The following is a 202792-nucleotide window of genomic DNA, read 5'->3' on the forward strand; positions in this document are numbered from 1 at the left end:
AATCCATTAGTTTCCTAGAACAGCAGTGTGCTGCACCATCTGGAACCAGTCAGACCTTTCCTGCTGGCTCACACAAGCGTTTATTAACAGCGTCTGGATCTTCACAGTTACAATATCACTTACACTTAACTTTCTAATGCACTGTCATGCACTGGGTTTGGTGAAGATTTTCAGGGCTCCGCTCTGCAATCTGTACTTGACTGATTCGTGCACTGATCTGATGGCCATTGTGCTCGTGATCATGAGGAGAAACTCCATGGAGTCAAGGCTTGTCCTCCAGGGCCGCACACAGCGCTGGGGGTCAGGATGCCCACAATGAAGAGCCATCAAGATGCATGTGCACACAATGATTCCAGCTTTTGAGGACAACTGATGTATTTTCATTACCCTATAAAGCAGATCTCTTGGTGGTCCTTAAGGTTTGAGACCTCTGAACCTCCTCCATAGCTTATAAAGTAATGCTAGCCTTTTTTTTATTGGCATATATGTACCATATAGATAAGAACAGCTACAATGCACAGAAGGCTTCAGCTCTACACTTTTCTTTTCCTCTGGCGCCTCCTGGTCTCCAGCAGAAATCACAACCAAGGCTGAGAGCTGGCACCATGAATCTTGCAAAAGTTTCCCTCTGTTTTATGTTGCCTTCCCTTTCCCCCCACCTCCCCAAAGATACCTAATGTGGTCACTGCATCAACCATCCTTGGCCCAGAGACAATGAGCTAGGGCTCCTTCTGGAACACCCTAATCACTGTATCTGAATCCAACCATGCGAAGTCACAAAATGACCAGGACTCTTTGCCTCTACCCCTCCCCTCCTCACCAGTGGCTGCAAATCCGCATCCTCAGTCAAAGGCAAACCAAGGACCACAGCCTCTGCCACTGCGCCACCAGGCCAGCTCTTATGGACTTATTTAATCAAGAAGTTAATTACGCTGAACCTGGGACAATAACTGACCAATACTTAGCTCAGAGGTTCACAATTCTAGTTCCTGAAGGCTGCAAGCAGGTCTGTGTTTTGGTTTTTTTCAGGTTATCCACAATTAATATGCATAAGCTACATTTTCAAGCATTTGGTTACCCTGAAAAGTAGAGTTATTTGCGGCCCTCAAGGGCCGGTGCTGTGCATCTTACACGAAGTGATGTTTGAAGAGGGCACACTCAGATTTATCAAGTATGTTTATGGAAGCATTTTTGTACCTCGAGCTCAAACAAGCTTGTTGGTTTTCTTATTCTTTTTAAACTTATTCAATATTCATACAGCAAACACACAAACTCATTATTTCCAAACCAATTGAGTGTCATAACTTCAGTACAATACCCATTACAGATCACAAAGTCTCCTTGAGCAATTCCCACAATGTTCCAACAGAAAGAAGTCTCCCAATCAACGATAACAATGCACTGTACATTTTGATGGATGTAATCCCCGTATAAACTCCATATCTGATTGTATTGTTCCACATGTCCCTTATCATAGCTGTTTCCGAAGTTTTTTTCCACCGTGCCACCATGGGAACCTGCTTCCAATACATCGCAACACAGTGACTGACAAGGATATTGTCCCTCTGTGTCTGTCTGGCGCCAGTGTCCCCCTGAAAGAGACAGATCTTTTTTTTTAAAAATGGTCGCAATTTCTCTCTCAACTTCCAGGCAGAACTGATGAAATTCCGGACAGGTCCACCACCTACATAACTATGACCCCCTCAGTTCCACAACCTCGCCACCACAGTGGCAAAGCAGATCTATTACATTTGGTAAAAAAAACAGCAGATACCTATACGTGCGAATAAGCATTCTCACCCTCAGCTCAACCCGCCTTGCACATATGGAGAGCGAATGTGCTGCCAATCCCCCCTCTTCACGGGAGATCTGGAGATCTTCATTCCAGAGATGTATAAGATGCTGAATTCTGTCCGTAACTTGATCTGTGACCACCAGACATTTATATATGTACAACAACGCCTTCCCCTTGACCCCTCTGTCACTTAGAAATCTTTCAGTAGAATTAGTGTTTCTAGGTACCCACTCTTTGCTTTTAACCCTCTCCAACGCTTCTCACATTTGCAAATAAAGAGAACATGCCACTGGATCTATACTAAATGTGTCTTGCAATTCCGTAAATGTAGCCCACCTGTCCCTCTCCATATCTGTCATACAAATCGCAACCCATGCTGCTGCCAAATTCCCATTGCTGGAAAAAAGAAGCAATAGGAAATCCTAGGATTCATTACCAAGGGCAAAACTGGTGACAAAGTCTCTCCCTCAACCTTCAAGAACTTACGCACTCTCCACCAAATACTCACAGTTTGGGATAAAATGGGGTTTTCCCCCAAGTTTCTCCGCACCACTAAGGAAGTGCCAGGCATTGTTAATAGTAGTGGAAAATCAGTTCCCTCCATCTGTGCCAACTGAACCAACCCACAGAAGTGTCTAGACTGAACCACTTCCAAACGTACACAATATTTTATTTATTTTAAGACGTTTATAGTTCACCTATAAAGGACCTGACATACTAAGCCGATTATAACAACAAAAGAAAAAAAATAAATATCTAACATTCAAATATTAAAAACATACACATGGCCAAAGCAGAAAACACGTAAAAACTTCATACATCTCTCCAAATTGTCCCTCCGGCAAATGCTACCTAAAACAGCAAAGCTTTTTAATTGTTTACAAAATAAAGAAAGATCATCCAGAGCACCCAACGAGTTCCACAGACAGACTATAGAAAAAGCATAATTTCTGGTGACCTATAAGCGATAATAACCCCTGCCCCTGAGATACAAAAATTACAAGCCGAGGTAAACTGATTTGATAGTTGTGGCAAGGGGTCACATGCTGCCAAGGTGAACCTCCTAAATCTAGCTGAGTCGCAGAATTTTGCACCCCTTGGAAAGCTGGAAGCCTGAACAAGGAAAGCCAATATAGAAATCATTATAGTAATCAATAGTAGAGATTACAAGATTGCACAATTGTGAGAAAATTGTTTCAGTTCAAAATATATCTTAAGATAGTGAAGGAGGCGCAATTTAAAATAGCCTAATTTTAAAACTGATTGAATCTGAGGTTTAAACCTGTCCTGGAGTGTGAGTCCTTTGCACTTAGGTGGGATTGATGCTGTCCAATGGGTGACCCAGGACTGGGACCAGGTCAGCTTCACCTACACCAGCCTCCTCCCTCTGCAGGTTGAGCCCTTAGATTCGGAGGCCGGCAGGACTTAGGGGAGGGCGCCAGGGATTCCGAAGCGAAGGTGAGAAACAGGCCACGGTCAGGGCAGGCGGCAGACAGTGGCATCAGGTACCAAGCGGTGGTGGAGGCAGGCTGATAGCAAGCAGAATCAGGGCCTGGCAGGCAGAGATCGGGTGGCATCAGGTTCCAAGCAAGGTTCAGTCCTGGGGAGGAGGAGAGGAAAGAGACGGGGCAAGATAAGACAAGACAAGGCAAGAGCAAAGGCAGGCAGGAACAAGGTACGGCAGGAACAGAGCAAGGCAGGGCAGGAATCGGGCAAAGCAGAGAGGGACGCACAACACACACTGCAGCAAGGCAGGAGGACCCATTGCCATTTTGGTTATATAGTGTACACATGTTAATATGCGCCACCCTGTTATACCAATCAAGCTGCACATCAAGCTAGTAATAGAGGTAAATAAATCCTGCGGGACTCTATAGGGAACATGTTGAGATAGATACAACAATCTGGAAATAATATACATCTTGAACAAATTAATGCAGCCAGCCCAAAAAATAATAAATCAGTCCAATCCTTCCAATCTTTCTTTATATAATTACACTTAGAGAGATCACCGAAGGTGACACTTCCACACCAAGATAATGAAAGCCCTCTGCCGCACCTGAGTCTTGATATGAGCCAAACATCTAAGCACTTGCACTTTGTCACCTATAATGAGCAATTTAGACCTCAAAATTAATCTGATATCCAGACACCCCACCATAACTCTCCAACATGTCCAGCAATCTCAGATCTGAAACATCTAAATGAGACTAGATTAATATATCATCTGCATACGGGAAAAGTTTATATTCAGTACCCTCAATTTTAAATCCCAAAATCCATATGCAATGCTGAATAGATTGAGCACGGTAAAGGGAAGAGCGGAGAATGGGAAGCACTGTGATATCAATATTTGGGGAGATGTACACATAGATATAATCCAGCTATTAAATTCTTTGGGAAACCTAAACTTTCCAAGCACCCCGAATAAACAGGGCTTAGTGCTAAGACCGAAACTTTCAACTTGTGCGTTCTGGAGACATGCAGCAAATTAGAACAGTTTTCTTGTGTTATTCACGGGCTGATGCCCCATAATAAACCCCATTTGACAGGGTGAATTAGCAAAGGCATGAGGTGCTCCAGCCCCATCTGTAAATCTTCGCTAGTATTTTAAAGTCCAAATTTAGAAAGGATATAGGCCAAGATGTCACTGTCTTCTTTCTTATTGCACAAACTTCAAGTTGTGACACTGAGGATGGGAAATCCCTCAAATAATTAAAAAGCTCAATCAGTAGGCTTGATACTTCACTTTTATGCAGCTCCAGCACTGCTCTCTACATCAATAGCAGGGGTGGAAGGAAACTAGAACCAAAAAGTTACCAATAAGGGCCCTGACCTCAGCGGTCAGAGTAACAGATAAGTATGAGAAAAAAATAAGTGTGAAAGCTTGCTGGGCAGACTGGATGGGCCGTTTGGTCTTCTTCTGCCTTCACGTCTATGTTTCTATGTAGGTCAGTCACAAGATCATCTCTACACTTTTTATAGAAATCTATGTAGTATCCATCGAAACCGGAACTCTTGCCAGCTCAGAAATGGGGGCCTCTGCTACTGACGACTGAAGACGGGGTAAGTCGACTTTACCCAAGAACAACTCCACTGGCCTCAACTGCTCAGGATACTTTAATAATTTCACCCATTTCTTGGCTCTCGCCAGTAAAACCTCCCTCCTTCTTATGCAGTTCATAGATTGTAGCTTGTGCTTTCCTCTTCCTTACAGCCCTGGCTAAAGGCGCCCTGTTCCTACCGTATTACCATGCTGATAATACTTTTGTCTCATGTAACAGAAAGCTAGTTCTGTTTTATTAGTCTGGAGTAATTTAAGCTGCTCTCTCATCTCAGTGAGCTGAATTTCTCCTTAGATTCTTCAAGCTCTTTAATCAAGTTGTCTACTCTTTCTTGCTTCACTACACCAGCTCTTTTGACGTAACTAGCATAACTAATTATTTTACCCCAAGAGCTGCTTTTAGAGACCTCCATCTAAGAGTAGGATCGCATGATTCCCTGTAACGATGGGAATTAAAAAGTTTTGCTGCATCAGAAACTAGTTTATGAAACTCCTGTCTCCCAAGCAACAACAAATTCAGTCTCCATCTGCACAAGGATTTTGAAAAAAGAACCCATGCCAATGTCATAAGGATAGGGTGAAGATCAAAGAGCTGACATGGCCTGCTATCATACTGTGTAATACTGGAGAGAGCTTTATTTATTTATTTACATTTTTTTTTTTTGTATACCGCTTAAGCAATGTAGATAGCAGAGGCGTACCTAGAGTATTTGGCACCTGGGGTGGATATTTCTTTGGCACACACCCCAATATATAATTTTAAAATTTCCTAAACAACCATAAAATATTTAAAAACAGCTGACACATCAACTAACACCTAATAATTAAAACTAATAAGGATTTTAAAAATCTCCCACTCTCCATATCTCTCATCCTAAGATTGTTGTACACGGGGAGCACACACACACACACACACACAATATGCTCCCTCTCTCTCATACACACACACTTTCTCTGTACCTCTCTCACACACAGACATGCTTCTTCCATCCTTCTCTTTCACACAGACACGCTTCCTGTCTCTCTCACACGCTAACACACACATCCTCATACACACCCCCTCATACCCTGGCACTTACTCTCACAGGGCCAGTCTCTCCCTTTTTTGGCCGTCGGCAGCACCGCAGGGCATGCCTGGGAACTTTTGATTTCTGGTCACCCTGAAATTGTCATGGAGGAGCGAGGTGAGGGAGGGTATGCACATAAACTTTATCTTATACACATACACACTTGTTCACTCGCGCCTTCATTCACACGCATACGTGCTCATTCTCACTCACTTCTCTCCTTCTCTCTCACACACATACACACATGATCACACTCACTCACAGCCTGATACACTCTCATTCATGTCTACCCCTGCTCTAGTACTAGGCAAAGTCTCTATCATGAGAACATCCCAGAGTATTGTGGGGACAAAGAAAAGGAAAATCCTGTGGTTAGAAGTGTGAATAGTTGTTTTAAAAGAGTAAATAAATAATAACAAAAATACATTTTACCTAGAGGTTTGGCAAGATGCCCCTTGCAGTGGGTGATCAGGCTGGAAAATGGGGTTGGCCCCTGAGTGGCAGGGCCCTGGTATTTTGGAGCTGGTGAAAGGTACACCCCTGGGGAGGGGGGGGGTTGGCAGTCCAAAAAAGAAAGAAGAGGGTCGCCCATGGATCCCATCCCTACCGGCGGCAAAGGCAAGAAGAAGCCCGTGCCCGAGATCAGCAGAGCTCACGATTTTTTAATACCGCAGGGCTGTCACAGGAGGAGCAGCAGCAGCTGAGCGGGCTCCCTCCTGCTCCCGGTTGGATCATGCACACGCCCCTTCTTGCCTTCGCCGCCGGTGGGATGGGGTCCACCCGCGGCTCTTGAGGCCTGCTTTCTTCCTCTGCAGCTGGAGTTTTTGGAAGTCGACCCGGAGACCCGGCCATTCATTCAGAATTTCGGAGTCTCTGGGCCAAATCTGGAGAGTTCCAAGATATGCCCGCAGGGCCTCTTCTTCTGCTGCCAGCTCCGGGCGCGCCGGCTGAAACGCTAGGTTTGTTCTTCTGCCGCTGGCTCCTGGAGCACTGGTGGCAATGCTGAGCCTGTTCTTTGCCGTCGCGCCGGCTCCAGGAAATGCCGGCAGCGCCGGCTGGCCTCTGCCACTGCAGGCCCTTGCTTTTGCTGGCGGGGGTTTCCCCCCGCCACGTCACTGTTCCATGCCGCTGCAGGACCTTCCAGATGGCGGCAATGGCACCCCTTCTGCCACCCAGGGCGGACTGCCCCCCCTCGCCCCCCCCCCTTAGTACGCCTCTGGTGGGTAGATCAAAGCAGGTCACAGAAGGTACATTTATAATAAAAACATAACCAATATAAAAACATACATTAAAAAATAAAAACAAAAGTCACATATAAAATAAAAGGGGAAAAAGCACGGTAATATACCGTAGGACTCATGGAGGGGACAGGAAGGGCAGGGTAATACAAACGAGGCCAGGTGGAACTTAGTCTGCTGGTGCCTGTTTATAAGCGACGGTATACAAATAGGTTTTTAGATTTTTCTTAAATTCCCTTGTGTTTTTTTGAAGCCTAAAGTAATCTGGGATAGAGTTCCATAGAGTGGGACCAGCCACTGAAAAAGCGTGGTGTCTGGTGAGATTTGTCAGAGCACATGAAATAATCAATAGACTAGGAGAGAGGTATATTCTCTCCCAGATGAGTTTCTCACCCTTCAAACAGTAATCCAATTATACATTTTAACCGTAGAGGATAATGCCCCCAGCACTCTCTGATGACTACTAGAATCAGACCTATCCTATGGGGATCTAAACAGTTATTCCAGTCACCCATTATTCACCACAGGGGTGCCTCCAATTCCCCCAGCTCCAGGGAAAACTCAGCAAAGAAGCCAGTTTATCCATAGATATTCACCAACGCCAACTCCGTCAAGTGCCTACTACAGTTGTGCAGGATCACAAATCTGCCATCCCCATCAACTTTAGTTTTAAGAACTTGATTAGGCAGCCTCTTGCGAAGCAAGATACATATCCCCTCCACTCTTACACGTAAAGGGAGCAGCGTATACCCAACTCATCCAATCCTTTTGTAGTTTTCAAATTCAGCCTGGGATAAATGGGTCTCTATGTGCATTGTTACACTTAAATATCTGTAGCATTCTACTTAAAAGATATTTACAGGAAAATCTGCAATTACCTATGGAAGGTATACCACCTATTGAAAAGATTTTTTATGTAAATACTGGGAAGAAGGCAGGAAAACAACAGGATATGGAGATACAATCGCAAGATTTGGGAAATCTAACGGGCTTCCTGGAACAGTCAATGGAAGAACAAATTGAGTTTCGGGGAACTCTTTGTATTAGATTTGTCTTTTCCTCAGATAGAGACACTATTTTGAGGTTATTTTTGAGAAATAGGGATAAAACCTATTTAGGTGAGAAAGTTTGGATCTATCCGGACTTATCTAGGGATATGCAAATTCGTAGAAAACAATTTCTTCGTATGGCCCAGGAAGTTAAAAACCTGGGTGCATATATGGTTGTTCGTTATCCTAGTAAATGTGTATTAAAAATCAACTCTCAAAGATATGTGTACTTTGATCCACAAGATTTACGTAATTTTTTTGATTCCCGAATTGCCTTAAATAATGCCACCTGAACTTCCCACGGGTTATAGAGGTATATACTGACCTACCTTCTTTTTTTCTTTATTATTTACAATTTCTTGCCTGCCTAGAATTAAGAATTATGGATCTCCCCATTGCCTTATAAATGGATGTATAATCATAAAAATGTTTTATTTCTACAAGAAATATGATTCTTAAATAAGGATGTTAATTTCCGAATGATTATGATTATACGAATTATTATATTGATATGTATATTTTCTTCTTTTTGAATTATTGTGTTGTCAAATGCAGTATGAAAATCAATAAAAATTATAAATATAAAAAAAAAAAATATCTGTAGCATTCTTTTCCACTTACTGGATTGAAGACAACTCTATTTATTGACAAAATATTAACTTGCCCACTCATTGTTAAATTTACTGTTCAAATGTAACATCAAAAACTTACTGTAATAAAAACATTAACACAGCCAAAAAGTATGTGCCTGAATGCGTTCTCCGCAAACATCCAACATGTCTTTTTTTCCCTGGCAATGATTTATAAAATCTATTTTTTTTTAATATTTGAAAACAGGCTGCCTCCAGGGGGAGGAACAGGGGTCTACAGAGACCCCTGGAGTTTTTGACTTTCGAGGAAGAGGATCTTACTTTTGGGTCGATGGCCCTTTTAAGACAGGGCCCCAGGAGCATTGAGGCGTGCATTACCTTCCCGATGCTCCCAGCAGAAAATAATTAAAACACAAGAGTTGTAGCTAACTTCAAATCAAATAACACGGCTTGTGATTTTTTTTTCAGCAAGCTGCGTTATTTGATTTAGGTATTTATGAGCTGATTAGCATACATCTGCATGCTAAGCGGCTCATTTCAGTGTGTATGTACCAGGGCCAGACTAACAGGAGGTATTTGAAATAGCTTGCATTATCCCGCGTTAAGCCATTTACCGCATGATAAATGGCTAATGTGGTTTTGTGAATATACTTGAGGCATCGGTGGGTGAAGGGACTTGCTCAAGGTCAGAAGGAGTATCAGCAGGAATTGAACGCTGGTTTCCTGGTTCTCAGCCTGCTGCTCTAACCACGAGGTTACTCTACTTGTGACCGCAGATTTGTCACTGTTGGAGACAGGATGCTGGGGCTCGATGGACCTACGGTCTGACTCAGCTTGGCATCTTTTATATTCTTTAAGTATCCCTTTACATTTAAAAATACAACCTCAGAATGATTCACATACCACAACAGTGTGAACCTCCAGACTTGCTTATTTAAAACCACTACAGCCTGCAATCTCCCCCGAGGAGTAAAAACATTAAAATAAATTCAATTTGGAAGAGGCGATTATGGACTGCTGTTTGAAGCTTAGTCTGGCCTTTGCAGTGCTGACGTCCATTGCCATGGGAGAAGACAGCTCTTGTAATACGCACAACGAGCAGTCTCCGCTGGTCGCCTCAGTTTTGTTTTTCTGGAGACATAATAGCTTCAGGCTGCCACCACACAGAACAGAGACCCAATAAAGCTCGCAAGCCTTCATATGCCAAACCGCTGGCTGGGAGGAGGTACTATCACTGTAAGCTGGTGCACGATGCTGCGTGATTGCACCTGGGCGCTGCAAGGCCGGGATTTCATCAACAAAATCCAAGGTTTTTTCTTGCTAACTGGAATGCTTCGGACTACTGAAGCGTTGAAAGTTGATTTGCTCTTTTATTTCCTCTATCAAACACCCCCCCCCCAGTACGACACCACGTGTTCGGGATCGTACGATCGAATTGAAGCCCGTGTTGTCATATGGCAAGGAGCGGTGGTGCCTTCAGAACGTCGCTGGGGCACTTCTGGTTTTTTTCAGGGAGCAGCCACAAAGTTTAAGCGACATTTCAAAACTTGCCCCCGGCAGACGTATCCATTGCTGCTGGGTCTAACCCACAAAGAAGAAAGACCTCCATTTATCATCCTTGTGACGGTACTTCCCATTACTTTAAGGCATTAGAAACCGAGAGCAACGCTGCCATTCACACCCCCACACGGTAAGTGGATACCAAGCGGCTTAAAAAGAACCTCAGTAACTAGATCCATCCTTGGGGGCAAGCGTCCTGTGCCCCACACCCCACCTAGGGTTAGTAACCCAGCAGCCAACCGGAGACAACTGATTCAATATTTGGGACTCTAAAAAGGAGTGGTCAGAGCAGCAGGCAGGGAAGCCCGGGTTCAAATCCCACTTCTCCTCCCCTTTCACACTCCTTGGGGCCTAGGAGAAGTCATTTCACCTTCCATAAACTTAGATTATAAACCCTTTAGGGAAGGGAAACACCTTCTGTACCTTATACACCTCAAGCTTAGATTTGGAAAGCAGAGGAATTAAATCTAAAATCCAAATTAAGAGAGCGCGGGTGCAGAAGCAGCAGGATTCAGCTTTCCAGAGAGTGGAAAGGAAAACTTGTGTTACTTTACCAGCTCTTTCTCTTCCCTGCACAGTCACCAGGTCAGACTGAAAAATGGACGCTCCGAGACCAAAAGTGTTTCAGTAGTTGAATTACAGCTAAATAAAAGGCCAAGGGCCTGCTTAATGCTTTCTTACGCAGGAGACTGAAAAGCAACATTTATTAGATGATGATGGGAGGGACTGGGGACATAGAACTGCCAAACGCCAATCTTTAGTCTGTAAGTCCCCAGAAGATACTGCTGTATCCTGCTGGTCCAGATTAGCATCAGACACAAGAGAACAATTTAAAAAAGAAATACAAAAGTGATTCTACAAGGCAATACTGAGAGATGGCGGGATCTGCTATAACTGGCATGGAGGTTACATATACTTTGTTAATCCATTTGCTGCAGGTGCTTTTATGACCGCGGGAGCTGTTAGGGTGAGACTCATAAAAGGCAAAGAGCTCTCACACACATAACTGAGTGAAGCCACTGCTGCGCGCTCCTCACAGTGAGAAGGGGAACCCATCAACGAAGCTCTGTGCTTTATGACACAGCTTGCTGTGGGCATGCCTCAGACTCATGGATATGTCAACAGGTCATGTTGGAAGGGAAAGGCAGCATTAACGATGCCCAATGAAGCCCAAGCTGGAAGCCTGGCTTGAAATCCCAGACTGGGCTCCTTCTCAGGCAGCATTCACAACACAAGCCTGAAGTCCCGGGGTAGACTGAGATCATTACACTGGGAAAACAACAGAGCTTAATGACTAGGGGGGGGGGGGGGTACCCTGGCAAACTGTAAGCAAAGGCCTATGGTTCACAACCCTTCCTCTTCCTCACCACTGCCATGAGTGAGATTGGGGCAGGTTTGGAGGGAGCTGAAAGTTCTGCGGTAGACGGTGGCAAACCAGGCCTGACCCCCCTCCTCACTAAAAACAACGTCTAATAACGTTATAATGGATCCTACCTTCACTGCTACTTCAACTACAAAAACCAAATAAACTACAGAAAAAGGATACATAATTCAATTATTTTAGTTTAAAAGCAAAATCTCAAGGTGGGGCAGGGAGGGAAGACACCAACAGGTTTGCAAGCTGCCAGGAATGAACGATGGGTCAGTCTAGGCGCATTACCTGAACCTGCTGTGATGGCAGGAGGATGGAAAACACAGGCACAGGCTGGAAAATGCAGGAAAGATTTCCTTTTTGGGACATCTTACAATCCTAAGTTCGGGGTAGGATACAACAAGATGGAGTGGAAGAGGATAGCATACAGGCACAGGATAAGCACGAGCTGGGAAAGCGATATAGGGAAATGGGAATCTAGACAGAAGTTGATAGGGTTCCCTTGGGAAAGTCCTGATGCGCCAGTCGGAAAAATAGATCAAGGCACTACAGTCTACTCTGAGTGTGAAATTCCCACAAATAAAAAAAATAAACAAACCATGGATGCAGGAATATATTTGATGGGGGAATTGATTAGACAAGAGCATAGTAGGACTCGAAGTCTCTTCTTATTTACGGAGGGTAGGCACTGGTTCCTTCTCTACTACCGCACCTTTCAGGAGCTCTTGAAACAAACGTATGCGAATAAATCACAAGATCCACCCCAACTACAAATCCTCACAAATTCACGTGTCTTCGATATTTATGCCCGACTCGGCCCAAAGACTAGCAAAGTAAACCTCTTCAAGTATTTGGATGGCGGAGCTGCCACTGCCCTTCAAGTTTCAAAAATATCAGCCCATTACACCCTGACAGTTCCTGGTCTTACGCTTTGCTTTCCTACCAAGAGTCCACTTTACAACCCACCTCATGCAAGAGTCCAGTCGATACCTTTTTTGTGGGGTACATCACTTTCCAAAAGTTACATGAAGTAACCGAATGTGGTTTCCAAAAACAGACACCATTTCCGTAAAGCAAATTTATATTTATTTATTTATTTATTTGATTTCTAAGTATGGAGAGCTTGGAGCATTTATTTTAATTCTCCCAAACAGTAAATGAATGGAACCATGCCTGGGGAATCACTGTGACCACAGGCACACCTCAGATTTGCCAAAAATGCATCGACGTGTGTGCCCTTGCTCCTAAGGCAATGTGACCAACACTAGCTAGCTAGTAGATCATCTGTGTCTCATTCAATGTTTGCATTGACATGAAAGGCCTGGAAAGCACGCTCGCATGAGTCCATATGTGCTTTTCAAGCAGCAACACTCACCCTGCCAAAGGCAAGGCTCAGGGAAACTGCTGGTCTCATCCCTAGGGACAGATTTATTGGGAAGTTTGTACTAATGTTTGTGTAACCTGTTGAGACCCACGTGGGAGGCTTTTCTCAGATACAGGAGACGAGAAGAACTGCAGGGGATTGCTGTATTCAAGTTGCTGGCTGCCAGCGAGTTAAGCTTGGAGAACGTTATAGTCACAGAATTAGATTTACAAAGATTAAGCAGGGGTCGAATGAAATTTCAAAAGATCCTAAGATTCATTATCTAGTGCACAATCAATAGAAAGAGGATAAACATAGGGGAGCATAAGGTTTTTCTTTTACATAATTACTGTGCACTATACAATCTACACAGGTCTGTAAATTATAAAAGTATCTGATGCTAAAAAGCACTTCTCTATGATCTTCATTTAAGACAATTATTACTATTTCACAACATGATCTCGCTTTATCTTAGAGAGATGAGGGCTTGCTGTCCAGGCTGGAAGTTGAACCTGAGAATCCCAGGTCACAGACTTGCTATTTCTTCGTTTGAATGCAGGCACTCAAGAAGGATGGCAAGTTGTCCAGTATCTGGAGTCTCAGTCTTTCTTCATTTAAAATGTGGCCATTGTTTTCCAGTCTGTTAGGACGGCATAGCATGTTCCTCAAAATGGTTCTGGAAAGCTGGGCCTGAAGCAGAGGGCCAATCAGTGCATTTCCCCTGCATCTATGCTACCTCTCTGGGTAGGAGGGTAGCTCCAACGCATCGGTGCATTAACTACACTGCTTCTGCATATGGCTGCCCACTCTGAAAGATGAGCATCACCTATCACCTTATCCTCAAGAACCGGGAGCTGATCTGCTCTTGGGTCACATCTTCGCCCACCAACTGCTTGCAGGGGCTTGAGGCCCTGCCTTTCCATTCGTTTGTGAAATGAAAACTACAGGCTCATGCCTGCAATAGAAACAGAACTAAGACAGAATCAGTCTGTCTTTGAGAAGCATCCCCCCCTGCCCCCAAGAGCCAGCTGATCACACTCCTTGGATTCATGGCACTGCATGACGATGCTGAGAAACTCCAAATGCACACCGTGCTGTGAAATGAGGAAAGAATATTGAGCGTACACATTGTGCTACACGATAACGAGTGAAGAATGCTTACACCATGCAACGATGACCAAAGAACACTTACAGGCCGATACAGTACAGTGCGCTCCGGCCAAGCGCACTGTTAACCCGCGATTGGACACGCATTTTCGACACGCTAGCTTTACCCCTTATTCAGTAAGGGGTGATAGCGCGTCGAAAACGCGCATCCAACCCCCCCGGACCTAATAGCGCCCTCAACATGCAAATGCATGTTGATGGGCCTATTAGGTATTCCCGCACGATTCAGAAAGCAAAATGTGCAGCCAAGCCGCACATTTTACTTTCAGAAATTAGCGCCTACCCAAAGGTAGGCGTTAATTTCTCCGGGCACCGGGAAAGTGCACAGAAAAGCAGTTTTTACTGCTTTTCTGTGCACCCACCAACTTAATATCATGGCGATATTGAGTCGGAGGTGCCGAAAGTTAAAAAAAAAAATTTGAAATCGGCTCATGGGTTGAAAACCGGATGCTCAATTTTGCCGGCGTCCGGTTTCCAAACCCGTGGCTGTCAGCGGGTTTGAGAACTGACGCCGGCAAAATTGAGCATCGGCTGTCAAACCTGCTGACAGCTGCCGCTCCTGTCCAAAAAGAGGCGCTAGGGACGCGCTAGTGTCCCTAGCGCCTCATTTTGCTGCAGGCCCTCATTTGAATACAGAATCGCGCACACAGGAGAGTGGCCTGTGCGTGCGCTGGGAAAGCGGGCATTCGCCCACTCTCCCGCAACTTTTACTGTATCGGCCCGTTAGTTTGTTTGTTGCAGTTTCGTATATGAATGGCAGCTCATTTTTTATTTACATATTCTTATACCTGCACAAAATTTCTAATCAATTGCTCAATGTGGAATACATAACAAAATTCATAAAAGAAATGAGTTGGGAGACGTCATGGCTTGCTGCTGGGAATTATCAATAGGGACTAGACACCGTACCCTTTATGGCCCGAGTACTTCCAAGATATAGCTGCACTGGAGAAAGTAGGGCAACTAAAATGATAAGAGGCATGGAAAGGTAGCCCTGTGAGGAAAGGCTAAAGAAGTTAGAGCTGTTTAGCTTGGAGTAGGAATGATTGAGGGGGAATATGATAGAGGTCTTTAAAATAATGAAAGGACTTGAACAGGTTAATGTAAATCAGTTATTTACTCTCTCAGATAATAGGACTTAGCACATAGTTGAGCTCTGGAATTCATTGCCAGAGGATGTGGATACAGCAGTTAGTGTAACTGGGTTTAAAAAAGGTTTGGATAAATTCCTAGAGGAAAATTCCTTAAACTGCTATTAATTAATAAGTGGATTGGCCACTGTTGGAAACAGGATACTGGGCTTGATGGACCCTTGCTCTGACCCAGTATGGCAATTCTTATGTTATGTTCAAATGAACCAAATTGGCCACACTAAGAGACAGGATACAGGGCTCGATGGATCTTTGGTCTGACCCATCACAGTAACAAATACAAGGAGGGACAAAAGATTCAATATGTCCTTCAGGTTCATATAGGAATTTTTTTTAAGTTCAGGGAAGCAAAAAGGCTACCGTAGCATCCAAACAGCAGTTTGCATTAACAAGTCGCGCTTACCTCATTACCTGCATTGAACTATTTCCTTCACAACAAAGATTTTGTTGCGTGTTCACTACACTTCCCTCTGGGGAGATTTGCTGACATATTCTGATCCTTTGGTTTAAATGCTTCCTCAGCTTTGTGTGGGTTCCCTCCCAACACGGCATGTGTGGGGGACTGTAAAATTATTAATAAAACTGCTGTTTTGGATGCTACAATAGCCTTTCTGCTTCCCTGAATATAATAAAATTCCAAATGAACCTGAAGGACATATTTTATCTCTCCTCCTTGTATTCATTATCTAATTTGATGGTTGGACTTTCGTCTTTTGCTTGGTTGCTTATTGCCTAACCCAACCCAGATCTATTGATAATTTTAGGGTACATATTACACTACCTCTGCTATTTCCTGCCATGAGTACAATTCTAGTAATGATCTTGCCTGATGGCAAGCAATCACCTGCCAGGGATTTATCCAAAGCCACATCATTGCACCCTCTGGTTGCGTGTGCAGCTCTCTCTGCATTGAACAAAATGAGCATGTCCTAGAAGGAATGAACCATGAGACGTGTAGCAGCTCCATCAAAGGCCAGGTCCAGATTTAGGCCTAGGCAACAGCCTAGGGCACCCAATTTTGAAGGCAGCAAATTCCCAGGCCCAAGAAGAGCCACCTTCCGCTTGCTTCAGTGCCATATGCTGGCACAGCTTCAAATGGGCAGCACAATTTTAACCTTGGCCCCAGCAAAGGTGACAAATCAAAAATTTCATAAGCATGAGAATTCTGGCAGTGAGATTCAGATCTGCTCAACCCCAAAATAAAAATGGAAAAACTGGTAGCACAAGATAGGAGTCCTGAGTGTTTTTGGCATGTGTTGTGTCACGAGAAAAGCTGCTGACAGTGCAGCTTTCGGCCTGAGACCATTTCCAAGAAAATTGAAAGCACATGTCGCCTATCTTACCCTACAAAGCAAATTGCAAACCTTATTTTTACCATTGGCTTCATTCACAAACTTCCTCTCAGGTCATCAAGAGGTACTGCAAACAGCTAAAAACCAAAATCACGCGGAGTATAAATATTACAGCTAAGTTCTGAAGGCCAAAAGATATTGTGACAGGGAACAAACCATTTCCAGTAAGCCAATACTCAGAAAAGCTGTCACGTAGACCCAGTGAATACCAGTGCAACTGGAGAGACCCCCCCCCCCCCAATGCAAGGAAAGCCAGAGCAACAACACTGACCTCGTTCGCTGAATTTGAATACTGGGTTGAGAAAAAAAACAACATACTGGTGAAGTAAAATCCTGCTAAGCAAAACACTTCCACGGAAAGAGAATTCTGCTTAAGTTTACTGCTTCCCATCTGGATCTCATCAGGAAGTCATTGTGCAGAGCCTTTGCTAGTCTCTTATTGATGGGAAGGCTCCAGGTTACGTTTTTCCAGCAGGCGGGTGCAAGTTTCCCGTGACTTTGACAGTGGAGGTGATCAGCTCACCTAGGGTGCACCCAAGCTGCAGTAAGCAGTTTCAACAAGGTGGGTCCACAAATCTTCTGTGCCTACTCCTAAGCCATAGGACGGACTTCGGCCACATATGATGGACCAGTGGGGACAGCCCGGCACACTGGTTCTGGAGAATTCCTGGAAGATACAAATTCAAGACTTTCCTTTGCCGCTGACTCAGTGTGACCTTGGGCATCAGTTTACTTTACAAGAATTGGTTAATTCCAAAAACAAAACCATTAAAATAAGCACAAGCATCATAAATAAGCTCATGGACACATTCTACAGGGGAAAATGATACCATAAGGCAAAACCAGCAGAGAAGCCTGGCAGGATCCAAATAATGCTGGCACGAGGCAGTAACAACCTCCTCCAAAACAAATCACTGGGCGCAAGGGCTTCTATTCTCTTAGCCATCACTGCCCCAGCTTAACTATTCTCTGCCTCTTTTCATCTTCTCCAGCATCCCCCTGCCCCAATGTTTCTTTTTCAAATTGCATCCCTCTCTGCTTCTGTGCTTCGCCAGCCTTGCCTGCTGCACACTGGTGGAGGAATTCAATGTTCCCTGGTGTCCCCAAAAGCAGTACCATGGAAGCTCTTAATCCCACCAGTGACAGATATGCAAGTCCTCCTCAGCAGGCCCCTCATCAGGGACTCTTAAAGGCCTGATGTTACACAGGGAGCTGATGAAACCTTACTTTTCTCCCACCCTGCCTTTCAATTCTCACCCCAGTGTTTTTCCACCATTGGGGAAAGAAACGGTATCATAAATCATGCCTATTTTTCATAAAGCTTTGACACACACACAGGCCCTTAGAATTACACCAGCGGAAAGCAATTCAGAGCATTCCACAGCCAGCATTTCAGAACACAATTCCCAGCATAAAATAGGTACCAGCCACTGAGCTCTCCATAAGCAAACATGTAAAATCCCCAAGCTAGAAAAGAGAACTAGGAAAAGTCTCTTTATCCAACCCAGTGGTGTGTGCACCTTATTATCAATGACACCGCACACAGCCTATTAGAAACCTCCTATGTATTCCCTGGAGCTCAATATCCTGCAAGCTTGGTACTTTCACAGGAATTCAAACAGCTCTCCAATAACAGCTAAAACTAAGCACCAGGATCTATGACGTATGTCAGTCAGTCACACTATCTATGTCCCACACACCGGGACAGGCAGGCATAATCTCACACAAGTGTGCATGCAAACTTCCGTTAGCCCACAGAAATGCATACACAAGAGCACATGCAAGCTCACACAAATGTGCACACAAGCTCATGTTAATGTGCAGACAGGGCTGGCAGAACCATTAGGCAAAATGGACTGGGGCCTAGGGCACTGACCATTAGGGGGCACAAGCCTTGTGGGGCCACTGGCTGCAAGCAGCAGCAAGGAGGAGGAGTCACGTTTCAGCTGCTCACGGCCCAGCATGATTTGGGCCAAGATCGGGGTGGCAGCAAGCCAGAAGATGCCTAGGACGCCTAATCCCCGTGCACTGGCCCTGTGTGCAGAAGCAAAGAAAGAATTATTTTGTTTTATTGTGTCTTATGTTCATATTGTTTTATTGTGTATGTAAATTGTAAACCGCCTAGACGGACACGTAAGTGACCCCATGTGCGGTATATAAAAAACTTTTAAATAAATAAATGAGTAAATGTGCAGAAACCGCCAACCTGCCACCCACCCATATACAACAAAACTCACTCTCACACACACACACAGCGGCAGTTATAAACCAGATTACCTGAGCCATGGTGGGCAGTTCACACTAGCATATTTATAAACGAATAGGAAAAAGAATTAAAGAGTGAGCAGACCAAATCTGCAGCTGACACAAAATTATTCAAAGTTGTTAGATTATGACAAATCACAAAATGACCTTATGAGACTGGGAACTGAACATCTAAATGCCAGATGAAATGTAATGTGGACAAGTGCAAAGTGATGCACATAGGGAAGAATAATCCAAACTATAAGCACAGGAGGATGGGGGTCCATAGTAGCATCACCACCCAGGAAAAAGATCTTGGAATCACTGTGGACAAGGACAATAATTTGAAGTCCTCAGTCCCATGTGTAGCAGTGGTGAAAAAAAGCAAATAAAATGTTAGGTATTATTAGGAAAGGAATAAACTGAGCATATCATAAGGTTTCTTTATCAATCCAAAGTGCAATTGCACCATGTATTGTTCGCAGTTCTGGTTGCCCCATTTCAAAAAAGATATAGCAGAACTAGAAGAGGTATAGAAAGGGGAGACCAAAATAATAAAGGGGCTGGAAAGGTTTCTCTATGAAGCAATTAAAGTGAGGGCTCTTCAGCCTGGAGAAGCTACAGCTGAGAGGAGATATGATAGAGGTCTATAAAATTTTGAGTGGTGAAAAACAGATAAAGGTTATTTACCCTTTCAAATCATATTAGGATTAGGGGGACACTTCATGAAGCTAATAGGTAGCACACTTAAAACAAATTACTCAGTGCAGAGGTAAACTGTGGAATTTGTTGCCAAAGGATGTGGTGACCGCAGGTGGCATGTCTGGATTTAAAAACCATTTAGACGAGTTCCTGAAGGAAAAGACCATAAACCACTATTAACCACATTGACTTGAGAAAGCTACTGCTTATTCCTGATTATGCGCACAGTTGCTTGGACTTATTCTTTGGGATGCTGCAGGGTCTGGTGACTTGGATTGGTCACTGTCAGACAGGATGCAGAGTTTGATGTATATTTGGTCTGACCCAGTATGATTGTCACTTCAGGTTATGTTATGTTACTTCATTTATGGATGTTGTATTGTTGCACGGTGAGAATTGTGGTTTAGCAGGTTACACATTTTTTAAATAAATACATTTATGTTCTCCAGTACCTTAAAGTCTCTCTCATTCCATTTGGCTCCTTGAAGTCATTGCAGACCATGAAAAGTTTAGGAAACCAAGGTAGGCATTATCCAAAAATGATGCACATAAGCTTTTGACCTACATTTTTCCACTGGCTTCAGCAATTGCACTTGTTCTCGCAGAATGATGCTGCTGCTTTATTAACATTCCACCAATCAGCTGTAACTTGCAATAATCATTACATTGTCTCTGTACTCAGTTCCAGGACCTGCTGAGCTCTGCAACCAGCATCCTGCCATAGAGTTCTCTATGATTATTTATTTATTTTTAAAGATTTGGTCCATTCTGCAGTGCTATACAGTACATAACTGGAGTGTGTGACTGAGACACATCAGCATGCTCAACGCCACCATCGAGATCACACTGAAGGACTACACAAAAGTGGCCACCTCTATACTTTTTCCAACATGCACAATCAAGTTGGGGATAGGGATTGTATACATTTTTACTCAACACCAAACGTGCAGTCATAGGCAACACTTGTACTCTTTCAAAACCTTTGTCATTCTTGCAAATCTCTTTGCACAGGATCTAGCCCCGTGATACAAATAGAAAAACTATGTAAATATTTAGGGTTATGCAAATGCAAAATTTAAGTATATATATATATATTTCACAATTTTGGGTGAGGAAGGGTGAAAGGGGTATGCCAAGCCTTAAATCTAATTTGCTGGTAGCCTGACCATTTTTGAAGATTAGCCCAGCTTTGGCAGTACAAACAAATGCTCAGTTCCATAAATACCAAGTAATTGTAAGTCTTCAAAGTCCAGTTAATACACTTTTTTTCCAACTCTACAAAACCTGCATACCCTTGTACTTTAATGGCACAGAATTTAACAGTACATATTTTCAACAGAGTTAAAAAAAAAGTATTCAGGGGGAGGATAAAAGCTTTATACCTGTGCAAGCGCCAAATTTCTAGCTATAATATTTAACTAGATTAATCTTACATATCTGCACTGCTATTCACGTATCTAGACATCCATTTACACACAGTCTGTTCTGGCTGAGAATACTACACGAGGCCCAAATCTTATGTGAAAAAATGTATTGATCCACTTCATCATGAATCATATTAATTTTGCTCAGGCAATTATTTTATGGATTCATTGAGTGTGGATGTAAGGTGTTTTACTTTATGTATTTGCTGTTTTTTTTGTTAATTGTAAAGCACATTGACCAATTTTCATTCTATACTATGGTATAGCAATAGGGACCTTTGTTTTCAGTTTTTATTTTTCCTGGAAAGTATAAGAGTTTATTACAAGGACAAAGATGATATTTACCAGGAAAAGAACAAGGCATTTTCTTCTACTGCTCTTTCCCATTTTGACTCTTGTTGCATTAGTGAACAAACAGGTTTGATGGGCACTCACACAGAAGGTAGGTCTGCATAAATTAAATTGAATATTAATTGATCTGCACACTTTGGTTATACAGAAAAATCAGCTGTATCATCTGGATTTTAATGCCCCTGTAAGTAGATTTATGGGCAAATCTTCTATTTCCCAGGTCAGTACTTAACAGATAATGAAAAAGCAAGTAGAGATTGGCACTAGAACAACATTAACAGAAGATGTTTTTAACATACAAGGTTTTTTTTTTGTTTTGTTTATTTAACTAGATCCAGGCAAACCTAAAAAAAAAAAAATGAAGCCAGAACAGTAACTGTTGCCTAAACCAATGATGATATCCCACCTTGGCCGATTTTCTTCACTACTGCACTCTGAATTTAAGAAAATCAGGTGAAAGGAGAAAAAACAGGCCTAACAAATTGATCCACACTCTTGCATGCAACCAACTTTCTTGCAGTTCAAACCATCACCATTACACAGTTCAGATTCTGAAGCTATATATCTACCTCTTAGGATCGTGGATGAATGCCTTGCATTGGCTGGAGGCAGCAGCAGCAGCTCCTGGTGTCAGCATGAGAAATGCACCAGCATTGTGCAAGAATCAGGACTAGTGCTGGAAAGGCAACTGGGAGACCTGAACAATATTTTCTTTCCACGAAAAAGCTGTATTGGTTACTGCACTGTCTCAGGGAGGACAGTGAAAGAAGCCAGCAGTCTGGATGATGCAGAGGAGGGAGTCCTTCCACATTTAACCCCACACGAATGCTGGAACAAATTCAACTCTAAAAAGCATTACAGGAGATCACTTACCACATGGGCCTCCAAAGGACAGGGATGTAAAACTACAGGAGCACAACACAGAGCCTGTTAGGGTATAAAAGTAGTTTGTGCTGTACTGGTATCTGGGCAGAGGACAGTTATAGCACACACCTGGAATTCACAAAAGGAGAAAAACACAACTGGGGTCTGCAACCTGCTGAAGCTCTGCGTTTTCTCCATTAGAGCAGGGATGGTGAAGGTCAATTTTCAGGTAAACTCATTCCGCTTTATCCACAATCATTTTCAGGATACCACCTCAATATGTAAATAAACCATTAAACCAGCCTCTGGGTGGGCAATTTTCAAAGGTTTTTAGATGGGTAAGCAGAAGTTGCATTACTTGTAACAGGTTTTCTCTGAGGACATCAGGCCATTAGTCCTCAAAGGCAGATATCATATCATCCAACGCAGCCCTGGCTGGTATGAGGATCACTTGTTAACATTGCCAGCAGGAAAAACAGAGGTTGAGGTCAATCATTGTTGGCTGAACTGGATCAAGGTTTACCAAAACCGTATGCAAACCCAGTGTACTGAAATGCAACCAAATCCAAACCTACTGAACAAATGTAGGGAAATACTAATAAATAAATAAATAAATAAAAGCCAAAAACAACCTTTCAAAATGTCAGTCTGCAAAACAAAATTCCAAAATCATGAGAATAGCCAACCTGATTTATTTAAATTTTTGTCTCTTACAGCTCAGCTACTCTTAAAACAAACTTACACAGAGCAGCCTTGATTTGTACAGATAGTTCAGGAAGTCCCCATCCTTCCCCTGTCGTCCCCCCTCCAACCAAAAAAAAAAAAAAAAAAAAAAGGTTCCTGTTTTATTTTTTGACAGTAATTTCTTTTGCTGAAAAAACCTGTAAAGGGCAGATAGTGTCCCTGCTCCTGGAAGAGTGCAAGATCGGACAATGTTTCGGTTGGATCCCGGTCACCAGACGGTCCACTTCATGCTCCTGGAGGTCCTGCCCAGAAAGCACAGAAGCTGGTCGAGGTGAAGGAAGCTCCCATCCCCTTGCCCACGTCAGATGCGGGCCAGCTGGTGCCAGATGGCAGGGGGCATAAAGCTCTCGATCTTTTCCACTGCAAAGCTGAAAGGTGCAAAGAGCGTGCCGAAGAACTGGGGGGAGGGGAGAGAAAAAAAAAATCCAAACGGCATGTTTCATTTTTGGCTGAGCTATCTACAAACACAAATATGGCTGCTGTCGTCAATTAACAGCAGCAGTAGCAACAAAAAAAAAAAAAAAAGATGAAATACACCTTAAGTGTGTCATGCACTCACAGGCAAGTCTTCATTTTTCAGTATAGTATCTACTCTGGGGAAAAAAACCCAAAACAAAACCAGGAGCCTCCAGCATGCCTGTGTACCTGCTCTACTCTCTTCCTGGATAGGGCTGCTTGGCCCACTTGTTCAAAGTCACATTTTTACACACCCCCCCATTCCATTATTGTACTGAAAACACGGAGACTTGTCAGAATGGGTCTCTCTCATTAAGGACCTACATACAAGTCTACCAACAGGACGCCAGCAGGGTGCTAGAAACAGGTTTGTGAAAACTCCTCCTGCTTGGCAAAACCACCACTAAATAAGGAGCTACCATGCTGATCATCAGCTTTGTGTTAAGTGATCATCTCACTTTAGAAATGGCTGAAGCAGTGCGGGCACCGCCAAGCCCTATGAACAGTTATCAATGAAACCAGGGGGGGCATCTTTAGCTCACTGCTCGAGTCCTTGGCTTGCACATGAAAGTGGACTACAGAGCTCTTTGAAAAAATAAGTCTACAGTTAAGAGCCCAGTTTTCTGGCAAACCAGCTTCCATCCCACTTCTTTAACCACCACCACTGGGTCCAGTTACATGTCCCAGGTAAGGGCTCAAAATGTGCATTTACCACCACCTCCTCTGCCCAAAAGGAAGTTCTCCTTTACTCCTCAGGCCAGATTATGGCAGCAGGCACAGATACAAGTCCCCTCTCTTGCTCTCACCATAGGGTGTTGACTCAACTTTAGGCTAAACAATAGAGCCTCCAGTGACCGAACAGATCCTACAACCCGACATTCACGCTAGATACAAAACACGAAACAAGTGCAGCTCAAAGCCTCGTCCCCATCCCTGTTTGCCATTAGATATTGCACAAAATGCTTGCCAAAGTTACTTCTAAACTGGTATACAATTGCACATATTCATAGTCCTCAAATTGACTTTATCATAAACAAAACCCTGCAGTGTTTATAAAGATGCAGAGTTCAGCAGGGGGTAAAAATGATAACTCCCCTTCTTGATTTAGTGAGAAAGAAGAAAAGGGCAGGGATCTGTTTAATATGTGGTAGCCAAAATTAAACCAAACAAGCTCTTCCCCTTGAAAAGAGGATGAAAAATTGCCAGCACTTTTAGCTTCCTTTACACATGATTATGCTGAATCTGGTTGGTGTTTTCCCCACACGATCCTCTGTAAACAGTCCGTCAGTCCACGCTTACGCTCATTAGCACAAGAAACGTTAAAATGGCAAACAGCTTGAAATGCAAAAAAAATAAATAACCCCCCCAAATATTTACAAGCAATCAAATACTCAATGCAACAGCACACCTCAAGAGAAGAGCACAGGGCGATGACCCTCAAGTATTTCACAAGGCAAACTTCATCAACATGGGTGACAGACCCTTGTGGGGGAGGGAGCCAAAGGTTATCACACAACAGTGATAGCTGGTGGCCAGATTTAGGGTTCCAGAAGGAACCTGATGCATGGCCCCCAATCAGCACTGTTGCTGCAGTGGCTGGACTACAGTAAGCTGGCAGGGGATGGAAGACAGGGGACAAAATCTTTGGGTAGTCGTGGATGAAGGCTCAGGGTGTCAGGATCTCAGCTCTGGTTCCAAATGAGCTGCAAGCCCAAAATAGCAAGAGGAAACCTCCAAGTAAAAAAAAAAAAAAAAAATTGTAAAAGGGTGAGACGCATTTGTCTGTAGCTTTTCCTGGCCCTTTATGTTCTTCGACAGGTGTAAGTATTGTAGCGACACCTATGTGGCATTAACAGAATCATCTTTCAAAGTGTGCAGTTCATGCCACTCAATGACACTGGGAGTACCTGTTGGTTTACTGACCAATCCCCTTGGTTTCTGGATTTTTCAGCAGGCTGGAATCAATTTGAAAACTATACCCCAAAAAATAAATAAAAGGATTGGACCTGAAGCTTCTGAGCTCACACAGATGGGCCTCTGGACCCTTCAACAGATTTCACTGTACAGTACAAACCAAATACAAGCAAATATTGTCAGAGGATAACCAGGCCATTGCCGAGCTGCATACTCCAGTTTTAACCAAAGTGAACTGAGCAGAGGTGCGCTGCCTGAAAATCTTATTTTTACTTCACGATTTTCAGCACCAAAGGAATAATTTGAAGGCCGCTCCGTAAAACTGAAGGCCATTCGTGTTAGGATAGGGCCTAATAAGGCAGCACGGCAAGAGTGGAACAGAAGCAGCCAGCAGGCAAAATATAACAGATATCCCAGCAGCATCACAGGGAGTCATCCTGGTCCAAACACAATCAGAACCAGCTATAAAAATATGCCTCAACCAACCGAGTGTCACTCGTCTAATTCTAATTACAGCTAAGGGCTTTGGATAACAGTATGATAAAAAGCAACAATGAATGGCTCAAGGGATTGTACGAATCCCCCTCCATTCCTTAAGCTTTATGTAATCCATACATCTCCTTCTGGGACTAGAGAGGGAAACTGCAATTCTCCCTTATGTTGTGGTCCTCGCTTATCATACACTCCAAGGACGCCACTTGCTGGAGGACCTCCCTCCTTTCTTTGGTAGCACAGAAGACCCTCAAGAATGACCTACTTCCCCCGACTGATTTCAAACCACTTGCTGTTCCCTCCAGCAGTCCACATCTCATGTCCCTCAAAATATTAACACCTCTCCTGGGAATCACTGCCACCATGACATCATCCTGAGTTTCAGGCCAACAGGACATCGCTCTTGTGCATTTCCAATTTTACAACAGCACATCTTCCACGTCTTCAGCATTGCCTTAATGCCCGCGTGTGTCATTTCCATTAAGCATGCACATGCTTATACACAGATCTACGTCACAGGTTTTCAAAGCCCGATCTAACCTTCGACAATGCAATGCAGGAGGTTGCACTGCATGAAATCACCTTGTGAACCCCACAACGGACATGTGCTCCCCTCCGACCCAGCCACATCACCACCAGGTACTCTCCCTCTTCTGTCCAGCAGCACCTACCGTTTGGCCAAGTCCCTTCCTCCAACCCCCAGAGATTTAGAACTCAAAATTACAGACCGGGGAGGAAGGGGACAGCGTGGCAACAAGGTGATCTTAAAGCCAACATGGATAGAAGCTGCCTGTCACCGAAACCGAAGAAAAAAAAAAAGATTAAAAATTAACCTACTTCAGAGCCAAGGAGGAAGCCGCCCGCACAGCACAGCCATGCACCTGCCTTCAGTTCCTTGCCTTTTGTTTTTTGTTTTTTTTCTTTTTATACTGTTTGCCTCAGTTTTGAGTGCTGAGTAAAGTTAGAGTGCCTCAGAAACAAAGGGAGCCTGCAGCCGCCTGAGTGGCCTTGGAAAGGGGAGGGATCTGGAGTACCAGATTTACACCTCACTGGTGCACAGTACGAGTACACACCAGGGTCACCAAGACCCGGCTCGTCTACCTCAACCGGACAGGGAAGAACCCAGCAGGATTCAAAAAGCCCCGGGAGGAAGGCTCAAAAAGAAAAAAAGTTGCCCAGACTGCAGAACTGCAGGTTTTGCACCCATTTACCATCTGCTGGAGACAGAAATACAGATGGACTGCATTACAGTATCAGTAAAACTCTGTCTCCACCTGCTGGTAGGGAGGCAAAACCCAGGAACCTGGACTGATTTGGGTATGTACAGGGAAGTGTGCATTAAATCATTGTATCTGTTTACCAAGGCTAAGAGAAAGCTTAGATATTGCCTTCTCTTCAGACAGACTTTCTAGCATTGATTTGGGAAGGATAATAGCAAATGGCATATATTTTTCAAAAGCTGTAATGCTGGGGCTTAAGAAGGGGTCACTCAGTTTTTTTGCACACTGAAAACAGCAGACAGGATGTGTTTGTTCTATGACTGACAGAACCAGGCAATCAGCCAATGAAGACATCGTAAGGTGATGATTAATGAATTCAGTTAACAGGGAAGATCCCATTTTCCCCATGCAATAATCAGGGGTATGTTTTTTCCTCTTCTGTCACCTACTCCACCCTGGCCTTTTTCCTCCTGTCCTGTCACCCTGCCCTTCTGCCTGTAGTCAGGTCCTCTGGTTTCCCCGCCTGGTTCAGTTTACAAGCCAAACGTGTGTGGTGCCAGCTACCTACATGCTGTTCTTCTGGTGATGAGGTCGAGCAGGAAGCACCCTTGTAGCACACATACCCAGGGGTGCCCTCCAGGAGAGAGAGCCTACTCTCTTTCTGGCTGCTTGGCAGGACAAAGGTCAACATGCATGTCTGTGTCGACATGGCAGTGGCAGACTAGTACCAATACAAAATATCAGATGATTCCATGTCACTTGGGACAGACTGAGTCAATCTTGGTTTTGATTTTGCTTTTACAAACAGGATTACTATTACTACACCTTCATGTATGCAGTAGGGCAAACCTAGGATTGGCTCAGCCTGTCGTAAGCAACATGAAGTCATCCCATGACCCTGCAGGGAAGCGTGTGCAGAGATCAGCTATACCACGGTTTTGCTTTAAGCCAACATGCTAACTTAACCCCAACCTGCAAAGCAGCGGTCAGCCATAAAATACATTTTTTTTTTTTTATTGAAACACCCAGGCAAGAAAACAAAGAAGAATCTTATGCTGCATGTTAACATAACATTTAATCCACACTATCTCTTTCTGGAAATCATACAATTCTGTTAATGCAGTCCTCGCAGAATCAAGCAAGCAGATTGCTAGGGCCCCAGTCACTCTGCAGTCAGCCAATTATGCACTGCACAGAAATTCATCACTGGCATGTCCAACTACATTTTTCCACATAAAGATTAGCAGAACTGTGTGCACAGGGGGCCCACTCTCAGGCCTGCCCTGGCAAAACTAAAAGCTCTATTTATATTTCGATATTTTTGATACGGCTTGTGTCATTCCTGGTTAAGCTGACTTCCTGTACACATATTTTCCTACCCTCTCTGGTTGACAGAGGGAAAAGTAAATGAATGAAAAGCCCTGGGTGGATCTGCCCTGCACCCTATTCTGCCCGTGGATTTCAGGGGACACTGCCACCTTGTGCATGAAGGTGGACCGCCATGCTTCTGGGATGCCCCGGGCACTCAGCATCCCTGAGACATGCTGGCATGAGCTGGGCATTTTACGCTTCCCGACTTTCTAAAATGTTTTAACTAGAAAAACAAAAGTCTACTGGGGTCCTGTTCACACCCAGCACGGGGTACCTGGCACCAACAATGAACTTTGTGAAGCCGCCAGGTTTAGTAGCTTCCTCTACTGTCTATTCTATGTGATGCTGACACATAAACCTAGAGCAGTGTATAAAATGACAACAGTAATTGGTTAAGACTCGATTATGGATTTCTTTTGGCTTTCCTACTCAGACTGGTCAGATTGCTCTCTGTATTCTGAGAGGCTCCTTGGGACTACTTACAGCTTTCACGAAGACTCCCATGAGTTCTGGGAACTGGTGCGTGAGCAGAGCCAGCATTGCTGTAAGGGAACACAGCCCAGCTGTGAAATGGATGAAAAATGGCAGCTCCTTTTTGGGGTATACTGAGACCTCGTGGAATGCTGCAAGCAAGAAAACCAAACACAAAAAGAACACCCCCCCCAAAAAAATACCCCATTAGGATTTCATTCTTTATTAGGCAACAGAAATAATCTACAAGAAATAACCATGCAGCCAAATAAGACATTTGTGCCCACTGTCAAGGCAAGAATTTAAGACTCCATTTGAATAGCAGTTTGAGCCATTGCAGATTTTACTACAAGCTTGCTAAATTTATTTTTTTTTTTAAACTTACTGAAAGCCTAATTTTGTCTCCGCCCCATGGGAGATTACGTATCCCTTCCAAGTCATCAGGCCAGCAAGGGATATGTAATCTCCAAGGTGCACCCTCAAAGGGACTCGTTGGCCGACACTGGTCATCCACCCATCCCTCCCCAAGCCTGACATACTGGATGAGAGAGAGGGGGGAGCGGGGGTAACGTAGCCATTTTAACCTCTTCAGGTGTAGAAAGGAAAGATGAGAATAAAGCACACAACTACTCAAATTAAGTAAAGGGAACCTTACAATTCTGCTGTCTGAACATATCTGTTACTGTGCAGATAAACTTTCTTATTTCAAAGACAAAGACTCTTTTTAAGCTGGCTATTTGTGATCCCACTTAGATACTCAAGGTACTTTTGAAGATTCCAATAACTTATTTTTGATTGCTGCAATACAGGAGGAGGACTAATGTTAAGGTCCAAGAATACCACAGATGTCTGTACTGAAGAGTGAATGTATTTATGATTCGTTAATGGGAGGTGGGATCCTCCCTCCTGTTGACAGGCAAAGTTTAACCCTGTCCATTCCAGATCCCAATCAGCCCCCTCCCATCTATCACTTGTGACAATCAAAAATGCTAGGGAGAAAAAAAAAAAAACAGAACAAAAAACAAATAGCACAGCCCATGCCAAAATCGGTCCCTCATCTCGCCTTGCTCCCTGAAAATAACCCAGGCTACATCCAGGGGCCTAAAGCTTTTTGCATACAGAAACATGGTTTCATTTTAAGATGGATGTTGAAAGGTCTTGTTTAAAAAAAAAAAAAACAAAACAAAACACAAACAGAACAAAACTTGCCAAAATGGTCACAGGAAAGGTAATTTTCAAAAGCATTTTTACAGATAAAACAGCACATTACCCGCAGAAATAGGTTTTCAAATTGCCTGCCTGACGTGCAGGTAAAGTTGTGCTCAATTGGCGTGTTCCTGGATGTGGAGTTGGGGAGGGGCTTGCACTTATGTGCGCATGTTAGAAACGTCAAACGTTGTGCGCGTGAATTTTCCAAAACGTTTTCCCTATAGCAGGTGTAATTCTATGCAGGCAGATTCAGTGGCACGCGAGTCTGCTTTGAAAACAGATGCAATCTGTACACAGTTACAAAATCACCGATGACTGCCTTCCTTCTAAATCTACGTGGTCCATATTTAAAAGCCATTTAGATAGATAACTGAAAAGTTGTCCACCTAAAATGGCGAGCCTGCTATATTTCAGCTAAATTAAGCTTTACCCCTGCAGCGCTGGAAGTGTAAACGGAGCACAGCACTGGAGCCACTGGGAGCGGGTGAGGAAAGACTCTCGCTTCCGCGTGTGGGGAGGAGGGTCCAGCTGCTTTGATATTGTGGGGGGAGGGGAGAATTGGAAATTTATTTTTTTTTAAGGAAAAACAGGGAAAGGCTCCTTTATATATAAGGTTGGGGGAAGGAAAACATTCAGGCCGTGAAAACTTGATTTATTTTTTTTTTATATACTGATGGTGCTACTTATCTGGATCTCTCTTACATCAAATTAACATCAATAATAAATAATTCCTTATATGACTTTTGTTTGGTTTAATTGTAGCCCCTGAGGCAGCGGCTAACAAGCTGCGAAACTCGGCTTGAGTCGGGCATCTTCTGAACACATCTTTCTTTTAATAAATATCGAAATAAGACTGAGGCATCTATTTTGTTTGTGTTTTCCTGACGGCTATCATAGATCGCCTACCTCTCTGCTTTCTTGGACCATAACTTTAAAACCTGGCCCGCTACACTTTAACGTTAGCTGGCTATAGGTAGTCTGATAACTAAGCATATTCAGAGGAATACATGGCACAGGTTATCTGGTTAACCTTAGCCAGATACCTTGTCCTATTGAATATCGGCCTCACATATTTTTTTTTAAAGATCTCATCTGTATGTTTCACTTTTTTTTTTTTTTTTTAAAAGACATTTTCAGCAGCAATGCTTCCTTCTTCTGCAGCTTCCCTGTATTATCAAGGGGAGGGAAGACAAATAGAAAGCAAAAGGTTTCTACCATTCAGTTAATCTAGCACCAAGACTGAGTGCCAGATCTGAGGCATAGGCTAATACGATCAAAAATAAAAAAGTGTAACTGGAAGCAAACACTGGAGAGCAGCTGAACTGTCCATGTTTTAGGGCAGATGGGGCTGGTGGATGAAGCATTAAGACATCATTCAAGCTAAGTCCTGGGACGAGAGTTCAAAACTTCCCTTTGTAGTGTCTTCTCTCTCTCTCTCTGTCTCATCAGGGCCTTCCAGCCCTTAGGTTTCTATGCTGACAAATACTTTTTCATGCATTAATTATCAAACTGTAGCTCCCATGTAGGTTACATAGATTAGGTTAAACAAGCCAAGCCAAAACATACTGTTCCTAGCCAACAAAATTAGAATGAATAAAGCTGAGAGAGAGGTAAGCAAGCAAGAAAGCGCGATATAAATGAAGAGACCTCCTTTTCAGCCTTTCGTCACATTGAACAGCACAGAACTGTTCCCATGTCAAGGCCGATTTTGGGCCTGCTGCCGTGTGAAGCCAGAGAACAGTGGGGGGAAAGCAAGCAAAAGGACCAGCACTTACCAGGCAAGAGTTCCCTGTCTGCGGTCTCAGTGCAGCTGGGATAGGGATAAAAAAGATGACCCTTCTCTAAAGGATAGGGAATTATCCGAAATGCTAAAACAAAGAGACAAAACAAATCCCATCAAGGCAAACTAACACGTTCTTTTTACATCCTTCCTATTTAAAAGCCCAGATAGGAGTATCTTTAGCAAAATATTAACAAGCCTGGAAGGTGACACAAATACATTTAATTTTAAAACATAGAAATCCAGCAAAAGGCCCCCAACCCTGCCGGCAAAACTCAGCATCTTCTCCTCCATCCCCAGCACACTGACTACTAGCCTGGTCCAAGGCCAGGGCGAGGAGGAAATGCTCAGAAACCACGATGGTGCTCGGACCTCCCTGAGATTCCAGCAGCACTAGGCTGGCCTGGCCCGTTTCCCTACAGAAAATAAAAGGATTGCAGATGTTGAAGGTGTCGTCATAGACACGTGAAAAGCGCTCTATCCTCTGCGGCACAAATCCGAATGAAGTTGAATAGTTCAGAGATTTCTAGGGGAGGGCAAACACTGATCTAATAAAAAGGTCGGTTTCTCTGTAGGAAACTAGGCCAAAGAAATATACTTACTACCCTCCCAGGTGCAGTGCAAGAGGTTCAGAGCTCCCTCGACTCTCTTCCAATGCTGTAGATGGAAGAAGGCATACGCCACTGCCTCGCTATCCCCACGCTTCAGGATGTGCTCTGGTGGAAGGATCAAGCTTTTCATTTCAAGTAAGTACTGCGGGGCAAGGAAGACGGGAGTGAAAAACAAAAACAGAGAAAGCAGAGAGATAAGGGATAAGTTTCTAAGTGCCTCACACCCCCCCATGCAGCAGTCATGAGGCACTGCCAGGCAGTTCCTGCATCCACCTTTCGTCACAGCAGTAGCTTGCCCACGAAGTGGTATCACGTGGGCTGGGAGAAGCTGAGCTCAAACTATTTGGGCTTCTAATGTGCACAAGGGTTTCTCTCGTGCAGGCGATACGCAGTTTGCACGGAAAGAGCTTCGAGTGCAGTTCCCCGGCCCTATTATATTCCCCTACAGCTAAGCATGGCACTGGATCCCACGCAAAGTAAAACTGTGAACAGGAAGCGTGAACCTTAGGGAGAAGCAAGAGAGACGGTGCAGAAGCGCGCCACGTTCCTGCTGAAAAGCTCCCTTACAGAGGAGACAGGGGTCTAAAGAGCCGTGATCGTGCACGGAGGGCTACGCCTCTCCACCACCACCACCACATTTCCATCAGGCGGTGGTGGAAGCACAGGACAAGGCGACCAACATTTGTATTTTTTATTTTGTTGGGGGAAGGGATGGTTGGGGAGCATTGATCACATTTCTCCCTGGGTCTTTTCCTTTGAAAAGGAAAAGATCTTTATTTTCCTGTCTTCTTTCCTTGTTGGGAACATCAACAGTAGCATAAATCATCAAAATTAACCATTTTAACACCCAAAAGGAAATCCCCCTCTCATTTACAAGGGTTAAGACCTCTAGCAAAACCTCATTAAGAGAGGGATGATAGTGACACTATGTTTACTGACTTATCCACAGCTCCTTACAAGCAGTTGTTACAGAGAAATGTTTTATTCCTTTCTTGGCGGTGAACAATGTTGGACAACTGAAATTAAATTTCTCTTTTTCCCTTATACAACTCTCGGAGGAGCTTCAGAACCAGTGGAAGAAATCTCCCCTCCCCATCCCCACTGCAGCGTTCATAAACATCTTTCCTCCAAGTCCCTGCCTGTGAAAACCGACTTCAGAGTAAATTATAATAAATGTCCTGCTCAATACTACCTGCCTTTCATCTTTTTCCTTTTCTCAATCTCTTCCTCCCCACTTGCAGGTTTATTTCAGCAGATGTCACAATCTGTGAGATTATTGATTAATCCAGTTTAGGGACCTAACTTTTCCCATTCAGGTTCTTCCAGGAATGCAGCAGAGGCTGTGCCCTTAGTCAAGTAAAGGCACATTTGCTGGCTGGCTGAGCGCTAGGTTCAATATTTAAGGCCTACGCGCTGAAGGATAATATGCTTGCTAATCCCCTTTAATCTTCTCTTGCTGTATTTTATGGGGTTGTTTTTTTTTTTAAACACAGCAGAGATCATCCACGCATAGGTCCCGCTGTGGGAAAACAAACAAACAGTCTCAAATATCTGACCTCCGATATGACACTGGCTATTCCACAGTCGAAAACTGGTATTTAAACCAGCAGGGAAGAAGGGCCTTCCATGCAGGTGAACATGGAACTGCTCAACCAAGAATCTGTGCTTAACAGCAATGCTATGGAGCTTGCACAAATCAGACCATGCATGTACTTTGAGGAAAGTCCCTAGGGGTGTGTATGCGATTGCTCTCTTACACCCTTATATACACTATGAGCCTGAATTTCAAAAGCATTTACACGCTTTAAACTGGGCTTTACACCTGTCAATGCACATTACTCGTGCAAGTGTTTAAATCTTTAAATAAAGTGGGCTTTTGAAAATTGCTACAATATGAGATTGAACTGTCGGTAAGTGCACTTAATGTGGTAAAACCAGACACGTGTAAATGGCTTTTAAAATTGCTACAATGGTACGTTCTGTTTACATGTGTAACACCTTTCAAAATTCACCTGTATGGGAGTAATGTTCAAAAGGATTCAGGTGTGTAAAAGCAACATCTCTCATAGAAACTTGCTAAAGCCCATTTACACACACAAAACCTGCTGCGTATACTGTAGCAATTTTCAAAAGCACACTTCTAGAAAATTGCCCTCTTATGTATACTGCTCAAAGAAAAAAAAATATGGAATTTGTATCTTACACACCGCTCACTGGACAGAGACAATGGAACACACAGCCCAGGACGTGTTCAGCTTTGATGCAACGTCGCACTGTGTCAGAAAAGCGAGCGAGGATCTCAGATCAGTTACCACAACACCCGAGCACGCGAGGGTAAACAAGGTCATTTTTAACAGTAAGCCTGGAAGAGACATCCCCAGCATGTCTCCCGCACAGGTAGTTTATTCTCAGAAAACCGTTAAGGGCTAAAAGATCTGAAAATAACTGCACTGACAACACAAAATGCAAGCTTCCCAGCAGCAATAAACAAGCCCCCAAGGATAAGCTAGAGCAACTCTTCACTCCTCTAATATTCATTCAGCCGGGGGCGGGGAGTGTTTACATCTGGGTGAACAATGAGCCTTCCTTGAATCTGGGAGCATGGAGGTCCCCCTTTAAAGGGTATCAAATAATAAAGTCCTCCCTGCAATCTTCTTAACCCTCCCCGCCCGAAGCCAAAGGCTAAAGAAAATCAGTCTGTGACAAGCTGAGACCGAGATGCCCTGCTTTTGATCAGTCATGCACAGAGGCGGCAATTTTTTCCAGCAATTTGCTTCCACGCTGGCCGAGAACGGACAGGCAGCCACGTAACACAGCAGAGCAAACACGCGGTGCGGCTCAAAGACTGCTTACCTGACGCGAACGTGAAACTGCATGATCACAGGTGTACCACGCCATACACCCTTAAAAGGCAACACAGGAACATTTTGTTACAGCAATCTGGTAAGTCAGTATCTCAAAGAAAGGATCAGATTTTCTGTGTGTGGCGGGGGGTTTCGAATTTCTGTATCCGGAGACTGTGCTGGCACTGAGCTTTGATATTTGTCTCACACAAGAGAATTCAATTTTGCATCAGACATGAAGCAATCTACATTTTTAATTAAAAGGCCACACAACAGCCTGCTTTACAGAAATGCACCCTCTCTCCTCAGCACCGTCTTTTCAAATCACCTTTAAGAGACGAACGTAACCAAAACGTCGAAGAAATATTTTCTTCCCAATTTTCAAGTGACATCAAGAACAGTTTGCTCTGGTGTCTGCCATTAGTGGGACAAGAGGCAGCAGCAGCAGGAACATCTGCCTCTAGGTACGGGGGAAACAGTTTTACCAGATTCTTCAGCAGGGTGACCACTGTTATAACCTCATGACTGAGCATTTTACACCGGAGTCAACCTTTGGGCAAAATTACTGCAGGCTTCAGATTTGTAGATCTTTTATATATTTGTTTTCATTATTTGTAAACAGTGCCTCAAATACATGCTCTGGGTAGTGAATAGCAAGGAGCAGTATAACAACAAATAGCGTACAAGCGAGTACACAACAGGTAGCGTGGGGTTTATGGGGAGTGCAATAACCATTTTCTTTAAGGTGGATATGTTCAGAGTCCATATAGGTCAGTACATAGACACAAGTACCATAGGACCAATATCTAAAGCGGGAACATATAAAACAGGAACAGAGGGGGGAAAAAAAGCACTTACTAGATTGGATGGGATTTGATGGGTTCAATGTGTGCTATGGTACTTATCTGGGGGGCAGTTCTGGATCAGGGTCTTTGGGTCGATAAGCGTGGCAGTAAGGATTTTTTTGGTTTTGAGGTTGTTTCTGGGAAGGTGGACCTAAACAGCTTTGCACGGTTTTCTGAATCTTAGGTAATCCTTCACGGCCCTTTGGGACGGCATGCTATAGTTTGGGTCTCAGGCAAGAAAAGCCTTTATTATTTTTCTCTGGCAATTTGGCCTGGGCCATGTGGGGGGGAAGAGACACTGATCTCTCGTGGGGCGGTGTGTCTTGTCCACGGTAGAGGAGGTTCAGTTTTAAATGCCCCTGAGAAACCCGGCAACTCTGCCGCCACAGATGGCATTTAAGTCTCGAGTACGTTCAAAGCCATCATTCATCCCATAAAATCACAAGAAGCACAGACGCAATCAATATTAACCAAATACCTACAAGGAGAACTCGTAGCCTAAAGATTTATTTGATCTTGCTCCTATGCGCCTCTAATAGGTTCCAGCTTCAGCAGATTGTAAGGCTGTGCTGTCTGTGTCAGACCCCTTTAAAGTGAAGGAGGAAATCTGCCAACATTTCTCCCCACCCCTCCGTTAAAAAAAAAAAAAAAATCCACCCTGGCTCCAAAAAATCTGGACAGAAATTACCTTATGAAAAAGAATGCAAGAAAAGTTTTGCTAAGATGGGACGTTTCTAGAAAGAGAAACTCACAAGCATCCTGAAGGACATCTTTGCTACGCAGACACAAGGATTTATGCAAGACCTGTTGGCAGGGTGGGGTGAGATCTTTTTGGCTTACAGAGGGTAAAAATACAGAGCAGGTCAGCAAAAAAAAAAAAAAAAAGAAATATTCGATCTGACATGGCCTGACAAAAGGAAAAAAAAAAAAAAAGATATTTAAAGAAGCAGGCAGGTGGGGCAATATAGATGCTTTGTTAAGGTCAAAACACCCATTCAGACAAAGACATGTATAACTCATTTGCTTGTGGGAAGTTCAGATCTAAATATATTTATGGCCTGCTAAACAGTGGCCAAAAAACCTTTGGTTGGTTATCAGAATATAAAAATAACATTTTTACATCCATAAATTTAGTACAAGTTGCATGTTCTGGCTAACAATTCAGCTATATTACCAGCAGAGAGGAGGCTTTGATTCACTCATTTATAAATTATATTCCAGAACAGCAGGCACCCGGTCGACACCTCTTATAAGGCAAAGATGCTATGACACATACATGAGGTATTCTTTCAGCACTGGCAGAAAGGTACAGTGAGCACCACTCATGAAATATCTTCTACTAGTGAAATGCATCTGAACATCAGCCCTTCCCCACCCCTTGCCAATCTTACACTCTGCAATGAATTTAACCAAAAAAGGCAGACAGATCCTCTTATTTGGCTAAAGACAATTGTAAAATAATGCTTATAAATGCTAATTAATATTTTATGTTACTAAAAAATAAAAAGTAATCTGGATTACTATTTTTTCTTTGCAACAAAAAGTAGTATAGAATCCTGGTTTGGGCTCCTGCCACTAATCACACAGGGTGGAGCCAGCCTTCAAGAGCAGAGGGAAACGTGCCCACTACTCTTAACATAAGAGCTGACTGAAGATCCATCAAGCCCAGTAACCTGTTTCCAATCCAGGACACAAGTACCTTGCAGGATCCAAAACAGTAGATAGATCCCACGCTACTAAAGCTCAGTAGTAAGCAATGGCTTTTCCCCAAGTCTATCTGGTTGATAACAGTTTATGGATTCTCCTCCAAGAACTTGCTCAAACCTTTTTTAAATCCATCTACACTAGCTGCCTTTACCACATCCTCTGGCAATGAATTCCAGAGCTTAATTGTGTATTGAGTGAAAAAGATTTCTGATTTGTTTTAAATGTGCTACTTACTAACTTCATGGGAGTATCTTCTAGTTTTTGTATTTGAAAGAATAAATAACCGATTCACATTTACCTATTCTACTCATAATTTTACAGAGCTGTATCATATCCCCCCCCTCAGCCATCTCTTCTCCAAGCGGAACAACCCTAACCTCTTTAGCCTTTCCTCATAGGTGAGCTGTTGCATCCCCCTTTATCATTTTGGGGGCCCTTCTCTGTACTTTCTCCAGTTCAACCATATCTTTTTTGAGATGTGGCAGCCAGAATTATACAACAGTTCTCTAGATATGGCCTCACCAAGGAGCAATACAGAAATATGATATTCTCAATTTTCTTCTCCATTCCTTTCCTAGTAATTCCTAACATTCTGTTGACTTGTGTGACCACTGTTGCACACTGAGATGAGGATTTCAAAGTCACAACGATACCCAGATCTTTTTCATAGGTTGTAACTCCTAATGTGGAATCTAAGATCGTGTAACTACAATATGAGTTACTTTTCCAAATGTCCATCATTTTGCAAATCGGTTATTTGGATGTCTCTCAGTCTGGCAAGGACCTCCTGTAATTTTTCACAATCCACTTGCAATTTCACAACTCGAAATAATTGTGTGTCATCTGAAGTCTGATCACCTCACTCGTCATTCCTTCTTCCAGATCGTTTGAGTATATATTAAAAAGTACCAGTCCCAGTACAAATTCCTGAGTCACTGTTTATCCTTCTCTACTGAGAAAATTGACTATTTACTCCTACTCTGTTTCCTGTCTTTTAACCAGTTTGCAATCAATAGGACATTGCCTCCTATCCCATGATTTTTTTTAATTCTCTCAGGAGTCTCTCATGGGGGACTTTGTCAAACGCCTTCTGAAAATCCATACACACTACATCCACTGTATCAAGATTATCCACATCTATTAACTCCTTCAAAAAAAACAAAACAAAAAAAAAAACCCCACCATAGCAGACTGGTGAGGTGAGACTTCCCTTGGGTAAATCAGTAATGGCTATGTCCTATTAACCGAGTCTATCTAAATGTTCTGTGATTTTATTCTTTAGAATAAAATACAGCGACATCTGCTGGTTGAACAAAGGACCATATCAGATGGCTGTGAAAGAAAGGGTTCTCTTTTTTTTTTTGGTGACCGTGAACCCCACATATTCAGGCCTTACCTCTTACCAGGACTATGCATCTCAATATTAGAACCTCCCCCTCAACATTTTACACCTATTGCTGGCAAAGATACCAAACTAGCATCAACCTGATATTCAGAGTGTCTGTCTGTCTGTCTGTCTGTCCCACAGGCTTCCATTTCCACTCAAGAGTGAACTGGCAGCAACCAAACTAGAAATTTTACTTTTGGCAATCAGACCATCAGCTCACTTCAGCCAAGGGAAAGAAAAGTGTTCGGTACCTGGACGAGGAATGACGTTCACTAAGAGCTTACTGCCAACATTTTCTTAAAATAAATGACGATTAGTGCAAATAGCAGAGTCCTAACTTAATTTTCCATGTAAATTTCTCATCCAGTTTCAGGGTCTTAAGTGCATTGTGTGTGACCCTGTCTTCCTGAGTTGCAGGGTTGCAGCTGTAACTCCTCTTGCCTCTTCACCCCTTCCTGTCAGTACCACTCATTGAGATGGCCAAGTGCATCCATAATAGAATTTGTGGTCCCTTTCATCGCTGGAATGTTTAAAAATTATTTCCTGAATTTGTGACTTGGTTCCTTCAATTTGTGAACTATGTAAGCATTGAAATTGGCAATTTCCTGCATAAATTGTTTGCATTTTTCTTTTTCTGATTTAATTGCCGTTATCCCTACAAGATTTCTTGGATCTTAGTTGAAAATGCCTAAATATAAAATAAATAAATGATGACTGACAGATGTTTTGACACGCCCTCGTGCATGGCGGCCAGTTTCTGGTGAGAGAACCACTGCTCCAGGAGTGTGTAAGACTGCTGTCCCTATCCAAGCTACGGCGGTAGGAAACTGCAGGAGAAAGCTCCTCAAAAGGGAGCTGAAGAGAGCAGATTACAGAAATGGGAGAAAGAGAGTTAAACTTCTCACAGCAAATAAATATCCACCAAAAATACCCCCCCCCCCCTTTGTTTGTATTACCTTGGGAACATGAGGGTTAAATTCTACAGCCCTGTGAATAGCTTCTACGGCATTCATTTCGGCTGTGCTGAGTCCCCGCTTTGAGGCTGTCTCTGGGGAGAACCTACCAAGACAACAACAAACAGAACAAGTGGCTGAAGGACAGGATTCGAGAGTGCTGTGGACACATGCACCTTAGTGCCGTGGCAAGGGAAGGGTTGCAGGGGTGGATGCCCGTGTTCAAGGAGGAACTGTGACAGCACAGGAACAGGTGGGTGCACCAAATGGTCCTAAGATCTAAAATATATTTAGAAACATGGATTATAACTTGCTGAAAATGCACATTCCCACTTTTGACGACCTGCTTCTGAACCAGCACAGTTTTTCCTGGCTTGAAAGAACGAATATTTTCTTTGCTGGTTATTCTGAAGTATGTGGGACGCTTACTTACCTGTCTGAAACAGCTCTTGCTTTCAGCAATGCTGCCGTATAACATATTGCCGCCGACTTCGGAAGACTAATATCTGCAACACAAAATATAAACAAACAGCAGCTTTAGATACTATGTGGCAGAATCAGCCATCACACCTTGCATCTTCCATTTAGGGTCATGGTAAATTTGTATGTCCTTCCTGTTCAGATAGGAATGTCTCCCTCTTCTTTTGAGAGAGAAAAAAAAAAAAAAAAAAAAAAAGGGAATTGCTTCCTCAGTTTCTCCACCTTAGGGACTTCCTCCCTCTCCAATGGAAGATTAATTGGATTCTTTGCCTGTGGTACCTTTTACTGGACCAGGATAAGAATTATCCAAAGATGAGATACTACAGGTCCTCTCCTAAAATGCAGAGACCTCTCTCAGATGCAATCCTGAAGATGACACCTAAGCAACCTGAAAAGCTCATATGTTGCATGGCCTTCAGTTAACTAATCTTGATCCAGTTCTAATTAAACGGTATCTCGGCCTGCAGTTTTCGGTAGGTAGGACAGATATCGCCAGCGGCCCTCCGCAGCTCAGAACGGAGATGAAGGTTATCTACCTCTTTTCCCCATCAAGAACTTTCCACGCAGAATGCAGAGTGAATTTTCTCAATTTAACATTCACAAGTTATGAAGAAAGATGAAGAAGAAAAAAAAAAGTCTCAAATAAAAATCATCTAATTTCTGTGCTTCAGCTCAACAAAAACCAGAAATGGAAGGGTATTGGCTAAGATGCAGGAACTTTAACATGCGATGTGTTGCACGCTGGTTGCAGAAGGATGTTTATTCACTTTCATGGTTGCGCAAATCGCTTACCATCATATTTTGCTAGGACTGCCTGCACATCTGCATAGGCCTGCAACTGCAGCAGGGCTTCCAGTAAGTTTTCATGGATATTCAGCATGCTTAGAAGTGGAAACTCTTTCATTACCTAAAAAGGAAAAAGTTAACGGGTTTTTATGTGCACTGGACACAGGTTTTTTTTGGGGGGGGGGTTTTGAGTGGGAGAGGGGAGAGATTGTTGGGACTTACACACACTTTTATTTTCAAAACATATGCCTGCAAGTAAACCCACACAAGCTGCACTTTGCGAACAGCGGGTATAACTTTAAACAAGTTATTTTGTACACAGTGAAGGTAAATCCCCAAGCATTTTCCAAGCAAATTTCATCAAGGCATTTTCCCCATAGACACAGAATGGGAGAAATGCCTTAGTGAATCAGGTCCAAAGTGTGCAGAGTTTTATAGACATCTTACCCCAGACTTGTAAAATTACCTTTAAAAAAAACCCCCAAAAAACAACCCACACCCAACTTGCTCATCTTACTAATAAGACTAAATGACGCCAGCATCTCCGATGCAAAAAGCAATGGTCAAAGCAGTCAGACTTATGGTAAGCCTAAGAGTCTTTATAGCTTCAGCCTGAAGGAAAACACTCATCTTACTTTTCTATAATTTCAAATAAGTTAAGCATAAAGCAACAAAGTAGTGAGCAGACCCGAGATATTCATAAGACTAACAGATGTAAGCTCTCAAAACTACCAATGGTCCTTTCTTCAGGCTTAGATTTTCCATGTAACTTAGTAAATAACTTCTGCCCTCACTCGGCCTTAAGGCTCAAACCAGTGCCCCATACCTCACAATGAGCACCAAAGGTGACCAGGAGAAGGCTGGCAAAAGCAACTCAGGCAAGTGGCCTCTGGGCCAGCAGCCTTTGCACAGTTCTGTAAGTGACAATAGCACGAGTCTCATAGCGACCCACAGCAAAATGCCAGATCACAAAATGAGCTTTTCTAAGGCTCAAAGCTCAACCATCAGAACGCAGCATTCGATTTGGTGAAAAGCTGGGGCAGAGGCAGCACTGGTCAGGGCCATGCAGAAGGACTTGGGTCCTTTGCTCGCCAGGCAGGCTGGAGCTGGGGGGCTGCTGCGGAGGCAGATTTCACAGACTCCGGTGGAAGGGAGTCAGAGTCACTGTGCTGGTTGAGAGATTTCGGGCACGGCTACGCCGACTAAACTATGATGGGAGAAAACAAAAGAGTGGAAATGTTCCCTGAAAAGCCGTGAAGGAAGGCTCAGGGCCCTGGATCCCTGCCCTGGTTTCAATTCAGCTGGAAAACCAAAAGGAAGAGGAGGAAACCACTGGCACAAAAAAAAAAAAAAAATTACCCAAAAAACCCAAAACTGGAGCACAGCAAGTAGCAATTACAATTTCTGTATTTTTAAAAAGAGTCCAAGATTGAAAACCCAAACATGATCAACGTGTAAGACTTCCTCCGACCGCTCACATCTCTCATTAGCTTTGCTGCCTCCCGAATTCTTCCCAGTCTTCTCGCACACATGGCTAGCCTTCTTTTAATGTACAGCATCACGTTCATGTCTCGCCCTGCAAGGAACAAAAACAAAAAAAAAAAAAGCCTTTCAATTGACTGTGCTGCTTCTCACCTTGGTTTCAGATCTGGGAAACCTAAAATCCCAGGGTAACCTTTAGCAAGCTCTCAAGGAGAAGCACAAAAACCAAACTAAAGCTCATGCATTTATCTCAGATTAAAGTCACCCATGAAGCACGCACGGCTCCAGAATGGCAAGGAACAGAAGCAGCACAACCTGGCTGGGCCTTTCTCCCCAAACAGTCACAGTATGGCCTCCACCCCCAATTTTAACCTATTCAAAATAAAATTTAGTCCAATGGTCTTGCTATCCTGGGTCTCTGCAGAGGCATGGATTTCTTTATAGGTTTCTACGCCGTTTCAGGAAAAAAAAATGCCGCCTTGTTTATCCTTGTGCCACCTATTCTCCTGGGGTAGAGATGCTTCTTAATCTCGCTCTAATTTAAACCTGCTGTACTAAAGGGTTTTCCACATTTCCAGTCTATGGGCAAAATGCTTAGTATATTTAGGCCATTGTGTGATGCCCAGAACAATTTACCCTCTCATCTTGACAATGGGAGGTTAAGAGACCTGTTTAAGGCATTTGTTGATGTGGAATATAAGCCTTTCTTCTCATGGATAGGTCCAGGGATGGAGGTGGGAAATTTCAAAGTCTAGAATTAAGCTCCACAATTTTCCCTACCAAATGAAAAAGGAAAATTGGTTCTTACCTGCTAATTTTTGTTCCTGTAGTACCACAGATCAGTCCAGACTCCTGGGTTTTGCCTCCCTTCCAGCAGATGGAGACAGAGAAAGTTTTACTGACACTGCCTCTTAACCCGGTGTGCCACCTGCAGTCCTTCCGTATTGACCTGTACACAAGCCAAGATACCACTGAACCTAAACAAACATCCCTCCCATAACACATTCCTCCAAATAAGCAGAAGAATGTGAAGTGAAAAAAAAAAAAAAAGACTGAAGAAGGGCACAGGTCATTTACAAGACCAGAACAAGCAGACTCTCCAATTCTCTTCCCCTTAATGGGCGGGACTCTGGACTGATCTGTGGTACTACAGGAATGAAAATTAGCAGGTAAGAACCAATTTTCATTTCCCTGTACGTACCCAGATCAGTCCAGACTCCTGGGATGTACCCAAGCTTCCCCAAACAGCACGGCCTCAGTTGGGGTGATCGTGTAGCCCAATTCTGCCGAAAACGCAGATTCATCTGGAAGCGAGGAATAGGCATCTTTGCCGTCCTTCGGTTTATCCTCTGGTAGCTTATGTGTCTTATTCTTGCCCAGATGCTTCACCAGCTCCTCTAAGTCCTCGCCAAACAACAGCTTCCCCTTGAAGGGTAACGCTCCTAATTGGGACTCAAGTCACAACCATCATAGTCCTGAAGGACCTTCTGATGAGGTCAAACGCCGCATCTGCTCCATGGGCCACCATGGCTTCCAGTTGCTCGGCATGCTTGGCTTCTGACACTGACATCGCTTTATCAGACTAACCGCTGAACCCAGCGTAAACCAGCCCAAAGCATGAAACTGATGCATACCACAGCCCCAATGCCCAGAGCAGACACCTCAAATTTCTTTTTGAGATGGATCTCTAACTTCATAAGCGCAGCAGAATCAGCCACAGGAATAATAGTCTTCTTTGTGATAGCCAACCCTGAGGCATCGGCCTTTGGCATCCACATTAAATCTAAAGTGTTCTCCGGCAACGGATAAAACTTATCCATAGCTCTGTCAACCTTCAGACCGGTATGCGGAGTTTCCCATACCAGAGCACCAGCTTTTTTTTTTTTTACAAGACTTCTGAAATGGGGAAGCCTTCACCGGACTTCTTAAGCCCTCCAAGACCAGGTTCACTTCCTCATAATCAGATTCCTCACTCGGTCACTTAGTTCCCAGTATAAGGACATACAGAATCAGGGGCCACAATTCTTCTCTGTGAAAGAGGCGAACCACCTTAGGATCATCCCCTTCCACAGTTGGGGCTTTCCCCGCCCCTCATCTGATTCTTGAAGGTCCATGGAAGAACCTATGTCTGGAGGGTGCACTGCCAGAGACTTTTCAACATCCGACTCTCCCACAGAAAGTGCAGCTCGACTCAGCAATAACCGAACCTGCGTGGCCTGAAACAATTCCTCGATCCTGGACAGGCGGCCCATGGCCCTTCCTGCTGAAATATGCTCCATGCAGAAGCCGCTCAAAATCCGTAGAAAAACCTGCTGGGGCCTCAGGATCCTGTCCCTAAGATGTGGTCCTCCACAGAGGTTCCCGGGACCCCTGTGCCTCTGTGGGTCTTCCATCGGCCAGGGAGAGCGGTGTAGGAAGAACTCCTGCTTCTCCTGCCTGAACAGAAGCCAAAATGGCTAGAGTTCCTATGGTCACTGGGAAGAGGATCGCCAACTGAATCGGCATCCCCCGCGCTCTTTGCTGTGGCCCAATGCCAATCCACTGCTCCAGCCGACATCCCCAAGCTAACCTCTTCCCCAGAGAGGCAGCAGGAACAGAGGCCACACTGCGCAAGGCACGTACGCACTTCACAAGCCACACACCGGCTGCTGAACAGCATGGCCTCCGGAGCGATCGCGTGGGAGACAATTGTCGCCGAGAGCACGTCTGAGACAAACGCAGACCACCTGCTGTGCTGCCTCAGACTGCCCCGCAGCACAACAGCACTGATAACACCCTCTCTCTTTTATGTGCTTTTTTTTTTTCTTTTTAAACTTTAAAGAAAAAACTAGAAAACACCTCCCTGAAGTCGGGCAGCAGACTCCAGGTATCCTCCTGAGGGGGAGAAAGGAGCTGGCATCACCACCATTTCCCCCTGGCAAAGAAAAGGACTGAGACGGAAAAAAAAAAAAAAAAAAAGGGTTACCAATCTCCTGTGCTTTTCCACCTCTCAACCAGAAGAGATGGCCCCACCAGGATCTGCCAACCTACCGGGAGGAACTCCCGTTGACTGAAAACCTAACTTTCCTATATAGTTTTATATTTGTATCTTTTTTTTTCTAACTAATCCTAAGACTGCAGGTTTTGTACCACCATCATCTGCAGAAGACAAAGAAATACTGAGGGACTGCAGGTGGCACACAAGGTTATATGCCAATGTCAGCGAAACTCTGTCTCCATCTGGTGGAAGGGAGGCAAAACGCAGGAGTCTGGACTGATCTGGGTACATACAGGGGAAAAAAAAAAAAATAAGATTTCCCTTAAAAACTTTCCTTTTAAAACAGTAGAAAAACTAGACTAATTAAATGGTCCAGAAATGACACTGCAAAGGGCACAGAGCAGAAAAACGAATGAATAGAGGAGTAAACATGCATGGTGACGTCACAGATTTCTTTAAAGCGAAGAAAGCTAAGGGAGCATGCAAAGCTGCAAAGGAATCTTTACTGAGACACGCAGATGCGCAGAGCAGCTTACTGTGTTGCGCTTCATGCTGGGGGCTCTGGTGCTGCTGATGCTGTGACCTTTTGTAAGTTGTTTCTCCTGCTTTCAGTGCTTGCTTCAGCAACCTCTCAGCTTCAGATATCGTCGTTGCCTCTTCCTCTGCCAGGAGAATGTACGCAGTCGGACAACTGCAGTTAAAAACCAGTACAGAAGGCGACCAAGGTCAAAGGAAAATCTGGTTTAAAAAAGGGGTGTGGGGGGAAATGGGTTTTTTGAAAAGACCAAGTCCATTTCTTTCTGCTGCAGGTTCTAAATCCTAGACCTGGCCCACCCGGCAGCAGTGAACATGACAAAAAATAGCCCCCTAGCCCTCAGCTGGATGACGTTATATCTACACCAACCCATTTCAGAAGAGTCTTATGACGCGTCCCTCTTTCATACCACACGGATCCCAAAACGAGAAGGAAACTCAGACCACCTGTAACTTACATTGCTGCATTTTGGAAGGCCAGTTATCAAATTGATTTTGAGCATATGGGAAGGCTGGTAAGACTAGTTACAAAGCCACGCTATCCCACAAAGGCGAGTGACTCCTGCTCCTCGGGCCCAACACCATGTCATTCAAGTTTATTTAATTTCCAGATTTATATTCTGCAATTTTCAAGACAACTCGGACAAAGCAAATCACAATTACTTTGTGCGTTTTCCTGAATATGCACTAGGAATGTGCATTTGTCATATCCGTTTCGGCGGGTACACACCTGCCTCACTGACTTTCTAGTACAGCGGTTCTCAACCAGTGTTTTGCCAAGCACACGCAGGTGTGTCGCCACAATTTCCGGTCCCCCGCTGACCCAGCTGCTCCCCCTGCCCCACCAAAATAGGAACTCATCCTCCACCCGGGCTTAAAATGCTGACAGCCCTGGCAGAATGTGGCAGGAGAGCTGGAGTCAGCAGCACCAACATGGTCTCTTCTTCCCATCCCCCCCTAGGCCCGGAAGAGGTGTACAGTGGCCATGCGTGCAGGAAGAAGAGACCATACTAGTGTGTGCAGCACTGGCCCAAAGAAGAAAGGCACGGCCTGGAGCAAGAGAAGATTGTCAGCCCCCGCGGCAGATGGGAATCCTTTCTTAAGGCCGCAAGGGCTGGAAGTGGAGGAGGCTGCTGCTGCTGGTTCGGTGGGGAGAGAGAGAGCGTGAGATTGTGTGTGTGTGTGTGTGTGTGACAGCATTTATGTGAGTGAGAGCCTGTATGTGTAAGTGTGTGATAGAGAGATAGCATGAATGTAAGTGTATGACTGAGCACTTCTCATTCCAAAGAGTGACCCAAATAATGTCCCCAAATATTATTGGCCGATAATGTGCCTCCCAATAATCTTTACAAGCAGCATTCTTGTTCCACAATAGGAGGAGTGGCGGCAGTATTGGTGCATCTGCGTGCACATACAGGCAGGCACTTTTTAAAATCCACATGGCAGGCGCAAGCCCGAATTCTGCGCATATTTACCGGCTTTGGCGAACACCAGGCTTTTAAAATTCACCCTAAAATATTACAGTACTCAATTAATGGCAAAAGAGAAGCTTGTATGATAATGGGAACCTGTATTGTCCAGCATATATGTTTGAGACCAGCTAAAACCTGTAATTAAAAAAAACCAAAAAAAACCCCCACACATCAGATTAGCGATTTAATGTCAGGATGAAAAGATAGCTGAGAGTCTATGCAAACCCCTAGATTCTATAGACAAGAATGCAAGGGAATAAAACTATCCCATCAAAAGTTACCAAATTATGGGACATTTTTGCTGGATATTTCTGAATTAGAGTAAAATCAATTTTTGCCATGTTGAGGGCAAGTTTGTTTAAAAAACATGCATTTCTGGATACTGGACAAAGAGCTTTGCAGCAACTCAGTTATCACAGACCAAGATAATTGGACACGAATCAAAAACTGAATATCACCGGCGTAGATTTTAGTCTCAGACAAACCAGCTAAAAGCTTGCAAATAGAGGTTATAGAGATGTTGAAAAGATAAGCGGATAGTTTAGAACTTTGTGGCACACCCATGTTCAAGGTGAAATCGTGAGCAATTTTTTCCTAGCCAAATTTTCTGGGTATGTTCACTCAAAAAAGAAAACCATTTTAGTACAACACCTCATAACCAGGGGATATATCAAAGGAAACAAGAACATAACTATTTCCCACTTATACAGCTTTGGAATAGTAGACTGGCCCCATAAAGATCTTGAAAAATTGGATGTAACAAGAAGAAAGCTCCTTCGCGTCCATCAGGTAATTTTTATAAGAACCAGTGTATACTGAGATTGTAAATGCCTAGAGCTTACAGCGGTATTGGTATTTTAGAAATAGATTATATCTTTAGAGCTACCTTCGTAGCCTTCAGGCATAACTGAATGGCATCAACAGATCCAAATAACCAAAAAGTGCTGATATAACGAAAGCGAACCACCGCCATCAGTATCAGTTCTTAAGCTTGGACAACCATTCTGGCAAATAGAAGAAATGAGTGAGAATCCATCAGCAGAAAAGAAGCTACAGAATGGCAAAACAAGAGGGAAAACCTCTTTAAAGAATTAGACCAGCAAACTAGGAAAGTTAACTGGCAGAAGCACAAATACAGGGGGAAGTACAGAGATCTATGCCAGAAACCCTATATTTTATTGTATTTCGTTAAGTTCGCCTCAACCTGTTATTGTAAATTGATAAGTTCACTGCATTTTGTTTTCTGTAACCTGTTAAGTTTGCTGTAAACCGATATGATGTACCCAAGAATAGTGGTATAAAAAAATACTTAAATGTGTACATGAGAAAGATCATGTGTATGTATGATTAAGGCCCTGTGTGTATAAGTGAGAGAGAGCACGTGTGTGTGTGTGTGTGTGTAAGTGTGAATAGACAGCATGTGTGTAAATGTGTGATTAAGAGCCTATATAAGAGAGAAAAAGCGTGTGTGTGTGTGATTGAGAGCCAGTGTGAGAGACAGCCTGTGTGTGACAGAGGAGAAAGTTGCAAGCAAACCATCCCTCCCTCCTGCAATTTCAAAACAATCTCCGGGTACCTGGATATCAAACGTTCCCAGGTATGCAGAGCAAAGCATTTTTTTATCCTTATTTTTCATTATTGGGTCTGAATGTCTACTATTTTAAAATATTTTATTGGTATCTAAAAATTGTTATGAGTTTTTAATCAATATATATATTTGAGCTGACTGACGTGCCGCGAATGCGCAGAAGACGTAGTATATAAACGGGTACTGTAGACATCAACTCTAATTTTCTTCTTCGGCTCTTCCATTACACTTTTCCAAATAAACATCTTGTCCATTTTAAATGGGCTCAACGGCTTGTTATTGGATATTCCATTCAGCAGCTATTTGGAAATCTGTTCATTTTGTTAGTATGGTTTTACTGCTATTGATTTTATATTTCTTGATTTGTTTTGAGGACTGGTGAAATTTCTCTTGTTACACTGCATACAGTTTCTCTGGCTTGCTGCGGTTCCAGTTCAGATTTTGTTTGCATGTTTCTAGTTAAACTTTATGGTCTCTATTCTTTGTTAGGTAATGGTCTGCACATGTGACTGAGGTGAGATATTCTGCTGGCATGTAGTTACTGTGTATGGCTCTATAGCAGCCCAGCTTGGTCTGTTTTCCTAATGGGAGGTGTATTGGTGTCTTAAGGCTTGGTATAATATTTTCAGTGTTGCCTTTTCTTAGGTAAGGTGGTTACTGTTGTGAGTGCTAGAAATTGATGTTTTGGTATGGGATGTTTACTATTTATGCAGTGTCCGTTCAGACCGAGTACTTGTCTTTCCCTTATGTCATTCTTAATCAAAATATTGGACCTTCATTTTTTTTTATTTCCACCATGAATTGTAATGAGCAGTGTGTCACACATGTGAGTGTGGTCTGTCAGGTGTGTCACGATGGGAAAAAAGGTTGAGAACCACTGTTCTAGTACGCATGGGAAGACTGAGCATATGCATGTATCTCATTATTGAAAATAATGCTGCAAGTTGGTGAGCTGCGCACATACCCACCAAAACTGATCTGCAGAATACACATCCCCAGTAAGTACCAGACTGCATGGAAATAAGCACTGCCAAACCAGGGACTGGGCTCTCATCCCACAGCGACATGGATTCAGGCTGGCAATGCTAACTGCTTGGGTCAGTAAGAGGTATTGCAAAAGTGGTGGCTTGAGTCTAGCTGGCATGCTGTGCCTTCTTCGAGGGCAGCTCCTACAGACTGGACCAAGGAGTAGCAATGTACAAGTCCTAAAGGAAAGGTCATCACATCCTCTTGCCGTTGGGCGTTATCTCTATGGCAGCAAATGATGGGTCTATTGTTCACAGACTCCATACTGAGCATAGGGCTGGGGGGAAAAAAATAAAATAAATCTATGGAGGATTAGTGTGGATACATTTATAAATAAATAAATAAAAATGATCTCATGAGACAAACTGCTGCTCACAGAGGATCAGTAAAAGCCAACTGCGTTAAACTATGTCTTCAAACTAAAGTGTGTGTCAATTAAAAAATAATAATATATACATATATATATATATAATACATATGTCTGAAAGCAATGGTACTGGCAACATTTATTAAAACTGGCAAAGATCCTAACACACCACAACACAAAGAGCTCTACCCATGACACAGACTGGCAAAAGTAAATAGACAGTGACACTCAAGACTCTGCCAGGATCTAGTCACTCTCTCCTGGCATGTGAAGTCCCACCAGACTCTGAAAGAGTAGGGACATCCCCCGAGCACAACCATTGCAACCTCCTGGGCCATCAGTAACGCGTTAACACATCAAAAAAAGCTAGCCAAACTTTGAAAACCTTCTCTGGCAGGGAATATTCGGTTTGCACTAAGCCAAACTAAAGCATCCCCGTCTTAATTTATTCATGTAATCTTTACTAAGAAGTAAGAATTTAATTAGTTCATCAGAAAAGGCAAATTGAGTTACTTTATCTCCTGGAATTTCTTTTTTTTTTTTTAAACTTGCTCAGGGTCAGAGAGAGAGAGGAAGTCTTAAAACTCATTCCCTAAAGCACAGGCCACTCTTTCCCCTTTACTCAAATGACCCATGGACAAAGATGTACATAGACAAGTCCATAAGCAAAGCTGACTGATCCATGGGGGTAACCTGCATGGTGCAACAGATACTATCATGGGAAGCTTGCTAGGCAGAGTGGATGGACCATTGCTCCTTTTCTGCTGTCATTTCTATGTCTCTTTACAATATGTACTTCCTTCCTTTCTTCCTTCTCTGTAGTGCTACCTACAGTGGGGCACTATCAAACATTTGTATTTGGGTGCTGCAAACAATGCTGGGAAAATTCGTTTTTCAGCAGGGGCTCACATCAGCTGAAACTTACTCGTTCTGTAACTCCAGCGCACGATATGCTGCTTTAATTCTGGCTGGAGGGTTTCTTTCACGCCAGACCTTCTGCATCACTAAGGAGGAAAAATGGCATTTATTTAAGCCCGACTGTCAACTAGCCCTGCATGTAAGAAAATGCAACCGTTAACAGAGCAGGAACACCAGAGACATTTAGGCTTGTGTTTTCACTGCACAATCATTTAGTACTACTTCTAGTATCTTAAAAAGGAAAGTTAAAGGTAATTTCTTTTGAATATTTCAATGATTTCCTATATTATTCTCCTGCCTTTGTCATGTTTATGCCATATACATGACAAAGAAAAAAAAAAATATATATATATATATATAAAATTTTTCATGGAGCAGCTGGTACAAGAGCCAACAAGAGGGGAGACTATTTTAGACATAGTCCTTAGTGGAACACAGGATTTGGTGGGAGGGTAACAGTGTTGGAGTCACTTGGCAATAGCAGCAGCAGCCAAGAAATCAAATAGAAGGCACTTCATAGAATTGGATATCTGGCCTAGCTCAAGCCCAATAACAGACCAGGAGAATCTGTACATTTCTGCTGGAACGCAAGCATGCAACTGTTCCTAGAGGACCCCGTGTTAGTCTTGGCTTGTACACTTGTCCCTTAGAAACCAAAGACAATTCTTGTATTAAGTGTTATAGTCCCAAAACTTAAACACAGCATTTATTCTGACATCTTGACAACTGCAGTAACAGGTTGGGAGGCTGGCTCTGCAGCAGTGCTGTGCACAGTCAAATCTGGACCTGGCTTCTGCTGCCCAGACCAGCCAGGGCTGAGGAAGCTGCAGAGATGGCATGCATCAACATCACGCAGGGGCTAGACGTGTGTCGTGTTCTGCAGAGTCATGATCCGTGGTCCCCTGGACAAGGATGGTCACCAACAGAGGCAACTTCTAACTGAGCTGAAAGCCCAAAGGAGGGGGGAAAGCTTCTGGGTCAAAGAGGCAAAAATAAGCCAGCAGTAACCAATACCTGCATCTGAAGGTCGAAGCACATCCGTATCACAGGTGAAAAAGGTCTGATGATCCTGAGAGGATAAATTCATGTCATAGTACGTCAGTGGCTCCTTTCCAGTCACCCACGTGTACCTATGTACAAGTGCACAGTAACACGTTAGAATATTGAAATAAAAAAAAGTTATAGCAACTAGCTAAATGCGACTTTACGAAACGCACACCTAGTGCTGCAAACTGATATCACACCCAGGGTGAACAAAAAGGTAGAGCCACAAAGCAAAAAAATAAAAAAAAACCACTCATCACAGGAGGAGGAAACTGTTCCATGTTATGGTTCACCTGGCCCTTACAACACCCCGGGGTCTGTGTCCATGAAACCCAGACGTTATCATTGAATCAAGGCACATGAAAGACCTTTTAAAGTTCTCCTCTGATCACACACGTACCATTTGTGTGTGTCTGCCCTCCTCTTTCCCAGTAACAAAAGAAGATCCCAGTATGTAATTTGAAGCTAGTCATCGGAACCAATGTTGCCCAGTTTCTGGGCCTGGTCACTACCTCCTTAATCTTGGTTCTCTCATCTGTTACACAAATACATCATTTTATATATTAAACGCTTGTTTTTGGAAGCTAAGCATGTTTTAGCTGCACACTCCCCCACCCCCATTAAAAAAGAAAAAAAAAGCTCTCCCCTTCCTGGAGCTCACTCTTCAGCTGTTCGTATTACACTGCCGCTTACTAGGCACAGATATCCACACGGGTCAGCGTGACAATGCCCCTTATTTTCAGATGCTTGTAGTGGTGAAGGCGGATAAGTGGGATAAATAAACTACAGAACACTGATCTCCTCTGAAACAACTGGTAAATCAGAATTAAATGGAAACCTTGGTGGGTTATTTGGCTGTAGCTGTGAATTATCTTGTGGTGCGGCTTTAGATTGCATCTATGCACACTGGTTAGATCTATAGCCCTTACCTGGAGCACGTCACCTGCGGGCTGGATAAAAAAATTACTGTTCAGAAGTATGCAACAGTAGCACTCATCACCTGTTGTATTCCGCGCCTCGGAAGAGATTGAGGGGGTTTCTCCACACCTTGCACTCTGCTACAAGAAAATCCAAGTATCACTTTCAGATGCAGAACTGGAACAATGAAGTCAGCTCGATGCCGGGCTTGTGTTTCGTTGTTTCTAAAGACACCAGGCTCTGCACCAAATTCTCAGTCGCTCTGAGCTAGCTCAGAGAAGGAAGAAGGGCAGATACTGCCAATGCATGTAGCAACGCATCCAATTTACTCAGTTTTGGTGAGGTCCAAGTGAGTTGTGCAGTGAAGCAGCTTCTTTACACCTAAGCCAGTCTCACCAGGGTCTGAACTGCCATGACTACTCTCTCTCGTTTCTCTCACTGTTTTATCCTGTACCTCGCCTGAGGGAAGGCAAAGAAAGATGACGTGACTTGCGTCTGCAACATCTGTGGACCTCCCTTCATCCCTACTGGTAATTTATATTGCAAGAGAAGAGGTACGGCTGTGGATTAGTAAACTCTTGAGAACACACTGCTAGACCTATTTATAAACTGGAGCCTCAAAAATGATTCTTCTGAGAAAAACAGAGCGAGATAATTGTCCTGATCACTGCATATTGATTTCACCAAAAATGAGCAAGCCGAAGGCACTGCTAGTACAATAGCAGTGCCAGCCTTTCATTCCTCTGTGAGCTAGCTCAGTTTTTGGAATTGCTCTGCGACAAGTCGTATCCATAGGTGCAGGTGTTAATATTGCTTTATGAAAATATTACCAAATCACTTCTTTGGGAAGGTAATGTGCTATAAATCTCACACACACACAGTTTGGGGTGAGGAGAACATAAGAAGAAAGCAGAGTGCATGTATTGACTGAACCAGGGTCTTGTCTTTAGGAAGAGGAATTAATCCCTGATGTGGCAGATTCCTTTGACAGGACAGATTGTGCACACAATCAACTCTTTCAAACCTAGGAAACTTCTATTGTGTACATGAGCAACACAATTATTGTTGATGCATGCTTAGATAAGACTGGGTAAACAAGTAAATAATTCCATTGCTCCAGACCACAGAGAATGGCTAGGGAAAAAAAAAAAAAAAGTCACAGGAAAAAAATTACTGAAATATTTTTGGGTGATAGGTTAACTTTCCTTATCTTTCTATTCCTATTTACATCTAGTACCACTGGAGCTTCCCTGTGACTAAAGAGCCCATAACTGGAGTGGAGGAGTAGCCGGCTATGAACCAGACCACCAGGGGCAAGTCACTTTACCCTCCATTGCCTCAGGTACAAACTTAGATTGTAAGCCCTCTGGGGATAGGGAAATACCTACAGTACCTGAATGTAATCTCTTTGAAATGCTGGGAAAAAAAAGTGTGAAAAGCAGAATATAAAAATTAAAAAAAGGTAAAATGTTCCCAGGACTACAAAGTGTCTTAACTAAACTAGCTGGAGGGGCCCCAAAGTAAAGGTTATGAGTAGCAAAGGTCTGTCCTATTACATCTGCCGTATGCCATGAGTGACCAGAAAAAACAAACCTCCCCGTACTGAAGAAATGATTAGTATTCATGACCCTGGGTGCAGTTCTTTTGCAGAGAAGCCCCAATATCTGGTCCTGGTACATGTAATGGAGAAAAACTGGGTGGATGCTTTTTATTATAACCTGTATCAGGCTGATGCAACATTGTGCGCCGAGGCTAGCACACAGTTTAACGAGTACTTGGACGCGTGTCCATAATCTCTGATGCAATAAGGGGATTAGCGCATCCAAACTCACGCATAGCTAATAGCGCTCATCACATGTAAATTCCATATAGATGAGGCTATTAGCCATTAACCTGCAATGCAAAAAGTCCCTGTGTGCCCGAGGTGCAATTTTTAATCTGTCAAATTTTACACCTGCCTGAAGCAGGCGTAAACTTCCCGCGTGTCAAGGGCTCAACTTAAAAACAAAAAAACAAAACAATACTGCTTTTCTGTGGTTCCTCCTACTTAGCATCAATACTAAGTAGAACCACAGAAAGCAGCACCATGCAAAAAAAATAAGTCTAGACATAAAAAAATAAATAAATAAATTTCGGGGCGCACAATATACACCCACAATATGCTCAGGGCTGTGTATATTGTGTGCGCATGTGTACTGTGCTAGAAATTAGCTGCTGCGGGATAAAACAGATGCTCATAAATTGAGCGCCCATCTGTTTTGGTAACCTGCACACACAGGGCATTTGATGTTAATTTATTCACTACTTCACTTACTGCCAATTGGTTCTTTTCACTGATAAGTGTCAGTGAAAGGACCAATCCCCCTTTCAGGACAGCCTTCTGAAAGGGGTCTGGACGTTTTAATATCATGACAGTGAATGGACCAAATCGGGAGGTGGGAAGGGAGCTCTGGCCAGGCTGTTGTGGATGCACATCACTTCTCCTGGGCGCCCGGTGCAGAGTGCCAAGGACACACAAATTATCCACTGCACGTCCCTTTTAGTGCGGCAGCTCATTTGCGTATTGCATCGAGCGACCAGGAGATGTGGATGTGCGTGTGTTCAAAAAGACGTGCATCTATATTGGACGCATGTTTTTTACACGCATGATACAGCATCGGCTTGTATGTGGGGTGGGCGAGGATTACAATCTGTGTCCTCAGCAGTGGCTCTAGCAGACCTGCTGCTTTCCACATACAGGCAGAGATTGGAAAGAAGAATGAACTTTTTCCATGAACTAGCTGCTGATTTTTTTTTTCTATGAGTTTAAAGTAGCGAGGGGGATAACATTTAGACACCTGTTAAAAGCCCGCTGAATTTGGTGCTAACCTGTTTCTACAAATATAGTTCACAGGAAAGTTACACTTGTTTCCTTGTTAACAACTGCTTGCACATGAGCCATGAAAAAAAAAAAAAGAGGAATTACAGGAGAAGGTGAAATGACAACACTTATCCATATCATGTTTTCCACAGATGATCTGGCCCAAATGCCAATCAGTATCATGACAGAAACAGGATTTCCAGGGGTCACCAAACCTGTCCTGGGGGACCCCCAGCCAGGCAGATTGTCAGGAAGTTAGCAATGAATATGCACAAGATAAATTTGCATGCAATGGAGATAGTGCATGCAAATCTGTCTCATGCATATTCACTGTGGATAGCCTGAAAATCTGACTGGCTAGAGAACCACTGCTCTAATCTCTAGGCCCACCCACCTGACAAATTCTGTCTGCCAGGCTCAGCATCCCCACTGCTGAAGGCAAATCCTGGTTCTGGCGCACTGTTTTCTACAGCTCCAATCAGTGGCCTCAGGTGGCTTACAGACACTTGCTCAATAAAAGAAGTCCCATGTTTCCTGAAGTACCACCATTCAAGTATCTGGAAGGGAGGAAAGAATGTCTTTATAAAGCTTTACATACAAACAGTATATAAAAAAACAAAACAAAAAAAGTGTCAAAAAATTAAAATTAATTCTGGTTGAATTCTTCAAAAAGATGTGACACCATTAATTTACCCATGTCAAACTATACTTTTCTCAGTCTCAGAAAACAAAAGCATGCATATGGATGTCCTTATAGTACACAAAATTTAACTACTGGCTTTGCAAATAGCTAGTTAAGGTACACACACTAACTGAATTTAAGGCTAATTCATAGCTAATGCAGGACTGGAATGCAGCTCATTAGCTATGAACAGAGTTAAACTACATGAAAAAATAGCTTGGCAAATACAATTTCTCAAAAAAATTAAGTACATTTGAATAAGGTGTAGTTAAAGTTTTTGCAAAAACAAATTAGTAGAAAATCTGCACATACTAATTTTCTATTGGACTTATTTACATATAAGTTCAAGTAGCAAAATACCATATGCCAAAACTGCATGCACTTAGTACATCGGACTCAGAGTGCAAACTTGATCAGTCTATTTTAAACAAATTATCATTCCCTCCTGACAGAAGGCTCAAAACACTGCATAAGTGCTTTTCAAATGTGTTGAAAAGCACTCAAATGGCTGCATTTCATAAAGATTGTTCTGTCACCTCATACTATTGAAAGTTGAGAACTGCCTACACCTTATCTGGCACAAAATGACCCTTCTTATAGCACCAGAAACAACTGCAATGCTAATTAATTGCTTTTTTTTTTTTTTTTTTTTTTTTAAGATGCTTTCCAATCCTTCTTACTCCTCTTATAATTACTGTAGTAAGAGAACAGGGCATTTTGGTTTCCTAACACACAGTTTGGGATACCAAAGAGTTTACTAGTGGTTAGAAACACACAGAATAAACTCATAAACCTCATTTTCTTTCAGAAAGTAGGTGAAAAAGTAGTGGAGTTATTTTTTCAAACAAGCATTTTACAAAGAGACAAAAGAATAGAGAGAAATTATTCAGGAAAAAACAGAAAGGCACAGACACACAGTACGTAGAACTTTACAATAGATTAGTCTATGAACTCTAAACCACAACAAACATAACTATACTACTATGTGTGATAAAACCACCCGTGTAAGTACCTTGGTACAACTGGTCATGAACTACTTCGCGAAATGTCTATGTATAATGATATATTGTAAACGAACCTTTAACGGCACCTGTTAGAATGTACTATAGTACGCTTTTACCCACATTAAATATTTGCCCACATGTAAACCGTTGCAATGGTATTTAACTTAGCAACGGTATAGAAAAGTTTTTAAATAAATAAATTTTCCTGACCTCTAAAAATCAAGAAAAAAATAAAATGTACTAGAGCTATTTTCCACAGCTTAAGTTCACCACCTAGAGTTTGGAATGGAGAAGAGACAAGTCGTGCTGCATCCTCACTCCTGAACCAACCTAAACACCATCATCCAAGGCAAAAAGGAATGTACTCACCAATATAAGACCAGAGATGAAAGATGAGGTTCCCGTCAGCGCAACAAAGAATTTTGGTGTCAACGTGTTTAAAAATAGGGTCACTACAAAGAGGAAAACAAGCGAGTGAAATGTCAGCTCTGAGGGACTTCATCATCATTCACACGTGCAATACGTTCTCAGACCACGTTTGGAAACTACCCAAGCAAGTTGTGTGGACATGCAATTCCCTGCAAAGCTTCCTTTTGAGAATTTAGGCTGGCAAAGACTGTGGGTAGAGAAGTACTTGTGGATTTTGAACCTGCTTTACCACAGGTTCAAAGTCCACATGGAGGTCTGAGAATGGAACCTCCACATATACTCTCCCTTCTCCACACTAATCCCCTATCCTCCCCCCCAAATAAAAGTGCACACATAGTGAGGGGATGGGCAATCACCACCCCTTTGGCGATAACTCCTTTGAAAATTGCCCTCCCCATTAATAGTAAATTCATCTGATCTTCCATACAGAATTACATTATATACAACTATTCCATGTGTTCATAAGGCTCCAAGGCAGGCCCTAGAATTAAATTATAAGCCAGAGTGTGGGAGTGTTGTTCTATCCTGGATCTGATTGCTAAATGAAAGAGATGCTCAGGAAGCCTTGTAAATATTTTATGAAGATCTCTTCTGATTTGTTTAATTTTAAAGTAAAACTGCCCTCGTCACTGGAGCAGCTCTTGTGTCAATGAGATATTGTCTATGCCAAATTATAAAAGGGTATAAAAAGCTTAATCAATATTTCAATATATTGTTCTATGACATAATACCTATATCAATCAATGCCTAAGTTGTAATCACCGTCAGTACAGAGCATTTCAGAGCCTGATCCTACAGCAATCATTCTGTATGCTGGAAGTGACCCACCATCACCTGTTCCATTTCTGGCACCACACCAGCAAGCTGGGCATCCATTTATTTACATAAATTTATTTTCTGCCTATTACCATATTTCTGTTCTAGATGGATTACAAACACACATACAATACAAACATATTTTCAAACTGACCAATCATAACAAAATAAAACCTCCACAATATTAAAACTCAAACTGAAAAAGCTTCACAAAACATCACATTTTTCTAGACTTGCAAAGCAAACGTGGACACATGTACAAGCACACTGAGACAATGACTAGGAAACACAGAAAGCACAACAAAATGGACTGTTTAACAATTATTTTTCTTGAATGCTTTGTAAAGGTCTGATAATACAGAGTAGTGTCAAAGGGTAGCAGAGATTATATTCATATACACAGTTTATGAGAACATGGCAGAAAATGTGTGCCATATGATTACCAGTTTATGCCCAGAAAATTATGGCCATTGGTGATTCTGTTTGGCTTTACTGCATGACAGGGAGTGACAAACAGTCTGTGCTTCTGCTTTTCAGACAGGAAACCAGAAAGCCAGGGACAGCATGCATTATCCTCACTTTGTGAGATTTTTAAAAATATTTAAAACCACATGTGCAAGCAATGGCTTGGGTCGTTCATGGGAAAGAAAATCGGCTACATCTTCATGCATTAGCTTTGGTCGAATTTTCAGGACTTGATTACAGAACCAAAAATCAAGGAATTGCTCCCACTGGAAGTAGTTGGAAACCAGTAACTTCAGTGTTTGGAGCTAGGGGGGGTAACTGGGTACTTGACCCTCTGGCTGTAGCTGGGACTGCGGTCTCCGGGGGGGGGGGGGGGGCTCTAACCCAGTCCTAGCTCTCTGAAACCCCTGCAATAGTATAGGGACCACCAGCCCAACAATGCACTTGGGAGAAGGAATGGCGTGGAAGCTCAGCAGCTAAGAGAGACGGAGCCCCAAAATCTTCCTGCAAAGAAAAAGGCTCCAGAAGGAAAGTGGGGTTGGGGGCTTAGCACCGCCACCCCGTCTCCTCACCCGCCAAGACGTTCTCACAGAGCCTCAGAGGCGCCCTTAGCGCGTAGAGCAGGACGAGAACCACCAGCAGCCAGAGCGCCCAGAGCCAGGGCGCGGAGCGCGCGCAACTCGCGCGGAGCCTCTGCAACAGCTCCTGTGGTTCTGTCGCCGTCTCAGCAGGCCGGCCTCCCGCGCTAGCACCACTCAAAGCCACAGAGTCAAAGCCGCTACTGTTGTCCGCCATGTTTCCGCGAGGCACGCTGGGATACGGGAGGACCCAAGAAAGAAAGGCGCGGGAGGCGGAGCGTTTCAGCGCGTGCCGGCCGGAGGAAGCGCGCACGCGCATGGGTGGGCGGAGCAAGATTTCCATTTTAGGAGGAGGAGAAATTCACAGTTTTCGTGCATCAGAGATTTAGACTTGGCCACTCTATGATGTTTCGTGCATCAGAGGTTTAGACTTGGGCCACTCTATGATGTTAGTAAGTAATACATTTAAACTAAATGAGAAAATATTTTTTTTCATTCAATACAGTTAAGCTCTACAATTTTTAGAGGCAAAGTCCATAAACCATTATTAACCAGATAGACTTGGGGAAGGCCAGTACACACCCTGGGTGTTAACAGGGTGGAATTTATCTACTAGTTGGGATCTGCCAGGCACTTGTTACCTAGCTTGGTGGTCTGACCAAGTACGACAGTGTTTATGTTCCAGTTCTGGTTTTTCTCAATACATCTGTAGTCTTGTAAGGCAAACACTGTAAATTCAGACATATAGTGGAGGAAAAACAGAAGTGGGTCAGCCTGCACGTGTTGACCTGACTTAGATGGGCCAGAAACAGAAATGTGCTGTAACAAAAAGCAACAAGCAATGACCATACATCGGGTGCCCGTCACGGCGGTGTAGAAGAGCTCGGATCCTACGTCATTTCCGGAATCGAGTCTGCCTTCTCGCTTCCCGACCTGCAGCGCGGGGGTGCGCTCGTGCGCCTCTTCCTTCTCCTGGTTGGGCGCGTGGCCGGGGCTGAGCCTAGCCAAGATGGCGGACATGGAGGATCGGGTGTCTGAGGAGGAGAAGGTAAGGAGCAGGTCCCTTTTTTTTTTGGTTTAATCTCTCTCTCGTGTGCCCCCGGTGCGGTTCTCCTACCTGTGTTGAATGTGTGCACACCCTCCTCCCTCGCAGACCCTCGTGGTCCACATTTGCGGTCTCCCCCGCTCTATACTCCAAACCGTGCAGGGTCGGAGGGGGGAGAACTCCTACCGCTCTTATCGCCTCCTAACCTTCTATTTGTCCGTAATTGTGGGTGAGGGAAAACTTTCCGGGCCGCCCTCTATTTTTGCTTCACTGATTTCCTTCTGGGGTTGGGGGGAGGGTTGTTTCACTTTCTTTTCCCTTTTCTAAAAAGTGCAAACTGTTAAATCCCAGGCATAAATGCCTCTCCAGGTTGGCTCCTTTGTTTTTGTCAGAAGAGGCTCCGTGCTCTCTCTTTTTTTTCTTTATAATCGCGGCGGAGGGAGCTGTGCGTCGGCAGCCAGTGCTTCCTGTTGAGAAATGGCTCTTGAAGGTGGCGAGCTCTGTGGTCCCACGGGGTTTGGGGTGAACCGTTTACAAATAAACCCAGTCTGAAACTTGGCTGTTTTCTAAACATTAAGTTCTATTGGCTAAGCATTAGGGGTTTTATGGTGTGTGTTTTTTTTCTTTTTCCTATCGGTAATCGTGTGGTTCAAAGGCTTTGTATACTCCAGGGCAAGCCCTTAGTACACAAAAGTGGGAATTTACTGTTCTGCTAAGTAAAGGTGAGGGGATGGGAATAGCTGAGTACGATGACGGATTTCAAGCTCTGCTTTGCTTGTCAAAGATATGTCTACCCCTAATCTGGTCAGACAGGGTGTGGTAGTTACTGTGCTCTTCCTGACTGAAGCTGTCTTGTCACTCCAGACCATTTTCTGCTGCCCGATTTCTTTGGTACCTCTTATGCACCCATTTCTTTTCATTTCTGATGCTTGATAAATTCTGATCTAGTTAGGGCAAGCGACATGAATTGATATTGTCATTTAGTTTAAATGATGGTTGGAATAAATATTCCCAGAATGTCACATTTTACTTTGATTCATGGAAGCAGGTGTGCTTAAATAGAAAAATTCAACGACTTTGAATACTTTACAAAAAACAAAACAAAAAAAAGATTGAAGCAATCTCTGAATGACTTAAACAAAATTGTTGCTAATACTGTTGCTTTAAAGCTTACTTACTTTGCTGCCTTTAATTAGAAACATAGACTGATACTAAGTAAACCTCAAATACATTGCAGAAAGGTGAAGACATTACTTGGGGAAGGAGATTTATAAGAGAAACAGTTGGTGTGGGTATATTAAAAAGAAAATAGATGAGAGAATAACTCAAGTGGATATCAGACCAATGAATAATACATAGAACAGAGAGGTTATGGACAGCCAACACATCCCTAAGGATGTTGACTCCTTCCCCCACAAACAGACCGATCCAGTAAAAAAGCATGGAAAAAGGGCTCAGTGTTGAGCACCCGCTTTCTTAATGCACGCCCAGCCACCTCTCCTGGATGTGCAATGGAATATTTAAATGAAGGATTGCACTGCCAAGGAAGCAGTAGGACAAATTTTGCCCCTAGCGCTACCTCTGCAGCGGGCATCTAGCGGGCCGATTCAGTAAGGTCCGCGGGAGATTTAAATTAGGCCCAGCAGTAGAAACGGGCAAAAGGAGCGGTGGATGTCAGCGCTAATTTCTGAAAGTAAAATGTGCGGCTTGGCTGTACATTTTACTTACTGAATCGCGCGGGAATGCCTAATAGGGCCATCAACATGCATTTGCATCTTGAGGGCGCTATTAGGTTCGGCGGGTTGGACGCACGTTTTCCGCCCCTTACTGAATAAGGGGTAAGGGAAAATGCGTGTCCAATGGCAGGTTAACAGTGCGCTCCGACGGAGCGCACTGTACTGTATCGGCCTGTAAGAGAGGTGGTTAGGAAAAAAGATGCTCAATTTTACAAATTGTCCCTTTTTTCCCTAACCTGGGTGTTAATTGAGTGTCACTTTTCCCAATCTGACTGCCGGCACACTTTATTTTATTTTTACATTCTCATCCTTTTTGTTCCTCTGAATTGCTGCTGCTTGATACATTTCGGAGGAAGTACAGAAAAGGAGTATTTTTTCTGCCTTTTTTTTTGTATGCTTTTTGAGCTGCTCAGAAGTTAACACCTGCTCTGTGCAGGTGTTGATTTCTGAGGGTAAAAATGTGCACATTGGGTGCATTTTTTTTTTTTTAATTGGGGGAGAATAGCTAATAGCCTCATCAACATGCATTTGTTTGCATGTGATGAGTTCTATTATGTGCACATTGGGTGCATATTTTTTTTTTTAATTGGGGGAGAATAGCTAATATCCTCATCAACATGCATTTGTTTGCATGTGATGAGTTCTATTAGTTTCGCAGGGGGCTGGATGTGCTGATCCCCTTATAGAATAAGGTGTTGCAGATACGCATCCAAACCCCGCATCTAACTGCGGGTTAAACTGCGCTCGGCTGAGCACACTGTATTGCATCTGTGAATGCTGCCTGCAAAATGTCTCTGGCTGATCTGGGATTGACCTCAAATCTCTGAGCCAGTAATATGTACCTTGCAATTGTATTTAGAAGTCTGTATGAAAAGTAGGTAGGCACTGTTATCTGTGTAATACAAAGTCAGAAATAATCCATTCAAATTGCTGTTGACCTTTTTATAATAAGAGCAGCCATATTGCTAACCAGTGGTACAGACTTTTGATTGGAATTGAAACATTTTAGGATCTATCTGGGTGTATGTTGGGATTATCTATGTTAATCTGTGAGGACAAGTTGTGCATGAATTGGAGATACAGGAGAGTACCCTTTGCAAAGATCCATCAACCAGAAATTCTCAATATCTGGAAAATATTGTGTTTATGGGCTCTGATCATTTTTATAGATAACTTCATATTATAGATTTACTGTCTGTATCATTTTGTTTTGTATCTTTGTGGACTCTCACCCAGGAAGCTACTAAATGGATAGTTAGGCAAATATTCTCCACTTGTTTCTCTTTGTTTCTGTCTGACAGTACAGCTGCACAGAAGATGGTGGCTCCCCCATACAACTTGATGCTTTTTCACATGACTTTCAGAATGTGGTGTGCTTTCTAGCAGGAAGATAATCCTTGTTTTATTAAACAACTTAAAAAGCAACTTGTTCTTTATCTCTCTTTCTGCCAAGCTTCTAACCAAAAAGAAAAATACAAAAACTGCTAGACTGTTATCTTTAATTTAAAAAGTTATTCTCCATTCTTTAGGAGGAGAGGCAAAACTGTAGTTTCTTTCACCCAAAGCACTGTTGGTGTAATGACTTACTCGATAGAAGGGGTAAAAAAAAAATGTGAGAGCTCCCCCAGATTGCTACATGAAGGCTCATGATGCATATCTGCTCCTTAGCAAAACATAGTTTTACTTGTATTCTGTATGTGCTTGTATAGCTTCCGAGTTCACCCCTAGGCCTAATGGTGTTCCTCATTAAGGGCCATCCATATTTGCTTTGCAAGTAATTCACAACAAACACAGTTATCTTCTTCTAATCATGTCAACCCCTTCGCACAAACTTACTCAGCTCGCCTCCACTCGAGAAAGAGCCTTTTCCATAGCAGGACCATCTCTATGGAACGCGATGCCACCCGACCTACGCCTCGAGCATTGCACAACAACCTTCAAAAAAAAAGTTGAAAACCTGGCTGTTCAAACAGGCATTCACTTAATCGTATCATACCCCACACCTCTTAGCCTAGTAACAGAGATCGTAATGTAATATAATGTAATTTACCTACGGATAATGTAATTCAATACTCTGCTATTGTATCGCACTATAATGTTAATGTTTTGTAATATAGTTTCGGTTAATCTTTTCCTGATTTTCTAATTTCCTAATTTCTGTATCTATCTTCCTCCCTCTAGGTCCCTCTGACCATTCTTCTCTCTTCCCCATTCCTCATGAATCCCCTGTTAGATGTAACTATCAATTTCCTTTCCAACTGTAAAGTTGTTACCCCTGTTTTATGTAAACCGATGTGATATTCGTTTGAATGTCGGTATATAAAAAACTCCAAATAAATAATCAGACTACAGTGAGAAATCTCTTCTCTCTAAAGTAAATTTCCTGCTACACTGAATTTTAGGTATCTGTTAGAAGAATTCCTGTATATATCAGTGTGAAAATAATGGCCCAGCAGTTTCCTCCTGCTCTCGTTTGGCTTTCAGATCAATGAAAACTGACCATTACTAGGTTTTTAAAGACATACTGTTAAATGTGCAATTGAATATTTCTTAAGCGCCTGGAACCATTGAATGACATGGGTTATAAATTGGTAAATAAAGCTTATTTTAAGGAAGGTACATGCCCCACCTCTTCTTAGGAATCATACAGATGGCAGTGGTGAGAATTATTTTTCAGTGTAGCACATCCCAGTGAAATTTTGTGAAGATGTGCCTAAAATCAGGGGTGCTCCAACCGGTCCTATGGGCCCCCATCAACCAGTCAGGTTTTCAGGCTATCTCTAATGAATATGCATGAGACTTATTTGCATGCACTATCTCCTGTGTATGCAGATATCTTATGCATGTTCATTACAATATTCCTGAAATATCAGGACTGCTCATTTTATCTTTGTAACAGAGTACCTTTCTTTGAAACGCCTGGGCAGCAGTTATCACCTCAGGAAATGGTCATTATAATATGGTTTGGGCTTTAAATAAGAGTGGGTTTCTTCCCCAGTATTAAATAGTCACTATTGACTAGTGCAGCATAAAGATGAACACTTCTAAAACCATAATATGGATTTCTCAATATAATTACTCGCCTTTCTAAATCTAAGTTACAAAATGAGGGTTTAGTTGATAAATCCCATCTCATGAGGGCTTACAATCTAAGGGCCTCATTGACTTAGCATTTTTCCCATAGACACAAAGTGGGAGAAAACCTTTACTAAATAACCCCCTAGGTTTGTATCTGAGGCAACAGAGAGTTAAGTGATTTACCAAGGTCACAAGTAGTGTTGGTGGGATTTGAACCCTGGCTTTCCTGAATCTTAATCTGCTGCTCTATTACGCTACTCTACTCCATATAGTTATCTCTGGGCTTGCTGGGTTCTTAGTACTTTAGCAATTCAACTACATACAAAGGAACTCTACATGCCCCCCCAACCAAAGCCACATGGCTCACTATCACGAAAGACCGGGCATTCTCAATAGCAGGCCCTACTATCTGGAACAACATCCCCACAGATCTTAGATTGGAACCATGCCATCTAACTTTCAGAAAAAAACTTAAGACTTGGCTTTTCCGCCAAGCCTTCCCGCAACCTTTTGAAGCACACTAAATGCCCTTAGCCACAATTCACGATCTCTGGAATTAGAAACTCCTTAGCAGCTAAAATATAAAAATATTCTAATCTGTATTGTTATTATGTTCTGATCTATTTGTTGTATGCTTCTCCTTTGTTTACTATTATGTACTTTTATTATGTGCTCAGTTATCTGTCTCCTCTACTCCATTTTTTTTTTCCTGCTATCTATGCTTCCAAGTTTTAGCCTCCTTGTTGATTGTAACTTTTTGCTCCTTCTGTTAAATGATAATTGATTATTTATTTACTGTTAAGTTCCTCCCTGTTTTATGTAAACCGATTTGATATGGCTATTACCATGAAGGTCGGTATAGAAAAATGTTAGATAAATAAATAAATAAATTACTTTTACAGGTGAACGGACATGAGAGAGAGGGTGTCCAAGTTAACATGGAATTGGTGACAAAGACCAGACTAAGTGATTTCACAGGATCTTTCCTGTTTTAGTAGAACAAATTGCCCTGGTGCAATGTTTGGGCCCTGTTTATATAAATGAATTTTTTTCCATTGGCACAGAATGGGGCAAAATATTTTTATAAATCATATTCTGTGGTCATAAGTCTTCTGGTCTTGATGTAGGAAGCAGGGAGTTATGTTGGACGTACATCTCTTATAAAGAGAGGCTGGACCCTCTTTCACAGGTGTGTAAAATGACCATAAGAACAGAAGATCTGCCATACTGGGTTACATCAAGGGTCCATCAAGCCCAGCATCCTGTCTCCAACAGTGGCCAATCCCAGTCTCAAGTACCTGGAAAGTACCCAAACATTAAATAGATCCCATGCTACTAATGCCGGCAACAAGCAGTGGCTATTCCCTATTGATTAATAGCAGTATATGGATTTCTCCAGGAACTTATCCAAACCTTTTTTTTTTATACCCAGCTAGACTAACTGCCTTAACCACATTGCACCCCCACTCCAGAAAATTGCAGATTTTTGGCAAGTAGGAGCAAGAGGGACGCATAAAGATTCAAAATGCTTCTCCAGGCCATATTTAATGTGGAAATAAGGTTTTGGTTAATGAATTAACAAGGCTCAGAACGATGTCAGCCGGTCACCTCATGCTCTCTTATTGAGCTTTTGAAGCAGCGCCCACTTGAGGTGTCATGGTAGTGGGTGCACCATCCACCATTTTACATTTGCACTCCTCTTCCTAACTTGCTCTATTTCAGGGATGGCCAGCTCCGGTCGTCGAGAGCCACGAACATGCCAGGTTTTCAGGATATCCAGAATGAATGTGTGAGACAGATTTGCATGCACTGCCATTGTGGATATCCTGTTTGTGGCTCTAGAGGACCAGAGTTGGCTACCCCTGCCCTATTGACTCTGACTTGAACATTCCCTGTGTTAAATGTTTTGGCTCTTCCAAGTGCCTGTATGATGTTACCACACCACTCCTTAGTCATCGCTTGCCCAGAGTAAATCATCCCAGTTTTTCCAGTTGTTCAAGGTAGGACAACTGTTCCAGAGTATTAATAACATTAGTAGCTCTTAATTCCATCTTCAAGACGGAATTAAGCTGCAAGCATACAGCTGTTATATAATATTTGCACTCATTTAAAGCAGCAGTGCCTCCTGTTTGCTGTAAGAATTGATTTTGCAGTAAGTAGAAGACCAGGGCGCAGTGAATGATAAAGGCAACATTTTTCCTGATTTTTGTTTTGTTTTTAGTAAAACTCTTGTTGAGCAGTTAACTGGTATACAAAGAAATAAGGTTAGTGGCGGTCTTCTGCTCCCTCTTATCTCACTATTTTCTCCATCACCAGGTGGGTATGTCTGGAGCGAGCTTCTGTAGACATATCAATTGTCAATGCTGTAAACAAACCGTGGTGATCTAGTGATTTCCACATGGAACGAAGGTATATAAAACCTCTAAATAAAATAAAAATAAATATTGAGGAGGGCCATGCCTCATCCTTAAGTGAAACCTTATTTATAGTTTTTCCAGTCTGTAGAAAATGTTTCCTTTTTCTCCTCTGCTTGCTGCATAAATACTTTTTTGTAGTAAGCGGTGGTGCTGCTTTAATAAGAGGAAGCTGGTTCCTGTCAGCATTGAGCATGATGACCTGAAATGGTAATGTTAGCTGATTTCTTATTCAGACCAGGAAGTAGCATCGCCCTGCAGGGTTTTGCAGAAATGCTTCCAGACTGCCTTGCATACCACAGGAATCATTTTACAAATGTACAAATTAGAGAAGGATTGCCTTAGTCTGTGGCTCAGTTCCATTCAGTTACCAATAGATTATGTACTTGGCCCAAGAGTTAGTATTTTGCAGGAGTAATACTCCTTGGCTCTGCCAGAAATTCTTACTTATCATGGCATAATGTAAAAGTCTCCTGTACCGGCCTTCTGCTTATTCTGGACAGTGCCAGTCCTTAGGGGGAAAAGTGTCTGTCCTGGTGACAGGTACTGATGTGGCCCTCCAGTACACAGGTGTTAGTATTCAAAGTATTTGGCACATGCACACAAATGAATAACTTGAAGAAGAATGCAGACCCTTTTGTAGCAAGTGTGATTTCTTCATGTGCTTTGTTATGAAAGCACTCTTCTTCCATATCGATCATAACGTGAATAACAAAAGTGAATGTAATCAAAATGTTTGTTTTTATTTTTGTAGAAGAAGTGCGAATTAAGACAACTGTAAAGATACTGAATACTAAAAGTTGTACTTGTCAGGGAGGGAGGTAAGGAAGGTGGCTGCCCCGCCAGCTAATACTCCTGGGGGAATTCTGCAAACTTTATATTGGTCAAAATAACTCAATTTACATGACAGTCTTTAAGTAATCCAAAATAATTCCCTGTTGCAGGCTACTATGTCCTCACTGTACAACTCTACAACATTAAACCAACATCTAAGAGGAACCCAACCTTTTCAAACAATTTTTTCTGATACTAATTCCCTTATGTTTTAAAAAAAAGTTTAAATTGTTTGAAAAAGGTTGGGTTCCTCCTAAATGTTGGTTTAATGTTGTACAGTCTTTTTAAGTAATTACATCTTTAATACAGAAAAAAGTTATTACTTAAAGATGCAGAATTTCCCTAGAAATTCACTGTAAGTGTCTTACTCGCTCTTCCTACTCACCTGGCCCCTTTGCCCTCTCAGGACCCAACTCCTTCACCTGCCAATATCTCTCCCCTCCACCTCAAGGCTCAACCCCTTCCACTCTATCGCCAGTCCCAGAGATTGACCCCGTTCTCAGTATTCTGTCCCTCCCTCTCTCTAGTGCACACACACACACATCCCCTCATACAGGGCCTTCCTTCATGCATACACACCCACACAAGCTCCCTTTCTCTCTCACTCATACACCCTCACACAGGCTCCCTATGTCTCTCTCTCTCTCTCTCACACACATACACCATCCCTTCACATATGTTAGTACCCTCACATACACACGATCCCTTTTTCATACAAACGAGCTCCCAGTCTCTCTCTCTCTCTCTCTCTCTCACACACACACTCCTTCACAATCTCCTCATATAGGCTCCCTCTCTCTGAAACCCACACGCAAGCATCCCCCCCCTTATCTCCCATGCTCTCTCACATCCTTCTCACACACACATTCTCTCTCACCCGGGCCTTTATCTTCGCTGCAAGCGGAGCACACTCCATTCGCTGCACACGGGGGCCTTTGTCTTTGCGGCATGCTGGGGTCTCCTCTGCTATTTTCTGCTCAGAATTTGGCAATTCTGCGCTTCGCAGTAGCACAGAATTCCCCCAGGACTACAGCTAATGAGCAGCCACCATGGATACACCTGGGGTTGGCATATCCTGAGCTGCCTAGGCAAGCTGAATGGAGTCAGTGGGCCACAAATACCATTGAGAGGAGAAAAATGGGGATGAAACTAATCACAATTCTCTCCTCACCTCCACCAGTTAACTGCAGCTGTTCCTCTAGGTTTTAGGAAAAGAGCATCAGAACGTAAAAGAGAATAGGGAAATAAAAGTAAGTATGAATAAACCTGTTTAATTACATTGATCTTTAAGGGCATCTCTGTATGAGTCACAGGATTGATGGTCCTAGCATTCCTTCTTTTGCAAACAAAGTTCTCCTTAATAAGGATGACAAAACCTAGTCTGTTTCCCAGTAAAAGCATGATCTACCCTACAGTATTTAAACAGCAAACCCAGCATTTTTAAAATCCATTGTTTATAGACACTGTCTCTTTCAGCTTGCAACATTTTGTGCTTGAAGTTTTAAAACGGGTGCACTCAACACTGTTTCTGAAGAGCCACAGAGGGATCTGGTTCTCAAGCTAAGCTAAATCTGCAAATGAACCTGGTTCCTAATGAAATTTCACCGTGCATGTCCTTCCTGTTTACAGCCGTAAGGAGTAGAATCGAATAGCTCTGTTTTAAAGGCATTTCATAATTTGCCACGCTTCAGGGGACTCCATTATGCAATGAAAAGTGTATCCTTCCTCATATCTCTGTCTGAAACTTCTTGACAAAAACCTGTTGCTGAGACACTAGTAAAAGGAAGATAGGGAATGGAGCAGATCTGCTTGCTGGCACACTGCTTAATCAGTTAGGTTTCATTGCAAAAAATGTTATTTAAAGAATTGCTTGTATTTGTAATGCTCTGTGCGCCAAAAGGGGATTTCATGGCAAGCTAATATGAGTGGAAAGCAAGTCAATCAAATGTTTTATAAACCTTATCCCATACCTTTTCAGTCTTCAGTTGGAACTTAGCGTGTCACATATCTGAGGATGTTGAAAGTTCATAAGCAAAGCTTTCTCACATGTCACTGCAGCAGTGCTTGGACTTGCTGCTGGTATGGTATATGCTTACTCTTGCAGTATAACTTGCTAAGTAAAGCACATACTTAACACAAGATAGTCTTTCAGGTCTCTGTGGCAGAAATTTTATAGCAAGTTGGACAGATCCTAAGTTTGTCACAGGTGGATTGTGTATTTGCGCAATAAGGCAGTGCTCGAAGGCCCAAGATCACTGACAGCCTGCCCCTGGTTCCTGTTAAATACAGTTTTTGTCCTGTTTACAATAGACTTATATTGCACCTGAGCTGTTTCAAACAGGAGCCCGGGTCTGTTAAAGCACTGTATATGAACCCTTTACATGGGAAGGAATTAAAAGAAAATTGCTCTGTGCGTCAAGCAAGAGTGCTCACAACTGTATCAAATAATGAACCAGTGAGTGTTGTGTAATTGATAACATAACTGGTCCTAAGGGCTCAGGGGACTTTCGGAGTGGCAGCTTACAGCATTTAAAAAAACAAATTATGATGTAATGGTGTATGTTCAGTTGGTAGAGGATGTTTGACTGCTTGTTCTACACACTTTTTTGAATTTATAATATGCAGAGGGTGGTACATCATTTTTGTTCATGTAAATGGTATAAGCTGAATTAAACAGGATGGTTGTAGGTTTCTTCTAAAGATATTTTCTGTTCTGATTCATTTAATTTGGAGTTGGCCAGATTCTTTGCAAATAGGAAAAAAAAAAAAAGCATGAAGTCTTGACATACTTGGCTTCTATATACCAAGCCCATAAAACGCCCTCAATTTGTGGTGAGGTTACACTAACAGTCAGCAGTTCATTTCCAGGCATCGCCAAGAAGTATGCGTGCATTATTTATTTATTTTTTTAATAATCCTTCCTGTGTAAATAAAGCAGCTCAACAAAGACTAGGAAGTCCTACCCTTCTCGCTTTACATTTGCTGATCATAGCGGTTGTAGCTGTCTAACTGCAGGACCAGTCTTCATTACAATGTGCAATTGAATGTGAGCTTAGGTTCTGTCAAACTCCATAAATCTTATCTTTATTGTTTTTGGTTTGTTTTTTAATTTGTAAAAGTCATTTTTCATGCAAAAGTATAGATCCTTGTAGCTGTTTGTTTGTTTGTAATTCTGTGGAGGTAAATGATTGTCTTCCACCCAGTCAGTAAAATGTCCTGGAGTCCTGCTTTATGGCAGGATCCATGGGGTAAGTCCAGTGCAGCAGGTCTCTCTTAGACATGCTTGATGGGACTTTGTGATATCTCAGCATGCACAGTAAATTTAACAGAGGTGGTTTGAGAATGCCCCCAGTTTCTTTCTGCCTGGAGTATCTTTTTGTAAGACTGAGAATATATTACAGAAGCTCCTGGCCTTTTTCTGTCTGCACATCACCGGGCCTGCTCAAGGCCTTTTACAGTATCAGGGTGGATCAAATCACACTTCCTACCATAAGTTTTGCACTGTAAATGTGCAACTAAAATTCCTCAGGGAGTCTGGTAAACTATACTGTTTAAACTTTGGAAGAAACTGGATTGTCATGACTGAGAAAACAGATTGATCCTACAATAGCTAAAACTGTAAATTTTGACAAAAGTAGTGTGAACGTTGCTGTGAGCAAGTGTTAGATATGAGGGTTGAGAGGAGGTGGGTCGTTCTGTGTAAAATGTTTTTGTATTTTCACAAACTCTATCCATACCACCTTGAATGCAACTTGCCATTACTCCATGCCTGTGCTAGAATGGGATCAGCTCATTTCCCACATAGGTAACTTCACGCTTGGATTAGATGCGTTGAGAGTAACTAATGGTGGTTTAAATGTCTGCAGGAAAACTTTAGGATTGGCTTCTTTAAGTACGAGCACAGCTGGAAATGGATCCATCTTGTTGCCGCACCAGTTGCCAGTACTTGCGGAAAGGGAAGCAAAACCAGACGGTCTAATCCAGAGTTGAATAGTTGAGTAATTGATACAGGGTGTGTGAAAACAGTGCTTTATCAGATACATGTGAAAACTGAACATCCATGGTGGGGGTGGGCGGGCATGTACACTGCCTCTTTTTTAAATGAGCAGTGCGGTGACACTATGCAAGGTAATCCTGTTAATAGGTTTCAACCCTGTTCAGCATTATCTGCATTTAGTAAGCTTAATTTACTAATGGGCATCTGCTTTTATTTTAGGTTCGTATAGCGGCAAAGTTTATTATCCACTCACCCCCGGGAGAGTTCAATGAAGTGTTCAACGGTGAGTAAGTGAAAAGAAATAGCTCATTTACACTGGCAGGGTTCCTCTTTAATAAGAATGCAGAATTGCTTCATGAAGGGTGGAGCAGGCCCTTGTCCCCTGTTCTCTCTTAAGTTCACACAGAGTAACAGAGAAGATTCCTCTTTTGGTGCAAAGACACATTGCAAACCAAATTTGGCAGTAATGAGATGACAGCATGCCCAGTCAGTGCAGAATTGGGAGGAGACCCTGAATGGCTGGAATAGGTCGGGCAGCTTAAGTTTACACGGCTAAGGGAGGAGGCGGACACATTTCCAGAGGGAAGGAGGGCTTAGGGCCCATGTACCACTGACATGGCTGGCATGAGTGATCCCACCTTTGCCACTTCCCCTTTTTTCTTCCTTACCTTTCAGGTTATTTCTCCCCAGTTCTCCCGGCTACTTCCGTATATATTGCGGCTACAAGGTTTTGCCAGACATGTGCAGTAAATGGCAAACGAATCTTGCACCTCTGTGTGATAACTGCACAGGCTGCTAGTTCCTTTGTGCGTGGATCTTCACTGCTTGCCCTGCTGTGAGCGCAGATGGTGGTTCTGCTGGGCATCTCGTGGGATTTTCTCACATGTGTGCAGGAGAGCAGGCAGTAGCCTCCGGTTACAGGAGACTTTTTGTGATGTTGTAGACTTGTTAAAAACTAAGGAATGACTGACATCCATTTTTGAGCACAGAATCTGACCACACTGATGTATGACAGGCTCAGATCTGGTGCAACTTCCAAAAACAGCACTCGCCACAGGAGGCTCTGATGTAGTCAAAGCACTCGTTTGATTGTACCTTTCACCTTTCTTTAAGTTGACATTTTCAGCAGCTACCATACTAATGACAATAACTTTTGTTTACATAATAGTCACATTGCTGTAAACACAAATGTTGGTTGTTAAATGCTCCAAATTCACAATTTAGAATCTCTCCGTTTTAGATAAGTGAGATTAGTTTTTCAGTTGTGCAGTGAGCCTTATGGGTGGGATTTGAACTTGGAACCCTGTCTCGTCTGCCAAGATTTTACAACTTAATGCTGTAATCAGTAGGATACGCTCCCTTCCCTCTCTGATATTCCAGTGCTGCAGATGATTCTTAATGGTAGATTCAAGACGAGCAGCCCTTGAAATAACATTGGGTTGCCACTAGTCCCTGAGTCTAGAACTGTTTTCCTAATGCCATCCAGGACTAAAAATAAACCACCTCTAGGCCCCAGGCTAGTGTAACTTTTCAGCTTTTGCGTGTGCAGTCCTGCAGATGCCGGCTAGCTCGTGTCATCCGATGACACTCTTGTACTTATAAGATGCCAAGATTTAGAACGTTTTTCACCTGCTCCTGAGGATCATTTGTCTGTTGTAAGAAGATGGATGAAGCAAGTGAGCGCTGGAGCTGAAGTTATAGCATAATGGTGGATATGGGGGGAGTGTACACACATAGAAAACTTTTTTCTTTTTCCTGGGTGGGGTGCTACAGCACTGTAATAGGCTTTGCTGGTTACTCTTAATGTTGCCATGTTTCTCCCATTCCTTTGATCTGCCTGGATTGCTGGTGGGAGTTACCATCTAATAACATAAGCCCTCTTATGCATGCATGTCCCACTTGCAGAGTTGGAACAGATAAAACAAATTTGCCATGGCCACAAATGGATCGGATGGTGTGTTCAAGCTGACTGCTGTGAGGATGAGAAATTCCATTTAGTGGGCCCAAACCTAAAATTTGCATATCCCCTGGTGAATCTGAAATACTTGCTACTGTCAACTTTTTGAGGATCAACATTGCTCCCCGTGAACTAAGATAAAATCCTTTTCTTGGACAATAAATGCAATTATAAATGAAGGTTCCCTGTACATACCCAGATCAGTCCGGACTCCTGGGTTTTGCCTCCCCTCCAGCAGTTGGAGACAGAGAAAGTTTTACTGACACTGCAGCATAATTCGAGGTGCCACCTGCAGTCCCTCAGTATTTCTCTGTCTGCAGCAGATGGTGGAGGTGCAAAGCCTGCAGTCTGTTTAAAAAAAAACCATAGCAGACAAAGAAGATAGAAGCTGCATTTGTTCTTCAGTGCTGGCCTCCCAGAGGGTTGCTAGGTCCTGGTGGGCCCATCCCCTCTGGTATGCGAGGCAGACAAGCATTTAGCTCGCATCCCTCTTCCTGCCGGACAGGGCTGATACCCGGGGTGCCGGATCACTCACCCTGAGGGATTAGCAGAGCCTGCTGCCTTTCAGAGGGAAGTGCCATTTGCTGTTTTGTCAAAGTTATACTAAAAAAAAAAAAAAAACAAAAAACCCCACAGGTCTGTTTGTGCACAGATCAGACAGTCGGGGACTGCTCTGAGGCAGCGCTTGTCCAGCCCTGTGCTGCATTCTCCCTTGGCGGGCGGCTCCTGTTCATCTTTCTTTCTAAGTCCGGCGGCGTTGAAGGTTATTTCTGTAATAACACAGCTTTGGGCTTGTCATGTTGAATTGCTGCTTTAATGCCTCTCTTTTCTGTTAGGCTGTGTGTTTATGTGCTCTTAAGTCAAGAAGTGTAATCTGCATATGAAAACGATGACTCCTAGAGATAGGAAGTGAAGGGGCATGAAACTCAGGAGAAACGGGGACGCATAGGATTGTAAAGTAAAGTTAAAACCTCTGTGTAACTAGCAGTGGTGATGCTATATATATATATATATATCACAGGTTTAATGTGTAGACACTGATTTTTATTCCGGCATCTGTGTATGTAACAGGAGACTGAGCGAGTAGATAACGGCACATCTCTTTTCTAGCGTTTTTATTCTTTTTCAAATGAAAGTTAGAAATCACAAAGTGTGGACACTGGGCTGCAGAGTGTCAGTAAGAGGATAAAAAAGCTACCAATAAAGTAACTTTTAGTCTTTCTCCCCCATCAGATGTTCGCTTACTGCTCAACAATGACAATCTTCTCAGGGAGGGGGCAGCGCAGTGAGTATCGAGATGAAATAACCTTGGATAGCAAACTGTTCTCAGTGATGTTTCCTCTGTGCTTCATGTTACTCGTACCAAGAAAGCAAAGGATGTCTACGACATTAGGACGGAGAGTAGAGAGGGGGCCTTGCTCACGCTAGTGCACATGCTCGACGTGCGTACTGTTAAAAATTGTCCGAGGTGACCCACAAGTTTCACTAAAACTCAAGTAGCTGTTTACATTTTACTTTGAATTAGTGAAACTAGGAATTGATGCACCTAACAATTGCTTATAACGAATACATTTAGTTTTCCCATGTACTTTACTGGGTGAAACATGGTAGCCTGCTAGTAATATATGGTACCAAAAAATGCTACATTGCATGATTGCATGGTTTTTATGCTTAAGGTCAAAGGTTAAATTGTTGTGGTGCTGTGTAGTGGCTGATGTAGAACACAACCTTAATGTCAAGACAGATCCAAGTTACGTACCCTGTGACCTTTTCAAGCACATAAAAAAGGTGTTGAGTTTGAAGGGTCAGGGTACAGGCCCCCATGCATAGCTGTGATGACCCTTGCTTACACGGCCATAAAACTGGCAGAGAAACGGTATAAGCCTGGTGCGTGGAGACTTAAACTGATCAAGCCTAGTGAACTCTGGATCAAGTCCATCCACGGTCAAAACAAAATGCTGCTCTACAATCCCGTTTTCTCTCTTCCTGTCCAGATTAAAAACTTTACTGCCTGAAAATGGCTCAAGGTTCCTACTGGTCTGTGTTGGCCAGAATGGCTCAATATATATTTTGCTTACGTTCTTATGAAAATGAACCAGAGCAGACAGATTTGCAAAGTCTTGGATAGGGATTGTTGTCCTTGACGTAGTAATGAGATGAATGCTCTTTGGATGATTTGATCATTCTTACCAATATGAGAAAACATTTTTTTATATGAGAAAACATTTTTTTATATGAAAGTGCAAGTAAATCTACAGTCAGTTTTGTTGTCTGATTTCTCTCTTTCTAGAGGGGTGATTTTATATATATATATATAATTTTTTTTCTCCTGCTCCTTTTGGGCTTCAAGCTCATTTGAAAGCCTCATGAGCCTTCATTTGCAGGTAGCCAGGTTCTCTTCCCCTCCTCCCCTCCTCCCCCATATTTTATATTCTTTCCCAGCTAATGGGACTGCTGTAATAAGGCCGCATTGAAATTCAGCACTCAGTTTCTTAATGCAGATGTTAAAAAAATAATTTAACTTCCAATGCAGTAAGCAAATGGTATGCTAATACGTCAGGAGTTAAAACTTTTTAACTTTTTAACTTGGGTGCTAGGAGGAGTCTCTCAGGATTTATATGCACAAAACATGATTATGCTGCTTTTGTGCACATAAAGTATGATTTGAATGTTTTTTATGTTTGTATGATTTTATGAATAACAACTGTAAACCACTTAAATATTGATAAGCAGTATACAAATATTTAATAAAAATTTGTGCAAAATGCTTTCAGTGCAGAAAATGAGTGCACAGATCATTTTATGCACAGAAATCATGTTTTGTGTGCACAAAGTGTAGTTTTTGCACATAAATCCAGACTAGAAGATCTCCTGCTTCTGCCCATACCCTAACATGAGCCCTGGAAACCAGGAGTGAAATTTCCAGCGCTTAAGAAACCGCACGTTACACCAGTGCTCCTCGCTGCAGTGGAGGGGGGGGGGGCGATAGCATGAAATCTCCATGCGAGAACACAGAGGAGCATGCATAGTTCTACATGCATGTATTTTGCGCTCAAAGCTCCTGGCTGTGTTGAGAGTACGGTTTGCACACAGTCTGCTGAGCCCTCAGCCAGGGAGTCGTATTCTAGGGTTCCTTCTGGAATCCTGCAGTCCTGGCCACCAAGTGTCACCCTTGCATGTTACTTGGATTGCTTTCCCCTTTCCTGGCCACCAGGTGTCACCCTTGCATGTTACTTGGATTGCTTTCCCCTTTCCTGGCCACCAGGTGTCACCCTTGCATGTTACTTGGATTGCTTTCCCCCAAGGGGCATTCGTAGTATCCCTGGGTCCTTCTGCATGGCAGAGCACAGCATTGCCCCCATGTCAGCTCCAGCTCTTTTATGGCCTCCCTTTCTCCTCTGTGTAAAACCAGGCAAATATCCAGATGCAGAGATTGCATTGCACATTTGTAAACCCCAAAGAAACCGCGGGGCCAGGTGTTAATCCAGATGCAGCAAGGCGTTTGTCCGGATTGGGAGTTAGACGTTTTAGTATGAGCCCAGGCAATGGTGGCATATGTCCAGCTAGAAATATGCCCTGCGTTTGATTAAAATGTCAATCTTGTTAATGTCCAAGGGCTCATTAAACCTTCAGTGCTCATCGTAGATCACATTAGTACCTGAGACTACTGAATGCCAGCATAATTGAGAATTGCAGCGGCACAGCGTGGTCCTGAGGTGTTAGTGCACGCATGTAACCATAATTATGTTTAACATGGATTAGTCCTAAATCAAGACACAGGTGGTAGAATGGTTCACTGGCTCTAATTGTGGATTTTGTTTTTTTTTAAACAGTGCCTTTGCCCAGTATAACATGGATCAGTTCACGCCAGCTAAAATCGAAGGGTATGATGATCAGGTAAGACGGCGTGCTTCTGGATGTGGTGGTGCCAGATGGAGATCCAGGCTATAACACAACAGTGGAGGGGAGAGAGAGAGGACACGATGGCTGCTGAGGCCCTTAGTCCAGTGGCACAGCTGCTGCTGCTCTTTTCCATTGTGGCTCAGAACTACTTCTGAGCTCGGTCATTGCAGGGTTTGAAGCCCGTGCCGCTGGTTTTTTCAAGAAAATTGGCGTATTTTGTTTTAGTATAGCACAGACGTGTCTTGTCCTGTATAAGGTGATCCACCACACATACATACAGTGTTTTTCAGTACTGTGAATTGTACCAAAGGTTTTTACACTAGTAAATGTGTGTATATAAGAGAGTTGCCACCCAGAATACCATTTTCATATTAAATGATGAAGCCACTGGAGTATATTCTGAGTTTACCCTTAATGTGAAATGCGTCAGTGTTTGTAATGAATTGATGCGATGAGCAATCCGTCTTCTCTTCTCAAAAGCCAAATTGTGTACTTGTGGTGCTCACCCCTGCTCCGCCCCCCTCGGGTTATACCCAAACCTTTGTTACCGAGTCCTTGAAAAGACCTCCAGGCATCCCAAGCCCATGCACTTTACAGGCCTGCAAAAGAAATAGGGCGGAAGTCTTGCCAAACGCCTTCCTGAGAGAACTGAGCTGCTCGTTTGCTTCCTTTTTAAGGTGTTAATTACGGAACATGGAGACCTAGGCAATGGCAGATTTCTAGACCCCAGAAGCAAACTTTCCTTCAAGTTTGATCACTTAAGGAAGGAAGCCAGTGACCCTCAGCCGGACGACGTGGAAGCTGGTTTAAAGTCTTGGAGAGATGCCTGCGACGGCGCGCTGAGGGCCTACGTGAAAGAACATTATTCCAATGGTGTCTGCACTGTTAAGTATCTTATCACCTGACCGGGGTGCATTTGTGCTCTGCTGCCTTTCTTGCTCTTTGTAAGGGTGGACCTGCCAACTTGGCAGTGCAGGGAGATGCCTTGTGCTAGGGGAAAGTGTTTTGTCTGTTCCAGTTGGGCAACTGCGGTCTTCTGATGACCCTTTCCTTCCACCCCCCACCCACCCCCCAAAGAAAAAGAAAATCTTGGCTGTATCAGCACGACATTAATATGCAAAACATAAATTGATATAAAGTGAAGCTAATGTACTTGGAGCTCAGTTAACTTGAAATCACATATGATGTTATAAACAGGTAATTTAGCTGTCAGGTGCGGTACACGAAAAATAAAAACTGGAGTGCGTTTCGGGGAAGTGCCAGGTTCACAGTTTGTACTTGCTGGCGATATTAAGACTCTTCTGCAGCTGAGGGGAGGGGCAGGGGATCTGTTCTGTGTCCTTTTGTAATATCCTTTTCTCCTTTGTTGTTGTATCTTTTTGTTTGTGTGTGGGGAAAACAGGTTTATGGCAAAACTATAGATGGACAGCAGACAATTATTGCCTGTGTAGAGAGCCACCAGTTTCAGCCAAAAAACTTTTGGTAAGGATATTTATAGACTCTCTGCATCTGCCACTGCTTGCCAAACTGCAGAATTGCACCAGCAAGGGCTTTCCTTGCTTGTCGGGCTTAGGTTTTTTTGCTTGCGGCAATTTGGGAGGGAAGAAGGGGCTCAGATTTTGAGACTACAGCACCTGCGATTGGAGGGAGCGACGTCTGCTTGTGCGGCGTGCGGGATAGGTCTGTCGGGACTTGAGGCCCGACAGTGCTGATGGTAAAAGAACTCCAAAATGGTTTTAATAGGGGGTTTACCTAGTTTATAAGTTTCATATTTAGTATAAAAATAAATATTTCTTCCCACTCTGGCCATGCATTATTGTCAGGTCATGCAACTTAACGTATGGTTCAATGCAAAATCTCTCTCCTGTCCTTGCTTTCTGCTCTTGGAAAGTCTCCCTGAAATCGGCTTTTGTGGTTTTGGGCTCTGTTTAGGAATGGCCGCTGGAGATCGGAGTGGAAGTTTACCATCTCCCAGCCTACAGCTCAGCTGATTGGGATACTCAAGATTCAGGTTAGTGATGTCATGTTGCTGGTTCACAGGTAAATCAGCGCTGCGAGGTTTAGTGAAATGCATGGCTGCAAGTAGTTAGTAAATTGGAGCCAATAACTTTAGCTCAGATTGTGCACCACGGGGGCTTTGCTCTGTGGTGGTTCCCTTGTTCCCAGTGAAAGGGACTGTGTGCTGTCAGGTGCGGTGAGCTGGTCTTTGGGAGTAACTTTCAAAGGGGCACTTACAGTTCTGGGCACTTGGAAGGAGAAAACCACTTTTAAATAACCTGTTTGCTGAGGAGCTCTGCACATGCCCTATGAACACTTTCTTTTCGCCCAAGTGTGGCCCCAAGCCCATAAGAGTGCCATATGCTTTAGATATTTTATTTTTCAGGGAATATGTAGCAGCAAATATTAGTGTTTTATCCCAAGTGTTGACTATTTGATTTGGCTAGGTTTAAATGCCTCTGTAGGATATTTTATAAAAAGGCAGTAATAGGCACCTTTTATTCCACTGTCAGCTTTAGCATAACTGAGTTGTGGCCAGCAGGGTTGAAATGCTGGATAAAAGCACGACTGGGACCTAAGAGTCTTGTGGGTGCATCATGAAATTCATCATTCCTGTGGCTGCTCAGCCATGGCTTTGTTAATGGGAATAAAAGCTGTCAGACAATCCATCTTGTCCTTGCTTGCACACTCATTCAGCATGCGGCCAAGGGGTTGTCGTTGGCACAGACCAACGTCCCTCGGCGGCAGAGCTGTCAGCGAGGTTTTATGACAGCTCAAGTCGGCTCCAGGGGTATCCGGGCCCCAACTAGTCAGGGGCTCATTTCCACTGCATGTGACTGGGAAGCACTTTGGCTATTCTGCCGTCACATGGGCTGCGCAGCTTAGAAGCAGTCGCCCAGTAATGACACAATCCTCAGAAAGGGTATCGGATGGGGCTGCAGGTGGCAATAGGAGGGTCCTGGGGGAGAAAAATTAGGTAATTTTAGCAGGCAAAAAAACCAATGTAAGATTTTCCTTTTCCGTTCTGATTTGTCTCTAATTTCTGAGGCAGTGCTAACGTGAAGTTTCTGAAAGCCGCTCTTGCTTGGCCTTTGAAGAACAAGCTGGGTGTTGCAGGACTGCTGCCCCGCAGAGCCCCCAAGGCATCGCACAGATAAAGTAGCAGGGATAGCTGGAGGAGCGTTTGGGGGGGAAAAGCAATGCCATTGGGGGAGACCATTGAGTCAGCTAGTACCGATACTTTAAAAGAACGTACAAGAAACCTCGGTGCTGCAAGGAGTTGCTCAGGAAACGGCTTTCTGGTTTTCCATGCCAAGATCCTATTTTCCCCTTCAGTACTTAAGTTTCATCTAATACCTTGGGGGGGGGGGGGGTTTTAGGGGGTTGGTTAAGTTAGTATTCAGATTGTATAGGAGGGTTTTGTTTTTTGTTTTTTTCCACATGTCAGGGGAAAGGGTTCAAAGCAAGGGACTTGTAAAATGCTTGCAATATCTCTTGACATGGCAAAGCGTCTTGTTCATCACGTAGGAACCTATGTGTTGTGAGGGCACGACTTCAGTAAGTGTCCATTGTGCGGCACTGAAAGTAAGACCGCCAGGAATGCAGTATCTTAGCTGCGGGGGCCGCATTCCTGAAATTCTCATCACATAACACGGGTAATGATCTGATCTGAGCTCTTCTTCCAAATGTTTTCAGGTTCATTACTATGAGGATGGTAACGTCCAGCTGGTTAGCCACAAAGACATACAGGAGTCCATAACCATTTCTGTGAGTATGAGCATATTTTATACCTTGTAGCATAAGGCGCTTTGCTTTAACATTAAAATAAAATGTACATAGCCTGTCAGAGCATACTGAGCCACACACCTCTGTATAAACCTCTGTATAAACTGTTAAGTTCATTTAAGAAGGTGCAGAGAACGCCTATCTTTTTTTTTTTTTTCTTCTTCTTTTTTTCATCCGGTTTGTATCCCCTTTGATTTGGAAAGCAGACCATGGTTTGGAAAGGAGGTGCTTAGTCCTGCCTTGCCTACTTATGCTTGAATCTCACTTTTAAGTGATGTAAGGCAGTGAGAGCGGACACTTGACAGCGTGACGCACTACGCCACGCACACTCGAATCTGATGGGTGCATGCGCCTGTTTCAGCCAGGTGCAGTCTGTATGTAATGCAAACACTAAAAGGAAAAACCATGGGGGCTTTTACAAATTTTATTGCATTTTTCTTTTCCAACTGGTATTGGAACAAGCTCAGAATCACATTTGGTTTGCTGGGACAGGCAAGTGACTATTTTCAAAAGCAAATTACAATTCACAGGCGAGTTTCTGGGTAATTTTGGTGGCTGGAATTTGCATCCCACTCGCCCACCCCCAAGACACCACCTTTGTGCCCACATAGCAAAAAGGTTGACCAAAACCTATGGTTTATATAAATATAATTGACCAAAACACCAAATTTCTGAGTAAAATAGCATGGACCGCCACAAAGCAGTTTCCTATTTTCCTATCAGAAAGAAAATCCTTGCTTGTTTTTTTTTTTTAAGGGTAAGAGGAGAATTGTGGCCACTAGAGGGCAGTCCTGTCGCAGTCTTCCAGTCCTTTATAACCACCACTGCTTAGAAAAATCCAACTTGCATGCATGTGTGCACACACAATATGGCGGAAGAGAAATCAATAGATTGACACTGTCAGTCTCTATTGATGTGCTCCTTGGATTAAATCATGTATACAGGACACGGCGCACATGCTTAGGCTATTGCAAGAGTTGGATGTTTTTTTGGTCATGTTAGACGTGGAGTCTCTCTATACCAGCATCCCTCAGGGTGCGGCTTTGCTTATCGTTAAAGTCATGTTGGAAGCTTGTCACCGACCACATTGCATTCCCACGGTTTTCATCTGCAAGTTGGGCAATTTAGCATTGTTTTGTAATTAGTATTCTTGTAGAAATGAAAACTATGTCCAGACACACGATGTTACTATGGCTACTGCGGCGGCACCTGACATAGCAAACTTGCCAGGTTTAAGGAAGAGGTTTTGTGTATACTTCTCCATGACGGACATCAGAGTTTCCACGTAGAAAATGGGGAACCTTGAGAGCTGCATTTACCTTTATCTCTTGAATTGGATACAGGGGGGAAAAGAAACAGGACGCTTAACTTAAAAATTGACCTCCAGTCACACTAAGCATGTTCGGGGTCTGAGCCAACAGACTCAGTAAGACATCTCTGTGAAAAAAAAAAACAGAAAAATCTGAGCAGAGTCCGAAGCGGCTCCCAGTCATGCAAGTTCTCCCTCTTCTAGAGGTGAGAGAGCCAATTCCCCATCAGAATCCTCCAATGCCTGATGATCCACATTTCCAGGGACAGCCTCCCTGCGGCATTTGCCCACCGTGACTGACAAATGGGAGGCCCGAGCACGCGATCTCTTTCAATACTGAGAACTCTATTTCATTCTGTCCTCTCCCCCCCCCCCAAATATTTTATTTATTTCATATATTTTAGTCATCTTAGTTATTTTTAGCTTATGTCTTCTTTTATCTTGTGGATGTACCTTATTTTAATTCTTAGTTGTGTTCGTGATATAAGATTATGTACGTTTACTATGTAAACCGTTTTGAATACTGCCGTATAAAATGCTTTAAATAAATAAATAGGTTGCTTCACCTTTGCTGGGCCTCCCTGCGGAAAGGTCTGCAGGCCCAGGAAACATTTCACCCAGGAGGAAGAGGATGGACCTATAACCAGAGTCCATAGGCCCAAACTTGCTCTCTTCAACCTCTGTCGGGGAATCTTCTGCCCTCTGGAACAAGCGAGGAGAACTGACCATTGCCTCGCCTCCCCCCTCCAGAGACACCATAGGCCGAAGGGATGCCCCAACATGGGCAAAAGCTGAGGTAGTCAAACCACTTTGAGCCTCTAAACAGCGCCGACACAAACGGGGAGAGAGAGAGAGTGAGGACTGAATGGCTCTCAGACGGCATGCCTCACAGATAGCGAGGCGCTTGGACCTCTTCCTCCCTGGCGCCTAGCTCTCCTGAACTTTGCCTCTAGGCAGCCTCCTGGGTGCATATCGGTGCCACCTGGGCGAACTTGCACACCCCTCCAGGATGCATGCAAATATGCGCTCGTATAGGCCATGGTCACCCGCACATAAATAGCTGCGCAAATACGCGCTCAAGTCTAGGTCGCGGACGTACGCGCCCAGGTCCCAGCACATGCATCTGCCACGCAGTGAGAATGCGCGCATGCCCCTAGGCACGCGAGAAAAGAACCGCCGCAGTGGCGTACCACACGACTAAGTAAAGCCTGCCTGCATCTTCAGTGCGTTTGGGCTCAGATCGTTTAATATCCGGTACCAAAACTCATCAGCCTGAAGAGCTTCTTGACTGGCCGAGAATCCATTGAGACTGGGGCCAAGAGCCAGCATCTCCCTAAACTCGCTTTGCACATAAGCAAATTAAAAACCAGCAGAAGAGCTCTTCTCCTCAGTGCAAGTGCCTCTCTGCACCTCTGTGGGACAGTCGAGGAGGGGATTCCCCTGCCTCTCCCGCCGACGCTGCTAAGGAATAGAAAATGGCTGCTGTTTCTACGCTGACGGAGAAAGTCTCCATGCTAGACCCCCCCATCATCCGTGAGGCTTGTTCTACCGGTGCGGTCGTGCTTGACGCAGACCCCTGAATGCTGCTTCTGCACGCACACCCTGTTCCTCCCCGCACCTGCGGCACCACCAGCACCTCAACGGCGAGCAGGGGAACCGTCCCTCAGCGCCACGGAGGCAACACCCGGGTCTCCTCCGCAGGCAGAGAAGCTGCTGAAAAGCCCCCATCGCTGAGCTCCCCGAGCTGCTGAGGTAGCTTTCCCCCCTGGAACCTCACTGCTGCACAGGTTCCTCTATCTAGTTCTTTGTTTTCTCTTTTTTTTTACTGTCTGAGAATAAATAAAGATGCATAGAAACCAATACTTTCCTTTGATGCAGAGGTTCAGGTTCCACAGGAGTGCAGGCTGCATGGCAGATCAGAAAAGAGCCAGACTTACAATACCTACTCTCTAGAATGGAACACAAATCTGCCTAAAGAAATTAAAAAAAGAAAAAAAATCTGCCAAATTAAAAAAGGGACTGACTAAAAGAAAACAGCCACCCTGAGCCTGTAGCTGCCTGAGCAGCTCATGAAGCATACAAAAGGATCACCAACCCCCAGCTCATACACCTGGACCAGACAGGGAAGGACCCCCTGGGAGGAAGGCTCTTAAATCCAAAAGTCTCCTGGCTGCAGAACTGCAGGTTTTGCTCCATCTGCTGGAGATACTGAGGGACTGCAGGTGGAACATTGGGTTATGTACATTGTTTGTGAAACTTTGTCTCCATCTGCTGGCAGGGAGGCAGAACCCAAGATTCTGGACTGATCTGGGTACATACAGGGGAGGTGTAATTTGGACACATCCAACAACTGGGATGGAATATCGGAAGGGGGGGGGGGGAGTCACTTAACATGCACATTGTCATGGGTTGTTTGTGCAGTCATGATCTCATGTCCTTACTGTGAACAGCTTTGGGTTTTTTAATTTGGTTCAGCCTCTGGGTGTGAATGAGGAATTATTTCATAAGGTGGGATGTGTGCGATGCTGCTTGGTGCAGATTTGATTTAAACTTTTGTTCATTTTAGAGGACGTGCAGTGAGTGAAGGCACCTCCATGCTTTGAGTTATTGAAAATGGAGTGGCATTTTTGGAGATTTTGGTGCATAAGAAATATTGGGGAAAAGCTGTGAGCCTAAATCCAGAACAAACCATGCTAAACATGCAGGTGCCATGCTATTGGATAGTGATACTAGAGAAATGTTAAGGGTTCATGTTTTTATAGTTACTTATTCTTGTCTGCTCTTCATTTTTTTCCTCTGTTCAGTTTGAAAATTAACGCTTATTTCTCTTTCCATCACTACCTCTTCCCTTTTTCAGAACGATGTCCAGACTGCCAAGGAATTTATTAAAATCATTGAGCATGCAGAAAACCAATATCAGGTGGGGTTTTCAAGTATTTTGGCTTTTGCACTCTGTCTAGAATTGGCTTCAGGCTCATCACGATGATCATGAAATTCTCCCCAGTCCTGGGCTCCAAGCCCACTGGAACATGTCGGCACACAAAACAAAATAAAGTGCAAATCTGGGATTTTGCGTGACAGCTGGGCACCCCCTTGCCTCTGCCAGCTCTGTGGTCGAGGGGAGGCAGGCTGGTCTAGTAGCTTCCTCGTGTCTGGTCTCCATTTGTTACTGGAAATCTTTGCACAGAGCTCACTCACTGACACGAGCTGCGTGTACCCTGCATGCACAGCTACCAATTTCCTTTTTTTTTTTTTTTTAGGAAGTAGAGATTCCATTTATTTGCAAAACTGTCTGAGCCGTTTTCTCCCTCTGAAGAATTCCCTCTATTAAGCCCTGTACTGCCTTCTTCTTGGGATACTTTCAGTATTGATATATATGTGCTGACAATTTCCCTGTGGTCAGTGTTCAACTATTAATTTGTAATTCTCCCCTTTTATGCTTTGTACATTACTTTGGCAGTGTGGCCAGTTGCCTTGCCAATTAAGATTCTTGAGTTTGAATCTGTTGCCTTTCCACTTCCTTTAGGATCTAAGACCTGTCTCATTGCTAATTGAGCTTTCTCAGGTTATATCAGAATTCAGGTGACTGGGGTCAAAACCCTTCAGTGTCAAGAGTATGCCTGATACCTGTTAGTCCAGAATACCACTTTCTCCTACCACCATAGTAGATATTAGAATTTTTAGCTTTTAGTATAATATAAATTTAAGGCAAACAAAGCTCTTTCTTTTTTTTTTTTTTACAGCGAATGCATTTTCTGAATAACTCTATTTCCAGCCTTTATTGCTTTTGTATTCCCCAACACAGACCGCAATCAGTGAAAATTATCAAACCATGTCGGACACCACATTCAAAGCCTTACGTCGGCAGCTGCCAGTTACTCGCACGAAGATCGACTGGAACAAGATCCTCAGCTACAAGATTGGCAAAGAAATGCAGAATGCTTAAAAAAAAAAAAAAAGGAAATTATGAGATTGATATATTTTTTAAAAAAAACGATCCCCAGCAGGATTGAGTGGGGTCTGATGGCATTCTTTATATACTTTTTATTTGCAGAGTATATAAGAAATGTGTGTGTGTGTGTGGGGGGGCTTTCTGCCCACCTGAAACCCTGTGGAACGGTTTGCACCGATGTGTCCTGTGCCACATATTTCTGCTATGGCTGAAATAGCAAGTTTCCGTGTTCATCAGCTACAATGAATGCTTAAATGTATGGTGACGGGGGTTGCCACAGCAGTTTAGAAACTTTTTTCTAGTGGCAGAAGCCCTCTCCCCAAATGTAAACTGGTGCTCAGGCCAAGAGCATCACCCTCCCCCACCCCCCCAGAGGTCTGTGACATTTCCAGCCCCCCCCCCCCCCCCCCCCCCATGGACTTCTAAATAGCTACAGATGCTAAATACTGCAAGATATATCTTAAGATAAAGGAGAATGCATCCGGCTCACTGCTGGTCTTATCCTGGACAACCTACTAATGCTGATTTTTAATGTATTTAAAGTATAGAGAAGGTCCAGAACAGAGAGGGGTGAATTACTACGGACTTTTCTTATTTTTTAATCTGAAGACTTGAACAAACTGTATGCTTTTGCAGAACTTTTTTATTTTGCATGTTTTTCTGATATTACGGTGGGTCCTACATATCTGCATTTTTCTCACCCCCCCCCCCCCCCCAAAAAAAAAACATTTATCCTATTTTTTATATTCTTAGAGCGCAATGGAGACGGTTACGGTGCAGGTGTGTGGGTGTATGTGATGGGGCAATAATGTGTAGCTACGTGTGTAAAAATAAATGACGCAGTTTGTGCTTTGTGGCAAGTTTCTGTGGTTTGTGCTGGAAATATATGAAAGAGGAAAAAATATACAAAATCTTATTAAAAGGTTGGCACTGAATTGGAGGGGAAAAATACCTTCTGCAGGTTTGTCTTCCATTCTGATGTGTTAAACATTTTGGCTCACGTCGGCATGACGACTACATAATCATATCTCAGAATCAACCAGTTAGGTTGACTGTTGGGATCTTATTTTTAGTGAATAAAGCAGAAATGCAGTTTGAGCTGTCGGCTGTACCAGCAGCTTGGAGTGAAGAGTGAGCTTTAGACCGTAAGGTATAGCTGGAGCGTTCGAGCCTTGGCCTTTACTTCAGTCTGTCTCCTTAACCAAAAAATAAAAACCACCGCACACACCCCAAAACCCGTTACTATGCTGGCAGTGAGACCGATCTGCTTTCTGTTGAATTTGTACATGGTCAGACACGTGATCTGTTTGAGGCTGTATTAGTTTCAGTCAAACACTGGAGAAATCCTAAGCAGTGACTTCAGCTAATTGCATCACAATGCTGTTCTGGAACTCGCCAGTTCATGCATCTCTCTCCATTGTATGCATAAAAAGTTCTAAAACTCCAATTTTTTAATATGTAACTTTTTTTTTTGTTATGAACAACTGGGGTAGATGCAAGACATCTTAATTTCTCTCTTCCCGAAGGCCAAGAATCACCTAAGACTCTAGGCAGCTGAATGACCATGATCACCAGCAAAATGGGTCAAAGGTGCGCAGCGTGCTGAATTTTGACCTGGCAATCGTCATCAGGGAAAATTGCACAACTTAAAAAAGCAACACATACTGTGCTCATTATGCATGTTTCAAGCCTGGGCCTAGAGTATTAGTGTGGGAGACTTCCTACTTCTATCACGAGAACCTCTAAGAAGCCAGTTTTCTTCCAGGCAAGTGAGTTTCTTCCGCATCTGAGAGCTCTTTGTAAGTTATGGGTCTCAGCACTTGCAAGCAGTAGATGATGCAACACGCCTGATAGATTACTTTAAACATCTTGGGGTTTATTTGGTTTTTTTTAAGTTAAGCTTTTGAGCAAGATGGTGATATTCCTTTAATTTCTCAATCTCTATTTTCTTTACTCTGGAAGGATTCCTCTCCAGATTGTAAAAATGTTCCTAACTTAATCAAGTGCTTGGGAAGCAGCGGGTACCCCTGCTCTGAAGCACTATGGTGCATCAAGTTCTGATGCACTGTAAGTAAACTTCCAAAACAATTGTTGTTAGCGATGTTTTAATGCATGCACATTCTCTATAAAATCCTGAACAAAAGCATTAGTGATGACAGCTGAGAATTTCTTGAGTTAGTTTTGGGTGCCCCCTAAAGGGTTATCGATATTTAATCCACGTGGAGCACGTATTGTCACGGTGTATTGGAGGTACTCTTCCTTCTACCATTCTTGTTACTCACTAAGTTACATGTAAAGCCTGTTGCTGAATTTGTTGCTGTTATACTGTAAACCGATCAGATGTTCCAAGCGATGAGCGGTATATAAAAAACCACAAATAAATAAATAATGGTAGAAATGTGATCCTGGAAGGAGGGCAGCTGACAGCTAGATGGGGGAGTGTGGCCAAGACTAGGAATGTGCTGCCTTGGGATTTTTCTTGTTCCCTTTCTTTCAGCAGATCATTGGTGGACATTGCTTATATTTGATGTTTAGCTACTTAGCGAGATGCACAGTTTTTTTGTAATTAGTACTGTGGTTTCTAATGAATGTGAGAGGCTGATGTACATTCTCTCATGGACTATGATGTTGAATAAGTGGCATTAGAGGAAGGCCATAAGGCTGATTTGCTGTTTGGTGCAATATCACAGGCCCCAAATGATCTTTGCTTTTCATTCTCTTCATTGTCTTCTTTACAATTTATTTAAAATATTTATATTCCATGTTCAAACAGAATTGCAATTGTGTACATACATAAATGAAAAACAATAGGTGCAATAAACAAAACAGCACAGGCCTTAATTTGTGTGGACTGCCAACATGGCTATATTAGGATCCTGATCCAGCCGTAGAAGGTCCTGTGCGTGAATGCCAGGCAGATTTTAAAAGCCCCGCACATGCCAAAGCCGGAAGATATGCAAGTATCTCAGGCCAGTGTGCTCTGTACGGATTTTAAGAGGTGCCAGAGTGCACTCTTATCTCCCAGTACACATACAAATGGGGAAGTCCAAAAAGGTGTGGGCAGGACATGGGCGTTGTGGGTCTGTAACTTGACGTATGTGCACAAGCGTGCGCCAGGGTCCCTTATGCCGTAAATTCACTACTGCTATGGATGGTGTGTAAAATTAGGGCTAGTCAGTGGGGTTGGAAGGGTTAGGAAGTCCTATCCTTTACCGGAATGAACTGGGGGAAACAGGTATTTGCGTCAAAACGCGTGCCTAGCAAAATCCCCTCACTTAGGCAGTAGAAGTGGCATTTGCGAGTCCATGCATGTCTCCATATAAAATTGCTCACGTGTGTACAGACAATTTTATAACATGCACGCAATTACGCGTTTGTTGTAAAATGGCTCTGTCCATTTGCGTGTGCATGTGCTCTCGTGCGGCTGTTTAAAAGTTACTGTCCCGTGCGTGTACTGCTTGCTTGAAAGCCTTTGGGCTACGGGATGCGTGCACAGGTTCAGGCAACAATTCCCTAAGGGCTGACCATCCACCGTGGAAGCCTCGTCCCCAATTATGAGGTCTACCAACTTTGGAGAAGGAACTTCAAAGAGGCGTTTATTTCCAGAGGCGAGAGCTCTTGAAGATCTGTGTATCTGTAAGATGCTCTTGATCCAAGTAAGGATCATGATTTAAAAGTTTGTATATGAGGGAGACAACTGTGTATTGGTTGCCTCCCTCACCAGGGTACTGGTAAAAGGTACCCACTCAAAGGTCACATCCGTTTGAGTGGGTATGCATGTAACTTGCCGACTTTCTAGCACATGTGGGAAATGGAGAGTATGCATGTAATTTTAATAATGAGATACATGTATACTCTCCATTTTCTTGCATACTAGAAAGTTGGCGAGGTACTTGCGTACCCACTGAAACAGATGTAATGAACGCACACCCTAGTACAGAGAAGATAAAATGGGAGTTATGTGATTGCACATTTTAATCCGGGTTCGTATTCTTGCAGCTGAATTGTGGACTTTTTGCATATCCTGGATAGAGCGAGTTGATAAACCTAGGTACGAAGAGTTACAGTAATTAAAGCATTTAGAAAGTGAGACTGCAGAATAAAATGGAAAGCATACAGTTCCAGAAGTGGCTTTAATTCATAGAATGAAAAATCAACTATCGCACTGATTTGAGTTTTCATTGAAAAGGTTGAATCAATAAGAACACCTACATTTCTGTCTTGTGTTGAAATTGGTATGGAGGTGCCTTGGAAGTCAAAAGTAATTGGATATTCAACAGATGGTGATTTAATTCTGGAAAGTGATTATTTCTGTCTTTTGAACATCAAGTTGAATCTTGTGAGACTCCCAGCGTTTCATGGAGTTCATGCATAATATTACTTGTTTGAATGTGTAAGACCATGAAGATTTGTATGGGATAACAAACCGGCTGGCTGTGTAAATTTTGTAATTCAAGCCAAGACAGGCCAGAACTTTGCAGCATGTGGAGCACGATAAATATTGAAACAAGTTACCAACAAAGCTGAACCCTCTGGTACACAAACGGTTCCTGTTTACCAATTTGAGAATGAATTTCCTATTTTGATTTGTTGTGAGTGATTTGGTTAAGTAAGAAGAGAACCATTTGAGAACTGTGCCTGCAGTGCCAACAGAATCCTTTCCAGGTTGCATTGAGCGTATCAAAGGCTGCTGATATATCGAGTAAAACCGTAACGTGATTGACATTCATACGGAGCCCGATGAGTGTGTGAAAATTGGAAAGCAAAAGGGTGTTGGTACTGGGAGCCTTTTTTTTTATTATTAAATGTATGCATTTTCCAATAAATTCAAGGAAACAATCTTGAAATAGAAAAGGAAAATAAGTGTCAAAATACAAAAGAATAAATACATTCTATTCTTTTCCATAAGTCCACAATAAGGGATCCAATAAATATTAAGGAATAAACCCCTATGGGAACTTGAGGGGAAAAAAAAGTATAAATACAGTGAGTACAAAAACCAATACTTGGGGTACTCGACCTTCTGAGAGAGGAACAGGCTGCAAGACCAATTTATCACTCGGACAAAAGGCTAACTTGAGGAGGAGTAACGAGTACACATGACAGACTCTTATATGCAACAAGGCATTTGCATGGAAATTTCAAAACAAAGCCCCAGTCTGCAAAACCCTGGGTCTCATCAAAAGAAATTGATGTCTCCTCTCTGCGTCTGCTGGAAAACGTCAGGGTATACCCTGATAGTGAGATGAAAAAAAGGCTCAAGACCGTGCTTAAAAAATAATCTCAAACACCCAATCACGATCGAGTTCAAATGCAAAGGTGACCACCATCGTGGCCGCCTGTACCAGGGCAGTATCTGAAGTTCCCAGCAATTGAGATACATCCAAGTTTGGAGTTAAATGCTCATGGCATGGATCTCCTCCTTTCTTCTTAAATGGGGGCAAATAATATGTAGATAATGGGGTTACTGCTGCCTCAGGAACCTTGACAAGTTCCAAAAGACATTTCTTGAGCAGGTCCTTTGCTGACATTTGGGGAAATTTGTGAAACGAAGATTTTTCCTGTGGAGTACGGTTTCCAGATTCTCAAGTTTGTTCAGAAGCAATTGGTTCTCTTTTAGCAACAGATCTTGAGTGGGCTTCAAACTTTAAATACCCTGTTTAACTTCCACTATTTCTTTTTGAAAAAAAAAAAAACTTCAGATTTTTCCAGTGCCATTACTTTATTTTCAATGATATTCACTCTGTCAAAAACAGATTCAATTGCAAAGTTATAGAAATTCCAAGATTCACTGTAGCCTCCCAGATGGAATCAAGAGTAATCAATTGAGGTCTTCCCAGGACAGGAAGAGAAGTTTCTCAAAGGGCTTGTGGCAGGGGTAGACACACGTTCAGCTGGGATCTGTTGGTGAACCGGCATTAGCCTTGACAGGGCCATCTCTAGCATCTCCTCCAGCACTTGCAGGGTGTCAGTATCTCCAGCACAAGCCCCCTCCCGATAGGCCATCCTGGTCTCTGGAAGTAGCAAAGTTCACTGGTGGAGCCCTAACGATCAGGGAGAGAGAGAGGCCGACAAGTCTGGGGGAGAAACCGGCGACTCCTTCCCCAATTCCCCACAGTGAACGTGAGCATCCATGGGGCCCGAAGCAGAGGAATCCAGGAGGACCGCAGGGTAAGTCTTCTGTTTTGCCCTGTGTTTTCAGGCCGTGTGCAGCATTGATGAAAGGCAAAAAGAGTTTCAAAACAAGAAGGAAAAAATGCCAGGGCTCATGCAAAATGCTCAGTGGCAGCCATCTTGGACCCTCCATTGCTCAACATCCGGTACTGAGAGCCTTTCTGAAGCTGGTCTGGTATAGTCAAGGATTGCTCTCATTGATGAAACTGGTGAGCTGTTCCAATACTACGCTTCTACTACTTTGGTTAATCGCAGACTCCTCTTTGCCATTTTTAAGTGGATAGCAGTGAAGGGTTGGCATTGGCTTTTTTTTTTTTTTCAGTATTGGCCTGATCCAGGCTTGCTTCTCAGGCTTTCTTGAATTCAAATATTATTCTTGCCTTCACCACCTCCTTGGGAAAATGGATCCATGTGTTCACTGCCCTTTTCGGTGAAGAAATACAGGGAGATTCACTCGAAAGAGGCCCCGAATATTCTGTAATAACTCTCACTAGGACGAAGCAATCTGAACGAAACAACGTGCAATGTGCTCCTCAGTATACGGAGCTTCGAACAAGCTGGGATGCCCCCGTGTCGGAGCGATGAGGGAGGTGCCGGACAGCCATTGTGATATTTAACCTCCATTTGCAAGATGGAGCAAGGTGTCACATCGGCAAAGAGCATAGCAGAAACTGAGTCCTTTTTCTGCAACAGGATAATTTCAAAGGGGCTTTGGCCACCACAGTTGCTGGATCTGACACCACCTGACGTCTTCCTTTGGGATATGCTCACACTGTGGAAGATTTGAAGGAAACCATCCAACATGAAATTGATGCTATTCCCCCTGATATGCTCGCAGACACGTTCAGGAACAAGGAGCGCCGCGTCGAAATGTGTCTGGCGGAAAATGGCGATCACTTCCAGCATCGCATGTAATACAAAACATTGCATATACGTCGAGGTATGTAGCGTAATTTTTTTGTTCAGATTGCTTCATCCTAACGGAAGTTACAACAGAATATTTGGTGCCCCTTTCGAGTGAATCTCCCTGTATCTTCTAATGCTACTCCCAAGTCCTTGTATCATGACCTTTTCTTCTAGGATTTCCCTTCAACTGAAAAGAAATGCTTTGTTCAGTTCCCCTCTGAGTGCGGCTTCACCAGTGCTGCCTTAATGGGACACAGCATCCTGATAAAAGGAGATAGAAAGATGGATGCACAGATATGTTTTAGCCCTTAATGCAGACCTCATATACTGTGTTTAGTTATTTTATGCTTTTTTTTTTTTTGTCTGTGATAGCCCTGGTTTTTATTGCTCATATTTAGTCTTTATTCAGATCAGCCCTCTTTCCTAAAAAACCTCTTTCTGGCGGTAGTAATGGAGGTGTTTAGACTAGTGTTTACCCAACCCTCTCTTAGAGACACACCTAGCAAATTAGATTTTTACAATTGCTACAATGAATATACGTGAGAGATTTGCATAGCCTGGGGCTCTAGTATATGGAACTCTATCTCATGCATCTTCATTATGGATATCTTGAGAACCCAACTGGAAATGAGATCAGCATGCGGGAAAGTGAAAAAGAGAAACCAAAACTACCCTAATTACAAAAAATTAAAAAGCTCAGAAGAGGTAGGAAAGTGTTTTAATTTTCAGTTTTTAGTGACTGGAATAATTCTGCATTAGATAAGGGTCTTCTGCTTGTGTGACAAAGGAGAGCTATTCTGCATGTAGGGATCTGTGCTTGTGTATTTCCAGTAAAAAGTGTAGTGGTGTTCTAGGGCCCAGTGTGATATTTGCAGTGCTATCTTTGCATAGGTAGGGTTGTTGCTATTTGAATTCTGGGAGTTAGTGCTATTATGGTATGGTAGATTTGATATATGGCTTCTTCATGTCTCTCTTGCAAGGTTTTGTTATTTTGCAAGATGTCTGGCAGTGGAGGGATGTTGTGTTACTGATACTGAGGTGATAACATCATTTGAATATATATAATTTTTTTTATGGTGAGTTAAAAGGGGAAATATCCTAGCTCTGCTTTGTGCCTGTTGCTGGGTAGTGGTAGTGGATAATTGAGGAAGGGGTGGGGGGGGGAGTAGCAATAGGGTCTTGGATTTTGGTGGTAGAATGGGGGGAGAGTAGGAACTTAGACTGAGGATTGGAAGGAGATTGGATAGGGTATGTTAGTTGCAAGATGGTAGAAGCAAGGGGAGAAGTGAGGAGGTCAGATAAGGAAGTGGAAAGCCTGTTACGTTATCAAACTGTGGAGGTGGTGTGAGTGGTTGGAAGGATCTCTGGCCTATGCCCTGGACCTATTAAGTATTAAGTAACGCCCCCCCCCCCCCCTGCAAATGTGTCATGGATTCAAGATATCCTAAATGAATATACATGAGAGATTTGCATGCACACTGCCTCAGATGTATGAAAATCTGTCATGCATGTTCATTATATTATTTGGCTAGGGTCGGGCAGCTAAGATTTAATGCTAAAAAAAAAAAAGGGGGGGGGGGGTCATGCATTTGTCCGGCAAAACCCTAATGCCCAAATTTTCAAAGGTCCGCTCACGTAAAATATAGGGATCACGTGCATGGCGGGGCTTTGCGCGTAAACTTCGCTACACGTAGAAGGGTCGGGCCTCCCATGGGCGCGGGCTGGCAGGCGTCCGTAACTTGCTTCTGCTCCAGAGGAGCAGTAAGTAGAAAAAAAAATGGGGGTAGCTAGGTAGGTGTTAGGGGTCGGGGTGGAGAGGGAACTTCCCTTCTCGGCTGCTCCTTAATTGGAGGGAACTGGGGGAGGCCCGCTTGTGTCGCCATGCGTATCTCGGGAAAATTCACCCCCCCAGACCCCTGCAGACTCCTTTTAAAATTGACCCCTTCATGATCAGTATGGTACGGCAGGTGAAACTGTGCCTATAAAACAAGAGCGGGATCTGCGGCTGCTCGGGTTTGACGAGCTTAAGGTGGCCAAACCAGTAGGATGATGCCAAAAGGCAGGAGGCTGCTTGAATGCATAGAAAGAGGAATAGCCGGCAGGCAAAAGGATCCGATATTGCTTTTGTCTCAATCTCGTTTTGAGTTCGCTACACAGCCCTGCAGCCTGTACCTGTGGAAGGATATAAAGCAGATGCTCCAAAGGGCAACTGTCTTCATTCTAAAGCCGATGGGAGCTAATGTTAAAATCTAAATATGTATGCATAGACATTTAAATATTTATACTTGTTATTACTCGGGTTTACTCCCTGCCTTTTTGAGATGGAGTTCATTCAAAGCAGAGTACAGCAGCGTAGAATAATTGTTTACAAACGGGTCTCTTACAGCTTCACATTACGAAGGTGTAAAATGTAAAGAGCTGTATCAACACGTTACGCCTCAACAGTAAATAAGTTGTAGCGCACGATCTCATTTTAAATAAAGCAAGAACCGTGACTAAACTCTACCACTACCATCACACTAGAGCCTAACTCGACACTAAAAAGCGGCAAACCCACAAATCGTGCTGCTTGCCAGCCAGTTTCCCCATACTGGCTGTAGCTTTGGGTTCCAGGGTGAGCAGTAAAGGCCTGGTCCAGGCAGGCAGGCTTGCTTCTCTTCTTGAAGGGAGAATAGTCCTGGAGTTTGGGGAGGGAATTTCTGAGGGCAGGTGTTGCTCCTATGACGCTTCTATTGCAGGTATCTGTTTTTGATTTCATTTATCGAGGCTCTGCGTGAGGCTCTTCCTGATCTGAGGACAGCTATCCCGATAGCATTTTTCTCTAGCAGTTAGGTTTGTTTCCTCTTGAAGCCTTGAAATGTAAATACCTCAAAGGAAATAAATGCAGAGGAGGTGACGCTCTTGCAATGGAAAGGAGGGGCCATGAGCTGAGGACTCGGGAGTAATTTAAAAAAATATTTCTCTATAGAAAAGGGTGATTGAGGCATGGAACAGCCTCCCTCTCAAGGTGATGGTGGGGGGATGATAAGGACCGTGTCAGAATTCAGGCACCGAGGCTTTCTGAGGGACAATGCTGAGCAGGAGCTGTAGATGGGCTTAAGCCTCTATCTGCCATTGTGTAACATTTTCAAAGTATAACCACCCAAGTTTGCACTTCTCTAGGCCTACTGCCCTCTTGCCTTCTGTATTGCCCCTGCTCTTTTTGTCATTTGGAAACTGCCATCTGTTGAAAGATTAGGCTTTCTGCTAAATTTTGGTTTTATTTTCTGAAGATCTGGGCTTTGATTTTTTTTTTTTAGATGATGAAAATGGGCGGTTGGCTTTTCAGTTTTGACGTCTTTAAAGCCCATTTTTATTGTACACGGCTTTGATTTCTGGAAAAGTCAGTTTATTAAATGAAATTACCATCGTTAGAGTCTGTGGTACGTAAAAACGTATTAGTATACAGCCTGACAGGTGTTGTCCTTCCTGTAAGGGCCTGTATCCTACAAGCCTGGACAGAAGTCAGGGCTACATCTCCGGCTGCTGAATCGAAACATTTTCACGAATGCAAACCACTGAACAATAAAAGTGAGGCAGGTTCCCTCTTCTGGCTGCAATGACGGCAGCTCTTGGGCCATTGCTTAACCCGTTTAGGCCTGCCGTATTGAAGAGTTGTTCGCATTGTACATGGCTAGTCAAGTACGCGCCTATCTTCTGCTCTGCTATTAAAATAAATGCATACCCGACTCCGGTTCCCCTCGTGTCCTTTCATGCAGCCTCTGATTTTGCAGGAGGTGATGAGGGCGGTAAGTCCCACCGGGAGCACTGAAGCAGGAGCAGCACGAGCAGCACCAATCCCCTCCTCCCCGCCGGATGCCGCGTGCCCTCGCCAGAGCCTGCGCACAGCCCCCGGGCGAGGACTGCTGGGCGCACGCGCTCCCGGGCCTCCTGCCGCGTGCCAGAAGGGGGAGCATGCATTGCACTGAGTGTGGGGTAGGGGGCTTTGGACTGTAATCTGTGCGTCTTGGGTCTCGTGGCTCAGGAGGAGGAGGAGGAGGTATGTTCTTTTACTGCCACTTTCCATTTCCCGCACGTCACCAAGCCCCCCCCCCCCCCCCCCTCCTCTCTGGAAGGAAAACAGCAGAATCCCGCTTTCAGCGCTCTCCCTCTGGGCAGGGCTGGCCGCAGACGTAAGCCTATGCTGCATGCACTGGCGAGAGAGCAAAGCAACGCAGAAAATAGCCATGCAACTTATCTCTCAGGGGTGCAATTTATGCATCCCCTCTCTCCAAAAAAAAAATAGAGCATGCTAACCCGAGTAGTGCCATGGACGTTTTGTAGCCTGCACATTTAAAGCATAAGAACGGTGGCAGAGCTTGTCTTGCTGTCTAAAGATGCGAGAAAGGAAATCGGAAAGCATCTGGTGCTCCCTGTATTTGAAACCTGGAGCTGCCAGCCTCGGCCTGTGCATCTGGTGAGAGGAAGGGGCAAGTAAAGCCTGGGCCCCACTCTGGCATGATCCTTTATTTATTTAGTTATTAGAACTTTTTTTGTTTGGTGGAAAATTCTCAAATCAACCCACATGAAAATTAAGAACCTGGAGCCAGGACCACGCAGCGCTGGGTCAAAGGTGGTGGTCTGAGCCGGACCTGCCTTTGGTAGGGAAAAGCAAGAGTCCAAGGCCGTGCAAATCCTGGGCGTGGAGCCTGGGGGCCGCGCTTGATGGTGGTCTCTGGCTCTTTGTGCTGGGGGCCAGTCCTGCCCTCTCCTGGCACCTTGGCGAGCCCGGGAGCCAAAAACAAAGCAGAGCTCCCCCGGCTGCTGTCACCCAGAGACCCGAGCCAGGGCAGGCTCTGCCGCAGGGGACTCCAGGAATGAGTTCTGGGCTAACTGAAGCGGCAGAGATCTCTCTCTAATGGCTTTCCGGAGCCTTCTCTGGCAGATCTGAGCCCGATTCTCAATTCCGAAAGCCGGCCTGAGAAAAATGACCGCTGTAAGAGGGCTTAGGTCCCTGGCCTGCCTCAGTCAGATGTAGAGAGCGGGGGGAGGGGTCGTGTGAATGCCCCCCCAGTCTCAGGCGTTTCTTCTCCCAGGCCCTTCCACGTTCACCACCCCAGACGGGGGACAGGACGTGGATTCGTGCCGGGCTTTAATCCGGATTCACTTTGCTTCCTGTTCACACTGTAACGCCGATTTCAGATGCTGCCCGGGAAACTGGCCCCAGATTCGCCCCGTTTCCCTTCTCGTGTGGGGTTGCTTATTTCAGCCTCCCCTGCTCCCTGGCGTGGAGCTGCCTTGCAGGGTCAGAGCTGCATCCCCGGCCGGGGAGCTGGGGACGGGCCCTCCGGGCTGAGATTACCCGAGGGCTGCTCTGGGAACATGGAAATGACCCCCGAAGGACTCTCCCTTTCTGGCTGCACTTTCACTATTGCCAGGGACCTTCCTTTTCCGTTTTTATTTTATTTTTCATGACAATTTCAATGCCACCAGGAAAGGTGGTGGAAATGGCTTTCCCACTGACTGTCTTGTGTTTTACCTTTGAAATCCCCTGGGGAGATAAAATCAAATCGGGAAAGGATGGTCCCTGACTATGAAACGTGCTGACCGAAAGTGGCAGGGTTTAAACGCCCTAACCCTGCATTTAAATCATCAGAAGAGCACGGGGGGGGGGGGGGGGGGCAGGTATGTGCGTGAATAAGGAAGGGGCCTTGAAGAAGCGCCTCAGCCGCTGCTGGGCAGAGCGGGGATTTCCCCTCCCAGCGGACAGGCGAGGCACCGCTGGAGTGCACCGCTGGAGTGCGGGCTCCAGCTGCGGCCGCACCCAGCTGTGAGCCAGGACGGGCTTTCGCTTTCGTTTCTCGCTCCTCTGCTCAGTTTCTCTTCTCCCCTCTGTCGTTTCCCAGGAGGACGAGGAGCTCCGGCCGATCCGCTCCGCGGGCTGAATGCTGAGGGGGACGAGAGGCGCTCGTTGCAGGATAAGAGGGGGCCCGCCATGCCGAGGTTATCCCGCAAGGAGATGGTGGAGGCGGGGATGCTCTTCTGGCAGTTCCTGCAAGACACCGGGAGGGCCGGAGTGAGCAGCAGGGGAGAGCTGAGGACCATCTACGAGGAGGAGTTCAGAAGCAGGTAAGGAAGCCCTGGAGCTGTGCGGCTCCGCCTGCCTCGGGGGGGCTCCTCACTGGCACAGCAATAGCCCAGCACAAACCCATGTGGAGACGCTGATGACCCCCCCCCCCCCCCCCCCATCAGACTGCCGAAGGGGAGCTGAACACCTAAAGAGCTGTTTGTTTCCTTCCTTTAATTATTCAGTTGTATTTTTATTATAAATTAGGTCTTTACTGAATGGAGAATCCCCTCTGGGTAAGACATTGCTCATTTAATGAGGGGCGGGGGGGGGGGGTGGAATTACCTGCCATTGGTTTTCTATACGGAAAGATTGGCTTCTATAACTTGATAAATGAACTCTCTGCAGGTTCTGACCCCTTCTTATTGGATCAGTGTAGGAATTAGAGCTTTCAGGGTCCAGCGCTTCTGCCACTGATTAGTCCAGCAACCTTATGCCCGATTGCCTCAGATACCCACTTAAGACTGGCAGCTCTCTGGAGCAGGCACTTATGTGCCGTTTGTTGTAAAGCATCCTCCCTCAGATGCGTCTCATGCATGTTCATTGTGGATCTCCTGACTTGTGCCTTTCGAGGATCGGAGCTGGCTACCCCTGCACCAACTGAACACGCACTTCTGATCAGCTTTTGAGAGCCTCGCTCCCTTCAGGAGTCACCCATGAAATGAAAGATAACTGCACCGTCAATCCTTGGCTTTTTGAGGTAACTGCCTGCCTGCTGCCCCCGCTGGAAAGCCAACTTTTCTGGTCTCCATGAGACTGAAGCCTGTTGCAAAGCTAAGACTGATTATCTCTAGCTAAGGGTGAGCCAGGAAAAGAGAGCCAGAGAGGCTCAGCTCCCGTCAAGGTCAAGGGCGGCTCGCTGAGGGGGAGGAGGATGGGACCAGGCTGGTCTCAGGCTCCATGCACTGCAAAAGAATGGGGGAGGGGGTTGTCTCTTATCTGCAGGGAACGTCTCGCCGAGTGCCATTGTGCTAACCAGGGCGCTTCTTTTCCCAGAGGAATTTTCCAGGCCCTGCCTGGTGAGGGCACATGTGTCATGGATAGCAAATCCCCAGCCAAGCACTAGCAGCAATAAATGTATATATTCCCGGTTTCTTTGGGGTTTGAGCACCTCCTGCACGTTGAAGACAGTGCAACTCCATCTTCCCTGCTTTCCCCAACTCCTAACATGAGATACTAATTAATAAGTAGGTACACCAGCAGCAGTTTACACAGAGATTACTAACCCGAGTAACGTAAATATAGGCAAGTCAGGAGCAAGACTGAAAGCACGGTGTTGTGTTTGTGGCATTGTGGACCCTTGGTCGCTCTGGAGATGACTCCGCCCATGGGGAGGGGCCGTGGGGAACCACAGTGATAGGCTAAACTCAGATAGCAGACACGGGATGAATGGAAGGCTTTATTGTACTGCTGTAGATAGATGGTGTGAAGCAGGAAGGTAAGGCACTGAGGTCCGCGAGGTGCCAGTACGTTCAACAGTCTCAGATTTAGAATCTCACCCGGATTTTCAAGATAGGTGGGAACCCGTAATGCCGAGCCTGGTGGGTGGAGTGGGAGCACCGGATCGTAGAGGTACTCACAGGAGTGTAGGCGTCTTCCTGTAATGAGATGGTGGGACCGATAGTCCATGGTGCAGGATACATAGACTGGTAGGCCCTCCAGGAGCGAGTATCTGGTAGTCCGGTGATCCTGAAATGAATAAAGAGAGAGAGACCCCCGAGGAGCGGTTGTCCAGTTAGTAGAGGCCCCGAAGGGTGGTTGGAAGCGAGAGACTCCCGAGGAGCGAGAGACCCCCAAGGAGCTTCTAAGGGAGCGAGGCCCTGGAGAGTAGAGCGGCGTCTAAGCGTGCAGCTTAGAGCGGTCAGAGTAGCCAAACCGAAGTCCTTGCTAACTCAAAGGTGGTAGCGAAGCGGAGGCTTTAAATTCCTCGGAGGTATTGACGTCATGCGGTGGGGACGCCCCCGAGGTTCCCGCCATGACTTGTATTTGAGCGTAGGAGATGTGCGCGCTCGTGCCCTAGGAGGGCACGGGAATGAGCATGGCGGACTGGGACGCCCATGCTGAGCTGGAGACACCAAGACACTCGGCACCGGAGGCAGCCATCTTGCCCAAGGAGGAGGAAAAGGGAAGAAATGGTCGCAGCCGTCTGCGACCGACGGACGCAACACACAGATTGGATTATAAGGGGCAAACAAGACGTTACCTGGTAAAAGTTATACACGCGTCCCTGCTGGAAATGTCATGGTGCTTGGGGATTTCATTTGCTGCTGCCGCTTCTCCCCTGCCTCTGCCTCCTTCTCCTCCCCCTACCTGCTTGTCCCTTTGCATCTCTCAATCAGCAGGAGGAGAGGATGCTTACCTGCAGGGCGGAGCTGCTGGCACATGGCCCTGAATGTAATCCTGTCTGCAAGGTGGAACATAAATCAAATAAAAGTGTAACATAACATAGCATAACAAATATATGTAATAACGAAGGACTCCACACAATACAAGACATCATTACCATACAATAATGAACATACATCAGTACAATAGTTTACCATTTTGGCCTCTGGAGGGTCACCTTTTCACTGAGGATGGCTTTAGGTGAGCTACATCCTGCTCTTAGTCCAGGAGGGCACTGCAGTGTCGAACCTGCCTTTGCTAGCCGAAAGCAAACAGGGCCACCCTGAAGAAACTTCATGAGAAGTGCAGGAGGAATAAGGCTGAGTCCCCACCCAGAGCATCTCTCTGCTGGGATGGCATAAGGAAGCTTGTCCCGTCTAGAGCTGAAAGATCTGGCGCAACCGGTAATAAACGTATATCAAACAGCAGAGTTCACAGCTCTGGGTCACATGTGTAGGGTTAGTCCGGTAAAGGGCTCTGCTGGTTGCTCCTTATTTCTATGAATCCAAGGAATAGGGTGACCACCTTAGTTTAGTCAAGATGGGAAGTGCACAAGGTGGCACCAGAGATAAAGGAGCTTTTACTACTTCCCCTGTAGTAATTAAGGTTTTCAGAAAACTCCCCCTGCAGACCTAATTACTGCTCCCTTAGTTATGGTTTCCGTCTACCATGTATGCAGACTTCTAGAAAGCAGTTAAAAAACATGGCTCTTCAGACATGCTTGCACTGTATTGCTAGGTGTTGGATAATTATTCAAACACGGATTATTGAATAAGCAAGATTGCTTGTTATGGATTTATTTTAGTTGATTTTATGTACTTTTAGCTGTCTTTTATTACTTAAGATTTTTATAGCCTGAGTACTTTCAGATTTTTGTATTTTTTATGATTTGTATCTGCTTTTATTTAAGATTTATACCGCAGAAGTAGAAATGAGAATACTTCATGTATTTGTACATGTTTTATGTTGAATTGATTTTGAATATGTTGAAACCCTCCTTGAACTATGTGAGTTGTATGGGCTAGCAATATTACAAACAAATATCTGTTGTGAATTTTAGCTGGTATTGAGGTCTTGAGGATTACCTTGCATAGAATACAGGGGAGCTGAGCTGAGCTGCCTCTAAGACGGTGACCTTGACAGCTCTGCATCAATCTCCTGCAGCAAAACTTACCCCTTGACACTGAAAACCTTTAATTGCATGCAGGGAGATAGATGTTCTGATAAGATAACATTTAAAAAACAGCTAATGAAAGGTGAGATAGAAGTGTCTACAGAGTCATAAATGGCACCTACCCCTCAGGACAGGGTTCTCTGAATTTAACTTTATGCAGTGAATAAGTTACTAAATGGCTCCCAGTCCACAGGGTTCAAGCTGACCCAGTCCTGGTTTTGCCCTGTTGCACACATGGGTTTGTATTTCAGATTGTTTTAAGGGACATCCAAACTACAACTCCCTGCATGCAGTGGGGCAGGGCTGGCTCAGCCTGTCCCTGATGACCTGAGTCCTAATTAGTGGGCGGGTTCCTATAAATGGCTCCAGGTGAGCAGGGGAAGGCTGAACCAATTTGGATTTTGTCCTCTGTATCTATGGATTTGGTGGGGGTTGGTTGTTTTTTTTTTTTTTTTGCTTTTGAGTCTCCACTAAACATTATGCAGGGGGCTGTGTAAGCCTGCAATTCTTCTAGATTTTTATGTTTTAGCATCGCTGCCCAGGTCGGCTTCTTACTGCCTAAAAAATAAAAAGTACTTCCCTCCCCCCATGTTGTGCCCCTCACATTCTCTTTTGTACTGATATTTAAATGTCCTGAGGAAACCCAGAGCCAGCCCTTCACGGACCTTTTACTGAGCTCAGCTTGAGGTGAGTGAACCATCCTTTTTAACTCTTCCTACCTGGATTTTTTTTAGATAATTGAATGGTGAGTGCTGGGCACATGGACAGTGGGTACTAGAGCTGAGACCTTGCCAGTTCCCTCTGTCACATGTTTCACACGTGTGTGGATGCTGCTGATCTCGCCTACGTGTGCTCTTTACCCCCGTGTGGGGTTTTCTGCTTCTCTTGGTGAAATTGGGCACTGGGAGTCCCAGAGTGCACCCTGGTCAGGGCCAGCAGTGGCTTAGGCCTGTCTCTCTCCACCGATTCCTCTTTAGTGCAAAACTTTGACTCCCCCCAACTATTTTTTCCTCCCATAGTAGTTCTTGTGAGAATTATTGTAACTTATCAAAATCTATCAGAATACCCCTCCCAAGGCTGGAAAACGTGTGTTTTCCAGCCTTGGCCCTCCTAAATCTGCCCAGGTATGACCTAAAGAGCCAGATCATCCGTGGTGTGTGGGGAGAGCGCGTGGTTGTTTCTAAGGATACCGGGGACAGGACTGACCTACTGCCTCCCTCCTTAGTACTGTGGGGAAATGTGCTTGGCCTGCTTCCTACTTAATGAATTGGTGGCACCTGATCTTGGCTTCTTTGGGACAAGCAGTACAAAAGTACTGGTTCTGGGGCAGCACAAGCCTGAAAGTAAAAAAAAACAAACAAACTGGGGGAGAGGGTGGACTTTACCCTTTGTACCTGCATTGTAGGGAAATCTGCCGTATCGTATGATGATGGCTCTCTTTGCATGGCTGTAAAATCTCTGTAATGCAGGGATGGCCCATGCTAGTCCCCTTGAGTCACAAATGAGCCGATTTTCTCCACAATTAATATGCATGAGAGAGCTTTGCATATAAGGAAGGCGGTGCACGGCAATCTCTCCCATGCACATTCACTGCAGAGATGCTGCAAACTTGGCCTGTCTGTGGCCACCCCTGTTATAGTGGAAGAGACCCCTGCTGTTGTTTAGGTAGTGGCCTCATTTGGGGTTAATTCTGCCCTGTGACGTGGGTGAAGAATTGGGCGTTAGAAGGCAGGGCATGGAGATGGGTCTGAGTGATAGAGGAGAGAGCCTGCTTGCCCCTGTGCTGGATTAATGGGATACACAGCTGGATCCTATCCCCTCCAAGTTAAGTGTCTGGCTTTAGTAATTTATAAGAATAAACGTGTGACTTGACTGGTAGGAGCTTCATGACTCTGGGCTTATCTGAGAGTGACTGTGCACCTACTGGGCTGCTCCCTTGTATGGGTGTAAGATTGTGGAGGTCTGTGGGAGGTTTATTTTTTTTCCCCTGATGGTTCCAGACTTGTCCTGGGAGAGCACTTTCCCACGCCAGACTGATGGAATTTACATATGATTATCCATGACAGATTAGCATGCACTATTCCACTGTGTGCAAATATCTCAATGCATTTTGATTGGGTTTGAGGACAGGTTTGGGAAATGCTAGCGTGGAGACTAGTCCATAGTAATAGGAGTCTGCCGTGCAGGTAAAACCAGGACTGGCCCAGCCTGTACCTCTTCTGCAACCATTGGCCAATCCAGTAGGGCGAGGGGGGGCTTCCCAAACCTGTCCAGGATAATCCTAATGAATTGGGTGAGACATCTGCAGCCTCTTCTTTCACAGCTCGCTCTGTGGCTTTCTTCAGTAAGGGTCTGACTCATCACAGCATGAGAAAATAAAATAAACTCCACTGGATTCAGCAGGGCTGTAAAAAGATGGGGACTTGCTCTGCTTTGAATACAGGCGACCTATGTTACCAGTCTTCCGATGGCTCGGTGGCTGTAAATGATTCATATAATCCCCTCATCAGCTCTCCCCCATCACGTGGCACTTTGCTGCATGGCCTACGTGGCCACAAAGCCAGGATGGTCAGAGTAGCTCCATGTGCCTGTGAGTCACGTTCGGGACCCTGGTGCCTCCCCCCCCCCCCCCCCCCCCCCCCAAGGCTTTGAGCCTCGTCTGAGCCATGGTTGTGTGAGTGGCCCCCTCGCTGTGCAATCTCCCTCCCAACCACATCTTTCCCCCTCCTCTAAACTCTGGCTTCTCCCTCCTAGCTGCAGACTGCCCCCCCACACACACTCGCATATTTAACAGTTTTGTGCTGAATTCTTCTGACTTTTTCCCCCCAGGGATGATCAGAAAAGACCCTCCTTCTCAAACATGCTGTATAACATGAGGACTGCAAACCTAGCGGAACTGCGGGGGGACTCTGTTGCCTTTGGGAAGGTAGGTGTTCAAGGTGATTTCTTCTTCGTTGTTCTGTCGCAGCTTCGTCACCTCTTCTAGGCCTTCAGATCCCCAGGGCCAAGGGACAGAAGCCTCTGCGCCCTCCCACGACGCCTCCTGATTCACGTGCAGAACAAATATTGGGCATGACCCCTCTTGGTACCATCCAATATTGGGCATGACCCCATTTGCCTCCATCCACTCCGAGAAGGGTGGTTGTATGTGGGCTCCCCTGGAAAATAAGGGAGCAGCGACTCTGGCTTTCAGGTCACCGGCACGTCCGATGTCCCCATCTGAAAGTGTCCTCTTGCGTTTCTGGCTCGTGGGTTTCTTTCTTTTGAAGCAGGGACGTTTGTAGCTTCAAATCACTGGAGAACCAATCTCTCCAGCTTTTATTTTATCTTTTAATATTGATGCCATGGCGGCTGGTTTTGCTTACGCTTCACTTCTGAAAGCTGGAGACCACCTTCTCGCTGTCCTGCACCAGGCTCTTGTTTGCCACTCCGCACAAACACTGATGCGGGCCTGGTTCTTGATTTGCTTAGAAATGGTCCATGCCGTCGGTGGGTGGGGTGTAATCGGGCCTGCATCAGCCTGTCCTAAAAAGAACGGAGCCAGCTGCTCACCCTCTTCCCCATGATTACAAGTCTCACCCAATTTTAGCCCCCTGTTTGCTGGAGCAAGAATGCCTGTTGTCCAAAGGTGCGTCCATCTGTCTGTCCGTATGCACTCGGGGGGGGGGGGGGATGGGAGTCTGAAACTGTGGCATGGAGGGTATTGGACAGAAGAGTTGTTGGGAATTGTAACTTTTGGTTCAGGTTGGTATGAAGTTGCAGTCTGAGAACGTCTCATGGTCTGTCACGGGTGCTGGATTTTACTTGGCGTGGGGTTCGGAAACGCGCCTGCGGCGTACGCTTTCGGCTGGCTTTATTTATTCCTCCTCTCTGTTTTTTTTTTTCTGTTTCTCAGGTGGTGAGAAAGACCAAAGTGAAACTCGTCGATCTTTACAGACGGCCCCAGCCTGATCCAGTGATGGAGGATGCAAAGCAGCCGAGCGCAGACGCCAAGGCTTATTCCAAAGGCCAGGCTAAAGCCATCGTTGTGGCACTAAGGAGGAACAGGTAACGCTCCCGCGGGTCCTCTGGCCTTGGTCCCGAGTCTGGTTTCCTCGAATGCCATCCTCAGCCCAGCTAAAGCCGGCGCCGGCCCCTCCACAGCACAGGTGAGGGGAAGGAAGTGGGAAAACCGCACACGTGCATGGGTGCTGTCTCCCCCCTGCACCAACCGCAGTCACCGTCCGTGGGCGCTTCCAGCGTGCGGGCCCTGCAGCTGCTAATTTTCAAAGGAAAACTCTGCATGTCCTTTCCTTCTCTTGAAAACTGTTGCCACCAGCTACAGGAGCTGAAGGTGATCGTGGGCTATTTAAAATCCCCCTCCCCCGATGTGGAGAGGTTGTGTTTTGTGTTTTTTTGGATGTATCTTGAAAGGAGTCATGTCGTCTGTTTCCCGTGGTCAGTGTGTCCTGATTGTACAGCAGGGTCTCGGAAGACCCTGGATCCAGGCCTGTATTTAGGGATAGGCAGCACAGATAAACTGCCTAGGTCGCCACATCTTGAAGGGGCCAGATATCTGGGTCGTGGAGGACACTTCTCCCACTTTAGTGCTGTACGCTGGCACCACCACCTCTGCTTCCCAATCTCTGGCAGTGAACCCTGGTTTCCAGCGGGGAATTCCTTGCCTATTATCCACCAAAATGTTAAATCCGGCCTTGGCCAGTTCAGGCTTGAATCTGCTTCTGACATTGGGCCTTGCTGTGCTATGGTCTGCGATACTGACTGGGAGATCAAGAGCAATATTTCTGTCCACCCTGCTAGTGGTAGGAGCCTGAGCACTTGTAGGACGTCATTCCTTCTGCAAGTGTCAATCTTTGTCTTCGCTACCATCTTGGGGAAATGTGTACCAGTTTCCATATTTATCCCAACACTCAGATCTCGCCTTGAACACACTAGTGGCTATGGCTGGCTGTCTCTACAGAGCTTTTTCTTACCTTTTCGGCAGCAGAGCAATTATTGTGTAGTCCTCAGGATTATTACAGGAAGCTTTTCGTACTGAGTTTTGTCTTGGGCTCAAGAATAGAAGTGTAGCTCTCAAGCAGTGCCCCAGGAGACCTGCGAGTCAGTTCAGAAAGTCCTTATTTCCAGTAACATATAAACATAAAAATGACAGCGGAAGACCAAACGGCCCTTCCAGTCTGCCCAGCAAGCTTTCACACTTATTTTTTCATACTTAGCTGTTACTCTTGGCCCTTATAAGTAACTTCTTGGTTCTATTTCCCTTCCACCCCTGCCATCGATATAGATAGCAGTGCTGGTGCTGCATCTAGGTGAAGTATCTAGCTAATTGTTTAGGGGTAGTAACCCCCGTAATAAGCGAGCTACTCCCTCGCTTGTTTTCCCAGCCCGTGCAATTCAGTCCTTGTTGGTTGTCTGAATATAAATCCTCTTTTCTTCATCCCCCTGCTGTTGAAGCAGTGAGCTGCGCTGGAAATGTATTCCAAGTGAAGTATGAAGCTTAATTGATTCTGGGTAGTAACAGCTGTAACAAGCAAGCTACTCCCCTGCTTTTTTGTGGATGCAGATCCTTTTTTCCACATTTTCCTCTTGCCGTTGAAGCATAGAGCAATGTTGGTGTCACATTAACTGTGTATGTTTATTGAATAAGGATATTAATCTCCAGGTAGTAGCCGTCAGTCCTGCAAGCCACCCCCATGCCTCTTCTCTTAGCTATGAAATTTTGTTTTCATTGTCAAGGTTTCTGAATGTGAAGCTGAAAGCTCTCTCATGGTGTAAGACCAGCTCTGGCTTACTGTAAGCTGATAATTTACTGACACCTTTTTCTTTTTGTGATTTAAGGCCATATGTAAAATAGTTAAGTAGCAGACAAGATGTACAAAATTGCAGAGCACCCTCCCTGGACCTCCAGGTTCTCTTCCCTACTTCCTGCCGCCTGTGGAAATAGCTGCAGGCAGTGAGCAGGGGGAGCTGAGCCGGTGCATGCTCGCAGGATCCGTCTCTTTCGGGCCTGTGTGGAGGGTGGACCCTGTGATCCCAGCCCTTGTGCTCACTGTCAGCTGCTGATGCCAGAGCCATGACCTCGCTGGAATGGGTGGGGTGAGGGGAAGGTTCATTTCCAAAATATATGTTCCAATTTTGCAGAAATTGGCACTCAGACTTAACAAGGGATCTGTAACTTCTTAAAAAATAAAATTGAGATTTTTCTCTAGGTTTTCATAGAATAGGAATGCAGAGCCCGGTGGATCTGCCCGTTCTCCTGCCGTAGACCCCATGTCAGGTGTTGGTGGTCCTCAAGGACAGTCCATGAATAGGTTGGGTTTTCAGATCTTCCTAACAGCTTGCATTCACGCTTACCTTACTTGTTCATCCTGAAAACCTGACCCAGTTCCAGTGCTCGAGGACCTCTGCCCTATGCACCCTCATCTGTGGTGGGGTTTTTTGTTTTACAAATTCGAGAATTGGTTAAGGGAAACCTTGACTTGTTTTTATTGCCATTTCTATGAAGGGGAAGAGTGCCAGAGACCAGCGTCCAAGGCTTGCCTCCCCCGTGCCCCCCCCCCAAGGCTGCTGAGGAGCATGTGCTCAGTGGGAGTGGGGGCAATAGCCTATTTCCATGGTCAGCCCCTGTACAGGCACAGAGCCTCCCAGACTCCTTGCCAGTAAGGAGGAAATCGTGTTGGCCAGAAAACCGTCCTGGGAAGATGAGGAAGGGCACGAGAAGCTTCCAACCCGCCTCCCACCAAACACAGTAACGATTTCAGGGTCAATAACGCCTGTGTCCCGCTACGATTTCAGGGTCAATAACTCCTGTGTCCTGCTACCGCTTCCCTTTAACATGGTGGGTTATGATTGAGCTGGTAAGCCTGGAATTCGGGAGGGGGGGGGGGAGGGGCTACTTACTTTTCTGCATTCTGGCTTGGGGAGAAAATTGTCTTAAATAAATAAAAATCTTTTTGCCGTTTCAGAGCGAGCTTTATAAACAAAAAAATGGGGGTTGACATCCACTCGGAGTACGACCTGGACAGTGGCCGGATTCGGTTCCCTTTCGTTCCCAACGAGCAAAATACCATCCAGATCCGCATTGAAAACAGCGGGCCGGGCGAGGTGATGTTCACGCAGTACAGGGTGCTTCGCAGGTTCCATGTCTTCTCCTTCGTGGACAAGAGGACAGTGTCGAAAACTAACCCTCTGCTGCTGAGGCCAGGTGAGAGGTGCCCTTCTGTCATGCCTGATAGACCCAGGGCTAGTCAGGTGCCTAAGTGAGGATAGGGGGCAGCATCTGTCTCTGAAAACCCCTCCTGACTGCCAGGCCCCCGACCCTTTCCCCTGCAGCGTTACATGTATTGGGATCACTGTAGTTCTGTGAGAACACGAGCCCTTTATTTTATTTTATTCTTTTGCACTAGTGATGTCCTTCCTTTCAGCAGCACCCTATTTTATTTAATTAACCGGCCATCACACTTTCAAACAGTCATGCTTGATGGCAGTCCTATGAAAACTATCTTTAAGTAACAGCACCCTAAAATCTGATTCTCTGAATTCCTGTGTTTGGCCCTGGACCTGTTGGGCTTGTGTTGGGGAAATGTCTCCTATCCCCTGCGAACAATGCCATCTAGCACCTCCCCTAGGAGCAGAACCAGAGTATGACTGCTCAGAGATGATTATTCCTCTCCATGCTCTGCTCCCCCCACACCTCCATAGAAAGGAGAAAATCTTGTTACCTATTGGGTGGGATCAGCCTGTGCAGGTGAAATTCCCCATTTACAGCTTTCTAGAAGTCAAAATCCCTAGACATAGAAATGACGGCAGAAAAGGACCAGATGGTCCATTCAGTCTGCCCAGCAAGCTTATGGTGTATCCGCTGTGCCGGGCAGGTTACCTCCATGCTTATCCGTTTCCCAGACTGTAAAAGTCGGGGCCCTCGTTGGGTACTGTTTGAATCGTATTAGAGGTATCCACCATTGGGTACCAGAGACAGTAAACTTTGGGTGTTTGGTTGCCTTTACCATCTCTGAACCATCCCTTCAAGGCCAGCTCTCAATGTGTTGGAAATCACCTTTGGGACAAGGAGTTCAATATCTCTTTATGATTGGCCAACGGTTGTGGTTATTTCAGTGTTTGCTCCTGGCTAGCCCTTGTTGGCCTTGGCTTGGATCCGTTTTGTGGTGCTGTGTGAGCATGCCAACCTGGAGTAAATTATTGGCTGGACAGATTTGCTTTCTATCTTTGTGTTTTTTTTTTCATTTTGCAGGTGACTCCTATGAGGTCCAGGTGCAGTTTTACTCCAAATTCTGTGGCTATTTCCCCATCACGGTGGTGTTTGAGTTTGCGTGCAGGGAGGGTGGAGGTGACCAGCGGTTCAACATCGGGAGGTTCTTGTCAGCTGTGGCAAAGAGTAATCTGTCCAACGAACTGGGACCTACAGCTCCTTACAAACCCTACCAGGCCAACATTAGAAAACCAACCATTGTCGTTGTGGATGATGGCATCAAACCCGAAAAGTAAGATCCCATTCCTTTGAAGACCCAATAGGGTGGGAGAGGCAATTTGAAAAAACTTTGTACTGCAAGACTGGTAGACCTTTCTACTGCCATTGGGTTTAGCTGATAGTATGGGATGTAAGCACTTCCGATAGTCCCTGAAGCTTGCATCTTAAAACAGTTGCTAGCCTCTTAAAGCATCTCTCCCCTCTTCTATTGCTTTCCTTTTAACCTCTATACTAGTTGCAAAGGGGCTGTACTCTTCTATGGGCTATGCCTCACACTTCTCTCTCTTCTTAGTTTTCTAACTTACGACCTGGAAAACACAATCTCCCTGGGAATGTATGATTACCCACCGAAGCTGAAGGAGGTAATCCAGATTGGCCTGGATGCCAAGGGTTTGCCAAGCACTGCACTGAAAGATGAAGCTGCACGAGTCAAGTAAGTGACGGGAAGGGGAGTCTTAAGCTGCTTAGCCCCTCTGCCCTTATGGCTTCCCATCTGCCTCTCCTCGGGCACCATCCTGCACTGCACATGGCTGTTCTTTGGAAAAACTCTAGGTGGTGCTGTAGGGATTGCAGTGGGCTCGCCCCTGCCGGGGGGGGGGGGGGCTTTTCCATAAGTCTAACTTCAGGGTCTTGCAATTCAATTAATCCTTGCCTGCAGGAACCTCCCTCCAATTTTTCCTGACCTTTCTCTAGCAGATCTGGTTCTTGTTATGCAGCGTCCTCTGCCCTGTCTGCAAACCTGCATTAATGCTGAGAGACCTCTCTAAGGCTCGGTGCTGCCTTGCACTAATGCCCATCTCTGCTGTAGGTCCCTGCTGTTCTCCTTGTTGCAGTTCAAAAACTACAACAGCCGCTTCCAGCTGCTGCTGCATCTGGAGGAGATTCAGATGGAAGTTGATATCAGGAGGTACGACCAGACGGACATGCCCATGGTGCGGGATCAGAGGAACAGGAGACTCTTGGTTCTGGAGGTAAGGCGAAGGCATACAACGTAACTTCGTGCATAGGGCGGCAGCAGGAAACGATATGATGTGTGGCTCGCTGCACACCACAGGGGCAGGTACAGCTGGGGCGGGAGCAGGAGTCCACTCTGGAGAGCCTGCTTCCAAAAGTGAGGGGGTAACTCACTCTCCATGCCTGGGCAAGCTCCTGGGACTGCCAGATTGTGACTGGGAACTTATGTCCCGTTTGGAGCAGGTCCAAGACCACCAACCCATTTTAAGCTCTTCTGGTACTGACTGGGCCTCTGTTTCCTGCTGCAGCTTCGCAGCAGCAGCCGTCCAGAGCATTGTGAAACCCCAGGGGCAAAGCAGGGCCCAGGGCTTCCCAGACGTTTCTCCTGAAACAGGTCCAAAATGTCTTTTTAGGAAACACAACTTTAGAGGCTCAATCGCCTAAAATAAACTCCTGGAACCTTGCTTAGAGTGCAGTAAGGAAGGCCACGTTGACAGTGCACGCGCTGCTGCCTCTTAACTCTAAACTCCGGATCCTGTACCGCTGTTCCCGGGCACCCGTCCGCGGGAAGATGTCTCAGACGTGCTCTGCGGGGCAGTGATGTGCTGATGTCTCTCTGGCAGGTCCCGGGTGTGGCTGAGAACAGGCCTTCCGTGCTGAGAGGAGACCACCTCTTTGTGACCCTTGCCGAGGAGCGCGGCGGGCAGAACCTCGTCCACTACAAGGGCTACGTCCACGCTGTGGAACTGGAAAAGGTCAAGCTAGGATTCTCGGACAAGTAAGTGCGCAAGCTGCCCGGGCTCGGCGGCTGCTGGGCAAAATGCGCGAGGAGGCGCACGCAGAAAGCAACGGTTACTCCCTTCTTACCCTCTGCCGGTCTCTCCACATTTCTTAGGAAACCGTGAATGAATGTAGGGTCTGCACCGGTCCCTGGAGCTTAAAGGCTCAGCCCTTCTCTTCACATCCTCTGGATTTCCAGCCTTAGTCTCTTTTTATTTATATTTAAATTTTGTATATGGCCTCCCTGATCACTTTACAATATTCACAGCAGTGTACAACATTAAGATGCAACGTAATCTATCAATAAAATAACTGGTTAATACATAAACTCCTTTTAGCCTCTGCTTCACTGGAGTCCTTGGTGTTTGCAGCTCCTGCCTGTATGTGCGGAAATCTCTGGGAAGGATGAGGGAAGATTTTGATGCTTCCCCTGCAGCTCATGCACGTTCCTCCAGGGGACGCTGCGCTCGGACGCCTGCAGACCGGCGGCTTTTCTGCCCCCCGTCTCCTGATCGGGTCGTACCTCTCTTTTTTTTTTCTGTCTTCTCCCTGCAGCCTTATGAGGGTATTCGTGGACAACATGAAGTTTGACGTCACGTTCACCTTCAGCCGGCTGCCTCTGAGGCTCCAGCATCGGGCGGTGCAGCTGGCTGCGGAGAACCACCTGAAGGACATCCTGTTCCCTTCCTTCTCCTATGGAGAAAGCATTGTGCCCCTGGAGAAGGAGCTGCGGTGAGTGGAGAGGGATCTCACCGGAGCTGCAGGCTGGGTTTTCTCATGTGGGGCTGGGGGGGGGACCTGGCTTCTCTGTTTAAGCTGAAAGATTGCACGTTCGGGTTAGGTCATTGTGATTCTCCCTTCTCCTGCCCATCAAAGCTGGTACAGCCCGTGAGGTGCCGGGACTCCTGGACTCCTTACGGACGTGGGGGGGGTCCTGCAAGCCAGCTCCTTACCTTTCTCTGCATTTCGTTCTTGCAGCCTCTTTGACCGGAAGCTGGAGGAGAACCAGGAGCAGTACACGGCTGTCAAACAGATCGTATCGGGATGCTCCCGGCCAGCCCCCTACCTCATCTTCGGCCCTCCAGGAACCGGCAAGACTGTCACCCTGGTGGAGGCGATCAAACAGGTGCAACAGAGCATGGGGGGGGAGAGGCGGGGGGGGAGGGCTCCGTCTCTTAGATATGCAGGGAGGGGATAAATCACCCCCTGGAAACATGGCTGCCCCCCCCCCCCCCCCCCCCCAATCATCCAGCACCACTGGGCTGCTTTACATAGGAGGAGCTGCCCCGCGACTCTCGGCTGCTCGCTGTGCTCTCTGAGCCTAGGGACAGGCGCGGTGGCACCGTCTGTGGCAGGGCAGAGGGGCTGGGTCTTGATGCCCCCCAGTCTGGCATCCCCGACGTCGCTGCCCCGCGACTCTCGGCTGCTCGCTGTGCTCTCTGAGCCTAGGGGCAGGCGCGGTGGCACAGTCTGTGGCAGAGCAGAGGGGCTGGGTCTTGATGCCCCCCAGTCTGGCATCCCTGACGTCGCTGCCCCGCGACTCTCGGCTGCTCGCTGTGCTCTCTGAGCCTAGGGGCAGGCGAGGTGGCACCGTCTGTGGCAGAGCAGAGGGGCTGGGTCTTGATGCCCCCCAGTCTGGCATCCCTGACGTCGCTGCCCCGCGACTCTCGGCTGCTCGCTGTGCTCTCTGAGCCTAGGGACAGGCGCGGTGGCACCGTCTGTGGCAGGGCAGAGGGGCTGGGTCTTGATGCCCCCCAGTCTGAGTGGCATCCCCGACGTCGCTGCCTCGCGTTCTCCTCCTCCTCCTCCTCCTCCTCCACGCCGTCGTGATCCTCCACCCCTTGTTTCTTAGGTCCTCACCTGTATTCCCACGTCCCGTGTCTTGGCTTGCGCCCCCTCCAACAGTGCCTCGGACCTGCTCTGCCAGCGCCTGATGAAGCACATAGACAAGAAGGACATTTACAGGATGATCGCCCTCAGCCGGGACTTCCGCATGGTCCCAGAGGAGATCAAGGTAGGTGCCGGGGGGGGTGGGAGACTGTGCGGCCCCCCCCCTTCCCTTGCAGGCAGTGCTTCACCAGCACCAGCGGAGCCTCACCGCGTGGGGACTGGTTTGGGGGATTTTTCTCGTCCTGTTTGCTTTTGGGCTTTCACGGGTCCGTATGAAACTGTGGTGCCGTCAGCCTTCGGTCACAACCAGCTTGGGATCCCCCCCCTCAAGCTCACTTGCTCCAGTCATTGTGACAGTCCTCGGCCAGGGGACACTCTCTCTCTCTCTCACCAGGGCTCCTCCCGACTCCCCACACTCCTCCACCCCAGGGCTGTGAGCGCCACCTCTGCAGCATCCCCAGTACCTGCCATATCAGCTGGCAGCACTGCCAGTGAGCCCTCCGGCTGGCTGTGCAGGGCAACCTTCATCCTTATTTGGTAGCCCCTCTAAGGAGAAAATCCTGGTGACGTCACCGTGACACATCCCGTGGACAGGAAAGGTGGGGGAAATGTCCCCCGAGCTTTGCCCACTTCATTTTTTTTGTCTGTCCACTTGCTAAAGGTTCCCAGGATAGGATACAACATAATTCCCCTTGACCTCTGTGGTTGACCACCTGATTATGGCTACGGCGAGCCCCGTGACCGAGAACTCTCTCGCTGCCTCTCCTCAGCAATTACAAACTCAAGTTCTGTGGTTTTTTTTAGGGCATTAAACTTTGTTCCTCTGACTGTCGGGTTCTGGTTTTGCAAGCCACTCCCCCAGCCTCTGTTTAACATTTTTTTTTTTCCTCCTGGTTGACTTTGTCCTTGAATTTTTGTGTTGCATTTTTTTTTAATGTCTGTCTTCCCTGCCTTGAATGTGGGAGTCCTTTTAATTAAATAAATAAATGCGCCTCCCTGCCGTGCTTGGTCTGGGGTCATTCTTTTGCTGGTGCAGTCGCTGCTCTCCGGTGACCTGTGAAACGTGCAAGACACTTTTAGTGCAGACTGCAGGAGCAGCGAGGCTGAGAACCAGGGCTCAGATCCCACTGCTGCCCCTTGTGACCTTGGGGAAGAGACTTCACCCTCACTGCCTCTGTGACATGGAAATACGTCTGGTACCTGAATGAACTTGCCTTGAGCTACCAGTGAAAAGGCAGGAGAGGCATAAACTTTTATTTTTGTTACAGGCCCTTCCCCCTGCTGCTTAAGTAGGAGTGGGCCAGGATCCCCTCAAGCCAGTGCTTTTTGTCTGTTACGTTCACATCTTGCATGTTCAAGGCAAGCCACAGCCTCATTACATCAGAAGAAGCATTGCAGAAAGCATTTTAGTCATACGAGCAATAAAGGCAACTTTATTTGGAAGCACTTGATGGGTTGCCGCCCCGTTACTGTCCTGTGCAGTTGTCCTGGCAGGGTGCAGATTCGTTACTCTATTAACGAACAGGCTGGGGAAAGCCAGAAAGCTGAAGGGGTAGTGGTAGCTTGTTCCAGACTTTGGGGGCACAGCAGCTGAAAGCCTGCAGTCTTGTGCAGCTCAGCTTCATGGCGGGGGGCAGAGACTAGAAGGGCCTTTTTGGGGAGATCGGAGATCTCTGGGTGGGGAAGAGACTCTGGAGCCCCCTATTCACACATTTGAATACAAAGCAGAGGGATTTCAATTTTATCCTGGTTTCTAGCGGTTGCCAGTCCAATTTATGTAGGATTAGTAAAAAACAAAAAAAAAATACAGTGCAAGCAAACAAAACTAAGCAAGTGTTGCACTCTCGCTCTTTCTCTCTACCTCCACTCCACTGTGGCCAGCATCCACCTCTCTCCCTCTGTACTATTGAGCCATTATCACTCCTATCTCACACACCAATACCAGATCAGCTCTTGCAAAAATACTTCCATAAACTCCTCCACACACATTCAGTTACACAGAGCGAGAGACAGCCAGCCCGATGGGATGCCCAAGCTCGCCATATTTCAAAGCATCTGCAGCTGTTTGAAACTTAGAAATAGAAGCATTCTTAATAGTCAATTTATTTGTATAATGGACCTTCCGGAGGGTAGCCCGGGAGCTCACGACTCTTCCGTTTCACATCTTGCCACAATAATTTGTGTGACCGGCTGTGGTGTCTTTGTACAAAGGTCCAAACCTGGCAAACGTGACAGGAATAATTTAAGCTTTTACCGCTGTGCAAACTGCTATCTGTAAAATGAAATCTCCAAATCCCAATGCTTTTGACTCTCTTGCGTCTTCCCAGCAGACCTGAGAAGATGCCCACCCCGCCACAGTCTCCAGCATGTGTTCACTGCTTCCGGGTAAATCTGAAGTAATCTTTGAGGTCAAATCCCACCTCTGAAACAGCTTCAACCCATTCTCTGTAATAGGGGAAGAGAACCCTTAAAACTGTCCAGTGACCTCTTCACCAAGATCCCTCGGACCTCAGAACTTTTGAGTTCTGCTCTTCCAGAGCGCAGGCTGTGCTCTTCATCTTCCTCAGTTTCTCCCGGTTTGCAGCTGTTGATGTCTGAGGTTTTCTGGCTCAATCTCTTTTTTCTCTCTCCCATTTTTTCTTACCTATTTCAGTTTTTCACATTCCCTCAACAGATGCTTTAATACTTTGCCTTCCTGTTGTGCTATCCCCTTCTCCTGCTTTTCCTATTCTTCTCTTCCTATTCTTCCCACCTGATCTTACCTCTATTCCTCCTGGATTTCTTCCTGCTTCTGCCAGTCCAGGATCCTCTCTCCCCAACTCTTGCTAGCTTTCCCGTCACTTTTTTCTCCCACTGCTCATCCTCTTGTCACCCCTCCATTTTCCGTGTACATTCACACACATTCTTGCTGTGCTTTTGTTTTTAATCCCCAGGCTAACTGCATTCAGGGGCAGCAGTCTGACTCCCCTGGCAATATGATTGAGGGCGCAGTCCCAGCTCTAGACTGAGATGCTTCATGGCAGACTCGTGCACTTGCTGGGCTTCGAATGCAGATCCATCCTCTTGGATCTGTGCTCTTGAGCCAGAGGTGCAGCCACTTCTGGGGGGCAGTGCCAGTGGGATTCAGACACCTGGGGGTGGCACACACATCTGGCTTCATTTCTGTCTCTAACCCAAACGAATTTCTCCCTTTTTAAAAACTTTTTCTTTTATTATATTAAGCCTAATCAATATCAGAGGACCACAAGGATAGCAGGTATAGCCCAAACCGCTCCTGGAAGGATTGTGATATGAGACTGAAATGAATGTGACGCACATGTGCCGGTCTCTGCATCAGTCAGCATACGCACAATATACAGCTGGCGACAAAAAGAACCGGTGTCCATGAAGGGTTTAGTGTTTGCAGATGTTCCTGCTCTGCGGAGTTATGACGCTGCTTCCTTTCCTCCTGTAGCCGTGCTGTAACTGGAGCAACGAGAAGCAGGGTTACGTGTACCCGAAGAAGGGCGTCCTGATGGAATACCGTGTGATCATTACCACCCTGGTGACCGCCGGGAGGTAGGTGGCTGCCCCACAAGACGTATTTCTTCTGATGCGTTCTAATAGCTCACGTGCCCATGATCTCTGGAGAACTCTTGTTTTGGGCTTAAGCAAATATATCCCAGCCCCGCTAGTATTTAGTTTCCTCCAGGGCTCTTGGGGGCTTAGTAAACCTCTGCCAGCATGTTCGCTAGCTGTGCAACGGGTTGTCCTGAGATGAGACCAGTCTTTCTCCATGTGTGCAAGCAAATGGTTCTGTACGGTCCGGCTGAGATAAGCACAGAGGATCCCGAATTGTGAAGGGAAAGCCAGGGGCACTTAGGGCTACGTTCATCGTCTGTTCTTGTGTTTTGACTTCCCAGGCTGGTTTCGGCGAACTTCCCTCAGGGGCATTTCTCGCACGTGTTCATCGATGAATCTGGGCACGCCGTGGAGCCAGAGTGTGTCATCGGCATTGCAGGTGGGAGAGGAAGCGGGCCGCTCCCTTTCTCTCTTGGGCCTTCATTTCTTGGGAAAACACTTTCCAGCTTTATTGATGTGCAGGGCGCCTTCCGAGGGTTCCCCTTGTAACATCTGGATGCTGGGAGGCGGCGTCAGTGCATCGTGTGCTGCGGTTCTGTGGCTGCCTCCAGTTGTGCATTCTCACGCCCAATGAAGAAATGGTTCTTGGCTGGAGGGAAATCTGATTGCAAATTCTGAAGGGCATACAATTGTTCGGTCATGGCGGGGGGGGGGGGCGGGAATAGGGTTGCTATTTTCAGTCTGCTCTTGGTTTTAGGGATATTGGATGTGATGGATCACAATAGCAACAAGAACGGAGGACAGCTGGTCTTGGCAGGTGACCCGAAGCAACTGGGACCAATCCTGAGGTCACCACTGGCCATCGAGCATGGTTTAGGTGAGGGGGATGGGGGGGAGGCCGAGCGCTCGTGTCTTTCTACGTTGAGCTCATATACCCTACCCTGAAGTGCCTTTCCCAGAGAACTAGGTGATGTGGTGCTCACCAAAGCATCCCCAGACAATGCTGGGAAGTGTGAGGGTCAGCAGTCATGCATGGGCAGCTCCCTCACATCTCCACCTTCTAACCCCGTTAGCCCTAACATTTAAGTGGAAAGTTCTCCAGTTTGCCAGGCTGACTTGTAGTGTTTAACCTCTGCTTTCAGGTGTCTCTCTGCTGGAAAGGCTGATGACGGATAATTCCCTGTATCAGAAGACATCTGGACAGTACAACCCACAGTTTGTCACAAAGCTACTGCATAACTACAGGTCCAGTGTCTCCATCCTGTCCTTGAGTTTCTCGCTTTGCTGAAGATGTGCATGGGGCCATGGGGATCTGCTTTCAAGATAGGGTGGTGCTCAGCAGTACTGAGTCCCTCTGGAAGGGAGGGAAAGGGATGTGCAAGACCTGTGCTTAGTTGGGTAATTAGCTCCATGTCCTGATGAGGCCACAGCACATTTTGGGATGAATGCCCTACAAAACATGCTTTGCCATGTTCCCTCTGCCTACCCACCCCCGTTTGGGCACTAATCTTCAAGCTGTCTGAACACCCAGGAGCAGCTCTTGCAAGAGCGACAGTCACAAAACTAACAATACTTGCGGATTTATGAACTAATTCAGGTCAGATAAGGTCATAGCTGACTCAGTTTAGGAAATTGAGGCAGATTTTTGTAGGTGTGGAAGGTTCACCTTTTGTGTTAGGCTGGACTGACGCACAATAGGGGGGAACCTTCTATAGCGTTGGCACTTCTGGTCTAGACGGTCAGTTTTCTCTCTTGGCAGGCACTCGGCCTTCCAAGACTTCCACTCTTCTTTTTTTATCTCCCCTGGGTCTGACCTTCATATCTGCCACCTAGAGGTGGGCCACAGTCATCTGCACTGCATTCTGGGAGGTGGGGGGGTTGCAAACTCTAAGAAATAAAGATGGCCGCCCTTCCAGCCCCACTTTGTTGCTGTTTTGTAATGAACAATAATTTTATTGGAATTCCTGAGAGAGGATAAAGCTGTGCACACTGGCAGGCCTGTCCTTGGAGGAGTTGCCAGGGACATTCTCTGAAGTTTTGGTGATGTTTGATCGGTCACCCAGGTCAGATTGTGTCCATGATATAAGGGCCTTACATGTGTTGCCAATCCATGTTTGCTTAACGTGTGAACATGGAACCAGAAACAAGCCTGACTTGGCATGAGCTTAGAATTATTATATATGTAATTACAAAACAGTTTTGCCTCCCCTCAACACGTTAGGTCCCACTCTGCCATTCTGAAGACTCCGAATGAGCTGTTTTATGACAACGAGCTTCAGGAGAATGCAGATGAGATGATAAGCCATTCGTATTGCCACTGGGACCATCTGCCAACGAAGGTAGGACTGCCTCGAATACTGGCAATCTTGTGAAAAGATGTTGCTGTAACTTTCAGATCAGTGTTATAAAGTAAGAATAAGCCTTTTTTGGCAGGATAATGCTGCCCTAGTGTGCATTGTGACCTCTGGATACAATTCCCTCAAGTCTGTTGGCTTTGTGAATTTTATATACCTGTTTATGGTCCACTGCTTATTAATCATGAACTCCGAGAGGCAGGGTAAGAAGATGCCCTTTCCGGCATTCCTAGCAATGCACAATCTGAGACCAGGTTTGTGGGGGAAGTGTGGTGGTCAGCTGAGGCACATTGCTGCCACTTAGCTAGGCAGGACGTCTGCATTTTATCGTGCAGCGTTATACTATCTTCCAGCCAGTTGTACATGTGTTGTAAGTTAATTGAGAACCAATGTGTGTGTGTGTGTGGTGGTCTCCCTCCTTAGCTCTCAGTACCACTAATACTCAAGATCTACCTCCACAAATCCAGCCCAAATTTCAGCCTGTCCAGATGTTCTGCCACCACTTTAAAATGGCTGAGTTGGAACTTCTAGTTTTCCTCCCAAACCCTCTTTCCCTCTGTGGATGGTGCTGTTGTCCTGCTGGCTCCCTTGGCCTGTAACCTTGGGGCCATCTGTGCCCCTCTCCTCCCTTTACAGACATCAAAACACTGCTAAAATGTCATGTCTTCTCTAGACCAGTGGTTCCCAGCCAGTCACTGCCTCTATAACATGCACACTTTCTCTCATGCATATTCATTGTGGGTATCCTGGCTGAGGGATCCCCTGGACAGGGTTGGGAACCACTGCTCTAGAAGGTCCCTGAAATCCATCCCTTCCTTTCTGAGCATGCTACCAAAATGCTTGGACTACTGCAGCTTGCTCTTCACGAGCCTCCCGCTGAACCGTCCTTCTGCACTGCATGGCGTCTCTCTTCCTTCAACAGCGCTATGAGCATGCAGTCCCTCTTCTCACGTCGTCATCGCGACACTGTCTCCCTACCTCGTGAACGCTGGTATCAGGCAGGTTGGTTTGGTCTGTGCCTTTCTCCTCCGCTCCGTGCTTTCTGCTTTCCCTCGCCTTATGCCTGGAGTTGCTGTGTCATGTGCTCCCTTTGGGCCATATTCAAATCCTCTTTAAAAACTCACCTTTTCTCTTTGACTGCTTTCACATCCTAAGCACTTCCCATTTTTGTTTGTTTTATGTGACTATCGGTTTAGAAATGGCCGATAAGACCAGTGGGGGTTCCTGCAGGCACTCGTTGCTGCTTGGGACTCATCTCACACTCTCCTGGGGTCTCTGCCCAGAACAGCAGGGCCTGACTTATTTGTATGGAAAAATGTGGCGCCTGCAACCAACACCTCTGGTAGGGGGTAGAGCCCTTTCCCAAGCAGCGGCCCATCAGGAGCCAAATCCTGTACAGTTTTGTAGGATGAAAGCTCTGCTCTTTCACCAGGCGTCTTTAGGCCAAATGCTTCTCTGTGGCACCCGAGGTTTCTTTCTTATTTTGTGTACTGTTTGATTTTATTTTTTTATTTTTATTGTAATCCGCTTGGAGATTCTCACTGGAAAGCAGGTAAATCAATTGCAAGTGAGTAATGGTTACTCTGCCCGGGTGTGAACTTCTGATCGTCCCAGGGGCCCTGAATTAAAAGGTCACAAGCCTTAGAGAAGTGGTAAACGGGCAGGGAATTATTGGCTGCTTAATTTCTGATATTGTAACGACGTAAAACAAACTGGGTTTGTGAGGTGGTGGAAAGGGGGTGCGTGTGATCCTCCCTCGTCGGCCCGGAGACCCCAGGCTGCCTGCGCTGTGCGCTCACCTATCCACGGCCACCTTGCTTTTGATGCAGCAGACGTACAGACCCCTGGGCCTAGCATCCTGCAGACGTACAGACCCCTGGGCCTAGCATCCTGCAGACGTACAGACCCCTGGGCCTAGCATCCTGCAGAAGGGCCAGAGGGACACAAAACACAATTTTTAAACTGAATTTGGGGTCGCTTTGAGAACCTCGTGGGAGTCTGCCATGCTGCCCCTCCTCCTTGGCTCTATGCCTGTGGCACTATTTCCCGCTCCTCGTCAGCCCATAAGAGGGGCAACCGTAGAAAACCACGGTAGAACCAAAATAAATGCTAATGGCAGCCCTGGCCCTCCTTTAAGAACCTCACTGCACATCAGTTTCATTTTTTGCCACAAGCTCAGCTGGGCCGCACCTGACCAGGTAAGCACTCTCGCCGTGCACTCTCTAGGGCCAGTGGCTTTCTGCCAGATGTACTGAGTCAGTCTAATTTTAAAAGGTCTTCCCCCTATGACTTTGAAGTTCTTATCTCTGCGGAGCCAAGTGTGCTGCTATGGCAACTACACAGCTTTAATCTATAAATATTCATGGTCTCTAGGCAAATATTCAGTGTACAAGTGACTCTTGTATGTGACTCGTCCACCTGGGGGTTCCTAATTGCTCCGTCTGAACTCTGGGACTCTTAGGCCACCTGCTCTCCATAATAGGAAGGTGTTTTTCTGTTTCTTCTCTCCAGGAGTTTCCAGTCATTTTCCATGGGGTGTTGGGTGAGGACCAGAGAGAGAGCACTAGCCCCTCCTTCTTCAATATCACTGAGGTGGAGATTGTTCTGGTCTATCTCAAGAAACTGCTGAATGCTCAAGGGAAGGCAGGGCAAGGCAAGATTTCCCCCAAAGAGATCGGCATCATTTCCCCTTACAGGAAACAGGTGAGGCAACCGGGTACACTTCTCTTAAAGGATTCTCTTGGAAGATTTTGGTGTAAAGCGGGTGGGGGAGAAGGTGGTGAAAGCTGTTGGGTGAGGAAAAAGTAGGCTTGTGCAGGGCGCAACGGTTCCCAAAGTTGTCAGATTGACAGCCCCCCCCCCAGCAGGGCCGGCTTGGGTGCCATGTGTAAACCAGGAGCAGCACCTTCCCTGGCACGGAGGGTGGTGGTTCCTCTGGATCGCTCTGGGCGGCGGTGTATGGCTTCCCATGGCCGGGGGCGAGTGGGACCTGGAGTGTAAGGTGGTGCTGCCGCACCCCCCCCCCCCCCCCCCCCCCCCCCCCCCCGGCCAGTCAGGTTTTCAGGATCTCTGTGGGAGAGAGCCACTATGTGCAAATCAATCTCCTGCACGTTAATTGCAAATGTCCTGAGAATCCCAGATGGCTAAGGGGATCAGCAGGGAAGAGCAAGGACTTTCTGTACGTTAGAGACCAGACATCCACTGCACCGGATGCCGATTTAAGAGATTAAGGTTCCGGCAATGATCAGACAGTACCGCAGGTGCCAGTGCAAGACATGGTCCGGGTGTGCGTGGCGTACGCCGTGGAAGGAACGATGCTGCGTTGCAGGGGGTGTGGAGCCCTTGTCCTAGCTCTTTACACAGGGCCTGTTCCTGGGTTTACGGGTCTGCTTTTTTTTTTTTTTTGGCCTTCTGATGTCCGGAATCTCCGGAACTTGACCTGCTTTTCAGAACAACGGCCCACAGGTGAGGGGGAAAGTTGGCAGCGCACTTGTGACAGTTTGTTTTTCTCTGTTTCTTTACCAGGTAGAAAAACTGAGAAGAGCTATTACCATTGTTGACCCTGCGCTTAAAGGTCTGAATGAAATCAAGGATTTGAAGGTAGTGACTTTTTTTTTTCCTAACTTTCCTACCCCTGTACTTAATAGAGGCAGCAGCCATACTGCACTGGAACTCAAAATCCTCTGAGAAGGATCAGTGGGCACAAGGGAAGCACAGAACCCACTTAAAATGCCCCCTTCCTGCTGCACAGGCTGGAAGGAGAGCTCAGGTCCTCGTGTTCCTGCCCCAGAAGTCCCTGTTAGGGGGGGAGGGGTTACCAGTTCGGACTCATTGTGGCGATGGTGATTATGTAAAGCCTTTGCAAGAAATCGCACACCATTAATATGCAGAAATAGCCTGTCCAGTGGTGGCATTAAATGCATCGCTATCCTAGACCCCTCCTCGGCCTCACAGCAGCTGCGTGACTGACCATCCACCTTCTGCTGGCTAGCTAACGTTATTCTTCTCCATTTGCATGGCACAGGACCTGCACTCCCAGCATTCAGCCTCTCCTATAGTCTAAGTTCCCAAGAAACTTGACTCAGATCCCCATAGGTGGGCCAGAAACGCCCCTCACCCTTCCAGTCCAGTACTAGTACTTACCAAATGTTTGTGGCAGTTTTAGGTGTGTTGTAATGAGATTATGCTGTCTGTTTCGCCAGACTTTCTATGTCCATAGTCTCATTTGGGCTGCTCCTTGCTTCAGTGGACTCTTTCGTTTTACCAAAGATGGTGCAAGTGGGGACATAGGAATCCTAAACCTGTCTTTGTGTTTAGAAATATCTCTAAATTGAATCCGTACTTGTCTTGTGTATTTGCGCGTGTTCGAGCCGTGTGTGTGCTGCTCATGCCCTGCGAACCTCTCCCCTCATGCAAAGACTCCACTAACGCCCAAGACTATGAGACATTTTCTCCCACATGTCTTATTGGCTTCTCCTAGTATAATCCATCTCTCTCCCACAAATTGGCACGCTCTCTAACTTTCTGGTGTATGTGCGTGCGTCGGAGCCTGGCTCTCCTCCTTCTCTTGGCTTCTTCCTAGGTGGGCTCTGTGGAGGAGTTCCAGGGCCAGGAGCGGAGAGTGATCATCATCTCCACGGTGCGCAGCTCCGTAGATTACGTCAAGATAGACGAAGACTTCAGCCTGGGCTTTCTCAGGAACCCCAAGGTGAGGTGTCCGCTAGCTCGGGTCTCTGGCATATGAAGGCAGGGGGGGGAGGGGTAATATCTGAGGCCTCCCCACTAAGCTTTCTGCTCTGTCCCATCTCCTAGAGGTTTAACGTGGCTGCCACCAGAGCCAAGGCCCTGCTGATTGTCGTGGGGAATCCGATCATTCTCAGCAAGGACGTGAGCTGGTACAAGTAAGTGCGGTGGCATGAGTAACGGAGGACGGGGAAGACGACGTGAGCCGGCCTCTGCCGACATGTCGTCTTTGTGTGCTGGGCTGCAAAGCAGACGCCTGGTCTGGTCATTCTTGGCACTTCCAAACTAGACTTGAGGCCGCTGGTTATTCTGCTCCGCCAGGGTACAGAGGACTAAAAGTGGATGACTGTACGTGCACGTAACTCGTTGCAGTTATTTTGCTGTGATGTGGGAGCTGGCGTTCAAGTAGTGGTCACTCTGTAGTGCACCCCATGCCCAGAAGAGCTGAGAGCTGCTGCTTGACCAAGACTGCATTTGCTGTGGTGAGACTCGAAATAACACCTGCTGGGCTCTTCACAGGCAGCGATCCTCTTCTTACCGGACCGTTGTAAGAATTCACGAAATGTCACATCAGTAAACGTCCATGTGGCCTTTTATTGGTCCAATGAGGAGTTTTGCATCCTCTTGATAAAAGGAGAGAATGGGAGAAGGCCGTCCTCTGGAGTCTATGCCGTGCAGGAGATGCACACTTCAGGTCTCTTCCAAACCCAGCAGCTTCCTCCTGCTGCTTTGGACTCCCGGGTCGGTTGGCATTGTGGCTGTGAATCAGCACTAGGAACCTTCATTCACAACTGCCTGGGGATATCTTTTCCCTCTTGTCCCCACCCAGTTCCTCTGCTGGAGGCCATGCACCAAGGTTCCTGCTGGAACCCTAAATTCAGCCACTAGGTGTCACTGTCGCCCAGTGATGGGCTCACTCCCAGCCCTGGCTGATCCAGGAATCAAACCCAGCAGCACTGCCTCAGCCAGAATTTTTTTTATTTAAAGCATGGGTACACAGGGAGATTAGAGTAACCCCCCCCCCCCCCACCCTGAGGCATTTCCATAGGTAAAGCAAGCTTAATCTGCAGGCATGCTCTGTTATAAAATATGTAGTTATAGCCTGCATACATGCAAGTTTACCCTCAGTGTGAAGAAGGGTTTGCACTTGTGCACATAACACTTTTGCATTTTAAAGTTTTGTAAACATTTGCCCAGAAAAATTTTTGGCCTACAAACGAGTGTGGTGGGATGCATCGCAAAGAAAGTGCACCTCTTACCTTTTGATGGCTGGCATAACTCGTGAGCGTATTTGATTGTAAGTTTATGGGCTGTTACAGAATTAACCCCGCAAAGGACTGTGGGGGTTTTTTTATCAGTGTGCAGTGGCTGTCTGGAAACAGCACTCCCTCGGTGCTGCTAAAACTCCACTGTGCTCTACGAAGCACGGACACGTTTGGCCGCACTGAGAGGAAATGTTCCCAGGGGGCAGTGCATTTTCAATACCCACGCATGTAATTTTCTGGCAAAATTCTGCTCATGGGGGAAGCAGGGGCAAGCTTTCAGCTTGACACACAAGGCCAGGGATAAAAAGCATGCAAGGTCTTGGTCCTGGTGTGGACACTGAAATCGCCCACTGCGGCAGGAAAAGGCAAGTTTGCTTACTGTAAACAGTGTTTCCGTAGATGGCAGAATGAATTAGCCGTGCTGTCTGGGATGTCCTCCAGCCTCTAGGCAGAGTTTTTCTCTCAGCAATTACAGAGCTTTGGCGCTGGGTGTGTCTTCCCCGCGTGAATCTCAATCTTCTGTAATATAGCGCATCCAGCAAAGCGGTGTTTCCGGAGGGGTGGGTGGTCAGCATGGCTAACTCATCCTGCTATCCACAAACACCATTTACAGTAAGAACGTGCTCTTTCCTGGCAATAGCAGGGCTGAATTAGCCATGCTCTCTGGGAGTCCCCAGCCTCGGGCTGTGTCCACTATTGCAGGCGTCTCCTGAAGTCCTGAGTGCACAACTCTCCACTGAAGGCAGAGACAGTCTCATGGCCTCAACACCGCTGAACCCAGAGCTGCATCTGAAGCCGTCTGGTCCAGACGGTGGTGGGACGTGAAGATCAGCAAAGACAATCGTGCTGCTGCTTTACAAATGTCCAGCAATGGCACCCGGTGAAGCAGACACTGCTCGGGCTCTGACTGGAAGAGTCACTGATCGCTTCGTGTAGTGAAAATGAATGCACTGTGATATATTCAGCTTGAAATAGTTCTTTTCCACTGGTAGGCCAGGGGCATTCGGACTGAACGACACACAGAGCTGAGATGTCAGAAGAATGTGCCCTTTGCTTTGTAGCACGCTGAAGTGTTTACAGTCCAGACGCTCCCTAGCATTGCTGTGCGGCTGTGGGAAGAGCGTCTGCAATGTAATGGTCACTTGCAGAGACTTAGACTTAGAACCTTTGCTTCCTTCGGAGTCACTGATTCGACACGCGTCGAGTACGTCATCTCTGAGGATGCGTCGCGTCTCTTCCTGGTCAGTTGGCGGCTGCGTCGTTTGATTTGCATCGGAGCATCGTGCGCAGGAATTGGTTGGCCTAGACGCGTGCTCAGGTTCCTTAGGCCGAGGGGTCCCGGACGTGCTGTGTTGCGACGCGTTCGACGCATCTGCGCCAGCGTCACGGCCACTTTGTGGCACTGGCTTCGGTGACCTGCCGGGCGGCGCCTCTCCTGAAGGTCGGGGGCGGGGGGAGGGAGGCAGAAAGTGCTGGGACGGTCTCGCCCTTCTGGCCTTGCTTACCCAGGGAGGATGCCCTCGTCCTCTGCCGGTCTGTCCACTCTTGGTCCCGGGGAGGACTGGGAGAAAGGGCGCGTGATCTTGAGCGCGCGGCCTCTGGGCCTGGGTGACGAATGACCACAGTCCCAGCAGTTGGACTGGTCGTGCTGAGGCCCCAGGCAAATGTAGCAGTAGTTAAGGCCATCGGCGATGGACGTAACTTTACTGCACTGGTGGTTTAGGCGCTATGTTAGCACTGAAAAATGCTTTTTTTTTTTTTTTTTTTAAATCAAAGGAGAGAGAGCTCTGTGTGCGACTGGTAGTGTGGGAAAAAATGTACTGAGGAGATGGCCGCACAGAGCCAGAGAAGCTGCGCCTCAAGGCTGCTGGAGGACGTCCCAGGCACCAGGGCTAATTCAGCCCTGCTATCAGTGGGAAATCTGAACTAGCACTGAAACTTTTTCGATCTTTTTTTGTTTTTATTCTTAACCTTCCCTGTTCAGAAGCAGGGTAAAGATTTTTCTGATGAGGTTTGTCTTGGTCACACCCCCCCCTAGATTCCTAACATACTGCAAGCAGGAAGGTGGCTACGTGGGATACTCGTATGAGGAAGACAGAATGGAAGAGGAGGATCTGCTAACCCAGCTCCGCTCCCTAAGGCTGAGCATCGAGCCGCCAGGTAAGCAGGGGCTTGGGAAGGCTTTGTCTGTCTGCAGCTGCAGTGACATGAGAGAGGGGGTGGGCATCGTTGTTTAAATCTTAAGGCCCTGAGACAATGCAGGCACAAGATCACCACCTCAGCCGGCTCTGCCCAGAGAGGCTGAGCACCTCCTGGTTTTTGGCTCACTGCATGCACGCACTGCTGTTCTTGGAGCTGCACATCTGGATGCATGGACAGCACCAGAACTGGACTGCATTCTGGGTTTGGTCCAGGTCAGGTGCCAGCCCCCTGTGCACGTAGCATTTGTCACCATTGATTGTGTGTGTAGAAAAAAGTCATTGAGTGACACGTTTATATATAGACCCTGTGAAAAATGGCCACTGGGGCAGAGGGGAGGGCAGATTTGGATTCTGTGGTACTGCATGGGCACAGCCCTTCATTCGAGGGCTGCTGGTTGTTGGAGATCATGGGAGGAAAAAACAGTAGCGCTGTCCATGGGATTTGAGGTGCGCTTTTAGTGTCTGCATGTTCACACGTCGCATCCCCCCCCTGGAGAAGCAGGCACTGTCTCTGAGCTCTTGTCGACTGTTTCTCCTCCCCACCCAAATATCCCATCAAGGAGTATCTTGTACAGACACCGGTGCCACTGGGCTGTGGTGGTCCCGATTTCCAGCTTTGATTGCACCAACGTCTTCAGAGCTGGTGAAAGCAGTTTGAGGACTGGGGGGGGGGGGGGGGGATTGCTGGAGGAGCTGCTTCTTATGCCAGGGGTCCAGCGTACCTGTGAACTATTTCACTTGTGCTGTGGCTGGCAGAATACACAAAGTTAAACTTTGGGGGTGGGAGGGTGAGGATAGATGAAGTAAAACTTTAAAACACAGAAGGGGGAAATAAGTGAAAGGGCTTGTACCACAAATTAAAATCTCGTTGCGCTGAGGGGATCCCCATGCACTTGGATAACTCTTTATTTCCATTTCTGTTCTTCCTTCCTCTCTCTCTAGGAGACCCTTCTGGAGAAAGTCAGATACAGCAGCAAGTCTCCCCCGAGTGGAGAAATGATATGTGATGTACGTCTGAGAATAAACACCCCCTCCCCATGCTGTCTGTGACCTCACCAAATCTTTGTGCACTTTCCACCCTCGGGCAGGGAGAGGTCTAATTGCTCTGTCGGTTCACAAGGTTGAGCTAGGCCAGCCTGGTACGGGATGCAGGGCTGGGAGTCGCTGGAAAAGCTAGGGCTGGTGGGGACCAAGATGCGTCGCTTCTCCCTGCTTTCTGTCCTCTCTGTGGCTCCCCAGAATTCATGGTAAACTTTGTAGAATTTGAACCTCTTCGGGTACCTGCCCCTATCTTCCTAAATTGCAGGTGGCTGAGGCCTGTGCGCCTGATCTGGGGAAACCCCGGGTGTGATGTGAGCCCTGGACCCCCCATAGATGCTGTGTGGAAAGCTCCCAGCAGTGCTGCCCTTCAGGTGCTGGAGCTTTGCATGGACCCCAGCGCCGCACGTCGCTTCCCGGCCTTTGCATTCCTCTCTAAACTGGACATTTAAAGTGCCTTTTTCTGATAGAAGTGCTGTAAATAGATGATTACGGTTTTCTTTCTTTTTTTTCTTTAAATCATGATAAACTGCTGTTTTTTTGTCTTGTTTTGTTTTTTCTGGTCAAGCCCAGCATTCCCACCTCCTCCTGGGTTTCCAGCTCCTTTGCAACCAGGGCCCGTCTATTTGTAACCAGCTCCCCACTATTTTAGATCCTCCCTCCAGACTTAAGCTAATGCCCCTCATTGCAGTGGGAGTCCTGGGGCAGGGACCCTGCACTACTGGAGCCTTCATCTGGCCACTCGGTGTCCCTGCACAGTGACTGGGAAACCCCCCCCCCCCCCCCCCCCCCGGAGGCTGTGGGCCCTCAGCCCTGGGTCGACCTGGGGAGCAGAAGCCAGGTCCCTTCCCAGCACCACCCCCAAGCTGTGGGGCTGGCCCACTCTCTGAGATTCACCAGTGCCTCTGCCTTGATCTCTTCCACAGAAAGCAAAGAGCGAGATGTACATGAAGTCTCTGGGCTTGGTTGGTTGGGCCAGAAGTCAAAGGCATTGCATCTGCCCTTGAACCAAATCCATGCGCACTGCGTAACTCCTCTGCCCCTTGCACCTCGGTTTGTGATGCAGTAGGACTCCAGCAGGCCCCTCTGCACGTCTTGTGTCGTGGGGTAAGTGCAGCTGCCCGGGTGGAAGTCCATTTTTGTGTCAGCCCCTGAAGGAGGTGGTGCTGGTGCCCTGCAGCCTTCCTCCTCTGTTTGTTCCCCTCCCCCAAACACCAGCGCTCCTCGATTGGGTGTGGATAACCCACTGCTTGGGCCCTTTAGAAATACCAAGATATCATCATTGGGCCAAAATTTCTAATGTTCCTGTAAAGAAAATCTCAGACCTGCCTGCAATTCTTTTCTTTTAAAAGGTCTTTTGCATTCTCTGGTACATTTAAGAATACAGAAGGTGTTACTTTTTAAGGATGATGACTGTTTTGTGTGCGTTTCCAGCCTGTCTTAGCCCCCATGGCCGTAGGAGGTTCACTCTATTCTGCATTGATCTATCTTTCATTCCCAGCAAGGGCTGCAGTTTTTCTATAAAGGGGAGTCCCTCGTCTGCTCTAGACCTTGCCTGTATTTTTGTCTTGATGGACAAGGACCCTTCTCCCCCAGTGGGAGCGTCCATGTGTACTGCAGACGCTGTGTGCAGCCTCCACTATTGAACTCAAGAGTGGAGGCTGCCACAACGTGGTCTCAGTCCAGACTTCTGCAATCTTAACATTCCTGTTTTGGTTCACAAGTGTATGAATTCTTCTTCTTTTCTTGGATGGAGGCCATTCAGAAACCGCTAGCCGGCTCCACCTGTATCCCCTTCCTTATCAGTCCATGCTGCTCTCTATCATGGAGCCCCAGCACGAGGGCATCTGCACTTCCCTGAGCCAGGAGCTTAGTCATGAAATTCAATTAAAGTCTTTGCTGTAAGTTTGTGGGTTTTTTTAAACTTATTTTGATTTCAAATAAAATTTCAGAACTGTTTTAACTGATGTATTTTGTGTGGGTGGTCTCTTTTGCTGGCTCTCCATGCTCGGTGGTGGCAGCTTTAGGGTTAAAAGCCTGGGCTGCATGGTGATGGCCAGGGCCAAGCTCTCCAGCCGGTACCAATGCTTTTACTCCCACTCGGCATTCACAACACACTTACAGCTCCTAAAATAAGCTTTTCTTTTTATTCTCCTCTTGTACATTAATTTTATTTATTTTTTTACATTTTAAACTTTGCAGTGTCACAATCTCAGGCAGGGAAAGAAGGAATAAAACAAAACTTGCAGATGTTGCTTTCCATTTCTTTTTTTCAGTCCTCTTCCCCCTCCCCCCCCCCCCCCCCCTGATTTCTGTTTGCAAGATGTGAGAGAGGGATGGGGCAAGGCCGGGAGCGGAGGTGCAGGCCCCGCAGTCAGCGAATGGACTGAACCAGTCCTGGTTTCCCTCAGCTCGTTTTTATTTCGAGCCGAGGTTAAACCCGATCCACCCCCTTACTGCAGGGCACGAGTAACAGCGTAGGTGGGGGACCATGTACATGCGGCTGACAAATTCAGCGCTTGGCTCTAGTGTTCATGTGCAAAACGCCCGCTGCACTAAGCTTCACTGTATGCGAACGTGTTCGGTTTAAAAAAAAAAAAAAAAAATGCCCACACCAAAAGTGGGGAAGACACTTAGTGCAAGAACCATGGTTTATACACAGAAAAGATGATTTTGTGTGCAAAAAAAAAAGTGTTTAACACTTAACATGACAAGCGTGAACACACTGCTTCCAGCACAGGACGCAGCAGGTACCAGGCTGAGCCCTTTATTCAAACAGCCCCTGGCAGGGTGCAACCCCAGCTGCTCTCCTCAGGCCAGGGGCTGAGTTCATAGCTCATGTGTAAGATGCATACACACAAAAACAAAACAGTTGGGGATTTTAAAAGAAACCCCTCGGAGCAGCTTTCACGAGTTCGCTATTTTACACTTTATCAAATGCTGGTGTGCAATGTGTGCCTTTTGATTTGTTCACTAGTGCTCTTTGAAACCTTGCTGAGCTGGCACATGGTGGGTATGAGCAGCCCATCTCTGGCTCTCGCTGTCGTGCCTGCTGTTTGGAGACTTCTAGCCATTCTCCTGTGAGGGGGACGTTTTGGTCAGTTCTCCTGGACGCTGCTCTGTCACTGAGCAGGAAGGAAGCCCAGCACCAACGCTGCCACTCAAGGCTAGAAAGGTCCTTGGAGAGGTCATCTACTGCAGTGGACATCTGTCCTGGTTGGCCCTACAGCTAACTGGGTCTTCACGATCCCCATGATGCATCTGCATGAGATTACATTTGCATACAGTGGGTCTAACACAAGAATTCATCTGGTGGATATCCTGAAAACTGATGATAGGGTCACTAGGATGAGTTTATCCCCACCTGATCCAGGTGGACACCACTCCTCCTAACCCCTCTTGGACAGATGTTGGTCTTGGCACATTCTAGTGCCAGGGATTTTGGCCTGGTTAGGGAGACCTTCCTATTGTCCACATCCCCACTGTGTTTAAGCTCACTATAGCTTGTCCTGCCTCAAATGCAGTACAACTGGCCCCTGCATACTGCTATCCCCTTTTAGTCTCCAGGTAGGGAGGGAGGGCCAACAGGAACAGCACCAGAGAGAGGGTTTTTAATGACAAATGTGACAGGGGTAAGCCCTGAAGATTCCCTGGCGGGATGTTAAGAGGACCATTTAAAGCCAAAACCAGGGCAGGAAAAGGTTTCAGAAAACATTTTGGCAACAGCCAGAACACTTAGGAGCTGGGCCACAAATTCTCCTACAGCTAACTTTATTTTTCCATTTTCTACTCTTTCTGGGCAGTAGCTCTTTAATTTTTATTTTCTGTTTTGGTTTTGACATGTTGTACTCTTTCCCCCTTCACGCCAGCCATACACCCCCACTGCCTCATCTACAGGCCAGCAGCAGCTCCTTGGTGGGAGGTGCCACCATGGAAGGGGACCAGGACCCTCGAGAGCAGTCCAAGTTAGAGACAGGTGTGAGACTACAGCTGCCAGAACGCCTTTGGGTGAGTCTAAGGGATCTGTGGAGAGAGAGTAGTATAGATGAAGGCCCACTGCCCCTAAGGAGAGAGGTGCGGTGCTCTGGTCCCTCCTGCTCACCATTCACGTGGAAAGACACAGGCTAATCTTAAATCTGTCCCTGGTTAACGGTCAGGGCTGCTGCAGCTAGAACAAGCCCCATGCCAGTGCCGCTGAGCCTCCCTATGCTAGACTGTTCCAGCTTTTCACTGTCAGACTAAAGCACTTTGGGATGCACCTTAGATAGGGTGGGCAAACGGCTCTCTGCTATCGTCCTGGGCCCTAGCCATACATGCACAGAAAAGCTGGATCAAGGCTGCAGGGGCCTTGGGGAAAAATGCCAGGATGGGATTAGGCTCCTGCTGAAGGAAAATGCTGCTAACCCTAGACTTGCAGGAAGAAGAGAGGCAAATCTGCTTCTCTGTTTGCAAAGATCCTTAATTACCCTCTTCTGAATGCATTTTTTGCAGAGGGGTCTCTTCAGGCGAATTACCCTCTGTGATTTGCACTGTCTGGAAAGTTCCAAAGGGGGGGGGGGGGAGAATGGAAAGCTTGCTTTTAAGAGAAAAATAAAAGGGTGCCAGAGGCAGCTGCTGAGATGGTGGGGTTTGATCTCCCCCCAACCCCAAAAGCATCTGCCCAACAAATTATATACAGATAGAGTTAAAAATAGTAACTGCTTTCTTGCAGAGGCTCCTGGCTCGGAGCACAGAGAGAGAGGGGGCCTTGTGTATCCAGGCCCACTTCACATTAGGGTTTGGTTTTTTGCTAGCAGATTCCAATAAGCACTCCAGCCCTCCCTGTGCACTCCTCTCTTTCGCCAGCACGAGGAAAAATGAAATAGAAAGATGTAGAGATGGCATGTGAAAGCAAAGTCCCATCTCTCGTGCCGCCATCTTTATAGGATCAGGCAGCGCTGCTTCTTCCGGTGTTTCCGGACCTGCAGGGCAGCCCGCGTCGCCATCTCAAATACTTCCCGCACCCCATCCTTCGTCTTGGCCGAGCACTCCAGGTAGCCAAAGGCATTAATTCTATTTGCCATGTCTCTGCCCTCCTCCGGTTTCACGGGCTCCTACAATTGAAGCAGATGTACCAAGTCAGCCAGGGAGCAGGAAGGTTAACCCCGTACTGTCAGGGAGCTGCCATTCAGCGGAACGTAACCGGATCACCTTCCACGACCCACCCTATCCCGCTTTCCTGAGCAGCAGCGCCACTCACCTGCTTCATCTTGCTCAGCTCCCGTCTGGTGTGCTCGTCGTTCCGAAGATCCTTCTTGTTCCCCACCAATATGATCGGCACATTGGGACAGAAGTGCTTCACCTCTGGAGTCCATTTCTCTGGAATGTTCTCTGCAAAGGAAGATGCACAACCCGCACTCCCATTACAAAAGGAACAAAAAAAAATGGGTTCTGGAAGCTGCCCGAGCAGAGAGGCCCAGCCCCCTCCCGGCTTGAAGGGTCCTGGGGGGATTAATGGTGCACGAGGCAACCCGGGCATCTTATCTGCTGCTGGTGAGGTGCGCACACTGCACAGGGTCTTAGGGGGTGCTTTTTACATATTACTTTTGGGGTTCCAGACTTGCTCTTTATTTATTTTTTTAACTTTTTGGCCTGGGTGGACATCCTGGCCTGGTGCACAGCCTAATGCATGCAGGGAAATGTAGTCCCTGCTTCTCCTAGGGCCCACAGATGCACCAGCCCCAGCCTGAAATGGGGTAAAATGGGAACATCTCCCCTTAAAAAAAAAGCAGCCGTCATGCCTACTCATCGATTTTAGAGATATTATGATATTAAAAGCTTCAGCTGGGAAAGAAAAAGCAGAACTGTATTTAGGGAAGAACAGCAGGGTGTTCCTTGCTGTCCCACGTTAGTTTTTTTCCTTATACTCTACCCAAGCTGTCTGGGCTGTCGATAGAGAAGCACATCAGGATAACATCTGTGTCCGGGTAGGACAGGGGCCGCAGTCTGTCATAGTCCTCTTGTCCTGCGGTATCCCAAAGAGCCAGTTCAACCTAGCAAGAGAATACAAAACCAATTTACTTCCTGTACCTTGAGAAGCTACAGGCCTGGGGGCCTTAATAAAAAGTGTGCTCCTTTTTAGTCTAGCAATGTCACCGGCAGGGGGTCGGCCGTGGAACCTGGACTCCTGCACTGCATGCGTCTGAGCATGGCTGGAGGGAGGCCTCTGCTCCCACGTCCATCGCTTGTCCCCCTTAGAGGCAGGGGTCAGGGATCAGCCGTGGAACCTGGGCTCCTGCACTGTATGCGTCTGAGCATGGCTGGAGGGAGGCCTCTGCTCCCACGTCCATTGCTTGTCCCCCTTAGAGGCAGGGGTCGGCCGTGGAACCTGGACTCCTGCACTGCATGCGTCTGAGCATGGCTGAAGGGAGGCCTCTGCTCCCACGTCCATTGCTTGTCCCCCTTAGAGGCAGGGGTCAGGGGTCGGCCGTGGAACCTGGACTCCTGCACTGCATGCGTCTGAGCATGGCTGGAGGGAGGCCTCTGCTCCCACGTCCATCGCTTGTCCCCCTTAGAGGCAGGGGTCAGGGGTCGGCCGTGGAACCTGGACTCCTGCACTGCATGCGTCTGAGCATGGCTGGAGGGAGGCCTCTGCTCCCACGTCCATCGCTTGTCCCCCTTAGAGGCAGGGGTCAGGGGTCGGCCGTGGAACCTGGACTCCTGCACTGCATGCGTCTGAGCATGGCTGGAGGGAGGCCTCTGCTCCCACGTCCATCACTTGTCCCCCCTTAGAGGCTTCTTGCCCATAGACACAAAATAAGGGAGGGGGGGGGGGAACAACTTTAATGCCTCTGGCCCTTTAACTACAGTAGCAGGGGCTGGGGGCAGGATATTTTTGAAACCTTGCATAACCTCTCTCACGTTCCTTAGGGATTTAAGGAGTAGGACAGAGAAGATACCAACACTTGAACTGGCCAAGCTGAAAAGGACTTGCTGAACTACTTACAAAATTAAACAAGATAGGTTTATCCATCTTTTATTATTTCCATCCCCCAAAACAGCTTTAATTGCCCCCCTCCCTGTCTGTCACCTGTTTTCCGTCCACCTCGATGTCAGCAATGTAGTTCTCAAAGACTGTGGGGACGTAGACCTCGGGGAACTGGTCCTTGCTGAAGACGATGAGCAGACACGTCTTCCCGCAGGCGCCATCTCCCACAATCACCAACTTCTTCCGGATCGCTGCCATCGCTGGGCAGGGGGTGAAAACACAGGAGACGTAAAGAAATCCAGCCAGGCCTTGTGTGAAGCAGGGGTCTCCAGCTGGCTCCCTACTGCCCCTGCTCCCCTCCCCTCAATCCAGCCCTGGTTGCATCCCATCACCACCACCATACGCACACGGAGTTAGTCCTATTCCTGCTTCGCTTAACTATGGCACCCGCGCAGGCAGTGTGACAAAACCAGAACCGGATTAAACAAGAATAGAGCCAGCATGCAACCGCTTGACACTCCGGCCCTATGCGTACCCCTGTTCACAGTACAGGTAGGCTGCAGTATCCTTACAAAAGCTCATTCTAGCCCACAGGCACCAGCGCTTTCCTGAACACATTAAATCCAGTGAATATTTTTCTACGGTTGTAAGAAAAGACTAATTTCAGATCACAGTGATCCAATGAGAGGCGCATGCTGCAGTTACAGAAGTAAGGATGCGATTCTCCTGCCCCTTCTGTACCACCCTCGCTAACCACCCGCTCCTGGGCTGCGAGACGGCTACGCTCGTGATCTCTTGTACAGCACTACAAGGTGCATGCAGCACTATACAGACACCTAAGAGACCATCCCTCCTCCACTGCAGGGCGGTTGGGACGCAGGAACACTACAGACACGACCATGTGGTCCCATCACTCGCTCCAGGAAGCATCGCTAACCCTAGACACAGAGGATTACGGTGTCTAGGGTTAGCAATCACGGGCATGATTTTCTGAATCCTGCCCGTGATTTCTGGAAGGAGAGGGGGGAAGCATGTTTTAAATGTTTCTAGATTCTGTACAAGAGGTCTCTGCTAGGGCACAACATCCAGAGAGGACAATGGGCACAGAAAACGCCTGTCCTTTAACTCACCATTAAGCCACAGGCATGAGCCAGGCAATCAGTCTGATGCATCTGCTGTAGGGTTAGCAGACGAGCAAGAGGCATCAGAAGAGCCAATTCTATGTGCCCCTCCCCTGACCTATCTAAAATTAATCACATACTTAAAAATTAAAAAAGGAGGGTTAATCCTCACAATTTGGGTAGGATCCAAACACAATCATGGCCCCAGTGGGGGGTGCTAGCTGTACCCTGTCTGGGACAGGCTCTCAAAGCTCAGCCCTCATAATGGATGGAGCCAAGGCTCACCTGGTTCTCTGTAACTGCTCTGAACACACCAAAAGCTTTTCTGAGAAGGTGTGCTGCAGCCTTAAACAGCAAGAGGAGAAACCCCGTCACTAAGCAACATGCACAAGCACCTTTCATCCGAAATCCTTCAGCAAAGGCCATTACCAAGAGGGAGGCAGTGAGTGCATCAGGCGTCTGCTTCTGCAGCAGGGAATTGCACATCGGTGACAGGTGGAAGCAACTGGTTTCCTTGAGATTGGTAGTGCATAGAGTCATTGGCTATAACTGCTCCCGGCAACTTTAAATTCAACAATTTATAATCCCATTTTTCCAGTAAAACTGTCCAAAGCTAGTTACAAAAACAATTTGCAGATCTTGTTAGCCTGACAACCAGAGCCATGTGTGGCTCTCCAGCACAGGAGTTACCTAGGCCTGGTCACTATCATTTTTTATCAATCACCTTTGATTGCCACGCAGGGGTAGGCGGCAGGCAGGCAGCATCTGCAGGAGATAAAGCCATCACCTATGTCAGCAACACCCAGTAAAGTCTGATGGGTTGGAGAAATGCTACTTTTTCAGTAATGGGTAAAGTGGTGCACTTGTAGGTCAGTGGTGTGACTGCTCCTACTCCCTTCCATTACATCAAGGAAAAGGCAAATTAGCAATTAAAAGACGGATCAGGTTTGCAGCATAAGGCTGAGAAAAGAAACCATTCTCATCTGCATATTTAGCAGGGTACTTACATTCCAGGCCAGGAGGAACGCCCGACATTATACGTACAGACCTGTTTCACAAGCTTTTATTTACTCTCTGCCTAACGCTGATACATTAAAGCCAGGAAGACAACATTAACTGCTATCCATACAACTGTCCAATCAAGCCAGGCAGCACTCAGGGTAAGGCTTAGAAATACTTTGCAAGCCTCCCAGTGCCCTGTAAGGTCCATAAGATGAGCAGGGCCCTCTGGCCATGAAGGAGCCTGGGGTCACCCCCCGCCCGCACCTGGAAATCTGAACAATTTGTCTACGGATCATGCACCCCCCACCCCTCGATTCCTCCCTCAGCACCCGAAACCAGTCCAGAGATGTCTTGCTTTAAAAGATTAAAGGCGCAGCAGAGCTGCAGGGGTGGATGGTGAAGAAGCTTCGGCAGTCATCGGGGGTGGGGCGCAGCAAGGAGAGTGTCCTTCTGGTTAGGTGGCTTAATGTTTATTTTAATGATATTGCACCTAGCGGGCAGGTTAAAGCAGATTGCACTCAGGTACCGTAGGTATTGCCTCGCTTCCTCGTGTCTCAGAGGCAAACGTTACCCATCTGACGTTTTCCATGTCCAGAGAGAGCATGCACGAGTTAGATCTGCAGGCACTGCAAATCCAGTCCCTCTGGTATATTCATTACGGATGTGCTGGAAGCCTCCAGGTGAGACCCGTGAATGGGACTGGATCTGAAGTCACAGACCATGCAGTGCCCTAGTGGTGAGAGGAGCAGGTGGAGAACCAGGGAAGGCAGGGTTCAAATCCTGCTCCCCCCCCCCCCCCCTGATGCTCTCCCTGCAACTCACTACTCTCTACTACCCTGTGTCAAAATTTTAATTTGCCTTGGAGGCAATTAAATCCACAGCCACCCTGCCTGCAGGGGTGAAGCCTATGAAACATGAGCCAGGTCCCTCTGGTTCTCCCCCCCCCCCATCATCTCATTGCTTTTGGGAAAGACACAGGGGGGGGGGGTGCAAGTCACCGAGAAAGGTCCTGCCGGCAGCTCACTCTGTAAAGTGAATCTCTGCCTCACTCAACCTTGTCCTCCGTGCCCACTTCCTGTCCCGATTACGCAGTTCTACAGGTTTGGTTTCGGTATTACGGCCACGACAGAGGAACGAGAGCTGGCAGGAGCGGTGAGAAGGTTCACCTAAGGGCATCGCGGGTCCACAGCTGCCAAGTCTCCCCGGAGGCAGAGAACTTTCCCCGCTATCGCGTTTCACTGCAGGGCTTGCCTGCGCACGGCTATTTTTACCGTGATTTTGGCGACCTGGAGAGTGCATCAGGGAAAGTTGCTTTCTAAATACCTCAGCCCCGAGCTCACTCGTGGGGGGCGGGGACGCCTCCGAGCGTTTCCCTCAGGGTAAGGAGAGGAACCAGAGCCCCGGGTGGCACTGGGCTCTGCTTGGCACTTCCGGTCCCCGCTTAACGCAGTGGAGAATCTTCCCTGTGCAATTGAAGGTCACGGGTCAGCAGATACAATTGCCGGGGTCGTGGCCTCTGCAAGCCTTCCGGCTGAGAAGCATCAGCACCCAGGGATGCCCAAAACACAAGCCGGGCCCCATCGCTGGCTCTTCGCTCCCCACTCAGACACCCCCTGCAGTCCTTGTGCAAAGCAAAACTGAGCTGGGCTGGATCTATCGTTAGGAGGCAGAGTGCGCACTCCAAATGCTGCTGCTGCCGCCTCTCCCTGCATTCAGCTTCCAAGGACGTCTCTGCGTTAGACTGGCGGCACCGCTTCTCCAAGGAGCCCGCGAGGGTCCCTGTAGCGGCACCGCTTTAGTAACCACACCCCCGCGGCACCGCTTAGATGATGCGCTCCCCTCCCCCGCGGCGCAGCTTTAGTGACGAGGTCCATGCAGCAAAGATGAAACGAGATTATAGTCTGAAAGTGAAACTGCTGGTGAGACCTCGCATATGAGAGTGCCTGAAATGCCCCTGTGTGCACGAGGAAAGAGCGCCACCAAGTGTGTAAGCGAGAGCTTGTGCCTATGTTTGAGGAGAAGCAAATGTGTGAGAGAGAGAGAATGAACGTGTGTTAGTGTGCGGTTATGAGACAGCCAGCAAGGATAACATTTGTGCACCCGCCTCCACTATTCCAGGACAATTCAGGTTGGCTGGAAAAGCAGAGGAATTGTTTTCTTCTTAGTTTCAAATAATTGGGTGTTTGTGTGCTGTTTTGTAATGGTTTATTGGTTTGGTAAACTTTAGTTATTTGTATGTATTTTTAATTATTGGATATTTTGTTCATCAGCTGATTTGACATTCCGTTTAATGGTATATTTGATTGTTTTTGTTTTAATAATGATTCATGTGGTTTCTTTTTTTCCCCATTGTTGCACAGCCTACAGAGCCTGGCTTGGCAGATTTCAGTTGAGTTTTGTCTGCCTGTTTCCATTTATACTTCATAGTTTGTTTATTCTATTTGGTGAAGGTCTGTGCTCTGCATGTGGGGGATATACTGCTAGTGGGTAGTTTCTGGGTAGGGGTTTATAGCAGCCACTTCTAATTTCCTAATGTATTTATGTTCTAATAGTTACAGCACTGTCTTTTCATAGGTATGAAAAATTATGTAAAGAGCAATTTAGTTAATGAAGAATGCAATAGAAATTAGTGGAAGATAATCACTACTATAGGTAATGAAATTGCTTAACATAAGGCTTATAAGTTCTGAGAATAAAAATGCCATTTTTATTATTTTGCTAACAAGAAACAAGTCATGAGAACAGCTATATTAAAAAGCAGTAACCATGAAGCCAACAGTGCAGATATCAGAGAAAACAAGACATCACCAACTTAACCATGACTAAGTGTTGTTGACGTTAGTACAGATATCGAGGCCTCATATAAGAAACTGGGACATTGGTCTTTTAGGCTAATTTTCTTGATCTATGTCAAGACAGACCGGTTAGAACAGTTCAGAAGAAAAGCTTGTTGGATATTAAAGTGACTGATCTCCAGTGCTGTGTTTCCGACTTTCCAAGATATGACTCACAGTGGAAACTGTAAGGAGAAGTATCTTTGTATATATTCTTAAAGCAAAGTCCACTCTTGTATGCGTTCAGTGCTTATTCTCAGCATTCCAAGTAAAACGTCTCCACTTATGAATGTGTTGTGTACTCTGACATAGCCACCACCGTAGAGTGCCTTTAGTGCTGTTCTGGTATGGGAGGTTTACCCCAGTTTAAGTGGAATTCAGTTCTCATGGCCGAGGGCCTAGCCTACAACTAACACCTTTTACACCAGACCTAATACCATGTGGATTCCAAGCAATGTTCCCTCCAGATGTGAGCAAGTGTTTTTTAAACCAAAAATGTTTGAGCTCCAGTATTAGCATTGCATTTCTGTATAAAGCAGAAAGAAAAAAATGTATGTGAGCATCCACATAAAAGCCGAGTGATGCTTGAGCAAGTTACTCATGTGCTCAGCTTAGAGGGAACTATGGTGCCAAGTATATTATTTTTTTTTTTAAGTTTTATAAATTATATTTTTATTCTCAGAAGACTGCACTGTGAATGCGCTTTCATGTAAAATCTGCCTTTTTGGGTTGGGGAAGCAGTTAATAGGGATATGCATTCATTGAAACCCTCCTTATTTGACTGCACCAAACACCAATGATGAGAAAGCCGATGGATTTCAGTTCACAGAGCGGGACACGTGGAAGGGTTCACATACCCTTAATCCACACCCAACTCGCCCTTCCTGTTTTGTTTGTGACAGCACAAAGGGGCCGATGCCACGAGCGAGTGCGGAGAGCGGGCGCTCGGTGTTGAGTGCTCGCTTTCCTAACGCACACCCAGGCGCATGATGTAATATCCCAAGGAGGCGCTAGGGACAATTGAGCACCCCTAGTGCCTCCTTGGCAGCAGGCGCCCAGGAGCGGTCAGCAGGTTAGGAAAACGGATGCTCAAGTTTACGAGCGTCCCCTTTACTAACCTGTGCACAGCCAAGGGTTAGGAAAATGGACGCTCGTTAATTAAGCATCCCTTTTCCTAACTGGACTGCCGCTACTTAAACAAAAAACAAACAACTTTTTGGTTCCTCCAACTTACTATCGCCAAGATAGTAAGTTGGAGGATGTACAGAAAAATAGTATTTTCTGCTTTTCTGTACACTTTTTTGGGATGCTCAGAAATTAATGCCTGCTCTGGGCAGGCGTTAATTTCTGAGCATAAAATGTACAGGTCCCGCGTTCATTTTTTGTTTTGTATTTGGGGAGAAATGCTAATAGCCTCATCAACATGCATTTGCTTGTGATGAGCGCCATTAGTTTCGCAGGGGGCTGGATGCACGTTTTGGACACGCTAATCCCCTTATAGCATAAGGGGCTGCGGATGTGCTACATCAGCCCCATCCCCCAACCTTTGATTGAGAATGGGATATCCCACTCCTGTAAGCAAAAGATTGACAGTGAGGAGGGTGGGTATGTGAAGATCACAGGAAATATTCCCACCTACCCCTCCATACCATCTGATGAGCTGGGCAAGCCTGAAACACCCAAACTGGCTGCAGCAGAGCCCTGATTATCTGAACTACCATCTGACCCAGCATTGCCAAATAAAACCACCATCTTAATCCAAACCACATTACTCCTGCTTTCTCTAGCCTTTCTTGGCCAGCCCGCAGCTGGTCTTTCAACTCCCAGACCAGTTCAGCCTGGACCCCATCATCCTGTTTCTGCCATGAAAAATGAAAGCTAGATGGAGCAGAATATACTGGGACGGGAGTCTGAAAAGCACATCCCAGGCAACCAGAAGGCCTCAGCAGCTAAACCTTGCCCATAAGCACAGGGTACAGCCAAATCAGTGAACCAAAATTAAAGGAATGGATTAGCATATGCCAGGCATAAACAGAGGTGTGAAGGGCCGGCTCACAAGTGGGCAAATATCTGATTACAACAGACCCCCCCCCCTCCAACAAAAAAAAGAGCCCAAAACAAACCACCAAGCCAACTACAAAGTCCAAAATAAAGTAAAAGTGAAGCCACCTCAGACTTGTCTGGGAGGTAGAGGTGAGCACGCCCATTCCAGACCCAGGTCCACAGCACCGGGGGACAGTTGAGTTAAGCATCTTCTCCCCCCACCCAGGGATAGAGAGAGAGAGACCCTCAGGACGCCCTTCAGATGTTCTGAGGCAAAGTGGACCGCTCTGTGGGGAGCACTGGGGAGGACACCAGGTCTGGCCCCCCCCCCCCCCCCCCAGAGCCACTCCCTAGTCTAGAGGTGCGCATGCAAAACATTTCCCTTTCATGGTTTGTTTTTTTTATTTTGTTATTCATCTGTTTCCATTTTATTAGGAAAGAAATAAACACTGTAGCAAAAAGGATTAAAAAAAAAAAGTGCTCTCCCCCTGTGGATAAGTCTTCAGAAGGGCAACAGTGTCAGTCTGGTGTAGCAGGAATGACAGGAGACGGGTGGCACCTTAAAGACAGAAGCACCAGCTTTCCAGGACTGGTCTGTCTGTAAGGCCACCCAACTCCTCTCGTCATCCCCCCCCCCCCGCCCCGCTGAGCAGGCCTTCCTCTATCCCACACCCACCCTAGAGGCCTCTCACCCTTCCATGGGGTCTCTGAAGTCAAAAATGGGGCAGGAGCAATCCCCAATAGCTCCTGCCCTGCTGGGTCCAGTTTTCAAAATGACACAGACTGGACCCGAGGCCATACAGCAACGGGACCCAGCAGGGAAGGAGTGACCCATTTTCATTAATGAAACCTGCAAATGGGATACAGGGGAAGGCTTGAGCAAGTTTTAAGTGTCAGCCTGGCTGGAGTTTTTTTTGTTTCAATTGCAGTACTTTTGTGTTTTGCTTGCTAATGAAAGCAATTGAGGGTGGGTTTTTTTGTTGTATTTATTTCATAAGAAAACAAATGACCATCCCTAAAGAAATCCTTTCCCGGAGATATCCTCCTTGAGTACTCATGAAATATCTTTGCATGCATTTGGTATCAGAAGCAGATTAATCCGGTTTCCAGGATATCTAGCAAAACCAGATCTGCTTGCAGCCCTGGAGAACAGGAGTTGGCTTATCTTCTCTCTCAAGGAAGGAGCATCCACCCAACAGGATAATAAAAAAACCCAATTAAAAGGGTAGTGTTACTTCTATAAAAAGTAAGGCGGGGGGAGAAGAGAGAGAAAAAGTTTGATTTGTGCCTTTTGGGGTGCAGACAAAGAACTAGGACAGCAGTGAGCAAACAGAAGAGCTAAATCAAGCAGGGGAAGTCAGCACCCCGAGCGCCATGCCACAGTCCCGGACCCTATGCGAAGGCTGATGAGCGAGGTACAGGTTATTTTTCAGGAGTGTTCAACTTTCAGGAACAGCTTGCATCCAAGGTGGGTTTAAAATCCACAGCACTGCATGAAATGCTTCGTAGGACAATGGGTCTTTAAATTAAAAAGAAAACGGAAAGCAAAAAAAAAAATGGAGCATCTCTTACGGTGCAAGGGGAGAGATGTGCCTCACAACAGCAGCACAATTTAACGTGCTCCACCACCACTGACTCGCGCAAAGTCACGGTGCAGTTCAAGATCACCATAGCCTTCTTGGGGTGGGAACAGGCCAGGGAATAAATCCAGACCAGAACAAGAACAGAGTGGGAGCTTCCAAGCCAAACCAGGTCCCATGAGCAATGGTGCTAGCACCAGGCACAGCACAGGATATCTGCTTTTCCAAATCTTAAATTTTTGTCCCAACATACATGCGAGCAGGGCGAAACATTGTCTGTCCTAACTAAAATTCACTGTTCATGATTTAAAATATTTACATAAGCAACTCGTCTGCAGTTCCCCTGTGAATTCCTGTAAATTGGAACGGTGAGGAGTGTGATGTCATGTGTGACATCAGAGTCACCATGGGCCAATTGGATCTACAGAGAGAGAATGTCCTCGTCCTACCACGCCTGCCCTTTGATGCAGCACATTGCTGTTCTGAAATTTTGCGTACGATATAAAGGCGCCAGCTTTCCTCTCACGTAGCCAGCTGGCTACAACAGTCCTCAGTAAACATGAGGGGACACGCTGGAGTGTTCAGCACTTAGGACGCTGCTGCATTTCATCTCCGACATAAAACTGTGGTACACCTTTCCTTTCAGCCTATAATATTCTGTTTTACCAGTCACCAAACTGGTCAGACTGCTGTGAGCAGGTACTCGCCTTACAAAAGGCTCTGCCACAAAAGGAAGCTTTTTTTCCTTTTACACAACCTCCTTGTACAGATGAAGGGCAGAGTGGCAAACCTGAAGGCAGGAACGAGAAAAGAACCTCTCGTCAGACCCACAGCTTCCCCACACACACGAGCACCAGTTACAGACACTGGTCCACCATTCACCTTCCCAGACCTGACCTTGGGCATGCTAGGAAGCGTCACTCCAAATTTTAGCCATTTCGGCTTTATCTTCCCAACACAACCTCGAAGCAGACTTGTAGACTGAAGCAGCAGCTTTCCAGGACAGAGTTCCTCAGATGCAACAGGTCTGTCTGTAAGGCCACCCCCCCCCGAGCAGGCATTTAAAAATTAAACCACCCTTTCCCACCTGGGCCTTCCTCTATCCCCCCACCCACCCTAGAGGCTTCTTACCCTTCCACGGGGTCTCTGAAGTACCCAGCGGTACAGGGTCCTCTCCCATCCTAGGCAGCTGTTCTAGTGAACTTAGGGCGAGCAAGGCAAGGAGGGTAAATATCAAGTAGGCCCTTCTCCCATAAGAGCTGAGCCACTTAGTTGCTGACGGTTTGATCCTATGTACATGGAGATCCGCCCTGCACACTTGGCCTCGGGCCTCTGTTAATTTGGGTCTCACTGTACCAAACCCGAATACTTAGCAGTACTAGCAGATAGATAACCGGCTAGGAGGGCCTCATCTTCTAAGTGAGGATCCAGCACGGCCTGGGGCTGGTATGACAAACGTTTACTTTTATCTTTTTTTCTCTCCTGCGCTTGTGCTGAGAGAGTGGCTGTCTGGCACACACTGGCTTGCCAACTGCAGAACCAGATTTAGGTCCAAACTACCTAAACTGCAGTTTAAAGCCTCAGATTGAGGAGCTGCCAAATTAACCCCCCCAAGATCCTATATGTCAAGCTCTACCTTTTTTTTTTTTTGTAATGCTGTGAGACCTTTTGAACTTTACAAAGCTTAGGGCATCAGCATTTAATCCGGCCCTGGACACGCAGCAACTTGAAGGGGGAAGGGGAGAGGGGCGGGACCTCTGCTATATCATTTCATCTCTGCTTGCTAGACAGACCCCAGGCCCTCCTGCCAGGAAGAGTCATCCTTAATGCTTTGTTTGCAAACTATTTTTTATTATTTGTCAATAAGAGAGAGGTACAGGAATGTGGAAATAGTGCCTGCATATGTCGATCTTGCATGCTTATTTTTTTGAGCATTGGTTGGGAAGGGGTCAGGCCAGGGGAAAAGGCACTGAATTCTGTTCTGGAAGGGATCATGTCCATTGGCCAGCAGACCATAGCAAGAAACCAGCAAAGGTACCGTACTTTACCTTAGCTAGTGGGAGAGTTTAAACAAAAAAAAACCCAAAACAAACAAACCAACCCACACAAAAATAAAGTCCTGTAATGCTCTTTTCTCTCTAGCAAAGTTAAAACGTTAATCTGACTTTGCACTCACGACTTCTCCCAGAAAGGGGTTCATCTTTCAGTCTTTAGATGGCCTCTTGTGAGCCAGTGCACACCCCTAGGTCTACCAGCAGCAACAGAGAACTAGGAAGAAAAATAAATAGTATCCCCCTTTCTTCAAAATGCATCTTTTGGACGGAATCTTTTGGAAATAACACAAAAGGCTCCCACATAGCCCTGCCTAAAACCTCCCAGGACTGCAGCTTTGTAAACAAAAAAAAGAGAAGGAAGAGAAACATTCACCAGGAATAGAAAGCACCGGGACAAGCCACGTCTAACAAAACAAAACATTTTTTTCTAACCTGTGCATAATTAGGCTGAGGATTTGTGTAATGTATTGCTGACCCCAGGCCCTGAGGAAACACCCTGGTTGTGACATTACAAGGAAGGAGAAGGGTGGAGATGAGGAATATCCTTGTACAAATCTCTTACTCAGAGGGGACAGCAGGGGCACTCCCTAGATCTCTCTCTCTCTCCTTCTTGTCTCTTGCAGAAAACCAGAATTAAAAAAAAAAAGCCAGGATGGAGGCAGGACTCCCTGCAAACTTCATTAAACTTGTTTCCATGGGAACGGTAACCCAGGAGAGGTCCTGAGCCTGCCACCACCACCACCGCCTCCTTCCTCCCCAGGATCCCCCCATCACAGCCTCCCATCACCTCTCCCTTCGCCTGGGGAGCCAGCGGTCTCCGATCCGGCCGGGACCCGACCCCAGGACACACGGCAGGGCTATAGCTGGGCAGTGCCAGCAAAAGGCGTGGATCCTGCCCCCCCCCCGGGTGCACTGGCAGATCCACCTTCCTCTAGGAATCCTTTTTCTAAAGCCTCAGCACTGCGAATTCTTAACAGCAATTAAAAAAAAAAAAAAGATAATCGAAGACCTGTGCAGCCTTGTGTATAGGGGGGCAAATGCATTCGCCCCACGAGCAGTCACAGATGACAACCTCGGGGGCTGCTGTTGCTGCTGAACTTTTCGTTATCAGAAACTATTAAAAAAAAAAAAAGGGGGGGGAGGGAACCCTCTTCGCCCACCCACAGCACAGCCAGGCAGGCAGGGGTCTTGCAAGGAGCCGGTGGCCAGCGGTCTTACCTGGCTTCGAGGTGCTCAGCCCGCCTGCTCGTCCCCTCCGCAGCGGGAGACCGGCGGCTCCCTCCTCTGGCCGACTGCAGGCTGGAGCGGGCGAGGCGAGCCCTCCGCGCCCCGAAGGGTTAAGTATGAGCTCATTGTCAAAGGATTGTGGGAGCAGACGTCACGCGCCTGCGCGCCCCGCCCCCCCCCCTCCCGCATATATATAGAGCGGTGCTAATTAAAGTTCGTGCAAAGCTTGCGCCCGCACCCTGCGGGGGTGCAGCGGGGCTGGGGGCCAGCGCCGTCCGGTGTTAAACGCGCCTCGGCTCCCGTGACTCCCGCACACGCGTGGGCTCCCCTACTGCTTGCATCGTTCCTCGCATCTTCTGGGTTCTCCCCCCCCCCCCCCCTACTGTTCACGCCTGATCTCCATTTTCCAAACATGACTTCACTTTCATGCGGCACGCAGCGCCCAGAAAATCCGAGTTTCCTAAGCGAAAAACGAGAGCTGGCTCTTTGCCAGTGGCAAAAAAAAAAAAAAAAAATTGCTGTTAGGCGGAATAGTATTTGTTTTAGTATCGCCTATTTGTTTGTCATAAGCTTTGTGTATTTTGAGTATGTATGTCTAGTTGTAAAGCAAGATTTGTGGATTGGTGGGCTAGAAATATTTTAAATAATAAATGTGCTTTAATATGAAGATAGCCGGGACTTACCTCTCACACACACAAATAACTACAAAAAACAGTTTGGGAGGTCAAAAGCCACAGCTTTAATACAATCAACTACCCGAGCCAAACAACATCATCACCAGGTATAATCTTCAGAAAAACCACTCCAAGAAACTCTCCCTGGTAGGTCAGCCCTGACAGCGCAGCAAACTAACACTACCCCCAGGTCCCTTGACCTGTAGGCCACTTGACCACAGGCTCCCGCAGGGCTGAACCCAGACCCTACAGCACAATACAGCCGCCACCCCCCCCCCAAAAAAAAACCAACACAAAAATCATATAAAGTTTACATGTTCTGCTTGGGTACCCCACCTGCTGAGACATAATATGGGTAGCCAGGACTGACGCTTCTGCCCACGCCCCTCCATTTACAACCAATAAATACACTTAACACAGACTGGGATCAACGGGCCGCAGCTTTTATTAACAACATCCCGGTGCCCGAGCCAGTTCACCCTAACAACCAATTACCCCTCCCCCCATCATCGGAGGCTATCCCAGCCTGTATGCGGTCACATCATGTACACTCCCCCTTACGACTCCCGCCACCGCCCAAGCAAAGAGCCGAACCATCAACAACTGCACCCAGTTGTTCAGTTCCTAACCACTGACCTGACACCTGTCAAGCCAGACACTTTAAACCACTGCATAACCCCCAATCGGCTCGGGCTACCCACCCCCACCCCCAGCTGCGGCAACGCCAAACCCCCGAACAGTAACATCAACCAAATTTTTTAGGGACGGGCGGGTATCAGCGACCAGAAGCCACAGCAGGTGACCAGCGAATGCCTCCCAGACCCCGGGACCCTCCCACAACTCCTCCCCTTCCCAGTTGCCCCTGCTGAAGGGGGAAAATAAACCTCTAACTCCCCCTCCCCTGCCTTATCTTGCAGCAAGAGCCCGGAAAGGGGCTGCCGCAGCTCCCCCCCCCCCCCTCCAACTCTTAACCCCCGGCGTGCCAGGGAGGAGCCTGGCACCATATTACCGTGGCCAGGCAGGTACGAGACCCGCCTGACCTTACAAAAAAAGCACGAAGGCTGAAAGAAACGACAAGAGCAACCAACAAGGGTATATCAGAGAGCAATCGAAAAACTATAGAGTGAAGATCCGGCGGCCAGGAAGGGAGGGCAGGGAATGTCCGAATGGAAAAAGGAGGGGGAGGAGCCAAATTCAAAAGGGTCCTTGTGTGCCGCCAGGAAGGGGGACTTTTTTTTTTTTAATTAAATTGGAAAAATGCCCAAAATAAGGGAAAGAAAGGGAGAGGTTTCATGCTTCTGGGTCACCCAGGATGAACCTGAGTTGCCTTCCAAAGGGCAGAGAACTGCACCAAGGCCTCGTCACCAGGTAAAAGGGCAAATAGTGCTTGTCAGATGGGAGCCTGCTCACTGGCGCTGGTGCCATAAACTGAGCAGTAAAACTGGGCACTGAAATCCAGCATGCAAAGTCTCAACGAGCACACTAAAAGCTTTCCTTTTGAGCTCTCCTTGCAGTAAGGTAATGGTATGCTAATGCGAGAGGAGGAAATACTGTGCACATATGTGCAAAGAAAAAGCTTAGCGCACAGAAAAGCAGAATTTATGCACAGAAATCATCTTTTATGGACATAAATATGATTCTGTGTACAAAGAAATCCCAGTGCCGGACCCTCAGCTTCCACCCATAGATTAATGCTAGCGCCAGGGACGTTACTCCACCTCTGGCTGAAGTTAATATTTCCATCGTTGAGAAATGCCCTGGGGCTGGGCAGTTTTTACAAGTTTGTTTTTTTTTTTGCATGGGTAAACATCTGCAGACTGGACGGGTGGCACAGGCCTTATCTGCCATCCTGTTCTGTTACCTGCGGAAATGCCTTTGAGAATTGCTATTTTAAGTACACCTCAATGGTGATAGTGTCTAATGATCTGAAGTCGGCAAAACAATGTGACAAGGCGATAGCTAAAGCCAGAAGAATGCTGGGCTGCATAGAGAGAGGAATAACGAGTAAGAAAAGGGAAGTGATTATCCCCTTGTACAGGTCCTTGGTGAGACCTCACCTGGAGTATTGTGTTCAGTTCTGGAGACCATATCTCCGAAGGGACAGAGACAGGATGGAGGCGGTCCAGAGAAGGGTGACCAAAAAAGTGGAGGGTCTTCATCGAATGACTTATGAGGAGAGATTGAAGAATCTAAATATGTACACCCTGGAGGAAAGGAGGAGCAGAGGTGATATGATACAGACTTTCAGATACTTGAAAAGTTTTAATGATCCAAAGACAACGACAAACCTTTTCCATTGCAAAAAAATCAGAAGAACCAGGGGTCACGATTTAAAACTCCAGGGAGGAAGACTCAGAACCAGTGTCAGGAAGTATTTCTTCACGGAGAGGGTGGTGGATGCCTGGAACGCCCTTCCAGAGGAAGTGGTGAAGACCAGAACTGTGAAGGATTTCAAAGGGGCGTGGGATAAATACTGTGGATCCATAAAGTCTAGAGGATGTGAATGAAGAGAAGAGGCATGGGGGTGGCTTGAGGGAATGATGGCTACTACCTGGAGATGAATATCCTTATTGCGACTCCAACATTGATCTATGCTTCAACGGCAAGAGGAAATGTGGAAAAAAGAATTTGCAACCACATAAAAGCAGGGGAGTAGCTGGCTTGTTACGGCGGTTACTACCCCAAACCAAAAAATACCTGATACTTCACTTTCAATGCAAATCCAGCATAACTATTATCACTTAATTATCACATAAATATTATCACTTTATTTAGCACTATGTTAAATTGTCAACCAGTTATACTGTTCCATATGTTATACGGTTCCATGTAAAGCTCTGCTATCTGTTGAGCAGTTCTTCGTTTTATGTAAACCGGAGTGATTTGTAGTCCCTACTAGAACTTCGGTATATAAAAATTAAAAATAAATAAATAAATAAATAAATAACTCTCTGCTTCAACGGCAGGGGAGGAAGTCTAACACTTCACACATATCCAGCATAGCTCTCTGCTTCAACGGCAGGGGAGGAAATTTTGACAATTCAGCACATCCAGCATAGCTCTCTGCTTCAACGGCAGGGGAGCAAGTCTGATATTTCACTTCAATGCAAAGCCAGCACAGCCCTCTGCTTCAACGGCAGGGGAGCAAGACTGATACTTCACTTTCAATACATAGCCAGCATGGCTCTCTGCTTCAATGACAGGGGAGAATGAAGAAAGGTTGATGTATATTCAGGCAACAATCAACAAGGACTGAATTACACAGTCTGAATAAACAGATAAGCATGGGTGTAGCTTGCTTATTGCGGTGGTTAATACCCCTAACAAAATTAAGGTATTTCACTTAGATGCAGTTCCAACACTGCTCTCTACATTAATGGTGGGGATGGAAGGGAAATAGAATAAAAAAAAAGGTTACTAAGAGCCAAGAGAAACAGATAAGTATGTGAGAGAAAAAAAAAGTGCAAAAGCTTGCTGGGCAGACTGGATGGGCCGTTTGGTCTTCTTCTGCCGTCATTTCTATGTTTCTATGGTGTATTTAATGAGGGTTTTTTTGCAAAAGTTTAGGTAAAAACCATGCACACTATTAAGATACCTGCTTCAAAAGTTATCCTTAACAAAAATGGAAAAGCAAAGTAGTTTTGAGATTCAGGCTGCTGGGGAATGAATCTTCAGGGCCACCATAGCGCTTCCTCCTCTGCCTTCCCCCCACCCCCACTCCGGGCTTTCTTCTTCCCACGGGTGCAGGAGAGGAGCGGACGGTGCCCTTGTGCGGGACTGAAGGCGCAGCGCCCGCGTGCTTAGGCGGCGAGTGTAGAAACACCGCGCGGGTGCGGCCGCTTTGGAGGAGCTGCGCTGTTGTAACGCTGCATGCACTAAGCTGCACCTGCATTTTCTGCTGGAGGTCGGGAGGATCTGGGGGAAAGGGGGGCACTAGGATGGTCACCGCTGGGTAGCAGAGACCATTGCCCGCATGGAAGCCTGTCCTCTGTTCTGTAGCTTTTCGCTTGTTCTGAACCGTTTGTTAACTTGTTTTCTCTCCAGGTCCTGGCTCTTTAATAGAAACCTTTTTTTTTTCTTTTTTTTCCGTGACTGCTAGCGTGGCTTGGCTTGAAGCCACCTAGCCTGGAAGTAGCCCGCCCTGCTTTGCTAATAATTGGCTGAGATCCTAGATTTGAATGGGTTTAAGACCTGGAATTGGTTGATGTGGATGTCCTTCAGTATAAACAGAGAGGGAGGGGGAAGCTAAAATAAATTATAAAGCCACGGTAAAAACACTTTATCTTAATTATCTCTGCTGATTTTTTTTCCCAGTAATATATTTTGTTAGTGTGGTGTCTTAAAGGTTCGTGATGAGTTGAAAACTATTCGTCAGTATCCTTCCCGAGTGCAATCTTTAAAAAGAATTGTTTCTAAGCTAAGGCCGAAGAATGCTCTATGTAAGGGGTGGCGTTATAATGAAGTAGAACTCGCCCTAGGAGCCGGAGAGAGGTTGGAGTAGCCTTCGGCTGCTGTACAAATACCAGCACAGATTTTACTTTAAGGGGGGGATAGGGTGTTTAATAGAGGGAGCCCCCGCTCTTTCCGAAGTTGTGTCAGTGTACGGATTGCATTCCCCCAGCAGGCTGTGAAGAAGGGCGCTCACTACCGAGGGTTTTTGTGCATTTGCTGTTTTGCTATTGGGACTTCCATGTAAACGCGTCCAGTAGCAAAGTGTCATGTGCAGTTTTACTAGGAACATTTTTTGCAAAAACGAACTCCATCTCAGGTGTAGTTTAAAAGCGTTATTTTCTGGTGTAGTTTTACAAAGGCTGGCATAAAGCTGTTTTGCCTAATTTTGCACAGTGATGTTCACTATTTAAATTCTGTGTGCATAAAACTATACCTGAAATGTAATTTTGCACACTAAACTGGGAATTGGGGCTGACTTTTGCAAATAGCACGTACAACTAGTGCTTTTGGTATGCAAAGTGGCCATCGCACAGCATTGCTGCCATTTAGCCCTTCCGTTTCGTTGTCCGTTTTGGGGTTCAGCTGCATTTCTGTGCATTCAGTTGTCGTTCTGCCGTTCCCCTACACCTAGGAATGGCATTCACAACACCTGCTTCATGGCTTTCATAAAGCAGCCCCAACGTGCATGCCCCCGTCCCAAGTACTCCGGCGGAAAACCATAAAGAAGAACCATTTGGCTGTACCCTAACTGTCCCTGCACCTTTCCCCCCATCTCAAGGCAAATCCTCAAACCCTGGTGCCAACAACTCCGACTGGCAGGCGCCCATGACAATTCGGACTTAAATTTGCTCGCTGGGTTTTGCAGCACTGGGGGAGTGGTGCAATGTTTTTTTATTATTTTGTTTATCCATTAAATGATAGGATGGCGATAGGACCGAACCAGCTTGGCTTCCAGAGAAACGCCTGCCCATCTCTGTAACCTGTTATGATGTGTCACGTGCCAGTGGGGAATAGTTATTATTCTATTATGTTTGCCCCAGGGCAAGACTTACCTGCAAAACGGTCCTAAGGAAAAAAAAAAATACAGCCCCAGAATGCCACAAAGGCCAGGATGAGCAGCTGGGCGGGATCCCGGGAGACCTCACGGGAGTTGTTTCATGTGAGTCATGAACTAAACTTAAAAGCCTCGAGAGCCTCTCACTCTTTTCCACATAACCAGGTACCATGGAGTCTCGTTCTGTTTTCGATCTGGAAAGGGATTAAAATGCTCCTGTGGAATGTCATCCAACGTTTTGGAAGGTTTGCTGGGATGGTGAGGGAGTGGCCATTTTTTCCACCCATGCCTTTAATGTCGATAAAGTGTCTGTGATAAGGTTGCCTGCGGTCGGAGGGTGCTTTCTGTACAAACTGATGTAGCTGATGGGCCCCCTCTGGAAGGAGCCTGCCTGTGACCCTGACTTGGCTGAACAGTTCACTGGCTGAGGTAGTAGTTTGTATAGTTAGTGGGCAGTCCTCTTGCCCATCGGAGATTAACTGTACAGTCTGCTGCCTTGCCAGTGCTGCTCGCTCTCCGCAGAGGCCCTGCCCCCGACCGCCGCTTGCATCGGAAGGAAAATTAAAGTATGTTCTCTAAAGCCGAACTCTTGTCTTTCCATGAGCCGGGTGCCTGCTGCAGTTTCTGGTGAGAGCAGAGACCGTGCATCGATTTCCCTTACCTGCTGCGGACTGGGTGACCTTGAGCAAACCCCAGCAGAACAGAGGAAAGGCCGTGCTACATCAGACCAAAAAGTAGAGCTATTTCTTGCTACTCGCGCTCAGGAACAAGCAGTGGTTTGCGCAGATCTGTCTGACTAATAATGGTTTATGGACTTTTCCTCCAGGAACTTGTCCAGACCTCTTCCACCCTGCTATACCAGATGATCACAGCCTCAGGCAACAGACTCCTCAGCTTGATTGTGCACTGCCTGCAAAAAGTACTTTCTACACCTTGTTTTAAAGCTGCTGGTTGCATGGACCACCCCTCTCATTGTAATATCATTTGAAAGGGTAAATAACTGACCTTTTATTTACCTTTTCTACCCAACCTGTACGATCTTTGCTGGCAGGAAACCATGCAAAGCCGTCGTCACCTATGCCCTGTAACTCATATTAATGGCTCTGCATTCAGGAAGGTCTGCCAATGAGACTGAAACAGAACACAGTTCACCCTTAGGAGGAGGAGGAAAGGATAGCCTTTCTCTTTAATGTGAGGTATTTCCTGTGTGTGGTACATCAGTGGCAGGCAGCAAACACAGTACTAGGGCGTTTGGACAATATTGCATATCAAAATAGAAGATTGTTGGTTTGAAATTTGAAAGAAAATAAATTGAAGCCAACAGGGCTTGTAGGTGATGTTGGGATTGTTCTGCTGGGTAGGGATGGTGTGGGATAACTTACCAATGCAGGACCCTCGTGCAGCGCCTCCACAAACGAACTGAACCAGGAGATGATTGAAATGACGAGAAGACCGGGTTTGCTGTTGTACGCCAGGGTTTAAAGACGCGTCTGTGAGGTAACCCCCATCCAGTGGAAGCAGCCATGCAAGAGTGGCTGAAGCCTGCACGGGTCTCCCTCCTAGCAGTCACCATGGACATTTAAAGAGGTCTCATTCCATAAGTCGCCACCTTACGTAACTTCTCAAACGGCGGTGGGTGACAGAGTAATCTATCCAGGGAGTGAGAGAGGCCAGCAGGGACGAAGTTCAGCGACCAGCTTACATTACGGTTTCTAGTTTCAAAATATTTCATGTATGCATTTAGGCAGAGGGATTGACAGGTTTCCAGAAATGTATCATTATCTAGAAAAAGCCTTAATTTCCCCACGATTTCAACTCTAGCACAGTAATTTATTTTAAATATTTATATACCACACATGATTCCTAGGCAGTTTCCAACATTACATCCATAAAATCAGTAATAAAATATAAAACCTCCAGTTAAAGCACATTAAAAAGACAAACTAAAAGGTAAAAACATTAAAACAGCCTAAAAACCACAAGGAGCTGTGCGTATTTCTTGGTTACATATTGATCCTCTTATAAATCTGCACTGCACGTTCCTCTTCAAAATAAATACGTAAACCTATCTTAGCACCCATAAACAAATTTCTCCAAGGCCTGCTGGGGAAAAAAAAAAAAAGAGACCTTCACTAGTTGCCTGAACTTTAAAAAGGAGGCAGAGTGCAGGGCTTCATCCAATCTAATTATTTTGTGTGACTGGGCCATCCAATAAATGGACGGAGGCAGCTCAAGAGGTCCAGTAAAATTCAGTAAATGTATTAAAACCAGCATTAAAATTCCAAAGTTCAATGAAATTTCTCTAAAGGTGGGCGAGGCGGCAGAGACTGTGGACATCCTGCAATTCCCTCCCTGATGGAGGACGTGGGGAAGACCAAGGCACAAGGCATTGCGAGGAAGGAACCAGGGAATGTAGTGCAGTTTTCAAATCCTTTTCATTTAAATCCGGGCAGGGCTTCTGTAGAATGTGCAGTTCGCTGCCTTTAAATTCGCAGGTAAGTCCAACCCAGATTTACTCTTTCTACGGGGCGTTACACAAGTTCCGAAGAAGGTTGGATGAATCAAAAAATACTGCCCCAGGGCAAAGAAAGGTATAAACCGGAATGACAACGCACCCATGCACCTTCCTTTTGGAGTCCATTTATTCTACAGCACTGTGTGTGTCTAACTTTTAGTTAAATTAAATCAGCTTTTGGACCCAGCCGGCGGCAAGGACTCTGCACTACCCTGTGGAAGGTCTTCTGCGCTTTGGAGGGGCCGGGTCCCACAACACGTGCCATGAGATTCAGAAAAACTCTTGGGAGAATTCAGAAATAATTGTTGGAGGCCTAGATCAAGCTCATTCAATGCTACAGGGCTGTTGGCCAATACCTCTGGCAGGGTGGGTAACTCCGCTCCTCAACTGCCACAAGCCTTCCGGGCTCATGTATTTCATGTTTTGCATCCCACCTTCCTTAGACATAGTCCAACCCAAAGCGGTTCACAAACCATGAATCTAATACGATAGCAATACATCGGAAATAGAACAATATACACATCAAATGTACAGATGCATACAGGCATAGATGTAGGGCCAGGTACATTTAAGGTAAGAGATTTTTCTCCAGCCCATCTCCTCTCATATTTTATTTTTTCTGTATTATAAATTGTGGCGCTTCCGTTTTTGGATTTCATCCAAAAATATTATGAACAAATGTTCCAAGAGGACTGTGGCCAACCTGAGTGACTAACGGACAGGGAATTAGCATGGTGTTTTCAGGCTCTCCACATTGAAGATGCACGAGACGTTTAGATGCAGTGAAGGCAAATGCATTTCATGAATCTTCAAGGAGGATGTCCTGAAAACCAACAAGGAGGGAAGCTGCTTACCCCTGGAATAAAGTTAGGCATTGGCTCCCGGCTGCCTGGATAGGCTGAGCCAGTCCTGGTTTTAAATTACCCCATTGCAGCTCTGGATTTGTAGTTTTTATTTTTCTAAAAAGCACAGCTAAGAATACAACTAGGTTAGGCCTAGCCAGAGAAAGCATTAAGTGTGTATGCCCCGCGCATACAAGAGTTAGTGCCACTGTAAGCATAGGCAAGAGCGATTTTCTCATAATGCCATAGACAGAAGCCAGTGGGTGATGGAACGATCCAAATGGATATGTTTATCCAAAAAGGGCAGTTCTAGTGGTGGTGGTTGGAGGGTGGGATTTCATGGCCTTTGCTCAGAACCAAATATTTTAGTTTCTAATTAACACAGTATTGGGGGGTGTTTGGCTGTTGGGCATCAGGCAGAAGACCAAGGGCCTTCATCCATCTGAGAAATGCTGATGTCCCGCTGTGGGTATTTGGGCGATTAGACGGGTGTGATCTAGCACCGGCCGTTGAAGGTGTGCGATGCTTTGTGTACCCTGCTAACCTAACAACGGGCAGAAGACCATGGGTAACGTGAGCGGAAACTTTCCAGGTTCAGCCTGAGCAGCTTGCAGTGATGCTAAATTCCCTATCCAACATGAGCAAACGGAGACCCTCGCGCGGTCCAGCACAGATGTTCTACTTACCTAAAATCCACTGCTGGATGCAGACGGACTGTGCCTTTAATATGGTTTCCGCAGGGAGATGGCATGGGATGAGGCTTTATCCCGTAGCACTACTTCTATAATCCACTGCCTGTGCAGTTAGTCCATTGCTGGCCAAGAAGCCGCTGACCCACATGGAGGCATTAAATGTTACCAACGGGTAAGACGTCCCCCTCCCCCAATCCATGGGAAGAGGTCTTTCTGAATCAGGTCCTGGTTGGCCTATGTGAGACCCCTGTCTGCGGACTTAAGTTACAGCTGCTAGACAAGGTGGGGAGTGGGAAAATGGGGGTTAAAGGTGCTGAATGATGTGCTTTCAGAGGCATTAGGCTGAACCTGGTCTGCTTTCAGGTTACCTAACTGGAGAGTCCATACAAGCAACACGTGGGGCTCCTGCCCCAGACAGCTTTGCTGTGTTCCCTATAGCTGTAACTTCTCCCAAAGCCATGGTTCAGTTCATGTTGTCAGCCATTTAAATTTTGTGCCAATTATTCACTGTCTTGCACAAAGACGGCATGCATTTGGGCGTGGATTAGTGCCAGTACATGGTGGCGGAACTCCTGTCCGTCCACAGTCTCTCATCAGGGGCACGGCGGCTAGGAGCTATTCCACTGCTTGCTTTCAGCAGAGCCAGCCTCTTAAGTGCAAATGAAGGCCAGGCCCCACAATGACTGGCACCATTTCATGAGTGCCTAGGCTTCGTTCATTAAATAAGCAAGCAGGGGTCTACTTCCTGGCAATCGGAGAGAGACATGCCTGCATTACACCCCTTAAAATAAGTGCGTGCCTTCAGCGCGCTCTGTCAGAGCAACAAGCGAGGTCAGAAGCAGAAAAGGCTCACCGTAGAAGGTAGAAATTGTGTTGGCTACTGGGCCACAAGCTTTACCCTTTCTACAACTTAGACCTGATCAATATTACTTTTCTGAAGCTCGCTTTGGTTTTCTGCTTGCGCATATGGCTGCTGCATGACTTAAAGCCCCCAAGTTACCACTACCTTTTGTATCCTCTTAGGGAAAAAAAAAATCAAAAAACAATATATGACATCTCCCCTCTGATAATTAGCCAAATGAGCTAATTATCAGAGGGGAGCTTCACCACAGCAGAGCTTCATGGAGACCATGGTTGAGAATCTGACTGGGCTACTTCCTGGACAAGTCAACGAGCCCTCACTCCAAACACCAGTGGAGTCCCAAATGCTTTCTGAAGGCGCCCCCCCCCCCCCCCCCACCTTAATCATGTGGACATTATGGCGCACTCGCCTGTCTCTCTGCAACACCCGCAAATAACATCACACGCCAGGAACCACCTAATCTCTCCTTTCCTCTCAAGGTAGGATTGGATAGCTGGTTGGCTCCTGTTCAGGCAATGTCTAGAACAGCGAGAACACAGCTAGAACTTCACAATCTTTGTTCACTGCAGCACCAGAGTCTGCAAATGCCCTGATGCAACCCTTCATACAAAAGCCGCCTAACTGATTAACTGCCGCTCATTGCCGCTATTAGTACAGTATAGTGCACATTTAGCAATAACAGGTACAGTGCAAATTTTTTTTTTAAATATATGGGTGATTGTGCTTTTCATGTTTGCTTGTTACATCTGAGTCCGACTGTATCTGCCAAGTGCAGTGATTTGTGGCAGGCACAGATGTCTCATTGATGAGCTTCCAGCGAAGGGTAGTGAGGAGCAGCACACTAAGATAAAACTTTCAAGCAGCTCATTACGTCCATCACTGTAAAACAGAGGACCCCCTCTAGCCCCTGTTAAACTGTCCCAGGGTCAAAGCCATCTGCCCTCTGGAGGATCCTATCATGTGCAGTTCCTCGGACCGCCAAGGGGGATCACAAATACACTGATGTCATCCCCTGAGCCCAGTTTATCATTGGCCATTCTCCAGCCTCGCTCCTTCAGCATACCTCGGGCCGTGGACACCAGCTCTTCAGCGATCCTGGTAAACCTAGAACACCAAAAGGTACACATGAGAATTCAGCTGAGGATGCTTCACCAGTGCCCACTGGCTCTTGTTTTCATGATAGCGTGCACACGTGTTCATATGGTGCCGACTGTGTGAAACAAGCAGCACTATTCTTTAGTCTAAGGCACCCAAATTAAAATTGAAAACAAAGAACAAGAGTGTGGATCTAGTGCCTGTAGCTAGTTTTATTTTTTGTTGTGAAATTTGACATGTGCAGCAAGCTTTGGATGTAGTTTTCCTATGCCCTAATATTTAATGAACAGCTTTATATGTATTTGATTTGCAGCCGCTTATTAACCATTTAAATGACATTCTGCATGTGAAAACAGTGTGTCAAATTTTATTTTGTGCAAAGCTGAAACATTTTACAAATTTAGCTTTTGCTTGTAAAGCCACATTTGTGAAATATCATTCCACTTAGTATAAGCGGCCTCAAAGTCCTGTATTTATCCACAGTTCACATACAGCACAGGCAGCAGCAGTGCAAGTGTCACACACTGTTAGTGATAAGGTTTTGTGGAATTCACTTCCATGGATCAAGCAAAGGGTTAATTTAGCCCCTTCTGAGAGTGAAATACAGTTATGTTACTTCATAGTTATAGGATGCAACTTTATGCTTGAGTTCACTGAAAAACAGTGAAATTGCCCTCCCTTTACAGCCTCCCCCCCTTGTCTGATGAGAAGCAGCCTGGAACACTTTAATGTCACACACAGAGAAAAACCAAAATGCAAGATGGAGACAAGACCTGGTCAGAAAATAAGAACAGCACTTGAATGTGGCAGCAAAGTAGCTGATCGCTAGGGAGTTAAAATCTTGTCCTTTATTTTCTGTGAAGAGTAGAACAAAGCAACTCTACTGGAGCTGAAAGCAGGGAAATACCTGGCATTCGCTCAGCTTTTGTCTATAGACAGGATGGGTGCTACACCTACGATTTACAGAGCTTCTGGATATATGAGTGCGCTCTTAGCTTTTAGGGCACTCGCATTCTTAGTAGGGATGTGAATCAGGCTTCGGCCAATTGACAATATTGTCGATATTTTCAAAGTCGTCAGAAATCGGGGGCTCCCCCAAAATGATAGGAAAACCCCATGATATTGATCGTGGGGGTTCCCTTATCCTTTTGGGGGAGGGTGGGAAAAACAGCACACAAAAATAACCCCTAAACTCACCCCGACCCTTTAAAACTAACCCCTTAGCTTCCCCCCCCCAAAAAAAACTTTACAGGTACCTGGTGGTCCAGTGGGGGTCCTGGGAGCGATCTCCCGCTCCGTCAGCTGCCAGTATTCAAAATGGCACAGATAGCCTTTGCCCTTACTATGACACAGGGGCTACCTGTGCCATTGGTCAGCCCCTGTCACATGGTAGGAGCACAAGATGGCGCCGGCCATCAGTGTTCCTACCATGAGACAGGGTCTGGCCAATGGCATGGATACCCTGTCACATGGTAAGGGCAAAGGGCCATCGGCACCATTTTGATTAGTGGCAGCTGACGGAGCGGGAGATCGCTCCCAGGACCCCCACTGGACCACCAGCTACCTGTAAAAAGTTTTTTGGGGGGTGGGTTTTTTGTTTATCGGCTCGGGCGCAGCTAATAGACAAAACTGCGATCGGGCCAGATACAAAAAACCCACATGTGAAGCGGAACCGGAATCCGAACAGATTCCGGTTCACCTCTCTAATTCTTAGCAGTTTTGATATTGGTTTTAGAGTAGTGTTGCTTCTGAAATAAAAGCAATAACTTATTTACATGATACTAATGAATTTGTTATGATTCTAGGTGTCCAGGAGAATGTGTCACATTTACAGAAAAGTATGGAGCTAGTGGTCACACCTGTGAGAGAGAATGATGTACAAAATGGTAATTAGAGGTAGTGAATAAAATACAAGAACTCCACCATTTCAGAGAAGTCCTGAACAATGCAGTAGTTTTTTTTATCATCCGTTAGTTTGGCACTATCGCAAGGAAAGCGAGTGGACCAAGAAACAGTACAGCGCATGTGCCGCCTAAGGACATAAGACCCTAACAACTGCGAGAAAGGGTGGACTTCTGTGGAGAGCTGATCTGAGAGAGGTCAGCAGGACAGACACTGCAATGAGGCAGCATTCCCCATACTGTGCTAGCCCTCAAGAGACCCGCTTGCTGTCAAATGTCTAAAGAGACAGAGGTCACTCTTACAGGAAAGTGACAGCTTAATGCTAGACCATTTGTATAAATATTTCCATATTAGCTGGGAACATAGGAACATAAGGCTTACCATACTGCGTTAGACCAAAGCTGCATCAAGCCCTGTATCCTATTTGCAACAGGAGCCAAGCCAGGTCACAAGTACCTGGCAAGATCCCAAGGGGTAGATAAATTCCAAGCTGCTTATGCCAAGAATAAGCAATGAATTTTTGCAATGCCAGCTTAATAATTGTTAATGGACTTTGCCTCCAGGAACCTGTCCAAACCTTTTCTTAAATGCAGCTATACTAATAGCTTTCACCACATCCTCTGGCCACAAATTCCAGAGCTTAATTAGGCATCGACTTAAAAAAATATTCTCTTATTAGTTTCAATGTATTACCCACTAGCTTCATTGTGTGTCCCCTGGTCCTTGTACTTTCTGAAAGAGTAAACAACTAATTAACGTTTATTCGTTCCATTCCACTCATTTTATAGACCTCTATATCGTATCTCCCCTCAGCCGTCTCTTCTCCAAGCTGAAGAGTCCTAACCTCTTTAGCCTTTCTACATAGGGGACCTGTTCCATCCCTTTATAATCTTGGTTGCCCATCTCTGTACTTTTTCTAATTCTTGCTTGAGAGGTGGTGACCAGAACTGCACACAATACTCAAGATGAGGTCACACCATGGAGCAATACAGAGGCTTTATGATATTCTGTTTTATGATATTTACTCTGATCATTTGTGCACATATAACCTGTTTTGTTTGTTATTACAGCCATTCTTAAAAGCATCTATAGTACAGCAAAACATAGCTTTTCATATTTTCACATAATCCATAGTCAAGTGTCATTTTCCAGACTACACAAGGTAAAAGCTCCAATCCTTCCACCCACACACAGCCCTACCACAGAACAGGCAGTGCCAGTGCAAGTTTGATCCCACACACACAGGCAGGAGTAATGAAAACAGCTCACTCATGTGCACACAGTGCCCCACCCCAGAACAGGCATAGCACAGGCAGTGCAACCTTTGGCACCTCTGCTGCATTTGGTGGTCGTTGTGCCATGCACACCTTCCACTGGCTACCGGACTGAGAATAAGCAACTCATCTCACACAAGCCCCTGCAGGGTCATTTTCAAAAAGGGACTTCAGTTGGCAATAAACAGTGCTCTACCCTCAGAAATGGACCTTTGGATACTGCCAGCCCATATGCATCCAAAATTGCATGCGTGTCAATAAATAAGAGTAAACAAATTGTGTGTCTTCTGGGGTGCAGAGTTTGGGTGGGGTTTTACATTTATGTGCACACTTTTTGATTTTGAAAATTACCTGCGTAAATTCTCAGAAAATCTGTTCACATAAATGAGGAGCTGTAACGTGTGGGGGGTCTTGATGGGATAATGTTCACATGCGAGTTTGCTTGGCAATTTATGCAGCCTGTTACAAAAAATTACACCCCCTCCATGACTTTCAGGTGCCACGAACCTGAGCCAGATCTGAAGAAATACCCTAGAGATGAAAGGCTCCATTCCCTCAGTTACCTGCCCCCCCAATAATTCCATCTCTTAACTGCATTTACAGACGCCGTATGTGGCATGATCTCAGGGGTCCTGCGGATTCACTACACAACACTTCATTGAGTTTTATTTTCAGACTTTTCCATGTTTGCACAGGGTGCTACCTGCTTGGGTGATTTGGTTTGTAGCCAGAGAGGACGGTGTTAACAACTTCAGCCACTTCCTTGTCGTCTAAGACATCCCAGAGTCCATCAGTACCCAAAACCATGACATCATCGGTGTTGTGCTCGGACTGTGCGAGGTCATAAACTCTGACCTGAAGGAGAAAGGGGACATATAGTCATGCATTGCTGGTGAGTCAAATCAGCACTGCCCATCTAAACTAATGGGAATTCAGGCAGTGAGTCCAGCCAGGATGGGTTGTTCGATCCGATAAATCTGAACCATTCATGGCACCACTCAAACCTCCATATTACAAATATTCATAACCATGCACTTCTGTTCTGACTACTTGGGGGTCTGCATGGATCTCAATAGTTTAATCCGTGAATGTTTGCAGAGGTCTGAAAGGCTGGATTAGCGTGGGTGGGGGGAGTCCTATTCAAAATGGGGTCAAAGTTGTTGCTGATCGGAGTAAATTTGATTCAAATGATCACAGATGGAAAAAGATCCCCCATCCCAACTCCTTAAGCCACAGTACCGAGTTCTTGTCTTGTTAACTTTTCCCCCTTGTGCACCGCAGCCATCTCAGCTGAGACCATCCTTGGCTGATAATTTATCAGTGGATGCAAAGAAAGCTATGGAGCCACAACCTAGAGGAGCTAGAACAGCATTAAGGTACAAATGCCACAAATCCAGACACTACGGACTTGTAAATGCCCTGTCCAGATGACATTGTTACTATAAGTTAGAATTTTATTTATTTATTGGGTTTCAAAATACACCGTATTAACGTCAGGCCTTTCATTGGTGAAAGACGGCATGCTTCCTGCTTCAATCAGATTGAACTTTGTTTAGCTTCTTGCAAATGAGCATTACAAGGGATGCACTGCAGGACCCGAGGGCATGGACTGAACACCTATTTTTCTGGTCATTCAGAAGAAATCTGATTGGTGCGTTCGCTTTCCCATTCATTCACTTTCTGGTTTGGAAACTGTATTGCCCCAAGTGTAATAAGTAATAAACAGGTGGAAGGTGCCTATCGTATAGCAGTGGTCCCACATCCTCAAGGACTTCCGACAGGACTGGTTTCCATGATATCCACATAAAATATTCATTAAATGCTTCTGGTCCAGGGATCAAACTCACCATCTTGGTTCTCTTGAAAACCAGACCCATTAGGGGTTCTCAAAGAGTGGATCTGGAACCACCGAACTAGACTAAAGATGATGGGCTGTCATAAGCATCTAGAAAAGTGATATGGAATGGTGCAAGAGGAATCACACCATAAGGCTACCAGACCTTAGTGATGGTTAAGGACTCTGCACGACCAGGGAAATAAAAGCAGAAGGAAAAGGTGAAGCAAGCTTGAAGAGAGGTGGCTAGGGAGCTCTCACAAGGGGTTGATTGAGTGGTCCTTACTTAGCATATAACAGTTGATAAAGTGTCCCCTAGAAAATCACGTACTACATCACGGCACAGAGTACTTTATTTTCACTTGTCTGGAATGATTTATAACCTCTGTTGGTGACCTGCTCCTCTGAGCTGTATACACTGTTTAATTCTAGAAAGAACCCCTCCATCTGTTTCCAGCCGTCAACTAGATTAGGTAGACACACCCAAGAGAATACAGAATAATCAATGAAAAATGGCCACCTACTGCCATGAAGGCGAGAGAATAGAAAGGGGTATTTTAGAAGAGGAGGATCCATCTCTATTGCTGTTCCTTCAGTCTACATCACCTTTGCTGTCACACACCACAGTCGCAAACCAGCATCCGTTACAAGCATCTTACAGAGACGAACAGTGTCCCTTTAAAAGAATATATTCACATGCTCTAAATATGAATCCGTGTGTCAGAGAACTTAAAGCAGAGAAAGCCAGACAAACAGGTGGAGTGACTTCATAGAAAAACACATTTTCATAAGATGGGGCCAGAATAATGAACATGCAAAAGACATGCGTGACAGCGGGCTCAATCCAGAGAGGAATCTTGGGCTGTAGAGGCCCGTTAGACTGGGCACCTGAGATTCACATATGTATGAAACCTCTTAATGCGCCTATGAGGATACTCACTTCAGGAAAGCAGGACAGGAAGGGTTTTATGTGGATGGAAGAGTTGTACACCTTGAGGTCATGGTCCCCAAGACCCCGAGTAACTCCAATGGTTGCCATAACTCTTGCCTGCCAACAGGAAAAAGAAAAGATCTTCGGAGTCCAATCTCTGCAGGCCTGGGGAGTACTCAGAGGCCACCTCCTATACGCGTCACCCTCCCTTAGCAGCTTAAATAAGACACCCATTGACTGCATTTTACTAGAAGGGGCGGGAATGGCAGAAAGTGAGAGAAGTGGACTCGAGAAGTGAGGGATCTCCCCTCGCCCCTCACCCTCTATCCCTTCCTGCCAACGACTGGGCAGAGTGGCCAGCAGACCATAATCCGCCAGAGCCTTTTTTCAGTGGCTGCGGTGATGGATTCTACCATTGCCTGCTGGGTCTCGCTTCTCGCTCACAGGCATTGTGCAGGAGATCTGTTTCCCTCTGCATGCGGATAGTCTACACCTCTGAACCACTGCTCGTTTTCACTATAAAAAATACGTTGTTTTTTTTTCTTTCCATGCAAAGTTCTTTATGTAAAAAGAAAGAAAAAAAAAAAGTCAACTGACAATTACAATAGGCAGAAAAATGGTAACTACCTTGGGAGCAGGGCAAGTCGGTTAATGGGCTTTTTATGCTAAGTAGAGGATAAATAAGTGTTACCTACTGGAGTCGGAAAGAGGAAAACGTGGCAGAGTGAAGAATGGGATATTTCTTCAAATGAAACTGCTTAAACAAGCCATAAGAATCGAGAGCCAGGGGCTGCCTCTCTCTTGCTGCCCTGTGGCTAATTGTTGGACTTGCAGTTTCAAGCTACAAGACTCTGGAGGCAGAGGTGAGGACTGGCGCCAGGCTAGCATGCAGGAGAAAGAGGGTGTGGCCGAGAGAGGCTGAGCCCACTGGCCACTGGGGTACAGACACTGCAGCCAATGCTAGACTTCTCCCAACCTTAGCACATCTGCCACCGAAACGGTTAACTGGGCTACTAGGGATAGTTGGTGGTGCTAGAACAAGTCAGTCAGTTACCAAACGTGCAAATGCAGTAACATCCGAACCCTCTGAGCTTAGATAACCATCCGTGTATCTGTAAGCTAGAGCCGCATTCAGCTTTTCACCAGTGTTACCTTTTTCCCTTCTCCGTATATCAATGGGAATTTCAAGTCGTCCTCCTGGATCGTCTTATAGGCCCTGGTGGGAATACAGTGCATTCATTAGTGCCAGATACCCCTACCATTGTATAATCACAGACTGCTGCGTGGTGTCCAGGAGCAAGTTATTCAATACAGGACGCCACACCCAACCCTCCAACCTTTACAAAAGGGTTTGTCATCTACAGCAAAAATCCCCCTTGTGGAACTGGTATCCAATAAGCGTTCCTTACAGTAGGAGCCCTCCTGGGATCCTACGCAGAAGTAAAAAGATTTTGGAAGACAAGCGGTGACTCCATCCACGTGGCGTGGGGGGCGTGGACTCACAGGCCGGCTAAGTAACCTGCAATGCCCCATCCCACTGGTTCGGTCAGGAAAAAAAAAAAAAATCACATCCTAGGGCCTTCCCCAGGAGGGAATGTGTTCCCTTTTGCATTTTTCTTAGCAGTCACAGGCTGCATGTCTGAAGCGCAAACATGGGTACACTCGTTCGGCATAGAAGCCATCGGCCCCTAAACGTGGCATAACCGTAACCAGGGAAATCACCGAATGCCCAGGGGGAGCAGTCACTGAAAATAAATGCGTTCTGGAAAGGCATCTCCAGGAGAAGAAAGAATTTACCAGCCTGTCATGTTCTGGTCCCTGTACAACATCCTCTTCCCCAACTCCTTGTGCTGGATTCTTCGGGGAAATTCCAGGTGCGTGAAGTCATTTCCAAGCAGCTCTGGTTTCAGGAAGCCCTACAGTAAAACACAAACAAACAAAAACACACACAAAAAAAAATCCAGATTGGCCAGCTTCATTCTAATCTCCCTGGCTCTTTTCCCACCCCTCCAAATTTAAAAAACTATCTTAATTCCATTTTATGGCAGCACACTACTGAAGATAAGGGGGCATCTTGAGTTGGGCTAACATGGAAATCCCCTTAAAATGCTGTACAATTTGTATGCTGAGCCAATTAAAGGCACTGCAACTGGGGAGAACAGTGAACACAGCCCTGCTCTCACAATGCATTTGGAACCAGATTTCAAACTGGTTCTCGCTTCATTTCCTGTGATGTTTTGAGAACTGTGCCTTCTGCAGTCACATGACCTTGGTTGACAGCCGCCTGTGTCACAAGCACTTTTTTTGCCATCCTGTCCAGTCACTTGATAACAAAAAAAACCAGCTTTTTCAAATGGATTAAGGTTTGGATCAAGCTTCTTAGTACAGTTTAAAAAAAAAAAAAAAAAGGCATGAAATATCTCTTTAAAAAAGTACCCACTCAGGGCCGGACCCTATGTTCTTATGGGATTAGCCCTGGCCATCTCTCTACAAGTTTCTGCTCCTGCCTTGGGCACGACCTTAATTCCTTGTTTCATCAGCTTGCAGCACTGCCATCTAGTTTACTTCTAACCTTAAGGAGGGAAAAACCACAGCAGGGTACATTAAGGACCGAGGCAGAAATCACCAGGAACAGTGCAGGTCAGCAGAGGACAAAAGTAACAAGGCAACTCAGACAACGTGACAACCAGTCCAGTATGTACCATCTGGATAATCAATGGGTCTCCTACTCCCAGCGACGGATGCTGATTCAGCAAGGACTCTTCCCAGCGCAGTCCATGGGAGATGATCCAAGACTAAACGGACTCTATTCATGTACAGAGGTGAAATGCTAACACAGAAAGCGAGAGGAATGTCAGCAAGGCCAGCCCGATGGTGCCACTGCACATTGCCTCTCAGAGGGGCCCGGCTCAGGTTCTCTGCTCTCCTGCTCGGTCAGGACTGGGGATGCCACTCAGGGAGTTGGTTGTCGCGCTATGTTGATTCCTACTGGCCAGACTTAGGGTCTGTGATAGCAAGGTCCCAGAAGGAGCTCCGATGCTGCAATGATGCAAGGGAAGATAGAGAGGGAACATCTCCAGGTAGCTGTGAATGAAGGCTCATGATGCCGAATTTAAGCCCTACTTCTGACTGAGCTGGAAGAAAAGGACGTGTCAAAAAACCAATATGGCAGCAGATAAGGACCATAAAGGCCCATCCAGTCCAGTCCAGAACCTACCCAGGGAAGCCGTGGAAATCAAAGGCTCGCAATCTCATGAATTCAGAAAAAATATTTCCTGCTGCTTTGTCACAGACCCCCCACTTAATCTCTGGCTTCATAACAAGGGAACCTCTGTGCTTATTCCAGGCTTCACCCTCACACCCAGGGATTTGTCTGTTCTTTATCTCAGGCTTCCTTGCATTCCAATACTGGTTTTGTCTCCACCACCTTCCCTGGATCCACCTTCTTTCCATGAAGAAATATTTTCTGTCCAGACAGGCCCTAGGAAAGCTGAAATGTCTATCAAGTCACCTTACATCTTAACAGTTAACAACTCAATTGGTAAATATGTTGTTTGTGCACTATTTATTTAAAATGCCTTAGGCCCAATATTCAAAGATATCTGGTTATCTAAGTTATCTGGATATATCTTATGCAGATAACTTAGCTGTGCTGCTGAATATCTCTTCTATGTCCTAAATATACTCGGATAAGCTCTAGTTAGCTGGATAAGTTATATCCAGATAACTTTAGATCTTCTATTGAGCAGGTCGAACTTAGTCAGATAAAGCTAAATATAGGTATTTATCTGGTTAACATATCAGGATAATTTGCCCCACCTCGGTCACCCACTGCCCACCCCCAAGATACCTGGCTATCCACTTAGCTGGCTAAATACCCATCCAGATAAGTGGTGGCTGCTGAGTATAGTGAAGAGCTAAGATACACCAGACAGATCCTGAGGAAAGCTAAAAAGCAATGGCAGACATGCCAATCTACATAATCCCTAGAAAAATACAAATCCCTATTAACGAAATTCCATGAACAAGTCAATAAAGCAAAATAAAAATAAACCCCCAAAAACTAACTACTACACAAAGCAAATTCATGGTGTAATATTTAATTCCAAATCACCTTTCGAAACAGATAAAAATCTAATCAAGGACCCTTCCTCCTCCAGCTCATATAAATACATCTTTCCACAGCACTGAACTAGGAAGAAAACGATACAGCAGTCCTTATACAATCACTCAGAGTATCTGTCCTCAGCTAAACTTCTTTAAGAGAAAATTCCTGGATTTCGCTGAAAGCAACTGAATGTAGGGATTCCACATCTGCCGGAAATGCAGAGACAGGCTGTGGGGGGGATTGAAAGTGTTAAAATAATTGCACATCTAATGTTATGGCATATCCGTCCACCGGGGTAAACCCGTGGAATGCTTCTATGTCATGATGGTTTCATTTTTTTTGTACCTCTATTTATACTTAATAAAAACGTTAATTATAACTACATCTTTCCAAAGAACTCATGCAACGAAGATGCTACCTCATTGTTAAACAAACCCAATACACTAAGCACACAACTCTCTACCTGCTTACCAACAAAAAGAAACCTGAAGAAAATGTGGTCAAGGGAAATGGAACTCATCCAACCCAATATCTAAATTTGAAATAAACCAAGTCACCACAAAAATGAAGCCTGCTACCCACCCATTGGACCCTATCCCTGCAAGTGCCCTGAAAACAGTAAACAGCATAAGTAGTCCAATATTCACAGCCATAATAAACCACTCGCTAGCAGAAGGTTTGCTCCCTGATAAGGCAAAACAAGCTGTGATTAAACCCATCCTAAAAAATAAAACTGACAGAACCTATGATTGGGAAAATTACCAACCAACATCCAACCTGCCTTTCATCGCTAGAGTCCTAGAAAAAGCAGTGTTAATCACCATTAGAGAACCACCTAGAAGACAATAATATTCTATACCCGAACCAATTCGGAAAAAAATGCTCAACAGCAACTCTCCTTATTTCCTTAGCCAACCCTGTACTACAGGGGTTTGACAACAATGAATCCTACATCCTGGTACTGATTGATCTAACAGCAGTATTCGACACAGTACAGCATAACCTGCTTTGCCACCAGTTGAGGGAAATTGGAATAGAGGGAAAATGTTAACAAATGGTTCTCTTCCTTCCTAAAAGATAGGACATTACAAGTCAAAACTGGATAATCAAATTTCTGACACCTTCCCAATCGATACAGGTGTCCAGGGTTCAGCACTCTCAGCCACCCTATTCAACATTTACTGCCTATATGTACTAGCAAATCTACGAATCAACTTCTTCCTATATGCAAACGACATACAATTCTACATCCAACATTTGAAAAAACTGCATCGCCTCTGAAAAAACCACACATGAAGGCTATACATCAAAAACTCTCGACTGAAACTAACTCTAAACCCCCCCAAAAAACTGAAATAGTGTGGTTAAGGAGAGACACCACGACAAACCACCAACCATGGACCTAGGAATTATAAATATCAAAGTATGAAACCTAGGAATACAGAGCGATGAGAACTTCACTATGAAAAAGCATATAAGCAAATTAATCAAAACAGAGTACTCCAAGCGGAGAATTTTATATCGGCTGAAACTTTTACCAACAATACAGGACTTCCACACAGCCTTACAAACACTAATATTCTCAAACTTGGACTACTGCAACTCCCTTTTACTAGGCCTGCCATCGAGTCTACTGAAACCACTACAGTTACTTCAAAATGCCTCTGCAAGACTCTTACTAGGGACAAGGAAAGTCAAACACATCACCTCTTCACTGATCGCTCTGCAATGGCTTCCTGTACAATCCAGAATTCATTATAAAAGTATTAACTCTAATTTTCAATATCAACAATATTAATCCATGCTTATTAGGAGTGTGTCACTTCAACATTAAACACCACAGAGAGCCCTAAGATCACAAAACAAAGGACTTCTATTCAGAACACACACCTAACATAAATAAGAGAACGAATGTCTTCCATAGCAGGCCCCAAGCTGTGGAACTCTTTGAGTCATTATGCCAAACAACAGAAAGAACGAGCGTCAAGCGTGAACTGGAAACATGGCTCTTTAGAAACACATATGACTTAATGTAAAATACCAATATGCTGATAACTTCAACATAAGTACCAGCGATAATGTTAGTGGAACGAGCTATAGACAATGAACGACGTAAAGCTTATTGTTAGTAGAATTAGCATTTATATTTGAGGTTGTGTTGACCTAGGAAATGTATGAACATGAACTCCATAGAAAATGTATGCATATGAACAAGATTATATATAAGCTATTGTGTTGATCTAGAATATTAACTAGAATATGAATGCTGAGTTTGTAAACCATTGTGATCTTCTTTTGGAAAGACGGTATATAAAACGAGTAAATAAGTGTCTGCCCTGAAGTCCCCTGAGCTATTTCTTTTATGATACCTGTTCCCTAAAGGACTCCTGCCTGAGCATGCACTGGGCTCCATCCTGTTCAGGCAAATCACAAGTGTCTCCTAATGATTCTACTCTTCTACATGCCCTAGGGTTAACGAATTTTCTCCCCTCCTTCCACTGGTGACAAAGTGAAGTGCACCCCAGCACCTGGGGCATGAAAGGAGGAGACCAACTGAGATCTAATCTCGCCCTGTGAGACATTCTTCCTCTTAAATATGAAAGCGTGCACACTTTTCCTCTATAAGAGATAGGCAGAGCCTTCTATAGGAGATGTCTGCCTGCATTCTCTTTAACTGTAATAAAAGTGTGTTTTAGCCTTTTCATTCTGTATGACCTGTTAGGAGCTCAGACTTCAGAAGCCTGAAGCATCCAGCACCAAAGGAGTTTGTTGCTCTGCTGTGTCCAAGGCAGAGGAGTGCTCTGTCCATTTAAAGAGAGAGATGCTGGTGCACTGTGACTGCGCCAGAGTAGAATAAAAGGAGTCTCTTACTAAATGCTGAAGCCTCTGCCTCTCTGATTCTGGAGTAAACTCCCTGGTCATTGGAAGGATTTCCCCATCACGAATGATAATGGCCCTGGAAGGAAACACGGAAGGAGGAGGTTAGACACGCAAGACTCCATGGAAGGAAACACGGAAGGAGGAGGTTAGACACGCAAGACTCCATGAGGTGGCCGACATTCTCCTTGGCTGCAGGGAAGGAAAAGGACATCCTTGGGGGGTCTACTGTGGCCCCTCTGGTGGACAAGATTTCCCATAATTCAGTTCCAGGGAAGCCCCCGCATCTGGAACAACATCATAGTATCCCCTACAGGAAAAGCCAAGGCAACTTACCTACTGTCACCCGCGTTGGCTACATAGAGTTTTCCCATCAAATAAACCACAGCCAGAGCACAGCAACCTCCCAAAATACTGTAAGTCAGTTTCTCTCGCTCAATCTGGTCATCCTACAGATGAAAAATAAAAACAAGATGGACTAAAACATGAATCCTTTGAACAGCACGGTTTGAAGAAGGTTTAGCTAGAGCACTGTCTTGGCTGCTAAAACATGACAGGCACCCGTGTATGAACGTGTGGTTATGCAACATGGCCACCAAGAGCAGCACCAGCGAGCTTTGACTAACTTGTGTACAATTTCATGCATTCATCTGCTATGCCCCAAAATTATGGAACAAGTTCTCTTACCTTCATGGAAAAACAAAAACAACAAGGATCGACTATTTGGCTAAGCTTTTTCCCAGATCCCCAGTATGACAAAGCCAGCAACAGAGGCTTCCTTCTTTCACTGGCTACTGGGACTTTACCATGAGCCACATCTGCCACCTGGCTTCCATACTTAATGACTACTTCCTCCTCAGTAGGTGCTAGCCTGGCTCCCTAATCCATCTAGAACCCTCCTGATTGTTACCACCTTCTCAGCTACTCTTAGATGACCAATTCAACCCCTTTGGTATTGCATCCATATCTACATAGGCCCTTCCTTCCCCTTTGTCCCTATGCTATTATAAAACTGGGACACAAATGTAATGAGAAGGTATTGAATTTGATTTTAATCTGTATTTAGACCAGCTCAGAAAAGGCAGAATATCAAAGGTTTATAAATAAATCTGTGGCAGCTACTATATAGGGTGCTAACTACAGCCAGATACACTAGTGTTTTTATTGTGATGCATCGTCTGGAAAATAAATTAACCACAGAATCTCCCTGTGCATATGTCACTAAGAATCCTTCCACTGGCACAAGCATAGGAGAAAACTCATGGTAAATCTGTTACGGAAAAAGATGGTGAACATGGGACATGAAAAACCAAAGTGACACCAATGGTACAGCTCTACTGGCACAAAACGGCACTCAATGGCTTTGATGCATCAGACTCATAATGTGAATTACATTAGCATAAAGTTATGTTCTCCAAAATATTTTAGGCCAACACTGACCCTCTGATCTCTTAAGGCTCATCAGGGAAGCTCCTCAAAAGTCTGAAGGTTATAGCACCACTGGGGAAGGACCACTGTTTCTGATTGATGCCAACACCAAAACTATAGAGAAGATAACCTTAAGACAGTATTTTTAACTTGGTGATGGGGGTGTTGGGAGGAAAGCATTTCAGGTCAGCCATATTGAAAGACTGCTTTGCACACTTGTTATGCGCTCACCATCTCTTTAAAAGCATTCTCGATGGCACCCATAACCAGATTTTCGTGGGACACTTCCTTCTCTAGATGAAACCGCATTACGAGCTCGCTGGGGGGCGTGGAACCTTCTGCTGTGGATCCCGAGGCCAGCTCTGCTGCAGATGCCTTCACATTGCCAACAAGGCAGATGGGAGCAGTGGCGGACGGGTTCTGCAGGATATGGACAATGTCCCTCAACTGGTCACATATATGAAGGTGCAAGAGTTTAGATGCCATGATGGCAGCTCCTGGTCCGGCATGTCCATCAAATAGCCCCCAGTGAAGAAACGTGATCCCATCCTTACCCTGAGAAGGAAGCATTTAGTTATAGAAAAGTCTTAGGGTTGGGCAATCTTACTCAATGATAAAGGCAGGAACGTTCAGCTACTCTGGCTAACATATTTAAGCCTATGCACTTCGGGTGGCTTATCTGACTCCTACACTGAAAGCATTCCTGCTTTATTTATTCCTTTTTGTAAAGGAAGTACAATAGAGTTCGGGATTAGGTTTGAAAATGAATTATTCTCGATCATCATGGAATGTACTTAATCTGCTGGGAACAGTTTCCGAACGGCCTGAAAGAAGAGTCAATGAGAACTGTACTGTACCAAGCAAGAGCGTATTAATGCCATGAACAACGAATAAAGAGCTCTGCAGCCGATATTCAAGGAAAGCTGAGCTCCTATATTTAAGCACTTAAACTGAGTGCCTATTTTCAGCCAAATTAAGAAACCTATGTTTTTGGCTGAAAATTAAACCAATGTATGTTCCTGAAAATTTAGGCCCCTAAATGTAACCCTGCTTTTGATTTAGGATCCTAGTCTAGATGTGTAGCACTGAAAGTTCGTACTAAGCTCCTGATTTTTGTTATCCCGCCCAGTAGCAGCTCACTTTGTGTTCCCAACGTTGGGTGCTCTGCCCTAGTAAAATTTTCCAGAAGCCCAATTTCAGTGCCTAAACCCTTTGAAACCGGCCCCTTTCTTTGCCACGGAAAATTAAGCAGCCACTGAAGTCACCTGCCTTTTTCCCATTCTTGCACACGTTTTCTGCCATTTCCTCTTGGACCCCAGCAGACGATCTCCAGGCTCTGTCGCATTTGCCATTCCTGCACGCCACAAACACAAACTCGCAGCAAGCCTGGTCCTCGTTGTGTTGGCTTTTCCCAGAGTTGATCACCCTTGAACCGGAAACAAACACAAGAAAATAAGAAATTATTTGTCCCATTTTCAATTTTTTCAGAGGGTGACGCCCACTGCACAGTGATGAAATATCCATCTGGAAGTTGCCAGTGTTAGATCAAATTCTTTTATTTCTTGTCTCCAAAGCAGCTATAGAACATGCTATTTTAATTATGCCAAGCTATATATGCAGTTTCCTAACTAAGCTTTTGCTTAACCGTTTATAATTAGGATGACTATGATTCCATGTCCAAGCCAGTTCTGGTTTTACTTCCATTGCATGCAGGGAGCTGTAGTTCTGCTTTCCCTGTTGCTTTGCATGAGGGAGACCTTTGGCAGCCTCCATTCTGCAATTTTGGACCGATGCCTTTAAAACAGGTACATGAGGAAAGCAGGGGATACAGCTCCCTGCCTGCTACAGGGCAAAGCCAGGACAGACTTGGCTTGACTCCCTGGACATGGCGCTATATGGTCACCCTATTAATATTGCACCATTAGTGTAGTGCTAGTCATCATCATAGGGACCTGGCACCATCTGGGGTTTTGGGTTTTTTTTGTTTCACAGGTAACTTGGGGCTCTTCTCCTGCACAGTGCTGGGTACATCGATGGTGGCTCCTCTTTTTTCCAGGCTGATCCAGTCCTGGTTTTCCTCACTGCCTGCATGGGTGCGTAGTCTTGCGTTTCTTAGCGAAAGAAGAACTACAAGCAGGCAGTGGGATAAAACCAGAAAAATAAAAATGGATTCAGTTGGTCCCACTGTCTATTACCATGCGGTTATGTAGGTATTGACTCCAGTGACAATCGTGGGCTCTGCTTGCTTTCCGTCTCTCCTCCCTCACTCGTGAACCTGGAGTTCGCCCCTCTTGTGTTTCACTAGTCTAAGACCAAGTCCTTATGTTAAACAGTTTCCTTACACTTGCAAGCACTGAGTCACAGAAAATGCTTTCCTGTACAAATTGGTAAACATTTGTTGATAGAGCGGAAGCTCTGCAGCAAGAGTCAGGAGCTGAAGGGGGGAGGGGTAGACTCGGGAGTAAAATTACAGAAGTGGGTTTTGCTTTTACAGAAAGGGTGATGGATGCATGGAGCGCTGCTTCCCCTCTCCCCCCGTGCGGCTGGTGGGAGCAAAGATGAGCCTGGCACAAGTGCAGAGGGTCCTCAGAAGCAGGGAAGCGAGTGGCTGGGGGGGGGGTGACTGCACTAGGAAGGGTTGAGCAGGCAGATTAAATGGGCCACGACAATCTTGATTTGCCAACGTATTCTGCTTTTAAAAAGGACCAGATTTACACCTTGTGCACGCCCAGGTGCAGGGATGTTCAATGCCTCCCCCCGCCCTCTGGCAAGCCATCCGCACTGCTGTTTTCCTTCGGCCGGGCCACTGTTAGCAGCAGCACCCTGTGCAGTGGAAGTGCCCCCTGTGTCTAATGGGGAATGCAGACGTGCGCCTCCACCTGTAAGACGTGCTCTTAAAACCTCAGCCTGGCCCCACCACCACCGTTTCAATGCTACCCTTCGCTCAGTAATTTGTGGCTCTGCAACTCCATCCACATTAAAAGTTCCCTGCAACACTGGCTCCGCAAAGTCAAAAACAACACTTAGCTGTCTCATCTGTGAACCGTGCAGAAAACAAAGCTCCCTGGAAGGCACCCAGAGCTGCTGTCTGGCTCTGTATAACTAGTGGTTACTCGATAATTGCCCAGTAAAGACGCCAACACTGCATTTCTTGAAGGTAGTGCCCTTGCTGAGCTGCTTTCAGTAGGAGCACCTGTACTCTCTCTTGCAGGAAGTTTGGTGGCCGCCTTGTTAGTGCAAATGAATGCACAGAGAGAAAGGTTAACAACCCCTGCCCAACATAAACCGATCCCTTTTATTGGACTAGTCAAGAAATGCGTCGCCCTACTTCTCTTAATATAACCTCTCATTCCACCTCTCTCTCTGCAGTTCATGTTGGTTTGGGCCTTTGCAACGGATGCTAAGCATTTCCATTTTGCCTTGCGGAGCTCGGAGAGAAACTCCAGCCATCTTTATTCCCTGCTAGACACAGAGCTGCACAGAAATAAAGATTTAACCAATAAAACTATACAGAACTCACTATCTTTTTATTGAGCTAACCACGGTTCTTGACCGGCTTTCCAGTGCTAAAACTCTTTTCTGCAGGACAGAGCTGGAAGGCCTTTGAGTCTCCGCTCAGAAGATTCTCACGGGCCCCTTGGCGATGCCCCGCAACCTTCTCGCTGTTTGTGTCGGCCCCTGGAAGTTGCACACATTCAAAGCAGAAGTCCCATGCTTGGGCCAGCAGCTGGATGGGGGGGCATTGATCTTGTGACACTGCGTAGCAAAACCTTAGCAAGTTATGTGGGCTGGTTTTGTTTTATTTAAACTCCACTTCCCCAAACGCTTTAGGAAGGTCTGTCCTGAAGGCCCAAGCAGTGAGTTTCAAACAGGCATGCACGACAACAATTCAAAATGCTCACACGGGCTTCGAAAATAAAGCTAGAAAGCTGCCGAGCAGCAGCCTGCCTCCTACAGGAAGACCTTTGGAGCAGTCCTGGTTTTTGGCTGCTTCCTTTTTCATTTGAAGTCAGAAAGGATGGTAAAAAAATAAGACAACCCAAGGGCTGGCGTAGAGGCCTCTTCCAGCAGCTGGGTCACGTGGCAGCTCTGATACACACAATACGGCAAACCCAGGACAGGTCAGCAGGGTGACCTGGGTGAGGTGTCTGCCCTACTCTTGGGGAAAGATACTTAAAAATCCCCTAGAACAGGTTATTAAAGGCAGAGTTTCTCATGTTTGCACATTAGGTAAGCAAGCAATTCGTATTTCTGGAAGGCGGAGGAACACAACTCTCAAAAGGACAGAGGACCCGGGTTTGTACAAGGAGCCCAGACTGCTGGTGCCTGTGCCCGTCACAGGCACTTCCTGCTCCCTGCAGTCCGTCCCACCTTCCCCCTACAAAACTCAGCTTTGAGAAGCCTCACTCATCGATACCCGCGTTGTTTGCTTGAAGAATTGCAGGCTGCTCGCCATGATGCGTGCAAGCTTCCCGGGTGCAGGGCCGTGGCCTTGACAACGCTCCTGCAGCCTGCACACATGCCACCCCCTGGCACCCACCCTCTGGTGGGTTAATCCCATTGCTCAGACCAGCATCTGCCTTCGTTTTCTGTTCCCAGGCCTTGGTTGCAAACTTTTAAAAAATAAATCCAAAAGCAAGAAATGAAACCTAGGAAGAGCAGATACAGCAGGGGTGTATTGTGTCTGGCTGGAATCCTCCACCACCCGAGTGAAAAACACCTCCGTTTGTTGCACAAGGAGGCGGAGAATTCAGAGGTGGGCGAGGCACAGCGCCAGCCCCCTCCGCAGGCAGCTGAAGCCAAGCCAGAGCTAGGAACAGAGTGCGCTCAGCACTCGGGCAACTGTCTCGAGGGACGCTGGCAAGCAACTTGTGGAGTCCTTTCCGACCCAACCCTGTAAAGTCAGAGCCTTGAAGAGGCTCCTAATCCCACACCAGAGACTTTCAGAGCCTTCCTCGCTCTGCTACTGCCCACGCTGCTTCAGGATGGCCACTGGTCCTACTGGTAATCCCGGCCTGCCTTGAATTGCACGGACCTTAGGATATTCTTAGGACCTTGTGCCACAGCAGTGGTTGAAACCCCCCAGGCTCCTTCTCCAGGTGTTTCTTTGGTTTTTTTTAAGTAATGGGATAGGAAAGCTCACGACACAGGTTTGAGAGCGATGTCTCATTTTAATCTACTGTGGCAGAGCCGTGGCAGGGTGCAACTTGTGTCACCTGTGCTGCTGCCACCCTCTGTGCCAGTAAAGACGCCCATCATATACAGCAGGGGTCCCCAAGCTTGGGGCTGCAGGGCTAATGTTCCCCAGCCCGCTAGGAATTTCTTCCACATGGCTGGATCTGGAGCGAGGGGGAGAGGGGGGAGGGTCGTCCCCCACCCCACAGGCTGGTGGGGATTCCCAGGCCTCAGCAGGAAGAGAAGAGCCGGCCGGATAGCGGAAAGGGCCAGGCCCCCCATTTATAAAATGTATAGGTAGCTGATGCACAGACATTATCTGCCGCGCCCCTGGGACACCCGTCCCCCTTCCTTTAGCTGCACGCCCCTCTGCAGTTAACGAGGGGACCCCCCCCCCCAATATATCCACAGTCGCCCTATAGTATGGTTCCCCCTGGAAACCTGGGGACAGGCTCACGCGACACGTCGTCCAGGTTAGCTCAGAGAGGCCGATCCCATTGCATTTATGTTCCTGGCTGCCCTAGAGAAATTGGAATTACAGGGGGGCAGAACCAGGGCTGAAGCAGACCTCACTGGATTGCAGCGCACACAGAGCCACGCGTCGCATTGGGAAAACAAAGCGCAACTCGCAGGGCTGCCAGCTGCCAGGGATCCAGAAGTGACCTACAAATACATCAGATGCCCGCCTAGCAATCTCTCCTACCTTCAGGCAGCCCGAGAGACCTTTGCCCTGCTGATCTCTTTATTTTCTATCAAGACTTCAGCCTTCCCGGTCCTCGCCGCTCAATCTACAATTCTGTTTCATTTTTATGCCTTTCCTCCACTTTTCTTCTCCCCAATCACAAAGAGCTGAAAAATCACATTTACAGAATTTACAAAAAAAGGAAAGAAGAGGATGTGGAATCTTCCTCTGCCTGGGGTTATAAAACCTGTCCACCTCCTGGCAGAGAGGCCACGGGGACGCTCACTCGCTGACGGAACTAGAAAGCATTTTTTTTTTTTTTTTAAACGCTACATCAGAATTTGGGGAGGCAGAGGAAAGGGACCGCGAGGAGCTGAGCACAGGAGGATTCCTAGCATAAAATTATTATGGTAGGGATACCCAGCACTTTGGGCTCCCAAGGTGCCCTCAGCCCAGGTACGTTTTGGGAGGGCTGGAAGGGGCGGCTTAGTGGTTGGAGCCATGGGCTGGGAAAGCACTGACGGTCCTTGCGACCTGGGGCGAGTCTGGGTCTCCTGCTGCTTCGGGTGCTAATTAAGACCTGATTTTACTAAGCTTTGCTCCCACCCCCCTAGACAGAGAATGGGAAAAAAAAAAAAGCTGTCCTAAATCAGGCCCTTAGTTTGTAAGCACTGGGACCTGAAAAAAGTGTTGTAAGCCAGCTTGAGCTAAACTTGGAAAGGGGATTTAGAAATAGACTTATTAACTTGCTGGCCTCTGTTTTCTAACCATATTGTCGTCTTTGGACCACTATTTATGAACAGAAATAAATTCTTATATCCTCGCCATAAAATCTGCTGGACAGAGCTATTTTGTCATTATATAGGTCCTAGCTTTTCCTGGGCCGTCCCCCCTCTCACCTCCACCTATAGCCCATCCAGTGCAGCAAACGTCCTCGCAAGGCTGCCCACGGCACTGGCTCCACCTCTGCCGGTCAGGCTGATCCAGGCCTGGCTGCAGCCCCACTGCATGCACGGGCGTGTGAAAGGGAAGTCAGAATAGCGAGTCCCCTGCATGCAGCGCGGGGTACGACCCGGGCCTGGATCAGCCTGAGCAGCAGACACGGAGCCTCAGCCCTGGTCACCCTGCCCCTGTCCAGTTAGGGCGTGACATTGCTGATATATGATGGCCGGGATTCCTCCCCTGCGGTCTTATCTGATTATTGGGGGTGGGGGGATTCTCAAAACCTGCCTGCGCCTTGCGGCAAAGTTTTAATCCTTTTCAGAAACTGCAGTTGGAAGAGCCAAGTACGAGCGTCACCTAAGCCCAGCCACCTCAAATATTCACCAACGGTGCTGCGTGCACATCCTCCCTGCACGGGATCATTAGATGAGAGCTCGGGGGAAATCAGACCTGCCGACCCCCTGTTAGCTGCAAATTGGGACAAAATCCCTGCAATCGATTTAAATAAAACAGATTAAGAGTCCATGTGCCCTGCAAGCTGCAATTGAGTGTGAGGTTAAACGTAGCAGAAGACGGCGCATCACTGGAGCCCTCGCTGCTGAGAAAACCGCAGCCAGAGTGACCAACCAGGTTTGACACAAAAATGCACTTTGCCTATGTTAGTAAAATTCATCTGAAACCTGCTCTTCTCCTTCTGAATGTCTTTGGAGACAGACAGACAGCAAGGTTAACAGCTGAGCTTTCTTACAAGACCTGCTTATGCCGAGGGAGAGGGATGGGGATGCAACGCATCACTTTGCTGTAGGAAGCACCGAAGAATCCCAAATCGCTGGGACACCAGGAAGAGGCGACAGGAGGACTAACCAGGAGCGTCCCCTGCTGGGCCCCGCTCGTCTCCGAGTGATTGCACTGTACGGGGCAGTTCATTCGAAGCAGGGGCTCTCCTGTCATTTTATGTACGAGAGTCCGATAGCAGGTCTGGGGCAGTCCTTTTCGGGGGGGTTTTTTGGTGCTTGTCCTGTCTGAGGCGGGGGCCTGGGCTGCTCACCTGATGGAGGAAGCACAAGGAGCGACAGTGGCCCGAGGGCTGACTGGACCATTCATGACCCTTTCAGCTCTCAAAGGGGGCAAGTCCCCCGCCTCCCCAATAAAGCAAAAGCTAGGTCCATTGGTAAGTGTGAGTTACTAGTGGGAAAACCACTTGCAGACTCCTTGTGCTCTGCACGGGGCAGGCCTTGTACTGTTTCAGTAAACAGCTGCCCAGGAAACGCAGCAACTCATTCCCTCGCAACCCCGGGATGAGGGGCAGTCACACTTTTTTTTTTTTTAAATGTAAATGAATTGCTCTATATGACAGCATAGAAAAAAAAATCTACCAAATAAGATGCCCACGTTTCTGCCCTTTACTATAAAATAAGACCTGTACACACCCCAGATTGAGCCATTCCCATGGGGCACTGTGACACGGCATTCACGCCCAGCAAGCAGCCACAGCGTGGGTGACCACGAGCAAGGCCACGGCTGCATTCAGATTCCAGCAATACATGCACCCCTGCTGAACCCATGCATAGCCCTGGGGGCGCAGCACACCTCCTGCCACCCACTCCCACCCAGGAGTGGTGTGGGTATCTTCCCGGCATTTCATAGTAACAGTTTCATAATTCCCTTCGGTATTACTTCCATAAGTGACAACTTTGGGGCTCTCCCCCTCCCATTAGTCTGATTGCAACCTCCCACGTGCCCCAACCTGGGGGGAAAAACCCCCTAAATTTGTGAAACTGCGTTCAGCCTCAAGAGCCAGATTGAGCCGAGTCACTGATGCAGCCCAAGTCCTGCCTGGCCCTGAGGTTCTGGTCCGCTCTTCACCTTTGCACTATTGTTCTTCCCCCAGCACTGGGAAGGACGCACTTTCGGTCAAACCGTGACAGCTGTGGGGCAGGGGTCACTTCCAGGACCGTTCACGCGAAGGGAGAAGTCGATCGGTCCGTGCTATAACCGGTTAGGGCGCCCTGAACCCGAATTACCCCACCTCTCAAGTGCTCATCAGGCTGGGGAGTAGCGCAGCCCCCTCACCCCCCCCCCCATGTGGCAGAGAGCAAGGAGCAGCGCCCGCAGCTCTGATCTCACTGGACATTGGGGATTGCTCAAGTCCTGATGCAAGCGATGGAAACCTTTCCAGCAGGGCAGGAGGGTGGGGCCCCGGGGACCCCGAAAAGGCTCTGTTCATGGGGCTGACACCCAGCATCGCCCCCCGCCCTGTGCCTGAAGCCCCTTCTGCACTCGGGTAAGTGCTACTCACTCGGCGTAGCCCGTGTCCCAGGGCAGGCGCGTGCCCCCCCGGGGGGTCTGCACGGCGCGGGCCGCGTGGTCGGCGGCCCGCAGCAGCTGCTCCGGGCTCAGCTGCAGGAGGGCGGGTCTGCAGAGCGGGTACTTCAGGGGCAGCGGGGCCGGCTCCGAGGCCCCGGGGGCGGGAGGCTCCTGCTCCGAGGGGGGGCTGCTGCTGCTGCTCCCGCCGGCCAAGCCCCCCACCAGGCCGGCCACGGCCGCCCGGACCCTGCCGATCATCCTTCCCCGGCGGCGGCTGTGCAGAGGCGGCTCCCGTCACGTGGGCTGAGGCCGGGCACACTCAGTGCAGCCCTGGTGAGCCCTCCCACACTCCCTTATTACACCCAGCTCCCCTCCCACTCATCACACCTTCCTATAGGAGCCCTCCCACACTCCCTTATTACACCCAGCTCCCCTCCCACTCATCACACCTTCCTATAGGAGCCCTCCCACACTCCCTTATTACACCCAGCTCCCCTCCCCTCCTCATCACACCTTCCTATAGGAGCCCTCCCACACTCCCTTATTACACCCAGCTCCCCTCCCACTCATCACACCTTCCTATAGGAGCCCTCCCACACTCCCTTATTACACCCAGCTCCCCTCCCCTCCTCATCACACCTTCCTATAGGAGCCCTCCCACACTCCCTTATTACACCCAGCTCCCCTCCCACTCATCACACCTTCCTATAGGAGCCCTCCCACACTCCCTTATTACACCCAGCTCCCCTCCCACTCATCACACCTTCCTATAGGAGCCCTCCCACACTCCCTTATTACACCCAGCTCCCCTCCCCTCCTCATCACACCTTCCTATAGGAGCCCTCCCACACTCCCTTATTACACCCAGCTCCCCTCCCCTCCTCATCACACCTTCCTATAGGAGCCCTCCCACACTCCCTTATTACACCCAGCTCCCCTCCCCTCCTCATCACACCTTCCTATAGGAGCCCTCCCACACTCCCTTATTACACCCAGCTCCCCTCCCCTCCTCATCACACCTTCCTATAGGAGCCCTCCCACACTCCCTTATTACACCCAGCTCCCCTCCCCTCCTCATCACACCTTCCTATAGGAGCCCTCCCACACTCCCTTATTACAACCCAGCTCCCCTCCCCTCCTCATCACACCTTCCTATAGGAGCCCTCCCACACTCCCTTATTACACCCAGCTCCCCTCCCCTCCTCATCACACCTTCCTATAGGAGCCCTCCCACACTCCCTTATTACACCCAGCTCCCCTCCCCTCCTCATCACACCTTCCTATAGGAGCCCTCCCACACTCCCTTATTACACCCAGCTCCCCTCCCCTCCTCATCACACCTTCCTATAGGAGCCCTCCCACACTCCCTTATTACACCCAGCTCCCCTCCCCTCCTCATCACACCTTCCTATAGGAGCCCTCCCACACTCCCTTATTACACCCAGCTCCCCTCCCACTCATCACACCTTCCTATAGGAGCCCTCCCACACTCCCTTATTACACCCAGCTCCCCTCCCCTCCTCATCACACCTTCCTATAGGAGCCCTCCCACACTCCCTTATTACACCCAGCTCCCCTCCCCTCCTCATCACACCTTCCTATAGGAGCCCTCCCACACTCCCTTATTACACCCAGCTCCCCTCCCCTCCTCATCACACCTTCCTATAGGAGCCCTCCCACACTCCCTTATTACAACCCAGCTCCCCTCCCCTCCTCATCACACCTTCCTATAGGAGCCCTCCCACACTCCCTTATTACACCCAGCTCCCCTCCCCTCCTCATCACACCTTCCTATAGGAGCCCTCCCACACTCCCTTATTACACCCAGCTCCCCTCCCCTCCTCATCACACCTTCCTATAGGAGCCCTCCCACACTCCCTTATTACACCCAGCTCCCCTCCCCTCCTCATCACACCTTCCTATAGGAGCCCCTCCCACACTCCCTTATTACACCCAGCTCCCCTCCCCTCCTCATCACACCTTCCTATAGGAGCCCTCCCACACTCCCTTATTACACCCAGCTCCCCTCCCCTCCTCATCACACCTTCCTATAGGAGCCCTCCCACACTCCCTTATTACACCCAGCTCCCCTCCCCTCCTCATCACACCTTCCTATAGGAGCCCTCCCACACTCCCTTATTACACCCAGCTCCCCTCCCCTCCTCATCACACCTTCCTATAGGAGCCCTCCCACTCCTCTCCCTGCAGGATCCCTCCCACTCCCACTCCCATCATTATACCTACTCCTCCTCCCTCCTACACACACACTCCTCCCACTCATCACACCTTTCTACAGGAATCACCTGCCCCCTCCCCCTCCTCCACACACCTCCCTACAGGAGACTCCTTTTCTCATCATATTTCCATATATGAGACCTCCCCATACATGCTCATCTCTGCAGGTGACATCCCTTCACTCCTCAAAAAAGGAACCCCCCCGCCTCCCTGTACGAGATCTCCCCTCACCCCTCCATCACATCTGCAAGCAGGAGGCACCCCTCCTCTCACACGTACACACATCCCCCCTCCCTGTAGGAGATCTCCCCTCACCCCTCCATCACATCTGCATGCAGGAGACACCCCTCCTCTCACACGTACACACATCCCCCCTCCCTGCAGGAGATCTCCCCTCACCCCTCCATCACATCTGCATGCAGGAGACACCCCTCCTCTCACACGTACACACATCCCCCCTCCCTGTAGGAGATCTCCCCTCACCCCTCCATCACATCTGCATGCAGGAGACACCCCTCCTCCCACACGTACACACATCCCCCCTCCCTGTAGGAGATCTCCCCTCACCCCTCCATCACATCTGCAAGCAGGAGGCACCCCTCCTCTCACATGTACACACATCCCACCTCCCGGTAGGAGATTTCCCCTCACCCCTCCATCACATCTGCATGCAGGAGACACCCCTCCTCTCACACGTACACACATCCCACCTCCCTGTAGGAGATCTCCCCTCACCCCTCCATCACATCTGCATGCAGGGACACCCCTCCTCTCACATGTACACACATCCCACCTCCCTGTAGGAGATCTCCCCTCACCCCTCCATCACATCTGCCTACAGGAGACACCCCTTCTCTCACACGTACACACATCCCACCTCCCTGTAGAAGATCCCCTGCTTCTCATCAAACCTCCTCACATCTCCCTGCAGGAGACCTCCCCCATCCCCCAATCACACCTCTGTGGGTGGAGCTTGCAACTGTGATCTGTGCCTTTCTCTTCTTTAATTTCCTCTGAATGACTTTGGAAGACTGGCACACATTGGAAACCTATAACTATATATTGCCTTGAATCCCAGATCACTGCAATGAACAGGGATAGCAAGATAGACATCCGCTGCCATCTGCTGAAAGGATGCATCACCGCACATTTATTCAGAGGACCTCGGAGCCTAGGATGCATCGGTGCTGGTAGGTGCCAGCTGGTTGATCTGGTCCTGGGTTTATCCCATTACATGTAGGGAACTGCAGTTCTGATTTCCCTGTTGTAGTCCCTAAGAAAAGTCTGTAGAATTAAAGGTCACCAAGCAAACTGTAGGTGAGATCTTTTTATTGGACTAACTTAATACATCTGTGAGAAGCTTTCAAGAATTAACCTCTCTTCAGCAGGGATGAGTTAGTCCAGTAAAAACGTCTCACCTAAGACTTGCTTGTTGACCCATAAATCCACAAGGTCAAGAGAATTAATACAACCACCACAATTCTTGGCCTAGGAAAAGCAAAACTCCACATCCGTGCGTGCACTGGAGTAAAACCAGAACCGGATCAGCCTGCCTGAAAATCTGCAACCAGCTGCCAGTGCCTTGCGGCGCTATTACCTGTTTCTGGGAAGTGGTACTACAGGGATCGCTGGGACATGATAACCTTGCCACAACGAATATGCATGAGATCTATTTGTATGGACCTCTTCCATTATATGCAAATAGATCTCATGCATATTCGTTGTGGCAATCTTGAAAACCCGACTGAGTTGTGGCTTTTGGCGACGGAGTTCGGGGATCCCTATGTTACTATAAAGTCAACATCTTCTAGTTAACACCAATTAATACAGCATGACAGAATATTGCAGTGTCCAGGCTTTTTCATTCAGTTTTCAGTGTCTTTTAATGTGTCTGACAAGCGCTTACAAGTTGTGGTTTAATCCATCTGTTCATGCAATTTGATAATGATCATTGAAGTGGTGGTTCTTTATTTATTTATTTATTTTATTGTATTTATTTATTTTTATATACCGGTGTTCGATTTTACATATCACATCGGTTTACATTTAACGCCCCCCCCCCCCCTCAGGATACACCCGGCCAGTCACGTTTTCAGGCTATCTTCAATGAATATGCAAGAGAGATTTGCATGTCCTGCCTCCATTGTATGCAAATCTATTTCATGCACATTCATTGGGGATATCCTGGCTGGGGGTATCCCAAGGACTACGCCATGCATCAGTACAGAGACATTATGATATCCTCTGTTTTATCTTCCATTCTTTTCCGGATAATGCCTAACATTTTGTTTGCTTTTTTGACTGCTGTTACACACTGGGCTGAGGATTCCAAAGTGATGTCCACAGTCACTCCAAGGTCCTGCTCCTGGGTGGACCCCCATCATCGTGTCCTTATAGTTTGGATTATTCTTCCCTATGTGCATCACTTTGCACTTGTCTACATTAAATTTCAGCTGTCATAGACGCCCGGTCCCCCAGTCTCACAAGGTTATCATGTGATTTCTCACCACTGGCTTGTGATCTAACAACTTTGAATAATTTTGTGTCATCTGTGAACCTAATCAGCTCACCCTTCACTCCCCTTTTCCAGATCATTTATAAATAGACTAAAAAGCACTGGTCCCAGTACAGATCCCTGGAGCACTCCACCATTTACCTTTCTGCAGTGAGAGAAATGATCCTACCCTCTGTTTCCTATCCCTTTAGCCACTTACCAATCTGCAATGAGACATTGTCTCCTAGCCCGTGACTTTTTAACTTCCCGATGAGTCTCTCATGAGGAAATTTGTTGAATACCTCCTGAAAGTCCAGATACACAATATCCAAAGGTAATTTTCTACATTAAAAAGGTCCCATGTTGAGTCCAGCAGCAGCCTCCACCTTTCACTTTTTCCCAGTGGGGAAAAGGGAGGAAGTTCAAAAAGCTTCCCAAGTTGCTGAGCAATGTTTCCTCTAAGTTTTTGTGAGCTGTGTATGCAAAAAGGTTCTCGTGTGTGCACAAGAGCACAGCTGACAGAGAACACTGTGATGTGGCAGAAAATCACCACTCCCTGTAGTACAGACTCCAATGGGTTTCAGTGCCTCAGATTCCTGTTTTGAGTGCCTACCCTCATCGAGTTGATGATCTGGTGCTCACATCGGGAGGGAAACTTTCCCCTAACTGCATCCGTGGCTCCTAGGAGGCCTCCTCCAGAGACTTATACTCACAGAGGGGTTGTATACGTGCTAGAAAAGACCAAATTGGACCATTTGAGGGCCTGGTTCAAAGTTTTATATCCATAAAGCCCTCTGTGCTGCTGAGAACAGGGGCTCGTTGCTCATTAGATCCAAGGCTGGTACTGGAAGAGCTGACTACATTGACCTGGCCGTGTCTGAGAGTCGTAGGAACCAATGTGATGCTCGGAAGCCAGAAGGCCAACAAGAGACAAGCTCCACCGGAAGGCATACAAGAAACACATTGCTTAATCTGAGGCTTGCACATTATTTGCTGCTGAACATGACGTTACTGAAAACGAACATAAGAATTGGATGTCCGACTAATAGCACTGCGCTTTGAAACCCAATGTTCACCATCTCCAATGAGCAAAGGCTAAAACCAAGTGGCTGACACTGGCAGGGCCCTGCCACTGCCTGCAGATGCAGGACATAAATATTTATAAGTGTTTATTAGTGCTGAGTATGTACTTGACAGAGACGTGAGAGCCCATGCCGACGGCAGAGATGAATAATTCAGTACGAAATCAAATTCATCTGATCCATCAGGAGCAGAGCTACATGTGAAACTAGCAGAGCAGCACAGCTTTTGGCTCTCAAATTGTCTCAAGGAGACCACAAGGTCATAAAAGTAGCCATCGAGTTGAAATATAGTCAAAGTTTGAATGAGCCCTGCATCCCCCATCCCATTCCTTACTGCTGGGATGAGCCGGACGCTCCTGCTGGCCTGGAGGGGAAAATCTTCCTCTGCAGGTGCAGCGTTCAATGCCACTGCCCAGGCTGTGAGACCACCCACCCTTTCCCTCTCTAGGAGTGTCCACCTGTCACCTCTGTAGCCCACTGTGAGCCTAGGATTGCCACCTCAACTGACTCCACATTTTCAGGACAGGCAGATCTAGCTGGTTTTATCCTCACAGCCTGTGACGACTTGACGTTCCTAAATAAAGCAATTATACGTCCCTTCAGGCCGCGGGCTATGGCCAGGACTGGATCAGCCTGTCCTGAACTTTGGCAATCCTAGGTGAATCCTGCCCTGTGCTTTCACCGCAGCAGCACATACAAGACCAAGGGGATTGGCCGGTGTGTGCTTAGTCCCCAATACCAATAGACAGGAAAACCAAATATGACCAATAATGCAATCTTTATTGTAAGGAAAATGTGTCTTTGGTTTACAAGGTATTGGTGGAAGGAAAGCGAACAGTTCCACAGAGAGCAGTGTCTGACTGCTTTCCGCTATTATATCTCGTTCTTGTATACGGTATTCTTGCTATAGGCTCTATACCCCTCTCATCCCCCTCCTCTGTCAGGGGTTACCCAGACCTCTTGTAATTTGTCACTTACCGTGTACCAAAAAAGGGCACTGAGATACACTCCTCCCCCCGAGCCCAGTATAGCCCCTCTTCTGACCACAAATGTCCCAGCTCTGAGTGGTTCTCCATTTCACCCCGGTGTCTGGGCAAACTGCTGCACTGTCTCTGCTAACTGCTGTCAAGCTGGCAAGCGCTGCATCCTCTTGTGCACAAGCTGCGGCCGGGCGTCTGTGCCTCTGTAAAGATGCAACTCTCCCTTTGGCGGGGGCTCTGGAAACGCGCCAGGCAGATTTATATACCGGTTACTTTCTGAGGTGAACTGGACTGCCCACTGTTGGAGACAGGACTTTTGGCATAGAAAACCATCAATGGTTATTATTTCAGCATCTTCACAGAATGAGGAAGGAAACAATGACTCTAGAGGGTGACAAGTGAATGGGAAGGTAAACTTTAGTTTTCACTTCTACTTCTTGTGACTTGTGACGTAGAGAAACAGAAACAATTGATGGGGGGAGATGCCCTTCCTGCAACTTTCATATGATCTACTGGAAGAGGAATTCTTTTAATGCAAGAGTGGCCAACTCTGTTCCTCAAGATTTACGTTCAGGACATCCGCAGTGAATATGCATGAGCTAGATTTGCATGCCTTGTTTCTATTGTTAGCAAACCTCTCATGCATATTCATTATGGACATCCTGAAAACCTGACTGGTTAGGTGTGACCCAAGGACTGCATTAAAAACCACTGATCTAAGGCTTTGATCAGAGAGGCATCCTTCAGCCTGGCAGACTAGGGAGAGAACTTTGCAGCCCTAGATAGACCGAGCCAGGTAAGAAGGGTCTCCAGTAGTGGACGTGGCTGATGCAGGGGTTTGAGCAGTTTAGTGGCATCAAGCCAGTGGCCCTTCCTCACTGCTGGAACACGGACCTGGACACTCATTTCACGCCAGACCTCTTCCAATGAAAGAGGACTCTCACTCCACCAAGGAAGGATTATCCGTGAAAGAAATATGTCCTGGGTGTGTCGGCTCTAGTTATGAGGATGTTAGGAGATTGCGAGCACCTGCTGGGTTGACACTGGGTCCTATGTGCAGGGGAAACCAGGACAAGAAACTACATACGTCCAGTAAGCCTTGTGGCTACCCCAGCACCATACACGAGAAACAATGCCCTAGCGGCAGTGGAGGAGTGATCTAGTTGCTGAGGGCAGCGGGCTAACAAGCAGGGAAGCTAGGATTTTAATTCCACTGATTCTGCTTGTAACCATGGGCAAGTCACTTCACCCACCATTGCCTCAGGGCTTGATTTACTCAGCATTTATTCCCTTAGACACAAAATGGGAAAAAAAACTCTTTAGTAAAGAGGCTGCTGAGATTGAAAGCCTTCTGGGGACCGGGAAGTACCCACAGTGCCTGAATAACTTTGCTTGAGCTTGGGTTTGGAAAGGTGAAGGCCAGTAATAAAATCTAAAATCCAAGAAATGTTTCTAGGAATTTACCAGAAAAAAATTCAGTTCTTGCCTTTCTTTTGATGCATTTTGTCCTGAATAAAAATGTTGACCATCAGAGGGCAATTATCAAAGTCCTTCGCTGTATTTTATCCCTCAATGTGCTACCTGCACTTAATTCTGGGATCTTTTCAGATTTCTTGAGATATGGGAAGCATAGTGGATTAGGGATGTGCATAGGAAAAAGATTTATCTTTGATATTTTCATTTTTTTGAATTCCTTTTTTGTTTTGTTTGATGTTTATTGTATTTCTTTTCATTTAATTGAAATGAAAAAAAAAATTGTAAACGTAACCTGCTCCAAACAAACAAGAAATAGAAACAAATGGGCTGGATTCCCCTACACCCCATGCTGTAAAACCCCCCATCACTGCCAAAATAGAAAAGTTAATCATCTCGGCCCTCCTCCTATCCTGCCCTCATCCCTCATCTCTGGCGTCAAATAAGTCAAAATGGGGCAGCAGCAATCTCCAGTTGACTGTCAACTGAATGGCATTGACCTCAGGGCCGGCTGGCACCATTTAGACAACAGGATCCAGTGGGGAAGGAGCAACTGGAGATCACTCCTGCCCATTTTGACTTATATGATGCCACAGATGGAGTAAGATCACGTTCTGAGATATAGTATGTCGTTATAACATTTAATGACAAATTTTTCACCACTAGAGGGAGACAAAGACCATAGTAACCAATCAGAGCTAACATTGAAAAAACATAACTGAACTTTTTACGGTGTGCCACCATGTTGGCTTCTGCTTTGGTAGACTTGGAGAAATGACCCGCTTGATGTCATACAGTGAGTCCTGAAAATCAGATCTACACCAGAATTCCGAGTTCTATGTACCGCTTCCGAATTAATATTACCATGTGGTATCAATGCTATTAAATTCTAAGGCTATCATCAGTGATAACAACCCAGAAACATGTGTGCACCCACCTCTGATGCACATAGCATGGCAGCTGGAAAGCAAGACAGACAGTTTCCATTAGGATGGAGGAGGACCTAATACAATAATTAACCAGATAACAGTAGTACAAACGCAAGAGAATGAGTCAAACTGACTTTCCACAAGGGTTTATTTAGACTGAGTGACAGAGGTGGGATTAGAACTCAGGAAGTCCAATGAGTTCTCCTGAGTTCTAGTTGCTTTCACCTCTCAGACTATACACTCACGTGTCAACACAATTCAGTCTCTGACTGTGAGCTTTGTTTAGTTTATTTTACCAAAATTAAATGAGGTGTATTTAAATTAATACTATGCTAATAAATGATAAAGCACACAGAGACTCTGAGCTCCCAGTAAAGTTATCCAAGGGCTTTCTGAGCTGCTGGAGATTCTCCCAGGCACATGAAATAAATCCCTTGACTCATCCATGCAGAGGTGACCTAAAGCAGAGGGCATGTTGTCTGTAAGCCAGAAGTCTGTGTGAACATGAAACATTTTGAAAACTCTCTAAGGTTTTGACACCTTAAGAGTGGTGATGGGCGGCCTCTTTTTCTGGACTGGTGTTATCTGAAAGATGCAATTGAAGGTCTTCCTTCATTCTTGCCACTGAAGGCTTGGCCGTTAGAAGAATGTTTGACCCTGGATATTTCAGAACCATGAAAGATCTCTTCTCCTTGTCTCCCCCACACTAGAAAACGTATAAGAGATTGGATATTAAGGCAGAAATTGGAGGCCTCTGTTCTAGGACTTAAGATTAGTTTAAAGCAAAAGCTGATTGCTGCAGGGGCTGATTTTGTGTTGGGTAATCCAATGGTATGCTAATGCATCAGGAACTAAAAAAGTGCTTAGCATGCACAAAATAAATACAATTTATTTGCTGAAAACACAAACTGTGCACAAACCATGTTTTCTGCACATAAATCCCGAGTACCATGAATGCCAGTCTAACTCTAGCCCCCAGAAACTTCACTTCACCGTGGTCCAGTGTTAAGCCTCCACTCCTCTCTGTCTTGGGAAGTAATAGCTCATGCCTTGATTAGCACGAGATTTGCATGGAGGAGCACTAATCTGTGTGCCTGTGTCTGTCTTTTGTGCACTAACTCCTTGTTAAACCAGGAGCCAAACCCACCTTATTACTTCGGAGGCTAACCCCTTCCTCCTGCACCCTCTCATTTAAATAACATCAGATATCGCCAAATTCTTCTGAAGGAATTCCAAAAGTTAATCGGGCTCCCCGTTTGCTGCATCGGGAGTTAACATTTTTTTCCAGTGCGTGAATATAGAAAATGTACGCAAAAGGTCAACGCACACGTTTTACTCCCATTTTACTACATTGGGGCCTGGGTCATTATTTAGGTAATCTTTTTTTTTTTTTTTTTACCCTTGTGTTTATTTCATTCTTTAATTTGTGGGTTTAACAGGAGCAAAAATGCATTATTAGTCCTGGCTTTTCCCCTTTCATGTTTTCATTTGCAGTGTTAATATTCTTGTTTGTTTCATAATTGCAAATTAATATAGGAACAAATAAATATAGGTGGGAGAGGAGCCTTAAATGAAGGCCTATGGCCGCTTAGCCCCAACCTGGGGCAGGTTTTGACTGGACTGGAAGCCTGATGTGTAGGGAGAGGTTGCTGGGGGGAAGGGATGCTCTAGAAATACAGAACATGTTGGCTAAAAAGATCCCCCTGCTCCATGCAGTTTGCTCATTCGAGGCTACCGTCCGTGGCTGTCCTCCTGCGTGGCTCCCATGCATTCTTGAATTCTGCCACGTATTTTGGTTACTGCAACGTCTGTTCCAGGTGCTCAGTGTCCTCTCCGTGGACAAGGGTTCTCGCATTCCTCTTGACTCTTCCTCCCTCAGGTTCAGATGTTGACTGCTTGTCCTCGTGGGAAGTGCAGAAGATCACACGCAACCGGGCCAGGTCCCAGTGCATTTTGTCTTGCTACCTCCCTGCTCCTTCTGCCAGTTCAGACTGAGATTTGTTAATATGCCGATGGGGCGGGTTGTTTTCCTTATTTTGTCGTTTTGTTTTGTAAATCAGCTTTGCCTTGTTGAGACTGAATATGTAGTCTGCCCCAGATTTCTCTCCACGGGATGCAGAACTTTGAAACACGTTTGTTTCTCTGCCCCGCTTCATCCAAGCTTTGCCCAGGTCGCATGCACTTCATGACTTGGAAAATCTGTGGCTTATTTTCATCCGACAATGGTTTGCAAATGAGTCCTGGCTGGCCTTGTACCCCTGCAGAAGGGAGGGTGTGAAGCTGCAGGTTCAGAGTTTCTGAAGCCATCTGGAAAATGAACAAATGTAAAATGTAAACCCCCAAAACTGATTACTGATGCTTTTTACGAGTGGATCCTCCGTTATTCATTTTTTTCCTAACCATCCTAGTGAATTATGGAACTTATATTCACTAGGATGGTTATAGTTGTACTTTATTAATTTTTTTTAATTGGAAAATTCCTGCAGTATAGCAGACAGGTGGGCTAGGGGGTGGGGTGCGATTTAGGAAATCCAGGACTGGGTGGTGGGTGGCCTGGGTCAGGTCCTTACACAGAGCTCTGTATTCCCAGCCCGCTCACCCCCCGGCCGAGAAGTGTCACGGAGGGGCTGCTCCTCAATGCATTCTACGAAGGATTACTGAGGACAAGAGCATCAATACCAAATGCCAAGGAAGTTCAAATGTTATATCATTAGCATAAATTATCATGGGTGATAACCAAGCTGCTCGGATGTCAATTATTTAATACTGAAGCTTGGAAAATACATATTTTATAAGATTTTTTTTTTTAGTAGGCTGATGCAAGCATTTTAACAACCCAAATGTACAATTACCCTGGATTATAGCAGTAGAAAAAGTCTTTCCTGTGGGGAGATTCCTTAAGACGTACAATAAAAATGCTATTACCTGTGACCCTGTATGTCATTTAATTTCTTCTAATACTTTGAGGCTCTTAATTGTGACAAATGTGTTTATTAATTTGTGGATATTTGCATTTATAGACTTCTCCTCCCCCTCCCCCCACACATCTTCAAAAACTCTAGTGGTTATACCTCAGACTGAAAGCTAATTATTCTACCTGGGGACTGCTCACAACGTATTAGGCTAAGTAACTTCCTCTGCAATATCTTGAATCCACAGAAAAACATGGAGCCTCCAATCTGAGCTTCTAGATCTGTGGTTCGTGATCCTCAGGACACACCCAGCCAGTCTGGTTTTCAGAATATCTACCATGAATATGCCTGAGGTATATTTGCATGCACTGCCTCCATTGTATGCAAATCTATCTCATGCATATTCATAGTGCATAACCTGAAAATACGACTGACTGGGTGTCTCTTGAGGAAAGGGTTGAGAGCCAAGAGCAACTAAATAAGGTCAGTAACTTTCTTTTTTTTTTTTTTAATCTCTGCACATGTATTTCCCCTTGTAAAATCCTAATGAATTTAGGCCTAGATTTTCTAACCTACCGCGGCGTCATGAATCGCGTGGTGCAGGGGAGCGAAGCGGGGGATGGGCCTGCGATCGCTCCTGGCTTTCACACCCAATAGCGCCATCATAAAAGGTGGTGCTATTGGGCGCGAAATAGACAGTGAAAAGGCTCCTTACTTTTTCGCCGTCCACGCTGTCTTCGTGGCGTCCGCCCCGGTGCCGCCCCGACTCCTCCTGTTCCGATCTTGACACCGCCCCTTTTTTTGAAAAATGACCCCCTTAAGTTTGTGATAATATCATTAGACCACCAAACCTGTCCCTCTCCCCCGTTCCCTATCTCATTGGGTTTTGTTCTTGTATTCCTGGGGTAGACAACTCTGGTCCTTGAGTGCCGCAAGCTGGTCAGGTTTTCAAGCTATTCACACTAAATATTCATGAGATGCATTTGCATGCTCTGCTTCCACTGCATGGCAATGCATCTCATGCATGTTGATGGTAGATATCTTGAAAACTCAGCTGGCTTGAGGCATCTGAAGACCAGCAAAACCTGCTTCTAATCTTTATACGTGAACCAAGGTAAAGAGAGAGCCAGAGGCTTCACCTCTCCCTCCTACGGGTTGATCTGGGCTGTATGCATGAGGCTGAGGTCACATTGCCTTCCAGAGATGCAATGTGACTGCATCTGACTATTGGTAGGAAGGTAATGGAGGCACTAGAGACCCTAGTTCTTCTGATTAAAGAATTATACTTCATGAACAGCGAGAGAGGGATCATTTTGAATTTGCCACGCCTCTTGCTTCTTGATCTGATGGTGCTTTGCAGAAGTAAATTTCCAGTGATGAAAGCAGATACCAGAAACCGGGGTGTTGGGGGCTGCTTGCTCCCTGATTAATTTTTACATTGCTGGCTTTTTTTCTTTTCTGACCTGTCTCCCTGCCGGCCGCGTTTGTTTGGTAATACGTCAAGTCTCTTATAATGCTGAAGGCTTCAAAGCGAGGAGGGCGACCTACCCTGGCACTGCCGCTCAGATGAGCAGGTCACGCCTAATAGGCCGAGGGGGCTCGTTCTGTTTTTGTCCACTGCTTATCCAGTACTTAACCATTCGGCTGGAAGATTGCCTCAGCTTTCCTCAGGGGATGTACAGTTAATCACTTGAGCTGTGCATGACATAAATACCCAACTGCCAACCTGGCACAGGAAGATAACTTGTTCCTTTTTAGGCAGAAAGGCGTTTGTGCTTCATTGACGTACAGCTCCATTCTCCAGCCACAATATGCATGGGCATTGAAGTTGGCACTGTCATGGACAATAGCCGGAGGGAGGGGCGGGGACGTCTCTGAACCCTGACGCCACTCACCTAGGTATAAGGCTAGGGTGGCTGAGGTCAGTGCCGGTGGAAGGATGTCCAGACGCCCTAGGCGGTGATGTCATCACGTGATCTCTCTCTCTCTCTCTCGCTCTCTCTGTCTCATCGCACACGGCAAAATGACCCCAGCTCCTCGATGAAATACATACCCGGAAAACGCCTTCCAGCTCCGTGCCTCTGCCACGCCACTTCTCGTCTTGCCCGTCCTTTCAAAACTGCCACCCTTACCGGCTACTCTGCCACGGCTCCCTAGGCCACTGCCTACCCCGCCTAATGCGTCCGCCTGCCCTGGCTGAGGTATTGAACAGCACTGCCCTGCAGTCCATTCACCGGTACAGGTCTTCTTGCCCAAAACATTATTTTAGGAAGGCCGCCCGCCCAATCTGCCACCTGCCAGTGAATGAGGAGATCTGTGTGCCCTTTGTTCTTCAAACGAAAAAAAAAAAAAAAAAAGCCATGAATGCAGAGTGCCAGACGAGCAAGGATTGTGAAAACATTTTTCCCTTCCTGGTTTCCTTGGCACCACTCAAGCGCCTTCTGTCCCCGAGGTAGGAATTACGATCCGATCCAGGATCCAGAAACGTGCCAGGAAAGGCTGAGAAAGCAGTAATATGGGAGTCGATGCTGGCCAGGCTGAGTCAGGCAGGACTCCATAGCCTGTGCTCTTCCAGTGGGGAAGTGGTGGGGTCAGGGACAGCACACAGACATCCCATTTTCTAAAGGACAGAGGCTATTTTTCTCTCCCCCCCCCAGCAGAAAAAGCAGGTGCGTTTGTACCATGTGTACTTCCTGCTAACAAATATGCAAACAGAATCTATCATGGGCTTCCAATGTATGGAGATGTATAGCATGCATATTCACTGTGGATACCCTGGAAACCCGACCGGCTGGCAGGGGGGTCAGTAGGAAGCCTTATTGTTTCTTATCCCCCCGCCCTCTCTCTCACACCCAGCACTATGTGATAGCCAAGTCATAATCAAGCTTTGCACATCATGGGTGCGATGTCTATGTGAGGAGTGGGTGAGATACGGTGGGGAGCAGATACGAAAGATCTTTCAACACCTCAGAAAAGGAAGACAAAATTAGAACAGAAAAAGGAGGATCTTAACGAAGTTACATTTCAGCGGAATTATATATCCCTTTCTTCTCGTATAGCTGCTTTAAGGTCTGAAGATAATTATTCCACAAGTTACTTAGTGCAGGGCCCCAGAGGGTCAGAGTTCACCTCCCACAGTACAGCCTGACAGCAATTATTGTTACAAGCCCTTAGCTCCCGCTTAACAGCCCCTGGTTTGGCAAACTGCTTGCTCGGTTCAAACTTTTTGCCGCGGTGAAATCCGTTGATGCAGAGGGAGGTGGGGTGGGGACGTGAAGGGCATTTGGTGCAGCTGGGGGTTCTCTCCACCCCCAGTCACCTGCAGGCCAAGGCACAGTGCTGCTGTCTCAAGTGCCTCTTTATAACAACTCTGGTCCCCAACAGCCCTAAGCAGGCCTGGCTTT

General features: G+C 46.2%; 5 protein-coding genes across 9 annotated transcripts; 2 read left to right on the top strand and 3 right to left on the bottom strand.

The window, feature by feature from the left end:
- Nucleotides 1-23022: 23022 nt before the first annotated feature.
- Nucleotides 23023-61040, bottom strand: ST7L (suppression of tumorigenicity 7 like). Of its 3 annotated transcripts, none has more exons than XM_029572283.1 (15): nucleotides 60777-61040; nucleotides 58864-58946; nucleotides 57203-57365; nucleotides 54031-54085; nucleotides 53001-53116; nucleotides 51994-52072; nucleotides 46618-46772; nucleotides 43101-43198; nucleotides 41629-41743; nucleotides 40790-40862; nucleotides 40360-40462; nucleotides 32613-32763; nucleotides 32006-32098; nucleotides 29034-29173; nucleotides 23023-23494 (listed from the first exon to the last, which is right to left on the bottom strand). In XM_029572283.1, the coding sequence occupies exons 1-15, from the start codon at nucleotides 60997-60999 to the stop codon at nucleotides 23399-23401; spliced, it is 1743 nt and encodes a 580-aa protein (XP_029428143.1). In that variant the 5' UTR covers nucleotides 61000-61040; the 3' UTR covers nucleotides 23023-23398. The 3 variants fall into 3 exon arrangements, with proteins under 3 accessions (XP_029428143.1, XP_029428142.1, XP_029428144.1); XM_029572282.1 differs by having other exon boundaries at nucleotides 54031-54088; nucleotides 60777-61036; XM_029572284.1 differs by lacking the exons at nucleotides 57203-57365; nucleotides 58864-58946; nucleotides 60777-61040 and having other exon boundaries at nucleotides 53960-54088.
- Nucleotides 61041-61642: 602 nt separating this feature from the next.
- CAPZA1 (capping actin protein of muscle Z-line subunit alpha 1) lies at nucleotides 61643-89644 on the top strand. Its single transcript, XM_029572285.1, has 10 exons — nucleotides 61643-61830; nucleotides 74106-74169; nucleotides 77077-77128; nucleotides 79677-79740; nucleotides 80424-80630; nucleotides 81149-81228; nucleotides 81679-81757; nucleotides 83440-83511; nucleotides 87696-87758; nucleotides 88644-89644. Exons 1-10 carry the CDS (start codon nucleotides 61792-61794, stop codon nucleotides 88782-88784), a joined length of 861 nt encoding a protein of 286 aa, XP_029428145.1. The 5' UTR covers nucleotides 61643-61791; the 3' UTR covers nucleotides 88785-89644.
- Nucleotides 89645-99890: 10246 nt separating this feature from the next.
- On the top strand, nucleotides 99891-134776 carry MOV10 (Mov10 RISC complex RNA helicase). Its single transcript, XM_029572281.1, has 23 exons — nucleotides 99891-99909; nucleotides 101756-101978; nucleotides 108365-108461; nucleotides 109431-109582; nucleotides 112501-112739; nucleotides 113787-114036; nucleotides 114316-114456; nucleotides 114832-114994; nucleotides 115601-115755; nucleotides 116313-116489; nucleotides 116736-116883; nucleotides 117610-117771; nucleotides 121102-121205; nucleotides 121550-121647; nucleotides 121966-122085; nucleotides 122351-122453; nucleotides 123430-123547; nucleotides 126074-126265; nucleotides 127088-127162; nucleotides 128145-128270; nucleotides 128375-128463; nucleotides 131609-131730; nucleotides 132714-134776. The coding sequence occupies exons 2-23, from the start codon at nucleotides 101845-101847 to the stop codon at nucleotides 132776-132778; spliced, it is 3030 nt and encodes a 1009-aa protein (XP_029428141.1). The 5' UTR covers nucleotides 99891-99909; nucleotides 101756-101844; the 3' UTR covers nucleotides 132779-134776.
- A 190-nt stretch (nucleotides 134777-134966) lies between these two features.
- Nucleotides 134967-151746, bottom strand: RHOC (ras homolog family member C). 3 transcript variants are annotated; one of them, XM_029572287.1, is made up of 5 exons: nucleotides 151629-151746; nucleotides 139879-140036; nucleotides 138721-138841; nucleotides 138049-138179; nucleotides 134967-137902 (listed from the first exon to the last, which is right to left on the bottom strand). In XM_029572287.1, exons 2-5 carry the CDS (start codon nucleotides 140032-140034, stop codon nucleotides 137729-137731), a joined length of 582 nt encoding a protein of 193 aa, XP_029428147.1. In that variant the 5' UTR covers nucleotides 140035-140036; nucleotides 151629-151746; the 3' UTR covers nucleotides 134967-137728. The 3 variants fall into 3 exon arrangements, with proteins under 3 accessions (XP_029428147.1, XP_029428148.1, XP_029428149.1); XM_029572288.1 differs by lacking the exon at nucleotides 151629-151746 and adding an exon at nucleotides 143223-143668; XM_029572289.1 differs by lacking the exon at nucleotides 151629-151746 and adding an exon at nucleotides 141327-141474.
- An 8044-nt stretch (nucleotides 151747-159790) lies between these two features.
- PPM1J (protein phosphatase, Mg2+/Mn2+ dependent 1J) lies at nucleotides 159791-187668 on the bottom strand. The gene is made up of 10 exons (XM_029572651.1): nucleotides 187276-187668; nucleotides 179447-179603; nucleotides 178409-178732; nucleotides 177086-177198; nucleotides 176744-176828; nucleotides 171562-171680; nucleotides 170917-170980; nucleotides 169774-169881; nucleotides 167703-167854; nucleotides 159791-163832 (listed from the first exon to the last, which is right to left on the bottom strand). The coding sequence occupies exons 1-10, from the start codon at nucleotides 187539-187541 to the stop codon at nucleotides 163685-163687; spliced, it is 1536 nt and encodes a 511-aa protein (XP_029428511.1). The 5' UTR covers nucleotides 187542-187668; the 3' UTR covers nucleotides 159791-163684.
- Between the last annotated feature and the right edge of the window lie 15124 nt (nucleotides 187669-202792).

This window comes from Rhinatrema bivittatum, chromosome 12 (genome assembly GCF_901001135.1).
Source record: "Rhinatrema bivittatum chromosome 12, aRhiBiv1.1, whole genome shotgun sequence".
In the NCBI taxonomy this organism is placed as follows: domain Eukaryota; kingdom Metazoa; phylum Chordata; class Amphibia; order Gymnophiona; family Rhinatrematidae; genus Rhinatrema; species Rhinatrema bivittatum.

Bases quoted from the DNA above. Each gene is read 5' to 3' on its own strand.
- MOV10 (XM_029572281.1), top strand. From the start codon at position 101,845: ATGCCGAGGTTATCCCGCAAGGAGATGGTGGAGGCGGGGATGCTCTTC. The intron at 126,266-127,087 runs GTGAGGCAACCG...TTTCTTTACCAG, and splicing joins TTTCCCCTTACAGGAAACAG to GTAGAAAAACTGAGAAGAGC. The intron at 128,271-128,374 runs GTGAGGTGTCCG...CCCATCTCCTAG, and splicing joins GCTTTCTCAGGAACCCCAAG to AGGTTTAACGTGGCTGCCAC.
- PPM1J (XM_029572651.1), bottom strand. From the start codon at position 187,541: ATGATCGGCAGGGTCCGGGCGGCCGTGGCCGGCCTGGTGGGGGGCTTG. The intron at 178,733-179,446 runs GCAGGTGACTTC...CTTCCTTCTCAG, and splicing joins TGTGCAAGAATGGGAAAAAG to GGTAAGGATGGGATCACGTT. The intron at 163,833-167,702 runs GTAGCACCCTGT...TTGGTGTTCTAG, and splicing joins AAACCAAATCACCCAAGCAG to GTTTACCAGGATCGCTGAAG.
- ST7L (XM_029572282.1), bottom strand. From the start codon at position 60,999: ATGGCGGACAACAGTAGCGGCTTTGACTCTGTGGCTTTGAGTGGTGCT. The intron at 54,089-57,202 runs GTGGGTGGGCCT...ATTTTCTTGTAG, and splicing joins TGGCAGACAGAATTTGTCAG to CAGAGTGCAAGGTGTGGAGA. The intron at 29,174-32,005 runs GTAAGTGCTGGT...TCTTGCTTGCAG, and splicing joins AGACAGGGAACTCTTGCCTG to CATTCCACGAGGTCTCAGTA.
- RHOC (XM_029572287.1), bottom strand. From the start codon at position 140,034: ATGGCAGCGATCCGGAAGAAGTTGGTGATTGTGGGAGATGGCGCCTGC. The intron at 138,842-139,878 runs GTGACAGACAGG...TTCTCTTGCTAG, and splicing joins TCGAGGTGGACGGAAAACAG to GTTGAACTGGCTCTTTGGGA. The intron at 137,903-138,048 runs GTGAGTGGCGCT...CTTCAATTGTAG, and splicing joins AGCTGAGCAAGATGAAGCAG to GAGCCCGTGAAACCGGAGGA.
- CAPZA1 (XM_029572285.1), top strand. From the start codon at position 61,792: ATGGCGGACATGGAGGATCGGGTGTCTGAGGAGGAGAAG. The intron at 61,831-74,105 runs GTAAGGAGCAGG...CTTTTATTTTAG, and splicing joins GGGTGTCTGAGGAGGAGAAG to GTTCGTATAGCGGCAAAGTT. The intron at 87,759-88,643 runs GTGGGGTTTTCA...TCCCCAACACAG, and splicing joins ATGCAGAAAACCAATATCAG to ACCGCAATCAGTGAAAATTA.